Source organism: Pinus tabuliformis, chromosome 9 (assembly GCF_031772625.1).
Source record: "Pinus tabuliformis cultivar Carrire ecotype Pingquan chromosome 9, CPIR1, whole genome shotgun sequence".
NCBI lineage: Eukaryota > Viridiplantae > Streptophyta > Pinopsida > Pinales > Pinaceae > Pinus > Pinus tabuliformis.
The window spans coordinates 1893960450-1894248807 of NC_142307.1; the positions used below are offsets into that span (position 1 = coordinate 1893960450).

The window sequence follows — 288358 nt, forward strand, 5'->3', positions numbered from 1 at the left end:
CTTTTACCCTTAAGGAAGCCTATGATATTATAGTAGGTCACACCATATTAGAAAATCATATTTGGGGCAGGGTGTGGTTGAGTTATCATTGGCCTAAAATTTCTAATTTTCTCTAGTTAATTATACGGTTAAGTATTCTTACATGGGATCACATCATACAAAAGGGTGTGGAAGGGCCTTCCCATTTCCATTTTTGTTTTAATGCAGAAGAAACCATGGAGCATCTGCTCAATTCTTGTTTGTTTACTAAATGTGTGTGGGATAATATTTTCCTTCTTTTTGGTGTCAATATCAGAGGCATGATAATTTGGTTGGTGTGTTGTTTCAATGGAACTGGTATGCTTTCAAAAATCCTATGGTCAGTGGTGCTTGGTGCTTGGCAATTAGTTTTCTCCTTTGGAACGTGTGGAAGGAGAGAAATGCTCTCATTTACTAGGATCGATGAAAACGATTACAATGTTAAATAATTTGGCGATGCATAATATTCGTGAAACTATTTTAGCTGCTTCTTTGTCTATGGAAGATTGGAATGTGGATCACCTTGAGGCTCACATTTTGACTAGGCTAAATTTGCACCAAAACATGGTCACATTTCTAACCAAGCAAGATCGGGTACTAATTCCCTCGTCTAACTCATCTTTTACTCCTTCAGGCTTTCTTAAATTAAATTTCCATGGTGTGTCTAAGGGCAATCCAAAAAATGTTGGGTTCGGTGGTGTTTTCCGAGATTGCAACAATTTTGTAGTGTGTCTCTTTGCCCAAAGTTATGACGTCATGAGTAATAATTTGGCAAAATTTTGGGCTTTGGAGAGCGATCTTTTAATTGCAATCCGAGAGGGATATCTTCTTCTACAGATTGATGGAGACCCACAAGTGATGATTAATTGTATCCAACACCTCCTCAATGGGCAACCTCCATGAAAACCTCTGTGGAGTTGGCACTTGGAGGGGGTTTTTGGGCATATTAATGGTTTGTTGCCAAAGGTAGACTAGGTGCTGGCCACTCATACAAAGTGCGAGGGGAACTTGGTTGCCCACTTTCTGGCGAATCTAAGTTATAAATCTAGACAACTAGTGCTGGATGAGGGATGTCCTCCTTTGGTTTCACAGGAGGATCTTCAGAGGAAGCAAGATTTGTTGGACAATGACAATCTCTCTTGTGATGGGGGTGTCAATGGGACTGATTACGGAGTTTCATTGTAACGGGGGATTTTTTACAGGTGGCATGAGGTTTGTTATAGCATATCATACAGTTGGTGAGTGATGTTGGAATGCGGTCCACAAGTCTTGTCGTTTTAAATGGTGTTTTATTGCTCCAAGGTGGCGAAGGTATGTTCTTTGTGGGAAAAGAGGTTAGGTTGCATCCTCGCCCTCCTTCACCCGGTTTGGCTTGGAATGACAGTTATATGTGTCTCTTCTGCATGTGGGTGCGTCTTGGTACTTTCAGGAGCTCAGGTTCCTTCCACTTAAGGGATCTGGTGTGGGCAAGATGCTCCGGTGCACTCAGGTTTTTTGCCTCCCTTTTCTGCAATTGTCTCTTATTAATGGCATTTTCCTTCAGGTCCTTGTCTACAATCATACTAGTGGTTGGTTTGTCATTGTGTTATTCCTTCTTAGAAATTTCTGGGGTTGGTTTCCATTCTTGGTTTCTTTGGGTTTTAATTGGGGTCTGTTAAATTCTGTTTAAATTGTATTGTGTGCTAAAGGGTCAGTGTTATTGGGGCTTTACTGGTTCCTCTTCTAGGTATTATTGGATTTTAGTTATTGGACCTCATTACTGGTTTGTTCTAGTCTACTCATTTTAATTGGATTGGGTTCAAATTGGGATACGGTGGCTTGTGTTTGAGGGGGACGAAATCATTGTTGTGTTGATTTATATGCCTCTATGTTGCCCAAAATTGGGGAATCTATTAGAATTTGGCCCTTTAGAGTGAGGTTGGGGAGATGACTTATTGGTCTTGTGCTCGAGGGATCAAGGGTTTGTAGTGAGTCCATACTCTTGTTTTGTTGGTCGCGGGTCATGTAAGTGCTTAGTATGTTTACTTGTTGCAACCAATACGCCTCCTCGTCACAAAATGATGGGTTGGACGAGAGGTTTGGCTATTGTTGCCTTCAAGCGTACCAGGAAGTTTTCATTTAATTCTGTTGGTTTGTTTTTTGATGAAATTCCCCTAGAAGTGAGGAGATAAATCCTTCTTCTAGAGGGGCAAAAACAACAGAGGACTGCCCCTATCATTTTGATTATGAGATCGTATAGACAAATGCATTATTGCAAAGTGTCCCGAACCCAGGTAGATTTCGTAAGAGGCAATTTCATTTCTTATACTCCCTTGCATTGCATCAACAAATGGACACTTTGCTCCGTTTAATCTTTAAAGGCAAGCAAGTTGATCAATATAAACTATTCTCTGGATTGGAGGATTTGAAAAGAATGTTGAGAAATATATGATTTTGTCTAGATAATGTAGATTCTAGAATGGCTCGGATGGAGAATTTTATTGTGTCAAACTCTGCTTCTAGAGACCTCACTGACCCTCCTGGTGGATCCTGGTGATCTTGGTGATCACATTGACCCACTTGTTGATAATGCTCAGGATCTTACCATCATATGTCTGAATCAGGATTGGTCACACAGAGTCCATTTTTTTATGCTCCTTTGAAAATATGGTTTTCAACGCTGTCAATGGGTCGTTTTTGCTCTAAATGTGGAATTTATTGGATATATAATGGTGTTCCTATTTGACATGGGTTCTAATCATTTTGTGGTGCAGCTCAAATGTTATAAGTGGTTTTGGTTTGGAGCAAGTATGGAGGGACTCTTGTTCTCCTTTTTGAAATTTGGTCTCCCTTTTCTTTGTTGGTTCATCTCCTAGAATTGGTCACATTTCCTGCGTGTTCTGGCCATGTGTTGTGATATGAGGGTGTGGTTGGAATTGTTGTTATTTCAAATGGAGGTGCACTTCGATAAGAAGGCATGGATGGCACTGTTTTTTTTCTTTTTTGTGAACTTTAATGTTTATCTAGCACTCATATTTTATGGTTCTTGCGATGGCTTTGGATGGGTTCTGAGCTTCGGAATTGTGGTTATGGACTTCTTACTCCGAGCAGCTTATTACATAGGTGTTTGGGATCTTAGTTGTTTGCTTGATCATATAGTTGATGGCACTTTTGCCATGGGCCAATCTGGTGTTGTTTCGGTATATGGTGGCAATATGTCTTGTTGTGCATGGGTTACTTCTATTGTGGTGAATGTAATAGTCGATGTCTATTGGTTCTTGTTGTATTGACGTTGTCTCTTGGATGTTAAAGACAATGTTCTAGCCAGCTAGTTACCCCTGGTCTTTTGGTAATGTTGACTATGGTGGAAATATTTTGGCCAAAACTGGCAAGTTTAAATGTAACTCTGATGTTAAATAAAATTTGAAAGAAAAAACGAAAAACAAAGACATCCTTTTTAACTAATAAATATTAAAAATAGTTTGTAAAATTGTAAAAACAATATAGTGATATGAATAAATAAATAAATTTTGAAAATTAAATAAACAAATAAATTGGATTAAAAAATAAAAATAAATAAAAAACATGAGATGAGGATACAAAATTTAAAATTCAAAATAAGGAAAAACTAAATAATAAATAAAATCAAATACATGATAAATTAGTGTAACTATATGAAATAAATGGCTGTCATCAAAACACTTGCCTCTTAATACATCTCACATTACTAAGGTTAAAAATAAAAATAAAAATTAACAATATTATAACTTCATTTTGATATTATTATTATAAAAATAATTAATATATATTATTATTATAAAAAGAATTGACATATGAATTGAACATATATAGATTTATAATAAAAAATAACATGTTTAATTATGGAGATCCATCCCAATTTTACCATAGAGATTTGTAAATAAAAATAAAAAAACATGAGATGAGGATACAAAACTTAAAATTCAAAATAAGGAAAAACTAAATAAATAAATCAAATCAAATACATGATAAATTAGTGTAGCTATATGAAATAAATGGCTGTCATCAAAACACTTACCTCTTAATACATCTCACATTACCAAGGTTAAAAAAAATAATAAAAATTAACTATATTATAACTTCATTTTAATATTATTATTATAAAAATAATTAATATATATTATTATTATAAAAAAAATTGATATATGAATTAAACATATATAAATTTATAATAAAAAATAACAAGATGTTTAATCATGGAGATTCATCCCAATTTTACCATAGAGATACATAATTTAATAAGTTTCGTTACGATATCATAGTTTATACCATATGTCAAAAAAATCATAGCTTATGTTCCTATAACCTTTGATTTGTGACTATTACTAAGAATATTTTAGAATATTCTGTGGAGGTTAAATTCCTAGCATCCAGGAGGCCATCAGAGACGGTGAAAATTGGGGATGAAGGAGCAGGAGAGTCGGCTGCAATCGGCGGGCTAGGGTTTGCAGGCGAAATAGCAAGGAGGGCTGGAAGAAACGCGCGCAGGGGAAACGAGCAGGGGAAGTCGAGGTTGGAGCGAAAGGGATAGTAAGAAACCTTAGCACAGGAGCGGAAGCTCATAAGTCAGTTTGTGCTGAGGGCAAAAATGGATAATCGGCAAGGGAGGGGAGAGATCCCCTCCTATAAGAATATCGTTGCAGGAGAGGCAAGCGGCAGCGGCAACCAGAACGATGCCAGGGAGAATAATAAAGAAGCACCAGTGATGGGCAATTTGTGGCAAATGAAGACCGGAGGAAAGTGCTTACCAAGGGCTCAGAAAAAACCTAGATACGTAATACCCAACAACAAGCTGGAGGAATACAACAGCTACATGAAAGATCATGCACTGATCTGCAAGTTCGTAGGGTATTGGCCTACTGAAAAAGAACTACACAGATGGATTTACCAAAGATGGAGGCCAAAAGGGCACATTGAGCTAAAACTAGGAGCAAAAGGGTTTTTTACAGCCATATTTGCGAATCTGGGGGATAAAGAAAGGGTTTTCGAGGAAGGGCCATATTTCATGAACAATGCAAGACTGTTCATGAAGTACTGGGAAGAAAGATATAACCCTGATAACGAAAAGATGCTGGAAGCCCCGATCTGGGTCAGACTTTTTGGATTACCAGTGGAATTTTGGGATCCTGAGATTATGGAGGGGATAGGCAACACGATTGGTGCCTTTGTCAAGGTAGCGGAAGCAACGAAAAAGGCAAGTATACATCATATGCAAGATTATGTGTATACATGAATATAGCCGAACCTCTACCGGAATACATAGAACTGGAATATCATGATGAAGTATGGCAACAGCCATTAGATTATGAGCATATCCCCTTCAGATGCAGAAGATGCCATGAGTATGGAAACCTATACAGACAATGCCCATTAAACAAGGAGGAAGAATACATAAGGAAAAAAGAAGAACAGCAAAGGGAAGCAGAGAGAACTGAGGAGTCAGACAAGGGTTTCCAACAGGTTACCAGAAAGAAGAAAGCTGGTAAAGAAGGTCTAAAAACACAGACACAAGCGAAATCACTGAGCATCGAAAGTCAGAACAAGTTCAAAATCCTCCAGGAAAATAGTGAAGAGGGTGAGGACAAAGTGGAAGAGGAAGAAGATCCAGAGAATGAACCCATGGAAATAGTCAAGGAAACCAGAGAGAAAGACACAGGAGCAAGAGTAATGAATGAAGAGGAAGCTGCTGAAAAGATAGAAATACTAACTAACCAAACCCAAATGGAGACGGAAAGCCAGAAGGAAAACGAGGCAGAGGAAGAAAGGATTATGAGACAACTAATTCAGGAATGGAAAAACTTGGACGAAAGATTCATACCAGACAGTCAAAAACAATTATATAAGGAGGCATTTCAAAAATACAAAGATAAAAAAGGGGAGAATATGGATAAACAGGATATCACATCAGGAGAACAGGAAAGAGGTCAGATGGGAATTGGCGGTGCTGGCAAAAGTAGCAGGAAAAGAGGGAGGAAAACGATGAATGAAACGATCCAAACAGTTGGCGAAATATTGATAAACTCAGGTAAAGTGATACCTCTATCAGAGGTATTTTTCCACTCCTCCAAAAGTTTAAAATGATTATTATCAGTTGGAATATTAGGGGTCTGAATAGTAAGGGTAAGCAGAGATATATGAAAGAGAAACTTAGAAAAGATAGACCAAGTATTATGATCCTTCAAGAGACAAAGATCACCATGCAGCAGATGGAAGGAATAATCAAAAACAACAAACTCCAATACGAATTCATGGGACAAGATGCAATCGGATCAGCGGGCGGCATTGCAATATTGTGGAACCCAAACGAGATAATTTTTTAGAGCTGGACCAGCATGACCAGAATCCTTACAGGCACAGGAAGAATAGCGGGGACGAAGGAAAGGGTTATTATCTCAGGGGTTTATGGTCCTCATACTCCGGGAGACGGAGAAAATTTCATTAAAAATATGCAAGCAACTCGAAGATTATATCCGGACACATCATGGATTGTAGGAGGAGATTTCAATTTAATCCGGTCCCTAGAAGAGAAAAAGGGAGGTATAAGGAAAATAGATCAATATATGGAAATGTTCAATGACATGATAGATGGTCTGAGGCTGGTAGATTTACAAACTATCAACGGAGTCTATACATGGAATAACAAGAGAGGGGGAAGGAATCAAATAGCATCCAGATTAGATCGGTTCTTAGTATCAGAAACAATTATGAACAGAGATGTATTCATAGAAGCAAAGATCATGCCATCCCTTAGCTCAGATCACTGGCCAATTAGACTGGAAGTGGGTATTAAGAATAACCTTGGCAAGAAGCCCTTCAGATTCGAAGCTTTTTGGCTTAGAGACCCGGAATTTATAAAAAAAATGGAAGAATGGTGGAAGCAAAGCACAGTTCAGGGAAAGGGAAAAATGCATACCTTCCAACTTAAACTTAAAGAGTTAAAAGGAAGGATAAAGGAATGGAACAAGGAAAAATTCAGAAACATCATGGAGGAAAAACAGAAGTTGGAAGAAGAAATGGAAGCTCTGCAACAAAGGATAATAAATGAAGGTAGGACAGAGGAAACTTGTAGAGAAGAAGGGATAATTCTAGGAAAACTGGAGGAGAGGAGAAAGCAGGAAGAAGTTTTATGGAGACAGAAGTCTAGAATAAAGTGGCTTAGGGAGGGGGAAAGGAGCACTAGATTTTTTCATCAAGCAATGATACAACACAGGCAAAGGAATAGGATACTATCTATCAAGAACGAGAGTGGAGAGAGGATTGTTGAACAGGAAGGAATTGAAAAAGTGCTGATGGAATACCACAAAGGAATATTGACTGAACCCCACATAGACAAGTCTGAAGCTATAAAAGAAGTTTGCAAGGCCATTCCCAGGATAGTAACTGAAGACCAAAATAGAGCCCTTATGAGAGCAGCTAGTTTGGAAGAGGTGGAGGATGTGGTGATGAGCATGAAGAAGGGTACAGCGCCAGGACCCGACGGTTTTACGGTTGATTTCTATCAAGCGTTTGGCACTTTATGGGATGGGAGATTTTGAACCTGATAGAAGAATCTCGTATAAATCAAAAGGTATGGCCAGCCATTAACTCTACTTTTTTCACTTTGATTCCAAAAAATGACAATTCAGAGGATGCTAAGGGATTTAGACCCATTGCCCTATGTAATGTTATCTACAAAATAATTGCATCGCTGATGGCCAAAAGACTGAAACCCCTGTTAGATAGATTAATATCCCCTGAACAAACTGGTTTCGAAGAAGGTAGACAAATTCTAGATGGTTTAGTGGTTACTCAAGAAGTAATTCATTCACTGAAGGCAAAGAAGCAAAAAGGAATGATGATTAAACTGGACTTGTCGAAAGCTTATGATAGAATCAACTGGCAATACTTGGAAGAAATCTTGGGAAGTTTCGGTTTTGGTATTACGTGGATAAAGTGGGTTCATAGTCTCATATCAACTCCAAACTTTTCAATATTAGTCAATGGAACTCCCTCGAAAACCTTTAAGGCTTCTAGAGGAATAAGACAAGGTGACCCCTTATCTCCTTTCCTATTTATACTAGCAGCAGAGGGTTTGGGCAGGTATCTTAAAAAAGAAAGAGCAGCAAACAAAATCAAAGGGCTAAGACTATGGGGTAATGAATTGCCTATAACCCATCAGCAATTCGTTGATGATATCATATTATTTGGGGAGCCAACTGTAAAAGAAGTGAGAAATCTGAAGAAGGTTTTGGACTTATTTGCGGAAGCATCTGGGTTGGAGATCAACAAGGAAAAGTCATGCACCTTTATATTCAATACCATGGAGGCAGTCAAAATCCACTTGACCAGGATGCTAGGTTTTAAGCAAGGGGATCTCCCAACTAAATACTTGGGAAACTTACTGGATTTCAACTCTAAAAGACAGAAAAATTGGCAAGTAGTCTTAGAGAAATTAAAAAACAGAGTGACTAACTGGGCCTTCAGAACTTTAAATATTGCTGGAAGGATTGTTTTAGTAAAATCAGTATTGCAGGCAATCCCCATATATCCGCTATCGATTATGGCGGTACCACAAGGAGTCTGCACCAAGATCAGAGAAATTTTGAGGAAGTTCATTTGGGGAGGATCGACCCAACAGAAGAAGTGGGCCCTAGTATCATGGAAACACCTAACGAAGCGAAAGGAGGAAGGAGGCTTGGGTCTGCATGATCCGGATAGACTCAACAAAGTGCTTGGTGCAAAACTTTGGCGGCGATGGCTAAGAGGGGGCAATGACCTATGGAAGGCACTATGGAGGCACAAGTACAATATGCCAAACACTACGAAGGATATCTACAGGATGCAGGAAACCCCAAAAGGCTCGGCAATCTGGGATCTAGCTCGACAAAATCATGATATAGTAGAAAAGAATGCTTTCTGGGAAATTCGAGGAGGGGAAGCCAAATTCTGGGATGAGAAATGGCAGCAAAGAGAGAAAATGAGCAGAATACAAAAAATCCAAAACATACAGGAAAAAATAGGGGATAACCGTATATATGTCAAAGATTATTGGAAAGAGGACGAATTGGATGGAATCTGGCAGAAATGGATAACACCAGAGGAATGGGGTTTCGAGATAGATCAAGAGCAACAGGAAGCGTTTATGGAAGAGGTAGAGTCCAGGAAAATAAAAGCTCGAATGGGTAGGGATATCCTCAGATGGGGGAATTCAATGAAAGGATCCTTCACAGTCAAGGAGGCATACTATCTGGCAGACCAACAGGGGACCAACGAAGAAAACCAAGATTGGAAGGTCATCTGGGGTAACAATTGGTGGCCGAAAATTATCTTATTTGCATGGCTAGTAGCTAAGGGCAAAATACTGACGTGGGATAAACTCCAAAAGAAAGGTTTCAGTGGACCTTCAAAATGTTACCTATGCAATAAGGAAGCTGAAACTCAAGATCATCTATTAATCAAGTGTGTTTATGCCAGGAAGCTATGGATTGAAACCGGAAAACTATTCCAGAAACTTGAGGGGCCCCTGAGAGAAATAAATGAAGTAATTTTTCATTGGCAGAAGGAAAATTCCAATGTAAAGTAGTCCGAAAGGCCTGGGATCTCATTGTGGGTTTTGTGATTTGGATGTTATGGAAAGAAAGGAACCGCAAAGTATTCCAAGACAAAGCTAAAAACACGGAAACAATATGGAACAGAGTAGTGAACTTAACCAGAGAATCAATTCTGGTGGAAAAATGGGATGCGGATGATTGGAAAGTAGATCAGGAAGAGGAGCAAATTTTAAAGAAACTAAACTTGAAATTTGAAATGGTGCATACCAAAAAAATTGGCAGAAATAGTACGAGATCTCAAAGCTATGACAAGTTCGCATATCCCAAAGGTAATTTTATGAAGTTAAACTTTGACGGGGCATCAAAGGGGAACCCAGGTAATGCCGGATTCGGAGGTATCTTCCGAGACAGCCAGAGAAACACCAGATGGATCTATGCAGAATGGGGCGGGGAGATGACAAATAATGAGGCCGAGTTATGGGCGATCCACCAAGGCTTGAGAATCGCGATTAGAAATGGCTATAGAAACCTGGAGATAGAAGGAGACTCTCAGATAGCAATTGAAATACTAAAGAAACTTAACAACGGGAAGAACTGGGAGCAGATCACCAATAGCTGGCGAACGGCAGGGATTGTTCAAGAAATGGCGGACCTACTAAAAAGAATCGACTATAAAATCTTCAATCATGTGAAAAGGAACAGAAACCGAGCGGCAGATTTCCTTGCGAATTGGGGTTGCAAGGGTCAAAACCAGTGTTGTGAAAAGCGCGATTAAATCGCGCTTTTTACACGAAAAAATTGGCTAGTTTTTGCCGATTTTTTCCAAAAAAAAAGCGCGCTTTTTTCGAAAAAACGCGATTTTTTCCGAAAAAAAATGCGGGGTTGCCGGGACAGCACGATTTTATAATTTTTTTTTTCGTTTTTCATTTGGTCCTTTGGGTTTTTTCATGCAATTTTTTTTGAAAGAAACAAATAATTTTTGAGTGGGGCAGCTTAATGATCAAGTCTAGGCCCTAGTATGGATATGCTATTCATAGTAATGTTAAATTCTTAAAGTAAAAGTGACATTCTCCTTAATCTTCATTTTCATCCTTTTACTTAAATTTTTAACATTACCATGAAATGACTCAGGATTTTTGATAGTGGTTCCAGCCTCATTAGATTTCATATGGAGAAAGTAGAATTTTAGATTTCATTTAAAATCCAGCAGACTTATCAGTTTTTCAGGATTTCAGGATTAGGAGATTGTAATGTTTCCAGGTGACACCACCTGCTCGGGCTAACCCTGCCACCAGTAGAGGACGTGGTCTACCTCCTATAACTCCTACTTCTAGTTCTTCAGCTTCTAGAGCACATCAGACTCCACTGCCATCTCCACCAGCACAGGCACCAACATCTACATCTAGAGGGAAAGGGAAAGCTGTTGCATTTTCTCGCAAGAGGGGCAGAGGAAATCAATAGGATTAGACCTCATTTTATTGTATATGACATTATGACATGATGAGATACATTATCATATTTTTTGTTGATATTTTGAGGCTGAGTTGGGACTCAGGAGTCAGGACTTACTATTCAGGACATGATTCAATGCTATGTGTGATTTTAGCGCTAGAAATGATATTAAACATCTTATATATTAGTTTTTTTATCATATTTATGTGTCAATGTGTTTATTTTATGTTGTAGATGGTTTAGATATTAAAAAAATTGAAAAAAAAAATGAAAAAAAATGAATATTTTTGTACCAAACGATTTTTTCCCGCTTTTTTTCGAATTTTTCCCGATTTTACCGATTTTTTCCGATTCGTTCCCGCGCCGATTTAATCCCGCTCGCGCTTTTCACAACATTGGTCAAAACACCAAAATAGACAATCAGTGGAGAACGTTACGGCCCAATAGAGAATGGGAGGAATTGGCCGGTATTATTAATTATGACCATGAACAAGCAACAAATGAAAATAAAGGGCAAGCAGCAAACAAGAATCATAGCATTCGTGCGGCGGACAGGTGAGATGGATCGGCAATCCCAGAAATTTAATGAGTGTCAGTCAAGGCGGGGGAATGATATAATGGGCAGACAAGCTACAGTACAGCAGAAGTGTGCGACGACAGGTAAGAATCAAACACCACACAGCAAGATAATAAACGCAAGTGATCGGAGAGGAGGAAAAAACGGTATGTCAGAATCCATAAATGGAAATGAGGGAAGAAGGATAATTGATAGGAAAGGCAGAGGACAAAGTAACAGGTGGCAGCGAAAGGCCAAGTTGACAGGTAGGCGGAGTAGAGCAAGGAAGACTATAAACGGGAGGCAGTGAAAGAATCGACAACGAGGAAACTGTTTAGGATCTCAGAGAGCGAGGAGAGAAAAGGTGGTGGAGAGCTGGCACAGAGCGAGGTTGCGTCGAAAACTTACTGAGGACGCTATGGAAACCAGGAAGAGAGCAAGGGCAGTAGAGGAACTGGAAGTCGCGGAGCGCAGAGACAGGGATAGGAAGGGCAAGGCGGTAGCGAAGGAAGAGACTGTAGAGGAGATATATGAAATATATGATGACTCTGAGGAAGAGGAGGACCGGCAAGATCAAGGCAGGCAAGGTAAGGAACGAGGCAGAAATGTAGGAGGCTGGGATACCCAGCAAACCAGTGACGAGCAGCTAGGACAGCGGGAGGGAAAGGTAAGGCAGCGCGGCAGACAGAGAGGAAGAAGAGGCGCGGGTAGCGGGCTGGAGCCGAGCAGCAGGAGAGGCAGAGGAACGAGCAGATACGGAGGAGAAAGGGGAGGACGACAGGGGCAGAGAGGGAGACCGAGTAAAAAGACAAGCCGGTCGTTGGACAAGAAAATTCAACAAGCAGAAAAGGCGTATAATCAGAACACGAATCCAAGAATCAGGAGAATTATCCAGAATATGGAGGAAGATGCGCTGCAAGCTCAATCCGACTCAGAGATGGAAGATTGGGAGTTTCTACTCCACGACCCTGGCAACACTAGGGGTAGAATGTCCCTATTTATACAGTCTTTGCATATCTACTGGGTGATGAAGAGATTGCTGGCTAAAGCTTTGGAACAAGCTGCAACAAAGATGGCAGAACTGGCGCAAGGAGTCCCCAACCTAAGGAGGGAGCTGAGGATCATTCAGATTACATGGGAGATGCAAGAAAAGAAGCTTGAGGAGATTCAGCAAATGATAAGGGAAGGACAGCAGAATGCAAACAAGGAGACTAACCAGCGACCAGAGGCAGAAGCTGATTAAAGATAGATATGTATTAATTTTGATGAAACTGCATAGTATAGATAATTTCAATTTGTTTAAAGTATTAGAAGAGGAAAATAGATATATGCATGCAAGTAGAATTAGAAATCTGCGAGACTGTTTAGTGTATTTAGCTTGGATAATCAGACTATGGATCTTCTATTTTTGGTCGGCTATTAGAAACTTTAGGTGGATGAAATACTCAGTTTCCCCAAGAGGGCGAGTTGAAGGCAACCTTACTCATACTGTGTATTTTTGATTTGAAGTAATAGAAAAGTAGAGCAACACCGCAGCTTACAAAAAAAAAATTTCCTAGCATCCAACTAATTATTATGCATAATTAAATTAAAATTCAGAAAACTCTAATATCAAAATAAACATTAAAAACCATAATAAACTAAATCATAATTTATGTTGTATATGTTTTGAAATTGTTATGGGCATATTTTCCAGTCATATTGATGAAGATTTATTAGACTCATGAGTTTGAGTTGTAAACTCTCCACATTTTTTAAGATGTTGAATTCATATGTAAAAGATGATAATTTGACAAGAAATTGTTTCACTAAGACTCTACTAAAACTCTAAAATATAATACCTAGACAAATTTAAATATAACAATAAAACTCTAAAATATAATACCTAGACCAATTTAAATATAAAAATAAAATATGAAAAGAAAGGAGGAGTGAATCATTTTAACGGAACCAAAAAAAAAAAAAAAAAAGTAGAGTCTAAACTTATTTATGGGCCTTTTTGATGTTAATAAAAATGCCTTTTGGAGAGAAGGAGGCTTACGAAAATGTCAACAGCCTTATTCAAGAAGATGTTTCCAAAGCAGAGGAAGATGTTTTTCTACTTCTGTACCGTTTCTATTCTCATTTTCATTTCAAGTGTTACAAGTAACCCACATAAACTAACGCGTGACAAAACAAAATAAGAATTACCTGGTTACAGAGGCACATAAAGTGATTTACCAACAAACGACCATATTTCTCCATTCTCTCCTCTTGTAATGGAAGATTTTCTGGAACATATTTCTGCATTCTGTACAAAATGGAAGATTGTCTGGCACTGAAATGCTGTTAACTTAACTATTTGGTAATTCAATTTCACTGAAATGTTGTCAACTATTTGGTAAATTCAATTTTTCATTTCAATCTATTAACAGGTGCGTTGTATTTGGTGGAATTTAAATTGTGTATACCTTCTTAACAAACCTCAAAATTCATAGATAGTAGATATCCTTTGGCTTTAAAAAATAAAATTTAAACTGTAAAAATATGATTTAAAAAAACTACTGATTCTAGTGAAATAATTCTCCCGTTGAACATCTTACCAGGAATGATTTGAATACCATTGACAACAATAATCTCTTCCAGCCTCCTTTATTTAGGTAAAGAAAAAGTTCAATTGAAACTACACATGTAATTCAAGCTAAGAAATCTGGGGAAATACAGATTGATATATACTGACACACTTCTTCTGGTATAGAATATATAGAGCCTAGATGGATATTTTCTTATGTGGTGTTAAGTTCTCAAGGACTGGAACAGAATGCATTCCCCTTTGCTGGCCTTTTCTTGAGTTCGATACATGGCTGTGGATATACAGCATTTGACAAGCCTTGAATATAAGTGCAGTTCCATGGAAGATCTGTGGACAAGGTAGCCAAATTAATGGTACCATTTCTGAGACATCTGTCTTTGAATGGAGCTTTAGCAATGCCCTCCAGTTTCCTTGCCACATTTGCATTTGTTGCTACTATATTGCTATAGCTAATCCTTTCTACCACGAGAAGAGCATCTGGATTATATTTGTTATCAGGATGTGAACCATACGAAACCTGTCATGGTAAATGCCCACTTCATATTCACCATAGTCATTCCATTGACAAATATATCTCTCACAAAGCCACCTCTTCCTGCGGATGTCTTTATTCTTATTCCTGTTTCTGAATTGATGGCATGGATATCTTCTGCTCGAACATCCTGTATTCCACCTGACATTTCACTGCCTAGTGCAATTATAGCACTTGTAGGTGATATGCCAACAAGACGACGGATGACAATATGTTGACTGGGCATGCCAAAAGAGATTCCATATTCATCCCAGCCACTCTTTATTGCAACTATATCATCACCCGAGACGACATAGCAGTCCTCGATACGCACATATGAACAGGAATCTGCATATGAAAGGGAAAACATATCAATTATCTAAGCAGCAGCAAGTATGGCATCTTTAGATACTCAATATGTCATAAGAAGTCTTGAAAAGGAGCCATTCTCCTGCTAATAAATATGTAAAATTCAACTGAACTCTTCTTGTTGCTTGCTTCAAGTAGAACAGAAACTACCTATGAAAAGCCATTTAAAATTGTTATCCTGTAATTGTTTTGTAGTACTTTTTACCTGTGAAAGTGAGAACAAGGACAGACTGATAGAAAAGATTTAGAATTTTTTTCGTAATTATTATATAGAATTGTTTCGAAAGTTTCCAATCAAATACAAGGAACACTACTTGTAGTAGTCTAAAAGGAACAGCTAGCTTTAGCTAAAGCCAGGAAGATATATGAGAAGTTTAGTCATGCATGGAATGCTTCGTTCCGGTAACATAAGCGTTGATTTTAAACATCAAATTGAATACGGTACATTGAAAACAATCCCTGTTAACATTGTAACTCCAAAATAAAATGTATTGAAAATAACTCTAAAATAAAATGTTTTAATGTAAGAACTCTATTTTCACATTTAATTTTCATTAAGCATTTATGTTGTGGCTTCTTCATTTTTGAAGGTTCTTTCTTTAGACAGCTTATTAACAGAGAAAGCATGAGATTGCATATGCTTCGTACGAATCCGAGATTTTTATATGGTCATATGTATCGATCTTCGGATTTAAAACATTTAGCCTTTCTTGAAACTCGTAAAAAGACTTAATATGTGTTTCAGCAACTGATAAGATAAGTAACATCCTGCTTTAAAGCTGCTGGTCCAATTCTCTTCACAGTGAACAGAATTCCTATATCCTTTTGGGCAGATATAAGATATACTTCATGGCATATTTCATTATGGATGACATTATAGGATCAGTCTTCTTTCAGGGAATGCAAAAAATTAGAATTTCTATTCACATGGGTGCCCATAGACATGGTGTGCATTCTTTTAACAAATGAGGATTTTCTGGTAACAGGTTCCTTCACCATTTAAAATGATTCTTAAACGAAGGTGGTGACGACTCTCATGTATCTTCCAAGAAGTGTTTTTAGCAGGTAGCACACTTTTGCAAATCTTCCGAACTCGAAATCAAAAAATGTTTGAAAGTAGGCTCCAGAGAGGAGCAGACAAGAAGGATTTACATTAATAATGAAAAATCACACATCCCGTTTCACAATGTCCAAACTTCACAACTAAAATGATCTTCTGAATGCAGGTTGGTAAATATGGGCATGCAGCTCGGTAAATATGGGTGATATTTATACGAACAGACGTATGGTCCGAGATCTTTGGAGATCAACATTTAGCCATTTATTGTTTATAGGACCTCATCTCATCTTTATTTTAAACCTTTTTCTTACCAAAAAAAAGCAAAAACAACACCTTTATTTCGTTATTCCCCTTCCAGCCTAGCCGCCCTTTAATTCTTAATCTTGAAGTAATTTTAAATGGCTGTCGAATAAAATTGCCATGTGCCCCATGTTTAAATTTGACATCTCTGAGTTTGCAGATGTAGCAGTGGAATGTCCACTCCGTTTTCAAACGAAGCGGTGCAGTCGGTGGGGACGTGTCACAGAATGCACCCTTGTAATTTTAGTAGAATATGCAATATGTTTTTCCTTTGTTATGATTGAATAGTTGGGAATTCAACGATAAAGGTGCCAACCTTCAAGAATTCATTTTGTATATATGATGAGAAACAAGCTATAAAAGCAGAAATATGATGTAATATTGAGTGATTACTAAAATAAAACAAAAAATGGTATATATGATGAGAAACAAGTTATAAAAGCAGAAATATGATGCAATATTGAGTGATTAATAATAAAAAAAAAAAAAATCAATATCATTTGCGGAAGAAAACACAATAAAAATCAAATTATAAAAATATACAAGTGACTTCAAAAATTAGGGAAATTTCTAAAGTAACTTTAAAATTTGGTAACATCAAAATCATAAAAATTATAAAATTATGGTAAATAATAGATTTGAATAATTATTAAATGTATATTTAAATATGATCATTATTTATTAGACTATTATGAATTACAATTATCATTTAGTATTTCTGCAATTATTAATATAAATCTAAAAGAAAATTATTAAATTGAATCCATCATTTGACATTGTGCAATATTCTATCTAAATTCATCATTTAGTATTGGGCATTAATATTATGCAAGGTATATTTAAATTAAATTCATCATTTGACAATTGAAATTACCCAAATGCAAATGGAAAAGTAAATTCATCAAACGACAATGACATTATGCTTAAGTCTCAAATAATCATAAAATATTAAACTTAAAATAAACTTTAAATAGTCCTAGAATATTAAACTAGAAATAAACTTAAAAAACAGTGTAATACAAAAATTATTTTTTTAATATTTGAATTTATATTTTTGTTTATCAGCTAAAAGTTTTGAGCGGGTCCCCTTTGCATCACCCAGAGATAAGTGCCACTCCTCACCAGAAAAATGTCGCCGGGAATTTCTCCAAATTTCCCAACGAAAAAAAACGTGAACAAACTTTTCCCATCCCGGGTGCGTGGGGAGTGAGGAAGCACGTCCCCACCTGGCGACACTGATAAAAATTTCCATAAAATACTGCTTTCAACTCTTATAAAAAAAGTGCTATCCTTTATCATTCTTATTGATTCAACATCATCCATATGCTCCTAATATCATCATTCTTATTGATTTAACATCATCCATATACTCCTAATATCATCTTGATCACTCCAAACATTTTACTGGCATTCGTTACCATCGTTCATGCAAAGATGCGATTTGTATTTTTAGGGGATATTGCTTTTGTGATAACTGAGATGACATGTTATTGGGAGTATATATGGGATGGAATAAAAGTCTGGGAATTCACTGTCACAATAAACACTTGTCCTGACCATTGATGTAGAGGAAGCAAATAGCAGGGAAAACTCTAGTTGTCCCAACTTTTGGTGGCATGGATTAAAAGTCAGGGAATTCACTGTCACAATAAACACTTGTGCTGATCATTGATGTAGAAGAAGCAAATAGAAGGGAGAACTCTAGTTGTCCCAATTTTTGGTGTAGCAATAGCTACCGGAAGGGAAGCTACCCATAACCAAGCAAGCACTGGAAATCCTCTCATGGCTTGAGCATGTCTTGATCCCTCTACTTTGTTTTGACTAGACTTGACGAGCTCTTCCAAATCCATTTGATCTGTGACTTGCACCTTGCCGCTTCAATTGAGTCCTTTTCTTTGTGCATTTGATAGATTGTTAAACGAATTCTGAGAATTTCCCGTCATCAACTCAAGTATAGCTCATCCTAAGAAACAACCTATGACTGGGTAGTGAATCTTTAATGAATTGGTTGGCTTCTTTCATATAAGATAAGTATTCTATATCATGATGTTAATTTTCTTTTGATTCTATTACTAAATTTCTAGCTTCAATTTACATGCAATGCTTTAATTTGACTAACTTTGTATCTTCTCATCTATAATCGAGAATTATCGCGTATGAATTTCACTCCATTATGAATTTCCCTCCATTGCTATAATTAAGAATTATGGATAAAAAGATTAATGAAGTTGTATTCATTTTCAAGAAGGGTCTCGAGTAAAATTGTTACGAAGTGATATTAAGAATTATGGATAAAAAGATTAATGAAGTTGTATTCATTTTCAAGAAGGGTCTCGAGTAAAATTGTTACGAAGTGATATCAAAACAACTTAAGCTCTCCAATATAAATTACAAATTCATCTTTGGAAAAACGTAATTTCAGACGACTTATATTGAAAAAATCTACATTACCAAAATTAAGTTGAATTAAGAATTTTATCCAAAAATATTATTATTGTGAGAAGATTTTATAGTCATTATTAGTATACATAACAAGTAATATACAATTATATATATAATATTGTTGTAGTAATGTTGGAAATTGTTTCACAGTAGAGACTTTTGCTTGTCGATGTTTGGAGTCTAAACCAAGACCCATTGTCAGGGCAAAAGTCGAGAAGGAACATATAAATTAAATATAAAATATAAGTCAAAATATTAATTAAATAAATACAAGTCAAAAACACGTGACTCACTGAGAGGGGGTGAATCAATATTTCTTTTCAATTGTTATTATTACCAATTCAGATTCTTCATAATTTAATCAAAGAAATGATTTTATTAAATATAGAAAAGGATTGAATACAATAACTGATGATTCATGAATTTTTTTTTTCCCTTGGAAAAAAGTCGTAATTTCTATTAATATATAAGAAATTACATTTTGTAGATGCTAGTGCATATGCATATGGAGGCAGAGTTGCCTATCGAGTTCAAAAATAGACAAAAAAGTTCAGTTGTATCTCCACGTAGGGAGTCTTGATGACAGTTACACTGTTCCTGTGTCAACCCTCTTACAAAGTGAAAATTTAATCAAAATTTGAATTCTGTCTCTTCTCAAAGAGAGAATCTAAGTATCAAAATCGGTACTATATGTCCAGAGTAGTTTATGTAGTACAATAGATATAAATAAACATAATATATACAAGTTAAACAAAAATTGTAAGGCTTATAGCCCATTTTCTCTGAGTTCCACAAATGGTCTGTGATAGTGCTAGTGAAAAGTCCCATGATGATTCATGAATTGCCAAGCACCAACTTGGACTTTGATGAGGCTCCGACCTCTAGGGCTTTGACCCTATCTTATCAAAGCACCAACCTTGAGTTTAGTATTACCAACTCCAAGGACACCAATCCTATATTTGCCAAGCACCAACTTGGACTTTCGAAAGCACCAACCCTGTCAATTCTGAGGCACCAACACCAAGGGCTCCAACCCTATAGCTTTACTTTGTCAAGGTATGTTTGGTTGTATTTCACGGCTCCCGAAGTCTTCTTCTTCACTAAGCCCTGTCAATCTTCAGCTTCACTGTAATCTCCACGCTACATCATCAATGACAACTTGTCCAGTGTATAGGCTTTGATCCAGAATACTGAGTTTTGTGTCTAACCACCAGTCTATATATAATGGTTGTTCAAACCGAAGTTCTCACCACCATTGTACCTTGTCAATGTAGTCTTTGCAACAGGTCACGACCTACGTTTCTACATATTCATTACAAGTCCGAGCCTTTCAAATATTAACCCAATCAAAAGAATTTCTTTACTTGCTCGACCTTCGGCTTCCTTCTTTTGTTCCTTCAAGTTCACGAGTTGTGAACTGTCTCTTCTTTTCTGTGATGGATACCCGATTCGCCTACTTGAAGTGAAGCGTTTTAACTTGTATATATATGAGTTTCACCAATAATCAAAAAGACACGTTCATTGAAGGAGAGGTTGACTTATGAAGTTGCACATTAAAAATATATCGGAGGGGCCTTTTGTTAATATTCATCCAATTATAACATAGATTTGTTATTTACGGAAACCACATGGGAGAGGCTATACCCACATTGGAGGTCCCACATGCCACGTCATTTCTTTAATCCCGCAATCGCAACTTCATGAGAATCAAAGGTCTTTCAAGTTATGCACATGCTCTGTCTTCCAATATAACATTGTCGATGCCCCTACTTCCGATGGAGCAGATGCGATATTCAATAAATTGTTTTTGAAAAATGAGTCATTCCACAACTCTATCGCAATCGGAGGTTTTACACGTCATCCCTTTAAAACTTTCGATTCAACAAATGTTATATTACATTAAGTTGTGTTATAGTGGTACAGTCGGGTTCGTAACTCATATCGCAATCACAGTTTTCAACGTGACAAGGCTTTACTTGCGATATGGCAGATGCGATATTACATTAGCGTTGTTACCATAAACTGATCAGGTATGCATATTATATCGCAATCAGAATTTCAACATGACAACAACGTTTAAAAGGACTTGCGATGTGGCGGATGCGATGTTTGTATTACGGCGTATTGTAATGGAACCATCGTGTCCGCAACTCAGATCGCAATCGGAGATCGGCTTTGCTCCTCTGATATCACTGTTTTCTTCCTTCCAGCCCTTACTATTGGGTTCTCGCACCTGTGGCTTCTCTTCACTCCTATGACTTCCGATAGCACTGTTTCTCTCGCTCCTGTTACTTCACGGATCTGCTTCTACTTGGCTTCTTACTCCTGTTGCTTCACGGATCTGCTTCTCCTTGGCTTCACATCATCATTTAATCACCAGGGGTAAGACATGTCATTTTGTATCCCAGAATATTGCCATCTCGATTATTGCCACATTGACATCAATGACAATCTAGATCAACATTATCATGTAACAAACCATACTCTCGCTTAACATATTTGTACTATTTCTCTTGCCAGGGTTTTGAGAAACCTTAGCCTTCTCCTTCAACGATACTATACCCCTTGGCCAATACCCTGAAATTTCAGGCCTGGTTATGCCAATACGTGTGGTCTATTTCGGAATAGGGCCTACATAATTTCCGTTCTTTAAAAAATAAAAGATGTATGAATGATATAGATTTAACAATATGAGAATATTCTTCATTCATAATCTAATGGATGAAATCAAGGGTTTCAAAGCCATTTTTCCATTTCAAAACTTATCTGGTGTGTTTGTGATTTCCAATCTACCATGGCATTAAAAATTCTCATTGTTACATAAATTAAATGGCTAATAAATTAAATGGCACATAAGTGTTTTGATGGCTATTGGCATTTATCATCCATTTAATTTATATGGTTATGCTAGTGTCTAATTAAGCTTGATAAATTGTTGGGTAGTGACAATAACCCATGCCCTGACAATTCATTTTCTTAGCCAAGGATGGTTACAAACACTTGGTTGTCTGGATTCTATTTTTTGAATTTGTGCCCCAAAATTGTTTAAATATGTATGGTGCATTTGTGTAAAACTCGATATGGGAATCCCATAATTTCTTGACAAGAAAATTGATTCCTTGCCTTGAATTCATTTTTACTATTTTGCAATTCCAGATGAATGTATATTGCAAGTTCTATGTAAATATTTTGTAGGCTCGAAGCCAACAAGTGATATTAGAGCTAGATCTTCATGTCGGTTGGGGTGTTTACATTATGCAGGCTTGAATTTCTTGTTATGTATACTTGACTTAATGACAGAGTTAAGGTAGGTAGGTTAACATTGAACAATTGTGGTTTCAAGGACTTGGGGTCAGTAACCTATGGTATTGAGCCCATAAAATTACATGTGAGGAAGCCCTTAGAAGACTTTGGGATTCTCCATTGTAATGTGTCAGAGTTGAGATATGATGGCTCACCTAGCCTGGTCCAAGATATTGGTTAGATTGGTTGTGTTGAAGTCAAGGATAATAATAGATCTATAGTTTGTTGGCTTTTCCTCAATTAGGGTTTTCCAGGGTAAATCATGGTTTATGTATGTTGCTATTGTACGTGTGTTTTCTATCATTCCTTTAATATTGTTTTGAATGCTAACATTTCTTTGTTTATGGTTGCATTGTTTCCTTTTGTTTGGGAAAGGAGCCTTGGCAGAATTCTACGAAGAGACATTAGCCAAGAGAATTGTCATTGATTCTTCTATTGGTTTCTGATAGATACAAGTGAGCTACTTCTTACCTTCTGGTCAAAGCAAGAGTTGGTCCACACTATTGGAAGTGTCTCCATTGTGGCTATTGCACTCACAACATTAAAAAGTATTCCCTCACTAGGTGCAGATTTCAAATCCTTTGAAATTTATTAGTAGAATAAATGCGCTTCCCTTTGCTATGAATCGATTGAAGTTGTGAATGCATGTAATGAAATATATAGTAGTCTAATTAATCATGGAATCCAATTTGAAGGATCCATCATTATTGAAACAAAGATTCAAAAATTGAGTAGTGATGAATTTCTCATAAGGCAACAAGATCATCATCACTAGCAAGTGGTATCTGAATTTTTGGTGTTCTGTTGTGAATTTTGGGGTTCTGGACCAAAATTTGATGTTTTCTGTAAATTTGGGGTTTGGCCCAAAATTTGGTGTTTCTTGGCCAAGAGAGACAAATTATTTTTTGTGTGTTTTTGGACCAAGGTTTTTAATAGCTCTACAGTCACTTCCATTAGCTTTATTACATCTGATTCTCTTGACTATGATTATGTTATGGGAGCATTGGTGCCTGAGGAGGTGTGGAGGAAATCCAATATAAAAACCTTCACACCAAAAGCAATGGTCGCTAGAGGTCAATCCAGGGAAAGAGGAGAGACATCAAGAGGTACATTAAGATCTAAGTCGAATGGCAAGAAGGATAAGTTCAAATGTTGGTACTTCAAAAACACTGGGCATCTCAAGAAAAATTGTTGGAAAAGACAAAAATTCAAGGAAGACTGCAAGACAAAAGCAAATATGATTGAGTCAATTTTAGGTATGGTTGGTGAAGTTTTATGTATCTATAATAACTCCCAATATCATGAAGAACGGTTATTAGATTCTAGTGTGTCACGCCATATGTGTCGACATATGAGTTTGTTTTCCTCTTATCAAACTGTTGATGGCAATTATGCTCTTATGGGGAATAATGTGTCTTGTAAGACTATTGGGGTTGGGAGAATTAAGATTAAGATGTTCGACCATATTACAAGGATGTTAGCAAAGCTAAGTCATGTACCTAAACTTAAAAATAGTTTAATTTCTTTGGTAGGTTTGGGTTCTAGAAGTTACAATTTTATAGGTCAAGGTGGAGCACTAGGAGTCTCCAAGAGAATTTTGGTGGCTATGAAAACTACACAAATAGGAAACCTTTACAAGTTGAAAGGAAACACCCAAATAAATGAAAAATCAGTGGCATCTAAGGAAAAATATGTGTAACAACCAGAAGCAGTTGTTCAAAGATCACAAAAGAAGATTTGTTTGCTAGCTAAAAAAGTCATTGAATGGCCTAAAACAGTGTCCCAGGAAATTGTACAAGAAGTTTGCTTCCTTCATGGTGAGCCAAAGTCTTACTATAAGTGAGTATGACCATTTTGTTTCAAAAGTTTAATGGCATATTCATTATCATGTTGCTATATGTTGACAATATGCTTGTTGCAAGCGTGGGTGAGATCAATGGGTCAAAGTCTCAATTGACTGGGACTTTTGTTATGAAAAATCTAGGAGCAACAAAGCAAATTTTGGGTGTTGAAATAAAGAGACAAAAAAAATGGTAAGCCTTGGTTATCATAATAGAAGTATGTGGAATGTGAAACCTGTAAATTTTGCTTTTGCTTCCATTTTAAGCTTTCTTCAAGATTATGTCCTAGCAATAAAGACGAAAAGGGTTATATGTCCCATGTACCATATGCCAAGGGAGTAAAATGTTTAAAATATTCGATGAAATATTTCACATGTAGTTGGTGTTGTTAGTAGATACATGGAAAATTTAAGTACAAATCATTGGGTTGCAGCGAAATGGATGCTTTAGTATCTTAGAGGCACAAGTGTTCATTACATCATCTTTGATGGAGGAGGAGTAGATCTTGAGAAGATTCTTACTCAAGCAAGTTGTGAAGACATGTACTTCTGTTGGCTCACAAAAAAAAGAGGTGATGAATGGACTTTGGCAAGATATAAGAAAATTGTTGTTAAGATAGAGATTATTGGGAGATGACAACAATAACTGTCAAGGAAATTCATTTTCTCAACCAAGGACAGTTACAAACTCTTGGTTATCTGAATAATTATAATTACTACACACACAACTATTCTTCATATATTTTGTTATCACAAGACTGTATATTTATACATTAAGCTTAGCCTTACAAAGAGATTGACTAGCTTAGCCATATAATCTACTTATTTGAGAGAATATCTCAAACACAGCGAAAGCTAGGAGCGAACAAACAACTTCCTAACCAAACAACTCACATAGAGATTACAAGACCGAATACATTTTATGATGGGAAATATCAAATATTAAGCATAAGACAAGTAGGAGTTAATATCTCCAACACCCTCCATTAATGAGTACTTATCTTGATTTGTGATCTCTATCTGGCAAATTATTCATCAACATCTCTAATCATTTTGAAAGCTCATAATAGATTGAACTCCATTAAGCTCTCTCCTAACCCTCATAAAGGTGTAGTTCCCAAGTTGAATTCTCAAGTTCCACTCCTAATCTCCCAAAGTCAATTATTGGACCACACCGTGTTGCATAACCTCACTAGCAAACAACTCTCATGTCTTCAACAACAAATAAGAGATCATCCCCCAAATCCATAACTCTCGAACTAATTGGACAACCATCCATGCTAAGCATTACTTCCACTTGATCTCTTGAAGACACAATTGTTTCATACTACTAAATCAATTCCCTATTTGTAATTATTGAACTACTAGTCATTCTATGGATGTACTTCCATCTACCAAGATACATGGGTACCATCCACTATAGTTATCTAGAAAAAGTAGTCTAGACACTGAATATACCTAAGTTAGTTTTATAGCATAACCTCCTTATCTGATTTTGAATATTCTTCATCATTTATTTCGGGAAAAGACTTATAATAATTTAAAAACTATCCATTACTAATTAATATAGCTACCCCTTTCAAAAATACAAAGCATATTGGAAACAACAAAACATCATGTTTTTTCTAAGCATGTGATAATAGTCCTCCATGGTTCCACGTTCATCAGCCGCCAAGAGCTCTAAATTACAGAGAATCACCTCTAGTCGGTCAATCTCCTCTAGAAATGCACATTGCAATTGACTTCGATGTCGTAGCAGCGAATGGTGAAGTTCTCCATGTAAGAAAGCCCATCTCAGTCAATTCGTTAAGCTCAATTATTGTGCTTCCTCATAAATTTCAAGGAAAATATCTTGTGGTGCCCACCTCTCCTCTTCCAGGAACCAATGAATAAATAAGTCTCAAGATCCAACACAACATTTTCAGCAAGTGAGTGAGAGCTAGCAAGACACTTAGCTCAGTCATCCACAACTTCGGCACGAAATGGGACCTCTCGATTCCTCTTTCATCCCTACGTAAGCTTTGCAACGATCTTGAGCATTTAAGCACAAACTTGACCAAATGTCGATTGAAATAATCTTCCATGAGCAAACCAATAAAGAAATGCAAGCAATTATGTGATATCTCACCCACACAGACGCGGAAAAATCTCAATACACACACTCTAGGAATCACTCATAAAACAAATAATCTACTCTCGCACACCTATGCTAATCTATTGCTACAACATATTACTCTCACATCTCTTATATTCCTGGCCCTCCTATGTGAGGGAATTGCACCCAGAGCAGCTCTAATACCAAATTAAAGTTATTGCAAACACAAAACAATTCTTAAAATAGAATTATTATCACAAAATCATATATTTATACATTAATCTTAGCCTTAAATATTGATTGACGATCTCAATCGTATAATCTATTTAGTTGAGAGAATATCTCAACCACACATAAAATTAAGAGCTAAAAAACATCTCCTAACCAAATAACTCACAAAAAAATTACAATAACGAATACATTATATGATGAGAAGTATCAAATATTAAGCACAAGACAAGTAGGAGTTAATATCTACAACACAGATTCTATTGAATCTGTGCCACAAAATTGTTTTAATATATACTGTGCAACTATAAAACTCAGTATGGAAATCCCACAATTTCTTGACAATAAATTGATTTTTCATTTTTACTGTTTTCCAATTCCAGTTGATTGTATATTGTGGGTTCTGTGTAAATATTTGGTAGGTCCCAAAGCAACATAAATGACAAGAATTTTAAAAATACGATGAAGGAAAAGAGAAAAGAACAGAAAGCATGATGAGTATAGATGCACTGCAAACATTCCATTATATTACAGTATCTATCTTATGTATACTATGCAAAAAAATAATAACAATTTAATTATAACAAGTATATCAAATGAGTTATCAATTGGGTTTATCTTGGGTGGCTGGGAGGAATAATTATTATTTTCTCCACAAATATTGAATGGCTTTGAGCTTTTTTGTTGAGTCTAAACAATGCAGGATAAAGATGTATATTCCTCATATGAAATATAAAAATGAGAAATATTTCGTCAAAAACATAAAAATAAATAAAATCATATCAAACGAGCCGCTTTCTTGAGGAATAACAAACCATGGTCAAAGGACCAGACAACAGGAAAATAAATTAATTCACATCAACAAAAATATCCCCGTTAGGCAGAGTCTCACGTGGGTTTGATCTAAGTCAAATATTAATTGCGTGGTTGTGGACGTATTCCACTGCAGGAATAACGACATACAGCAAAGATGAGAGGGATGTTTGTTGATATTGTTCTTGTTGCGACACATAGAAGCTCTGTGGGCATCAACGTTTTTCAAAGCAAGCTGATCCACTAAAGGTATTATGGTTGTGGCCATGCGTGTTTAGAGGGAGAGATACATTTTATATATGAATATTAAGAATATGAAATTTTATGGGATGATATAAGTAATTTAAAAATAAATTTCATTACTAATTTTGGTTTTTGGAGTTTTGGTGTTTGGAATATATTTACAAATAATCCCACTAATATATAGGAATATTAAAAATATAAAAATATAATTAAGGTATTTTTATCCCAAATTAATGTGGTATCATTCAAAGACTTTGTTCTTCTCCTTCTTTCTTTTTCTTCAGAATTCCTCCCCATCCTTCGTTGTTGGCATCTGTTTCAACAATTTTGAAAGAATCTTCATCAACAAATATGAAGAATTGGAAGAGTTTTACCTTTATTTTAATTCTTCTGTCAGCTTCGGTGTGGGCCTGAGACCAGGGTTCTAGATGTTTTTGTAGTCTTCTGTTGAGTAATGATCTATCTTTGGCGCAATCTTTGTAAAAGTTGCTCACATAGTTTAAACATCCCAAAAATCTCTGGAATTGAGTTTTGTTAGTGATAATATCTGGAAATTTATCAGCAAATTCCAGAGCATGTTTTTGCAGAGTGATTTGTCCATCTTTAATTGTATGGCCAAGAAACTTGATACTTGTCTGAAATAACTCAATCTTTTTCTTGCTAAGAACCAATCCATTGGTTTTGACAAGTTGTGCAAATTTATGGATATGCTTAAAGTGATCATGGACGGTTTTAGAAAATATAAGTATATCATCAATGTATACTAGTAACCAATCAAAATATGGCTTGAAAATATTATCCATAACCTTTTGGAATTTGGAGGGGGCATGCTTTAGTCCGAAAGGCATGACGTTCCATTCATAGTGTCCTACTGGGACATTGAAATTTGTCTTGAATTTGTCATCTTCATTGATTGCCACCTGCCAAAATCCTGATTTCATATCAAATTTAGAAAATACTTTAGCCCCCGCTATTCTTGCTAGAAGATTTCCTTTGTGAGGAATGGGGTAAGTATCATCGAGGAGAGTATTCAGAGGTTTATAGTTTATGACCAATCTCGGGATCCCTCTTAACTGTTATGAATGTTTATTAACATAAAAACCATAGCAATTCCAAGCACTGCTAGATTCTCTAATCAATCTCCTTTCCAGGAGGCTTTCTATCTCTTTTTGACAGAGATCTCTATATTCTTTGTTCATAGGGATTGCTCTACTCTTGCAGGGTTTTCCTTCATACTCATCTTTGTAGGGCAATTCTACACACTATTGTTTTCTATGCCAAAACGCATTTGGTTCTTCAACACAGCGTTCTTTCTCTATCTGTGATCTCAGAATTGAGATCCTTTGTTTAATTATAGGAGTCTGAAGATAATCTCCTATCTTTATAGTGGTCTTTAGCTCTTTGAGCTCTTCAATTTTATTTTTAGTTTTTTTAATCTTCTGCATTGCTTGTACCATGGTAGACACTCTGGGAGTAGAGACAAATCATAACTTGATTGTTTGTAATTTCCCATCTGAGCTTGGTACAGATATGAAATAACTAGCCTTGCCATTTTTCAATCTGGTTGATCCATGTGGCTCTACAGCAGCTAAAAATACATTCCCTAAAATGCAATCAATAGGAATGTCTGCAACAGCGAATTTTAATTTGATACAGTGTTCTTTAAAGCAAATAGAAGCTTGAGGGACTTTATACAGTAGATCTCTGTTTCCTAACCCAATCACTTGTCTAAAAGATTTTACCCAGTACTTTGCAGGTATTATTTTTGAGTTCAGAATATTGACATTTGCTCCGGAATCAATAAGTGTTCTTAGGGAAAACATTTCACTATTTATACAGATATCTAGCATAACATGATGTTGCTGATATTGGATAGCCATTACTCTCATGTCGGTGAAAGCTATAGTATCATCATTTTTTCCTTCAAATATTTCAATATTTGGGTTAGTGAAGTATTCATCATATGCATCTTCGAGTACTTTTATCCCAAATTAATGTGGTATCATTCAAAGACATTGTTATTTTACAAAGTGATATGGGTAAAGTGAAAGTGGTATTATCAAATAAGAGGATATCCTAGAAGAAGAAGAGTAAGTCATATAGCAACCATGGTTTCTAACCTCTATACAGGCCTATGTATATACGCAATTAAAAAAGGAAATAGATTAATTGAATTTTGAAAAACTTAAAAAAGATGTTTCAATGAGTAATAAAATATTAATATCATAATTTAAGAAGTAAGATTTTGAGATAAAATATTAATATCATAATTAAAGAAGTAAGATTTTGATTAAGATGATATCCCCGGAAGAAGAAGAATGAAGAAGAATAAGTCGTATAGCAACCATGGTTTCTAACCTCTACACAGACCGATGTATATACAATTAAAAAAGGAAATAGATTAATTGAATTTTGAGAAACTAAAAAAGGCGTTTCGATGAGGAGATAATAAAATATTAATATCATAATTTAAGAAAAAGTTGTTTCGATGAGGAGATAATAAAATATTAACGAGGTGTTTCGATGAGGAGATAATAAAATATTAATATCATAATTTAAGAAGTAAGATATTGAGAATGTTAATGAAGAATTTAATATAAAGTGATGAAGGTAAGATGTTATTAGAAATGACATGATAAATCTTATGATCTTAGTGCACTTAGTTTTAACGATGATGGCAAATAACATTAACTTTTTTGTTGATACAATTTATACTATGAAATAATAAATTTACTTTTTGGTCTTGGAGTAAGATCTAAAAACATTTCTAATTGGTTAAGAGATCTCTAAAAATGAAACCATTTGCCTGGATTAAGACCTAACACTGCCTCTAATTAGTTAGGAGATCGTCTTCCTAATGCTGCCTCTAATTAGTTAGGAGATCATCTTCCTAACATGTAAGGAATCAAGTTAAGAGCCAAGATCCGTAAGTCTCTAACTAAAGAAGAAGTATATGTCCCTTATGAACTACCAGTAGGTCATTTTAGGTGGCATGGTTTGCTTTGAATAATAGTGACACATCAATATGCATTCGCAAAAAGCAATCAATAATGGTTGTCTTCATTGCTAGTTGACAACAATTAAATTATGAGAGGTTTTGCCACCTTTAACTAAAAATAAGACATCAACCTTACATGCAAACACTACAATGTAGCTTGATACAAAGGTTGAGAAGATAAATAATTTTGAAACAAAATCACAAAAATAAGATTATACAATTTAATTTACAAGTCAAAGATAGTCAAAAATTCAATGTGACGAAAGAAAACAAAAACAAGCCAATGGATAAATTTTTATAGTCACAAATTCGATGTGATGAAAGAAAACAAGAACAAGCCAATGGATAAATTTTTACATGGTTTTATTGGAGAAAGATAAGGGAATTATTTGCTTAAAAAAATAATGTGAAACCTTGTTTATCAAAGTCTAACAATTAAAAGTAAAGAAAGTATCAATTCCAAAGGTTGACAAAGAGATATTCAGTGACTTAATTTAATGAAGTAAATTTTTAAAAGTGACATTACAAATAGAGAGACCATTACAAAATTGATCAAAATTTAAAAGTGTTGTCAACCAACAAAACAATAGAAATATATAATTAATATTTCAATACATAAAGGAATTAGACACATTCTAAAATTAAAATTAAGAAACAGATTACAATGACACCTCACCATCATCCAAACCATATAAGTCATCTAAGTCATCACATTAGCCATTGTGGTTAACGTTCCTCTAAACAAAAATGACACTCTCCTTATGAATAATCAATATCCCAATATTATAACAAAAGGTATTCTAAAAATTGTAATCAAGGAAGCTCAATTCCAAAAGCCACTGACACAGAATTCAAATAAAAGTTTACGTGGGATGTACTAATCCATTTGCAATGCACCAATATTGCTTGAATCTGCGATAATCATCTTGTTTCATCATGTGTTTCAATGACAAAGACTTCGAGATGAGAGGATTTGTAAAATACTTTAAGTGTATTGCGTAATATATAATAAGTCATTTAGGTTTATTGTGTAATATACAATAAGTCATGTAGGTTTAGTTTGAGTGTTTAGGAAATTTTTTGTGATTTTTTCCACTTAGGTTCTATTCTGGTAGAGTGGAATGTTGGCCTGTCATAATCAACTTAGAAGGGTAGAAGTTCCAGGTTGGACACCTCAATTCTTACTAAAGTCATAAGTTTCCTGCTAGGCACTGGTTTATGGGTTGTTTTCACTAGCTTAGGGTTAATAGTTTCAACTTGGGCCCTGCTCAAGTAACCCCAATCAGTTACTGCTTCTTTGGAAATAAATAAAAAGTACTATGTATAAATATAATTATATTAATTAATAAATATAAAATACGATTCAAGAACATGACTTCTCATGTACATGACCATTCAACATATTTTCTTTTCCAAGGAAAACTTCATGAAGAGTAAGGGATACTTTGCATATTGGTGGATGCCATCCCTCGTAAACTCGTTAGCATAGACTAATATACTTTAATTAAAGGAGATTCATATCAAGCACCTCCTAGCACAGAACTCCCCAAATACTCAACAATACTGGTGAAAACTGATTGAACTAACCATTTGGGCTAACGTTCAATGTCATTTTATATAAATTTCATGTAGAATTGTCATCATCATCTTATCAAATTATCAATATGTTATTGCAATATATTTGTCAAAAAAATTTCTTTCTCCTAAAATATTATTTATGTTACTTGATAGAGAATCTTGATGTTGTTATAGGGAACCATAAATGTAGATATATTAGAAAGTAGAGATCAATGTCACTGGTGCCGTCGTGAAGAATCTGTTATCAAACAAATATATTGTGGTTGCTGCTACAATAAAATTCTTACCAAGAGTGTAGTTGATATCTTCCATTGCAAGAAGCATTCACCAAGCAGGAGTTTCAGCTCGTTAAGGAGGTCACTTTCTCAAAGTTCATTGAGTAATTCTTTAAGACTTGGCACCATTTGTTTGAGAAATAGCATCTAATTCCCCAGTTGTATTTTTGTCATCGGACTTTAGCACCTTGGGGGTGAGGCCCAAAAACTCCGTTAAAAAAATCGATGAAAAATGTTTTTATGGTTGATGTTATAGGATCTTTTTTTCTAATGGAAATTTTCATTAGAAAGGAAGACTCAAAAACCCCACTTGGGAAAGTCCAATCACAGAGTTCTACCTAAGTGGCGTTGCCAGATTTTTGTTATTGGGTTTTCAATTGAGGGAACTAAAATAAAGGTTTTAAGCCCTCATTAAGTAAACATAACAAAGGATATCAAATTAAGGCAATGTCACTAAAAAGAAAAAGTTGTAAAAATAGCATGGCAACAATATCCCAATTTGCATATTTGTGCATAACCTCTATAAAAACAAAAGTGTATAATAAAAAGATGAGTAGGAAGATCAAGCTACCATTATGGAAATCTAAGGTACATTTGGTTCTCATTTGTATCTATTTCAATAGATCTAGTAGCTGCTGATTATTTTGTGATACTAGATGTAATAACAATGTGCAAGCAAGTTAAAGGCATCGTGGTTTGTGGAGATCCCTTAGAAGCTTAAAACACTTGTCATGGAGTGGTACCAGATTGTAGAGTGGAATTGGTGGGTTTTCCTCTCATGTTGATTTCCACGTCCTACCATCCGGCTTATATGTTGAAATTTGGTACCGGAGGACAGGTGGTTCCCTTAGGCTTTGATCTTTGGCCTAGGGAAAAGTGTCCAAAAGAATTTAATTTTTCTCCTAAAGTGACTTTATAATTTTATAAAGTTAAATCTAATTTAAAAGTGACTTTAAGTGATAAAGTTACTAAGTCTAATTTTAAAGTAACTTTTATAAAGTCAATGAAAAATTAGAAAGGAAAAGTGACTTTGGAAATAAATGACTAAGTGGGTCTTTATTAAAGTGGGGTGAATTAAAAAATAGAAAGTGAGATTTAAATGAGCATTTAATCTCAGCCATTGATCTAAATCTATTTCAGCCATTGGATTTAGAGATCACCCAAAAGTCACTTGGAGTTATATTAAAGGAGGAAAAGGTCATTCATTCTTTCATGAGCAGATTGGGAGAAGGAGAGCAAGAGAGCAAGAGAGATTTCTGAGCAGGGAGGAGAAGGAGACAGCAGCTTGGCACACATTCCAAGGCAGCAGTTGAGCAGATTTGTACAGCTGATTCAGCACATAGTGAAAGGCAGATTTTTGCACAAAAATCGAGGAGCAGTTTGTTGATTTTTCTGCACACAAAACGGAGGCCGTACAACATTTATTGCTGTCATGTTTGCTGTAATTTCCAGATTGCTGTGAGACACGGGAAAGGAGATAAGTTGTAAATTTGCTTGCTGATTTTTTGCTGAACATTTCTCCTACTGTAAAAAGGCAATTTTCAGAAATAAAGAAGAGCTCTCAAACTGGTTTTCCCCAAGAGTTGTAGGGGGTTTTTCCAGGGTCAAGTTGACCAAAAATATCAGTGTTTTAATGTGTTTTAATGGCTGTTTTTGATTGCTGATTTTTAATTCTGCAATTTCCAGCATTCTGAAAAATTTCCAGAATTTGTGTTTTCAGCAATATTTATTTTTTTCAGCTTGTTAAATGTATGGTTATGGGAAAGGGCATTTAACTACATGGGAGAAATAAGGAGAAACTGAAAACCGGGGTGGGAAAACAGAAATTTCTACATGGTATCAGAGCTTGAGTGCTGAAGGGCAGTTTGGGACAGCAAAAGGAAAAATTACAGTTGCTGATTTTTCACTCAGAAAATTCCAACAAGCTGATTTTTTCATAAACAACAGTTTTATCTTTACTACAGCAGTGCTATTTTTCAGTTTTAGGACATCAGGATGTCATTGGGATTGAGGGTGGAGGATAGGCTGGATGGGCATACAAATTACAGTGTTTGGAAGGAGAGAATGCAGAGTATCTTTGAGGAGGCAGAAGTCTGGGATATCATGGTGCATACCACACAGAACCCTGTTGTTGTGCCCACTGATGTTACTCAGTTGGCTGAGTATAAAAAGAAGAACAATAAGGGTAAGAGGCTGATTCTAGACGGAATCAAAGACCATTGCATTCCTCGTGTGAGACGAAAGAGCAATGCCCATGAGATGTGGACAACATTGTCCAATCTCTACCAGAGTACCAATGAGAACCGGAAGATGGTCCTGAAGGAGAAGCTGAAGAACATTAAGATGGGTAATGATAGTGCAGCTGGATATCTCACAAAGATTACTAATGTGAGAGATGAGTTGGCAGCGATTGGAGAGGCCATTCCACCCACTGAGTTGGTGCAGATTGCAGTGAATGGCCTCCCCCGTTCATGGTTGAACTTTGCTGATGGGGTTTGTGCACGTGAGACCCTTCCCACATGGGAGAGGTTTTGGGATGATTGCATTCAGATAGAGATCAGGAAAGGTCAGCTTGGGGCAGCCAGGCCAGTTGAGCAGGATGAGGATGTAACACTGGTGGCAGGAGGCAAGAAAGGCAAAGGGAAGAAGCAGGCTTCCACAAGAAGTGGTGGGGGCAAAGGCAAAGGTAAAGGTAAACAGAGGAACACACAGAAAGACTATTCCAAAGTGAAGTGTTGGAATTGTCAAAAGATGGGACACTATGCAGTTGTGTGTCCGGAGAAGAAGAAGAAGAAGGGGAAGAACCAGGACGTGGCAGCTTGAGCAGAGATTGAGGACTTTGCTGGTCGTTTTGACCGAGAGTTTGCGTTCACTACGTGTGAGTCCTCTAGTGCAGGATCACCTGCTACACAGGTTCAGAGGGAGCATGCTTTTCCCTCGATTAGCGGAGCATCTTCAGGTATCTGGTATGTGGACAGTGGGGCTTCACGTCATATGACAGGAGTCCGTGAGTACTTCTCAGAGCTTTCAGAGAGTGGCACTGATATCGAGGTAGTACTCGGTGATGACAGAGTTGTTAGAGCAGTCGGAGTGGGGACAGTGACATTTCAGAGGGAGTCCAAACCTCCCTTGAAAGTGTCAGAGGTTCTTTATGTGCCAGGGATGAGGAAGAACCTCATATCAGTCTCAGCTTTGGAGGACAGAGGATATGAGGTACTGTTCAGGGGAGGACAGGTGTTGATGTATCCCAGGGGCACTCCAGCTGATTCAGCTAGAGTGATAGGTGTACGCCATGCAAAGGTGTACAAGTTTGCATTTCAGCCCCTTTTGGCATTGAGCAGTAGTACCGACAGCAGAACTAGCAGTTCTGAGCTGTGTGAGATTTGGCACCGCAGGATGGGACATATGTATCATGGAGCCTTGAGGACATTGCGGGAGATCACTACAGGTGTGCCAGATTTCAGTACTGATCACTTTGATACTTGCAGAGGTTGTGCGATGGGCAAGTTTTCCAAATCCCCTTTTCCCAGCAGTGACAGCAGAGCGACGGGGATACTTGATTTGATTCATTCCGATGTGAGCGGTCGGATGTCTCATGTTTCCTTGAGTGGATATGAGTACTATGTTTTATTCATTGATGATCACTCCAGGAGGACCTGGATTTATTTTTTGAAGACCAAGAGTGAGGTCTTCAAGCGGTTTCAGGAGTTCAAAGCTCTTGTGGAGACTCAGACAGGTCGAAAGATCAAGTCCTTGAGGTCGGACAATGGAGGAGAGTACACCCTTGGAGAGTTTGTTGGCTATTGTGCGGAGGCAGGCATTAGGAGGGAGTTCACTGTTCCTTACAACCCCCAGCAGAATGGAGTTGCAGAGAGGAAGAACAGATCCATCATAGGGGCTGCCAAAGCCATGATACATGATCAGGGGTTGCCATTGTTCTTGTGGGTAGAGGCCTGCAACACAGCTGTTTACTTGCAGAACAGGAGTCCGCATCGTGCCTTGGGGCACATGACTCCGGAGGAGGCTTTCTCTGGGAAGAAGCCTGATATTGGTCATCTTCATATCTTTGGATGCATTACATACTCCTATATACCTAAGGAGAAGAGGACCAAACTAGAGCCCACCGCAGAGAAGGGTATCTTTGTGGGCTACAGTGAGACCTCAAAGGCCTTTCGAATTTACATTCCTGCACAGAGGAGAGTTGTTGTCAGACGGGATGTGAAGTTCGAGGAGGACAGGGCCTTTAGGAGGTCACGGGAGTTAGAGTATCTGGATCAGCCAGACCCTCAGCAGCAGTTGAGTCAGTCGCAGGGATCCAGTGGGCAGGGATCAGAAGGATCAGGAGGTACATCTATGAGGATGTCAGCTCCGTCAGTGAGCAGTGGCTCATCGAGCAAGAGGGGTGGTGCTCCAGGCAGCATGCGGAGCAGTTCACAGAGCAGTTCACTAGGGAGTCCACTGATGGACAGTTCACACGGTACCTCAGCTTCTACAGGTTCAGGTGCAGGCAAGAGGACAGCAGACAGACAGTCAGGAGTTCAGGCTACTGATGATGATGATGAGGAGGAGTTTCATTCTCCGGTGGGAGACGTGCGCTCAGGGAAGAGGAAGCCCAAGTGGCTTCAGGACACCTTGAGAGATGCCACATCTGTTGCTGAGCCGAAGAGGCCGGTCAGAGAGAGTAGACCACCTGAGAGGTTTTGTAGCTATATGGCGATGGTTACCAGCATCCTTGACTCTGAGCCTTCTAGTTATGAGGAGGCAGCTAGCCAGCAGGTCTGGAGAGAGGCCATGCAGGAGGAGTATTCTTCTATCATGAAGAATGATGTTTGGGAGGTGGTGCCGAGGCCTGAGGGCAAATCCGTGGTTACTTCCAGATGGCTTTACAAGGTAAAGCATGCTGCAGATGGCAGCATTGAGAAATTCAAAGCAAGGTTTGTGGCTAGAGGGTTCTCCCAGGTAGAGGGAGTTGATTATGAGGAGACCTTCGCTCCCGTGGCTCGATATACTTCGATCCGCTCCATTATATCGATAGCAGCAGAGATGGGTTGGAAGATCCACCAGATGGATGTGAAGACCGCATTTCTCAATGGCTTCATACAGGAGGAGGTGTACATTGAACAGCCACAGGGCTTTGAGGTGCATGGGAAGGAGTCCCATGTGTGCAGACTAAAGAAGGCCCTTTATGGCCTGAAGCAAGCTCCCAGAGCTTGGTACTCTAGGATAGATGCATACTTGCAGGGGATGGGTTTCACAAAGAGTGAGGCAGATCCGAACCTTTACTTTATTGTGATTGGTGAGGAGCCTCTCATTCTGGTGCTGTATGTGGATGACTTGGTCATTACAGGTGCAGAGAGACTCATAGAGCACTGTAAGAGAGATCTTGCGGCGGAGTTTGAGATGAAGGACATCGGCTTGATGCATTACTTTTTGGGTTTGGAGGTGTGGCAGGAGGAGGGGCATTTCTTCCTGGGGCAGGGGAAGTATATTGTGGACATCCTTAGCAGATTCCACATGGAGGATTGTAGACCCATGTCGACACCGATGATCACCAACTGGAAGAAGCTTCATGCTTCGGATTCCGAGTTGGTGGATCCCACATTGTACAGGCAGCTGATTGGTTCCTTGATGTATTTGGTCAACACTAGACCAGATATCTGTTTTGCAGTCAACACGATGAGTCAGTTTATGTGTGAGCCAAGGAAGGTTCACTGGGTGGCTGCAAAACACATTTTGCGGTACTTGCAGGGGACAGTGGATTATGGTCTAGACTACAGGCAGGGAGATGGAGTGAGATTGGCAGGATACACTGATTCTGATTGGGCAGGTTGTGCTTCTGATAGGAAGAGCACTTCAGGGTGTTGTTTTGGGTTGGGTTCAGTAGTAGTGTCATGGTTCAGCCGGAAGCAGCAGTCAGTAGCACTGAGTTCAGCGGAAGCAGAGTATATGGCAGCCAGTCTAGCTAGTTGTGAGGCCATCTGGCTTCGCAAGATGTTGTTTGGCTTATTTGGTCAGCCGTTGAGACCTTCAGTGATTTACTGTGATAATCAGAGTTGCATTAAAATCACGAAGAACCCAGTATTTCATGACAGGTCAAAGCATATCGGGATCAGATATCATTTCATCAGAGACTATGTTCAGAAGGGAGCTGTGAAGCTTGAGTATATTTCCACTGATGAGCAGGTTGCAGATATCCTTACCAAAGCCTTACCACGGGGCAAGCATGTCTACTTCAGAGACAAGATAGGTGTGGTGAGGAACACCTTCCTCGGTAAGAGGGAGTGTTGAAATTTGGTACCGGAGGACAGGTGGTTCCCTTAGGCTTTGATCTTTGGCCTAGGGAAAAGTGTCCAAAAGAATTTAATTTTTCTCCTAAAGTGACTTTATAATTTTATAAAGTTAAATCTAATTTAAAAGTGACTTTAAGTGATAAAGTTACTAAGTCTAATTTTAAAGTAACTTTTATAAAGTCAATGAAAAATTAGAAAGGAAAAGTGACTTTGGAAATAAATGACTAAGTGGGTCTTTATTAAAGTGGGGTGAATTAAAAAATAGAAAGTGAGATTTAAATGAGCATTTAATCTCAGCCATTGATCTAAATCTATTTTAGCCATTGGATTTAGAGATCACCCAAAAGTCACTTGGATCACCCAAAAGTCACTTGGAGTTATATTAAAGGAGGAAAAGGAGGAAAAGGTCATTCATTCTTTCATGAGCAGATTGGGAGAAGGAGAGCAAGAGAGCAAGAAAGATTTCTGAGCAGGGAGGAGAAGGAAACAGCAGTTTGGCACACATTCCAAGGCAGCAGTTGAGCAGATTTGTACAGCTGATTCAGCACATAGTGAAAGGCAGATTTTTGCACAAAAATCGAGGAGCAGTTTGCTGATTTTTCTGCACACAAAACGGAGGCCGTACAGCATTTATTGCTGTCCTGTTTGCTGTAATTTCCAGATTGCTGTGAGGCACGGGAAAGGAGATAAGTTGTAAATTTGCTTGCTGATTTTTTGCTGAACATTTCTCCTACTGTAAAAAGGCAATTTTCAGAAATAAAGAAGAGCTCTCAAACTGGTTTTCCCCAAGAGTTGTAGGGTGTTTTTCCAGGGTCAAGTTGACCAAAAATATCAGTGTTTTAATGTGTTTTAATGGCTGTTTTTGATTGCTGATTTTTAATTCTGCAATTTCCAGCATTCTGAAAAATTTCCAGAATTTGTGTTTTCAGCAATATTTATTTTTTTCAGCTTGTTAAATGTATGGTTATGGGAAAGAGCATTTAACTACATGGGAGAAATAAGGAGAAACTGAAAACCGGGATGGGAAAACAGAAATTTCTACATTATATGATACTTTGATTGGGATTAATTGGTTCACATCTCACCAAGCAAAGGTGGATTGCTATCAAAGGAGCTTTGTTGCATTGCTGACGAAGGAAACTAAAAAGGAGTTCCAAGGATCTCTAAGCCAATTTCCATTAGTTGGAATTATTCGATGCATGTGAAGATATACTTAAGGAAAGGTTGTTGACTTTCTGTAGTACAAGTTGCAGACCCTCAAAGCAACAAAGGGCCTAGTCTTCAAGACAATAGTTCTTTAAAAGTTTAATGTATTTACCAACAATCTACTAACACTACCAACTACAAGAGAGCTCTACTTTACTATTTAAGCTTATGCTGGGAACTGAACCTGTAAGGATAAGGCTCGTCACAAAATGAGTTCCCTTGAACTTTCGGAATTGGAGATGTACAAGTATAATTGGATAAAGGTTATATTCAGCTTAGCGTTTCACCTTGGGAAGATCCAATGCTCTTTCTGAAAATTTAGGATGGAACATTCAGACTATGCATTAATTGTAGAGAATTAAACAAAATTGCAATCAAGAATAGATATCAAGGATTACTTCTTTGTTTGATAATTTATTCCAAATATGATGAAGAGCAGAAAGAGCACTTGTCTCTTGGTCTTTCCAAGAGAATTCAAATTGTATGGAGATCTAAGCATATGTGAATTATATTAGATGAAAGTCCAATATTTGGGCCATGTCATTTCTAAAGAAGGAACTATAGTGGGTCCTCAATAGATTGAGGTGATAATGGGATGGCATCAAAAGAATTTGGCAAACCTCGAATCCTTGATATTCTTACTAGATAATACAAAAGGTTCATCCAAGAATTTTTTTAGTATTGTTTAGCCTATCACTTTTCTCCAATGGAACAAAAAGAAACTTAAATGTACATCAATTTGTGAAGGAAGCTTCGAACATTTTGACGAGCCTACTTACAAGTGCTTCCATTCTAAACATCCTTGATTTGAATGAAAACTTTGTTGTGTGCACAACATGGGGGCTTCATCTTATTGACCAATATCTCATCCTATTCATTCACAAAGAGGGTTTTCAAATTGTGAAAAATAGGATCAATATATTGTAGGTATTGGGCAGGGGCATGTTGGGTTGGGGGGGGGAGGGTTATATGTATTGGGGAATATAAAAAGGGATATTTGGAAAAAATAGGGAGTTTTTAATTGGAAAGATGTGTTAAGTTTTGGGAGAGTAGAATTTTTACTGCGCACCAAACTATGTTGAGCACTCTACATTAACAAATGTAATTGTATAAATATAAATACATAAAATGTTGTTTCAAGATAGACAAACTATCTTCGGCACACAATCACTGGCTTGAGAGAATATCTCAACCACACACCAACCTAAGAAGCTAACTAGTTTGAGAAAAACCCTCAAACCAACTAAACCAACTAGGCCTCAACAACCTCCTAAATAATAGGAACAACCTCTACGTAGAGAACAAATGGATATTGGGGAGAGCCTCCTGTCCGAGATTGTCAAGAAGTGTACAAGAAGAGAGCTCACATAATCGAATTCTAAAAACGTTTTCAAGATCCGGAGTAGGATTAATCAAGCTACTTGGATGCCTCCTAGTACTCACTCCTGTAGAAGATGGAATAAGTGGAGTCGCCACTCGAACAGAAATCTAACTCTAGAAACCCAAGATGCTAGAAACAGAAGTTAGTAAAGGGAACCAAGGACAAGAAACTTATCTTGATGAGGGATGTCGAAAACCAGGAACAAAAAAACTCTATCCCCGATCAGCGCCAAAAAATGTTGTCGCCTAAAGTGTACACCTAAAGCGCAATGCTCAGAGTAGTGGTTGTCACTCTAATCCCTACTAGCTCTGTTTAGATTCTCTCCTAGCTAAGTCAAGGGGGGTAGTCCCTAGATATGACTGGTGATTGGAAACTTGTTGAAGCAACAATTCTAGGAGATCTAAGGGCAAGGCAAATGCTATTAATGCAACTTGATTGTTAATTAAAGCAAGTGTGAACATATGAGCAGTGTATGTTAAGATAAGATTCAATTAAATAATGCAAATATAAGATGTAAATATAATAGACTAGTGCCTTCAATAATGCTCAATGAGAATTAAGGAAACTTGCAAATAGATGTCTTGAGTCACAATAATAGCAATGTTGCAAGAAGAAAAGTTAAACAGGTGAAATGAAAAACTATACCAAGTGAAATGCAAGATCTTGGTTGATTTTAGTTAATGCCTAATCTAGATGAATCCTTCTCCTTGTTGGAAAATCAAAGTAGTTATATTAGGGTTTGATTCTCCTTTCTTGATAATAACTTGTGAGAGTGTTGGCTTCTTTTACTTCTTTATTATCTTATCTTTCATCAAGCAATTACCATATTATATGTGTATGAAGATCACAAAACAAGAGACACAAGATGTAGGCACTATGCCAAGGAAAAACCCCCCTCGAGGGGAAAACCCAGTCAAGAAATTTTTCCTTTCAATAGTATTTTTTGAGACTCTTCACCCCAGACAAAGACTAGACCTTCCCTCCACACCAAGTTAGCCTCCCAGATCTTTGACTCCTTTCCAGCAACTTCGACTAGGTAGCAGCTTCCGACATCAGGCAACTTCCGACAACAATTAAACTGAGAAGACTTCGATCTCCAAATCTAGGGCACGAAACAGAGAGAGAAAGGCACCAAAAGTTTGATTTTCTTCCTCTCCTTGGACTTCCTCAAACTCGCACTTCCTTTGGCTTCCCACAATAGACTTCGCACTTCCCCAACTACTCTTGAGTTATTGAACTAGCTTGAGAGATGATGCTACAAATGACATCGACTAGCTTGTATTTATAGGCTTCTTATGGTTCGAATAAGTGTCCTTAGGCCGACTTGGTGTGGAGGATACATAAATTATTTTTTACTCAATACTTAACCTTTTTACATGATTCAAAAGCCGAATAAGGGTCTCTTTAAAAGTGCAATGACTCCATTGACTCCGAATAAATCCTAGAAGTCTTCAATGGGACTTTGACCTAAAACATGGTAACCCAATCATGAAACTCATGCTTTGATAAGTCACATTAATAAAAATAAAATTTATTTTCTTTATTCTTTTGACAAGTACATTAATGAAGACCGAACATAGTGACATTTTCCAACACTCCCTCTTAACTAGGGAAGTATTCATAATGTACAAATACAATGGAATATCTCAAACTATATGAACCATCAAGAACTTTAGGCATTGCAATACCATGGACTAGATTCCTGACCAGGCAATCTATACATTGGTCTCTGAACCATTTAGGCACCGCAATGCCATAGACTAGATTCCTGACCAAGGCAATCTATCCATTGGTCTCTCAACAATTTAGGCACCGCAATACCATGGACTAGATTCCTGAACAAGGCAATCTATCCAAGTGGGAATAAGGTGGACTCAAGCTTTCAGCCCCTCTAGGTACCATCAGGCTTACTTGCTAACCACCAACCCAAATATCCAGGTGTGTATCCAAAAACAGAGCTCTATAACCAACACCACCTTTCCAACTTCGGGACCTAGACATCAACACAAAGTGTCGGCCAGATGTCCTCCCAGGCAATGCTTCACTCACAAAGCCTCAACACTCCTTGATCCAACAAATCAAGGATAACTAATCTCTCCCAATCAAACTGATTAGTAACCAGCATGCTTTCAAAACCTTCAAGAGATTTACCTGTACAAACACAACCCCAATCAATAATACTTTCACATGTACATAATCAAATACAAACCTCTGGGATCTTCTAGACAACAAATGTTGCTTTTCAACTTTCCATAGTAGGACTATCAACCGAATCTTTGACAAAAGATTCCTCAATCATACACTTTTCTTTCCTACTTCATATGCAGCAACATATTCTTCAATCGGATCCTGCTTTTCTTCTTTCAGCAGCACCTCAAAATGCATTCTCCAATTTCCTTCTCCTACTCATGGCCTTCACTAAAACTTACAGTTGTTAGTCTTGGTCTAGTGCATGACACATGAAGCAGAGAATCATATTTTCCACTCCCTCTTAAACAAAGAGGATCTAATCATTCCCATACAAGGAATATTCCTAACCATCCTCTTATCCTAGGGAGATTCCTTCCATTCAAGCTCCCTCTTAACCTAGTGAGATTTCATCCAGACTCCCTCTTAACTTAGCGAGTTCTACTTTTTCGTCATCAGAGAATCTTTTGCAGCTTCCATCCTTCTTGTCAAAGTTACTATCATCCTCATCATGCTTATCAACGAGCATCTTCACCAAATTGAAGATTGTGTCTGCACTTAGATAGCAAGTACAACCAAATCTATAGAAGCATGAAGTTAGCCATATCAAAATCACGGAACAAACAAGAGGCATATACTCTTCAACATCTTGCTAAATCCTATACTAATTCATGACAATTATCATTCCATCTAGGGTTTCAATGTTTCTTCCAAAGGTATGACATACCTTACTACAACATGTAGCAAACCCTAGAAACAATTCAAACAAATATAAAGCATCTAACAACTTGTCAAAATTCATATGTTAGATTTTCCACTAGGGTTTGATACAAATCCTAGATTTCATGCAAAGGAATCAATCAAAACCAATCACAGCTTAGTCATTAACATGACCAGCTTCCACTAGGGTTAGTTACAAACCCTAGATTTCTGATGAACCATCAATCCCAACCAAAACTCAGATTTCACAAAGCTCAAATTATCATATCGTCATCATACATCAGAGATTTTCATTTCTACTAAGGTTTAACTCCAAAACCATAGAACAATCATTAAATAGATCTCAGATTGTTATATCACACATACTAGAGAATTTAATTCCTACTAGGGTTTAGCTGCAAAACCCTAGATTTCCAAATATCATCATCCTAGAATCTCAAACAAGGACTTAAATTAAATCCTAAGACTTATGACCATCAATAACTAGGTCAACCCATGTATCTAAGAATTCATTACCATGCATAAGCATATCATATGTCTGATAACATTAATATATTAGACATACAAACCTAGACCAAGCTAGGGTTTCGCCCAAAAGGACATATCTATATATACCTAGGGTCTCATCATCATGCAAACACATTTCATATCAGGTATTAGTCAAACCCAACTTCACAAAATATCAAATAAGAATTAAACATACACCAAACTTGATTAGGCTAGGGTTTGATCAGGCAAACACACACATACCAAGGAAATCATTTCTAAGATATTATAAGGGTCTTGCTTACACATTCCACCAAACCCTAATGAGTTAGGGTTTCAATGTAGAAACATAGCAAACCCAACATTACCAATATTTCAAAGGTTCGGGATTTTAGACTTTATCATTCAATCCTAACAAGTTAGGTCTTCCTAATCATACCAAAATCCCAAACATGACATTATCAACAAAAACTTCAAATAGCATTTCTCAATAACCCTAAGCAGTTTAGGGTTTCAGTCATTCACATTAGCATACCCTTAGGTTAGGGTTTTCTAGAACCTGTCTAGGGTTCTACAAAATCAGTTAAGAATATGAGTGGGGTGGGTAGATTTATCAAGTGATGAATCACCCAAAAACAAGAATCATTATGATTCAATATAGCTAGACATAACAATGTTAGTAATAGATTGTCAAATGAATGAACCTATAATATAAAGAAATCAATGTATTGTAGTTTAAGGCATACCTTTGTTTCTTGACAAACCTTTCCTTGGGTGGCTTTCTTCCATACTCCTTGAAGATATAGTAGATGTTTTCCTAATATGCAATCAATTCCTTAGAAGTGTATTCCCCACCATTGTCAAAACTTATAGTTTTTGTCTTTCTTTCCATTAGGGTTTCCACTTCAGCCCTAAACCCCTTAAACTTATCAAATACTTCATCTTTTGTTTTGAGAAGGTAGAGCCATGTTTTTCTAGAATGGTCATCAATGGATGTCACATAGTAGAGATGACCTCCAAGTGATTTTCAGACATGGGCCCACATACATCTGAATGGATGAGGTCTAATATCTCTTTAGAACTAGTTTCACTATTGTGAAATGGCTTTCTTGTATGCTTTCCCAAAGAGCATCCCTTTCACACACCCTCATGATCTAACTCCATATTAGGAATTCCATGAACCAGTTGACTAAGAGTAGGGATGATCTTATAATGTAGATGATCATACCTCTTATGCCATAGCTCAATGGGGCTTATTTCCATATGAACCAAAGCTTGAGGAGGTGGTTTATTGACTCTATAAAGACTTCCTTCACGAACTCCAATAACCCTAGCTTTATCAATGCTAGAGTCTTTTCCCCAAACCAATACTTTTCCATCAACAAAAGCAATTATTTCCCCTTTATCTTCTAAACAAGAAATAGAAAGCAAATTCTTTTTCAAACTTGGAACATATAGAATGTTGTTGAGATGTAGCTTTGATCCATTATCCAACTTCAATGATGTTGATCCCAGGCCTCTAACAACATAGCTTTTGTTGTCACCCAATTCCACTGCATGAGAAGATGGCTCCTTTGATAATGTATGAAGTTGTTTACTTTCACCTGTCATGTGTCTCGATGCTCCACTATCAATGATCTATGCATTGTGTTAAATTTGGCAACTAGGGCCAAACATCATTTTGAGCAGCACTTATGAGGCAGCGGATATTTTTCTTGGATTCCTCTTTCTAAGAGGTGTAGGATTGATCTAAATATCATCTCATTCTGACATGTACAAATGAAGTTATGAATTTATTTTGATTATGGACAATTTGTCAAGGTCGGTCAGACATCAAATTAGCCTCCTCCAGCCTTCAACGTTGCATATAAATACAAGGTGCCTCCTCATTTTGGCATCTCATCTCATTCACCTTTCTCTCTCTCATCTTGATTGGATATGGATTTCTAGGCCTCTCTCTCTCCACACATGCGAAAGGAAGACTGTCTTTTCCAGTTGTTGCGTTGACCAGATTTGACCGAAATTTCAAGAGGCTAACTTTGACTAGCATTGACCCTGTTTGACTTTGGTTTTGTGAGGGAGACTTTTGTTTGGGCAAGCCGTTGTTCTAGGCACAAAAACCGAGGCAATTTGACCCCTATGTTGACCAACATTGACTGCCCTAATTCAAGTTGTTGCATTGAATTTTGTTGACCATATTTCACTAGTTATTTTCGGATCGTTTTGTGTTGCATTATCTTGTTGTTGGAGACCGAGTTGTTTTGGAGGTCAATTTCAACCTTGTTGACTAGCATTGACTTTCTGGTTAGGGCTTTCTATTTCTGTTGTTTTGATTGATCAGTTTGGGCAAGTGAATAATGTAAATTGTACTCTCTCTCTCTCTGTTGAACTTTTGAAGAATTATAAGAAGAATTGATCAAGGGTTTCCCCACATTGGAGTTTGTCCCTCGCTGGTGCCATATCTTGTGTCCTCTTGTGTTGGCTTGTCTTCTACTGTTATTGTTTATGTTCTATCTGCAGTTTACTATCATGTTGATGTGATTGCTAGATTGGATATGATCTTGGGCTAATAAAGAAAATTGAAGTAAAATTGCTCTAAGCATAGAACATACCATTGTTATCCTAAAATTAACACGGTATCAGAGTTGAGGTGAAGACAAAGCCCAAGAAAGAGCGAAGAGCAATCACTAAGAGGAGCAATCACTGATCAAGAACAAGTCTTAATGGCCTCCACATCCTACTTCAACTCTGATGATAAGCTTCATGATAAGTCTGATTAGCATGCATGGAAGATGTCTCTTGATTTGACTTTAGAAGAGCAAGATGCCATGGATTATGTGTAGGGAAAGATTCCAGAACCTCCTTCAAATACACCAGCTACTACTAAGACAAAGTACAAGAAGGGTGAAGTCAAAGCCAAGAAGATCATCAAGGATTCTATTCATAAGCACTTGTTTGCTTACATCTCCGATTTGAATACATCAAAGGAGATATATGACAAGTTGGTTGGCATGTTCAAATCTAGCAATGCAAATCAAATTCTTTTCCTCAAGAACAAGTTGAAGGAAATAAAGAAGGGAAAAGGTGAGGATATTCAATCCTACTTCATGAGGATTACCAAGATCAAAAATGATCTTTGGTGAAGCTATTGCTAACAGGGAGCTCACTCTCAATGCCCTTGGAGGTACTTCTCCCGAATGGCATGTGTTCAACACTACTATTCTCAATAACGATAGAATTCTAGGTTTTGAAGAATTGCTGACTAGATGTTCTCAAGAAGAAACAAGGATGATGGAATTAGAGATGCCTTCGAATAGGAATAATCCTATCGCATTCTCCGCTCATGCCAAGAGGAAGAACAATGCAGGTTCAAAGAAGCAAAGTCAAGGAAGACCGAGATTCAAAAATGGAAGGAAGGGAAGATGCTTTGTTTGCAACAAGTTTGGTTACTATGCTAGGGAATGTCCAAATAGAAGGGGCACATCTCATGATGATGATCAAAATCATTCCAGGGGCGACAACAACAATCAAAGGAATGTCAGGTTCAACAACAAAAGGAAAAGGGATGCTTCCGCTACTCAACTTGGTAATGATCGAGCTTCTAAAGGAACAAGAAACTCCAGGTATGATGATTCTAATGTTGTAAATTCTAAGCAAAAGGAATTTTATCTTATATTTGCCCTCTCTACTGCCTCACCTCCAAATACTTTGGGAAATTGGTTAATTGATAGTGGTGCCTTAAGGCACTTCACTAAGTACAAGGAAGCTCTTTCAAATCTGATAGAGAAGGATACAAATTTGGAAATTATCTTTGGAGACAATGCCATCCCATGAAGGGAGTTGGGAATGTTACCCTTCAATTGAATCAAGGTAACACCGTTCACCTTCAAGAAGTAATATATGTACCTGATCTAAAGAAGAATCTAGTGTCTATCTTGGCGATGGAAGACAAAGGATCCAAGGTGGCATTCATTGATGGAAAGGTACATGTGTGGAAAAGAAATTTCAAAGAAGCATTTACTCTTGGATTCAAGGTTGACAATTTATATCAAGTTGGAGGAAGTCCATTGGGAGCCATGTCTTGCAACACATCTCTTCAATCTGAACTATGGCACCGAAGGTTTTTTATTCTTCACTATAAGGCTCTACCTGATGCAAGGAAGATGGTTACGGGTATGCCTGAATTCAAAATAGAGCATGAAGGTGTATGTCGGGGATGTGCCGAGGGAAAACATACAAGGGGACCATTCCCCTCAAGTGATAGAAAGACCACAGACATTTTGCAAATGGTTCATTCTGATCTATTTGGTATGTTGTCTGTCACATCATTAGGAGGATATTTATATTATGTTGCCTTTGTTGATGACTTCTCACAAAACTTGGATTTATTTCTTGAAGAAGAAGGACGAAATATTCTCATGGTTCTGTGCCTTCAAAGCCTTGGTGGAACTGGGAAATCAAACAGGGAAGAAGATCAAGATATTGAGGACCGATAATGGACCTTTGTATGAGTCAAATGAATTCAATGACTATTGTAGGGAAGGTGGCATTAAGAAGGAGACTACTACTACATATACTTCTGAGAAAAATGGTGTTGTTGAAAGGAAGAATCGTTCCATTATAGAAGCCACTCGTGCCATGCTTCATGATTAAGGACTTCCAAAGTTCCTATGGGGAGAAGTTGCCAAATCGATGCCCTCATCAAGCATTGGACTCCAAAACTCCCGAAGAAGTTTTCACCGATAAGAAACCTGATGTTTCTCATTTTAGAATTTTTGGTGGTCCCGTATACTTTCATGTGCCGAAAGAAAAGAGAAGTAAATTGGACGACATCTAGGAAGAAAGGAATTTTTGTGGGCTACAGTGAAATTTCTAAGGCATATAGAATCTATGTGCTTGGTCAAAGAGAAGTAAAGTTGAGCCATGATATCACCTTCGATGAGGATGTTGCCCTAAGGAAGATCAGCAACCTTCCTATTCCAAGGAAGGGCAAAGAAGCAGATGTAGAAAATCAGGGAGATTCGCAGGATGGGTCGATGCCTAATGTTGAAGAACCAATGGATCCCATTGATTCTCCTCCTCATGAGCCCTCCTCCTCCAAAAGGAGACCCTCATGGCTGAGGGAAACTCTTGAAGATGCCGAGAGACATGTTGCACCGAGGGGGAAATTTCGTGAAAGCAAGAAGCCTAATAGGTACCAAGGGTGCTTAACTGCTATGAGCACCATTATTCAGTCTAAACCTTGCTCATTCAAAGAAGCTGTGAAGCAACAAGTATGGAAGGATGCTATGAACAAAGAGTACGAGTCAATATGAAGAATGATGTCTCGAATGTGGTCCCTAGACCCCAGGACAAATCCGTTGTCACCTCTAAATGGCTCAATGTTGCACGAAGCGGGAGCGAAGCGGAAGCGCGGAGCGCGGAAGCGTCATTTTCCAAAAATCTAAGAAGCGAAGCGTCTGCTATATATATATATTTTTTTATATTTTTTTGCATTTATACTCAAAACAAACATCCCAAATACCAAATTAATTGTAGAAGACATGAAAACATGCATATTTTTGCTGGACAATGCTTGTTACCAATAACCTATTTTGCTTGACATTAGGGTTTCAGCATATAAATATTATCCCTGCCTCTGAATTGTAATGATGCCATACATACAGCTGAGACAAATTATGTCATAGTGCCAAGATCAACACTGTGTACTGTGCGAGATCATGAGCATATATATTACTATGCTAAGGGAGACCATACATAATACTGAAATACTACCAAGGTGCCATACAATGTTGAGATGCCATACATATTTGATAGTGATGACATGAATAACTCCACTGATGTCAATGATGCCATAATTCTGAGGTGACATACCCATAATTCTGAGGTGACATACATAGCTGGAATGATGATAATGATGTCAAATGTACAATAGTGAAAATTATGATGCCAACGAATATGTATTGCATATGAAATATCAACGTATATTATTGTGCCTAGACCATCCAAAGATACTGTAGAGACCATACCAAATAATACAGGGCGATTCCAACAAGGTTGTAGATTATAAGCAGAGAAGAGTCATAGGTATTACAGTGATGCTGAGATTAACAGGCTGGGAGGAACCATACAACAAAGACAACAAATGTAACATATATACATGTGCTCTACTGAACCCAAACTACACACCCCCGTATACATAAAATTGTGTGGAGACTTGCGTATCGATTGTGCCAAGATTTATATGTCATAATGCCAAGGTCATAATATATATAATACACAAAATTAACCATAAGAAAAGCGCAGAGCCGAGACTATACATTAGAGCGTTAACAATAATGAACCTCTGTGATGAATCACAATGTAACAAACCTCCGAGATGATGAACCATAATATAACCTCTGCGAAACAAATATATGTGATGATGTTGTTACAGTCATGCAAGATTATCTATTCGGTGTAGCGACCCAAGATCAATGTCGAGATCATGTCTGGAATAGCAGAGCGAGACCAATGCAAGGATGCGAGACTGTGTAAGGTGCGAGGTTATGATTCAGAACAACAAATGGCAATGGGAGTGTTGAAGTAGATGCGAGAGTCGTTTCTATAGGAGAAAGAGATCACATGCCAATCCAAAATGAGAACTTTGTAGTCATCCGAGCGAGAGAAAGAAATTAAAAAAAATTTAAGTTTATTTTGCTGCCCGCGCGGAAATTTCCGGAAGCGCTCGGGTTGCGTGCGGGTTGCGTGCGCTTCCGGGCGGGTTGCGTGGCGCTTCCGGATGCCCGAATCGCCCTCCGAAGCGCGGATCCGGGGCAACGCAACCTAAAAACCAGGAATCGTTTTTAAAAAACCGAATCGCGCCTCATAAAAATTGGAATCGCGCTTCGCCTGGAGATTCCGGAACGATTCCGTACGGGTCGCGATTCCGGCTTAGGATCCGGGGGGGGGCGATTCCTGCAACTATGAAATGGCTCTACAAGATCAAGCATGGTGTTGATGGAAGCACTAAGAAGTTCGAGGCCAGATTTGTTGCTCGAGGCTTGTCTCAAAACGAAGGTGTAGATTATGATGAGATATTTGTGCCCGTTGCTCACTACACTACCATTTGTTTGATTATAGCCCTTAATACCTCGCAAGGATTGAATCTACACCAGGTGGATGCCAAGACTGCCTTCTTGTATGGTTCACTTAAGGAGGAAGTCTATGTGGAACAACCTGAGGGGTTTGAAGTTCAAGATCGTTAGACATGTATGCAAGTTAAAGAAATCCCTCCATGGGTTGAAGCAAGCACCCTGGGCTTGGTATGAAAGGATCGATAGCTATCTGATGAATATGGGATTTACAAGAAGTGAAGTTAATCTGAACCTTTACTTTAAGGCTGAGAATGATAGACCTCTCATCTTGGTACTCTATGTGGACGATCTCGTTCTGACAGGTGCATGCCCTCTTATTCATTAATGTAAGAGAGAGTTGGCTTCTGAATTTGATATGAAGGACCTAGCACTGATGCATTACTTCCTAGGGTTGGAGGTGTAGCAAACGCCAGGGGAGATTTTCCTTTCTCAAGGAAAATATGCTGTGAAGCTACTTGAAAGATTTGGGATGGTGGACTGCAAGTCCGTGACTACTCCGATGGAACCTACCTTCAAGAAGTTATGCGGAAGTGTTGCCGGACCCAATTTGGGAAATCCTTCTGAGTATCGTCAACTCATAGGGGCCCTGATGTTCTTGGTGAACTCTTGTCCGAACATATGTTTTGCAGTGAACACATTGAGTCAGTTTATGGTCGAGCCTCATCATATACATTGGATTGCTGCCAAGAATCTCTTGAGACATGTCTGGGGCACAATTACTTATGGACTGAGATACACTACTGGGAATGTGAGGCTCCATGGTTACTCTGATGCAGACTAGGCTGGCAGTGTGGATGATCGCAAAAGCACATTAGGATGTTGCTTCTCTCTAGGTTCTGCTTCAATATCATGGATGAGCAAGAAGCAGAAGTCGGTTGCTTTAAGCACCACTAAGGCTAAATAAATTGCTACTAGTTTGGCCTCCTGTGAAGTTGTCTGGTGGAGGAATCTCTTTAGTGAGTTGTTAGGACATGTGTTGGATACCATTGTGATCTTCTGTGACAACCAGAATTGGATTCGTCTTTTTGAGAATGCTGTGTTTTTTATCGCTCCAAGCATATTGATATCAGGGACCACTTTATCTGAGATATGGTACAACGAGGAGCAATAAGGTTCCATCATATTGGGATCGATGAGCAAGTCATCAATATTCTTACAAAGCCCCTCGGGAAGGTCAAATTCTTAACCTTCCATGAATGACTTGGAGTTGTGGAGAGACCCTCTTATGAGGGTTCTGTATGAGATGGATAATGAGCTCTGGGAGCTCCGGGGGGCTTGGGGTACTTCTTGGAGCGATGAGCGACCATAGGGTGACTCACCCTCCCCTAGTGGTGCGTTGTGTACAGGGTGAATGGTTCACCTTCCCTTGTGATACCCCATGGTGGCATATGCATAGGCTGAGTGGTTCACCCTCCCCTATGGCATATGAGCAAGATGAATGGTTCACCTTCTCCTGCCAGCACATCCTACCCATGCAGTCCAAGACTCATGGGAAGTACCTCTCATCTAGCCAATGAGTAGGGAAATGAGGATAGGGACCATAGTACTACCGATGGATGCATCGTGTACTACTGTACTCCCTATGCTAGGATGTTGATATTGATTTGGGATCAATGGAAACTGACTACAGGTCAATTAAGAGTGGTATGACACACTCTCTGTTGTTGGAGACTGACTTCGGGTCAGTGGAGAATGGTATGATACATTCTCGATCATTTCTTCTTTCTTCATGGCTCAACAGAGCAGAGCAGTGCACTGACAGGGATGGTACAGATTGTCAAACAATTTGGCAGGTGATGTTCTCCATAGATGAGAGGGAGTGTTAAATTTGGCAACTAGGGCCGAACATCACTTTGGACAACTCTTATGAGGCAGCTGATATTTTTCTTGGATTCCTCTTTCCAAGAGGTGTAGGATTGATCTAAAGATCATCACATTCTGACATGTACAAATGAAGTTATGAATTTATTTTGATTATGGACAAATTTTCAAGGTTGGCCAGCCATCAAATTAGCCTCCTCCAGCCTTCAACATTATATATAAATACAAGGTTTCGCCTCCTCATTTTGGCATCTCATCTCATTCATCTTTCTCTCTCTCATCTTGATTGGGTATGGATTTTTGGGTCTCTCTCTCCACACATGCAAAAGGACGACTGTCTTTTCTAGCTGCTGCGTTGACTAGATTTGACCAAAATTTCAAGCCGCTGACTTTCACCGGCATTGACTGTGTTTGACTTCAGTTTTGTGAAGGAGACTTCTGTTTGGTTAGGTCGTTGTTCTAGGCACAAAAACCGAGGTAGTTTGACCCCTGCGTTGACCACTACCCTAATTCAGGATGTTGCATTGACTGTTGACCAAATTTGACTGGTTATGTTCAGACTGTTTTGGGCTGCACTATCTTGTTGTTGGAGGCCGAGTTGACCAAGGTTGACCGAGCTGTTTTGGAGGTCAATTTCAGCCCTGTTGACCAGCATTGACTTTCTGGTTAGGGCTTTCTATTTCTGCTATTTTGACTTATCAGTTTGGGCAAGTGAATATTGTAAATTGTACTCTCTCAGCTAAAATTTTGAAGAGTTATAAGAAGAATTGATTAAGGGTTTCCCCACATTAGGGTTTGTCCCAGTGTTGTTAAAATCGCAATAATATCGCGATATTATCACTTTATGGCGATTTTTTCCCGAAGCCGATATTATCGCTAGTAATACTCATGTTTTTTTTTTATACGCGATGTTTTCCCAATTTATCGTCGAGGGTCGGGGCAACGCGGTTTTATAAGGGATGCTAAATGTTCGAAATGCAATTTTTTTTTAAAAACAAATAATTTTTGAGTGGGGCAGCTTAATGATCAAGTCTAAGCCCTAGTATTGATATGCTATTCATGGTAATGTTAAATTCTTAAAGTAAAAGTGACATTCTCCTTAATCTTCATTTTCATCCTTTTACTTAAATTTTTAACATTACCATGAAATGACTCAGGATGTTTGAGAGTGGTTCCAACCTCATTGGATTTCATATGGAGAAAGTAGAATTTTAGATTTCATTCAAAATCCAACAGACTTATTAGTTTTTCAGGATTTCAGGATTGGGAGATTGTAATGTTTCCAGGTAAGACCACCTACCCGAGCTACCCCTACCACCAGTAAAGGACGTGGTCTACCTCCTATAGCTCCTACTTCTAGTTCTTCAGCTTCTAGAGCACAATAGACTCCACTACCAACTCCAACCAGCATCTACATCTAGAGGGAAAGGGAAAGCTGTGGCATTTTCTCGCAAAAGGGGCAGAGGAAATCAATAGGATTAGACTTTAGTTATTTTCTTCATTTTATTGTATATGACATTATGACATGATGAGATACATTATTATATTTTTTGTTGATATTTTGAGGCTGAGTTGGGACTTAGGAGTCCTGACTTACTATTCAAGGCATGATTCAATGTTATGTGTGATTTTAGCACTAGAAATGATATTAAACATCTTATATATTAGTTCTTTTATCATATTTATGTGTCAATGTATTTATTTTATGTTGTAGATGGTTTAGATATTAAAAAAATTGAAAAAAAAATGAATATTTTTGTACCAAACGATTTTTTCCCGATTATTTCCCAATAATTACGATTTTTTCCGATTTTTCCTCACACCGATATTATCGCGATAACGATTAATGCAACATTGGTTTGTCCCTGGCTAGTGCCATATCTTGTGTCCTCTTGTGTTGGCTTGTCTTCTATTGTTATTGTTATGTTCTATATGCATTTTACTATCATGTTGATGTGATTGCTATACTAGATATGATATTGGGCTAATAAAGAAAATTGAAGTAAAATTGCTCTAAGCATATAACATACCATTGTTATCCTAAAATTAACACATTGTCATCATTAAGAGAACCTGTAAGAGCAGCCAAGAACTCTTGACGCTTGACCTTGTTGAATAAGTAGTACATGACCTTCTTGATCCGGTTTCCAGCATTGTTGATACACATTCTTATATAGTTCATCAGCAAGGGAGAATTCATGCCAACAAATTGATCTTCGACTCTTCCTAACCTCAGCTCTAATACCATGTTGGAAAATCAAAGTAGTTATATTAGGGTTTGATTCTCCTTTCTTGATAATTGCTTGTGAGAGTGTTGGCTTCTTTTACTTCTTTATTATCTTATCTTTCATCAAGCAATTACCATATTATATGTGTATGAAGATCACAAAACAAAAGACACAAGATGTAGGCACTATACAAAGGCAAAACCCCTCTCGAGGGGAAAACCCAATCAAGAAATTCTTCCTTTCAGTAGTATTCTTTGAGACTCTTCACCCGAAACAAAAACCAAACCTTCCCTCCACACCAACTTAGCCTCCCAGATCTTTGACCCCTTTCTAGAAACTTCAACTAGGCAGTAGTTTCTGGCATCAGGCAACTTCCCGCAACAGTGAAACTTAGAAGACTTCAATCTCCCAATCTAGGGCACGAAACAGAGAGAGAGAGAGGCACCAAAAGTTCAATTTTCTTCCTCTCCTTAGACTTCCCCAAACTCGCACTTCCTTTGGCTTCTCGACAACAAACTTCGCACCTCCCCAGCTACTTTTGAGATATCGAACTAGCTTGAGAGATGATGCTCCAAATGACTTCGACTAGCTTGTATTTATAGGCTTCTTGTGGTTCGAATAAGTGTCCTTAGGCCGACTTGATCACTTCTAGGCCGACTTGGTGTGAAGGATACATAAATTATATTTGACTCAATACTTAACCTTTTTACATGATTCAAAAGCCCAAGAAGGGTCTCTTCAAAAGTACAATGACTCTACTGACTCAGAATAAATCTTAGAAGTCCTCAATGGGGACTTTGACCTAAAATATGGTGACCCAAGCATGAAACCCATGCTTTAATAAGTCACAATAATAATAATGAAAAAAAAAACTTCTTCTTTTGAAGAGTACATTTCATGATGATTCAAGTACATTAATGAAGATCGAACATAGTTACATTTTCCGACACTCCTCAATTCTTTTGGGACAGATCTTACACAAGGTTGCAAAAAGAATTCCAAGGGAATTAACGATACCTACCCTAGAGTTCTAACGACCCAAGTGCCTCCGTTCCTACAAGGGATTGCCCACAAGAGAATTGCAAAGTCACCTGTTTTAACCGTTGGGTAAGGGTCAAGTTCCTCAAGTTGAATAGTGGAAAAGGTTGCCTAAATTTTCTATGCAACCAAGCTTATGCTTGGAGGTAAATTTAACCATGCAAGTTAAGAGCTGAAAAAAAAAAGGCAAGAAGATAATGCAATGCAAATGCTTCAATGAGACAATGTAGATCAAGATGCTTCAAAAATGAAACCCACGAAGGATTTGAAAAATATTCCAAGATCACAATATTGATGAAGCAAAAAGAGATGGTCAATGAAACAATATGTCAAGAGATAACACAAGTGCCTCTTTAAAGTTAAGCTTTGCTCTAAAATTAATTATAGATCCAATTAGATTATCACTTCCCTTTGATGTTTGTTCTTTAAAAGTATAGAAGCAAGTGAAATCTAAGATCACAAAGGGTTTGTCTTTAACAATGGTAGATGAAATTGCTAATTATTGTTTAAGAATTTCACTAGAAAAGAAAATTCAATCAACACAATTTATGTTAGATCAGATTTCTAGTGAATAATAGCATAGACCAATGGCAATATAAATGGAAATAGATATGCAAAGGTTAGATATCATAATCCAAAACTATGATGGAGCTAACACTTATATCTTACAATCTAAATGCAAAATAAGAGGTTAGTCACACACAAAGGGGGAGACTCCTCAAGGAGGAGTCAAGGATACCATGGGGTGGAGGCCCCAAGCTCCCTCAAGAACAATATTAATTTATTAATATTATGTTACAAGGATATCCCTCTTTGACAAAGACCAAGACTTTGAGGATGGTTTACAAAAATAAGAACCTTGATGACCACTATAACCCTTCTTCGTCTAAGTTAACAAGGCTTTGGTCATATACAAAGGCTCCTATATTCAATAGTGGTTGCTCCAAAATTTTGAATGCTAAAGCCTTGAATACTTTGAATCATTGCATATAATGGCGTTTCCAAATCATTGAAGAATTAAGCTTCAAATACAATGTCTGCAGACCTTTTCCTAAGGAAAATAAGCACCCAAATCTTGCAAACAAGTCATGGGACTTCACACTATAGAACCTTTATGATTGTTGCTTGTCCAAATTGATCATAAATGCTCTCAAACTAGGGAAACAAGAGGCCTAAAGGCTTACAATGCCCTACTCTTCAAGTGTTGCAACTCAAAACAAGATTAGAAAAGAAAAAAGGAACCCCAAATTTTGAAAATGAACTCTGTAGAAATGAGGCCCGAAACGCTGCAATACCAATAGACACAAAGATAAATCAAATGTTAGTATGATGACTAGAGGCTTTCGGCCTTGAGAAGAAATGCTTCAAAATCCATGCATCAAACCTTAGAAAGCCCTCACGACCAAGCAAAATAAGAGGCCAGAGAGATTATTAAAAAATTTTATGAGTTACGTATGATGAGTTTTAAAAATTTCAAGCCTTAAATTATTAGATATTTTAAGTTAAAACCCATGATTACTATTTGCTTTAACTGTGAAAGGATCTCGACATACTTGAGCCTCACAGCCAAGGTGATTCAAGGCCTTCCCATAGAGATAAATATGATAGAACCAAACCACAAATTTTTGCCATAAATTTCCAAGAAAAGGGATCTCCGAGCTCTAGTATTTCATTGCAAAACCAAGGGTCGATATATATATGACTTTCAATGAAAACAAGCCTTAAAAAACCCTGTGACTTAGTGAAATAATGGCAAATAGGCCCACGTCCCTCAAGAGAAATTGATCAACAAAATCGTTAGGCACACACAGATCCAATGCCAAAACCTATGCCCAAACAACGAAAAGAGGCCTTTCAAGGTTGTGGTCTCATCAAAAAGTAATTCATTGGGCTTAGTGAAATAATGGCAAATAGGCCCACAACCCTTAAGAGAAATTGATTAGCAAAATTGTTAGCCACAGATCCAATGCCAAAACCTACGACCAAACAACGAAAAGAAGCCTTTCAAGGTTGTGGTCTCCTCAAAAAAGAATTCATTGGGCTTAGTGAAATAATGGCAAATAGGCCCAAGTCCTCAAGAGAAATTGTTCAACAACATCATTAGCCACAGATCCAATGCCGAAACTTATGCCCAAACAACGAAAAGAGGCCCTTCAAGGATGCAGTCTCCTCAAAAACGAATTCATTGGGCCCAAAAAAAATAATCCAAAACCCTTGCAAAAAGAATGTTATGGCAGTGCTTGCAGATTTTAAAATTTTTACAAGTGAAATAAATTTCAAACCCCTGAGAACAAAAGGATGGATGGCCTCTGCAAAAAAAATCAATGTTAGATCCATCAAAATAAGCCTATTAGACTTGTCGCTGCCTTCAAAACCCTTAGCAAAATTTTATGTGCCACAATAATGTCAGAACTGCTTTATATGGTGGCTAGAACATGTAATGTCCGAAATTTCTATTTTCCCATCTGAGGAGGTCAACAAAGATTTTGTTGGTGGTGCTACGCATAGCACAATTCTGAAATTCAGGCATTGGAGGCTATTTTGGTATGGGAGGCATGAGGACTTAGGAGAATAGGAGAAATTTCAGACTTGGTGGAATGTGGGGACCATGAAAAAGAGGCAATTTGACCCTTTGGGATAATTCACAATTGTGAAGGAAGAGAGAGAAAGAAAAGGGGTGCGAGTGAGTGGAAAATGGAGTCCACCCCGAGAGAGAGTACCAGCGTCTATAAATAAGGCAAGGAAGCCTCCATTTGGTATCTTTTGGCAATCTAACTTTTGAACACAAGTTTCCTTGAGTTGTTTAGCCAAGTAAACCAATGATGTTTAGCACAAGGAATTCCCAAGCGGGAATTCCACCTCTACCTTCAGTGAACTTCGAGTGTCACCCTAGGAGAGAATTTCAGAGCTTATTGGAGAGGAGATTACTAGAGTTTGTGGGTCATTTCAAGCCATAATTCAGCCAATACGAACTTCCAGGAGGAAACAATGGCAGAAATCAATTTTCTTGGTTGAGAGGTCTTCAAGAGAAAATTCAGCTGGAAAATTTAGGGGCAAGTCCCTTGATATTGGACCAAATTTTGTGGAGAGTTTGAAGATGGGAGATTGTTGCTTCGATTACAACCAAATTCAACATTCCTAGGGCCTGTGCAGTCTATTGTTGGGAAGAATTTAATGGAATTGTTGCTCGCTGAGATGTGCAAGGTTGTGGAAAGAGTTTCCCTCTTACCCTCCGAGAGTAATTTGCAGAAAATTCTACAGCCATTTGGGGGAGGAAACAGGGCCAGATTTGCAGCAGTAGCTTGAGGGGGACGCAGAACCAATAGAGGAGGGCCTAGCACCAAATTTGGGTAATTTCGAGAGGTCGGAATTAGCCCAAAACATTTATGGGATTTGTTGGACTAGCATCAAGAAGTCTTCTTCTAATTTTGTAGAATTTTTGGAAGATTTTTGGTGCCCCAAATAGCAGAATTATTTGGCATCCAGTTGGGAGGAGTGAGCTTAAATTTTGGGTCCCGGGTGGTCGGTAAAATTTGGCCAAACTTTTTCTGGGTTTTTTTGGGTTTGTGGTGGAGAGCTCCAAATTAATTTGGCATAATTTTCTGAGCACTTTTGTGGGCTCAAACAAGGGTTTCTTCCAACCAGCAGTTGTAGAATTCCCAGGGCCAGCGCAGCACATTGAGGAGAAGTCTTTCCTTGCATCCGAGTAGCATCTTTTCTCACCAAGGATTGTTTAGCTTGCTTTGGCAAGCCCAAGTGCACACATTACATGCATTGTACTCTCCTATTGATAATAAAATGACTCAGTTTGGCGCATTTATGGTGCAAATTATGGGTGTTTAATTGTTATTTGAATATTTTTGTGTTGTATGTGTATTTTGTTTTGTTTATCACTGTTATTTCCTTTTTGGAACATTACAGTGGTATCAGAGCATGATCTTGGCCAGTTGTGGGGAGCTAGCAGGATCATGAAGGTGTTGGGCATGCATGCATAGTGACTGGTGGAGCCATGGACAAACCTATGATGCAAGAGAGTATGTGGGAGATCTGGGACAAGATCCGTAGGAACGATGAGATGTTGGCCCAGTTGAGGAAGATGATGGACCAGTACACTAGGGGTGCGTATGCCACGAGGGTGAAGTCATTTACACCATGTTGGGAAAGTCGACAGAGTCAAGGCACCAGACCTCCTCAAAAGGAGTGGACAGGACAAGAACAGTTAGAGGATGAGACCAGGAGGCATTTTTGCTGGTGGAGACCTAGATTTAGATATCAGGAGCTTGAGGAGAGGGTTGAGCAGGAGGCTGAGGGCACACAGGATTGTGAGGAGCACGTAGATATACCCAGTGTGACGCAGGAGTCACCCTTGTTAGAGACCCCCTTGATAGCTTCGGTTGAGACAGTGGCAGGGAGAGTAGAGCACACACCCATGGGGCCATCCATTGACGAGGCGCCAATAGGCACAAAGGTATCCAAAGTCGTGACAAGCTTTCTAGATGGTAGCCACCTACAACAAAAGGGTGAGGATGTTATACAGGATGAGCTATCTGTGGAGGCGCAATTAGTGGCTCATATTGAGCCCATGGTGGAGGATGAGCAGTCACCTTTGGAGTCAACCATCGATGAGGGGCAGGCAGATGCTTTGGTAGCCAGCAGAGCTATAGAACTTTCAAACTGCAGCCCACTTCAGGCATGCATAGACAAGACTTCCAGCACAGTTAGGTCACCTCTGCCTATTGGAGAGAGAGAGGCAAAGTTATCTATATCGGTCTTATGTGTTGACCAAGGTAGTGAGACGAGGCAATATGAGTTGCACAGGGCGCAACACTCGTAGGGTGGAGTTGTTACATATACTGGTGTTCTTGCAGTCGATCCCTCGCACCGGGTTGGATGGCGAGAGGTATTGAGCTGGTACCCGATGGAGTGGGTTCGGTGTCGAAATGTATCCATGGCCATAATTCAACAGGGGTCATGGGTTACTAGAGGGGCTCGAGGGCCAGACTATTTTTGGGATCCAAGTGGGATTCCCCATCACATCATGGAGTTAGTCGGCGATGGTAGTAGTTGTGCGTTGGATCCAAGGATTGAGTGCACACACACCCCCAGATTTCCATCAGAGTTCTGAGCAGCACTAGTGGTTAGTTGGATCGACAGGGGAGTAGGTAGACTCCATGAGTTATCCTAGCATGTGGATCAGGCATGGAGTCACAGGATGATCAACATACTCTTGCAAGGGCTGATCGGAGGATTTGGCATCAGCACGCCACCAAACAAAGCATTGTACGGGGATGAGGATTTTCTACGAATATGTGGGGTGCAGAGGACACCAGGCAGTAGCACCTTAGTGACACTGCCACTGGCATGTAGGGAGGTTTCCCTGTCAGATCTCTCTGAGAGGATCAAGAGGGGAGGTCCACTCATCCAAGGACATGGAGGTGTGGTAGTAGAGATGGCGATCCTAACAGGATGCAGGTTGTTGCACACTAACTCAGTCCCCAACCATGGCATTTTGTGGTGTATAGAGATATGCAAGGATGAGCACTTCTTGACCATATCCATAGGGACTTGCACACAGTCATAGAGGAGTTGGTTGTTGTCCTTTGATGCCCTCATCACGAGCAGTAGGGCACAAGAGACTCACCTGAGGCGATTGGATGTGACCCAGAGTATCATGGATAGGAGAGGATCTTTCCCCTTGGGACAGCCGAATTATGTGCATGTTGACACGTGGAGATGTAGGGATGACATGGTATTTTGTAGACATAGCATATGCTTTACCCCCGAGTCCCCACTTGAGGGTATGATTATGGGGGATCTGTATGACACACCTTCAGCCGAGCACTCTGAAGCATTGTAGGGGCATGCAGAGAAGGGGATAATAGACCTTTTCTACAGTAGGGTACGTAGTCTTCTGGCAACTTTTGGGTACACCATTCAGAGACAGGATTGTAAAGTCCATCATGTGGCCAGGCAGGAGCAAGGTCATAGGGTATACACCAGATTGTTCCTTGATATATGGAGCCTATACCCACAGGGATCAGAGGCGAGGCGTGGATGGATCACAGTAGTTGTCAGAATTATGTCATCGCAGACTTTGGAGCCAGGGGTTCAGTTGATGAGTGGATCACTCTACTTTGAGATGATCAGGATCCTGACAAAGAGTGATCTAGCTCATTCCTGGGTTAACACATGGGGGATCATTGAGACTTTCACCATGTGGCGAGGCAAGTATTCACTATTGTTGCTCAGGATCAAGGCTAGCCATGGGGTGGGAGTTTCAGGCATTGTTGAGTTGTCCTCGCAGGTTTGGCATAGCTTCGATCATTACCTGTATGGTGGCCAAGAATTACAGGAGAGGAGGGCCTAGTATGAGCATGTTGGATAGTCGGTTATGAATAGAGAACCACAGCATTAGCATGGCAGTGTCCTTTTGTGATTAGCACGGGATCTTGGCATCTCAAGGCTTAGCAATTAAGCCACATTCAGGGATGCACTAGTTCTTATAGGGGAAGATCGTACAGGTCTTCCATTGGGTTTCCATTACACGGAGAGTAGTTCACCCCCTAAACATTGATGACTTGGGGCATTGCGCTAGTATGGCAGGATGATTAGCACGTGTGGTTCTTGGCAGTCATTGGCACTACTCAATGGCAGGAAACAGGAATTGGGAGCAATAGGCCTCCAATCTGGTTGCGGGATCCAGGGATCCATTGGGTTAGAGGACTACCTTGTTTTGGGAGGATAATGGGGATGACGAAGACAAGATTGCATCCTCTTTCTGATGACAGGTCAGAGACCATCACGATGATCACTACGGGTCGAGGAAGGCCTTTCTCACTATTGTTTCAACATGAGACTAGGCGTGTATTGGTAGATGATGACCTTGGCAAGGTGCCATGGCAGGATAGACCTGTGCGGAGTGGAGTTACCCTTATTGGATTTGTAGCGGAGTTTCACCGGAGTGGATGACTCTGCAGGAGCATGACAGGGTCACAGTTATGATCACATCGATGCAGCATCCACTTGGTGGACTCACTTTGAGATTAGTTTGGGACCGAGAGCTACAGGGCTGAGCAATTGGGTTACAGATTGGGGAGAGTGGGTTCTCACAGGGGGAGGTCACCCAAATCTGCCATTGGGACTCCATTCGATAGCAAGCACTTCACTTCCCAAGGACCAGTTGAGATGAGATAGCGCCTCACTTGGGTGGCTATATGACCGGCAGGAGGTGGCAGTGATTGACATGTCAAGACGAGGGATCTATTTTATGGGACTTGGGTTGTATCTTCAAGAGTTCCCTCTTGAGGTACCCAAGATCGATTTTCCAACGGGACAACCTTTCGAGGAGTTGACAGGGGTTTGGCAGCATCGAGGTGCTCGACTTATCAATAGGGGGTGGGACGACTCTCGCAACCCTACACCTTGGGTCTGCGCATGGAGCGAGGGGTGTTTCACATTGAGCAGGATGACTTGGGTCCCAAGTATCTGGGGACTCCTTTATGATAGTTTAGCGCATGGATCAAGAGTGGCTTAGTGGCACAATTGGGACACCAGTATTGCTTGTGGTGATAGTTGGGTCAGTAGGGAGAGAGAGCTTGTTCGAGCATTGCTTAAGGACAAGCAATTTTTGGCGGGGAGGACTGTAATGTCCCCAATTTCGATTTTTCCATCTGAGGAGGTCAATGGAGATTATGTGGGTGGTGCTAAGCATAGCACAATTTTGAAATTCAGGCATTGGAGGCAATTTTGATATGGGAGGCATGAGAACTTAGGAGAATAAGAGAAATTTCAGCCTTGGTGGAATGTGGGGACCACGAAAAAGAGGCAATTCGACCCTTCGGGATAATTCACACTTGTGAAGGAAGAGAGAGAAAGAAAAGGGGTGTGAGTTAGTGGAAAATGGGGTCCACCAAGAGAGAGAGGACCAGCTTCTATAAATAAGGCAAGGAGGCCTCCATTTGGTATCTTTTGACAATCTAACTTTTGAACACAAGTTTCCTTGAGTTGTTTAGCCAAGTAAACCAGTGTTGTTTAGCACAAGGAATTCCCAAGCGGGAATTCCACCTCTACCTTCGGTGAACTTCGAGTGTCACCCTGGGAGAGAATTTCAAAGCTTATTGGAGAGGAGATTGCTGGAGTTTGTGGGTCATTTCCAACCATAATTCAGCTAGTACGAACTTCCAAGAGGATGCAGTGGCAAAAATCAATTTGCTTGGTTGAGGGGTCTTCCAGGGAAATTCAGCTAGAGAATTTAGGGGCAAGTCCCTTGATATTGGACCAAATTTTGTGGAGAGTTTCAGGGTGGGAGATTGTTGCTTTAGTGAGAACCAAATTCAGCATTCCTAGGGCCTGCACAGTCTTTTGTTGGGCATAATTTCGTGGAGCTATTGCTAGCTGAGTTGTGAAAGGTTGTGGAAAGAGTTTCCCTCTTACCCTCTAGGAGTAATTTGCAGAAAATTCTACAGCCATTTGGGGGAGGAAACAGGGCCAAATTTGCAGCAGTAGCTTGAAGGGGATGCAGAACCAACAGAGGGTGTAGCACCAAATTTGGGTAATTCTGGAAGGTCGGAATTAGCCCAAAACATTTCTGAGTTTTGTTGGACTAGCACGAAGGAGTTTGCCCCTAATTTTGAAAAAAAATTGGAGTTTTGGTGCCCCAAACAGCAGAATTATTTGGCAACCAATTGGGAGGAGTGAGCTTAAATTTTGGGTCCCATGTGGTCAGTAAAATTTGGCCAAACCCTTTCTAGTTTTTTCTGGGTTTGTGGTGGAAAGCTCCAGATTAATTTGGCATAATTTTCTGAGCACTTTTGGGGGCTCAAACAAGGGTTTCTTCCAGCCAACTGTTGCAGATTCCTAGGGCCAATGCAACACATTCAGAAGTCTTTCCTTGCATCTAAGCAGCGTCTTTTCTCACCTGGGATTGTCTAGCTTGCTTTGGCAAGCCCAGGTGCACACATTCCATTCATTGTACTCTCTTATTGATAGTAAAATGACTCGATTTAGCGCAGTTCTAGTGCAAATTATGTGTGTTTAATTGTTGCATGAATATTTGTTGTATGTGTATTTTGCTTTGTTTATCATTGTTATTTCCTTTTTCGAACATTATAGAACTCCTCTAAGAGCTTGCGACCCTCTTAAAAGATGCTACTAGAGGTTTACAACATTCAAGATTGTGATGTTATAGGACTCAAACCCTAGCCGTGAGGGCTAAGCCCTTCCTGCTTACTCGGTTCCTTCAAATCCACAACCAACAAGCCTACAAAATTTTGAAACCCTACGCTATCTCTCTTCATATCTGTGAGGAACACAAGGATAGTTCAACCAATATACAATTATTATAGATACAAAGGGTTAGAAGAAAAAATATAAACAAGTATTTACAAGATCTACAAGTATTCACAAGAATATTAGCTCTTTAAATACCAAATATATCAACTATAGCACAATTAAATAAGGTTTTGAAGATTAATAATTTTTGTTTTAGATGGATGGCCAAGAAAACCCACTTTAATTAATCTTATGGTGAGCCTTTGGGAAAACCCACTATGGGTTCTTCGTTGATGTGTGCCAAGGGGATGAAGATTCAAACAAGAACTCCCTTCAAACGTTTGGCTCCAGGAGATGAAGATTCAAACAAGAACTCGCTTCAAATGATCAATATCTGACTAATAAGATTTTCTACACAAAACTTGAAGATTTTGTTAGATCCAACAAGGGTGAGTCACATAGTGAAAAGAAGCTCTAGTTATTCAAGCAAGAATCCAATAGATCTAGCAAATCAACAATGTTCTCAACCCAGATATAGGTGCAAACAAGCAACTATAAATCCAAATGGCTATAGAATTCAACAAATTAAAGCACAAAGTAGAAATTTAAAGCACCATCAGAAATAAATTTACCACAACAAGTTGAAGAGATACACCATAATTTCTACCCCAAAGACTTTGCTATTATTATTAATCAAAAAAAAAATATAGAGCTCCCAGAGCCAGATCACCATCCAAAGATGTTACAATGAGGAGCCTCTGACTCAATTTATAGAAAAGTTGAGAGTTATCGATCCCCCTCCAAGTGGAAAACGGCTAGGTCCAAAGAAGTGCACAATTTTAACTTGATCTTGAAGAATAATAGCTAGTTGATGCTTGATCCATGCAAAAATTAAATCTTGTCCCTTGATCTGGATGAAGAAATTCAAATTCCATAATAAACCCCTTTTTTCCTAGTCCAAAAAATATTATTTTGAACTTTTTTCTCAAAAAATCACTTTTGACTTAACCACCTTGGTCCATAAGTTCAATTTTTCTTAAAAATTGAATATTTCTTTGATGAAGGACCTTGAAAAAATAATTTTTTTTAGACCCACGAATTTTCTTCAACCAACAAGACCCAAAAAATCGATTTTCTCGAAAAAAATAATTCTTTTCTGGCCCCATCAAATATTTTGGGTTCTTCTACCTTGGAATTGAGTTTGTCGAATTTAATTATTCCTCGAAAAAGACTACCTTCTCCAAAAATTCTTTTTTCCACTTTGAGAGAATTTTATTTCCTCTCAATTTTAATTTTTTGACTCTTTTCTAGCTAATTTTTTGTCATTTTTTACCAGAAAATCAAAAAGAAAAATAATTTGAGGAGAAAGACATAATTTCAACCCTCAAAAGGTGTCTAAACCCAAAGGTTCCAATTATGAGTACCCTACCTCCATCAGCGTTTTACAAACATTTGATTTTACGATTTACAACGAAATAATTATTAAATTTCCGACCAGTTGGAAATTTTAATAATCAAAAATAGACAGTTAGACTTAACCAAATTCTACGAGACTCAATGACATGATCTAGTGTGATAATTATACATAGACTTGATACACTATGACTCACTTAAGACATCACCAGCGAACCCCATCCTAGCTTTGGGGTATGTTTAGGAGAAAAACTCTACTAATTATTCGTGTTTAGAAACACAAATAATTAGAGAGGTTAAAAAACTCACTAGGGTGAAACTTGTTGACCACTCTGTGTCAACTACCCTATAGTAGTACACATTTTTTCAAAGGAATTCCATCATGTTCGAACAAACATATATCTATAATTCATCATCATCATTCATCAGTTTATCAAAGTTGTAACTCCTAATTTTTCCGCCCGATGAGCCATTATAAAAATGATTCTAGTATGTCTATAAATCCATGTAAAACACCTAGGTAAGCTTAAAAAAATTTACTAACGAGTTTCATCCTAGGGAACTTTTTAATCTCCTCAAATTATATGTATTTGTAAACATGGATAATCGGCAGAGTTTTTCTCCTAGATATACCCCCAAAGCTAAAGGGGGATTCGATAGTGATGTCTTAAGTGAGTCCTAGTGTGTCGAGTCTATGTATCTTCATCATACCAGATCATGTCTTGAGTCTCACAGAATTTAGTTTGGTCTAAGTGTTTATTTTTAATTATTAAATTTTCAACTAGATAAGAAATTTAATAATTTAGATTTAATTTGTAAAATCAAAGTTCGTAAAAATTGAATGGGGTAGAGTACTCATAATTAGAACCTATACACCTCAACTTAGTGTTTGGACACCTTTTGAGGGTTGAAATTATGTATTTCCCCTCAAATTATTTTTATTTTGGGTTATCTGGCAAAAAATGACAAAAAAAAAAAAATTGAGAGAAAACAAAATTCTCTCCGAGTGAAAAAACAAATTTTGGGAGAAGGTGGTCATTCCCAAGAAGAATTAAATTTGAAAAACCCAGTTCCAAGGGGGAAAAACCATAAGAAATTCTTTGGGGCCAAAAAAGAAATATTTATTCAAGAAATTTAATTTTATGGGTCCAGTTAGTTGAAGAAAATTCGTGGGTCCAAAACAAGTCCAATTTTCAAGGCCCTCCATCAAGGAAAAAATCAATTTTTTAACAAAAATTAAACTTATGGACCTAGGTGGTTAATTCAAAAGTATTTGCTTGAGTAAAAAATGTCAAAATATTTTTTTTTGACCTCGAAAAAGGGAATTATTATGGAATTTGAATTTCTTCATCAAGATCAAAGGACGAGATTTAATTTTGGCATGTATCAAGTAGCAACTAGCCGTTATTCTCCAGGATCAAGTCAAAATTGTGCAACTTCTTGGACCTAGTCGTTTACCACTTGGAGGGGATCTAGATCTCTCTATTCTCCTATAAATTGAGTCTGTGGCCCCTCACTGTAGCACATCCAATCTTTGGACAATGTACTGGCTCTAAAAGCTCTGTAAATTTTTCTATTTGTGCAATACAGCAAAAAGTCTTTGAGATTTATACTATCGTATTCTTCTCAGCTTATTGTGGTGATATGTTCTGAATTGTGTTTATAATTTCTACCTGGTTTTGAATATTTGTTAAATTCATTAGCCATCTGGATCTAAAGTTGTTTGTTTGCAGCTATATTTGGATTTGAGCATTGTTGATTAGTTAGACCCAGTGATCTCTCGTTTGAATCTCTAATGCTTCTTATCACTATGTGAATTATTCCTTTTGAGTTTTAACAAGATTTGTCGAAGTTGTTTTGGTAGAAATATTTTTTTGAGCAAGTATTGAGGACTTGGGGCCATTCTTGTTTGAATCAACTAAGCACTCGAGCTGGGAATTTGGTGAAGTTCTTGCTTGAACCACCCACGTACCTAGCACATGATAACTAAGAACCCATAGTGGGGTTTCTTCCAAAGGCTCATCATAAGATGAATTAAAGGGGTTTTTCTTTGCCATCCATTTGAAGGGAAAATCATATTATTTTCAAATCTTTTTAATTTATTGAGCTTCAATTGATAAATTTGCTATTTAAAGAGCTAATTACATTGTGAAACTTCGTAAATAATATTTGAAATATGCTTTTTTTAAACTTTGTAAATAATATTATTTGAAATACTTTATTTTAAACTTTGTAATGATATTCCTATAATCTTTATGTCCATATCTCTTTATAGATATTTGTGTGGCTATCTTGTGTTCCTCGCAAGTCTAGAGAGAGAAACCATAGGGCTTTATAACTATTTTTTTTGCAGGGCTATTCCCTTGAGGATCAAAAGAAAAAAAAAGGTGTCGAGTGAAGGAGGGCTCAGCCCTCACTAAGTCTCACGACTAGGGTCTGGAAGCCAGGCATTGTTATTTTGAGGGCCGCAAGCCATCAAAAGCCACTAAACCCTCACTCTCCATGCATGTATAATTTGTGAAGGGTTCACAAATCTTTTGAATGTTTCCTAAAGTCATGAAATTTTTTGCATTTTATCCATTCGTAAAATTTTGAGAGGGCTGGAAGGGTTTCAAGGTCTTTTCTTGATTTATTTTCATTGGGGATTGTATGTGCACTAACATTTGGTCTTGCAGCTAATCTGTTGCACAAATTTGGCTAGCTGCAGGCCCTCAAGGAACCATCTGACTCAGCCCTAAGCCTATAACGCTATTTCAGGATTTGAAATAAATTTTTAAGGCCGCATTCATTTTTCTTTCTCCTTTTCTAAGCAGCAAGCCCTTTTAATATCTAACCTTTGTAAAAAAATCCAGTGAATTAAATCATTTTTCGCAGGGGTTTCTGATCAATACATTTGCAAGAAATTCTTTAGGCCCTCTCTCTCAAAGCTGTGAGCTCCAAGCAGGGCTCTTTTGTCACCTGGTGTGAAGATTACCTGGAGGAAGGTTTTATAAAAAAAATTGAGAGGCTTGAAAAGCTCAAAACCTCAGCAAATTTATCATAAATTTTAATTAGAATTCAAACGAAATTATTATTGTTACCTTCCCTCCTTGGGGCCGATTAGCATCTAACTGTAAATCTGAGCACAGAGCACTTGAATCAAAACGATTTTGGCTCATAATAATTTTTGCAGGGGTTTTCCTTTAATTTTTGGGTTTTCATCAACCTATCTCCTACAGGACCGATTGCATTTTTGTCCAGGCCGCAAAATTTCATTGCATCAGTTTGGTCTAACTTTTATTGTTTTGCAGAAGTGCCTCATCGTTTTTCAAGAAGATCCAAAAAAAAAGCCATTGTCTGAGAGGGTTATTTCTGTTTAAATTGTGAGCATAAATATTGCCTTTGTCACCTTGTGCGAGAATCCTTCAGGATCTGAAAGTGGTTTAATTGTTTGCACAGATTTTGAAGGCTACAAACTTTGAAAACTCAATCATAGATTCATAATTCCCTGAATAATTTAATTAAAAAATCTGAACTAAATTCTGAAGCTAAATTTGCAGGCATCCTCAGGGCTTCTTTTTTTGTTTGAAGTGGGCAGAACTTTACCACAATTATCAGCAGTTGAAGCAAAAGAAAATTTCACTCGCTATTTGGCAGAGCTTAATTGATCATTTCCTTGAAGGCCAAGAGCCCTTGTGAATCTGCTTTAGTTGTTTAATGGCATTTTTCAATCATTTTGTTGGCTGATCTGAACTAGTTTTGCAGCTTAAGGAGGCTAACATTGTTGTCTCGCAGGTGAACATCTCACTCACTTTCAAGCCACTTCTGTTACAGAGAATCTCAATCCCTTTTCCGAGCTTGAATTTCAGATTTCAGAGGCTCTTGCCTCCGAACAGTGTGCAAATTGGCTGTCCATCTATCTCTGATTGGAAGCAGACCTCACTTGGTGATCATTTCACTATCTGAAAAAAAGAGCTGATTGGAAGATCCATAAACTTAATCACCCTTAACCTTTAATAAAATTTAATTAAAATTTGGGTCAGTTATAAACAGTACCACAATCCCCTTTTCTTTCTAAATCACCAGAACTGGAAGCTCTTTCATCACTGGTATAAGGGTTTATTGTTCAGGACTAATATCTTTGCTTTGCAGGTGGACTTATCTTTGAGGAAGCGGGCTGCCCTTGTAGCAGAGATTAGGTAAATTTGTGTGCCTTTTGCAGTAAAGAAAATTTGAAATTTCAAGCCTCCAAGGCAGAGAGCCTTCTATTTGTTGTCACCCTGCTATCTTCTGCTGGAAGGTTGAAAATTTTGGGGCCTGATCCTTGAAGCATTTGAGAACTATTTTGAAATAGAAAACTGATCATTTGAGTCTGTATGAAGACAATAAGTTAAGAAGATTTGACCACTGGTACTTTTTCAGTACTAATCACTGGTTTGCAGAGATATTCATCCACTAAAATTGCAACCAAGTTTTGCACTGTTACCATCTTGTTGGAGGGCCAAGGGCTCCTTGAGGAGTTGTCCTATATTTTCTGTTTCAAAATTTTCAGGAAAAGACCTTTCAAGCCTTAAAGACTATCTCTATAGGCTAAGAGCTTCATCACCATAACATTGTTTAATAGATTGCAAATATTTGGCACCTGATCTTAGAGAAGCTCAAGTTGTCTCGAGAGGAAGCATTGTTTAGATCTTGAGCTGTAAGGGTCATCATTATTGTTGCAATATTTTTTGAGAAAGGGCCCTTTTATTTTGTATAAGAAGGCCTCCACCACTGTAACCTCATAAATAAAATCATCTTTTTTCTCTCGAGGAAGCTTGGAATTTCATTCCAAGGCCTTTCTCCTTATTTAAAAGGGAGAGCTTAGTGACTGATTTACTAACTCACGAACTTAAATTTGGTCACTCATTTGCTCTTCTCACATTTTGTATTCCTAGGTCCATTTGCATTCCTAATTTAACTACATTATACTCTAATCAATTTCTAACTTGCATTACCAAGCTTGCATTGCTATTTTGATCTAAGTGCCATTGGATATATCTTGCCTTATTTTTAACTGCATTGCTGAGATCTAAGCAGTTGTTTCATTTTATTAGCAATTTAATCTGCTGTCTTATAAGTGTGATTTCATTGAATAACTCTTTACTTGTTTCAAATGTCTAAAATAAGTGAAGCTCATATTAAGGAACACTTCATCTAAAGGCATATTGAGATCTTGCCCTAGCATTCAATATAATTGCTATCTTACTCTTGTTTCATTGATCATTGTGCAAGCTAAACATTGTTCTAAGTGATCATTAATATCTTGTGGATTAGCATCTCTTCATTGGAACATTTATATCATTGAAGCATTGCATCTTGCATTTTAGATCTAGTTGTGCATCCTTAAAATTAACCTCCAAGCCTAAGCTTGGTTGAAAGAAAGTTAGGGCCACCTTCTTCATCTAATTTGCGAGGTTCAGACCCTCACTTGTGGTTAGCACAGTGACCTTGCAATCGTCAAGGCCACAGTCCCTGCAACGCTGGAGGCACTCAGGTGGTTAGAATTCCAAGGAAGGTATCGTTGATATAGCCTTAGCTATCTTTCCATGGGTTTCTCTCCACAACTTACATTTGAGACTAGCTTATGATCAACCAAGATTTTGCACTCCATCTAGTTTAGTTTTGCATTTCATCCTTCTAATTCTCCATCCCTTGTGGCATAGCTATCGTTGTGACCCCTATATGTTCCTTGCAATATCATATCATTGTCCTTGTACTCATCTTTGATTGTCATTTTTATCTTGAGCATTTTCTTGAAAGTACAAGTTATTTCTGTTGTGCAAGTTATATAATTTTATCTACTCATATTTGATATTGTGCTATTTCTAACAATTGCAGCATTGTTGTTATTGTGACTTGAGTACCTATTTATTTGCAAGTACTTTTCTTTCATACTGAGCATTGTTAAAAGCACTAGTCTACCACATTTATATCTTGTATCTGCCTTATTGATCTCAATAGCATTCACATACATTGCTCATAAATACTTACACTTGCTTTAATTAATAGTCAAGTTACACAAATAATAATTGCCTTGTCCTTAAATCTCCTAGACTTGTTGCTTCAACAAGTTTTCCTTCATTTATCATCCTTAAGCACTATCCCTCTTGACTTAGCTAGGAGAGAGTCTAAACGGAGTGAATAGAGATTTGAAGTGACAACCCTTGTTCTGAGCATTGCACCTTAGGTGTACACTTTATGCAACAACAAAACTCTTTGCTCGAGCATGATGGAGTGCTCTGGAAAAAAAATGTATGCTGCTATAGGGTGGTTGACAATGGACACGAAATGGTCAACAGTGTCGAACGTAGAACACCTTCCTTGCTAAGAGGGAGTGTTGGTTGATGTAGCTCGGACAAGTGTTCTAGCCTCAAGTGGTGTCAGTGAGGCTAGGAACACAAGAGCAGAAAATATCTCCAAGCCCAAGTTATTCTTTTGAATGTAAATGTCTTAATTAAATTAATTAATCAATTTTAATTATTTTCCTAAGTTTTAACTTAGGGAAATAGATTAATTAATTAGTAATAATTGAGACATGGTCAATTTTCCTCTAGAGACTTCTAGTAAAGTTTCTAAGTGATCTTAGCCATCGATTAGATCATTTTAGATCTAGATCTTGGCCATTGATTTCTCAACGAGAGATTATAAAGGAAATCAATGGGCAGTCTTGGAGATCATTCATTGCAGTGAAGAGAGCACAGTGATAGTGTGGGGTTTGACACCAGTGAGGGTTTCAACAGCAATTGAAGCAGTAAATATTTTTGGAGTTTCTTTCATCAATATTCTTCTAGTTTCCGAGATCCGGAGGAGAAATTCTCCCAGAGTTATTTTGCAAAGAGAGAGGCCAAGATTGCCAAGAGAGGTCGTACGAGATTGCCAGGAGTTTCCAGTTTAGCATATTGAGATTTTCAGTTGAGCAAATTGTAGGAAATCAATGCAATTATAGGAAAGGCGGATTGCAAGAATTCACTGTGTGAATTGCAAGAAAGGTCATGTCAAGTTGTAGAGGGAGGTCGTAAGCCTTCAAGTGGTTAAATCAACTTATGGAGGTGAAGAAATATTTTGTTGGAGCTTTGTCGGGATTTGGCAAGCAATATTTTAATATTCATTGATTGCAGAATTTGCTAAAGATTAATAAAGCTCTTAGATCTAAAGAATTGGTTTTCCCTTTGAGGTTTTTCAAGGGATGTTTTGTCTAAAAATATTGTGTCCATTTTGTGATTGGTTTTCTATCAGAATTTTTACAATTTATTTTTGTGAATATTGCAATAGTGTTTTTTTCAGTATTTGCAGTAAAATAATTTTGCTCAGAATTAAATACATTGGCTAATTATCGGTTGATTGCAATAAGCGATATTTGTATCGATTTTTCACATAATTTTCCCCATGCTGACACTTAATAGATCGATGGGAAAACAAACTTATTCTCATGCTCAAAGAAAACATCTACTCTCCACACGTTCCATACCCATAGGCCCTCCCACAAGGAAGTCAAGCCCAAACTTGCTACTCTATTACCATGTTAAGTTATAAGAGAGTAGAATTATCATTGCACACCAAAATTATGCTAAGCACTCTACAATAACAAATGTAATTGTACATATATAAATATACATGAAATATTGTCTCAAGATAGACAAACTATGTTGGACACACAATCATTTGGTTGAGAGAATATCTCAACCACACACCAATCTAGAAAGCTAACTAATTGGAGAGAATCTCTCAAACCAACTAGGCCTCAACAAACTCCTAAAGAATAGGAACATACTCTACGTAAAGAACAAGCTCTACCTATTTATGACCAATTATGTCAACAATCGTGATTACACCCATACAATAAAACTAGGAGTTATATACTCCAACAAGATGTATATGGGAGGGGGTTTCAACAAAAGGGTTTTGGGAGGTATTTATCACTATCTTGTCAAAATAGAGGTACTCTTGAATATCTCGTGAACACATGCACTATGTCACAAGCTCACTATATGGAGACACTGCAGTGCACAACACATATATTGAAGGCATCAAAGGTGTTATCACAGAAGGAAATCATGTCAAATGTGTTGATGTTTTCTGTTCAGGAAGGTATTTTGCGCAGGCATGAGTGTTTAGGCGTGCAAGAAGTCACCCACAGATCTCCCTAGAACAATTGCTCAAGTGTGAGTTTTACAACTCAGTCAAAATCTAACATAGGAGAAGCACATAATTATTATGTTGGTTAATTGAGCTAAAGTAAACTTAGGAAAAATAAAGTATTTACTTTAATGCTTATGTTTTAATCTCACCCCTTTATCTTGTTATAGATCTAATATGAAAATATAAGACAATGCAAATAAATCCAGAAACAATAAGATAGAAATAGATAGAAATGTTTCTTTATTAATATCAAAACCCTTAAGGTAGGGCAACACCATACATTCACCATACATCTCTCAATGTGGAGTCTCTAGCCTCGATATAGGCCTCATACATACAATACCATGGGTTATTACCATGGTTCCCTCAATACCATCTACCTAATACCATGGGCTTATTACATTATTGCTAATTAATGGTGGTCCCTTACATGATACAAGTTAACCACCTTATTTATTACTATGGCCCATTCCATTATTACATTATTCCCTTGGGCAAAGCGGAGAAATTTTTTTTTTTTTGGCAGGAATTTTTTGGGGCGGTGAGTTTGCAGAGCAGATCTGTACGTTTTGGTGCAAAATCTTCAAAATCTAATTGCAGATTTGGATTGTTTATGAAAAAATACCCGATTTCAAAAAAAAAATCGACCGAATCGGAGTCCAGATGAGGGAGATATTGTTGATTTAAAAATCAGTTGAGTTGCAGACATTTTTTTCGGGGTGGCGAGTTTATGGCACAGATCTGTCTGTTCTGATGCAAAATCTGCAGAATCTAATTGCAGATCTAGATTGCTTGTGAAAAAATACCCAAGTTCAAAAAAAAAAATCGGTCAAATCGGAGTCCGGATGAGGGAGATATTGCTGATTTAAAATCAGCTATTTTTCAGCAATTTTTTGTGACGACGGGACAATTGCAGCACGGACCTGCGATTCCAGTGCCTAGATCAGGATTTCTACAACATGAGAAGATGCAGAATGGTTGTTCCATTTCCGAAAAAAGGTCATAATAGGGATTCTGAGCAATATTGACGGAATTGTGGCCATTTCAAATTTTCGCCCGGTAAGTGAATTTTTTTCAAAACACTCTTCATGGCGGCTCTTAAATTTACAAGGAGAGATGATAGCCTTACTATTGAAGAATTCATACAGAAACAAAAGTTCACATATGAGACACTTTGGAAGGTTTCAGTGTGGCTTAATTTCAAAGATGAGGTTGCCAAATGGTGGTTCTTGCTTGACAACAAGCAGTTGTCCAAACTTTCAGATGTAGAATTTGAAAGAGTCCTTTTAGACAAATGGTCTCGTGCTAGAAAAAAGGAGAATGAGACACGTAAGGAGTTATTTTCTACTGGTGTCTCCTTATTGCAGGTTTATGGATTGATTCAAAAGGAGAAGATGATTGTCTATAAATCCTAGCTGCAAGCATAATTTTATCAATGTTAATTTGGCAAAAAAATTGCAAGTTCCAGCCAAACACATTGAAAACACAGGTTGATGATAAGGATGTTCAAGTTTATAAGGATTTGAAGCTTTCTATGGATAAGTATGTTTTGCATGGTGATTTTTATACTTCAGATATGGATAACATGGATGTTGTGTTGGGATATCCTTGGATGGAATCCATGGGTACTATCAATATTAATGTACAGAAAAAATCCCTGAAGCTCTAGTATAAAAAGAAGAAAATTACATGGAGGATATTTCCATTAAGCCACAAACAGAGACTAAGGAAGCAGTAGCACAAAGCTCTAATGAAACTTACACATCAGATGATGAGCCTTTGATGATCGACAATCAAACACAAACAGAGGCTGAAGCAGAAAAGGTTACAAGTGCCGATACATCAGATGAGGGCTCAATGGTTGAAGTAATATTGGAAGATAAAACACCACAGCGGTTACCACAACATGCACCAGATAACAGTCAGGCTTCAGTAAGGGGTGAATTAAAGAAAAAGGCACCGTGGGTTAAACTTCAACATATCATCACCCACATCACCCCGCAAGAAAACAACCAACAAGATGGCAACCAGTTAGCCACAAGGACAACAACCCCCACATGATAGATAGAGAGAAGTGACGATCCACCTACTACACATCAACACAGAAGAGCCACCAGGGTCAACTTCCATCTCAAGCAAGCGAGGCACCAGCTAGATCGAGAGTTCACCTTTCTCTTGGATGGCTAGATGCACGTGCATGGTATCAATGGACCACTCTTTTGAGTAGGTCTTATTATTTGTGTTCTTCCCATGTTTCGGGGATGAAACATGTTAAGGGGGGTGGAATGTAGTATACCTAGGGGGATAATATGGGGTACAAAGGGAGGTACCCAAGGGAATAATGTAATAATGGAATGGGCCATAGTAATAAATAAGTTGGTTAACCTGTATCATGTAAGGGACCACCAGTAGTTAGCAATAATGTAATAAGCCCATGGTATTAGATAGATGGTATTGAGGGAACCATGGTAATGACCCATGGTATTATATGTATGAGGTCTATATAGAGGCTAGAGACTCCACATTGAGAGATGTCAAGGATTATTGTATGAACAGGCATATGGCTTGTGGAGTGTTCTCCTTCCTTAAGGAGTGAATATATGGTGTTGCCCTACCTTAAGGGTTTGATTAATAAAGTAAAGCATTTCTATCTATATTCAGATCTTGTTATTCTTGGGTTTATTTCTATTTCTCATATATTTTCAGGTCAGATCTATAACAAGTGGTATCAGAGCTACAATAGATCTCGAGTGAGGTGAGATCTAATATCGATCATCAATCACTTTGGAGATTAAGGTTAGGGATTTAGCTCAATGTAAAGTTATAAAAGCAACGCTAAGGACAGAAGAAAGATACACCATACAACAACACAAAACATTGAGAGAGGCATCTCAGTGAGGAGTGGAGAAGGACTTCCATTCTAGTGCACCGAGTCCGAGAAAGTGCAAAAGGGCAGCTTGGAGATCGAGATCAGCCAAGGGGATCAAGGGCCGATCTAGCATTCAACAATTTCAAATCGGGTTGGACCTGTTGGGGTAGTCATGTTAGATATGAAGCTTGTAAGGATAGCCTTGAGTGGGTTCACAAAACCATGGGCTACCTTTGTGACAAGTGTTCTAGCACAAGAGAAACTACTACATTAGAGAAAACTATAGGATGACTTCACTTAGAAGGAGATCTAGGAGAAATCATTGTCTAGAGAACAAAAGAGTGGGGATGATGAGAATCTTGCTCTTTCTGTTCGGGCAATGAAGAACAAAGGTTCAAGTAGCAAGGGTTTGGAGTCAACCTCACAACCAAAGAAGAAAAATCACTTCAATAAGGTCAAGTGTTTTCCTGTCATAAGATGGGGCACTATGCTTTACAATGTCCAAAGAGGAAGAGGAAAGGGCACACATCCAACTGTAGTTGTGTCAGAAAAAGGTCAAAAAGAGTTTGCACAGAAGTTTGAAATTGAGTTCACACTTGTTTCCTACCTTTCCTCAGGCACATTACCTGTGGGTGCGTGGCCACACAACATAAGATAGAGACACATGAGTTATTTGACAACCTAACCGAGTGAGACCCAAAACTACAAGTAGAATTCGTTGTTGATTCCAAACATGCAATGAAAGGGGTTGGAACAATGGTATTCTAACTCAAGTCAAGAGGCAAGTTGGAGGTGAAGGCCATGCTATGGGTGTCAGAACTCAAGTGGAGTTTTCTCTCAATCTCTATGATAGAGAGAAGGGGTTTTGTGTAGCATTCCAGGATGAGCAGGGACAGACACTAATCAAAACTAGAGGATCTAGCTCTAACGAGGGCCACATCATTAGAGCTAAAGAGAGCAACTTGTATAGGCTAAAGGGCTAGCCTATCCGAGCAATAGCAAGACAAAGAAAAAGGAGGTAGCTCCAAAGGTTGAGCAACTTAGAGGGAATCAACCTTTAGGTTCAGGTGGGGAAGAGCAATTAGTAAATTCCTCCTAGTCCGTTAAGAAGGTCTCTTATTATGAGATTACCTTATAGGATGTTTAGGAGCAAGAGGACTTTAAGAACCATACCAAGGGAAGCAATACTTCAAGGATAGTTCTAGACCAAGTGGCAAGGAAAACTTCCAATTCAAAGGGAAAAACCAAGGCAGTGAAGGCAATTCCAAGATTGAGCCAGTTCCAAGGGGTAGAAGTATCTCCCTCACTATGAGGGAGTATTGATGTTTATAACTCAAGCAAGCACTTCTGCATAGGCCTAAGTTTCTAGGCATGCAATAAGTTGCCCACGGGTCTCTTTAGAACAATTGCTAAAGTCTGACCTTTGTAACTTAGTCAAAATCTAACTTAGGCTAAGCACATAATTATTATGTTGGCTAATTCAAAAATGCAAACTTAGGAAAAAAAAGTATTTACTTTAATGATTATGTTTTAATATCAACCCTTGATCTCAAGTGAGGCAAGATCTAATCTCGACCATCAATCACTTTGGAGATTAGGGTTATGGATTTAGCTCAATGTAAAGTTATAAAAGCAAGACTAAGGAGAGGAGAAAGACACAACATACAACAGCACAAGACATTGAGAGAGGTATCTTGGTGAGGAGTGGAGGAGGACTTCCATTCTAGTGGGACAAGTTCAAGGAAGTGCAGAAAGGCGACTTGGAGATCAAAATCAGCCAAGGGATCAAGGGCCAACCTAGGGCTTGATCTACTGGATCAGTTCCACAACATTTGATATTTGTAATCTTTCTCAGTTGGGCCATTATCCTATTGGGAAAGTAACTAGGTTCAATCTTCATTATTGTATATAATGTAAAAGAAAATTATTTATTTATTAAGCATGGGTTTCATGCCTGTTTTATTGGTCATATAGGTCATGGCATCCATTGCATGCCTCTAGGATTTGTCATGAAAATTCAATGTAATGTTATATTATAAGTCAATCCTATAGCTACAAGTCAACACTTCAAAACAGCCCATGAAAAACACTACAAGTCGGCCTCAACACCATCAATCATGTCGACCCAGATCTCTATCATGTCGGCTCTGCCTCATGACTATTCAACACACAAAAACAAGTATATATAGGAAGCTAGTCGAATCCTTTTGAAGACAATTCATCTGCAGTTTGATAGCAAGGAAAGGTAACAAACAAGAGAAGTGAATCTCTGCATTTTTGTGAAGAAGAAAGTAACTCGCATAAGAAGCCAAAAGAACTTAATAGTCAGCTCCTTTGACCGAAATATATAGTGGTATTACAGTAGCCCGAAATTGCAGTAAGTAGCACTAAGATATGAAGATAATAGAAGGTGGCACAGTAGTATTATAGTGAGGTCCGAACACTCCTGAAGAAGATCTGAAATTGCAGTCTTGTGACATTCATCCAAAATTGCAGACCTAATTCTAAGTTGCAGTTGTATTTCAAGTATCTCAGAGGTATTGCAGAGGACTAAGAATTGCAATGGTATCTTAAGAAAGCTTGGAAATTGCAGTAAGGAAGTGGCATCTTTTATTGACTTGAGAAGACTTGTAGCTAGAAGGTGGGTTGACTTGATTATTGGGTCTTGAAGAAGTCTCATCTTTGATCTAATTATATAAGAAGGAGATTGTTTGGGTTTTCTCCAAGTAGTGGGGTTTTGCCCTAGATAGAAGCCTACATTTGGTGTCTTTTGTCTTTTGTATCTTTCGTTTTGGTAATTGCTTGATGATAGAGAACTAAAATAATTAGATAAAGAGACACAAACTTCACAAGTAATTAGCAAGCTAAGGAAAATCAATCTTGACCTATAATTACTTTGATTTTCCAACATATCCTAGGACGGAAGCCCAAGTAAGTTCTGAATATTAATGAAGAACCATTGATTGGGAAAACTTTGTTTTCATCATGAGATTGGTAGTGTTAAATTTGCTTCTGCTAATTAAGTTGAGAACTTAGTTGTGCTTTCATTCAGTAGATCTACAATCTGCTAGGTTAATGAATTGTCAAGTGCTAGGTTCGCAAGAAAATTAACAAAATGCTACGAGTGAAGGAAGCTATTTTTATTCATGCTTTGAAGATGTGGAGACATTATCTTATGGGTAAAGATTCAAATAAAGCACCAACCATGACAATGTCAAGTACTCATTTACGCAACCACGCTTGAATGCACAACAAAGAAGCTGGTTAGAATTTCCGAGTGAGTATAACTTTAAGGTCAAACACATCAAAGTCAAAGAGAACAAAGTGGCTAAAGCACTTAGTAGAAGAAGACATGTAATGGATGCCATAAGTTCATGTGAAGTTGATTTGAAGATAGGTAAAAGAATCACTAAAGACAAGTATTTTCTCTAGATGAAAGAGTAGTTGTTGGACAATAAAAATGGTCCTCAAGAGAAGTATGAAGAGTTTCAAATCTCAAATGAAGCCTTTCTCATGAGATAGGGCAGAATTCAAGTACCCAATGATGTTGAGATAAAGAGACCTGTCTCAAGGGAAGTGCATCATGTACCATATGTAGGTCTTCCTAGGTATCAAAAGATGCTTACCTTCTCTAAGGAAGGAATACTTTCCACCAAACTTAAAGAATTATGTAGCTAAGTATGTCGTCAAATGTTTGCATTGTCAAAAGGTAAAAGTGAAACATCAACACCCTACTAGTTTGTTGCAACCATTCACCATTCTAGACTGTATATGGGAAGAAATCCCTATTGATTTTATTTACAACCTTACCAAAGACAAAGAAGAAGAATCTTCCAAATCAATTTTATTTACAACCTTACCAAAAAGATAAAGAAGAAGAATGATTTCATTCTGGTGGACACGGGAAGTTTCAACAATGTCACCCATTTCATTTGTGTGAACCACTAACAACTTACAAGGCACCAAACACTACTAAGATATTTGTGAATGAGATAGCTTGATACCATGCAACTCCTACAAATATTGTTTCGAATAGACACCCAAATTCACCTCCAACTTCTAGAAGAGTACATTTCAAGCCATGGACACCCAACTGAATTTTAGCACTCCATATTATCACTCAAATTGTCCATTGAGGGACAAACCTCAGAGGATTTCAAATGAATAGATCAGGAAAGGTGCCCTTGCCATTGATACAATCCCTCTCACTTCAAAATCGGTGCTTCACATCTGTAGGGGGGTATACCTATCAGATTCTTCAAACCTACAAATAAATACCAGCAGTATCTGCTCCAAATATTAAAAATTCAGTGATGTTAAATTCTATTTTTTTATGTGATCAATGACCTACTCTACTTGGAAGATATGGTGGAAGAAAAATGGCATGCAAATATGAAGAATATCAATAGGGAAATTCAAACAATGAATCCTCCTAAGGGAAAGCTTTCAACGTTGAATTTAAAATCAAACGAGAGAAATCATAAGAAAGGATTTTCACACATTCAGGGATCATAACATATCAAAGAAGAAGGATGATATATTTCTTCCATTAAACAGATCTGCTTGCTCCAGTACAGGGTCTTGAAAAATTCACATTGAAATCGTGCTTTATCAAGAGACCTGAGGATCTAAAATCTAGTCTTAAAACCGTTGTCCTAGATTACCACTCAAGGAGATGGAACAAATATGCAGTAGAACCATACAAGGATTTGATACATGATAACCCTGAATGTTGCTTAGTCACTTTGAGATGAGAGGGAAAAAAGAGAAAGAATGGTGGATAGAAGAAAACTCAAAAGAACTAACGATCTAAATTGCTTATCTGGAGCTTCTTGATAGCTCTTCTAAAGGCCACCTTTCAACTCTTTCCAAGAACAGCAAAAACACCATCTCTCTCTCTCTCCACTCCAACTGCTAAATAAGGGACAGAAGATATCCTCGTGAAGCACCCTAGTCCGCTAAGAATAGCACAAATCAGTCATAAGAATAACTCCCTAAAGCTGCACCTTCCTGGTACATTTGGCATGAAAAATCCTTAGAAGAACACTAAGGGAGTGCCTTCCATCTTAAGTCTGCATTCTGGTCTGAAATATAAAGGACAGTGCTGAGGGTATGCATGAAAAGGGTGATTTTGAGAGCAAAACACACCCAAAAAAACCAATAGGGTGTCCAACATGCTAATAATAGATTCTCCCACAAGAGTGCATATCTCATGCAAAATAGCCATCAAAGTCTGGCCTAAATAAGCACCCTAAATCAGTCTCAAAACAGACTTCCACATCTGCCAACTGACCATGCCAAAAACGGGTATTATAGGCATACATATTACAAATCTACCCGAGAGAGGTCAATAACAGCGTCCAACTTTTGTATTTGTTACTCCATAAGGCTGTGCCTAATTTCCTTGAGATAATAATTGAATTGAACCTGAATTAGAATGATGATGTAACTGCTTGTCAAGGCATTGATCCATAGCCGTCATCATGCAAACTTTCTCTGATTTAGGCATGACATCAATCCTCTAAGCCTGCTGAATTTGGCCTGACAAAACTGCCCCAAGCAATGTGCTCCACAACTGCTGATAACTCCACAAATTCGAGTCTAATTGCTGACTTAGAATATCCTTCAAGACAGTGCCTTACTTTCACGTCTTTATCCTCATGAAAAATGCTAGATGTGCCTCATATGACCAAGAACAGTAAAGATTCTGAGCTGATTTTAGAGAGGATAATATACTGAAATGGAACTACAAATTGAACTCCACAAATAGATAAGTCTGAGTCTGAATAGTGAATTATCTTTCAATGCAGCGCATAGGCTGATTTCCTTGAAATATGTCCCAACGTATAACATCAAAATCAGTGCCCAAGTCTCAACCTTTGGCTATTCTTGATATCCATACAACACCTCAGGCTCATTGATTAAGTCAAACGCTCATTCATCCAGTAGACTTCCATCCACACTGATCTTTACTTCCATGCATGAACTTGTCACTTCCACATGTAGCAATATATATAAAAAGGACCTGCTAAAAATTGCAATTCCCTTTGAGAGTGAAATCCTCACAATGCCAACCAATGACTAGTGACAGGCATGTCTAATGATAGATATTTTAAACAAAATAAATCCCTAATAATAGCAAGATGCTCCCATGAAAGGACTTGGCATCATGCATGTCCTTAACTGATTTCTTTCAAGTACTTGTCAGGTGATAAAATTGCCCATCATCCACAATCTGATGGACAAACAGAAAAGTAAATCAAGGGCTAGAGTATCTTCATATGTTACATCCATATGTGATGGACAATCCATCCAAATGGAAAGAATATCTTCATTTTGTGGAGTTCACATGCAATAGCAGCATCCACGCATCACTTGGCATGAAACTATTTCAGGTATTTTACAGGGAAAGTTTAACAATCCATTAAGTTGGGATGATCCGGCAAGCAGAATCTTGGTTGGACCAGGTATGTTGAGGGGAGTGTTGCTAAGCTACGAAGAAATATATTTGTACATGGGAATGCACAAAGATATATTGTAATGAATACTGATAAATTGATTAGATGGTATTGTTACAATGGTACATGACATTTGTACTATATATACATTCATTGGTCATGCACAAAATTGATATTTATTATAAGTTACCTAATACAGATTATATAATATGAGTATATTACAAATCCTCCCGTTGAAAAGCTTTGTCCCCGGAACCTAGTCAGAGAGGCTTGTTCATGAAGAATCATATATTTCCAAAGAAGTGCAATCTCTATGTTAGTGTTGATTGGCACTGTTACGCAATTTATCTTCTTCAGTGATTGTGCATTGGTTGTTTTAGTAAGGAATGGTTCCAATCCAAACAACTTATAAATCTTTCTCTACAATTCGGATTCATGAATAATCGTTGAAGATTGATGGCATAACTTCCAAGTTGCATCAACCATTTGTCACATAAAACTACCTCTATTCCAGGAGTTAAAGAGAAAAACCCTGTCTACAGCTTGAAATATTGTCTTTGTTCAGACATTTTCCTATCCCTGTGATTTCTTGCCCGTTTGCTACCATAAGTGTGAAATCTTTGGTAGAATGAAAAGATTTAATCTTTTCAAAATGTCAAATATCAATAAAGTTGTGTACTTGCAGAATCTACAAGTATCATGGCATCTTTATTTTTTACAAGTCCTTCAAATTTCAGGGTCCTTCGTTAAAGAATTCCTTTCATCACTCCTAGAGAAATTCTATGAATACCTTCTTTATCCCTGTCTAATTTATTATGCTTTGGTATCCCATCTCTTTGACATTGGTAACGACTCGTATCATTTTCTCCTAGCTTCTGTTCACAGATCCTATCAAAGTGTCATTAATGACATGGAACATGTTTATTAATTACATTCCCTTTTTGCAGATGTAATGGTGAGACTATATTGATTGTTGGTTCTATATCTAATTAATTTTGCATTATTAATAGGTTGTGCGATGCCCGGTGTGTGAAAAATCTTAAACCCAGAATCCCTACTGCAGCAACTGATGATATTACTCCTATTTGTTAAATTCCTTTAAACAAATTACTTGCAGTTTCCTATGGCAAATATTGTAATACATACACTGCAGCCTTCACTTAAAATAATATTATGTGGAAACATAAGACTGAGCAAGAAAGAAAATACAACACAAATGATACCGTTATTTTTGGACAAATGTCCCCGGAAAAACCCAATGTGGTAAAACCGATGCAGCAGTTCTTACGGTTTTATATTATTAAGCAATAGTTTATGAATACAACTCTGGATGCCCTCCCGACAATCTAGTTACAGAGAAATACAACTAGCAGAGAAGAATTGTGAGATTACCTCACTCTACCTGGCAAATCCCGATTGTTCCGACAGCTGAATCAACTGTCCTCGACTACAACTATGCTTCCCCTGCGCAGTAACTACGTGGGCCTGCGTGGAGCTCTCTGAGGCTCTACGTCATCTCAATTGGGAACTGCCTTGCCTTCTGGAGCAATTTCCAACCCTCCCGACTCATAAAATGCCAACTCCTCTGCAAAACTTGGATTTTTGCATGGGTGATTGAGTTGCCTCTGCATTTGCCCTTCTGGCTTAGCGTCAAGCTCTGCATGGGCCCTGGCTCAGTGTCAAACTCTGTGTGGGCCCTTCTGGCTCAACGTCAAGCTCTACGTGGGCCCTTCTGGCTCAACATCAACTCCTCTGGTGTCTCTTTGCCTCTCTCTGTTGTGTATCCTGGGCTCTAGAGAAGATACTCCAGCCCAACTATCCCAACCCCTCAATTGCAAGAAATCTTCTCGATTAGAACTTCCTCCAGAAAACTTCTCACTTCAAAAATTCAATCTCTTGATCTCTCGGTGTGTTTTCCAAATGACCCTCAAACCTCTTCTCATATCTTTCTTTTGGACAACCAAGAGCCTAGATTAACTCCTAATGAAAGGCTCAGATCATTTTGGCTTGATCTCCGTCTTCTTCTAGAAGTTACACCCACAATTAGATTAATACCCATTAATATTTTTAAGTTCCTAAGTTTAGACTTAGGGTCCCATTAAAAAATATTAATTATTTTAATAAAATTGCCTCTGGGTGGAATTTCCCAAAACGTTTTGTGGGTTCTTTGGAATACATGTGCCCAAGCCTCCCTGCAAATTTTGAGGCCTAGAGCACATCCGATGCTACCCCAAATCAACACTCCCTCTTAGCGAGGAATGTGCTCTAGCAAGACACTGTTGTTGCATACTGCTCTGACTCCGAAGCATCGTCCTCTGCACTGTTGATGTCTAACATGTTGTCCACCAACTACTACGTTGTTTCTGTAACTGTACCGTTGCTGACACTGCCACTACCAACACTGCATCCATACTACAACTCCCTCTCAAGTGTTGCATCTGGATTCTGTGTTGCTACTAGCACTGCAAAATGTTGCTCATAGCAATGGAAAAACATCCAAAATTACTGAACTAATTGTGTTCAATATGATACCACATGAATGTTGAAGCCTGACGGCTACTAGTCTTTGCACTGACCCTCTAAATATACTGCGATGTCACTGATCTCCGCTCTGTTCCATCTGCACTGTTGTCAACTCTACTCTGCGCTGCTCAAACTTTGGCGCTCCTAACCACTGCAACTCTCCCCAACACTCCTTGGCACCATCCGACACTAGTCCATCCTGCTACTCCTAATCTGGGGTCCCATAGCAAGGTATTGATTCGAGAGGTGGACTCCTCAAGGATCCTGCCCATCTGTAGCTCTTTCGAACTACAGCTCCAAATCAGTCCACCTCCGTCCTGGAGGTACCTCGGCTGTCATGGCAAACTCTTCTTCGATCTTCGTGGGCGCAGCCTTCAAATCGTGTTTCTCATCCCTGTCCTTCTTCTTGAGAGGACGTTGAGTAGCGTAGTGACCCATCTCACCACACTTGAAACACTTGATCTTCGAGACGTCCTTCTTACGTCTCTGCTTCTCCTGTTGTCCCTTTGATGCAAGGGTTGCAGTACCCTTCTCCTCCTTGGGCTTTGACCTACTGCTACTGTTGTTGCTGCTTCCGTCAAGTTTGACCTTGACTAAGTCTCTCCTCAACTCCTCTTGTTTTAGATTTGTCCACATCTCATCCCAATTCGGCAATGTTGCTTTGCCCAAGATACTTTGGACAAAGACTTGCCACTCATCTGAGATAGAATTGAGGGTCAGTCTAACCAAATCTAAATCTTGAGGTGTATGCCCTGCAGCAAACAACTCATCATGGGTTTCCTTCAACTTAGTGAGGAATGCATCCACATGCTATCCCTTCTACATCTGAGCAAATCTCAGCTTCTACTCCAAGTACCTCTTCCGCTGCTCGAAAGATCCTTGATATAATGTGGCCAAGGCATCCCATATCTCCTTAGCAGTCCCTCTGCTAGCGACATGACACAAACCACGTGATCCTTTACTCCATCAAGGATCATCCTTAGGGACAGCCACCACGCTGTCGACGTCTGTCTTGAGGGGATATGCTCATTTAGAAGGAATGACATTCTGGCCTTCCAGATGACATAGTTGGATGCTCCATCCAACCTACCCTAATCACTCAAGCCACTAGTTGCCATTTCTGCCAAAAATAAAAAGTCGAATTACCTCCTCTCTCCTTTGTGCTATTGTTGGGCTAGCCTACACACTCCCTGTTGGACTTTGTAAAAGTGTTGCCCCTTGTTGTTGCTCAACTCTAGAGAACTCGAATTCCTTGGCTAGGAATTCTCTGAGGAAGAAATTTGCTCAGTGGTGCTTCTCCTCTTTCTTCTGATGATTTTCTGCCCTGCAAATTGCCTACAGAAAAATCTGCGTCCCACCAACTCTCCTCACGTTGAGGCTTTAGCGTTGCTCCTTCCCCGGCAAAAATTCGAACCAGAAGTCCTCTTCGTCAATTCACTCAGAGAGAGACTGCCTCGAAAATCTGCCCTCTCAACTTGGAACTATGCAAACCCTACGGGTTTCGAACTGCTGCCTCTTGCAGCTTTTTCAAACTCCTCCTTCTGCTCAGCACTGGATCTACCAGCTATGCTCTTCTTGCTTCACATGTAGCTCTAATACCATGTGAAAATTCCTAAACCCAGAATCCCTATTGCAACAACTGATGATATTACTCCTATTTGTTAAATTCCTTTAAACAAATTACTTGCAGTTTCCTATTAGCAAATATCATAATACAAACACTACAACATTCACTTAATTAAATATTATGCGGAAACAAGAGACAGAGCAAGAAAGAAAATACCACACAAATGACACCATTATTTTTGGACAAAAAACCCAATGTGGGAAAACCGTTGTAGCAATTCTGAGGGTTTTATATTATTAAGCAGTGGTTTCTGAATACAACTCTGGATGCCCTCCCGGCAATCCAATTACAAAGAAGTATAATTGGCAAAGAAGAATTGTGAGATTACCTCACTCCACCTGACAAATCTCAATTGTACTGAAAGCTAAATCAACTGTCCCTGACTACAACTACGTTGCCCCTAGTACCTACGAGTAACTGCATGGGCCTGCATGGAGCTCTCTGAGGCTCTGCATCAGCTCAACTGGGAAACGTTTTGCCTTCTAGAGCAGTTTCCAGCCCTCCCAGCACAGAAATGTCAGCTCCTCTACAAAACTCAAACTTCTGCGTGGGTGAATGAGTTGCCTCTGTGTGAGCCCTTTTGGTTCAACGTCAAGCTCTACGTGGGCCCTTCTGGCTAGCGCCAACCCCTCTGGTGTCTCTCTTCCTCTCTCTGTTGTGTATCTTAGGCTATGGAGAAGATACTCCAACCCAACTATCCCTGCCCCTCAACTGCGAGAAATCTCCTCGATCAGAACTTCGTTTTGAGAACTTCTCACTTTAGAAATTCGATTTCTTGATCTCTCAATGCGTTTTCCAAATGACCCTCAAGCCTCTTCTTATATCTTTATGTTGGCCAACTAACGGCCTAGATTAACTCCTAATCAAAGGCTGAGATCATTTTGGCTTGATCTTTGTCTTCTTCTAGAAGTTACACCCACAATTAGATTAATACCAATTAATATTTTTAATTTCCTACGTTTAGACATAGGGCCCCATTGAAAAATATTAATTGTTTTAATAAAATTGTCTCTGGGTGGAATTTCCCAAAACGCTTTCTGGGTTCTTTGGAATAGATGTGCCCAAGCCTCCCTGCAAAATTTGAGGCCTAGAGCACATCCGATGCGACCCCAAATCAACACGGTGATGGATGCCAATGACATTTTTCAAGTGGACTCTTTGATTCCCAAAAGTACATCAAGTACCACATTGTATTCACCTTTATTGTTCGAGTCAACTGTGGAGTCATCTGAACCCTATGAATTTTTGATGTTGTTGTTATCACCCTTCAAATAATATAGCTCTTTGGGTTTGCACTTATGGTCAGTGATCATTTTTTTTGCATGCAGGACATTTGAGCTCCCACTTTTCCGATTGCATAAGTGGGAAGGCATGTACTCCAAAATTCATCCATTTCACAAAGTGGAAGCTTTGGCATTGGGTTGCAAAGCTTCCTTCATTTGATGAGGAAAAATCTAGGTGTTGGTTTGCAAAATTTCATTTGTTTTACACAAAAGAGACTTGTCGTTGACTTGCAAGCTTCATATCTACACCTTTAGCTTTATACCTTACCTCTTCAATGGAAAAAAGTCAAGTTCTTCCTTAATTATAAAAATTCAGCTCTGAAAAGCTTCTACAGACTATCTCAAGCTTCTAGCCTTTATTATTTATATGGTTTAACTAGTTTCCCGAAGATCCAATAACATGCAAATTATTAAATCATTCTCAAAGAAACGAGGCTCAAAGCTTTCAAAAGATTACCAAAGAAGCTTTCGCCAAAAAATAAAAAGTAAACAAGGCTCGACACCTTTTTTTTTTTTTTTTAGACAAAGTTCGGGTGCTATATATTGATCTGAAAAAAAGAAAAGGCATTTCGCCATACATATAGTGCTTCCTGAGCATTCTGGGTCCAAGGAATTACAAAAAAGATCTCTTCCTTGACCCTTGTTCTAGTATTCCTGCCTCTAAGGCTTCTTAAACTACTGTAAATCCGGACAAACTGCAGACACCAAAATTTACAACTACACAACATAATTAATCTATCTCTATGTGACTGATCTTCCTTGCAGTGGACGCTTCTGGGTTAGGATCTGGCTCATTCTGTTTGGCACTAGAAGAGGAAGGAGCATCTTTGAACTTTTTGTCCATCATGAATTTGAGGACTGTTATCGATTCTTCAGCATGGCTACATCTATTGGCCAGACTGCTGAATTGCTCATGTAAGGAGCTGACTCTGTGAAGAAATAGATTTATCTCAGCCCGATATTTCTCATTAAGGATTCGGTATTGGTCTTCCAGTCTTGCCTCCAGGCTTCGCACTTGATCCTCCAGGGCCCGCTGTTGAGCTCGCAGTTCCTCAAATTCAGCCTGTAGATCTCTACAGTGAAAGCAGTCTTCTGGGCGATCCATTGACGCTGAATGGGTCTTGCCTGTTCTGTTCACTACTTTAACACAGGAGCTCAGGTCTCTCTGCTTTTTGCAAGCTACTTCCACAGCACGCGCAGGGCTGCTGCGATTTTGTTGGCTCCCCCGGACTGCTTGAAGATAGGCGGATGCGGAATTGCTCTTCAGCTCGTGGGCACAAACTTTCTCAATGCATTGGAGGGTCATGTAGCCTAAGCTATAAATAGAGACTATCCGCAGGCTAGAGGAGCGGGAAGGAGCCCATTTACATCTCCCAATGCTCCAGCTCGTGGTCAAAGACTTATCTTGATTTGCACAAGTGGTCTGTCTACGAGGACGATTTTCATCTGCGATTCGCTTGATTCCCATCCTCTGAGTAGGTCTCCCAATCTTATTTCTGATCAAAGTCTTGCCTACCATACCTATTCTGCCAACTAAGTTGATTGTTTGTCTGCTGTCATAGATTCTATTATCCACGGTACACCTGTTGTTGACTAGATGTGGAATAATCATGGTAACGGTTGTAAGGAGGAGTTGTTGTTACAGCACAGAATACCTTTGGAGCGCTCACATGCCCTGTTGGCACACTTGTCAGCCTCCTTGTTCAGTCCACGGAGGATATGGTGAAAAATGACTTCTGCCAATGAGGCGTTGAGGATCTGGTTCCTATGATTTATCTGCTGAAGAAGGATGTTCGGCGAGCTCAGCCTCTGCGCCATGAGTCTAATAATAATTGCTGAGTCCCCAAACACTATTACCTTCTTTATCCCTAACTTGATCAGCTGAGAGAGGCCCTGGTACAAAGCCAACCCTTCTGCCCTGTTGTTGGACAACTCCCCCAGTCCCCATTCGAACTGAAGAATTCTTTCTCCGTTAGCATTGCAGATTAGACCCCCTGCACCGGCTTGGCCCGGGTTTGATTTTGAGGCGCCATCAAAAAATAAATAGAACTTATTACAGTTTCTCAACCAGCTTGCAAATTCGGCTTCCTTTAGCCTCAGCTTCCAAGCCCTGTTTGTTTCTTTCGTTTGAGTCTTTCCTTGACTTAATTCCTGTGCGCTAGTTATGTTCTCTTGGACATAACTGACCAGGTTCCTCTCTTCCATGCTGTAGTTATTCATCTCTATCCTACCTTTGATGTGGATTGTGACTGTCTCCAACGCTAAGTGCTTTGCCTTGTGACAGATAGCTCTGATGTTATAGCCTTTCTCCTGGAAAACCCTTCTATTTCGTGCCAACCAGATGCGCCATAGGAGGGTTAGAGGAATGGCATTCCATATCCTTTGCGTCAATTTGCTACTTTTCTCTTTCCATGGGCAATTCTTTCTCCATTTATGTATTGTATCTGCAATAGTTGCCTGAGGCTCCCATGGAGCATCCCCAATTGAGGCCATCTGTCTCCAGCATTCATCAGCAACCGGGCAATCTATAAACAAGTGTTGTATTGTTTCCTCTGACCTGCAGCAATTCGGACATCTTGATGGTCCCATTATGCCTCTTTTCTTTAAATTCTCTGCTGTTAGTATTTTTCCTTTCAGAAGCAACCAAATGAAAAATTTGACTTTGGGGAGAGCTTATGCCCTCCATACAAGTTTCCACTGGTGCCATATATCCTGAGGGAAGGTGTTGTCACAAAGATGCTGGTGCCCCGCTTTGGCCGTGTATTGAGTTCCAGTTGGGTCCCAACGATAACCATCTTGCTTGCCTTTCTGAATCGGTGCTTTGCTGTGAAGGAGGTTCTTTAAGGCAGCAAGGCTGGTTTCTAGCTCCCTAGGGAAAGCCGGGAACTTCCAACCTATCCAAGCTTGAGATTGGGTGTCCCATTGTGATATTTGATCTAAATACCATATTCCTTTTCCATTTAACCAGTTTATGGCAGGGGTTGCCTCCACTTTTGATTCAATTGGTTGCTGTCCTAGAATTCTGTCTGTGGAGAAATTGATGCTACTCCCCCCTCCTGGGACTTTTGAGATATTTTGAGACATAAAGGGTATGGCTTTCTTGCAGAGTTGCCAAATTTTTGTACTATCTCTGTTGGGAATATTGGTTTCCAGAAGTTGTTGCCTTGAGCTGTTCAAGTATTTTGCCTCTAATACCTTCTTCCACCATGCTGTAGGTCCTGTGATCATTCTCCATATTATTTTAGCTCCAAGAGCTAAATTCAGCAATTTTGGAGATCTTATTCCTAATCCTCCCTTTTCCTGAGACTGGATGACATTCTTCCAGCTGACAAGATTGAATTTTCTTTTTTCCGTTTTCCCTCCTTGCCATAGAAAATGTCTAAGAGCTCTTTCCATTTTGAGATGGAAAACGGCAGGGGCTTGACATAAGGAAAAGCGATAAATGGGAAGAGAGGCCAAACCTGATTTGAGGAGTACAAGCCGTCCTGCGGGGTTCAGCCACATGGTGCCCCATTGTTGAATTTTTCTCTTTATTTTGTCAAGGATTTCGTTCCATGTGTCAGCTTTCAGCGGTCCCATACTTACTGGCATCCCTAGATAGGTGAAGTGGCTCCAGACAAGATTGTAGGAGACTCCTAATATACTTGCAATGCTATGGATGGTGTGAGTTGATGTATTCCAACCATATATGCAACTTTTTTGCTGATTGATCTTCCCCCCTGAGAATTCCATGAACTGGTCTAAGATCTTTTTAAAGCGCCTTGCTATAGTGATGGATGCTCCTCCAATCAGGAGGGTATCATCCGCAAATTGAGAGTGGTTGATGTTCTTTGTTCCATGCTCAAATTTGATGCCCGTGATTAGACCTATTCTCCTATTGAAGTCCAGGGTTTGGCTAAGGGACTCGGCCATGAGGATAAACAAGTAAGGAGACAAGGGACAGCCTTGCCTAAGGCCTCTAGAGGATTGAAAGGCAGCACACGGCCTCCCATTGATCAGAGGAGAGATCCAGGGTTCCGATATGCAGGCTTTGATCATTGTGATGAAGGAGGAGTCAAAACCCATTTTGTGAAGGACAGCGAATAGAAAGGAATGCCTTACCCTGTCAAAGGCATTGGCAAGGTCCAGCTTTAGAACAAACCCTTTCTCCTTTCTGCTTATGCTTGAGTGGATAGCCTCTTGCACAAGAAGGATAGAGTCAGAGATGTGCCTATTGGGAAGGAAGCCTCCTTGGTTTTCTGAGATCAGAGATTGAAGATGGGGCTTGAGTCTAGTTGACAGAATTTTTGTGATTATTTTGTATGCTGAGTTACATAAAGATATTGGCCGGAATCTTGAAAAGGTGGACGGTCTGTTCTCTTTTGGGATTAAGGCTAGGTAGGTAGAGTTGGTAAACCCTCCCATTTTGCCTTTCTTTAAAACCCAACGTATCATCTTGATGAGATCTTTTTTGATCATCTGCCAATATTCTCTATAAAAGCTGATTGGAAACCCATCAGGCCCTGGAGCTTTGTCTGGGTGAAGACTCCAAATCGCTTTTTGGATTTCTTCTTCTTCTACTTCTTTCTTGAGGTTGCTGTTCATTTCTTGTGTGACTCCTTTGAACAGATGCTGTAACAAACTTGAGTAGTCCTCCTCACCTTTATCCTCAGTCAGGAGGTTCTTGAAGTGATTGGTGGCTGCTTCCTTTATGGAATCCTGAGTATTGTAGCTATACCCTTCACTATCCTTAATTGTGCTCACAGTGTTTCTAGCCTTTCGAACTGTAGCCTGCTTATGAAAGTAAGAAGTATTTTTGTCTCCCTCCTGGAGCCAGAGCTGTCTTGACTTCAATCTCCATTTTGTTTCTTCATCCTTTATAGTTTGTCTCAGCTGAGAGTATAGTTTTATTTCATTCTCTTTGGCTTGCTGGGTCAGCCCAAAGGCTTCAATGTTTCGCTGCACTTCCTCCAGATCTTGCTTAATTTTCTTTTTGCTCAACTCAGGCTCTTGGTAATTGTTCTTTGCCCAATTTTTTAAAGCCTGTCTTACTCTCTTTAGTTTTGTCTCCCAGATATAAGTTGGGGAGCCTTCCACGTGTTGTATCCAAGCCTGCCACACCACGTCTTTTGCTGCAGGAATACGATTCCAAATGGAACAATATTTGAAAGGGAGAGGTCCAAGCTGACATTGACTATGCAGAGTGAGCGTTATTGGATAATGATCAGAGGCGGAGACATTGAGGATATTTGACTGACCAGTAGTGAAAGTGGACAGGTAAGCTATGCTTATGAGGAACCTGTCAAGGCGCTCCATGATATTGCCGACTCCTATTCTTCTGTTGCTCCAGGTGTATCTTCGGTTCTTAGGCCTGATATCTACCAGGTCTTGCTCCTGCATAATGCTCTCAAGTCGATTTCTGAAAGGATCTGGGGCGAAATGCCCCCCTCTTTTCTCATTTGCATGCAATACCAAGTTTAGATCCCCTGCAATAATGAGATTGTTGTCCCGCTCTTCTTCTATACTAGCTTCCAGCGCGTTCCAGCATACTTCTTTCTCTCTATACTGGTTCGGAGCGTAAATATTGTAGATAACCACCGCTGCTCCATCTGTCTTACTTTCTAAGTTAGCCCGGATCCAGTTCTGGTGTATTCTGGTGGAGATGCAATTCCATTTATTACTGTCCCACATTGTTAGAATGCCGCCTGAGGCTCCTCTTGCTTCACTTGCACATCCACTGTAACGCTTTTGCTGGTTGATGACTTTATTCATTTCTGATTGATCTTGTTTTGTTTCTTGGATAAGAACGATTTCAGGATTTTCACTTTGGACTAAATCCTTGAGGGCTGCTATCTTGGAGGGGTGCCCTAATCCCCTGCTGTTCCAGGATAGCATTTTCATCATGATTTACTAGTTACATGGAGAGGTGCTCGCCTCTCTTTGCCCTTGTTGTTATTTTCTTTATCCGAATGCCCAAGAATAAAGGATTCTATAGGAGTCTGAGAGCCCATTGCAATGTCTTTTTGGGTACTTTCTTCTCTCTGTTGTTTGGCCGATTTTCTGCCAGGCCCATGTTTCTTTGGAACATCGCTGGGCGCCCCATGATCTTTTGATGAACTTCTGGTAATCCTGGTGGAGGGGGAGTCAGGGGGGGGTGAGAAATGAGAGAGGGAGAAGGGTGGAGTGGTGGGTCAGAGGAGGGGAAATCAGGCACTGATTCTTCCTCAGAGAGGGATGCAAAGGGATTAGAGGATGGAGGGATGGGGGGATCGGGAATCCGAGGAGGAGAAGAAGGATGTTGAAGGGGGGGCTGCTGGGAGGAGGAAGAAGGATGTTGAAGGGAAGAGGGTTGGAGGGGAGGGTGCTGATGGGAAGGACCAGGAGCTTCAGAGTCCGAAGGCTTGAGGGGAAGGGATGATTTTTTCCTTTTAACAGTTTCCCATTGCCCATCTTGCTCTTCTGGTTCAACATTAACTATTTTAGGACATCTATTTGCAAAGTGACCATATTCGTGACATACCTTGCATTTGAAGGGTATTTGCTCGTAATCCAGCTGCTGAATATGGCACCAGTCATCTACTTTCAGTTTGATTGCTTCCGGCAGTCCTCGGCCCAGATCAACCTCAACGCAAATCCGCGCACAAGCCTGCATGTTGTCTTTGGGTTCACTGCGGTCTATGTATTTTCCAACCGCGTTCCCTATTGCTTTCACAGAGTCATCCCCCCAGCAGTGAAGTGGGAGGTGAGGAAGTCTAACCCAGACTGGAACCGCACTTGGTATATCTAGTTCAGGATCGAAATCCGGGGTCCATTTATTGAGATAGAGGCCCCTGGAATCCATAAAGTAAGGCCCGTTTCTGAATATGAGATCTTTATCCTCTTTGGTTTCAAAATGAAAGGTAAAATATCCTCTACCACAGAATCTGATGGATATTTTGCCCTGGATCTTGTCCGACCAATTTCTTTCGACCCATCTTTGCACTGTCTTGGGTGATGGCCATAGTCCTGTAAATTGCCCGATTAACCCTTTCTCTGCTAGGGAAATGGCTGCCATGCGTGGAATGGTCGGAGGCAGAAGGACTTCCTGTAAAACATCCAGCTTCTTCACAAACTTTGTTGCTGTTGGTCTAGGTCTTTGCGGAGGGAGAGACTTCACCAGGTTTGAGAAAGCTCGTTGCAGCTTCGGATCCCCACTGGGCGGATCCGGAGGATCCATGATTCAGCTCGATCAGTCAACTCCAGGCAGGCTCAAGCGCAGGCTTCAGGCGCGCGCGCAGCAGCAGTTTTCTGAAATTCCTCAAGAACAAGGCTCGACACCTTTACAAAGAAACAACGAAAAGGATTTCGCCAAAACTAGATGACTCACACAGTGAAACCAACCAAAAGTCATTTGATGTCGCTACCTATAGGGTACAAGGCTATATGGCCCTAAGGTCCAAATAAAACTTCACCTTCTCTCACACCTGTTAGAGCTCAATGTATTCAAACTCAACGGGAAGGAAGATAATAAGAATGATCTAACTTTTCTGAATTCACATAATCTAGTGAAAACGAATCCAGTATGGAGTCTATTGTCGAAGAAGAAGAGGGCAACTCCCAACTAGCATTGCTCCCTAATCCTTCTCAAAACCAATCTTAGACACTTCTGAAGCCACCAAGTTACGAAACATAGCATTGAACATGTTATTTGAAGCGAAAGTAAAAGAATTCACATGCTCTATTAGTTGAGACAGTTCACCCAAGAACTGTTTGATGAATAGTCTATTGCTGGAAGAGGAGGGCCACTTTGGCTTAATATCTTTCCCTTTCCCTCACAACTACATCCAAACTCTTTGAATCCACAACTCCAACCATGCTTCCCCAAATCTAACTCCCTACTCTATGATCTATCATCGAATTTTGAACAATAAGCCTCCACAAAACTGCAATCCTTCTTCCCCTCAATTGACAAAGGGACATAAGCATCAAAACCCCCTATCTCTGAGACTTATGAGCCATCAATCTGCACTTTGAAAGGCAACTTGGGGGAAACCTTTCCTCAACCCTCCACAACCTGCAACAAGAGAACTTCTAAAAAGCATACACTCTCTATCCCCTCATCCCGACCATGAAAAATCACCCCCTTGTACTCTTGGGCATAACCATACATGCAAACTTTGTGGAAAAACCCTCTATCCAACCCTAATCCTCTCATGTGAGCAGGAAGCTCCTCTGTCAGAGATGGAAATCGAGGAAACACTAAACTGAAGTAAGGATGGCCCACCACTCTTGATCCACAAAAACTAGCTTGGTTCCTTTTTCAAAGGCACAGATTCATGGATCTTCATGCATTGGAAAGGAAGAAATGAACCCTGCTCGCTTGGCACCCTAGGTATGAGCAAGCAAACCATCTAGGTATTGAAGATATAAAAACCTTATCCTAATGCGACCAAGGCCACCACTAGATCTAGAGGCGAAAACGTCCCCTCCTTTTCATTGATCAACAGAGACACTTGTGCCATACCACTAGAAGTAGACCCTTGATCCTTTACCTCTCCCTCTTGAAAATAGTTGCCACCTTCAATCTTGGAGTTTTGACCTACTCAAGTCCTTTTGTGTACAATCTCAAAAAATATAACAATGGGTGTAATAAAAGCAGCAATTGAAGGGGCAGTTTTAGTAATAAACCATGTGTGCCCTACTCTGATCACAAATCTCAGAAATAATTTCCTCCCACAGGCCTTCGAAGATGAAGGCCAGAATCTAAATACAAGGACAATCCCAAAAAATATGGCCATGAATGTAATAGAAGCAGCAATTAAAGGGAAAGTTTTTGTAATCAACTATGTGTGCCTTACTCTGATCACAAATCTCAGAAATGATTTCCACCAACAGGCCATTGAAGATGGAGGCTAGAATCAAAATACGAGTACCTATGCAATCTAGGGTGTCAAGCAATAGTCCTTGGAATGATCCTAACATGTCCCTCACTGTTCAAATAATATTTGGTTCCTAGAAGTGGAGAGATCACCCTACCAGTCGAGCCAACAGGAGGAGCTTGTGTTTTGGAGACCTTGGAGAGTCAAAAGATTCTTCCTAGGTCTACACAACAAATCCAGAAGACCCAAAATTCCAAGGAGCCCTCAAGAGGACAATCTTCGTATCCAACTTATTTTCAAACGAAGCAGTAAAAAGGCCTAAAGAAGTAATTTGTACCTTACCTCTAGCAACTGAGGCCCCTTGAGAACCAACCCAATCCACAACTTTTGACATGTGGAGCTTTAGTCCACTTAAGTATCCAATCATTGCTCTCTTCTCCAATGGTTTCACACCTTCAACCAGCTTTTAGAATGGAAGGTCTGAATGGTTGTGGGATGGAGCGTTATCCTCTCCACGAAAGTTCTTTCGTGTAAGTAATATGTTAACCTTATAATCAGTATGTTGTTGTAATAGACAACTCTCAGTATCCAACTTATTTTCAAACAAAGCAGTAAAAAGGCCTGAAGGACTAATTTGTACCTTACCTCTAGCAACCGAGGCCCTTAAGAACCAAACCAATCCACAACTTTTGACATATGGAGCTTTAGTCCACTGAAGTATCCAATCAATGCTTTCACACCTTCAACCAGCTCTTAGAACAAGAAGCCTGAATGGTTGTGGGATGGAGTGTTATCCTCTCTGCCGAAGTTCTTTTGTGTAAGTAATATGTTAATCTTATAATGAGTATATTGTTGTAATGGATTTCAGCCTTGTTGTTGACCTGGTCTTGTTCCCTAAACAATCTAAAATTTATCCTAAATACCATCTTTGAATAACAGAAAATAAAATGATACAATTTCCATTCCATCATTCTATGGATGTTAAAGTAAAATGGGATCTAGAATAACCTTTTGTGATGACAGATTTGGGGCTTTTTCTTACTTTGTAATATTACAGATATGACAGAAATAGTAGAGCATTTTTATCTCTTGAGTAAACCATGCAAAAGAATTGCTTAAGAAACTCAAAATGTAGATTGAAAATCATCAACAATGGGATTAAACTTATCAATAGATAAGGACCCAAGAAGTAGATATAAAAGTTAACAAATTGATCATTAAGACTAGTGGATAGAATAAAATGAATAATGTTAGCTTCTTAAATAAATAAAATTTAAATGTTGCATATAAACAAAAATAAATATAAATATAAGTTAAGCTAATTAGGATGGATAAAGTCAAAATTTAATTAAATTTACTCACTTATGTTTTGGGACTTCTGCCTTTTTCTATAGTGAATAATCACCTCACATGGTGTATTATCTCTCACCAATATTTTCATAACAAGTGTATCCTAATTACGATGGCTTTGCTCCTCCTTTAGCTGCTTTATGGCTTGGCTAGCTTTTGTTTAATTGTTTAATTGTTCAATTGTTTGTGTCACTGTTGTCGTTGCCTTCCTGGGCAAGGATTTTCTTGTTTTCTGTATTATGTTTAAGTTTAATGATGGATAACCCTTTTTCATCAGAGCATGAATTAGCTAGTAAGTTGTTGTGGATGACTATATCAGACTTGTGTCCTTTTTTTATCTCTTTCTTTAATCAAAATATATTTTTTATTTTGAAAAAAAATAAACAACAAAACAATGCCATCACGCAAAAGCACCAATGCCCCTGCAAATTCATTAGAATTCTAACATAATGACTACTTCCTCATTTGATTTTTAAACAATTAAATCCAAACAATAGTTCCCGTGAAATAAGAAACTTTCAGTCCTTTCTTAAAAGTAGTTAAAAAAAGATAACTTATATAATACACTTATTTCCATAGACCAAATGACACAAAGAAAACTGTCACGTTTCTTTTAAGAGCTTATATCATCATCAACGTGAAAAAGCTAAAGACATGTGTCCTAACAAGGAGAGATTGCAAAACGGGGCCTAGCTTGTCAGTAAGGGAAAGAGTAACATCAACTCACAACAATCATCAGACTCTTAGAGGGAAAAACAAAAAAAATAGTCCCATAAGAAACTCTAAATTAACTGTAACAATAGCAAATATTAGCACTAACCTGGATCAATTCCATCGGTGTTTGGTGAGTCAAGTGGTGCAAGGATAGTCACGTGCTTAATAAGGATATTGCTGAACATTTCAACCACCAAATGCAAGTGCAACCGTCAAACCTTCTGCATAATTGGACAGCATAAAGCATTTCTGATTGTATACAGTAATTGATATGTGCACATACCTGCTGTACACTGGATGCAAGTTCCACGAAGGTGAGTTTCGGAAAGTCAGATTTGAAATTTCTATATCATTAGAGTGCTGCAATTCTACCAGGTAACCTCGTGTGTTATTCAATATATGTTGTTGGAATTTTTGCCACCAAATTGCTCCTTGCCCATCTATAGTACCATTGTCGCCTAGAAATTCATTCAAGGTAAATTAGAATCTGAAAATGATCTTAATAAATAAAGAAGCTTGTTAGGAAACAAAATTCACACCCGTTATCACAACGTCTGTGAGGTTATATCCATTTATCAAGCTGCTATATCTTGGGCCGGGTCCATCTCTGCCTCTTCCATAAGAGGGCAAGGGCGGAATCAACGGCCAATCTTCTAAATCCTGTACCATAGATCATCAAAGATATCAGGCATGATATATATGCCAAACTGAAAATTTATAGTGGAAACATGCATATGGGACAGAGAAAACAAAAGAAGAAATATGTGACAGTGTGCAACGCGAAAATAATTAAATAAATATAACTTACAAAATCATATGAATTCGAATATCATAAATATACACAAAGATATCTCGTGAGAATACAAGTAAGAAGACGTAGAAATGACATCAAATATCGTAAAGATATATCCATTTATATATGTACAAGAAGAACGGAAAAATATTGTGCTAAAAGAATATTATGTACCTCGCCATCGTAAAAACCCTTGGGCGTAAGGACAAGATAAAGGGTAGTATACATATATCATGTTTAGAGAGCAAAAAATTGTTGGGGTCACATGTTTATTGGGACAGAGATAGTATTACATTTTTAACTAGGGCTATCAGGTAGTACATCCAGACTCCCAAAAGACGACAAAATCGGTATGCCCTGTAAGACATAATAGAGGCATGATCACCAATTTCTTGAATATTATATGTAGAGTCTTAAACGACAGGAGAGATGCTTCATTTGCCTCAACTGTCAACTCCCACACAAGAGCTTACAAGGTTACTGTCTATATTTGAGCAGGACACTCACATGACCTTAGAACCTACAAATAGCATCATTTAAAAGATCCAGAGAACTTTGCAACACTTAAGATGAATATGCCGACACATTATTATCAAAAAATATACTTAAATATATACATATTTTATTTATTTACGTTAGTTTTTAGTCTTTTGACTAAGTTAACTTGGTTATAGCCTTAGATTTCTTGTTAAGTTTATCTCCCTTCAAGGCTTCACCCTGCAACCACAATTTCATATCTACCAAAAAGACAAACACTTAGCATGCAACACAAACTAATCAAGTGTAATTAGTTATACTTTCGTCATATTTGGTCACTTGAGTGAGGAGATAGAGGATGACATTAAACCTTCCATGCAACCGAAACACGCATGATCAACCCCACTTGACGTTCATCGCCAATTCTCATCATTTGAAACTCGCATGGCCCTACATACTAATCACAAAGAATTGGTAGAGCAGACATGGTGGACAGATTACACACAAAAATAATTTGTATATTGCAATCAAAGCCAAATTACAAGCCACATAAATAGTGCTCATGAGATCCAACAGATTCCAAAAAAGGAATTCTTTGTTGAGAAAATCTCTCAACAAATTCCAACAACCAACCAACCTAATCTATCAATTTACTAATGTAAGCATTATTTCCAAGTGCCCCCTTTAATGCTTACTTTTTTTTGTGTAAGTCAGAGATTTATATTAACAGAGAAAAACTATAGTACAAAAATTCTGCACTAGCAGATCGAGGCCTGAAAAATATGAGCCAAACATTCTGATTCCCACCCCTAAAAACCACAAAAATGGCTATCACCTGCACACCACGCAGGGTGGCTGTTTCTGCTATCTAACACCGCTTGTAAATAGAAAATACTGACACGAGGACCGCAGTCCTTCAACCCGCATAGACTATGGTAATAACAAAATCCCATATTTTGGGAGACCAAAGAAACCGATCAGGATATATGAGCATTCAGGAAGAAGGATGAGAGATAACAACAGAACCCAAGAATTAAGGAGACTGCCCGAACCTGCTCATCGTATCCAAGGCCTGTTCCAGCACATGGCTGTCAACCTAGATAACCGGATTCGTCCTATAGGCTCCACGAATCCCGAATCCAGCGTGTCCAAGCGATTCTGCCCTGATTCGTATCCAAAAACCATGACACGTCGTGTCCTTTTCTGACTCGTCGAATCCGAGGTCGTGTCACAATTTTGGCAGCATATCCTGTTTTCCAAGACTCGTTAGGCGGCAAAAGTGACCTGCACGGGTATAAAAAGGCCGCATTTGGTCATTACAACCACGCATATTTTCATTTGGCAAGCGTTTTGGCAGCGTAATGATCAAGTCTAGGCCCTAGTATTGATATGCTATTCATGGTAATGTTAAATTCTTAAAGTAAAAGGATGAAAATGAAGATTTTACTTAAATTTTTAACATTACCATGAAATGACTCAGGATGTTTGAGAGTGGTTCCAACCTCATTGGATTTCATATGGAGAAAGTAGAATTTTAGATTTCATTCAAAATCTAGCAGACTTATCAGTTTTTCAGGATTTTAGGATTGGGGGATTTCAATGTTTCCATTGAATTTTGTCATGTATTAGGGTATGGAACTCGTATTTAGTCAAGAGCACCAATCCCTCTATGTACCTTGATGGACATTGGTTGTCAAACTCCTGTATCATGACCCTCCTAAAAATGCACGCATCACTCAAACAAAATCTTGACTTGACATGTTATGCTTGTTCTATCTTATGTTAATGCTTAAAGGGTGATATTAATGACAAAGATCCCTATACAGATACAGAGGTAATGACAAAAATACCTATATATATATATATAACGAATCCTACGTGTCCTGTTCTGGGGGGTCAACGTGTCCAAATCCGACACCACGAATCTCGAATCCTACGTGTCTCGAATCCCCGTGTCAGGTGACTTAGCTGTCAACTCTTGCTTGCAGGGAGTGATAGTTGCGGCATTCCTCCTGCTTTTCCTGCAGGCCTCCAGTTTGTTTTGCATCTGGACTGAGCGTCTGCCTGAGGAGCTTTATGAGCACCGTAACTTTCTTGGACAGTGAGTCAACCATCTCATGCACTGCAGTGACTTTGAAATCCAAAGCTTCATAAATGGCGTAAAGACTTTTCATCTGTGCCTCCGGGATCACCTGGTCATTCTGGGGGAGCTTTTTACTGTCTTCCGTTGCTTCCAGAGCCCGCGCCAGCAGGGTTTTGACCCTCCAGCTTTCCGCTTGTGTACGCACAAACTGAGTTGCGCGCTTCGTGACTGTGCCAGGATCTTGAAGCCAGTTGACTTCCTGCGCTATATCCTTCTCCGACCGCATTCGTTCTTCTTCTTTCACCGCGGCCTCCAATTCAGACAGCTTGCGTTTGTTCTTCGCCGCTGTCCTGGTTTCATACATCTCCCTTGCTGTTTGGAGTTCCATGTTCGCCTTAACACTGCGGCAGCCATCACCTTCCATACTTATCCTAACACTTGCAGCGTAAGACCTGGCGCTGAGAGTCGAAAATGGATGAACCGGAGCGATGCAGTGCAAAATTCTGTTCCTGGCTATGCCTCCACTCGCTGCTAAATAGTTGCTTTGGAGGATATTGCTCATGACCACCCGATTTGCCCGAAACGACGTGGATGTACTGACATTATTGTTGCTGCTTTGAAATGTGTTTTCCGAGTGGTGTATCCAACCTTTCACATTAATGTTGCCTCCTCCTTCTCTAATCAGAGAATGCCATGTGTCCTCCAACTTGCTGTGGTGACGGCGGTGATCGTTGCGGCCCATCATATTAGATTTGTTTCCTTTATTCCCCTTCTGTTGCCATAAACGCACCGGAATTACCTGTCCTTCTGTTTTCTGCCAGCTTTTAATGTCCGTGCCCACTTCTTTGTTCTTCATCATGAAGAGAAACCCGGTGTCAGAACGCCTTCCGGTTGAGCCCGGTTGGCAATATCCTTGTCTTGTTCGGCCAGCTGGATGCACTTCCTTTTCAAGTCTGGGCAGTTCACCTGCTGCCAACAGCTGTCCCATTCCCTATTTTGATTATCGATGCCATGGTTTGCGAGGTGGTCCGCAATCGCATTTGCTTTGCGCCTCACCGCCTGGAAGACTAACCCTCTCATACCGCTAATCAACTCAGCTATGTTTTCTGTCACCTTTGCTAATCTCCAATGCTTCGTGGCTTTGCTTGCTTTGGTTCCGCTATAGATTCTCTTAGCCACAGAGATTACCAGGGCAGAGTCTCCTTCAACCACCGCTGTATAATTCTGCATGTCTCTTAGAATCCGTAGTCCCTGTTCTAAAGCTGCAAACTCCATTTCATTGTTCGTCCCCTCTCCCAGTGCTTTGCAGTAAATATGAAGAATGTCTCCTTTATGGTCTCTTATGATTCCTCCAATGCCCGCCATCCCAGGGTTTCCTCTGGATGCGCCATCAAAATTCAACTTCAGCCAGCCCACCGGCGGGTAAATCCAACTGCTGGACTCAGACTGCGGGCTTTGCTGGCTTCTCGACGTAGCCATGCTCTGGTTGGTATGCAGCTGGAAGAGTTTTAGAATCCGTAAGTCACTAGATGACGGCTTCTCATTAGTTTCCTCTTTTACTTTTACTTGAATTAACTGTTTAATGTTTCTCATGAGAGTGTCTATGGCATGCTCTGTGTTTCTGTATTCATCTTGGAATATTCTCCTGTTACGCTCCTTCCAAATGGTCCATGTTAAAAACCCGGGCATAACTTTCCAAATGCTGTTGACCCTGGAATTTTTTGAGAAGTTTTTTTGCCAATTTTGTATAGTATCCTGAATGGACTCCCTATTTCTGTTAGAGTTTAGCATTACACCCTCCGCCCAATTCCACAAATGGCAAGCCCAGTCACAGGAATTAAATAAATGATTCATTGTTTCTTCCTCTGCCATGCACATTGGGCATCTGGACGGCCCATGAAAGCCTTTGCTGCGTAGATTTTCCCAAGTCAAGGTTTTTTTCCTCATTAAAAGCCAGAGGAAAGTTTTAATTTTTGGCCAAAACAGGCCGTCCCACACGTTATGACTCCAGGGTGAAACCTCCCTATGCTCTGTAATTTCTATTAGTTCCCTGGCTTCCTTGAGAGAGAAATTTCCGTTACCCTTCATTCCCCATCTGAGCTGGTCCTGTTCGTCCGTCTTCCTTATTTTCCTTTTGAGTAATTGGTCATTTAGATGCTTTGAACTGTCATCTTCCCCATTGCTGTTATCCAAGTCAAATTTTATCCATTCTCTCCAGATGGTGTCCCTGCTGTTCCAGTCCCAGTATTGGTTAACTCTGTAACGACCTTCGTGTTGACATTTCTGCTTGAGCTGATCGAGTTCGGGTTTTTCCAGTTTTGGGAGCTGCTGCCACGCATCTTCCCAAAAAAGCACTGAATGCCCATTCCGGATCTCCCAGAAACTGTTTTCCTGTACCAAGTTGCGATTTTTCCGAGCAAGATTCCATATGGGTGATCCCTCAGGAACCTCCTGAAGCCTAATAAGATCATTACTATTGTGTTCGGGGGTATATTTCTCTTTCCAATGTCTTGCCCAGGGGAGATGGGGCTCTTTTATCCATCGCCACCAGAGTTTGGCTCCACAAGTCATGTTGATGATTGAAGGATCCACTAGATTTAGGCCTCCCATAATTTTTGGTTTACAGAGTTTATGCCATGCTACAAGCGCCCATTTTTTCTTCTCCCCATTACCATTCCATAAAAAGGATCTTTGGATTGATCTAATCTGTTGGAGGATGCCCTTGGGGGACGGCAGCATGGAGAGAAAGTACTGAGGTATAGCTTGCAGAACAGCCTTTGTGAGAACTAGTCTCCCCGCAAAATTAAGTGCTCTGTACGTCCAGTGCTTGCACCTTTTCTCCAGGTTAGCTATAATTCTCTCCCAGTGCACTTTTTGCCAGGGTTTGAGAGTTAGCGGTGCTCCCAAATATCTTGAAGGTAGACACCCTTTTCTGAACCCAAGTATATTAGAGAGGTGCTTCTGAATAGCTGGATGAGTATGGAAGAAGTAAATTGTGGATTTGGAAAAATTGATTTCCATTTCGGATGCCTTGCTGAAAAGATCAAGGATTTTCTTATGAGCTAGAGCCTCTTTCACTGTGGGAGTTCCATGTAACATCGTATCATCCACAAATTGTTGGTGTGTTGTTGCTGGCAGAGATTGGATAGGCTGAAGGCCCTTGATTTTCCCCTCTCTTCTTGCTTTGGCTATAAGTCTACTGAGACCTTCCATAAGAATAACGAACAGGAAGGGGGAGAGAGGGTCCCCCTGTCTGATTCCCCGAGTAGGTGAAAAGGGTTCAGAGGGAGATCCATTGACAAGGATTGAAAATCTGGTTGACTTAATAAGGGCTAAGATCCAATTGATCCATAGTTTGCAAAAACCAAAGGCTTTTAGAATGGCTTCTAGATATTGCCAACTGACCTTGTCATAGGCTTTTGATAGATCAAGCTGCATTAGCATTCCTGCTAATTTCCTAGTTTGCAGGGTGTGAATCATTTCTTGAGCTAGAAGAATATTGTCTAAGATCTGTCTCCCTTCAACATACCCGGATTGCTCTTCTGATATGAGGCCAGGAAGAATAGGCTTGAGTCTATTAGCTATAACTTTTGAAATAATTTTATAAATGACATTACACAGAGCAATTGGTCTGAACTTCTCAGGAGAGTTTGCTTCTTCCATCTTTGGGATAAGCGCTATGAAGGTTGAGTTGAGAGATTTGAGGATGGTGCCAGATTTTCTCGAGTCCTCAACAACTTCCCATATCTCATGCTTTACTAGGTTCCAACAGGCTTTGTAAAAATTAATAGTGAAACCATCCAGTCCAGGGGCCTTATCACTAGGCATACTGCGGACAGCTTCCTCCACTTCCTCTAAGGTTATTTCTCTGCTAAGAGTTGAGTTCTGAGCTCCGGTGATGGTTTTGGGGATGGCTGAGATGAGCTCCTTGATGGCATCCTCTCTGTTTGCTGACGGTTCCTTGGCAATACTGCTGAAGTGCCTGGTTAGTAAAGCCGCTATGTCTTGGTGATTCTTTAAAGTTTCACCATTCTCATTCTTGAGTTCCAGAATTCTATTCGCACTTCTGTAATCTAGTGCAGATCTGTGAAAAAATTTGGTGTTCTGCTCACCCTCTTTAAGCCACCGAATCCTGGATTTCTGCTTCCAAAGAGTCTCTTCCTGTTGACAACGTGTATGCCACTGACCAGTTAGAACCCTTTCCTGCTCTGCAAACTCTTCACTGTTGTGCCCTGAAGCCCACGCTTTGTGAATCTGTTCCAGTCTGTTTTCTATCAAGGTTTTTTCCTTAAAGATATCTCCAAACTCCGTAATGTTCCATTCTTTGATTTTGGCTTTTGTGTACTTTAGTTTCTTCTGAAGGTTGAACATTTTGGAACCCCCTCCAATCACTGGTTCAGACCACCATTTCTCTACCAGATTGAGGAAGTTGGGGTGATCCAACCAAAATTTTTCGAATCTGAAAGGTTTATTCCTGGGGGTACCATGGATAGCTGCTATTAAGGATATTGGCCAGTGGTCAGATCCTCCACTTGGAAGGATATCTGATTCGACTAGAATACCATTCATAATTATGCTCTCTAAGATGATAAATCTGTCCAGACGAGAGGCAATCAGCCTATCTCCCCCTCGTCTATTATTCCATGTATAAGTGCCACTCTTAGGTGGGATATCCACCAGTTTGGCACTATCAATGAAATTTGTAAATAATTCAGCATCCTTGCTGAGTTTTCTTATTCCCCCTTTCTTCTCCAGAAGAGTAGTTATCATGTTAAAGTCACCCCCCATGATGCACTTGGAGTAAGGATGTCTAGAAATTAAACTTGACAGGGACTTTAAAAAAGTTATTTTATCCTCTATCTTCTGGGGTCCATAAACATTTATACATAAGAAGGATTTAGAGTTACCTGTGGGCTGGGCTTCCACGGCTATAAAAGCTCTGGTTGCTTCTGTTGATATGATCTGAAGCACTCTTGAGTCCCACAACGTGACTAGACCTCCTTCTCGCCCCTGACTCTCTACGTCCATGTAGTTAAGGTGGTTTCCAAGCTGCTTTTTGATGTTAGCCATGCTTGTGTTACTGCTTTTAGTTTCTTGAATGAAAAAGATATCCGGTTTTTCTTTCTGAAATCTTCTTTTCAGAATTCTCTGCTTTGCTTGGCTGTTTAGCCCTCTTGCATTCCATGATATGATTTTCATGATTAACTAGAAGAATTATTGGTAAAAAGAGAAGGCATCTAGAGCCTTCATCTTCCCTGAGTTTATCATTAATATTCCAAGCTCCTGCAGAGCTTCACCACTTGTTCTCCTTCCTCTCTTCTTTTTTTGCTGAGATCTTGTTGAGTTGTGGAGAAGCCTCTTTGGTGGGTTCCCAGCTCCTCTTGCTATACCTAACTTTCTGCTTTGTCTTTCTAATTCTGCTTTTTGCCTCGCAATGAATAACTCATTAACCTTTCTGATTTCTTCTTCCGCACATTTTCTATGCCTCGAGATTTCCAGTTTTCTGCCATGACTGGTAGGTTCATTCCTTCCTTTGCTAGAACTTCCTCCAGTTCTAAATCATCGCTTCCTCCATCGCTGGTGAGCATATCTGCATCCTCCTCAGGTTCTTCTGTTTGCTCCTTCATTTGGACTTCGGTGCTTATCATGTTTTCTTCTGTTTCTTTTGTAGTTTGCCCTGTACTATCGATTGGCCCACCATTGGAGGTGAGAGCTTTATTCGGATCCTCTGAGTCTGTGTCTAGCTCTAAGACTTCAAAGGTATTCCTGTGGTATCCTCGTTCTGTTTCTATTCTGTTTGGTCTTCTTCGGTTGGCTCTTTGTCTTATCTTGGGTTTTACAAAGTTATCTCTGCCTCTGTCTGCTTGCTCTGTTTTAATGACTTCTTCTTGTTTGTTTAGATGACATTCCCTCATTAGATGTCCATGCTCATGACATTTTCGGCAGCGAAAAGGAATTTGTTCATAATCTATTGCTTGGAAGTAATCCTCATCCCTGTACTCTAGCCATAGACCCTCATGTAGAGCACCGGAGACATCCATTTCCACGCATATTCTTGCACATGAGGTGTATTTTCTTTGTATTGTCGCTTCTGAGGCCTTGACAAAAGTACCCAGCGAATCCCCAATTTTTTTCAGTGCTGAGATACCCCAGTAGTCAATGGGCAGAGAGAACATCCTTATCCATACTGGTACCTGAGTGAAAGTTTCCTTTTCTGGAACAAAATTTGGTTTCCATGGCCGCATGTAGAGACCCGTTGAAGCTAAGAAATATGGGCCTCCATCAAAAATTCTGTCCTTCTCCTCTAGGTTGGTAAAAACTACAGTAAAGAAGCCTTTTGCTCCTAAGTGTAGTTTCACATCGCCCTTGGGTTTCCAATGTTGTCGTATCCATTGGCATAGAGCTCTTTCAGATGGCCATAAACCCATAAACTTGCAAATGACTGCATGCTCTGCCATGTGTTCTCGATAAGCTTGGATCTCCGGATCTACTATGACAACTCTTAGGGTCTCTGCTTTTTTAGGTTTGCAGGTTCCGCTCGTTGTTGGGTGGTTGCTGGGGTTCGAGCTGGTTTCACCTTCCGTTCCTTCTTTCCCCTAGGGGTCTTCCTTTTGTTCCCCCTTCTCCTTTGACTGCTTCTCATTGTGATCCGCGAGTCTTTGTCCTGTAGTAGTATTTTTTCCATTATTCACCAGTCCCTCAACTTCTTTTTCATTGATTTGAGGGTTGATACTACAACGAGTATCACTTTCCTCATCTCTGCCATTGTGGAAATTGTGCTCTGCTCTCAAGATTGTTCTGCCTCTTGCCTGGCTGCCTGTAAGTTCTTTGTCAGTTGTTCATTCTCGGCCAACAAGTACTTGACATTGGAGCTTGTTGCTCCGGCATAGGCCAAGGTGGCTTTGGCAAGGGTGGCTGGATGCTTCCTAGTGTCTGGCACTATCACCCTTTCCTTCATGAATGCAAGTGATGCATGATCATCTAGAAAGTGCTTCCTTCGTGCCTGTACAATCTTCTTCTGCAACTCGTAAAATGATATATTGTACACATCCATGACCGGATCATCATCAAGGAGAACAACATCTCCTTGCTCGCTTGGGACTGGTTTTGACACTGGAGGTGGCGGAGACTGAGAGGTGACCTCGAGTGCTCTTAGCATGAGGTCAGTGTCTTCATTCTGTGGATCCTACTCTAACTCCATGTTTGTCTTCTTAATCAACTGCTCAATTTGTTGAGCCATTTACCAATCCTGCATCTGTTCACTATCTACCTCAGTTGTTGGTTGTTCTAACTCCTCAACCTGTATGGGCGTTGTTTGCTCTGTCATTGCACCTTGCCTTTCTTCTTCCTCCTGTTTCTGCTTTTCTTCTCTCTCTTTTTCTCAGCTCTTGTTCCTCCTTCAGCTTCTTCTTCGTCTCCTACAACTTCAGTTATGATACTTGCAAGCTTTGCTTTTCCTCTTCTTCCCCTCTATTGTCGGTGTCCTCCGCTTCTTTGCTTCTGCTACCAAAGTTGCCTGCATGAAGATTGAATGCACTTTTACTCTGCATCTTTGTTCTCCCTATATTATGTCAGCAAATTCCTCTTTATGTGATCTTGTACTGAATTGCTACCTTCCGCTATTGTTGTTGTACTTGTTTCCATGTTAGTGTCGACTCCTTTTCTATGAACAGTTGAGTGTCTGTATATATTGGTAAGTTAACTGGCACTTGCTCAACTGCTTCCCCAGTACTGCTTCTAGTGGTCTCCCTTGAAGCAACCCTCTTTGGTGCCATGGTACAATCCTTTTACTCTACATCTTTGTTCTCCCTATATTATGTTAACGAATTCCTTTTTTCGTGATCTTGTACTGAATTGCTACCTTCCGCTATTGTTTTTTTACTTGTTGCCATGTTAGTGTCGACTCCTTTTCTATGGACAGTTGAGTGTCTGCATATATTGGCAAGTTAACTGGCACTTGCTCAACTGCTTCCCCAGTACTGCTTCTAGTGGTCTCTCTTGAAGCAGCCCTCTTTGGTGCCATGGTACAATGACTGCTGGAGAGAAGTGCTTCACGAATGTGGTACCTATGGGACAGAAAGGACACTCATGGCAAGCAAACATTATCTCTTAAAAATCTAACTCCACAACATGATCAAGTAGCAATCAGGGCATCTAATGGGAGGGATTGCGCAATTTTAACCAACAGGGGTGACTGGCTGACTGTAGGAACTGCTCACTATGCAATCCCAGCAGTCAATGTGAAAGCTTGATGATTGGAACTATGCAATTCATAGTTTAGCTTGGGAGAGAATGTGCATTGCAGTCTCAGTGACCAAGTTGGGAGACTGGCTCCTAGAACTGCGTAGTGCGCAGTTGGAGCCAGGCCAGGACAACCTCTACGCAATTCCAGAAGCCAAGGCAGAGGCCTTGAGCTGCTAAATTGCGTAGTGCATGCAAGTGAATGTGAGATCCAGGAAAGGGGAGCCTAGATCTACCTAAGGGGAGTGTGCAATCAAGCAGATCTGAAGGATGGTGTGATGTTGAGTGCAGATCTGATTGAGTGATGATGCATGCAAGTAAAACAAGTGCAGGGATCAATCAAATAGAAGGAGAACGAAGCATGTGGAGAGAGTCGCCACAACGACGACCGTTAGTGCAAAAACAAGGTAATGCATGTGACACTTGGAAAGGCAATGCAAAACTTGAAACAACACTTCTACAAGCTAAAACAAGTTAAAACGCCAACAGTCACTCAACAAAACAAGTGAAACAACACTCTCACAAGCTAAACAAGCAAAAGCGACAGAAAAGGTAGCAAAAGACGATAAAAGCAAAACTCACCCAGAAAAGTGACAACGATGCTTCGAAGGTTCCTTGATCTCCTCAGGCATGCTAGAGCTTGATGATCGAGTATACAAATGAGCTCTAGAGGAATCTATTACATCGAATTGAGCAAAATTGGAATTCATGACGCGCATGCTTGAGATCAAGGACAAAAGCGACACCTAGCAGAAACTTCTAAAGATAGCATTGTGCCACCTTCGGAAAACTAATAATAGATCCCTACTTTCTAGGGATGCCTTTTGCTTTTCTAGAAAAAGCTTCCATGCATTGCCCGAAGAGATTGTGCAGTTCTAGGAAGGACTGTGCAATCCTCTAGCTTATGCACTGAGCAACGTCTCAGCAAAAAAGACTTCTGTGCAAATTCTGGGTTGAGTGACTCTAGGTTTCCTCTCATGATTTGTGCAGTTTCCCCGCTAAAGGTTGGCTGTCAATTGGCTCTGTGCAATTCTAGAGTTGATGGCTCACTGCTGGCTTGGGTAGCGCAATTCCCAAGAGAAAGGTTGGTTGCCCTCAAGGATTGCACAGTTCACTAAGGCAAGCCCGGAACCAGGTTGAAACCAAGTCAAGAGATCGGCTTGTGGGTTAGACATAAAAGCAAGTTAGAAAACACAAGCCGTAAGCAAAAGATAAAGCTCAATTAAAGCACAAGTACTTGGGTCAGCGTAAGATGAGTTGCTGTGATTTTGGGAGAGAGGCTCCAAAACGAAGCATAGACAAAATTTTGGAGGGTGGTTGTAGTCGCTACAACAAGAGAATAAAACCTCAGATTTCTATCATCTCTCTGGGCCCTCCCTTGAGGGAGTTAAGCCCATACAGGCTCTGATACCAACAAAGAAATTGGTAGAGCAGATATGGTGGACAAATTACACACAAAAATAATTCGTATATTGCAATCAAAGCCAAATTACAAGCCACATAAATAGTGCTCATGAGATCCAACAGATTCCAAACAAGGAATTGCTTGTTGAAAAAATCTCTCAACAAATTCCAACAAACAACCAACCAACCTAACCTATCAATTTACTAATGTAAGCATTATTTCCAAGTTAATCTAAGGCTTAACCAGCTTAACATATCTTTCATCAATAATGCTTATGAAAAGTGACAAAAAAAGGTGGGTTCTTAACCACTAAAGGTAGTATGCTATCATAAGGTTTTGTACCCAAATGCAGTCAAATATATAAAATATTTGACTCCAAACGTCACAACCTCGCAATATTGCAGTTTAACACAAGCATCTAGCTTTTCATTAGGTAGGAGGCAATCATAATTAAGTGTTAACTCTAATCTGCACACTTCCCTAACAGAATCCAGCAGCCACAGCAACACAAGATACTATTTTTCAGGCTGATATGCACAGTGTGAGGGCACTGTTTTGAGGCCTTTTATATGCATTTTACAAGCAACACTAGACAGTGCTCATTTCAGCGTTTAATGATGGCAGTTACACTCTTTTATTGGCACACTTATGGCAGCTTTCTGAGCATCAATTAAGGCACTTTAATAAGGGCTATTACTGCAGTTTCTAGGCACTGTTTTTAGCAGCTACGACAGTCATAAAGAGGTCATATCGGACGTCACTTTGGGCAGATTTTATGGTGCAGTCAGGGCACACTTCCTTGGAAATTACATGCTCTATTCTTAGCAGCCCGCAGAGAAGTTAATCTCACTTGGGAGTTGCAACAACCCACCTTCACTGTCATCTGTAGACCTGAATTTCTGACAGATTCCAGTGAGAATTAGGGCATTTAAGAGGAGGACATTGAGCCCCAGGTAGCCTGGGATCACTTGGTTGTTTAGATGGAAGCTTATGCTTGACATGGGGATGTTTGGGTTGAAGAGCACTTGTGGTGGAAACTGAAGAGCACCTTGGGAGATAGATTTGGAACATTGGATATCTTTGGACAAGAGCATTGGACCTTGTCTATTTGATCACTCACCTTGGACCCCTGCATGTTGGATGTGGTTTACCTTAGAACTTGACATTTGTCGCCTCTTGGACCTTGACCACTTTACTTTATAGCTTGAGTATGAAGAATTTGTCAGAATTGTTCTGACAAGAAGGGAGACATTACACTCTTGTACAGAAGTTAGCTAGCTTTCAATTTGTGAAGAATATCTAAAAAGAATCAAGAAAGCAACATTAAAATGGGCAAAAGGGATTTTCTGGAATTCAGAATCACAATTAAGAGAAGTAGAATCCAATATTATTTGGGAAATGAAAAGAGAGGATGGAAGTTTAGTGAGAAGATTCAATGATATTTTGGATATTGAGGTCAATAATTTTAAAAATATCTACCAAGATCAAAAGATAGCATATATAGAAGTGTTGAAGAAAGTGTAACTAGGTTCAGTCTTCATAAATGTAATTTTGATCTTTGTACTTGTAAAAGAAAAAAAAATATTATTTTTGTAAATTATAAAATGAGTTTCTTGCTCATTACATAGGGTCACCACATGTTGAAGTGCTAAAGGAAAGTCAAAGAGTCAAAGAAAATGTTAAAGAGCTCTTCTTGAGCATTTATGTAATGTATATGAGTCAACCTAGTGTCTAGATCAGCCCTCCAAGACAAGCACAATCCTCTTGAAAAAGGCATCAAGCAAAACAATGAAGAAAGGAAGTCATGTCGGCCTCAAAATATATATAAATGACAAGTCGACTCATATATGGAGACACAACAGTTCACTGTGACATGTCAGCTTATTTATGGAGACAGAACCACTATATATACCCCATTAGGGTCTGCGCAAAAGAGCAAGAACAGAATCTCGGATCCTCTGTAATCTCGGTCAAGTACAGGAGTGCAGATCTTCGGATAAGTACAGGACCTCGGATTCTCTCGAATGGGTACAGGAATCTGAACCTCGCATTACAGGAGGACACATCTCGGATACCCCTGCAATTTCGTGTATAAGTTCAGTAAGCAAATTACAGTCTTCTCCTCGGTGGTGACAATCTAGGATGCAAGGAAAGAACACTATCACAATCTCGTTATAGATGTGATGATGAAGACCTCAGTGTTGATCACTGTCTCGGCATGTTTGTTATGAAGAAGGTGAAGATGATACACTGATCACTGTCTCAACATAATTGTGATCCTACAATAATGCTCTCTCAACATACTATACATGACCTCGGCATAATGATCTTGATGAAGACAAGGTCATGATGAAAATCTCAGTGCATCGATGAAAACATGATGATGATATCAGTGAAGAGTGCAGCAATGATCTAGGTGAAGGAATAGCAATGGTGCACCGATAATGACTTCAGTGATGCAGTAAATGATGACCTCAATGATGCAGCAATGATGATGATCTTGACAGTGACAAAGAAGAGGATTGGTGTCTTGGTCTTGGAGTGGCTTAATAGGTCAAGGGTCATGGTCTTGGTATTCGTCAATTGGAATCTCTATAAGAAGAATTTTGTGCGGCTTTTCCTCTCTAAGAGGGAGAGGTTTTGGCCCTGGCAGAAAGCCAACATCCTGTGTTCTTGTCTCTTTGTTTTTGGTAACTATTTGATGAACTAAGCAGACACACTCAAATAATAAGGAAAGATTGTACTAATAAGAAAAGTTAAAAGAACCTCACAAATAGTTATCATGAGAAGAAGAATCTCATTAACTCCATTTGCCCCAGATTCTTCAACAAGAAGAAAGAACAAGAATATCCTCTTTCTTCCCTAGATTCATAGAGTAAGCTAAGAATGGAAATCTGAAGGCAAAAGCATTGAAAGAAGATTTGAAAGTAGTAGTTGAAACCTCTGAAAACAACAAATACCCCAACCGAAATAGTTCGTCCATTGGACAAAAGAAATCGTTACTACTTGTTATCTATAAATCAATCACCATAAGCTGCAATAAATTGTAAAATCCCTAAAGAGGTCTAAATAGGACATCCTTTGATTATTCAAATTTCAAAATTTTTAGTTGTGAAGCTTATGCACTTAATGCTAAGAATAACCGTTCTAAGTTAGACCCCATATCAAACAAATATATCATTGTTAGTTATGTTGATGTAGCTAACAGGTATAGAGTGTGGGATCCTAAAGCCCACAAATTCATCATTAGTAGAGATGTGATATTTGATGAATCTTCTTTAATTAAATAAGAGAATGTAGAAGCTTATTTGAAATAAGAATAGGTACCTTCAAATCAACAAATTCAATTAGAGTCCCAACCATCTACAAACACAAGGAAGCAAGAAGAAGCTTTTGATGATAAAGAAATCATAGATGTTGAAGATATTCAAGAAAATATGGAAATTCCACAACCAGCATCAAGAAGATCTATACAGGAGAGAAACTAAAATTACTTCATGTGTTGCTGCGGTTGCTAATGATGAGAAACCTTATTGTTATCCAAAAGAAATAGATGATATCAATAATGTCAAATGGAAGGTGGCAATGAAAGAAGAAATGATTTCCTTGGAGAAAAACATAACTAGGGACCTGGTGGAACTTCCTAAAGATAGAAAGGTTGTTGCATGTAAATGAGTCTACAAAATGAAGAAAGACATTAATCGTAGTGTTGAAAGGTATAAAGCCAGACTAGTCACAAAAGGTTACTCTCAAATGAAAGGTATAGATTTCCATGAAATATTTTCACAAGTTGTTAAATTTGTATATGTTTGTATTGTGTTGGCACTAGTTGCTTTGCTTAATTTGGAGTTAGAGCAATTAGATGTTAAAAAACAATTCCTACATGGAGATTTGGATGAGGAGATATACATGGAACAGCTAGAAGGTTTTGTGCAACATCACAAAAGAAGATTAGTTTGTAAGCTCGAGAAATCATTTTATGGCTTGAAGTAGTCACCTAGGCAATATTACAAAAATTTTGATTCATTCAAGATGAGCTAGAAGTATACCATAAGTGAGAATGACCATTGTGTGTATGTCCAAAGTTTGAATGGTATATTCATTATCTTGATGCTATATGTTGACAATATGCTCGTTACAAGCTAAAGCATGGACAAGATCAACACATTGAAGACTCAAACAGCTAGGACCTGTGATATGAAGGATCTAGAAGCAGCAAAACAAATCTTGGGCATTGAAATTGTTGACACCTAATCTTTGGGGTTAGGAAATTCTTGTAAAAATTGTAAATAGAAAAATAAAGAAAACAAAGAGACATTGGAATACAAATTCCCATAGTCTCCCTCTCCTTGTATACATTCACGATTTCTCTTAATGTAAAACACATTCATGGAGTTACTCAAACCTAGCCTGACATGGTATCAAAGAGACAAGTCCGAATTTAGCCTATAACTCCTACTATTCCTTGCCAGTATCCTTTGTATCCTCTATCGATTCATTAATGAAAAACTTTGTATCCTCCTATGCGTTGGAATCGAACCTTGAAGACTCGTTGTGAGTCGAATACCTACGTGACTGAGGTATACAGCGTTTGGAAGCTACAATGTATTGAATGATGCCTTTAAACTCTGCACATTGAAATTATACGTTGGTGTACATTTCTCTGTGCATGGAATGGTGTTGTCTATGGGTTGTTGTTGTAGTCTGGTCATTCCTACTGTGTATATGTTCGAAATCCTATTCATTGTCTTGGTGTATTGCTCCTCTGCATTGAGTTATTCTTGAGCTTTGCATTGAAGCAACGTTGAAACCTCTGCATTGAAGTAGCGTTGATTATGGCCGTTGAACTCATTGAATACCGTGAATTGTGGAATAGGTACGTTGCGTTCTTGGTATGACAATGTATGATGCCATGAAATGGTGTTAAATTCCTTGTATTAGCGTTGATATATTGACTAGTATGTATGTGTTGATATATTTTGAAGACCGAGTATCATATGTGAAGGGCATATAATATCATCTGTGCATGAATTGAATATCATGTGTTGACCACTGAAGTTGCACCTAAATTTTTTTTGAAGACTCCACGCCCAAGGATACTTCAAAACATTCTTGCACTATCAAACCTTTTGGAGTTCCAAATTTCATCAAAGCTTCTAAGCCCCTTTCTTCTCTCTTTCTTCATTGTACTCATATTTCGCAATCCTACGGAAACATTGTGTTATGCAACCAACTCACAAAATACAGGAAGAGATAGATCAACGACTTCCAAATTTGTCTCTTCGAGGGGGCAACCTCCTTTACATTACACAAATGAACAATTCTTAGATGATTCAAATGACAAAACCTCCTTTCTGTATATAGGAGTCTAAGGGGTCACAATATAATCAGAGCCAACATAACAATAATAATGTAAGTGCACAACAATAATGATAATGGGCTTCTATGGGGCACAATAATAACAATATGGGGACTACATGGGCACAACAATAACAATAAGGGGGCTACATTGTCAATAACAATGAGGGAATACACTAGTATTATAGGGACCTAACATGCCCCTCTCCTTCAAAAAAGTGTTGTCATCAACACTTGAGTAGTTCTGGATGCTTCTGTATTAAATAATCATCCTCCCATGTGAATCTTCAGCAGGTAAGTTCTTCCACTTGATGAGATAATATGAAATTGATCGATTTTGTAGCCGTCGAGTTCTTGTTTCCATGACGGCTTCAGGTTCCAAAAAGATTTTTCCTTCCTCGTTAAATTCTGGCAATATTGTTTGAACTAGGAGCTTGTCACCTATAACCTTGTTTAAGCATGAAATATGGAAAAATGGGTGCACACAGGAAGATGAAAGAAGCTCCAATCTGTATGCCATAGTATCAATCTTTTGCAACACCTTATAAGGACCATAATATTTTGGTGATAATTTATTATCCTTAGCTTGCTTGAGGGACATGTGTTTGTATGGTTGTAGCCATAAAAATACCCTGCCTACATCAAAACTTATTTCGCTACGATGTTGATTTGCTTATTGTTTCATTCTATTTTGCGCCAAAGCGAGGTTATCCTTTAAGAGTTAGAGAACTTGTTGTTGATGCTTCCATTGCTTGAACCTCAGAGTTTTCTCTTAAATATGATGTGATGGACGATGGATGATATCCATAAAGTGCCATAAATGGGGTCATTTTTGCTGCAGTATGGAAGGAAGTGTTATACCACCATTCAGCCAGAGGTAACCACTTGACCCATTGTGTTTGTTTATCAAATACAAAGCAACGAAGATATCCTTCCAAACATTTGTTCATTATCTCAGTTTTCCCATCAGATTGAGGATGATAAGATGAGCTATGAGCTAATTGAGTACCCAGACAAGAAAATAATTATGTCCAAAAATTTCCAATGAAAATGGGATCTCTGTCACTTACAATAATCTTTGGGTTTCCATGTAGCTTTTGAATTGTTTCCATAAATGCAATAGAAACTGTACTGGCTTTAAATTGATGAAATAATGCACAAAAGTGTGCATACTTGGTAAGTTTATCAACTACCACCATGATGACACTCTTTCCTTCAGACTTGGGCAAACCTGTGATAAAATCCATTGAAACCTCCTCCCAACAATGACTTGGAATGGATAAAAGGTTGTAATAGACACGGGGTCTTAATTGTCTCAAGTTTCAACTTTATTTTGTTGGCAAACCAAACACTCCACTACAAACTTTTGAATATCAGATTTAAGGCCATCCCAAAAAAATCCTTCTTAACCCTGTGGTAAGTTTTTAAAAATCTTGAGTGCCCTCCTAAGAGAGGTGTGCAATTCAAGAAGAATCTTTTGTTTGAGTTGGGAATTATTACAAAGGTATAATCGATCTTTGTACCATAATGAATCATTTTTCCAGCTAAATGTATTAGATGTGCTGAGATTTTACTGCAACTTTTGAATGAGTGCTTGTTACCCATCACTTTCTGGGTGATATTCCCAGGAGAAATTTTTCCCCATGATGAGCCTCAGCTGACAGCCAACAACCCCTTGATGCCTTCTACTAGCTCGTTGTGCCATTTCTCTACCACCTGAGCCAGCCATGTGGTCCTTCACCCCCTTGTATTGATCGTATGTTTGAAGGCAGGCCTCCCGAATCTAAAGGTATGTCTTGTCATTTGGTAATTGAGTATTGGGTTTACTTATCATGAATACTTCTGGGTGTGGATTAATGGGGCGATTTAGCGGAAAGAGTGGCCTTAGTTTGTGCTCTTGTCCCCTTGATCTCTTTTGGTTGTTACCCTTGGATCTTACTCTCGTGGCATCTCCGTTATTGACCATTTGGTTCTAGGGTGGTACTACTTGTGAAACCCCAACTTTGGGTGTGTGGTCTCGCACCTTTATCTGCACATATTACTCCCTTTCCACTCACATTACCCACATTCGTCTTATCTCCCACCCGAGTCCACATTCCCATTTTGGGTCCACATAGGGCTAGCCTCCCTACCCCCTTGCCCCCAACTTAGGTCAGGCCTAGAATGACACCCCAAAGGTTGAAGCAATTAAAAGAAAAAGTGAAAAGCATAACTGGCCACATTTAACAGGAAACTGTATTACAAAATGCTAAATATGTCCAAGACAAAAATAATTAGCACATGGGCAAAAGCCAACACATGAGCTCTACCCCATCCATGGCTATCACCCTCGTTCCATAGGCCCTAGATGAACCTCCTTTATCATTACGGAACCCATGATTGTCCCAACCCCTAGAGGGAAATGAACCGCCCTACCTTAAAGGGGGTAATCACTACTATATTATACACAACATGCTCTTGTCCTTTGAGCCCCGAGCAGCTAATTAAAAAAAAAAATCATAGAAGTCAAAAGGCATATAAATAAGGGTGAAAAATCAAGGACGAGGCACCTCATGTACCACGACTACTCCCTCCTATACAATATATACCTGAGTATGGGCTTCTCCTTATCTAGCTACCCCTATGCCCCGTTATGTGGCCCAAGGCTACCCCTCTCATTCCCTGTTGCATCTCACCTATTTGTCATTTCCATCCCCATTAGAAGGGTGTACCTTGGACATACTATCCCCTTTAAGGGTTGAAACCACCTAATAAGGTACTTGGCTAACCCACTTTATAGTTTGGAGACACTAGCAGATGCCAAAGCCCACTACAGAAGGGTGTGCCATTATGAAGTGCCCACTTTGTTATCCATGGTTTATAAGCTCCTTTACCTGATTATTCTAATGATTGATTGTGCTCTAATGCTAGGGAACGCACTGGATCTTATCCAGGATTGCAGGTGGTTTCCATTTGGGTTTGGCTTCCCTATATGGAATCCTTACCCCCATAGATCCACATTGTCAATGTAGGGTGTGCATAGAGAGCCATGGACCTCAACAACAGCAAACAACACTCCACATATCTTCATGGATGTTCAGAGACTACTAGCGATCCACTTTTGGGATGATGGTGACATGATTGGTACACTATGCCCAGCAGGCCCCCATAGGAGCCCCACACTCTTGACAAGTGTCCCAGCATTTGTACAATGTCATGGCAACATTCATTCCACCACCTGGACCATTGCATAGGATCTACAGACATCTCCAATTCATATGGAGACCCATGGAGACATTGATGTGCCTTCAAACCCAATGAGAGCACCACAGGTCTATTACTTGGAGAACAAGGGGCCACCCCCTTGTCCATCACATTCTAAGGAATTTATTCCTCAATATGGCACTTCAGGATGTTATTGAGCCTTTGGAGGGTCCTACGCCATGCATATATCATTACTTGGCCCCTTGTGACGCTTGCTTTTACATTATGAGCTAGTATGGTGGGCTTGTCACCATTAGGGGTTATTATTTGCACATTATTTTATCAGTAAGGGCCCATAGGCTAATTCAAACTCCTTAGGAGGCTATACATTGATGTTAGATACATTCATTTGTATCATCACCTGACTTGGGATCTCTCTAATCATAGAGAATTTTTGCACATTTTCCTTGGTGGATATTTTTGGAGATGGATGAATTTTGATGTATGGATTTAGGTTATTTCTCTTGCCTTGGAGCTTTATTGAGCAAACAAAATGCTGGTTGGATATACTCTATAACGTTGTAAGTAAATTTTGATGATATTATTCTTGTTGCTACATACTGCTAAAATTAGGGCTAGTTGTTGCATTATTGAACTGTGGAATTGAGCATGTTTTAGCTAATTTAATGTATGGTTCAATGTTATATGAATGAAATGTCCTAGAGATTTATCTATCTCGAGAAGCTTGCATCATTTTCTTTGAAGTATAAATGCTTGAAGGTCAGTTTTTTTTTTTTCTCTCTTGACATTGGACGAAGTTGACTTTATAGGCCTCCTTAATCAAGAAACCAAGTTCTTACTCATCATTATCCTTGACTCCATATCCCCAAGTGAACTAGGCATTGATCCCTAAAAAAGGGTGATCATTTCAACCCTCTTTTAACCATTTTCCCCTTTTTCCCCAAGTCTAGCCCCTAATTAACCCAAGGAAAAAATTTGATCTCCTATAAGCTACTACGTTAGTGGCTCCCCTCCCTTTCCTCCAAATTTGAGGCAATTCTAACAATGGAATCTCCAGGAATCTCAAGCCCTAGCTCTAGGATCGAATTATGCCTAGGCATACCCAAGGCTAGGCCTCAATAGGATTAATTCAACCTTTTGAAGAAAGTATTCTTATTTGGTCCTTTCCCCTCACCTTATCTAGGATAAGAACATCATTGGTTGCTACATTCCATCCCCAAACCTAGGCTGGGTCCACTTGGCCCCATGTGGTCCCACTTCTCAATAAAGACTATTTTTCAAGGACCATTTGGGAATCCAAGTTTCCCAAGGGTTATAGGGATTGAGAAACTTTTCATAAGCCTATCCTTTCTCCCTCAACCCTCCAATCCTCACCCCTTATCCCTGGTGGACCAAGTCCCTTGTTTAAAGAGCAAGCAAGCTCCATTCTTCACTCCATCCTTGGGATAGGGTTTTCAGGGTCACTTCTCACCTATCCATTGACATATACTTTACAAGTGGAACCCTACACTACCAGGACTCCTCCCATCGGTGAAAGTTTGTAAAGGGAAGGGAGACTTAGCTGTGGTGACAATGGGATAAACCTCCATAGTTTCCCTTAACCTAGCAGTTGCCCTCTTAGGAACCCCTTTAGGTACCCTGCTGGCTTGAGTGGTAACAGTGCCCACACTTCTTCGTCATTCTTCCATTCATCCCTTGCTTCGGATATCCAATCTGGTTGGATAATAGAAATGGCTCAAAACAATGCTTCCACATCCTCATCCTTTCTTAAGAGTGCATCTACAACAACATTTTGCTTCCCTTTTTTCTAGATGATTTCAAAATCATAACCCAACATCTTTGTGACCCATTTTTGCTTCTCTTCTGAAGATCATCTTTGTTCTAAAAAGTATTTAGAACTATCATGATATGTTTTTATCTTGAAGTGTTTTCCCATTAGGTAAGGTCGCCATTTCTTAAGTGCATGTAGCATTGCCAACATTTCATTCTCATAAATAGCTTTGTGTAAATATTTTCCTTTGATTAGACGACTTTTAAAAGAAATGGGTCTTCCCTATTGCATTAAAACAGCACCAATTCCGTTTCCTGAGGCATCACATTCCACAATAAAAGTTTTTGTGAAGTCTGGCGTAGCTAAGCCCAATGTTTAGCATATTGCCACTTTAAGATGTTCAAAGGCCTTAGTTGCTACCGGAGTCTAAGAAAATGCGTCTTTCTTCAGTGATGTTAGAGGTGTTGCTATTCTCCCATAATTCTTAACAAACTTGCAATAATACCCTATCAACCCGATCAATCCTCGCAGATGCTTTATGGATGTGGGGATTTTCCATTCCTTAATGTCTTTAATTTTGTTAGGATCTACCTTAACACCCTCATGAGATACAATACGACCCAGATATTCCACCTCTTGTACTCCAAAGAAACATTTGGAGGTTTTTGCATATAATAGTTCTCCTCCAATAGTTTGAGCACCCTATCAACATATTGAACATGATCCTTCCAAGACTTGTTGTAAATTAGTATATCATCAAAAAATACTACCACAAACTTTCTAAGGAAGGGTTTGAAAATGGAATTCATCAAACCTTGAAATGTAGAAAAGGTGCATCGGTACGGCCAAAAAGCATGACCAAAAATTCATAATGACCCTCATGAGTTCTAAATGTTGTTTTCAGAATGTCTTCAGTCTTCATTCTTATTTGACGATACCCTGAACGAAGATCCAACTTTGTGAAGTAAATTGCTCCATGTAATTCATCCAATAATTCATCAATGACAAGAATGGGAAATTTATCTTTAATAGTGAGCTTGTTGAGCTCCCTATAATCCAGACACATGCGCCATGATCCATCCTCTTGTGCACCAATACTATTGGAGCAGAGAAAGAACTTTGACCAGGTTAAATTATACCAGCCTCTAGAATTTCTACAACCATACGTTCAATTTCACTCTTGTGGGCACAGGGATATCTGTGAGGCCTGATGTTTGGAGGAACATTTCCTAATCAAATGAATAGCATGATCAAGATCACAAATAGGTGGGATACCTTTGGGAGTCTCAAATACCTAGAATGACTATCCAAGACTTTTTGGAGATCTAAAGAAGTAGATGATTTCGATGTTTGAACCTCTAGTGAACATAATTGTGCAATTAAGCCCCGTTGTTTTTCATTTAGAAGCTTTGTCATGCCATTAGAACTTATTATCTTTCATGGTTTCCCTGTGATACCCCTTAATTCAACTTCCTTTCCTTCCCAAAAATAATTCAAGAAAAGTTCTTGAAAATTATAAGCTATCGTACCCAAAGATTGCAACCATTGGACTCTTAATACAACATCAGCACCACCCATTGGAATGGAAAGCATTGGACTATTCAATACAATTCTCCCATGGATAACTTGATATTATGGCACTCTCCAATGCAATTTATGGTTCCTCCATTTGCAACCATCACTTGAGACTCTAGTGCTGGATATAGGAAGCAATTCAATTCCTTGGCTATCTTACAATGATTAAAATTATGGGTACTACCGGAATCAATCAACACTATTACCTTTTTATTTTTGATATGTCCTTCTATCTTGAGAGTTTGAGTGGTAATTCCTGTCAATGCATTACAAGATATGGTTGGATTCATTTATTCTTTCTCTGGGGTTGGTTGTTGGTGTATATCCTCTTCTTTTGATGTTTCTTGTTCTTTTTCTTCCTCCTCTTCACAATCTATGTAAAATAATTTCTTCTCAGCACACTTATGACCTTTAGTGTATTTGCTATCACAACTGTAACAAAACCCTTTTGCTCTTTTCTCTTCCAATCATTGTGGTGTCAACCTTGTAGGTTGTGGAACGCTAGGAGCAACAACACTTTCATCTTTATAGTTGTGAGTAGTAAGCTTCCTTGTTGCAAAAATTTTGCTTTCAATTTTTATTGCAAACCTGAATGCCTTCTCTAATGAATCAGGTTCCCAAAGGCGAACCTCATGTTGGATGTTATCCTTTAAAGTCCCTATGAAGACATCAATCTTATGCTCCTCTAGAATATCATTTACCCTTATATTCAACTTTTGGAAGTCTTCAATGTGCTCCACCATTGAACCCTTTTATTTGAGATTTATCAATTGGCTAAAGAAAGTGTTTCTCTTTGTATCCTCAGAGTGTGCTACCATTTCCTCCGTAAAAATAGACCAAATGACAATTTGTTTACGAGAGCAAAGTCATCGATACCATACACACTAATTGGGTTCTAAATATAAAGTTGCAATTCGTACCTTTTGTGTGTTTTGCACATTATGGATATCAAAATATTGCTCCATCCGTAGTATCCATGTTACGGGATCCTTGCCATCAAACTTCCTCGTATCGATCTTTGGAGTATGGTGGGTCTTCAATCCAACGTTAGAGTCTATGAAATCATGATTAACATTTCTATTGTTCTCATCATAAGTTTCTTCTACTACCTTTTCGCCATCAGGAAGCCTTTCTTGTAGCAACTTTATCAAACCTTCCTTGCCTTTCTTCAAATCTTCCATGTTGCTTTCAGTTTTGCTTCTATACCATCGATTTTAGCTTCTTTTACTTTTTGTGAGAGCGAAATTTGATGCAACTAGCCTCGTAATTTTGATATATCATGTTGCATTTCTTCCTCTTCTTCATGTGTCATAGTAGAGATTTCGGGTTGCTCACTAAGTGTTTCCATTTTCTTTCTTCGAGGCATCAATTAACGATAATTATGCTTCACTATGCCCTTTGAATCACTTCAAACTAATTTTTCAAACAAAACTTATGCAAATTTAAAAACTACACACTTTTTTTTCTCTTTGTAGGAGTTTGATATTGAATATGTTGTATCTCTGTAATTTCATATCTCCAAGGTCTAAAAATTCGTCCTGTGGTAGCCCTCTGAATCTTCTTTCCAACCCCACAAGTCAGAACAAGATTGGAGTCTTCAGGAAAATGTTATGTCCAATCTCCCACAATGACATAATTATAGACTAGTTCAATAGAGTGAACTTGTACGTAGTGCCACGTGTCATTGTTTCAACCTTCGGCCTTGAAATTGCTATAGGACAAACTACAGTTCGTGCACTTTCAGTGACTTTTTACAAAATTCAAATCCGATGCCTGAAACGAAATTTATGACGATTTTCCCTAGGTCACCTCTTTGAGACGAAATTTTGGAGCGTGCAAAAACCCTAACTTCCTTGGATCATATCTCTAAAAATATAGCGAACCAAGATCTGAAATTTTTATACGAAGTTCAGAAAGATTTCAGCTCCACGTGGTAAAAATTTCAGCTTCTGAAGCCTCGTAGAAAAAAATTTATAGCGAAAATTCCAAGATGACCTGTTTGAAGAAGCGAAACCCTAGAATCCCAAGCTCTGATACCAAATGTTATGCAACTAAGTCACAAAATAAAAGAAGATATAGATCAACGACTTCAAAATTAGTCTCTTCAAGGGGGAAACCTCCTTTATATTACATAAATGAACAATTATTGGATGATTCAAATGACAGAACCTCCTTTCTATATATAAGAGTCTAAAGGGTCACAATATAATCAGAGTCGACATAACAATAATAATGCAAGTGCACAACAATAACAATAGTGGGCTTCTATGGGGCACAACAATAACAATATGGGGACTACATGGGCACAACAATAACAATAAAGGGGCTACATTGACAATAACAATGAGGGAATACACTAGTATTTTAGGGACCTAACACATTGTAAACATGACACTAGCATGATGAATAAAGCCATGTAACAAACCTAAGATGTGAGACTCGATCAACAAGCAAGTACACCTTCGAGTGTTTATTTTTACTTGATTAATTATTCCCACTTTTTAGTGGCGAATAATTTTTCTAGGTTTTTGCACTCACTACATACCCCAACGTCGGGGTGACAGCTTGAAAGTAGTTCCTGAAGTCCATCTTAGTGTCTAGGGTCAATGTATATTACCATGCTAGCTCATCTCTGAAATTTCACAAACTTTGACTAGGTCTAAGTAGGATTTTTTAATAGTTAAAAATTTCCCGCAAAATAGGGTTTTTTAATTAATTTCTATGTAATGATATAAATAAGTAATCATATGTAACAACCCAAAATAAACAAGTAATTAATTAGAGTAATCAAGTAATTTATAATCAACATGCAATTATCCACTAATTAATATCAAAGTTCAAAACTATTGGTAGAGACACTTACCTGTGATTTCAGTTGAAGTCTGCTAACTGCAACATGGTTTTGGGGACGACTCTCCACCCAACCGTAGGCTCAGTTGCACAAAAACTTGCTACAACTGGCCACCCCCGAGCCCTCAATCAACGTACTACTGCCAGGGTATCCTTTGTCTCACAACACTATTCTCCCAAGAGAATGGATGGTGGAATCACGGAATGATGGAATGCCTCTCATCATCCTCCCCATCTATTAAATAGAGCAAACATTGGAAGGGGAACCACATGCACACACTCCATGTGTCAACAACATAAGGTTTTTGGGTGGTGTAGTTGGTTATCACATTAGCTAGAACACAAACTCTGCTAAGTTCAACTTTTGAGCATTCGCGGAAGGGATTGAGATCGAGAGGTTTCTCCTAAATAATGATGGAGGAAGACTGTGGAGCCTGCACAATACAAATGGTGGTTCCTATCTAATTAAACAACATTTCAAGCGAAATTCGTCGCTTGAAGCAAGCAGAGGCAAATGATGTAATTGCTGGAAAAGGCAATGTTTCCCTTTTTTTCCATTCCACAGAAAATACACGACCAGGTTTATAAAGAATTCTCTGGATAGCAAGTGCGCTTAATGTCCCCATTCTTTGTTTGAAAGTTTAAAAAATAAAACTTGGGTTATCAACACGACCAAAGAGACCCAAAAGTAGAACAGCGATATAGGACCAAGGGTGCCCCAAACAAAACTCTGTTTCGAGATGATACCGGTTGGTGGAGACAGGGTTTTGAACGTGTATGATAGCAGCCAAAGAAAAACTGCAGAATTGAAACTTTTTGTGTGAGCAACTATGAATGAATGGTTTTTCGTATACAAGATCTCACGGTCAAAGAGCTCACTGAGACAACCCCTTCAGGAATACATGACAGATTATGTAGCAGTTTATATTTGCCTATGAAATATATATTTCATTTGCAGGTACCTTGGGTCACTTTAGGGCTAGCAATGATGAAGAGGCTAACTCCTTATAACTCCTTATAAAATAAATTATATAGGAATCCTTTCATTTCCAAGACAGGCATTTCAAAGGTCGTAAACCGTGACCAGAACTTAGATATGTCAAATGAGGGCATTAATGTTAAAATGATGAAATTTTGTGCCCAGCCCAGAGACTAAAAAAGATAATCATCCGGAATTCAGAAGGAGGAATTGATTAACGTCATGAGTTCAAATCATTCAACTCTCATTAAAGCACCCTCGGCTTCTATAAATGAGCAGGTCAGAGTTTGATATTATCCACGCACAATGAAGTGAACCAGGTCCAATAAGGCATCAATTCAAACCGAAAATAATTGACAAAGCCATTCAAATGCAACAAAATATGCACACGCGGGTCAAATGAGTAAAATGAACGGTAGAGAAACGCCCTAAATTTAAACCAATACCCATCGGCGGATTTTATGCAAAAATTCCAAGAACGATGCTAGATTTCCGACTTTAAAAATACCAGAGTTCAGAAAGTAATGGAGCCCCCCTAAAATTTAGTTCGACTAAATTTTTCTTGATCATCATAAAAAAAATAATTGGAAAAAAAATAATTTAGTATTTTTCTCAAAAATTTTACTTAGAGGTCACACAGAGTTGAAACCCGCTCCGATAGCATATGTAACAGCCCAAAATAAATGTAATTAATTAGAGTAATCAAGTAATTTATAATCAACATGCAATTATCCACTAATTAACATCAAAGTTCAAAACTATTAGTAGAGACACTTACCTGTGATTTCAGTTGAAGTTTGCTAACTGCAACATGGTTTTGGGGACGACTCCACCCAACCGTAGGCTCAGTTGCACAAAAACGCAATTATCAACTAATTAAAATCAAAGTTCAAAACTATAAGTAGAGACACTTACCTGTGATTTCAGTTGAAGTCTGCTAACTGCAACAAGGTTTTGGGGACGACTCTCCACCCAACCGTAGGCTCAATTGCACAAAATCTTGCTACAACTGGCCACCCCCGAGCCCTCAATCAACGTACTACTGCCAGGGTATCCTTTGTCTCCTAACACTATTCTCCCAGAGAATGGATGATGGAATCATGGAATGATGGAATGCCTCTCATCTTCCTCACCATCTATTAAATAGAGCAAACATTAGAAGGGGAACCACATGCACACACTCCATGTGTCAACATGCAACTTTACTGCTTTCTTGTTTTATTCTTTTGTTTTTACTTTTTGATTGTTTTACCGATTTTTACTATTTTTCTTGTTTTATTTCTTGTGTTTACTTTTTGATAGCTTTACTGATTTTTACTATTTTTCTGTTTATTCTCATTTATATTTATTTAGAGCATGTAATTAATTTATTATTTTATTATTATTTATTATTTATTTATTTATTTATGTATGATTATTTATTATTTTATTTATTGTTTATTTAATATTTATTATCTATTATTTTTATTATTTATTATTTATTATCAAGGGACATTACATACCCCCCCACTTTAAGGAACTTTGTCCCGAAGTTAATTTTTTTTTTCAAGGGACATTACATTTATTTGGTTATTTATTACTTCATGTAACAGTTCCGGCACCCTCTGCTGAACTAGTATAACCAACAAGCATCGAAAGTTTCACAACACCCGGGAAATCCCAAGGAATCTTTGTCCTTTTTCCCACTTTCAAAATCAGGCACACACTCCATGTGTCAACATGCAACTTTACTGCTTTCTTGTTTTATTCTTTTGTTTTTACTTTTTGATTGTTTTACCGATTTTTACTATTTTTCTTGTTTTATTTCTTTTGTGTTTACTTTTTGATAGCTTTACTGATTTTTACTATTTTTCTGTTTATTCTCATTTATATTTATTTAGAGCATGTAATTAATTTATTATTTTATTATTATTTATTATTTATTTATTTATTTATGTATGATTATTTATTATTTTATTTATTGTTTATTTAATATTTATTACTTATTATTTTTATTATTTATTATTTATTATCAAGGGACATTACATACTCTCCCACTTTAAGGAACTTTGTCCCGAAGTTAAGTTTTTTTTTTTCAAGGGACATTACATTTATTTGGTTATTTATTACTTCATCTAACAGTTCCGGCACCCTCTGCTGAACTAGTATAACCAACAGGCATCAAAAGTTTCACAACACCCGGGAAATCCCAAGGAATCTTTGTCCTTTTTCCCACTTTCAGAATCAGGCATAAGCCTCCTCGGTCTGTATCTTAGTCCAAGGCTGGCCTCCTCGGTCTGTATCCTAGTCCAAGGCTGGCCTCCTCGGTCTGTATCCTAGTCCAAGGCTGGCCTCCTCGATCTATATCCTAGTCCAAGGCTGGCCCGAAGGCTCGCGCCTGACTCAAACCTCATCTGCCCCAAGGCAGGCATCTGGTACAGTGCTTAATGTCACCAGCGTCTCGCAAGGTTGGCCCACTCCCTCAACAACTCACTAAAGCGCACAACCCCAGGCATCGAAATCCTTACACCCCTACCAAACTTCAGCATCCCAATACAATACTAGGCACCTAGCCTAGAACATCAAGCACTTGGCCTCCTCAAGATGATCCCATAGCCCTTCAAGAGCTATCCATCAAGAGCTACACAAGACAAAGGAACCACTGGCATATGTAGTGTTGATTGAGTTTGTCCGCAGCCCATATGGTGTTACTTATTCTCCCTTGTGTGTATGGGCTCGAACAAGATCATCAAATAAATTGGCCCTCTCGACCCATTTGTGGAGTCCTGCAACCAATGCATTAGTTATACCATCATAGTATCATAGAAAATAATCCACATGCCAAGTCTTGCATGTCATCATGAGAACATTCATCATTGTTAATCGCAACATTATGAATAATAACAAACTGCATGCTCCTGCATGTCATAAATTTGTATGCAACTATCACATGCTTCACCTCATGAAATACCATCATAAGTTATAACATCAACATATTTGCATCAAAGACATATCATGACTTCACATAATAAATGAACCACATGTCAATAAACCTCATATTATAGCATCATAATTCCTATGCCATGTTATGCATATCATATGAGTATTCAACATTAAATACCTATCATCACGTAGTAAATGAATATGTCAATATACCTCGACATAACATCATAATCATAAGGATACATCATCACTATAAGAACCACATGTGCATCATTATATCACGAATCCTCATGTAACATTATAAACTAAACTGAAATCATAGTGTACGATTTAGATGTATCATAAAGTTTAAACAATAAAACATGATTTAGATGCTCCATAAAAGTATCTATCTTAGCTAAGTAAGTACTCCTAATTAGTTCACCACACATTTTAATCAAGTAAATAAAGAAAGTCGTTAAGAATAACATTTGCATCTTCCTAGGTAGCTGACCCTGGGCTATATTGGTCCCACTGGACCTTGACTTGCTCAAACTCACGGTTCCTGAGTCGATGAACGCGACGATCCATTATACAGAATGGTTCGACTTGAAGGACTCCCTCCTCGGAAACCTGCAATTTTTCAAATTTCAGAACATGGGATGGGTCGGGTACATATTTTCTAAGCATAGGAACATGAAACACATTATGCATCCTTCTTAGATGGAATGGCAGCTTGAGCTTATAAGCAACTGGTCCATCCTTTCTAGGATCGTGAATGGCCCAACAAATCTAGGGGACAACTTTGTTCCCTTACCAATCCTAAAGGGACTTTTAAAGGGTTTGATTCTAATAAAAACTCGGCTTCCTTCCTCAAAGTTTCTATCAACTCTCTTTGCATCAGCATAGCTTTTCTGATGATCCCTGGCTTCTTTTAGTCTCTGCTTAATTGTGGCCATTTGTTCTTCCATTTCTTGGAGCATTTCAAGTCCCAACATGACTAGATCATCTAATCGATCCCAACTTAATGGAGTACGACATGGTCTTCCATACAAGATTTCGAAGGGAAATGCCTAAACTGAACTATGATAACTATTGTTGTATGCAAATTCCACTAAGGGAAGGTATTTCTCCCATTGGTTTTGTTGATCCATGACATACATTCTTAGCATGTCCTCTAATACTTGGTTTACTCTTTCTGTTTGCCCATTTGTCTCTGGGTGATATGCTATATTGATGTTTAGTTGTGTTCCCATAGATTGTAATAGGCTTTTCCAAAATCTTGAAGTAAAACGTGCGTCTCCGTCAAATATTATCTTTCTGGGCACACCATGAAGGCGAATTATTTCTTTTAGGAAAATTTGAGCGATCACTGATGCTTCAAAGGTGGTCTTAACTAGAATGAAGTGGGCACTCTTAGCTAATTTATCAACAACAACCATAATGCATTCATGTCTTTGGGACGTCATAGGTAAGCCTCCAACAAAATCCAGCAAAACAACTTCCCACTTAGTTTCCGGTATATCATGGGGTTATAAAAGACCTGCCGGGTGACGATGTTCAGCTTTAACCTGTTGACATTCTAAACATCGGGCCACAAACTTTGTTATATCCTTTTTCATTCCTGTCCAGAAAAATAGTTGCTTTAAATCCGCGTACATTTTTTGGACTCCTGGATGTGCAGCATATGGAGCTTGGTGGGCTTCCTTCATTATTAATTTCCGAAGTTCATCATCACCTGGGACGTACATCCTACCCTTATATCGTAGCAATCCATCATTATCTAAGGTGTATCCTTCCCACCTGGTCGCCACAGGTACCTCTTCTTGTAAGGCAAATTTTATTTGTTGGTATTGCGGGTCCCCTACTAGGTGGTTTAGAATCCGGCTTCTCAGATCTATCTTTAATGACAATATTGAATGAATTCTAGGTCTCTTTCTTAAAGCATCTGCAACTTTATTTTCCTTCCCCTTGATGTAGGATATCTTGAAATCATAATCACTAAATAGCTCACTCCAGCATCTTTGTTGAGCATTAAGGTCCTTTTGGGTGAAGATATACTCAAGACTTTCATGATTTGTTCTTGATTCAAATTGACGCCCCATCAGATAATGTCTCCATAGTCTCAAGGCCATTACAACTACCGCTAACTCCAGATCATGAGTAGCATAATTGATTTCATGGGTCTTGAGTTTACGAGAAGCATAAGCGATAACCCCGTCATCTTGCATCAAAACTGCACCTAATCCTTCCCCTGATGCATCCGTGCATACACGAAAGTCCTTGTCCATGTCGGGTACCTTTAATATTGGAGCAATTGTTAGTCGATGTTTTAGCTCATTAAATGCTTTCTCACACTCACTTGTCCATTCAAACTTAACCCCTTTCCTTTGGAGGTGGGTGATGGGATTAGATATCTGTGAGAACCCTTCTACAAATCTCTATAATAGCCTGCCAACCACATAAAGTTGCATACTTCCTTGACATTTCGAGGAGTAGGCCAATTCATTATAGTTTCAATCTTACTGTAATCCACTGCAATGCCTTTCCCACTAATGGTATGGCCTAGATATTGAATTTCTTTCTCAAAGAAGGAACACTTAGTAAGTTTCCCATATAGCTTATGTTCTCTAAGGCATTGAAGTACCAATCTCAAGTGTTCTAGATGCTCCTTCTCATTGCGGGAATAAATGAGGATGTCATCCAAGAACACTTGGACAAAGCGGTCCAAATATTTTTGGAAGACACTATTCATCAAGTTCATGAAAGTTGTCAGGGCATTAGTCAAACCAAATGGCATAACAATAAACTCATAGTGTCCATAACGCGTTCTGAATGTCGTCTTAGGTATGTCTTCCTCCTTGATTCTTAGTTGATGATAACCTGACCGTAAGTCTATCTTGGAAAATATTGAAGCTCCTTTTAGTTGGTCAAAGAGGTCATCTATTCGAGGCATGGGGTACCTGTTCCGAATGGTGGCCTTGTTTAGATCTCGGTAATCAATACATAACCTAAGAGTTCCATCCTTCTTCTTTACAAAGATCATTGGTGCACCCCAAGGTGACACACTGGGTCGGATAAATCCTTGATCAAGAAGTTCTTTAAGCTGTATACTCAACTCATTAAGCAATGGGACAGTGATTCGATAAGGTGCTTTGGATATGGGTTCAATTCCTGGTTTCAAACGATTTCTCGAACTGAATGCAAATCTGGTAGCTCTGGAGGGAATACATCTGCAAATTCGAAAAGTAGTGGGTGCAACTTATCCGAGGACTTCTCGTCAGCACGAACCATCTCTACCGCATAAATCTTACACCCTTTCCTCATACACTTATTAACCTTCTTAGCTGATATGAGACGCAGTGTAACATTACGTCTAATTCCTTTTATTACTATGGCTTCTCCCTGGTCATTTTTTAGGAGAAATGTCTTATTATAGCAATCCAGAATAGCTTGATGAGATTCAAGCCAATCCATTCCTACAATTAAGTCATAAGTCCCTAGAGTCATGCTATACAGGTTCATCTTGGTATCGCACCCCCAATGTTAACACTGCAATCTCTTACCATTGACCCTACTGATTACTGGGAGCCTGATGCCATTTCTACCATTCTAAAGTTACTTTGCTCAGCTGTCAATCCACATCTAAGTATTGTTGAAGGGGAAATAAAACTATCAGTGGCACCTAGATCGATTAACACAGATAGAGGGATGTTATTGATCATACCTGCGGACTCCACCACTGTGGCTTGGTGCTCAGCCTGGCGATGGTTTGTGGCTGCATGAATTTGGTGTGGGTTTTGTGGTCTTCCTCCTTTTGCTTTGTGTCCCTGATGTTTAATCCTGGTTTGATACCTTGGACAGTCCCTTCTATAATGTGGACCTCCACATTGCCAACATTCTACTTGTTCTTGATTCTTACGTTGTACCTGTCCTTGGCCACCAAATCCTCTACCCCCACTATTAGTGTTTCTCAAGTAGGATTGACCCCTATGTCCTCCTGGAGGCAGCTGAGAAGTTGCACTAGCGATCCGAGAAACATTGTTTTGTCTTCCTTGGAATCTATATGGCTGCCCCCTTGGTCTGTTTACCCTCATTGTGGGATGTTCCTTCCCTGTATTTTCATCAACCACCATTCGCTTTTTCATATTTATCATCTTCAAGACTTGTTTGGCTAAACTAGTGGTTGCTGCCATAGTGGTGGGTTTCCACATGGTGACTTCCGCTCGGACCAAGGGATCGAGTCCATGCAAGAATCTTTCAGCTTGACGTTGATCATCAACCATGCAGTCCACGTGATGGATCAACGCATAGAATTCAGCGTCATAGTCCTCGATAGATCTACCATTCTATCGTACTGTATGGAAAGCCCCTACTTCTTGGTGTTTGTACTCCTCTGATAAGTACCTAGTTCGAAAGACTTCCTCAAACATTTCCCAGGTGACTTGCAATGGGGTGACTTGCATCTTTGTTTCATCATTTACCCACCATAATAGAGCGTCTCCTTTTAGTAGACTCATTGATATTTGGGCCTTTTCCCTTGAAGTGTATGCTTTAAAGCTAAGTGCTCTTTTGACACCAATTACCCACGCTTCTGCTTTTGAACCCCCTCTTGTCCCATAAACTTTGGTAATTTGGATTTTTGGACTTCTTTCATATTATCGAGTTGTTTGTCCATCTCTGGCATTGAATTGAGAATTTAGGTCTTGCCTCTGTTTTTTTTCCAACTCCCTTCCTTTACCTTGATCATTTCCTTGATCTTGTTCTTCGCTTGTGACCCAATCCTTAAAGATATTTGTCATTTCCCCAAGGGAATGTAATATAGCTTGCTCAGCTGGGGTTCCAATCTCTATAGTGGCGAGAGGTGGGGTTTCCACCTCAGGGTTGCTTTGGTTTTGCCTTCGACGTTTAGGAGCCATGATCTCCCCTGTGTTTAATCAAATTGAATTTTACATTACTTCCTTACTCATGTGCCAAAAGCTAAAATAATCTAGAATATACTCTGATGCAATTAGTTACATCAACATATTCACAACACAATTTATTTTCCATTCATCCAAATTTCTTTATTACAATACTTAACCCATAAATTATCAATAACCACTAATTTTATAGTACTATATCATGGAAAACATGAGTTGGAAGGTAATAACAATGTTCGAATCAATAAAGCTTAAGAATATTGGTGGCATTATAGGATGGAGATTATTGTTTTAAGAAGGTACTTGAATCATGAAAAGAAAATTTATTCACCACTATCTTTTGAAATTATATGTCACACCATTCACATATAAATTTGATGGACCATCACAATGTTAAGTCTACAGATTCATGACCTTTATGTGCTAGGATAGATTGAAATTATGTGTTGTAGAGTGAAATATTTTGAGTCTCTGGTTAAGCAATCATAACTTTATGTTAGAAGAAACATGTTATTTCTAAAAAAATTAAATTGACTATGTTTCACTAAAATAAATCGTTATAACAAATTTAAAGAATGTATCTTGAGATTCTTATGGCCATTAAATGATTACTCTAAGGGCTCTACGAAATTAAAAAATAAATAAATAAATAATTGGCAGTTAGCCATATCAAACAACCAAAGAGAGATTCCAACAGAAACACACCATAAACAAGAAGAGACACCGCCACCTGACTCATAACTGGATCAGATGACTAGGAAGGTTATCCCTCCCCAAAACACAAAATAAAATCATTTTATTAATTATATGGCCTGCCTGCAAGCACACCTGTGAAGGAAACACCATATCAAAACCCTAACAAAACTTTAATGGCTACCAGGTTTTACATTCATCAATTACCTTTTCACTTCTAAACAAAAACTTCTTTAAGAGTGAGGATTCAAAATCGAATCGAATCCCCGTCCTTTGAGACCTACTATACACAATTTTCCATCAATTTACCACTGCAGATTTCGAGATCTCGAAAAATAAATGTCCAAGATTATACCATGACAACACTCTCTAATCCTCTTGAAGATCAAATCCGAAGCCTGCATTAAATAAACCGCGTCTGAATACAGCAGTAAACTTTCACGTGTCTTTATTTCTGGATTATCCCTTCATATACCGTCATTACATGGAAAAAGGCCTCTGGCCCTGTGATTTTGATTGCAAGTACCAAATACCCAGTTCTCCAGAAAAAGGCATTTATGAGCGATAATAACAACATAAATATCGATAGGAAACCTAGCGCGCGCTCTGCTCTGCTCTGCGGAGTTTGAACCAGATTTGCAGCCGCCATCGAGGGCCGTCGCTGCCATGAGCGGTCCTGGGGGCGGGGAGGCCGCTCCCACTCCTCCAATATCTTCTGAAGAAGCATTCCGCAGCCTCTTAAAGCAGCAAGGGAAGAAACGCCAGTTCTCAGAGGTGCCGAAGTTCATAAAAAAACTTGAAGAGATTCCTGAGATTGCTCTTCCAGAGGAACAATCGATCAAAATCGCTCTAGCTCTGGCTGACAGAGGCCTGGTAGGGCAGTTTATGGGCCGTTGGCCCTCCACAAAAATCACGGACGAATGGATTCAGCGAAACTGGAGACCTCAGCTAAAAAACAACGTGATCTGTTATGCTGTGGGACGAGGCTACTTCATTTTTGAATTTACATCCAAAGAAGATCGTGATTTGGTGTTCAGAAACGGGCCGTATTTTATGGGAAATCAAGGTCTGTATCTAAACAAATGGAGCCCCGATTTCGATCCCTCCGTCGATGTCCCTAAGGAGGCGTCGGTCTGGGTTCGCCTTCCTAATCTCCCGATACACTGCTGGAGCTATCAATCCCTGCAGAAGATCGGAAATGGGCTGGGTCGTTTCATTGACAAAGCTGATCACAAGGGCCAATATACCTGCGCCAGAATCTGCGTGGAAGTCGATCTGGAAGCCGGTCTGCCAGAAGCGGTCAAGCTCACAGTTGGAGAATGGCAGCATTATCAGAAGCTGGATTACGAGCAGCTGCCTTTCAAATGCCGAACCTGTCATGAGCATGGACACTTCCAGCGAAACTGCCCAAAAGCTCCAGCAGGGATCACGGTTGAAGAGGAAGGATGGAAAGAAATTAAAAAGGGAAAGGCTGTTCCAAAGCCCCCGGGGCAGAATACCTCCGCACCGCTGGGGAAGCCACAATCTAACCCAAAGCTCACTGCTGATTTCAAAGATGGCTCCTCCTCAGGAGAAAAGGTGGAGGCCATGGAGACACAAGAGGAAACTGGAAATAAGTCGAAGCAAGTGAAAGAAACTGAAGACGAATCATCGGCTCCACCAGTTGATGATGGTCAGAGGGGTAAAGAAGGCAATGAAGAGCACATCAGTCTCGCCTCCGAATCTGAGGAAGATTCAGAAGAGAGAGATTCCGAAACTGATAACTCGCAAGTCACTCCTATCAAAACGACTAGGGGCCGGAAATCCAAGAAGAAACAGCGTGAGGAAAAAACTTATCTAGATGTCCTCCAAGGTTCCCAAAAAACCCTCAAAGGAATGATGAATACGAGATCTAGGCGCAAGAGTAACAGGGCTCCAAAAGGAGTCTCAATCCCTCAAGTTAGTAAATAATGAAATACGTCTCCTGGAACTGTAGAGGATTAGGCAGCAGGTTGAAAGAGGAAGCCGTAAAAGACATAGTGAGAATATATTCGCCTGAAATCCTCCTCATCCAGGAGACTAAGCTGGAGGAACTTCTTCTCCTCCAATCCAGTAAAGTATTTTGGCAAAAAGGTCAAGGAAGAGCGGTTAGTGCAAGAGGTGCTTCTGGTGGAATAGCCACCTTTTGGAATAGCGCCATTTATGATCTTATTCAAGAAAAAAGCAGCCCCCACTGGCTTTTCACTCAGCTCCTTCACAAAGATTCTGGTCAACAGGTAAGTATGTTTAATCTATATGCTCCTATTTTGCCAGGTGAAAAAAAAATTTGTTGGAACTCGCTTCAATCTTTTCTTTCAGAGCAAAATCCAGGAAATATTATCATTGCAGGGGATCTGAATGTCACCCTGGCTCTTGATGAGAAAAAGGGAGGCTCCATTGTCAGGGACCCTGCCAGAGAATGGGTTGAAGATATTATGCTGGGCTGGGACCTGGAGGATATTAAACCTTCTTCAGGCAAATTCACCTGGTCCAACAAAAGATTAGCCCCCAACCACATTGCTACCCGTTTGGACAGATTCCTAGTCCATTCTTCCTTCCTGACATGCGGTCTTATGGCCACTTCTAAAATTCTACCAAATCTCATTTCTGATCATAAGCCCATCCTCCTCGAGCTTTCCCTGGATGGTAATTTAGGCCCCATCCCATTCCGTTTCAGTCCTCTGTGGATTCAGCAAGAAGGATTCCAAGATGTGGTTTCTGATGCCTGGAATAGGCCTGTCCATGGTTCCCCATTCTTTGTGTGGGAAGAGAAAATCAGGGTACTAAAAAGAAGTCTTAAGGAGTGGGCAAAAAGATTGGAAACTCCCACTGCCAAAAGAAAAGAATCTCTCAACAGTCTTGCTGCTCATCAAATAGCTATGGAGCATAGTCCTGTAACACAAAATCTTCTCCAAAAAGAAGTCGAGCTGCAAAAAAAGGTTCACAGATCTAGCAGGGAGGAGGAAGAATTCTGGAGACAGAAGTCTAGGAATCTATGGTTAAAGTCCGGAGATAGGAACACCAGCTTCTTTCATAAACAAGCCGAAGCCAGAAAGCACTTCAAAACAGTTTCTGAGATACATTACCAAAACACAGTGGTTAAGGATTTTGATGGCATTAAGAGAGCTGCTTATTCATTCTTCAAAGATCTTTATTCGGCTCCTGAAGAAAACCCTATTGATCCCATGCCTATCCGATGGACTTAATTCCCAAGAGCGTTAAGGAATCGGACAACGCCATGTTGACTGCTCCGATCAGCTTGGAAGAGCTTAAGCAAGTTCTGGATTTCATGGAGCCTGATAAAGCCCCAGGCCCTGATGGATTCACTGTCAGGTTTTTCTTGGCCTGCTGGTCGACAATTAAAAAAGATTTATTGAGAATGGTCAGAAAGTCCCAGAATTGTGCAAAGCTAGGCTGTGGCATCAATTCGGCATTTCTAGCCTTGATCCCAAAAGAGAAAGGCGCTTCCGACTTCAGCAGATTTAGGCCCATATCCTTGTGTAATTCAAGTTACAAGCTGGTCTCCAAAATAATTGCCAACAGGTTAAAGAATATTTTGCCAGCCATCATCCCTGAAAACCAAGGCGGATTCATAAAAGGAAGGAAGATATTGGACAACATTGTGCTGGTGCAAGAAGCTGTCCACTCAAGTTGCCAAAGAAAAGAGAAAGGTATGGTTATTAAGCTCGATCTGGCTAACGCTTTCGATAGGGTGAGACATGATTTTTTGTTCAATGTGATGAAGAAACTAGGTTTTTCAACCGCCTTCATAAACTGGGTGAATGCCTGTATTGCCTCGCCATGGATCGCGCCACTGGTCAATGGCCGCTCAACTGACTTCTTCCAAGCCTCTAGGGGCCTTAGACAAGGATGTCCCTTGTCTCCACTCCTATATGCTATTCAGGCCTCGGTACTCAGTTTCCAGCTTGATCACAATCAGAAGATTCAAATTCTGCCTGGCCTTAGAACGACTCACAGGGTGAAGGATATCAATCATGCACAGTTCGCAGATGACACCTTGCTGCTTGGAGGAGCCAGCATAATCTCTGCCAGATCCTTCAAGAAGGAGCTGGACATTTACAGGTTGCTCTCAGGCAGCAAAATTAACTATCGAAAATGCTCAATCTATGGCTGGAACTGCTCGATCAAGGAGCTGTCTGATATTGCAAGGCTTTTAGAAATGGATGGAATTCGTAATTGGGAGTCATTTAAATATCTCGGGATCCCAATCTTCAAAACCAAACCCAAAATTGCCCACTGGATGCCGCTGCTCGATAAGTTAAAGAACAGAATCCAAGCTTGGGGTGCCTCTTGGCTGAATAATGCAGGGAAAGTCATCCTGATGAAGTCGGTCCTTATAAGTATGCCTCTTTACCAAAACTCTGTTCTCCTTGCCCCCAAATCCTTTCTCAACAAAATGGACAGTCTGTTGAGAAGATTCCTGTGGGAAGGTGGGAACAACAACGACAGAAGGCTCCATTTAGTGAACTGGGAGACTATCAAGAAACCTCTTCTGGAAGGCGGCCTCCACCTGCGTAACTTGGCAGCTCAAAACCTTGCTTTGGGATCCAAGATCTTGTGGAATTTAGTCTCCGGAAACTCTAGCTGGAGCAAAAGAGTCATTTGGAAGAAATACTTCCAAGGGCATCGCTTGAGATGCCTGGATAAGCCTCCAAGATCTTTAAAAGGATCTCCGATCTTCAATCTCTGCAGTTCTGCTATGGAGCAATTCAGCCATCAACTTTATTGGATCCCTGGTAATGGGAGAAAGATCAAAATCTGGGAAGACTCAATTCTGGGTGACCAACCTTTGATTCATGTGGATGGTCTTGCAAATATCAAAGCTTGGCTTCAGTCCTCCAACTTGCACACCCTGTGGGACATATCTACCTGGAAGAATGATCCAGATAGGCTCTGGGACTGTTGGAATCTGGGGGAGGTTCCTCTTATGTTGCAGGGGGAAGCTTCACTTTTGCTAGATCTGCTTCAAGGCAAATCTCCTTCAAAGGCCACCTCTAAAGACAAAAGAGGCTGGGGCTCCCTCTCAGGCTCTTACACTGCTGCCGAAGGTTACAAAAGTATAATGGCTGTCCCTCATGCTCCTCCTGACCCAGCTCAATGGAAATTTATATGGGATTTCCCCTCTCTCCCCAAAATTGACTTTTTCTGTTGGACTGTTGCGCACAATAGCATTCTCACCAGAGATAATTTGAGAAGAAGAGGGATGGAAGGGCCTTCCAGATGCCCCCTTTGTTTGTCTGATGAAGAAAATGTCAATCATCTGCTGTTGCTTTGCCCCTTTGCTCAGGTAGTCTGGAGGGGAGTTCTGAGGTTAGGCCCAGCAAATTTTGATCTTCCAGAAAGCATTCCTACTCTGCTCCGAACTTGGGCCAGCCTATCTCCCTTTTGCCTTAAAAAAAAAAGTCTCCTCAAAACAAGTTGGATGTGGATCCCTAAATTTATCTGCTGGAAGCTGTGGTTGGAGAGGAATAATAGGATTTTCAGAGGAGAAAGCTGCAATTCTACACGAGTTATTTCTAAAATCAAAGCTCTGCTAGGCGAGGCTTTGGAAGCCAATTCTACTTCAAGGAATGAAATGAATTTGGTCAAAGAAGAGGAGCATTGGCTCCAAGAACTGGTTCCGAATCTGAATGAAAGATCCACTCCTCATGCAACTGTCCATGCCAACTGGGAGATTAGGCTGGAGGAACTGGAGTTCATCAAGTGGAGATCAGCCCTTGATGAACACGGTTTATTCTTCAATGGGGCTTCTAAAGCAAACCCTGGGGTTGCTGGCAGTGGTGGGGTTCTTTTCAGTCCTGGAGGATCAACAGAATTGCGATTCCATTGGGGTCTGGGCATCGAAACCAATAATAGAGCGGAGGCTCTTGCATTGTGGCAGGGGCTGAATCTGGCGATTAATCGAAATATCCTCTCTCTCTGTGTATTTGGAGACTCTAGACTCATCATCCAGGCGATGACCTCTCATAAGACTCCTCATCAGGTTCATTTAGCCACTGTTATCAAAAAAATTCAGCTCTTACTGCCCAAGTTCAGTAAAATCTCTTTCTACCACATATTAAGGAATCTCAACTCTCAAGCTGATACGGAGGCCAATCTTGGCTCCCTCTGTAATCGAAGATCTCTGGTGGTCAATTCGAGGGAATCCTCCTGTCCCATTCCATGATGTTTCTGCTGTTCAGACCTCTGCTCCTAATTGCTCCAATGGTTAATACTCTGCTCCTCTCTCCCCTGCTACTCGGGACCTCTCCTCAGGGTATTATCAAACTATTTAAAGCTTTGATCTCAGGCCTGTTTTCAGTCAATCTTCCTATCAATGACTCTGTCTCCTGTCAGAGCTCTATTTGCAAAGAGTCCAAAATAGTCCCTCAAATGTCATTTCAGCTCCAGTTCAGAACCTTCCCTGTTCTCACATCTGAACACTGGTTACTCCATTCTCATAGCTTTTCAATCCCTACAGGCGGCAATCGATCTGTAGTTCTGAGGAATGCAATTTTGGGCGTTGAAGTTCTTCATGTCAGCTGTATACCCTCCAAAGTAACCGCGGATTCACTTATTTCCATCAAACAATAGCCCCGGTCCTCCATTGTTTGCTCGTTCAGGGAATGATCAAGGAAGTCCTTCGGCCTTGGACGTTGCATTGACCATTGCCAGGCAGCTTCTTCATCTATGCAGAACCTTCATTTCTGCGGGACACCCATCTTGGCGAAGCGATCAACCCTATTATCTGTGATGAATCGCTTGGTGCTCTGTCTCCTGCTCTCGGTGACAGATTGTCAAAACAGCTATCCATGACATTTCTCCTTCTGTCAACGCTGAATTGTAAGAGCTAGCGGCAGGCAGTTTGCCGCCATAAATAAAATTATAACCGTTATTGTCAAAAAAAAAAAAACAAAACAAACAACATAAATATCGATAATAGTTAAATAATTCCAATACAATTTCAAACAGAAAGTTTGAAATAATTCAATAATATATTTGAAAAATAGTGAAATAATTTTAACATAATTTAACGGAAAGTTTGAAATAGTTGCACATTAAAAATTTACGTTAACTAAACTATCCCTAATTTTATAATATCTCAAAACAAAGATTCTCGTCTTACAATTTCAATTAAATGGACAGAGTACGCCTGTTTATTTTAAATTTTATTTTTGTAAATTTTACTTTGACCGACAGTAGTACGCATGTTTAGTTTTAATTTAATTTTTATAATTTTTTACTGTGAACAAGCTGTGCAATATAGAGGAATGTTTAACAAAACTATTGGTCAAAGAATGGAAGCATTATCTTTAACTTAATTACAAATACCGAAACAGTTAAACTGAAGAGTTTGGATTTGGAGCTCTTACCACTGATATTCTTGAAGACTTAGATTCATTTTCTTTTCAGCTTTGAAAAGAGGTCATATCTCTAATAGATGAGGACTTTAATTAACGCTCACTCTAAATGTATTATAATGAATTGTAATGTGTAATTGAATAAAAATAATCAATATCACAATGTAACTGTATTAAATGAAGTTCGAACATTACAGTGTCTTAATGTGATTCCCAGTCATCAAATATCTTTAACTCTTTTAAATTAAATTTATTAGTCCGCCGTATAATAAGCAGCACTCATATTACCCAATAAAAAAACAACTTCAATGTTATATTTAAAACGCAAATACAGAACATAATCACATGAAAAGCAACGATTTTTATTTATTTATAATTAAGAAAGAAAAAGTAATAATTAACCAAGACAACCCAAGAATGCACATCGTTTGTACAAACCACAAAGTTTATTTTGCGTTACGCATTCCAAAAAGAGGTATGCTCATTGGATATTATCGTGAAAAATATCAAAATAATTTTAAACATAAAATATATAAATAGTACGTTTTAATTTCTAAACTCTGTAATCACTTCTTTTCAGCAAAATAATTCACCATTTCAACGATAAAAATTAATAATTATCACATGCAAACTCTGTAATCACTTTAGTGAGGATAAGTATCAACAAGTTGATAATTTATGCAACTTTAACGAAAGCTTCTTTTTTTTTTAAAGTCTTCCACTTTATAAAAGGGAAAAGTACTGAAATGCTAGGAGTTTTTTTTTCTCCTGCAAACGAAGAACGTTAGTCAAATCTCAAATAAATTTACAGCTTTACAAAAGCGGATGACGAAATTTGAGCATTCGAGTACGACCAGGCAATGATCTCCTTCGCTGGGGGAAAGCTCCGCAAGGAATGTTTACGGTGAAGGAGGCTTACTATTGGCTAACAAAGGGTGATGCCGTGGTCGATCCAACACCGTGGCAAAAACTCTGGCAAGTAAAATGGTGGCCTAAGGTGACACTTTTCGCATGGATGGTGTGCCGTGGCAGGATCTTAACGTGGGACAATCTCCAGAAACGTGGTCTCATCGGGCCTTCCTCGTGCTCTCTCTGTCGTTCGGCATATGAGACACAGGAGCATTTGCTGAATAGCTGTTTGTATATCCAAAGCTTATGGGAGGAAATTAGGAACCTTTTTGGTTACCTGCATAGAGACCCCAACAATATCCGTGAAACCATTTTTCAATGGGGAATGGGACATTTTAACAGTAAAATTGTCCGCAGGCTATGGAGTTTATCGTTGGGGTTTGTCCTCTGGGAGGTGTGGAAGGAACGGAATCGCCGAATTTTTCAGGGGCGTAGTTGCTGCGAGGTTGTAATTTGGGAGGTGATCTGTAGGTCGCTCAAGGAAACGGTTCTTTCCGAATCCTGGGCAGAGGAGGACTGGCAAGTAGATCTGGCTGAGCAGCGCATATTACTCAAACTGGGTATTCATTCTACGATGCTCTTCCCAAGCACTGATCGGCCCCGTCGACCACGCTTGCAGAGCCCCAGCTCCTTTCGGCTTCCCCTTGAGCATCAAATTAAGTTAACCTTCGATGGTGCCTCCAAGGGCAATCCAGGGGAGGCGGGTTGGGGTGGAGTTTTTCGGGATAGCTACGGGAGGACGCGTTGGATATATGCGGAGTGGGGAGGGGAGCTGTCAAATAATGAGGCCGAGCTTTGGGGGGTATACCATGGGCTCTGCATAGCAGTAAGGAATGGTTACCACAATCTCGTTGTGGAGGGGGATTCCCAGCTCGTTATTGACATGCTAAAGAAACTACAGTGCGGAAAGCCGTGGGATCAGGTTGCCAAGAGCTGGCGGGTTGCTGCTATTATACAAGATATTGCGGAGCAACTTCGACGAATTGATTACATCACACTAGCTCATGTGTTGCGCCGTGGCAATCGGGCGGCTGACTACTTGGCCAACTGGGCTACTGCTGATTCACGTAGGGTGCTTGATGGTAGTTGGGGTTCCTTCCATCACGACCAACGCTGGAGTGAGCTGGCCGCCATCCTCCGCCAGGATAATGATGAGGCCATGGGGGGCGACATGACAGCATAACATTTCCATTACCAAGATCATGAGTGGCACGACTCTGCAACACATCTGCCTTCATTTATTGATGGCATGCGCGCAACTACCCTCCTCCAGATTGACGGCAGTTTTGGTACAGTGGTGGGTGTGTGGTGGCATGGGCAGGACAGCCTGCACATCATATCCCAGCTCTCCTCCTGCGACGTGTGCAAACGATAGTACTTACCAAGATTATCGAGGGTGGTGGACAGGTATTCCTATCCATGCAATTGGCTTCTTCCGCAGCGCTTATATTAGGCATCTTGGTCTTCTGTCTTGCCTATCGTTTCTGTGGATTTTCGAAATTTCTTTCTCTGCAAGTATGGCTGGTATGGCTGCACTTCCCTCTGAGGATCGCAGAACACGCAGTCAGGGACCGCCTCAGGGGATGTCTGCTGAGGACGAAGGTCTGCGTTATACCCCTATCGACCTCTCTGAGGACTCTGCAGATGTCGGTGACCCCGCAGGGGAGAGGTCTGGAGGTGCACCGCGCAGGATGCCTACGGGTGGCAAGGTTGGGAAGTGGTTGCGGCGGACTGAGGTTGAGGTTGGAGCGGAGGAAGATGAGGAAGATGAAGATAGTGGCCCTCCGGATGTGGCTGCCGCAGTATCCCGTGGTGGGCGAGGGCGCGGCCGCGGTCGCAAGGGACGAGGACGGGGCCGAGGAAGGGGTCGTGGTCCTGGCCGGGAGGAAGGAGATAATGCAGGGATTCCAGGACGGGGAAGGGGAAAGAGGGATATCCAGCGAAGACTGGCGGAAGCAGAGCGTGCCTATCTGCATGATACTCATCCAAAAATTCGCCGAATTGTCGACCATCTTGAGGACGAGGCCCTGCAGGAGCAATCCGATCCGGAGATGGAGGATTGGGAGCTCTATCTCCCTGACCCTGGCCATACCAGGGGGAGAATGTCGCTGTATAAGCAGTCCCTTCATGTTTACTGGGGTCTTAAGCGTCTGCTTGCCAAGTCCATGGAACAGGTAGCAGCAGAGATGGTGGACATTGCCCAAGGCCATATGCAAAAAGAACTGAAGAACCTTGAGTTTACTCTTATGATGCAGGATAGGAAGTTGGACAAGCTGACTCGGCTCATTCGCGGTGCAGGCATTGTCAAGCTGGACCCGGACCTTCTTCAGGAAGATAAGAAACAGTAGTCTTGTTCTTATTTTTTGCAATCTTACTGTAGTTTTTCTTAGCATCGTTTTGCTATGGCGGAAATGTAGTACTTTTCTTCTTTCCTAGACACGCAGTTAACAAACTTATCTTTGAAGTTTGCCTGGTTTCCCTTCGGGGCAGGCGTGGACATCTCTGAACTTATCTTTGCAGTTTTCTCCCTGGTTTCCCCTCGGGGCAGGGCTGGACATGGATGTTTCTTGGTGTTTTTCTCCCTGGTTTCCCTTCGGGGCAGGAGTCTCTGTATCTCACTGTACATAGTTTGCGATTAATATATTAACGAATCATACATTAGCTTACAAAAAAAAAAAACTGGTTCAAGGTATTCGTTTTGTTTTCTGGTTTCTATTTCAACAATTGCAATGATTACGATCTTGAATCTCGGGAAAATAGCACGAACTAGAATATTCAAAAAGAAAAATGTGATGTCGTAGAATATAAAGTGCAAGAAATTCACAGCACCGACTGTGCACATGGCAATCAATTTAACTTCAACCTGAGAGTAGACGGGACCTCAGACATCGGTAATTTAGAGCAGTTGTATAACAAACAGCTCATTACCTGAAACGTGAAACGTGGAAGGATTTAGACAGCATACCTGTCAACACATCTTGCATCCTCCGCAAACGTACAACGGAAAGAGACAATCCAAAATATAAAAATCCAAAGGTCCATGTGTCAATAAACCTTGAATCACGAAACCTTATGTAACATTATACTCAACATCATAACAGTTAATTAAACTAAACTGAAATCATAGTGTACGATTTAGATGTACCAACATGCTTTTAGATGCTCTATAAAAGTATCTGTCTTAGTTAAGTAAGCAATCCATCATTGGAAATTTTGATAAATTTGATAAGCAATCATCATTTCGAAACTCAGAAATCATACTATTGTTGGACTGTATACTTTCAGTGGTGTGTGCGCTTTTAAATTTAATGCAAAGTGTATATCAGTTGTTCTCGAATATCTCTTTTATGTATACTTAGTACTGTGCAAGTTGAAGTCTGCTAACTGCAACATGGTTTTGGGGACGACTCTCCACCCATCCGTAGGCTCAGTTGCACAAAAACTCGCTACAACTGGCCACCCCCGAGCCCCCAATCAACGTACTACTGCCAGGGTATCCTTTGTCTCACAACAATATTCTCCCAAGAGAATGGATGGTGGAATCATGGAATGATGGAATGCCTCTCATCTTCCTCCCCATCTATTAAATAGATCAAACATTCGAAGGGGAACCACATGCACACACTCCATGTGTCAACATGCAAGTTTACTGCTTTCTTGTTTTATTCTTTTGTTTTTACTTTACTGATTTTCACTGTTTTCTTGTTTTATTTCTTATTTATATTTGTTTAGAGCATGTAATCAAATTATTTTATTATTATTCATTATTTATTTACTATTACTATTTTTTTATTTATTGTTTATTATTTATCTAATATTATATTATATTATTTATTATTTATTATTTTTATTACTTATTATTTGATTATTTATTATTTTTATTATTTATTATTAAGGGACATTACATCCTAGAAAATGTCTGGAGCATGTGACTACTCGAAATTCATCCTCAAAGGCCCAACATTGTCCTAGGACCCACTTTGAGGGTCTAAAAAGGACTTATAATCCCTCAAAATCCCATTTTCCTAATGTTAGTAGCAAAAATGAAGAAAAAACTCAAAAAATTATTAGTTGGAGCAAATAATTATTTTTTCCAAAGTAAAAAAAGAGTCAAAAAGTGACATGGAAGATCACAGGGCATTCAAAAGTGATGTGTCAAGCCATGTGGGGCCCAATGGGAAAAGTACAAACACAAGTGAAAAATTCCAAAGTACAAGTCAAAGGCATCATGTTGAGCTCATGAAATATATGTGTGGCTAAAGTTCAACTTTTAATTTAATGTAAATCAAATGTGATGGAATTAAGTTGAAAGGTAAATTTAATGGATAGGGAGTAGATCCCACCTCTTTCCCTTTGCCTATGCATAATTATAAACATAAACGCACATGCCAAATAAAAGCCCACGCGGGCTCGGTCAATGATCAATGTTGTATCAGCATATGATCGAAATTAGTTTGATAAGATTCGATTGAGGAAATCTTGGAGTTTGTCTCCACTATGTTTCACACTCCCTCCACTTGTACGCACAACAATCTACAGCAGCGAGCATAAAGGAACAAGCAATCTCATGGCAACCTCTACGCATCAGTTTTGAGTTCAACTTGGAGATGTGTCAAAGCATTGTCTCTTAATGAGAATTCACTAGAGGATATGCTCTTTCTTCACATACTAATCGCCACACTTGGCAACCAGGGACATCTACGTTTATCTGTGGAGATGACGCACACAGTTAGTCACAGAAATTCTACACTAGTCAAGGAGCAATTTTGACAGTCATCTCCAGCATTGGACAGTTATGGTGCCACTCAACAAATTCAATTTTGTTTTGTTGATCTGTGGAGATGACACACATAGTTAGTCATAGAAATTCTACACCAGTGAGGGAGCAATTTTGACAGTCATCTCCATCATTGGACAGTGATGGTGCCACTTAGCAAATTCATTTTTGTTTTGGGATCTTCACCTCTCCACTTGTCATTTGGTTCTCTGTTGGGATTTTCTCTTAGGTTCTTATGAATATAACCCATCTCTCATTGTTGAGCATGGTTTTGAAGCTTGTGCTTATTGTTACTATGCCGAAATTGTTATTGAGCTAAATAAACTGAAAGTATTTGGGGTCACTAACTTTTCTTGTGGTGCATTCTTTGGTTGATGAAATATCTTGTTTCATTTAATGTTGTTATTTATATGATTATCTTCCATTGATTTGACATTGCTATCTAGTTGGTTTTTGTGCATTTGCCCAAGGGCACTATTGTCTAGGGAGGGGAGATTTGTAGCTATCTACAATCTCCTTTGGGCTTGGTATATTTTGTGCTCTTGTTGTAGCTTGTTATTCTTGGTTGAATCACAAGCTCAACTTGGCCTCTATATGCTAAGTCTCTTTTGCACTAACAATTGCTTTGCAAGCATTTGTGTGTTCAAAGATCCCACAAGATCTCCAAGGATATCAAAGATCCCACAAGTTGATGAAGCCAACATCTCATAAGACATCAAGAAATATATTTTAAAAGGGGGTTTCATTAGCCCTATGCTTCTTTTCCATCTTTAAAAATCATATATTTTCTTCTTTAATTTGTGCACATATTGAATTTATCTAGCATTTGAGGCTAAGTTGTTGGGTTTAAATCCCAACTCTCACTCACTAAATCAGCTCTTTCACGTTGATCTTAGTGAGAGAATTTGTAATATAAAGTGTATTTTATCCTTGCATTGGGCTTCTAATTTCTTCCTTCTCATGCATGTGATTTCCCCTCGCATATTTCAACACTATTTCTCTTCCATGATAACGCGTTTTCTTCTTGTCCTATAGGTATTCTTGGAGGCAATTCAAGTTTGAAGAAAGGGAGCTAAAGCATAAGCCAAGGAACCCTTTCCATTTTGAACTCAAAACCAAGTACCTCTTTCTTATCTCTTCACCTCTTCTTTTAAAGCCTCATATGATTGAGGGATTGTAACCATTTCACTCTCATTCTATTCATTTAAGGCTTAGGCCTTCACTTTGTAACATCATAATAATAAAGTGATATTTATCCCTTGGAGCTTGGGGAACCATCCCCTTGGCATCCATCATCTTCTCTCTTTTGAGAGGTCTTCTTCTTTCTTGATATTTGACTAGCTTTCCATTTCTTTTCTTGAAGTTAGTTTTAATTTTATTATGCTCTCTTTTCATTTGGCAAGCTAATATTTCATGGTCACATGCTAATTGTTCACTTTTCATTTCATATCATGTAGTTGCAATTTCATTAAATTACCTCAAGTTTCATGCTCAACTCATTTGCAAGTTTGTTTCATTTGGAAAGTTACTTTGAGCAAATCTCTACGCTTGGAGCAAATTTTGCAAGTTCATTGCAGTTTGTTAACTTGATTTATTCACAATCTAGTTTTAACAATCTAATTGTCTATTTTGGTTCACTTACTCAACTTACATTCCATTTACAAATTTGAGCAACTCATTAGCCTCCAAATTTTTTTGTGCTTTATGATGCAACTTTCATTTGGATAATTATCATAATATGTTGCATTGAGGATACATTTTTCAATTCAAGGCATTTGAGTTGGCATTTTAAACATTGAGCTAATTTTCTTTCATTGTTTTCATTGAGTAATTGGTACATGTTTCATTGAGCATCATTACAAGCTTATGTCATATTGTGTTTAATGTAATCTTGGTCACAAATTTCATTTCCCAAATCTCTTTGAAGACATTTCGTTAACATTTAGGCATCGCATTTCTAAAATATACCTCCAAGCATAAGCTTGGTTGAATATAAATTTTTAGGATAAATCTTTCTGATTTTCTTTCACTTGTGTACGGAGTAAGTTTAAAACACGTGACCTCGCAATTCTCTTGGTGGCTTAGTCCCCTTGTAGGAACGAAGGCACATGGATTGCAAGGAGCTTGGGAAGGGTATCGTTAACGAGGGACTTGTGCCTCCTCAACCCATCCTTCTTGCAACTCACCCCAATCTTTACCTTGTTGTAAGAAATTGAAGGAAGATTTCTCACCATAAATTAGATATTTAATTAAAATCAACCAAGATAACTTGCATCTCACATAGTCTAAATTGGCATCATCTCATTTTGCATCAAGTTGATTTGTGGGCATTCTATCTTACTTGCAACATTATATTGTATCTCTCTTGTACTTGTTTATCTAAATTATTTGCTCATGGCCATTTGATGTTGTCCTATTTCATTTGAGCATTTCTTTTACAGTACAAGTTCCAATTTTGCAAGTTGTATCTTATTGCTCATGTTTCAATATCTCTTGTACTAACATTTGTCTTGCAGCATTGTTTATCTTTGCAACTTGAAGTGTTATTTCCATTTTACAAGTATATAATCTTTATACTTGAGCATTGTTTATAAGGCATTGGTTTGTCATCTTTACCTTTTTTAAATGCCATATTTATCTTAATCGAAATTATCTTTTACATTGCTCATAAACTCCTGTACTTGTTAATTTTAAATCAAGTTGCATTAGGAAGTGATTGCCTTGCGCTTAGTCTCCTAGAACTACTTGTTTTCAACAAGTCTTTCCTTTAGAAACCTTCCTTAGGGTCCACCCTCCTTGGCTTTAGTTAGGAGAGAGCCTAAACAAAGAGAGTTGGGATTAGGTGACAGCCCCTTCTATGGAATTTCCCACCAAGGCCACACCTAGTGGGGTTGAGGATTTTTCCCACATTAACTTAGGTGTGCAAGTGAGGCGGAAACATCATGCACATATATTATATATTTGGAGCGTTGAGATTATATGTGAAATGCCATATGCGCGGCTTTGTGCATTAAATTTGTGATTGTTATGTGTTGGTGAGTGCATTGGTTCATATTGGCATGGTTGTATATGTGATATATTATATGTCATATTAATTGTGTTGGTTCATATTAATTGACTGTACATAATGGTATAAGTTTGATGGTTTATATATAATGGTTAGTATTTGAGACATGGTATGCGCTAGTTCATGCACGTTGGTCAATATTGAGAGCCTACATCGTTATTTGATGATTTTTTAAAACAAAGTTGTATGCCAATAAGTTTTATTGCAGAGACATATCAGATTTTTTTTGTTGCGAGTATTGTGACTATTTAGGGCCCAGTCCATAATTTCACAATGCATTCATTCATTTCCATAGTTGGAGTAGTTCTCTCTGGCAAAAAGAACTACCATGAATGGTCCAGAAAGATAAAACATACTCTCATATTCAATGAATTATGGTAACGGGTTTGTGAAGGAGATGTTGGAAATCCTCCAGAAAAGCCCACTTCTGACAAAGAGCTCACCATATGGGAGAACACGAATAGCAAGGCCTATGCCCTGATTGCAACGTTAGTCAATGAAGAGGTGGGTCGTCATATTACGCCATTTACAAATGCCTTTGAATCCTTAATGAAGCTAAAAGAGTTATGACTCACACTTTCAGCTTGAATTAGTCCAAGTAATTATCAAACTGTTCAATTTAGAAATGAAAGATGATGATCACGTTGCCTTAGTCTCTGAAATAAGGGCCATTATGCATGATATAGAAGTTACCGGAGTTAAAATGGATGTTCCTCTCACAGCTTTTGTCAAGGCATTGTATCCCACTTATTCTCATTATCTTGAGTCATTACAAGCTAGTGGCAAACTTAAGGAGATTTCCTTTGACAATCTTGTCGAGAAGTGTGTTGAAAGAGAGAAAGCTTTTGGGAAGAAGAAGACAAGTGCTCAGTCGTTTGAAGAAGTTGTGCGCCTTGCATAGAAAGAGAAGAATCAGGCACAAGATTCTTCTAGAGGAAGAGGTGGCCGAAGAGGACGTGGAAAGAAGAATAATAGAGGCAGGGGCGGCAGACATTACCAAGGAGGAAGACATGATCTTCATTGTATACAGTGAAACAGAAATGGACTTAATGCTTCCACATGTAAGCTCTCTTCGCATAGAATCAGACAAGAAAGGAATAAAGAGAAAGTAAAATCACCAAATCAAGAGAAAGGTAAAGCCCTGGAATCTGCTCTCTATGTTGTGGCACATTGCAATATGGGAGTAACCGAAGACTTGTTTAATGTTTCACTTGCTTTTTGGAAAGATGCATGGTTGTTTGATTCAGAAGCAACTTGCCACGTGACTTTTAGAAGAGATTTATTTGAAAAATTCACTGATAATGTTGATGGCGAGGTCTACTTTGCAAACAAGTAAAAACTCAAGCCATATGAGCTTGGCTTCATCACGCTCAAACTGCCTAGTCTCCCAGAATTTCTTCTACATGATGTTCTCTACCTCTCAGAGTTGTGGAGAAACTTGTTGTCCTTAGTTCACATCCGCCAATAAGGACACTCCATTCACATGTTTGATGGCAAGGTTGAGGTCAGAAAAGCATCAGACAACTCACTTGTCATGTCTGGGATAGAAGAAGAAATACTCTTGAAGCTGCAAGAAACCTCTACTCATGCACAAAGCTTTGCATACAGTTCTCAATTTGATGAAGGTACACTACCATCTAGTCTCTTATGGCATGCTATATTTGGACATCTGAACTATGACAACCTTTGCTTATTGAAGAGAAATGGTGTTACTAGTTTGCCCATCATTCCTAGGAAACTTAAGCATTGTGATGCTTGTATCTTAAGAAAGCACAATAAACAATCTTTTCATGATTCTCATTTTAGAGCACATAGAAAGCTTGAAGTGATACATTCTGACTTGTGTGGCCCTATGCATATTCCTTCTACAAATGGTAATAAATACATGATGACTTTTATTGATGACTACACCAAAATGTGTTGGGTATATCTATTGAAGAACAAATCTGAAGCTTTTGAAACTTTCAAAAATTTCATGCATGGATTGAAAATGATACACAATCTCATATTGGCTCTATTCATACTAATAATGGAAAATAATATACTTCAAATGAATTTGAAAACTATCTTCACCAGCATGGGATCAAACATTAAACAATCATGCCTTATAATCCTCAACAGAATGGTGTAGCTAAAAGAATGAACAGGACAATCTTAAATATGGTACGTTCAATGATGTTTTTCAAAAATGTTAAGTTGATGTTTTGGGTTGATGCAATTCTATGTGCAGTGTATATTAAGAATAGGTGTCCATCTCATGCTCTCAAAAACAAGACTCCCTATGAAATGTGGTATGGCCACATTCCTTTGGTGAGACATCTCAGGGTTTTTGGTTCCACCTGTTATGCCTTGATACCTAAGGAACAAAGCAAAAAACTTGGTGCAAGGAGTTAGGAATGTATCTTCTTGAGGTACTCGGATACCTCCAAAGCATATTGTCTCTATGATGAAGAAAATAAGAAGTTTAAATTATCTAGAGATGTGATCTTTCTTGAATCTCCTAAGGCTGACAATGTTGTTGAGCGACAACGTGATCGCTTGGACAAATCTAGGCATACAAATCTTTTCAAGAATTTGATATTGAGATTCCACATCTTGAAGGGGGGATCCCTATCTTGGATCAATCTATGGAATCTCCTTTTGAAGCACTCTCTCCCCCTCATGGAGCTCTAGGCATTGATCAAGAAGACATTTTGAGTGATGTGATTGAGAGAATTCGAAGGCAAAATCTTGATTTAGCCCCATATAAGTGAACTGAACAACATGGGTCATCTTAAAATGGTGCTCCAAAATGGCTCACAAAGACACTTGAAAGTGTTCGTCCTGATGAGGTTGGAAAGACAAGAACAAGAAGCTCTACTAGACAGAATGGAGGTGATACAGACAATTTTGATTCACCTGTTGATATGGATGTTTCTTATGATTGTGAATTAAATTTGTCTACAGAATTTGAACCAACTTCCTTCAAAGAAGCTACTTCTCATGATGAATGGAAAGATGCAGAAAGAATATGATGCTTTGATAAAGAATGGAACCTAGACGCTGGGGGACCCTCCATTGGGAACCAAACCGATTGGCTGCAAGCAAGTCTTCAAGAACAAGTATAAAGTAGATGGCTCACTTAACAAGAATAAAGTTAGGCTCATGGCAAAAGGATTTTCATATAAGGAAGGGGTTGATTATGAGGATATTTATGGCCCCACAGCAAAATGGGCTACCATCCAGACTTTCTTTGCCTTGGCAACTCAATACAGCTGAAAAGTCCATCGAATGGATGTAAAAATGGTTTTCTTGAATGGAGATCTAAAAGAGAATGTTTTTATGTCACAACCAGAAGGATTTGTTGTGAAGGGATAGGAGCACAAAGTATGTAAGCTTGTCAAATCCTTGTATGGCCTCAAACAAGCACTGCGAGCTTGGTACAAGAAATTGACTGAGGATCCTCTAAAACTAAATTTCAAACAATATCATAGACTTAGATGATGCAAATTTGTTTGTCAAGAAAGTTGGCAAAACGGTTGTATATCTTGTGGTGTATGTAGATAATCTACTGATGATAGGGAACAACGAAAATTATATTGCATCCATAAAGAAAGAATTGAGCAAAGGTTTTGAAATGACAGATTTGGGATATGTTCACTATAATCTGGGTATTGAAGTAACCCAACATCTAAAGTTTACATTCCTCTCTCAAAAGAATTACAATGGAGATTTGTTTAACAAATTTGGCATGGTTGAGTACAACCCTTTGATCACTCCAATGGAACAAAATTTAAAACTCACATCCACATAAGAAAATGAATTTGAGGATGCAACGAAGCACAGACAGCTCATAGGAAGTCTTAACTACCTGACTACTACCAAGCCAAACATTTCATTTGTTGTTGGAATCCTCTCCGCGTTTATGAAAAAGCCTTGTGAGGGTTATTGGCTTGCTGCAAAAAGAGTTCTAAGTTAATTGAAGGGAACTCAAGACTTTGGACTCAGGTATACACAGGTGGATGACTTCAGCGTGATTGGATACTCTGATTCAGAATTTGATGGAGATTAAAAAAATGGAGTATCTACTTCAAGTTATGTTATGAGTCTCGGATCAAGAGCTATCTCTTAGAGGTCACGCTAACAGTTAGTTCCCATAGATTCCACAACTAAGGCAGAATATGTGGCAGTTGCAGAAGCAACAAAGGAAATTGTGTGGCTCAGGAAAATTCTTGAAGATTTGTAGAAGAAACAAGTGCATTCTACTGCTCTTTTCATTGACAATACTTCTGCAATAAAGTTGGCCAAAAACCCAAAGTTCCATGATCGAACCAAGCATATCAATGCGAAGTATCATTTGATTCAACATCATGTTGAGGCCAAGACTATTCACTTGAACCATTGTTCCACAAACGAGCAGATTGCGAACATCTTCACCAAAGTGCTTGGAAGAGATAAGTTTGGAAGATTCAGAATGATGCCTAGATCACCAATGTCCCTTCAGATTAAGGTGGGGAATGTTGACACCTAATCTTTGGGATTAGGAGATTCTGTAAATATTGTAAATAGGAAAATAAAGAAGACGAAGAGACATTGGAATATGAATTCCAATAATCTCCATCTCCATGTATATATTCATAATTTCTATTAATGCAAAACACATTCGTGGAGTTACTCAAACCTGGCCTAACAGAAATACACAAAGACAAAGAAAACAATAAGCTCAGGTTTTTACAATAGAAGTATGTTGAGAAAATACTTGTAAAAATCGGGATGAATAATGAGAAGCCTATAAATATCCCTCTTGCTTCCCATTTAAAGATTTCTTTGAGTTTAGGTCCTACTAGTAAGGAGGAAAAGTATTATGTGTCTTGTGTACCTTATGTTAATGCAATAGGAAATCTGATGTATGCGATGGTATGTACTAGACCAGATATTTCAAATGCAATGGGTGTTGTCAGCATGTACATGGAAAATCTAAGTAGAGAACATTGGAATGCAGTGAAATAGGTGCTTCAGTATCTGAGAGCCATAAGTAATTTATTGCATCACCTTTAACAATAAAAGTGATTATACATACAGTGATGTTCATCCAAATATTAGAAGTGATTTGGACAAGAGGAGGTCTACTTCAGGTTATGTCATTACTCTTGCAGGAGGATCCATTAGTTGGATGTCTAAGCTTCAAGAAATAGTTGCTTTATCCACTACATAAGAAAACTATATTATTGTCTCACGTGTTTGCAAAGAGGCAATTTGGTTGAAGAATTTTCTTGTTGAGCTCAGAAGAGTGTGTTGAAATGTGTAGCTTGGGAGGTACTCCTACAACCCCTCGGGTACTAGGTTTGTGTGGAGTTGTCCCACGAAAATGGAGCTTCTTAGGCAATGTACCCAAGTGGTGGACTTTGTACCCAAAGTCGTGGGCAAAGACCCAAGTAGAATAATGATTGTTTATTCATTGGATGCATGATGGGTGTAGAAATTTAATGATCTGCACCCATAACCCAATTTACAAGTTTGCATGTGTTTGTTTAGGCCCAACCCACATGTTTTATCATGTTGATATAAATTTCAGAATGCATTTATTGCAAACATAAAGAGTGCTTCTACTAATTTTTCACTTTCCTATCAACTGATAATTAATGCAAAAATTTTGGCAAGCATTCAACACATTTGAGACACTAGTTTTTGGTCAATCTAACCTCGGAAAAACCCCATAGCCTCTTGGGGAAAACCGGTTCTCAAAGGAGGATTTTATTGCTTGAGAAAATTATAAAATAAGTACATAAAAATTCATTGTACTTATCTCCCTTCTTGTTGTAGCATTAAATGCTCATTTCTGGAAATTTGTGCCCTCTGTCAAATAAAATTTTCACAAATTTTTAAGCTCAAAATTCTGTATTTTTTACTACTCAACTCCTCGGCTTTTGTGCCCAAATTCTACCTCGAAATCTATGCAGATTATGCCTCTATTTTCGTGCCTAATAGTAGCAAAATTGTGCCTCGATTTTTGTGCTTCCTATAGCGGTTGTCCCGAAAATTGTGCCTCAAATTTAGGGCCTAATAGCCAATGTTTTCTCCTTGAAAACTTGCCCAAAACCTCCTCGAAAATTGTGTTGCTTTCTCCTCCTCGATTTTCATGCCTGTTGTACGTCCTCCTCCTTGGGATTCAAGCTCCTCTTTTCTAGATACAATTTCTCTCCTCCTTCACGAAGTTTCTCTTCTCTTCATGCTCTCTCTCAAGTGTGAAGTGAAGAATGATTTCCCTTTTCCCTCTTTTGTCCCCTTGGAAAAGATTGAATCCCTAAACCTAGGATCCAATGGTTGAGATTTCATCCTCAAATCTCAAGATGTGTGATTGAGATCATTTCTCCCAAATGACCCCCCTCATACATTGGTCCCATCACTTAAAAGTCTCCTAGTACCTTTTTCAAGTTGTGTATCTTTTCTATTTTTTCTCATAAATTGATTTTTCACCTCACTTTAATATGTAAACTTAGTACTTTTCACATAAATTCACTTTATAAAGTACAAGTACCTTTAATATTAGAAAAAGTACATGGTGCAACACTTCTAAGTATCTTTTCCCTCCATGACATTAATATAACTCATAAATGTCAACAAGACAAAAGTCATTAATGTGCTCACTAGGCTAAAAGGGATAAAAGCCTAGTAACAACTCTCCTTGGTACTATTTTCAACACTTCGTCTTACCGAGGAAGGTGTTGCTTACCACTCCCATCTTGTCTCTAAAGAAAACATGCTTGCCTCTTGGCAAAGACTTGGTGAGAATGTCTGCTACCTATTCATCAGTGGATATATACTCAAGCTTCACTGCCCCTCGCTGAACCCAGTCTCTGATGAAGTGGTATCTGATCTCTATATGCTTTGACTGGTCATGAAATACTGGATTCTCAGAGAGTTTAATACAACTCTGATTATCACAGTAAATCATAGTTGGTCTCAACATCTGACCAAATAAACCATGAAGCATCTTGCGAAGCCACAATGCCTCGCACCCTACCTGACTAGCTGCCATATACTTTTCCTCTCCGCTGCTCAATGCCACTGATCTTTTCTTCCTACTAAACCATGACACAACTGCCGAGCCCAATGAGAAACAACATCTGGAAGTACTCTTCCAGTCATTGACACTGCTAGCCCAATCTAAGTCTGTGCAACCAATCAATCTGACTCCATCACATCTGGCATAGTCCAGACCATAATCCATAATGCCTTGTAAGTACCTCAACACATGTTTTGCAGCCACCTATTGTACTCTCCTGGGATCCATCATAAACTGACTCAATGTGTTGACTGCAAAACAAATATCCGGTCTAGTGTTGACAAGATACATCAATGAACCAATCAGTTGTCGATACAAAGTGGGGTTCACCAACTCGGAATTTGAAGCATGCAGCTTCTTCCAATTGGTGATCATAAGAATAACCATAGATCTGCAATCCTCCATACAGAATCTCCTCAAGATATCACCTGCATACCTGCCCTGGCCCACAAAGATATGCCCATCCTCCTATCAAACCTCCAACCCTAGAAAGTAATGCATTAGCCCCATATCAGTCATATCAAACTGTGAAGCAAGATCTCTCTTGCAGTGTTGGATGAGAATGCCCTCCCCTATAATAAACAAGTCGTCCACATACAGTACCAGGATGAGTGCATCATCACCTACCAAGATAATGTATATGTTTGGATTTGCATCACTCTTCTGGAAACCCATCTGCTACAAAGTAGGCATCTATCCTCTCGTACCATTCCCTCGGTGCCTGCTTCAATCCATACAAGGCTTTCTTCATCCTACATACATGAGACTCCCTTCTGTGTAACTCAAATCCCTCATGTTGCTCAATGTACACCTCCTCCTCTATAACACCATTGAGAAAGGCAGTGTTCACATCCATCTGGTGAATCCTCCATCGCATCTCAGCTCCTATAGATGTAACTGCTCTAATGGAAGTATAACGAGCAACTGGTGCAAAGATATCCTCATAGTCAACTCCCTCTACCTGTGAGAACACCCTCGCCACAAACTGAGCTTTGAACTTCTCCACGTTGCCATCCGCAACATGTTTAATCTTGCAAAGCCACCTGGAAGTCACCACTGACTTCCCATCAGGGCATGGCACTACCTCCCAAACATCATTCTTCATGATAGAGGCATACTCCTCCACCATGGCATCCCTCCAGATTTATTGACTAGTGGCCTCCTCAAAACTAGTTGGCTCTATCTACACAACATCTGCCACAAAGCCACCCAACCTCTCTGGTGGTCTGCTCTCCATCACTGACCACTTGGGTCTCCCCACTACCTCCTAAGCCTCCTTTAGGGTCTCCAAAGCCAACTTAGCTTTCTCTTCCCAGTAGTAGTCTCTTCTGGTGGCACGAGAAAGTCCTCAACTAGTGCCTATCCTCCTGGTGAGGAAGGCTCTGAAATAACCAATGGAGATTTTGAATTCTGAGATATTGTGCCTGATGAACCTACACCAAGTGGTCATGTACCAGGCGAAACTGTGCTTTGTGACCCTGTCACCCCTGAAGAAGGTCAACCTATTGATCCTAATGTACCACCTGATGCACCTGAAACCTGTAGTGTGGCACCCTATTAACAAGCCTGCTGCTCTACCTGATCACTTCCCAAGATCTCCTCAAAGCCCTCTCCTCCTCAAAAGTCACATCCTGCCTCGGGACAATCTTCCTTTGTCCAGGATGGTAGCTACGGTAAGCTCTGTTGGTCTCACTGTAACCCACTAGGATACCCCTCTCTACAATGGTTTCCAACTTCGTCCTCTTCTCCTCAAGGACGTGTGAATATGTAAGTCACCCAAATATCCTGATTGTCAGACCAGGAGTAACTCCAGACAAGGCAGAAAAACTGATGCTTTTATTTCATAGGTAGCTATTGTTATATACATGAATGTGACTGATCAGTTCATCTTCTTGATGACTGTTCACATTCCACATTCACCCAATCGCAGAGGATTAGGTGTCAACATTCCCCCCCTTAATCTGAAGGGATGTTGGTGAGTCCAAGCATCGTTCTGAATCTTTCAAGCTTTTCTCTTCCAAGCGCTTTGGTGAAGATGTCTGCAATTTGCTCATTTGTGGAACAATGACGAAGATGGATTGTTTTGGCCTCAACATGATGTCGGATCAGAGATGATATTTAGTATTGATGTGCTTTGTACGATCATGGAACTTTGGGTTCTTGGCCAACTTTATTGCAGAGGTGTTGTCAATCATGAGTGGAGTTGATTGTACTTGTTTTACCTGCAAATCTTCAAGAATTTTCCTGAGCCACACAATTCCTTTCATTGCTTCAGCTGCTGCCACGTATTCTGCTTCTGTTGTGGAATCTGCTGGAACTGATTGTTTGCGTGATCTCCAAGAGACAGCTCCTGATCCAAGACTCATAGCATATCCTGAAGTAGATACTCCAGTTTCTTTATCTCCATCGAAGTCTGAATCAGAGTATCCAATCAAGCTGAAGTCGTCCACCTGTGTATACTTGATTCCAAGGTCTTGAGTTCCCTTCAAGTACCTTAGAACTCTTTTTGCAGCAGACCAATGTCCCTCACAAGGCTTTTGCATAAACCTGGAGAGGATTCCAACAGCAAATGAAATGTCTGGTCTAGTAGTAGTGAGGTAGATGAGACTTCCTATAAGCTGTCTATACTTTGTTGCATCCTCAAATTCCTTTCCTTCAATAGATGTGAGCTTTAAGTTTTGTTCCATTGGAGTAGAAAGAGGATTGCACTCTGTCATGCCAAATCTGTTTAACAAATCTCCAATGTATTTCTTTTGAAAAAGAAATATGGATTTTGGATGTTGGGTTACTTCAATGCCAAGATAGTAATGAACATAGCCCAAATCAGTCATTTCAAAACTTTTTCCTAATTCTTTCTTTATGGATGCAATATAGCTTTCATTGTTCCCTGTCATTAAAAGATCATCTACATATACCACAAGATATACAACTGTTTTGCCAACTTTCTTGACAAATAAAGTTGCATCATCAAGATCAAAATGATTGAAGTTGAGTTTCAGAAGATGCTCAGTTAGTTTTTCATACCAGGCTCGCGGTGCTTGTTTGAGGCCATACAAGGACTTCACAAGTTTGCATACTTTTTGTTCATGTCCTTTCACAGCAAATCCTTCAGGCTGGGACATAAAAACATTCTCTTTTAGATCTCCATTCAAGAATGCAGTCTTTACATCCATTTGATGGACTTTCCAACCGTTCTGAGCTGCTAGTGCAAAGAGTGTCCGGATGGTGGCCCATTTTGCTGTGGGGGCAAAAGTTTCCTCATAATCGACCCCTTCCTTCTGTGCAAAACCTTTTGCCACAAGCCTAGCTTTGTGCTTGTCAAGTGAGCCATCAGCTTTGTACTAGTTCTTGTAGACCCACTTGCAGCCAATTGGTTTGGTTCCAAATGGAGGGTCAACCAACTTCCAAGTGCCATTCTTTATGAGAGCATCATACTCCTTTTGCATCGCTTCTTTCCATTCATCATGAGAAGCAGCTTCTTTGAAGGAAGTTGGTTCAAAATCTGTAGACAAGTTCAATTCACAATCATAAGTAACATCCATATCAACAGGTGAATTAGAGTCATCTACATCACCTCCATTTTGTCGGTTTGAATTTCTGGTTCCTGTTTTTCCAATTTCATCAGGATGAACACTTTCAAGTGTCTTTGTCAGCCACTTTGGGGGACCTTTCTGAGATGGTCCAGGCTGCTCTGTTGATTGAGTTGGGACTGAATCAAGATTGAGTCTCCCAATTCTATCAATTACATCACTTAAAGCATCATCCGTTGTTGGAGTTTTATGCAGGGGAGATTGTGCTTCAGAAGAAGATTCCACATGTTGATCTAGTATAAGAATCCCCCCTTCAAGATGTGGAATCTGATTATCAAATTCTTGAAATGATTTCGTTTTTGCGAATCTATCCAAGCGATCAAGTTGCCGCTCAACAACATTGTCAGATTTGGATGATTCAAGAAAAATGACATCTATAGATACAACAAACTTTTTATTTACTTCATCATAGAGGCGGTATGCTTTAGAGGTGTTTGAATACCCCAGGAAGATACACTTACGACTTCTAGCACCAAGTTTGTTTCTATGTACCTTTGGTATCAAAGCATAACAGGTGGAACCAAAGATCCTGAGATGTTTTACCGAAGGAACATGTCCATACCACAATTCATAAGGAGTCTTGTTTCTTATAGCATTAGATGGACATCTATTCTTTATATATGCAGCACATAGAACAGCATCAGCCCAAAACATTATCTTTACATTTTTGAAGAAAAGCATGGATCGTACCATATTCAAGATTGTTCTATTCATTCTTTCAGCTACACCATTCTGTTGGGGATTATAAGGCACAGTTGTTTGATGTTTGATCCCATGTTGGCGAAGATAGTTTTCAAATTCATTTGATGTATATTCTTTTCCATTATCAGTGCGAATAGACCCAATATGAGATTGTGCATCATTTTCAATCCATTTATGAAAATTCTTGAATGTTTGAAAACAGAGTTGTTCTTCAATAAATAAACCCAACACATTCTGGTGTAATCATCAATAAATGTCATGATATATTTATTTCCATTTGCAGAAGGAACAGGCATTGGACCACATAAATCTGAATGAATGAGTTCAAGCTTCCTATGTGCTCTTGAATGTGAATCATGAAAAGACTGTTTGCTATGCTTTCCTAGAATGCAAGCATCACATTGCTTATGTTTCCTAGGAATTGTAGGCAAACCAGCAACACCATTTTTCTTCAATAAGCGGAGACTGTCATAGTTTAAATGTCCAAATCTAGCATGCCATAATAAACTTGATGGAAGTGTACCTTCTTCATGATGAGAAATATATGAGAAATGTTGTGCATGAGCAGAGGTTCCTTGCAGTTTGAGAAGCCTTTCTTCTTCTATTCCCCTCATGACAAGTGAGTGGTCAGATGCTTTTCTTACCTCAAGCTTGCCATCAAACATATGAATGGAGTGACCTTGCTGGCGGATGTGGACCAAGGACAGCAAGTTTCTCTTGAGCTGTGGGAGATATAGAACATGATCCAGAAGAAAGTTTGGAAGACCAGGCAGTTTAAGCCTGATTGTGCCAAGCCCTGATGGCTTGATTTTTGACTGATCTACAAAGTATACTGCTCCATCAACATTGTCAGTGAAATCTTCAAAAAAATCTTTCCTATGAGTCATATGACAGGTTGCTCCTGAATCAAGCAACCAATCATTTTTCGAAGAAGCAAGTGAAGCATTAAACAAATCTTCATTTACTCCAATGTTACATTGTGCCTCAATATAGTGAGCGGATTCAGGTGCTTTACCTTTGTCTGTATCATCAGTTTTACCTTTCTGCTGGTTTCTTTTCTGCTCAATTTTGTCCCATGGTAGCTTGCATGTAGAAGCATCATGTGATCCATTTCGTTTGCAGCGAATGCAATGCAAATCTGCTTTTTCTCCTTGAGAATGTCTGCCCCCCCTGCCTCTGAAGTATCTTCCTCTTCCTCTTCGTCCACCTCTTCCTCTTGTAGAATCTTGAGCATGATGCTTTTCTTTATGAGCAAGGCAAACAATCTCTTCAGAAGATTCAGGGACTGTCTTCTTTCCAAAGGCTTTCTCTCTTTCAGCAAACTTTTTCACAAGAGAGTCAAAGGTTATATCTTTAAGATTTCCATTTGCTTGTAAAGACTCAAGATAATTGGAGTAAGTAGGATAGAGTGCCTTGAGAAAAGCAATAAGAGGGATATCCAGCTCAACCTTAGTGGATTTGATATCATGCATTATGGATTTAACTTCAGATGCAAGAGCAAGAGGATCATTATTTTTCAGTTCAAGAGTGAAGAGTTTAATCATGAGCTGAACAACTTCAAGTGCAGAATGTGAGTCATAGAGTTCTTTGAGCTTTTGTAAAGCTTCAAAGGCAGTTGAATATGATGAAATATGGCGACTTACTTCTTCATTTACAGATGCTGCGATTAATGCATATGCTTTGCTGTTCTTGTTATCCCAAATGACGAGCTCTTTGTCTGATGTAGGCTGTACTGGGTCATTGTCTCCTTCTTCGACACACACTCCCTTCCACAACTCATTGAAGATGAGGGTGTGTTTTATCATCCGAGACCATTCAGGATAGTTCTCCTTGCCAGTGAGAACTATCCCTACCATAGAGATGATTGAATGCATTCTGTAAAAATTCTTCTGCTGGAAAAAAAATCCTTATGTCACAGCCTTATGCACTTTATTTTCCTTTAACGTTTGATAGAAGCATCAGCATTTCTTTGTACATATCACTTCAATATATCATGCAATACTACTATGTTTTGAAAAAAACGCACAAGGGATCACTTCAATATATCACTTCAATATATATCAATATATCATGCAATACCACTTTGAAAGCAGCGCAATATATCACTATATCACTTCAATGTATCAATATATCACTTCAATATATCATGCAATACTATTTTGAAAGCAGCGCAATATATGACTATATCACTTCAATGTATTAATATATCACTGCAATATATAAACGCTTTTAAAAGTTTTGAATGATACTGCACAATACTCAAACATTTTAAACTCTCAGTCTTCACTGTTTCAGCAGATTGAGTCTCTTCCAAGCGCGGTTATTCGAACTCGATTACCAATCACCAACGAAGTAAAACGTCTGATGCAATATACTTAACAATACTGCGATCGAAATACCAATCACCAACGGATTCTGTGATGGTCTGATACCAACCTTTTTTTTGTTCCAGCCTGCGGTTGTTCCAACTCGAACACGCGACATACACTGGGGCGTTCTATATAAATCAAAAAAAAATTGTAGACTACCACAAGTCCGATTGCAAACCTTGACTGATCCGAACAACAACAAAAAAAAAAAAAAAAATTGATTTACATTCGCGAGTTGGTAATGGGGTTAGAATCTCCACGTGGGCAGATTGGAGTGATATACAGAAAGTTCAAACAGTGGAAATGCACCTCTCCAAGTGTGCAGAAGCTCGGAAGATTGGAGACTGGAAAACCGTATTGAAAGAAAGCAATGCAGCTATTATGGCGGGTGCTGATTCTGGACGGCAGTTCTTCGCATCCAAGGCAGAGGCACTACTGAAGCTCCGAAGATTAGATGAGGCAGCGTATACAAAGGAAGCGGTGGGAGGAAGCGATATTGAATTGGAGGTTCAACATAGAGGAGTGTGTAGTATAAAACACATCGTGGTATAAAAACCGATGGAAAAATCGGTATGGAAAAGCCCTGGCAGCATCCAGTAATTAAAAAAACTCGAAGTTGTAATGGTATACCGCAAAGTGGTATGGGAATAACGTTACAAACGAGTTTAACACAGTTGAGCAATGTTAGGATGAGGAGTTAACGTCTGAGCGGTGGGAGGTATGGTAGTCTTAACCTATGTATGGATTAGCCAAGGAAGTCGAGTGGTAAAGGACGCGCAGGTATATAGGAGAACCGGTAATGGGAGTCAGTTGTTGTAAAATCACAATGGAGAGGGGTGCGAGGTATGGTGCAACATTCCGGGCTGGAAAAAAAAACGTGTATGACAATGTATTCAACCAGACATGACTGGAGCCAAAAACTCGCAACAGTAGAGCAATGAGAGGATACCATTCAACGCGTAATGCAAAAATATGAGAGAATAGGAATATGGCAGACTACAGAAATGGCAGAAGGGAGTTACAAAGGCAGAAAGGCTAAAAATGGCGCTGGCTCTGATACCAAGGGGGGAATGTTGACACCTAATCCTCTGCGATTGGGTGAATGTGGAATGTGAACAGTCATCAAGAAGATGAACTGATCAGTCACATTCATGTATATAACAATAGCTACCTAATGAAATAAAAGCATCAGTTTTTCTGCCTTGTCTGGAGTTACTCCTGGTCTGACACTGATGTGTCCAACTTCCAACTTCTTGCCGGAAAACACCTTCTCAGGAATCTTGCTCCCCAAGACTCTGTGTGGGCTCTTGTTCTGCAAATAAACAGCAGTGTTATACGCTTCGGCTCACAATAAGAAAGGTAAACTTTGATCATGCAACATTGCTCTAGCTGCACCCACAATGGTCTTGTTCTTCCTCTCTGCCACCCCATTCGACTAGGGGTTATAAGGCACAATGAGCTCCCTCTTGATGCCAACACTACCACAAAAATCCCTCATCTTTGTGGAAGTATACTCACCCCCATTGTCTAATCTCAACACCCTGATTTTCCTCCCTGTTTGGTTCTCCACAAGAGCCTTAAACTCTTGGAATCTCTGGAAGACCTCATCTTGGAATCTCTAGAAGACCTCATCCTTAATCTTCAGGAAGAAAATCGAGGTCTTCCTGGATTGGTCATCTATGAAGGTCACATAGTACTCATATCCACTCAATGAAACATGGGGCATAGGACCACATACATCAAAATGAATCAAATCAAGGATACCTGCAACTTTGTTGTCACTGCTCTGGAAAGGTGTCTTGGTGTACTTTCCTAAAGCACACCCCCTGCATACATCATGATGCTCTGTGCTAAATTCAGGCAACCCTGTAACCATCTCCCTCAACATCCTAAAATCTCCATGGTGCAAGTGGGTCATCCTCCTGTGCCATAGCTCACATAACTCACTGCTACTGGTCTGCGCTACCATAGCTCGAAGAGGCTGAAACATAAGTCTATATAGTCTCCCACTACGAGCTCCAATCACACGAGCAAACTCGATACTGGATCCTCTGGGATATATCAACACTTGTCCCTTTCGGAACAGTACCTCATACCCCCTGTCCTCCAAGCTAGAGACTGATATCAAACTCTTCTTCAACCCTAGAACATAAAGAACATTTGTCACCTTCAGAGGAGGTGATGACTCCCTCTGAAATGAAATTGTCCCCATTCCTGTCGCTTTGACTTTGGAGTTGTTGCCAACCACAACCTCCAAGTCAATATCATCCTCCAAAAGGCTCGTGAAGTGCTCTCTAACTCCGGTCATATGGCAAGATGCTCCACTGTCAATGAACCATGCACGGGAAGATGTGACATGAGTGGCTAAACTCACCACTAAAGCACACTCTGAATCAAACATAGCCGCAAAATCATCCACATCTGCTGAAGTTGCAACTCCCTATTTCTTCTTACCCTTCTTGTTGGGACACTGTACAACATAGTGACCCATCTTCCCACAAGCAAAGCATTTCACTTTGCTCATGTCCTTCTCCTTAGCCTTTTGCTTCCCCCTCTCGTGCTTTGCTCCACTAGAAGACCCCTTCTTGACCTTCTTACCCTCCCCCACCACTCTTGTTGCCCCCCTTTGCACTCCTCCTAATCTCCTCCTGGATGAAATCGTCCCACATCCTCCTCCAACCAGGAAAGTGCTCTCTGGCCACCAAGGCATGGATAAAGCCATCCCACTTCTATGTGAACCCATCTAAGGCAATCCTGACCAACTTCTCCTCTGGAACAACCTCTCCAATGGCAGTGAACTCATCCTTCACCTGTGAAACTTTGGTGAGGAAAGAGGTGACATTGTCAGTCTTGGTCATCTTGGTGTTGTGTAGCTTTTGTCTCAACACCATCTTCCTGTTCTCATTAGAACTTCAGTGTAAAGAGACCAAGGGCTCCCACATCTGATATGCATATCTCATCTCTGAAACATAAGGGAATAAAGTGTCCTTAATGGCATCTAAAAGGATCCTCTTTGCCTTCACATTCTTCTTGTTGAACTCCACCAACTGAGTTGGATCAGTGGGTGCTTGTACAGTTGCTTCAACAACATCCCACACTTCACCTTCCTCCAATAAAAGCATAATTCTCTCCTTCCATGGGCCAAAGTTTTCAACCCCTTCCAATCTATCCTCTACTCTCAACCCAGTAGCCATGACCCCACAACCAACAATTTGGAGCAAATCTAGGAGCTAGAACCTTCCTCCCTCTGAACTACTGAAGTCTTTGGGTTTCTGACAAGGTTTTGGTTCTCTGAAGCAAAATTTAATGCTTGCTGCCCTCTTTATCAGCTGACTGAAATTTGAGACCTGAGGCTTCAAACTAGCTCTAATACCATGTAGAAATTTAACAATCTGCACCCTTAACCCATTTTACAAGCTTGCATGTGTTTGTTTAGGCCCAACCCACATGTTTTGTCATGCTGATATAAATTTCAGAATGCATTTATTGCAAACATAAAGAGTGCTTCTACTAATCACTTTCCTAACAGCTGATAATTAATGCAAAAATTTTAGCAAGCATTCAACACATTTGAGACATTATTTTTTTATCAATCTGACCACGGAAAAACCCCACAGCCTCTTGGGGAAAACCGGTCTTCAAAGGAGAATTTTATTGCTTGAGAATATGATAAAATAAGTACATAATAATTCATTGTACTTATCTCCCTTCTTGTTGTAGCATTAAATGCTCATTTCTGGAGATTTGTGCCCAATGTCAAATCAAATTTACACAAATTTTTAAGCTCAGAATTTCTACATTTTTTCATTGCTTAGCTCCTCGAATTTTGTGCCCAAATTCTGCCTCAAAATTTGTGTAGATCTTGCCTCGATTTTTGTGCAAACAGGGGAATGTTCTGCATCGATTTTCATGACTGACAGTAGCATAATTGTGCCTCAATTTTTGTGTTGATTATAGAAGTTGTCACGAAATTTGTGCCTCAAATTTCAGGCCTGGAAGCCAATGTTTTCTCCTCGAAAATTGTGCCAAGAACCTCCTCGAAAATCATGTTGCTTTCTCCTCCTCGATTTTCGTGCAAGTTGTACGTCCTCCTCCTTAGGATTCGAGCTCCTCTTCTCTAGCTACAATTTCTCTCCTCCATGAATTTTCTCTTCTCCTCTCTTCTCTTCATGCTCTCTCTCAAGTGTGAAGTGAAGAATGATTTCCCTTTTCCCTCTTTTGTCTTCTTGGAAAAGATTGAATCCCCAAACTTAAGATCCAAAGGTTAAGATTTCATCCTCAAATCTCAAGATGTGTGGTTGAGATCACTTCTCCCAAATGATCCCCCTCATACATTGGCCCCATCACTTAAAAGTCTCCTAGTACCTTTTTCGTGTTGTGTACCTTTTCGATTTTTTCTCATAAAGTGAATTTTCACCTCAGTTTAATATTAGAAAAATACACTTGGTACTTTTTAGATAAAGTCACTATATAAAGTACAAAGTGACTTTAATATTAGAAAAAGTACATGGTACAACATTTCTAAGTACCTTTTCCCTCCATGGCATTAATATAACTCATAAATGTCAACAAAATAAAAACCATTAATGTGCTCACTAGGTTAAAAGAGATAAAAGCCTAGTAACACCTCTCCTTGGGACTGTTTTCAACAAGGAGCACCCTTGTTGGACTAAGGGGCACCTAGGGCTTCAATGGTGAAGGCAAAGGTCAAACAAAATGAATTTTATTCCTTAAGGAAATGGTGTTTAAACATATTTTCTTAGGTCAGCGTAGTTAAGTGATGAAACCCTTGGTGAGAAATGACACCACCATAGAACACTATAACAAGGGATGAAAAATTATTTGTTTGGCATCTGTCCAAGTAGCATTTCTCATGTGATTTTTGCACAAGGAGAGTGGGAGCTACCTCAATGAGCCGCAGGCCATAAAAAGGACGAGTTAGTGCATGAAGGATGAGTTTAGCCTAGGAGAGAGGATGTTATCTTTGTGATTTTTGGCCCTCGAGAAGGTTAAATTCTGCGCAAGTTTTGAGGTCATTCTCTCTTATTGGTTCGTGCCCTAGTTAGGGCTATTTATGTATATTCCCAACCATGATACTTTGTCCTAAAGTTTGTGACAGGTGCACTTAGGTTCTATGCCAAAGGGAAGGGCCAAGACCCTTAAGAAGGAATTATAACATTGATATATCTCTATGATTAGGGTTGTTGGTTTGTACACACAATTATGTGTATGTCTCGAACTTCAGAGGGGCCAAAACCTCTCTCAATAGTGGACAGGAGTGCGAGTACTTGAACAAACGAGAGGGGTGATGTAATGTAAGGAAAGGAGGGTCAGCGTGGAGCAGAATCAAGGAGAAGGAAGTGTTGAAGGTGATGGTAGAGGTTTGTCCAACAAGGAGTGATTGGATAGTTGTTTGGTGGCAACCCTAAGTACAGTGAGATATGAAGATGCAATCCCATTGTTAGAGGGAAAATCTAAAGGCACTTAGAGCAGTGACATTGGTGGAGCAGAGTTGTTGTGTGAAGGTAGTATTATGAAGACCCTAATTGCAGAAACCTTTGGAGTAGCAAAAAACTGTTAGGGAGCAGAGTTGCTAGCCTATGTTCAGTATCATTGGAGCAGAAATGTCATTGATAGAGGCAGTTTGATGAGCTGAAGAGCAAGCCATTCTAGACCAGCAAAAGAACTTGTGAGAAGCAGAGGAAGAGATAATGGAGCAGCGTTATACTCTGCGAGTATAGGTGGCAAAGAACCTGCCAGGTGGTCAAGGTATGTGGACTGAAAGGGCTAGTGTGAGATCTCCTTCAGCATGTCAAGTGTGACTTGTTCAAGGGTAGATTGATGGTCATGTGTTGTTGACATCAAGCCCTAGTCTTTTCCTTGTATTAGAGCTAATTGTAAGGGCCATGATCCCTAGTACGAGCCCTATGTGTTGAAATATAATGTAGTATGGTCGGAATTTTCATTGCATACACAAAGAAGAAATCAATTTTGGTCACCAAAACATCAGCTCAAATAAGCCCTACAAATCGGCTCCTTGAAGATCATCATGCTGGCCCCAATAGGGCTAACTAGCCCTCACATGACACCTATTTATACAAGTTCATTGGCATTCATTTTGTCCACCATCAATCACAAAAATTCAGTCCGCAATTACAAATAAGTTTGGTCTTCTATTATTGGATATCCACACATGCAAAGAGGAAAAAGAGGGTTCTTTTGACTACGGTTTGGATCTCCTTCAAAGGCCCATTGACTCTAGTGACTTGGGTCTGTTTGGGATCATCTATACTTTTGTTCTATTGATTCTTTTGTGGCCGAAGATTGCAAAGAAACTCACTCCTTTTGACCTGACATATTTCTAAAGTTGACTGGGGGTTTTGCGCCTAAGTTTTGGATAGTTTGTTGGCAACCTTTTTGTGGTGATTATAGTGGGAACTTCGGCCTCCTATCACAATGACTAGAGGCCTATATTTCAGCCTCCTTGTGCAAACCTTACTCATTGATAGAAGTGGAATGTCTCTCCTTCTATGAGCAATCTTTGATTAGGTATTTCATGGTTGACTATTTTGGATTTGTTGGAACATTTTGATATACTATTGATGGACAAAATCTCTCTCTCATAAGGAAAAAACAATTGGGTTTTTCCCTAGCTGTGAGCTTAATCTTGGTGTCCCTTGTCTCTCGCTTATTGTCTATTGTTCATTTTGTACTATGATCTTTATTTACTTCTCTTGTTGAAGAATTAATGGTTGAAGTTTTTCATGTATAGCTACTTGTTGATTAAAGGATAAAGAAGGAATTGTTTGTATCAATAGAAGTAGTTATCAATTGTGAAAAACTATTATAGTCAATGCAACACTAGAATTTCAACATGGTATCAAAGCTTTGGTGAAGGAAAAGAGAAAAGAGATCAGCTTAAGAGCACTTGAAGAACACTTAAAAAGAATCTCGAAGAGCATTCAAAAGGTTTTTTGGGATCTATCCTATATTTTCACCATGAATTCTTCATTCATGAAGACTGAAATCAAGCTTGAAGGAGCCACTAACTACAGGGCATGGAAGGAAAGAGTTGAAATCATTCTTGAAAGGAACAAAGTCTTGGGAATTGTCACAAGTAAAGTCATTGAACCATCTGATCAAGCAAGAAAGGAGAAGTTTCATGAAGATGATACTTTGGCAAGAAGCATTTTATTGGATTTTGTTAGGGATCATTTGATTCCCTATATTGTTGAACATAAGAATGCTAAAGCTATGTATGATGCCATCATTGGATTATATACCATTAATAATGCGAATCAATCCATCAATTTGAGGGGACAACTTCGTAACATGAAGATGACAAAGAATGACACAATGGCATCATATTTTGTCAAGATATCTCAAATTAGAGACCAACTCAAAGCCATTGATGAAGAAGTATCTGATAAGGGATTGGTAGTTTTTTCTTTGGGTGGTCTCCCTAAATATTGGGACTCATTTGCTTCAGGTATTAGCGCAAGAGAGAATGCTCCAACCTTTGACAAGTTATGGGCAGCATGCACTCAAGAAGAGTCAAGACTCTATTCTAGAGGAGACATTGAAGATCCAAGTATAGAAGCATTTGCAGCTCATGCTAAAGGTAACAAGAAGAAGAAACCAAATTTTGGCAAATTCCAAAGAAGTGTTGGTAAAAGACAAGGACCAAGATCTGCTTCAAGGAAGGACTCTACCTCTCATAGAAGGCCTCCTCCTCCCTCTCCAAATAGAAGAGATAGAAGAGACAACAAAGATAGAAGAGACAAAAATGATCTAACAAATGCTCAATGCTTTTATTGTCAAGCTTATGGTCATTATCAAGCTCAATGTCCTCAAACGAATCAAAGAGATGATTATGAAAAGGATGATGATCGTAAAACAAGAAGAAGACATCATGCATCTATTGTTGATCTAAATCAGCCACCTTCAAAGAGGAGGCATAGGAGAAGTGATTCTGAATTTGAACACTCGTTTATTTGTGCTCTTACAATTGCTATCGAAAATCGTGATGAAATTTGGCCTGTGGGCAGTGGTGCCGCAAGGCACATGACTAGAAATCGTCATTATCTATCTAAATTACTTGAAAAGAAGTTCTCTCAAAAGGTTGAGCTTGGACACAATGGAAATATGAATTCAAGGGCAAGGATATGTCATCTTTCCAATTGGAATCCAGAGGTAATGTACCCATTAACAATATTTTATATGTTCTTAGTTTAAAGAAGAATTTGTTGTCCATATCTTCTCTTGAAGACAAAGGGTATAGAGTTGCTTTTGTTGATGGACAAGTCTTAGTATGGAAGAAAAAATCATCTTTTGAATCTTCTAAAGTTAGTTGGGTATGAATTAGAGGAATATATCGTCTCCTTGGTCGTTCATTCCAAGCTCTCTTTCATGGCACTACAGAACTTTGTGAGATTTGGTATAGAAGGTACACTCATATGCACTACAAAGCTTTGGGAAGATTGAAATATTTTGTTAAAGGTGTACCTAAACTTAAGACAGATCATGATGGAGTATGCAAAGGATGTGCCCTTGGGAAAAATGTTAAAGGAAGATGCACTAGTAGTGATAGTAGATCCAATGGAATATTGGATCTTATACATTTTGATGTCTGTGGGCCCATGCCTAATAAAACCTTGGGTGGATGTTTATACTATGTATCTTTTATTGATGATTATTCTCGCAAAACTTGGATTTATCTTCTCAAGACCAAGGATCAAGTGTTTGAAAAGTTTCGTGAATTCAAAGCACAGGTTGAAAATGCTACAGGAAGAAGAATCAAGACTCTAAGGTCTGACAATGGTGGGGAGTATGTATCAAATGAATTGATTGATTTCTGCAAGGATGCTGGAATTAAGAGGGAGTTGATAGTTCCCTACTACCTTGAACAAAATGGAATTGCAGAGAGAAAGAATAGAACTATAATGGAAGTTGTCAAAGCAATGCTTCATGATCAAGAGTTGTCGATGTTTCTTTGGGGTGAAGTTGCAAGGACTGTTGTCTACATTCAAAATAGATGCCCACATTGAGTCTTGGATTATAAAACTCCCAAAGAAGTCTTTACAGGTGAGAGACCGAATGTTGAACATTTAAGAATCTTTGGTTGTCTAGTTTTTGTTCATGTACCCAAAGAGAAAAGGACAAAGTTGGAACCATCTAGAAAGAAGGGTACCTTTGTTGGATACAGTGAGAATTCAAAGGCCTTTAGGGTCTATATTCCAGGACAAAAATATATTGAGATGAGGATGTTGCATTTTGGAAATCTAAGGGCTCACACTTGGATTCTGATGAAGAAGTTCAAACTACTCCAAAGAATGTGGAACCAAAGCCCCAGGAACCTATATCTATGAATGAAGCTCCACATGAAGAAGATATTGATCATGAACCTGTTGAATCTACAAAAGCTCATGTTGCCGAGACAAGAAAGAGACCTGCTTGGTTAGAGAAAACATTGAAGGAAGCTGAAGGTCATGCTGCTACTCGTGGGACTTTCAGGGAAAGCAAGAAGCCTAAAAAGTACTCTGGTTATACAGCCCTGATGTGCAAGATCATTGAATGCAAACCATCTTCCTATGAAGAAGTTGTTGAAGAGCAAGTATGGAAAGAAGCAATGACTAAAGAATATCAATCCATATTGAAAAACGATGTTTGGGAGATTGTGCCAAGACCTGAGGGTAAATCTGTTGTGTCTTCAAAATGGATCTACAAGATAAAACATGTTGCTGATGGAAGTGTTGAAAAATACAAGGCTAGATTTGTGGCTCATGGATTCTCCCAGAAAGAGGGAGAGGATTATGAAGACACATTTGCTCTCGTTGCCAGGTATGCATCTATTAGATCTATTATTTCTCTTGCATCTATTGCAAGTTGGAAGTTGCATCAAATGGATGTCAAAACAACCTTTCTAAATGGGGTCATTGAAGAAGAGGTCTACATTGAACAACCTCAAGGTTTTGAGGTCCACAATAGACAAACACATGTTTGCAAATTGAAGAAGGCCTTGTATGGCTTGAAGCAGGCCTCTCGTGCATGGTACTCCCGTATTGATGGTTATCTGTTGAGTTTGGGCTTCAAGAAGAGCGATGCTGATCTGAATCTATATTTCAAAGTTGTTGATGGTGAACCCCTAAATTATTATTATATGTAGATGATTTGTTTCTAACAGAGGTCGAAGTATTGATTGTTCAATGCAAGAGGGAATTGGTTTCCGAATTTGAGATGAAAGGCCTTGGCCTCATGCATTACTATTTGGGATTGGAAATTTGGCAAAAACCTGAGGGGACCTTCGTGGGCTAAGGCAAGTTCATTTCTGATCCTTCAAAGGTTTGGCATGACAGACTGCAAGTGGATGGGCACTCCTATGGTGATGAACTAGAAGAAGATCTGGGACAGTGAGTTGTTTGATCCTACTACGTATCGTAGATTGATTAGCTCATTAAACTATATTGTGAATACCAAGTCGGATATTTGTTATGTAGTTAATACATTGAGTCAATTCTTGGTGGAGCCTCGTCGTGTACACTGGGTTGCAGCAAAACATATTTTGAGGTACTTGTGAGGTACCATTGAGTATGGTCTAATGTATGCTTCTAATGGTGAATGGAAACTATATGGTTTCACTGATGTTGATTGGGTTGGTAGCTCTAATGATAGAAAGAGCACCTCTGGATATTGTTTTAGCCTGGGCTCCACTATGGTTTCATGGTCTAGCAAAAAACAGACATCTATTGCTCTAAGTACAGCTGAAGTTGAATACATTGTTGCTAATGTTGCCTGTTGCGAGGCTATATGGTTTCGAAAATTGTTCTCTGACTTGTTTGATCAAATGTTAGAGCCAACTATTATCTATTGTGATAATCAAAGTTGTGTGAAGCTATCTGAGAACTCGGTGTTCCATGACAGATCAAAGCATATTGAGATCAAGTGTCACTAAATCTGAAATATTGTCTAAAGAGGAGTTGTGAGGCTCGAATATGTTCCTACTGATGAGCAGGTTGTTGATGTATTCATGAAGTTGTTGTCCTGAATGAAGTTTAGCTACTTCAAAGAATAACTTGGAGTTGTTAAGAACCCTCTCTAAGTGAGAGGAAGCCCTTATTACATAGCATCATGGTTAAACCATCTCCCGTAGGTTGTGTGACATGAGACATTGTGGTCCAGGAGATGGATTCCTCCCATAGGCTGTGCACCATGAGACATTGTTGTCCGAGAGATGTATTGATGATTCCTCTGTAGCCTCTATGCCATGAGACATTGTTGTCCAGGAGATGTATTGATGATTCCTCCTATAGGTTGTGTGTAGTGAGAAATTGTTGTCTACGAGATGTATTGATGATTCCTCCTGTAGGCTGTGTGCCGTGAGACCTTGTGGTTCGGGAGATGCTTTGTTGGTTCCTCCCTTAGGCTATGTGCCATGAGACCTCATGGTCGGGGAGATGCTTTGAGATGGATGCTATGTATCTTTCCTTATGATGAGTTTGAGAGAGAGAAGCTTGGATTGTGTTCTCTTCCTTAGGTTGTGGGCCGTGAGACCTATGGATTGGTCAGGAAGATTAATCTTGAGAGAGAATGAAAAACTACCTCCCTAGCTAAGAGGGAGTGTTGAAATATAATGTAGCTATGGTTGGCATTTTCATTGCATACAAAAATAAGAAATCAATTTTGGTCACCTACAAGTCGGCTCAAATAAGCCCTACAAGTCAGCTCCTTGAGATCATCATGTCGGCCCCATTAGGGCTAACTAGCCCTCACATGACCCCTATTTATACAAGTTCGTTGGCATTCATTTCGTCCACCATCAATCACAACAATTCGGTCTGCAATTACAAATAAGTTTGGTCTTCTATTACAGGGATATCCACTCATGCGAAGAGGAAAAAGAGGGTTCTTTTGATTGCGGTATGGATCTCCTTCAAAGGTTTGTTGACTATAGTGACTTGGGTTTGTTTGGGATCATCTATACCTTTGTTCTATTGATTCTTTTGTGGCCGAAGATTGTAGAGAAACTCGCTCCTTTTGATGTGATATATTTCTGAAGTTGACCGAGGCTTTTGGGCCTAAGTTTTGGATAGTTTGTTGGCAACCTTTTTGTGGTGATTAGAGTGGGAACTTCGGCCTCCTATCACAGTGACTACCGGCCTATATTTTGGCCTCCTTTTGCAGACCTTACTCATTGACAGAAGTGGAATTTCTCTCCTTCTATGAGCAGACTTTGATTGGGTATTCATTGTTGACTATTTTGGATTTGTTGGAACATTTTGATGTACTATTGATGGACAAAATCTCTCTCTCATAAGGAAATAATTTTTTGGGTTTTCTCCTTGTGGGTTTTAACATTTGTTGTGGCTGTGAGCATAATCTTGGTCTCCCTTGTCTCTTGCATATTGTCTATTGTTCATTGTCTAGTGTGATCTCTATTTACTGCTCTTGTTGAAGAATTAATGGTTGAAGTTTTTCATGTATAGCTACTTGTTGATTAAAGGATAAAGAAGGAATTGTTTGTATCAATAGAAGTAGTTATCAATTGTGAAAAACTATTATAGTCATTGCAACACTAGAATTTCAACACTATGCTTGTTGTATTAAAGATTAATATAACAAGTTTTGGGTTAGCAAAAATATTGATTACTAGATTGATTCACTATTGTACATTTTTCTGTTGTGCAAAGTGCTTGGTTTTGTGGCATTTTAGTGTTTTTGTGATCATGTTTTAGACATAAACCTGACTCTAAATTGCCGAGGAAAAATCAACAAAGTGCAAAACAGCATAACTATATTCTGTGATAGTCAAAATGTTATTCATTTGGCTACAACTCCAGCTTATCATAGCAAGACTCAACATATTGATATTAAGTACCATTTTGTACGACAATTCATTGATGGAGGTGGGGTAGATATTAAAAAGATCCACACTCAAGAAAACTATGCATACATGTTTATGAAACGAGTCATGTTAGAGAAGTTACGATGGTGTTTGGCTTGTCTTGACTTACAAAGGAGGTGATCAATAGGCTTGGGCAAGGTATTAGGTAAATTGTTGTGAAGGTGGGGATTATTAAAATATGACAACAAATTAATTAAAAGAAAAATGTAAAACCAATACCAAGGTAAATATCTGATAGTTAATTGATGGTGTTGGTTTACAAAACTGATGATAGTTTTGTAAGGATGCCAACTTCATTTATTCACTAAACCCGAGAATTGAACTGGTGTAAGCCTGAAAATTCCTCTTGCATAATAAAAATACCTTAACTTGCCCATGAAGGTTTCTTTGATAAACTATAGAAAAAAAAATTTCAACAAACCTGATACTCTTTTTATTTATAAAACTAGTTTTCCTGGCCAGTACCATTTACATTCCACTTTTGTATCAACTGCTTCAAAATTCCAGAGCATCCACAACATAGTTTTCCTACATCCCCGGGCATTTTGGACTATTACATTACATTGATAGCGCCTGTATATTCTACGAAAATTACCCAACAAAAATTCCAACTTGCAACATACATATCATAAAGATTAATTTTCCCATGAGGGGCCAAGGCCCAGATTACCATCGAGCTCCTTCAATTTGCCACGGCTTGGGACTTCTTTTGCCTACATTTTTCCTAAATCGCATCCCATGGATTCCGAGTTGGATTCGAGAAGTTGTGCGCTTCTTTTTCCTCAAAGCCAACTCCCAATTCACTATCCTTCATTTTCAGCGATAGAATCTTTGTTTCCATGCTGAGCAACCTCCTTTCCATATGAACCTACATCCACTCTAATTTATGATCAACCATCTTTTTTATGTCATCCCTCTCCTTTTCCATAAACTCCAAGCGCCGGTTCACCAACTCGTACATCCCCATCAAAATCTTGAACAGTCTCTCAATCGATTTCTTCCACTGAACTAGGTCGTTTGATGAACCATGTCCCTCCATTGAATCAAATTTCCAGCTTCTCAAACACTCGCTCAATTTCTTCCACTGAACTAGGTCGTTTGATGAACCATGTCCCTCCATTGAATCAAATTTCCAGCTTCTCAAACATTCGCTCAAACTTGCAGTAGCAATGTTTGACCCAAGGTCCGCACCTCCTAGCTTGGCCAAAGCTTGCCAACTATGTTTCTCCTGGATGATGAACATTAATTCCATAATCAAACCTTGCCTTGATAAAAATTCCTATCATTCTGAATGTCCTTGCACAGTGTATTCGCATGAAGGAATTAATACTTCCAATCCTTCTAACCTACAATGAGGGCCTCGACACACTAAGGAGGGCCTTATACAAATTTAAAACACGATGCCAACTTGGATGGAGTCTCCAGGTGTATTCCACTTCCCGCATTCAACGCCAAAGAACTCCTATACATCCAAGGCACAAGTGTCCTCCTTCGATCTATGTCCACTCAAGGAGAATTTCCACACGGATGATTTCATTTATTTCCCTTAGTTTTGACCCACTCCATATTGATTGGATTAAATTCATGAATCTTCCCATTAATTTCTTTAACAATAACGAGACTAGGACCCAGATCCTCCCACCACCATCTAATCCAATTATTCCCTACTCCAGCTGGGAGCCCCTGTTGGCAAGTTTTTCCATTGTGGAGTTTAAGTTTTAGAGGATGTGCTAAAAGGAAATTTCTTGAAATTACGAGGATAACAAGGCTATTCTACTCACAATTGAAGAAACCCTGATGTGATCCCGGCTAATGCCATTGAGATTTGTCTTATCACCACCATTGAATCTCTCAGGACGATTAATTTTTTTATTTCATTGCTCCTGGCTACATCCAATCCTTTCCATAAGATCCAATATTCGGCTTGGTTGTTTGTTGCAATACCAAGCCTCAGACATAACTCTATTCTTCTTGTTCACCGTAGTTATAAACCACCCCTAACCACCCTACTAAATTATCAAATAACTCTATTCTTCTTGTTCACCGTAGTTATAAACCACCCCTCCCGCTCCAACCACCCCTACTAAATTATCAAAGTTTTATCATGTAAAATATTTTGTATTATTCTCATGGTTTATTATTCCTCTATTGTTAAATTTACAATTCAAACTCTAGAATATCAACATTTATAAATAAGTATAAAAATATCAACCCTCCTTTTGTTGTTTAAAACGCATATTTTGTATTATTCTCATCGTTTATTATTTCTCTATTGTTAAATTTACAATTCAAACTCTAGAATATCAACATTTATAAATAAGTATAAAAAGATCAACCCTCCTTTTGTTGTTTAAAACGCACCAGAGATACAGAACTATTTTCAAATTTTGATGAATTGATACGAAGAGGAAAAGTTATCTTTGTTATAATGAAGAAAGCATAATTGACGAGTGCTCAAGGCACAAGTCTGAATGTAGGCTTTTTTTTCTCGTTAAAATAAATCTCTCTTTTCAAAAATGCATACTCTTCACAAATTAATAAAGACATTTAAAAAAGAAACCAATTCAGCTGACTTTTGTTTTTCCTGCTTAAAAATGAAACTTATTCAACTAACTTTAATAAATGAGTGATGTTAATTTTGCTGACTGGCACACGTCTAATCAAATTATATTTACTGAGCGGCTATATGTATGGTTGGTTGAATCTCTGAGATGATAGAGATGCTCGTATATAGAGTATTTTCAAAAGATTCCCTGTTATAGGATGCATGCTTTTTGTTTTTCTGGTTTTGGTTAGCGGTTGTATGGCTTTATTTCCAGTAATGCACCCTGGTATTCCAGATTGTATGTAGATTCCCTCCTCTATAGATGGCTTTCACTCTTATAATACGATGCATTCTGCATTTTTTCAATCATTTAAATAAAATAAAATACACACACAGATTATAAAAATAAATAAATTATCAGTAAACATCACAGTTTTTAACTAAATTGGAAACAAATTGTAAAAATGAGTAGATTATCATTGAACATCACAGTTTTTAACTAGATTTAAAATAACATCAACTATACAAAATATCCAATGTAATATATCAGCATTATTCACATACATCAACTCCTCTAATCAACCTCATTTCAAATTTAAACTAAATGATTTTAATGATAATTAAATAAAAAAAATCTACTTTAAATTATAAAATATCAAAACTTTCTAAATATATATTTAAATGTTAAATTAAAAATAGTTATAATTTAAAATTTATAATATAAAAGAACAAACAAAAACAAAAAAACAAAAAATTTGAAACAATTCATATACATCAACTCCTCCCAATCAAGCTCATTTCAAATATAAACTAAATGATTTTAATGATAATTAAATAATAATAAAATCTATTTTAAATTATAAAATATCAAAACTTTCTAAATATATATTTAAACTTTAAATAAAAAATAGTTATAATTTAAAATTTTACAAAATAATTGAAACAATAAAATTACATTATCTAAGATAATAAAATTTGTATCATAAGATCTTTTACAACTTTTTCGCTCGACCGAGCCCACTCTGCAACTCTGCTGCGCTTGAGACCTTGGTCTCGGCCCTGTGGCCGCTCCGGAGGTTGCTTTGTCTCTGCGCGGCGCCTCCTCTGCTCCCTCTCTGAGCTGATCCCCCATTCCGCGCGGTGATTAGGCTCCCTGTCCTACTTCTTTGGAGGTTCCTCCTCTGGGTTCGATAGAAGGATTATGAACTCTGGAATTTGGGTAGGCTCGCCTAGACCGAGCTAAGACGTCGTTGCAATGGATCCGTCGCCGCCTCCCCTCTCTGATGCTAAGGCTTTCATTAAACTGCTGGATTCTCTCCCAAAGAAGAAAGCGACTGAGGCTGCGAAGTTTGTCAAGCGACTGGATGACATCCCTGAGATTGAGCTCCCTCCTGAGGGGCCGATTCAGGTCGCCCTCTCACTGGCTGAGAGGGCTTTGGTTGGACAGTTCACTGGTCTCTGGCCCTCCCCCAAAACCACGGAGAGCTGGGTAGAAAGGAATTGGGCACCGCTGATCAAAGGCAAAGTCACTTCCTATTTTCTAGGGAGGGGTTTCTTCCTATTTGAATTCTCTGAAAAGGAGGATAAGGACCTGATATTCCGCAATGGACCCTATTTCATGGGCCCTCAAGGGTTGTATCTCAATAAGTGGACGCCTGATTTTGATCCAGCAGTTGACGTTCCCACAGCTGTCCCTGTGTGGGTTAGATTGCCCAACCTGCCAGTGCATTGTTGGAATTGGGAGTCTCTTAAGCACATCGGAAACACATTGGGCAAGTTCATTGATCGAGCTAACAGCAAAGACCAATACGACTGTGCTCGAATCTGCGTTGAAGTGGATCTTGAGGTTGGTTTGCCCGAGGCAATAAAGATTAAGGTTGGAAACTGGACGCATCTCCAAAAGTTGGACTATGAGCAGCTTCCGTTCAAGTGCAGAAAATGCCATGTCTATGGCCATTTTGCTAGAGGTTGCCCAAAGAACAGTGAAGGGGAGAAAGGCAAGGAGGAAGGATGGACTCAGGTCAAAAGGACCAAACCCGCTCACAAAGCCTCTAGAACCGGAAATAAAAATGGCAAAGTCCCCCAGGCAGGCTCTGGGCTTCAAACACCCCCCATGGAAGAACAAGGAAACAAATACACGTTGTTAAGCTCAGCAACAGAAGATCCTCAAGAAATAGAGATGCAGAATGAAGTATCGCTCCACAAAGAGCCCCCCTTGGGATCAAAGCAAGTTGAAGCTAATACAGACAGACCGAAAGAGATACCCACAGAAGAGGCTGAGGAAGTGCAAGGATCTGAGGATTCAGAAGAAGAAGGTGAAATAGGGGATTCGCAAACCTCGGCTAGAAGATCATTGAGAGGCCGAAAATCTGCCCGTGAAAAAAGAGAACAGGAGACTTATAAAGACAAACTTCAAGGAAGCCAACCAACCCTCGAGAAACTCTTGGCAAAAACTCCAAAGACGACCAGAAACCAGTCCCAGAGCTCTAAAGGAGCTCTCCATTCAAAAATCAAGTGATGAAGATTGTCTCCTGGAACTGTAGGGGTATGGGGAGCAGAATAAAAGAAGAAGTCGTCAAAAGCCTGATAAGAACCGAATCTCCTGATATACTCCTCATCCAGGAGACTAAAATGGAGGACAAGGCCTTCCTCCATATCGCCAGAAAACTGTGGAAGAGAAGTGAAGGGCAAGTTGTTTCAGCTCGTGGTGCATCAGGAGGCCTGTGCACCCTATGGAACGCAAACAAATTTTCAAAGGTCAAAGAGGTCGCCAACACCCATTGGTTGCTCTCTAAGCTGCATCACATAGATTCAGATGAGACTCTCTGTCTCTTCAATGTGTATGTTCTAGCCAACGCAGGTGAGAAAAAGAGTTGCTGGGAATCCATCAGAAGCATAGCAGAAACGGAAGATTTAGTGAATATCATCATTGCAGGAGACCTTAATCTTACCCTTTCTCTGGCTGAAAAGCAAGGAGGAAGCGTTGTAAGAGATTCGGCGCGAGAATGGGTTGAGGACCTGCTTCAGGACTGGGACTTGATTGACATAAAACCATCGTCGGGCAAATATACCTGGTCCAATAAAAGACTCGGCCCGGGACACATCGCTGCAAGGTTAGATCACTTTTTTGTTCAAAGTACTTTCCTTCTTCTTGGATTAGAATCTAGAATGCATATTCTCCCATGCAGCGTCTCTGATCACAGACCCATTAAACTTGATCTGCTGGCTCATATGGATCAAGGTCCTATCCCTTTTAAATTCAGTCCTCTTTGGGTTAAAGAACAGTCCTTCAAGCAATTAGTAAAAGATATGTGGAAGCAATCAGTCAGTGGCTCTGCCTTCTTTGTTTGGGAGGAAAAGCTCAAGAGAGTGAAAGCTGCATTGAAATCTTGGGTAAGATCCCTTCCTAACCCAGCAGTGGAAAGGAAAAAGATCCAAGAATGTCTTGAGATTCACCATCTGAATTCGGAAAACGAAGAGATCACAAAAGAAACTCTTGATAAGGAAGCTGATCTTCAGGAAAAATTTCTCAAGGCAAGTCTGGCCGAGGAAGAGTATTGGAGGATTAAATCCCGCAGGCTCTGGCTCAAGGCTGGAGATAGGAATTCCTCCTTCTTCCACAAGCAAGCCCAAGCCCGGAAAAGTTTCAACTCCATCTCAGAAATCAAGGAAGAGAATATAAACCACAGAGATATACAAAGTATAAAAAAGGTTGCCTTCCTCCACTTCAAAAATCTATATAAAGAAGAAGAGGGCCTGGGGCACGCATCAACTTTAGTGGACGAGGTACCCTCTCTGATCACTACCAGAAAGAATCAGCTTTTGGAAGCAGAAGTCACCAACAATGAAATAAAAACTGCTCTCTTTGCAATGGAGCCAGATAAAGCCCCGAGCCCAGATGGCTTTACTGCCAGATTCTTGCAGAACTGTTGGCAGATTGTGGAAAAAGATTTATGCAGAATGGTCCGGAAATCTCAAGCTTGTCAAAAAATTGGGGGAAGCACCAACTCGGCTTTCCTGGCCCTTATCCCTAAGGAAAAAGGCACCAACTCCTTCACCAGATTTCGCCCTATTTCCCTTTGCAATATAGGCTATAAGCTGATAACAAAAGTGATCGCAAACAGACTGAAAACCATCCTTCCTGACATCATTCCTGAGAACCAGGGAGGCTTTATTCAGGGAAGACAGATTGTGGACAATTTTATCCTAGTCCAAGAGGCGATTCACTCAAGCTTGAACAGGAAAGAGAAAGGAATGGTTATCAAACTAGACCTTGAAAGCGCCTTTGACAGGGTGAGACACAGATTCCTGTTCGATGTCCTCCACAAATTTGGTTTTGGTCTCAAATTTATTAACTGGATCAAGGCATGTATTAGTGAGCCCTGGATTGCCCCTTTGGTGAATGGGAGGGCTACTGACTTCTTCAAAGCCTCTAGAGGGCTGAGACAAGGGTGTCCCCTCTCCCCCTTGCTCTTTGTCCTCCAAGCTTCTGTTCTTAGCTTCCTCCTAAACAAAAAGCAGACTGATCAAGAAATAATGGGATTGAACATCGCAAGAGGTGTCAAAAATATAAATCATGCGCTATTTGCGGATGACTCCCTCCTGCTGGGTGCTGCCTCCTTGACCACGGCTAAACATTTCAAAGATGTGGTGGATGCTTACTGTGAAGACTCGGGAAGCAAACTCAACAAAGGCAAATGTCACATCTACTGTTGGAATTCCACTGCCAGATCCCTTCAAGCTATCTCCAGCTGTTTTGGCTTCGCAGCCTCCTCTTCATGGTCATCTTTCAAGTATTTGGGGCTCCCTGTTTTCCAAAAAAGGGCCCTCAGCAGAGATTGGTTGCCTTTGCTGGAAAAATTCAAGCTCAAAATCCATTCCTGGGGCTTCAATTGGCTCAATCTGGCTGGCAAGACAGTGCTTGTCAAAGCTGTTTTGAACAGTCTTCCCATATACCAATCTGCAGTCATGATGGCCCCTATTGGCATCATGAGGAAAATGGAGGACTACATAAGGAATTTCTTCTGGAAAGGCGGCAAAGCAAATGAGAAAAAAATTCCTCTATTAAATTGGGACATAATCTCATTGCCCAGAATGGAAGGTGGCCTGAATTTCAAGAACATCAGTAAACAAAACATCGCGTTGGGTGCAAAATTACTATGGAGGATAATTGCCCCAAATCTGGGTTGGGCTCAGCTAGCGTTGTGGAAAAAATACTTCTGTGGGCAGAGAATGCGATGCCTGGACAATCCCAAACCAATATCCGGAACGATGGTTCAGAAATTGTGCGCCAAAGCTTTCTCCTTGATTAACCTCCATGCGCACTGGATCCCTGGAAATGGCAAGCGCATCAAAATCTGGGATGACCGTATCATGGGCAGTGATCCCCTATCTGAAGATCGCTCTCTGGTTCTGTTGAGAGAATGGATGGACAGAGCAGGTCTCAAAACATTGTGGGACATATCTCATTGGGAGAACGGCGAATGGCAGAGTTGGATTAATCTTGAGGTGCCTCAGAATCTTTCCAGCGACTACGACATCTTCCGATCCTTCTTAACAGGCAAAGCTCCAATGAACAACAGGAAATCTGATACCCGGGGATGGGGTCCGACCCCTGGGCGCTACACAGTCGCGCAAGGATACAGACAGCTCTCTCTGCATCCTCATGTTCCCCCCGATCCGAAGCCCTGGCAAGGTATTTGGTCTCGAACTACGATTCCTAAAATAGACTCTTTCTGCTGGCTTCTTTGCCATCAAAGAATCTTGACGGACGACAGGCTTCGAAGAAGAGGCTACATAGGGCCATCCCGTTGCTCGCTATGTGGGGTCGATGAAGAAAACGCCTCCCATCTCATGCTTCGCTGTAAGTTTTCTACTGATCTATGGAAAGAAGCCTTAAAACCGTGGAGCGTAGACTTCGCCCTTCCTAACCGCTGCTCCGATCTGTTTTCAAACTGGAAGTTAAGGTACCCAGGTGGCTCTCCTCAGAACGCCCACATCAAAGCAGCCTGGCTCGCCCTCCCCAAATTAATCTGCTGGCATATATGGCTGGAAAGAAATCAGAGGATATTCAGAGACAAGAAGAGCGATCTCAAGATTATCTGGGTAAAAATCAAAAGCCATCTAAGAGACTGTTTGGGAGATCAGATTGACGGGGCAGATCTAAGCGGTCAAGAAGCTGTATGGGGCGCTTATCTTGATCTCCAATTCATTGATATTGCCAGACATCCCTCTTCTCTAAAAAAATGGCAAATACGCCTTGAGGCTGCAGACTTCTCTGAGTTTTGCAACAAGAAGGAAAGAAACGCTCTCTTTTTTGACGGGGCAGCAAAAGGTAATCCTGGTATATCCGGTGCAGGTGGAGTAGTCAAAAGTGCAGAGGGCAGAACTAAATTAAGATATGCCTGGGGAGTGGGCTACAATACAAGCATGCAAGCCGAAGCTCTGGCTCTCCTCCAGGGTCTCAAGCAGCTCATTTCTCTGGGTATCAAAGAGGCAACTGTATTTGGGGACTCCCAGTCTATCATTAAGATCATCGTGGACAATTCTTCTCCTTCTGATCTAAGGCTATCAAGATTGATGAGCAGAATCAGATCCCTGATAAATTCCTTTCAGAACCTGGAATTCCTCCACGTAAAGAGAGACAACAATAAAGAAGCTGATGCTGAAGCCAACAAAGCGGTTCTCCTCCCACTCGGAGTCCTTCTAAGAGACGAAGACGAAGGCTGGGATCCCATCCCTTAACTGTTAGTTTAAAATGTTTTACTGTCTTTTATTGGAGCAATTTGTTTGTATCTGTAAATCAGGAAAAATAGAGAAGATCACTAGAAATATAGTCTACAGAATTCGCAGGCTCACTAGGGGGAAGCCATCTGGTTCCTATCCGAGGAGAAATCTGAACTCTGCCTATTTTATTGTAACCTGAAATGAGGCATTTCTACCGAGAATCAATATATCAAACTAACCGTTTATGTCAAAAATAAAATAAAATAAAATTTGTATCATAAGGTACATCTCATTATAACAAGCAGCCAATAACATGTGTATTGTGCATTACAAATTTTAAACACCATGAAATGAAATAAGCATTACAAATTTTAAACACCATGAATTGAAATAAGCCAATCAATAATTGACTTCCTGTCTTTCAATCTTTTTCATTAAATAATAAATAAGAATAATGTAATATTATTAGCTGGCTACCTAGTGTTTAATATTTGCTCACTGTACACTACCTTACTTTGAAACACTTTTAAACAATATATTATATCCAGAAGTGCCTCTAGCAACAGGTAGGTGCACTCACTTATGGCATGCCTCTGGAGACACTTGAAAAAACAAAGGGCAATAATAAAAGACGATTGATAGGGGGGCATACCTGAGAACCCAGAATGACAGCCTCTTTGTGGAGACGAAGAGTGAAGTGGTTTGTGAGATTAAAGCTTCCAGTCAACCATCTACCTCGCGGAATGTAAAGCTGGCCGCCTCCTTTTGCTGAGAATTCGCTCAGATAATCAATTGCCCTCCGAAAAGCTTCGGTATTTAGAGTGGTTCCATCCCCCACCCCTCCAAAATCCACAATGGACACGGTTTTCGCTCGGGATAAAGGGGCCTTATAAGTGAATGGCCGCCACTCCACTTTTATCCCGAGCAATATCAAACACCCCAACAAAGGAAGCACCTGAAACAACTGAAGCATAGTTTCTATTAAACCTCAGTTAAGGGTAAAGCCATCACAAGCTGTAATACGCAGCAGGTTTCGATCCCACGACCGTGCATAATCCCCAAAAAGGGGAAAAAATACTCTGACGAATGAGATACTTACATGGGTTCTGTTAAGCACCATCTCTAAGCAGGTGATTTTGAATAAGCCGAACGGCTTCTCTGCAGTTATGGCAGTAGTATGTGGATATTATATTTATAGAGATCCGTTCAGTATTTATCGCTTGCACAGCATTCAAACTCTGTTCCAGGCCTCTGTTCAGTCTTCGTAGCTTGCACTGCGTTCAAAATCTATTCCGCGCCCCTATCTCAGGCACAAAAATTGTCCCACGGAGAAAATTTTGTGAAGTCCCCTGACTAGAAGGATGATCAGGTGTGTGACAAACGTGTTCAAAATTTGATATGTGCTTAAAAGAATTGTACATCTGTCTCTCACCCTGACAAAATTCTCATAATCTTCCTTCCTCGCTGCCCGCCAAAAACATTCAACTCAGATTATATGACTTGGAAAATGATTGCATTTTCCAGGTGCTTTGGATCTCCTTTGCTTGCGTCCCGAGCAACATCGGTGACTGGAGATCCAGCGGAGTAGTTTTTAGTGCGATTTTTTGGAGATTTTGGTGACGGAATCGGAGTGAAAAAATTGAGGTTAAATATTGATTTGTATTATTTAAAATGGTTTTTTAACTGTATATTTGGATTTAGCACCCTGAAAAACCCCTAAGATGCTTTGGTTGTGTAGAAATTACCTATCAAACTTGCGATTGCAATAAATTACTGCCGAATTTTAAAAAAATTTAACTGAAAAACCCACCTGAAAAACCCACCTGCAAAAAATCGCACTAAAAACTACTGCCCGAACAAGTGGTATGATTTAACTGTTGGTTGGGAATCCAATTCATCATGGAAAATAGATGGCATCCACCGACACCAGAAGCCAGTGGTAGTCCACGTCAATCCGTGGCAAGTGGGATTGTGCAAAGCAAGTAGCAGTCAACGTCCATCAGTGGCAGGGTGCAACTGGGTCTTAAATAGCTGGGTCTTAAATAGCAGTTGTGACAGAGCAGTTGTTACAGATGCCATAGGGTTGGAATTTGGATTTTTTTGGTATTTATTATACTTTAAAAAGATGGATGTTTTCGGTCTTACTTTTCAATAACATAATTATATTAAAAAATTACTCTTCAATAACATAATTATATCAAAAAAAATTACATATTTATCATAAGTAAAAAAACAAAATGACTATAATACTCAAATGACTTGTTAAATTTTAAATCTTGGTTTGAAATTTCATGGAACCCTAATAATAAAAATCTTAGGAACATGAAATCAAATGTTCTTGACCAAGACATGCCATAGCATTTCTATATATGAGATATGACTAAAGAGATCTTATAAGATGACCAACATAGTAAAACTATTGAATGTTATCAATAAAAACTCGACAATAGATTCATAAATATGGTTTATTTTATGATTTACATAATTTAATAAATATTATTGGATATAAAAATAAAATATACATTTCACCTTATGTATTTTAGCATTGTTTTGGATCATAGTTTATACACTAATATTAACAAGATTGAATGCATAGTATCTGAACCTTTTAAAAATTAAAAGAATAATAAATGGACATTGTGGATTTCATAACATCATGTTATATGATTATGTTATGATAAAGTCACAAAAGTTTCTATCTCTATACACGTGATAGAAATAGTCTCATAACACTAACTCACACCAAAAACTTGTCAATTCCATGATATAAACACATTACTCACACCAAAAGTTCATCAATTTAAATCTAGAAAGACTTTACTCACACCAAATATTTGTCAATTCCAAGCTAGACAAAGAGACTTATTACATTAATGATGTTATCTCCCTAAAGGGAATAGGTCTAGAAATAACCATTGTTTTTAACAATTCTAAAACAGAAAGTCTCTTATACATAATTCGCACCAAAAACTTGTCAATTCCAAGTTAGAAGAAGAGACTTATCGCGTTGATATTTTTTCTCCCTAGATGGAATAAGTCTAAAAAGAACAATTATTATGAACAATTCTAAAGCAAAAATAGTCTCTAACACATAATTGCACCAAAAACTTGTTAATTCCAAGCTAAAAACACATTACTCGCACCAAAAACTTGTCAACTCCAAGTTAAAAACACATTGCACATTAATCATACCAAAAAATTGTTAATTTCATGCTAGAAGAAGATACTTATTACATTGATATTTTGTCTCACTAGATGGAATAAGTTCAAAAATAACAATTATTATGAACAATTCTAAAACAAAAATAGTCTCTAACACATAACTCACGCCACAATCCCGTCAATTCCAAGTTAGAAACACATCACTCACACCAAAAACATGTTAATTCCAAGCTAGAAGAAGAAATTTCTTGCATTGATATTTTACCTATCTGGAACGAATAAGTCCATCCTTTCATTCAAAAGTTTAGGTAGCCAAATTACTGAAGGTTCTCTCTTTCCTTGTTGAGGAGCATGCCTTCAATAATATATGTGTGAGAGACATGAAGGTTATCCCTTTCCTTACTGAGCAGTAGGCCTTCAATGATACTTATATGTGTGAAGGAAGGTTATTCCTTTCCTTCCTGAGAAAGAGGCCTTCAATGACATACATGTGTGTTTGTGACTATGTTTAAACCATGTCTCTAATGACATGAATTTTCAAAACTAAGAATACAACTCTTGAGGGATACTTGATCGCCTACAAACAACAACTAGGCATGAATTCCTACTGGGAATAGTAGATTTCCTCTTCACCATTTTCAACCCACATAGCATAAGTTGAAGCAATGAATGAGTAACAGCTGCAGTTGAAGCTCCCACCAAGAATCTGCACACAAACATTAAGATCAAAACAGTCATAAAGGTATAGACAATGAAAACTATTAAAACAACAAAACGCTCTCCATGCTACTAAATATGATTACGACACTACAACAACACAAAATACCACACACCCACTTCCTCAAATTCCAAATCCAAGCCATGAAAGACTACAAAAATAGCTTGAAGCTCACTCAAATGAATCAGAATAAGACCACTTGGAATACACAACAAGCTTGAACCCAAACACAATAACAACCCCAAACTCTTGATTGTTGGCCATGGCCACCAAAGATACAACTGAGGAAGCCAAGCTCAGTACACAAAGAGCAACATTAGCAAGATCAAATTGTATTTGCATCTTATAGACTGATGGCTTCCTCTCATAGTCCCCATCAAGAATTCTAGAGCTAATCTCCATCAAGAATTCCAGAGTGCGAAACTAGAGGCCCACCCATGGTACTCGAATCCATCCCAAGCCCATGGTACTCGAATCCATCCCAAGCCCCATGCCCATTTTTCCATCCTCGATCTGAATGTGTACATGTCTTTCCATCGGCATCCCATTGATGTTTCTCATCCTTCCTCCTCACACCAAACTACTCAACAGAAAATCCAAATCAAGCTGAACGAAACAACGGAGGCCAGTAACAAAAAAAATTTCACACTGACTTTTTCTACAAATTGTAAGGGGCGACATTGCAGAAATATGGAGTGAACTTAATGAACATCGAAGAGATACTTTAATCATTTATGCATCAAATAACGAGGAGTCTCCTTTGGAAATATTATGAAATCACACGTACAGAGTTCTTTGGAACAAGTTGTCAGTCATTCTAACCCTTTTATTTTCTTCAATTTCTCATATCTTAACGTTGGTGCAAAAAGGGAATGATCCATTATCGAAATTTGGACTCATAAAATAATTGTACTAAAAGAAGCTAAATTGCCCATACATGTGATTGCTATATTTGGAAAATTAACAGAACTTGTAAAAGCTTCATCCAATTGTCCAAATGCAAGACCACATAGTCATCCAAACCAACACAGTAATATTACAAGGAACAAGTGCATAACGTATCAGCTTTTCTTGAATAGATCCATTGGTAAATGAAATCCAAATCACAAGGAAGTGGTATTCCTAAATTGTATAAATGAAAAAAATAAACTCTCATTACTCACCTATAACTTGTTATTGTGCCTGCAAATTTCTATAGCAAAATCTTTTGGATACAGACCACCCATAATTTTCCCTTCATTGTATTCAAGAGGGTAAGGGAATCGAACCTATATCTAGAGCATCATCCAAATGGTATTAATAAAGTGGGAGAGATGTACCAAAATCAAATTATTTTTTCACCACCACTTGTACTCCTTCCCTGCTTTAATTTCCTACTTTGGCTTATATATTATTTTTCCTGTTGACTTATAAAATTCCCCCTCTTCTTATTAATCCCCATTTATCTTATATTTGGGTCCAAGCCCCTTCATTTGTCTCTTTTAAAATTTCAAACTTTTGAGGAATTATATAAACTTTATGAGGAATTATATAATCCATGGTTAATTTATTAAGTTAATATCATTATATACCCCTATTAATTTCTTAAAATAAGTTGATTTCTAATCTAATTACTTTTCAATAATTTAATACCGTTTTTATATTATATTATATTAAATAATTTTAATTGCTATTAAATCTCTAATAACAATTTCCTCTTCTAAGATTTATCTCCTTGCAAACTGAATTCATATTTCCTTAAAATTTCTTAAACTTTTTTTGAATTCTCGCATCCCATTCTCGTCAATTCTGGTGATTAAATATAATTTTAAAGTATAGCTGGTCAAATACATTATTATTTTTCAATTAACCATTATTCAAATTACAATTCAATGTTATATCAAATGACCTATAAGCCAATAATTGTTCCTATAAAAGGCTCTCAAGCACCCGTTTACTTTCAAGACTCTCTTTGGTTCTTGATGATGGATGGAGTTACCATCTGAAATGTTGGACGGATCGGCCATATTACACAATGAAATTCCAAAAACATCTAAGAATATGATTAACTGTGGAAGTCTCCAATCACTCATTTTCAACACCTCGTTTTCTCTGAGACCAATAAAACGACCTTTGTATGTTGTAGTAAAAGCTACCATCGAATTGAGCTAAATATCCCTCTTTCATAAACACATAAAACATATATAAAAACCAAAACCTTCATTAACAAAACCGAAAGGATTTTTCTATTTTACAAGTTACCCTATCATACCATTATTGGTGGTGCCAAGTCTCAATTCCATGATGCATGTAATTATTCTTTAATTACGGCACATAGTTGCAAGCCAAGTGTGTCCTTGCTCTTAGATTTGTTGGGGAAGCTTTCCAAAAATATCCTCCATAAGATTTTAATCGTGCAGAACCATAGTGCTAGGCTGCCAACAATTATCTAACCATTATCAGTGATAAACCTCTTGCCAACTTCAAGGTCTGCGAATTCGATTTATTTATGTTATCTGTGCAAGTGCCATAGGGTAATAATAATCAGTTTTAGGAAAATAATTGACCGTCAAAAATACATTTTGAAAAATTCAATACACATCACAAGATATGTTCATGAAAAATCTTTTGACGTATTTAACAACGAAAATGCCCTATGACAGCGATTTTGTCCATCAAATTCCAACCCTGGATGCCATAATCAATCTTGGATATTTTAGCAAATAGTAAAGTAGTGTTCTTATAATCAGTTTGAATACCATATTTTTATGATAAGGTTAAATCTTACTATTTCGCCCAAAAGCGTGCCTATTTTGGAAGATAGGAGGGTTTCACAATTTAGGTTTTTCATTAAAAATATTAAATAGATGGCTGGGATTTCATACTGAGTGAATATTTTTCATTATTACAAGAGATGAAAGGATGACATTTAACCAAAATTTATATTCTTTAATAAAATGATGAAATAATGTGGTTATCGATTCATGACGAGGTGTTCGTTGGGATGGTGTGGCATCACTCCATTTCCTCTACGTGGGTGAGAAGAGTGGAAACTCTACTTACTCAAGTCTTTGCATTGGTGTTCTTTTGGATGGTGTGGCATCATACCATTTCCTCTGTGTGGGTGAGAAAGTGGGCACTCCACTTACTCAAGTTTTTGCATTATAATTTACTTGGATTTCATATATGTAGATTTTCAATTTCCAAATAGGCTAAATGTTAGAGATATTCGGAACAAAGATACATGTCGGAGCGATCCGCATTGATACAAGGTTACATTAGGGAATGTTCCACATCAATACATGTTGGGGCAATCCATATTTGTCCATGGTAGAGTGATCCACAACAAAGATAGCTTACATTCTAGAGCGATCTGTAACAAAGATAAGTTACATGCTAGAGCAATTTGTAACAAAGATAGGCTACATGCTAGAGAGATTTGCATCAACACAAGGTAACATTATGGAATGATCCACATTGATACATGCTGGAACAATTCATGGAGTGATCCACAACAATGCATGTTGGAGCAATCCAATATAGGTTATCTATTGGAGTGATCTACAGTGGTTCCATATTTTCTCAAGTTTGATTTCAATTTCATATTTTCCCAAGTTCATTACCATGCTAAAAGGTTTGTTTAGTTTTGCAAGTTCTTTTTCCTATCAGGTACTATTTGATTCTCATAGATGGAGAAACAAGCATATGCATGTATGCATAAATCCCTTATTATACTGTCGGGACAAGGTCCCCTAGGGTCAGTTTTGGGGCAAAAAGCCCAAGTTTTGTTGTATATAATGTAAAGTCTCCGCAAGTTGTGGACGAGGAGCGCATAGATAGTAACGTGTCATAAAGGATTTCACCCTTCGTTATGTAAGATGTGTCGGATTTTATAGATCTACACATGGTCCGCGGACCATGGGATTGTATAAGTAGGAGAGCCTTAGAGAGTCTAAAGAATAACGATCGATGATTAAGATGAATGTAATGGGTCAGTAAAGGAAAAAGTGAAGAAGTATTAGAGTAGAAGAGAGGCTCTGCAGCTGTGTGCGCAGAGGCCTAGAGTAGAGTCTGCAGCTGAGTGCGCGGACCCCTGTAACTGAGTGCGCAGGGAAGTCTTGAGTCTGTAAGCAGAACTGAAGTATTAATAAAGAGATTATTCCATAAATTCCTGTGTTTTATCCATTTACTTATGTTATTAATGAATGTGCTTTTTTGATGTAATAAATGATGGGTTATGAAGTAATACTGTATTGATGTGCGACTTTACATAATTGATGTTGTTATATGAACGCACTTAATATTAACTATTTACGCGAAGCATATCTTATTGCATGTTAAAGTTCTCAACGCTTAGGCTGATCTGGGTAAAACACGGGATTAGGAGTAATCACAGAGGCGCGTAAGTGGTTGATTCACCTGTTTAGGGTCCGCAAAAGACAGTCGTGAACATTTGCGGAGGTATCAGAGTTTATTAAGGGTAGTTATATCCACAAGCCCTAAGAGCTTATCGACCTGTGAGAAGGTAGGTTTAGGGCATAAAATGACATTACACTAATCTCTGGGTGATGAAACTTGGTTCCAGCATCCCCCCATACTGCTTCGGGTGAGACTTCAGTTCGCGCTCCGTGGATTGATGCTGAAAGGGCCAATAGAGTAGGGATTTATTTGGCAAAACTAACTCTAAACCTGGGTCAGGACCCACTAAGCCAACAAATGGTTTCATTGCCGGGACCGGAATCTGCATAAGGAGATGTGTGATGTCGCATCACTAGAATCCAACAAAGAAATAAACTGAGGATTGGTTGGATAGAAAGATCCACGAATTCGCAGCGCAAGAAAACAGAAATTCATGCCTGATAAAAGAATAGTGGTTGGATAGATATATGTACACAAAGATACACGAGATTTTCTTTTGTTCCTTCCCGATCGAGCTATACAAGTGGATCGCTAAATTGGCAGATGGTCAAGGAAGTGTAGGCTTGACGGTCCAATAGTGTGGACCCCGCAGCTAGTGCGGAGATTGGAAGCCTCTGAAGATAATATCGCGCGCATTGTCGATCACTGGCTTAGGAGGATTTGTGATAGAATTCGTAGTTGATACCTCAGTCAATTACAATGAAGCAGAGTGACACTTCTTCAAAGGGCTGTGAGGTAAGTATTTAAGATCTTTGAATACTTGGATTAAGATGCTCTTTTGTGAAAATCGGGTTATGCCATTACCTTGATGTTTGGAGCCACGTGAAGTGGAAAGTTCTTCATGGATAGAGGGAGAACAGGTCCTGAATATAGCTCGTTGATTGAGCCTCCTCTGAGTGACGACGAAGGAGTAGCACAGGCTTCACTGCAAAGTGTTGTTTAGTTAATAAGGCAGGGTTCCCGCGAATACCCCATCCGCCCACACCACCTCCACCTTCACCTCCATAGCATACACCTTTGCCTACACCACCACCACCTCTGCCACCATTCAATATGTCGAATACAATGAAGCTGTATGTTTTCAAGGGCTTGGGAAATGAGGACCCGGACCAGTTTTGGTTCTTCGCGAAGGTCGTGTGGACAGCCCAAAATATTATAGATGATCATATGCGAAACACCTTGGGAGCTAGATCAGAGACTAAAGTGCCAGATTCGTGAAGCTAACATGAATCTCACCGATGGGCAGCACCGTGAATGGTTTGTAACTTCACTCTTACCCCATCTAAGGGTTTATTTATTATAGCAAAAGATTGGAACCCAGGTGGAAACCCTAGAAATTGTGATGAGATTACATGAGACACTAATTCAAGACGCTGCTTTGGGAGTTCAACAGATTCACGTGGAGTTGCAGAATCTTTGCCTAGAGTTTCAAAGCCTGAAGAAGGATAGAGCAGCTCGGCCAGAGGTGCGCGAAGAAGTTTGGTGCCTGAAGTGTAAAAGTCAAGGGCATGATAAAGATCACTTCCCTGTCTTCGTGAATTATGTTGCAGGAGGAGGGCCAATGCCTCTGAGGTTGGAAGCTCAAGTAGGGCCAAGTATAGGGCCCGTGTTGTGGTGTGCTATCTGTCAGGTAGCTAGAAAACATGTAACATACAGTTGTCACTTGCTGCAAAAATTTGAGCAGACACTGCAACAACTCTGCAACTTCTATAAATCGGTGGGTCACGATGAGCGTAACTACCGTATGTATGAGTTGATGATGGAAAGAACGTTCGTGTATCGAATGCAGACAGAAACTTGACCTCCAGATCAAGGCGCTGGGGGAGTGCACGAAGGATATCAGGGGTGCAGACGAGGCCGAGGAGGAGGAGGAGCTGTGAGAGGTCGGGGACAATTCATTTGTTACAATTGTGTAGTGTCAGGACACTACGTACGGGAGTGTACAAGCCCAGCATGCCTGTATTACCGATACTTTACTCAGTTTTATCATGCGATAGAAGATTGACCTGTATTGCTAGCTAAAATGCAGGAGAAGAGGGCGCAGCCTCAACAGCCTACCCAGATCCTGTAGATGATGAGGGTTTAACCCCGCGGTGAAGATCCTAATGTGAATATCATGTTGCGAAGTGGAAGATGACTGGTAATGATAAAGGAAAACAACCTGCTGAAAGTGAATGGGTCCGCAAGGTTCTAGAAAAATAGGTTGGGTTTTATTTGGAGCGTGCAAAATAAACGTTCATGGAAGCAAAGTAAAACTTCATTGAGGCATCTACGTCAAGAAGTCAGGATAAGTTGTCTGAAGAAATGGACCCCTCCATGTTTACTACATTCTTGGATACCTGTATGAAGCTTCTACGCGATAGCAAGGCCATGAAAGGATTATAGGAGTTAATAAATGGTAAAGAAAATGCTCTTGAAGGACCTCGCATAATCAAAAAAATTGGTAAGCATAAGGCAAGAACTGGGCATGAGATGAGGCTCACCGTGCAAATAGGAGAATATGAAATGGACCAAGTTATTTTGGATCTTGGGTCGGATGCGAATGTTTTTCCTAAACAGACATGGGAGAGAATGGGGAGACCTACGCTGCAGTGGTCTTCGATTCAATTGAGGATGGCAAATCAACAGAAGATTATCCCCATGGGAAGATTGCAGGGAGTGACAATAGATATTGAAGGCACGAGCGCATTGGCCGATTTTGAAGTAATAGAAATTGTTGATGACAACAATCCTTACCCTGCGCTCCTAGGAATTGATTGGGATATCGACATGAATGGGGTAATCAATCTGAAGAGGTGGACAATGTCATTTGAGAGGAAATCGCTCTGCATAGTAGTACCTTTGGACCCTGCAGAAGGACCGCGCTATACTAAACTGGTCCGTGATTATGAGGAAAGCGACGATGATCTGGACCAGATCTATAAAATAACAATGTGAGATCAAGATTGGGTTAATCCGACAGCTGATGGGTGCATTGCATGGGATCGTGAAAGTTCTTGTACATCAGATTCAGATGAAGAGTTGGAGCACTGGCAGAATAGGTTGCATGAAGTATCTACGCTGCGCTGTAACATGATGACTAAATCGTTGTGTTGTGTATCATCGGAGGTAAGGAGTTTGCCTTATTATGATGGTCTAACTGACGTAGATAAATTTTTGGATGCATTTGAAAGGGAAGTACCAGAGAAGCATCACTTCCAAGCCTTGGATTTGGCACTGCACGCTACACCCACAAGATGGTGGGGTATGCATAAAGACAATTTTGATGGATGGCGTGAATATAGAAGAATGATGAGGTTGCGGTTTGGTCACCCAAAAGTGTGACTAACAGAGAAATATGATGGGAGGAATGACCTGCGCGATCACTTAGCAAAATGGACTGACACTTATGGAACGAAGCCGCAACCTGAGTGGGTGCATTTATTCTGTCACACTTTGGATGTAATACTAATGAATTGGTACTTGGAAATAGAGCTCTGCCATGGCACTAAAAAATGGGACATTTTTAGACAAGCTTGATGACATTCAGCTTTGAAGATGGGTTTGAATGTATTGATGAGGTGTTGCAGGAGGTCAAGGTGGCAATCTTCAGAATACCGTAGGATCCTTTGGACTTGATTCAACCAGATTGGAGCACCCAACTGCGCCATGCACTGGAGTGCTATAATGTGACTGCTAAATAAGAATAGGAGGATCCAAGGAACATTAACATCCCAAAGGCAGAAGGCCACCGCGAAGTTGAGAGCCGCAGATAGATAAACCAGATATCACCGCGCCCTTGAAAATTGACAGGTAAACATTGTCACAGAGGTGGAACCAAAGTTTGCGAAGATAGTGAACTACTGGGATGATGCTACGGTGGATAAGGTCACTGAGTTGCTCCACGAATATCAGGATTTGTTTCTCAAAAAAAATTCAGACTTGAAAGGCATCATAGGCAATTTGGGAGTGATGAAAATAACTTTGAAACCAGACACGAAGCCTGTTAAGAAAAGGCCCTATTGCCTTAATCCCAAGTACAAGGAAAAGGTCCACTCGGAGTTGGACAAGATGCTTGCAGCGTATTATTGAAACGGTGGAGGAATCTTATTGGGTGAGTCCAATGGTAGTTCAAGAAAAGAAGCAAAAGGATGAAATCAGGAATTACGTAGATCTTAGGAAGCTCAACAATGCCTGTGTTCATGATCCTTTTCCAACTCCGTTCACAGAGGAATTATTAGATAATGTTGGCCGGTAGGAAGCATATTAATTCACTGATGGGTTCTCTGGATACCATCAGATAAAGATCATGCCAGAAGACATTATTAAGACGACCTTAGCAACTAAGTGGGGATGCTTTCAGTATACGGTAATGCCTTTTGGGCTTAAAAATGCGTCGATGATCTTCTCGCGCGTAGTCATCACAATGTTCAAAGAGTTCATTCACAAATTTTTGGAGGTATATTTTGATGATTGGACAGTATTTGGACTGGTAAAGCGCCATGTAGCTAGTTTGCGCTTGATGTTGGATACATGCCGAAGGTATCAGATCGCATTAAACTTGAAGAAATGCTTATTTTGCGTCCCTTTTGGAATCTTGCTAGGTCATGTGGTCTGCAGACAAGGATTAATGGTGGACCCTGCTAAGATCACAGTTATAATTAATTTGGAGGCGTCAATAAGTGTTAAATAGCTACGTGCAACACTGGGTCATACTAGATACTATCAGAAGTTCATCAAGAGTTATGCCCAGATTACTGCGCTAATGGAAAAGATATTAAAGAAGGACGCTACATTCTGTTGGGATGAAGAATGTCAATGGAGTCTAGACGTATTGAAGGAGAAAATGGTCACCGTGTTGATCCTCGTCTTCTCAAATTGGAAGAAGGAATTTCATGTGCATGTGGATGCGTCATGTATTGCACTCGAAGTATTGCTGACGCGGGTCAGTGAAGGAGAATTGGATCACCCTATAGTGTTTGCAAGAAGGAAGTTGTCTAAGGAAGAAAGAATTATTCGACGACAAAGCGCGAAGGGTTGGCTATGGTGTACGTGCTCCAGAAGTTCATACATTACTTGTTAGGCAGACACTTTAAGATGCACATAGACCATTCTGCGTTAAAATACCTAGTTAACGAGCCTATATTGGGGGTGGAATATGCAGATGGTTACTATTGTTTCAAGAGTATGATTTCGAGGTATTTGTGAAGCTAAGAAGATTGATTGCAGGGCCATACCATCTGTCGCGCATTGAAACAGGAGAGGAGCCCACCAATTTAGAGGAGGGCCTTCCTGACGTGCAAATCTTTGTGGTGCGTGTAGTAGATAATCACTTTGCAAACATTATCCACTTCCTGACTAAGGGAACGGCTCCAGAAGGATACACGAATCAACAGAAGAAGGAATTGGTGGTGTGCGCGGTAGACTTTTCTGTTATAGCAGGCCATTTGTAAAAGATGGGCTTGGACGAGATACTGCGATGCTATGTGCCTGATTTTGAACGAAACAGTGTCCTAGCTGAAGCTCATGGAGGAGCTGCAGGAGGCCATTATGCAGGAAAAGCAATAACACAAAAGATTTTACGCGCTGGGTTATGGTGGCCAATGTTACATAAGAATTCCAAATCATATTGTAGGGCATGCGATGCATGTCAGAGAACCGGCAGACCGTCGCGGAGAGATGAGCTGCCTATAAATCTGCATGTATCATTACAACCATTTGAAAAATGGGCAATTGATTTTGTAGGACCGATTCAGCCTCCAGGCAAGAAGACAGGTGCGCGGTACATCATCACCGCAACTGAGTATTTAACCAGATGGGTAGAGGCACATCACGTGAAGGACTGTACAAGTGCAACAATAGTGAAGTTCTTATTTGAATATGTGTTGACCAGGTTTGGTTGTCAGAAGATTTTGATGAGTGATCGCGGTACACATTTCCCCAATGAAACTATCAGCACTTTGATAGAAGAATTCAAAGTTTATCATCAGAAGAGTATGTTATATCATCCTCGAGCCGTCGGTTGAGGCATTTAATACGATATTGGAAAATGCACTAACAATGGTTTGCAATGCGCAGAGGAATGATTGGGACGTATGCGCACCAGCAGTGTTATGGGCTTACCGAAATACTTGTAAGAAGCTTACTGGTCAGACACCATTTAGATTGGTCTATGGCGTAGAAGTTGTAATGCCCATGGAGTACATTGTGCCTAGCCTACGCATAGTGGATTTTATAGGAATGGAGGACTGTAGAGCCTTAGAAGAAAGGCTCACGCAGCTAGTGGAGCTCGAGGAAGATAGATTTTTGGCTAGATTCCATCAGTAGGTTCAGAAGGAACGCGAAAAGGCATGGCATGATTGGCACATCAAAATGTGCACCTTCAAGGTAAATGATTTAGTTTTATTATATGATAGTAAATTTAAAAATTTTCCTGGAAAATTTCAGATGCATTGGCTACGGCCCTATGTTATCAAAGAGATTACCGATGGTGGAGCAGTTTAACTCATGAAATTGAATGGAGATCCATTTCCAGGAAAGGTAAATGGAAGCCAATTGAAGCCATACACCGAGGAACCGACCCAATGACTACATGACGGTAGCATAATATTAGCGCTTTAGGTAACTGTAAGGAGGCATGGGACTATAAACTCCACTGCTCGTTTTGTAGAGTTGCACAACAAGGGTTCTACGTGAAATAGGAGGGTGTCACAGTACAAGAAGAAGCGTGAAGGGAGCTGCGCTATAGAAGGAGAGACCGCGCAATGCAACTAGAAAGTGACCGTTACCGTCACTGTTCATGATTTGACAGTGAGGAGACGGTTAAGAGGAGGGGGGGGGGCGACATTTAGGGCTGAATTTAAGAGTGAAATCTTTGGAAATTCGCCATCAATCTAACATTTATGGACGGATTTTGGGGGAACGATCGAATTTCAATTTGAATTCGCCTATAAATTACGCATGACCATCCAACGAAAAACACTTTGCATTCCTAGAAATTCTGCATTGAGCTGTCAAGTATTTATGAATCCTCAGTTTTATTCAGATTTGGTCACTACTTCTGTGTTTGAGAAGTTACTTGAAGACACCCAACAGTTTATCCACAACATAATGTTCGCACCAACAAATACTGCTAATACTGGGGAAGTTGTTGCCTCTGAGGGAGTTGCTCGAGAGGTTGTGAGTATGGAGGTTCCAACCATAGTGCCTACGACGCTGAGGTCACCTAGGCTGAAGCCTACATAGGTGAGAGAGGTCCCCAAGCCGAAGAAAGGTAAACAAAAAAGAGGCCAGTGCCGGTGCGTGAGTCACCAAGGAAGCATGTTGCTACACAAGCCCAGCGGAATGAAAATTCGAGCGCAAAGGAGAAGGTGAAAGTGGTGGACTTGGAGGCTGAGGAGGGTGTGGAAGATATCGAAATTGAGGGGGTGGACCCTATATCTAAGTTGCCAGAGTATATCCCTTCGCGCAAGGGAAAATTGAAGGTCCTGAAGGACCCATATGCAGGACAATTCCTCCTCAACACACCCCTGTTGCCGTAGAACATCACCTTTGAAGGTTCGCGATTGGCACAGATCCTGCACTTGAAGCTAGAAGATTGGGATTTGGCAGACCATGAGCGGTTCCCCCACCTGGCTACTGACACCTTCATGCAGAGGGTCTTCTACAAAGAGTCTGGTGTCATCGCGTTGGAGCTTGTGGAATGGAATCGCGGAGTCAACAAGTCAGGGTTTCTAAACCTGTTGTGGGTGCCCCACTACCATCGCTCAAATATAAACCTAATCATCATTAAGCAACTGTTGTGCCTGGTGCATGACGGGTGCTTATGGTTAAACGCGTTGATCCCCATTACTGATATGTTGTTCCATTGGATCACGCTATTGCCCCATTCAGGACTGAATCTAGCCAAGGCGTTTGGCAGAAAGACGAGCGAGCGCAACCTCGCTGAGAAGATGAAGGACAAGTTTAAACTTGTGAAGAAGCCGTGCGGTTACTCGATTACATCCATCACTAACCCCACGTTAAATATTTCCACGCAGATTCTAGCTAGAAAGGTTATGAGAAAGTGTCGTGTGGACGAGGTGCCGGCACTAGTGGTTTTATTGGCAGCACAGTGCGCGAAGGGCGTACAGTTCAACTGGGTGCGCTACCTGTGTAGTGAGTTCCTCGCGAATTGTAAAGAGGCATAGGATGACAGTAAGACATTCCATTATTTGTGGTTGTTACTCTTGATAATGCTCGTCGCGTTGTATTTTTCGGAGGATAGCCAATTTCCTCCGCTGGAGAAGGATTTACCGGAAGACGCAAACTTTGCATCTCTCTGGGCCACAAAAGATGTTGCACGGGTCGCAGAGAGAAAAGTCTTTTGGTTGCTAATGGAGGCGAGCATTCGCATGGCCATCAACCAGAACTCGTGGTTGTCACCAACCGTTTTTGAACAACTTTCAAGGTACGCAGAGTTCAAAGCAGACTTACATCATGTGTATATCCAGGCGCAGAAGGATTTGGAGAAAAAGTAGTTCGACCTACCCTACCTTGTTACGGATGACGTTATTGTGGATGTCATCAAGCGTTGGAAAATAGAGTGGCATTCTACATCTAATGTGGCCGTCGAGACTAGCAAGCCTACGGAAAAGAAGAAAAAGGAAGCAACCAGACAGAAGGTTCAACAATTGGTTGAGAAGAGGAAGAAACAAGCTAAGGAGAAGGCCCACGTAGAAGCGAAGCACGCCGCAAAGGAACAAGAAGAGCAGGAAGAGTTCGGCTCCAAAAGAAGTCATAAGTATCCTTCGTCCCAAATGGAGGAGGAAGAATAGTCAGAGCAGGGCAGCGGTGGTCAGCAGGAAAGCACTCCCTTCCGAGTAAAGCGGTACAGGGAATAGAAAAAGGAAGGATCGCGAAAGAAGATGAAAGCCACAAAGTCGTTGCTAGATCTGATTACTTTGACAGATGGTGACTTGGATGAAATTAGAGACAAGGTGCAGGATACAACAACAGAACTACTGCAGCAGTTTGAGCAGTAGCAAAAGCAGGCATTGAGCACCATCTAGAAGGATCTGCGCGAGCTGCAAATCCAAACAACGAGAATCCAGGCAGGTGCAGGACAGAGTAGCGCGGCATTAACCAGTTTGGCACCGGGGACCACTCAAGCAGCAGAGATGGTTCAGTCATTAGTTCTCTTGGTAGTCAGGCTACTTGATGGAGCTTTGAGCACAGAGGCGACTGCTAACAAGGCTATTTTCATCACTTTGAAGAATATTGGATTCAACCTGGTCACGCTACCTAACAAGTTTCTTCACACACTGCAAGCAGGTATGACAACAGAAGTTAAGGCCTTGGATCAGCATGCGTTGACCCTGATCATCGAGTACAAATTCAACAACGAACGAATGTTCATGGAAAAATCAGTAACGATGGAGGCCCAGAAGAAAGTTCAGGCACAGAATGACCATCTTGCAGTCGTGGTAGCCAAGGCATGCAGAACAGTCCCTGAACTGCATATCTCGGAGGAAGCGTTGTTGGAGGAAAAGATCAGGAAGTTGGTTGCAGGTGTGCATGAAATGAAGACGGAAGTGGCCAAGGTTCAGTTTGAACTGAACCTGAAAATCACAGAGTTAGAGTTGAAGTCACAACCTTCAACTCTACCAAAGGTCAGAGAACAACGCGAAGCCGTTGTGAAGGATGGAATTGCAGCAGTGGATGCCGCGGTGGTGGATTGCGCTGCACTCTTCGAGAAATCCATGGATGTAGTCATGGCTTTGCAGGAAGATCCTAACCTGTAGAGGTTAAACACAAAAGTCCTTGAATTGTAGCAGCGGTATGATGAAGCGAGAGTGACGCGCACACCGTCGCTACAGCACAACGATTGGCCAAGCTGCATGAGGTAAAATAGTTGCTTGAACAGGTGGAAAAAGCACAGAAGAAAGAGGCGATCCTCAAGGCCAGATTGGGGCCTTAGTTGGATGAGGCCTACGTTATCTCCGCCAACATTAAGGAGAAGTTGGCAATCCTACAGAGAACGCAATAGAAAATCAAGGAAGATAGTACGGGACTAGCAACAGAGCAGATGGTGGAACAAATCAAACAGGCAGCCATGCAAAGCGCGGCTGAGGTAGCAGTGGCACAAGTAGATTTGGGAGGCCTCCGCAATAAGATATCCGCGCCAATAGAGTGACTCGAGGGCGAGTCACGATCTTTGTGTTGGGGGCACGTTGGGACAGGGTCCCCTAGGGTCAGTTTTGGGGCAAAAAGCGCAAGTTTGGTAGTATAGAATGTAAATTCTCCACAAGCTGTGGACGCAGAGTGCGTAGATAGTAAAGTGTCATAAAGGGTTTCACCCTTTGTTATGTAAGATGTGTCGGCTTTTATACATATACCCATGGTCCGCGAACGATGGGATTGTATAAGTAGGAGAGTCTTAGAGAGTCTAAATAATAATGATCGATGATGAAGATGAATGTAATGGGTCAGTAGAGGAAAAAGTGAAGAAATCTTAAAGTAGAAGAGAGGCTCTGCAGCTGTGTGAACAGAGGCCTAGAGTAGAGTCTGCAGCTGAGTGCGCGGACCCCTACAGCTGAGTGCGCAGGGAAGTCTTGAGTCTGTAAGCAGAACTGAAGTATTAATAAAGAGATTATTCCATAAATTCATATGTTTTGTCCATTTACTTCTGTTATGAATGAATGTGCTTTTATGTTGTAATGAATGATGGGTTATGAAGTAATATTGTATTGATGCGCGACTTTACATAATATGAACACACTTAATATTAACTATTTACACGAAGCATATCTTATTGCATGTTAAAGTTCTTAACGCTTAGGCCGATCGGGGTAAAACATGGGATTAGGAGTAATCACAGAGGCGCGTAAGTGGTTGATTCACCTGTTTAGGGTCCGCAAAAGATAGTCATGAACATTCGCGAAGGTATCGGAGCTGATTAAGGGTAGTTATATCGATAAGCCCTAAGGGCTTATCGATATGTGTGAAGCCAAGTTTAGGGCATAAAACGACATTACACTAATCTTTGTGTGTAGAAACTTGGTTCCAGCATCCCCCCATACTGCTTCGGGTGAGACTTCAGTTCGCACTCCACGGATTGGTGCCGAAAGGGACAATAGTGTAGGGATTTGTTTGGCGAAACTAACTTTGAAGCTGGGTGAGGACCCACTAAGCGAACATATACATTATGGTTGATTTTGTTAACCTAAGTAGACAATTCATTTATTACTATAATAATAATAACATCATGGAATGGAATAACCTTGGTGGTTCTTGATGGGACATAATGGATATAAAGTCCACTCACACCACCTGCTCTATAGCATAAAGACATGGTTTTCATATATTAGAGTGTATATCAATAATCAATCAAACATTACAATATTTAATGGGGTGATCATTGTCTCAAATTATAGTTTGATCATTGCAAAAATATGAATGTAATGTATTTATGACAAGATGTTGCTTGCTACTAGATCTATATAACATTCACATGTTCCATTGTCCACATCCTTGGCTTGCTATCATGACTTATTCTTTTGGCTTACCTTGCTATGACAGTTTTACTATTATATCTATGATGATCGTAGATCTTGTGACTCCAAATTTGAATCATTCCCCACGTAGGGTGATTTTATGATTGGGCATTAGAGGCCACTTAATACATGATATAAAAAAGAATTGTTCAAGATAAATTTTATATAATTGACTTTGATTTGTAAAAGATTATCTATTAACCAATAAGCAAGTTAGTTTGTGAAAACAACCTGTTACATTTTAAAATACTGGAGACAATGCCCATACGCACAAGAAAGGGAGAAAATTTATGGTTTTTCAGATTATTGAAAACTAACACTGATTATGGAATAATCTTAATTTTGTAAATAAAAGTTCAAAGTGCTAAGAACTTTGATCATGCAATGGAAACTCATTGATGAAAATTGTTAATGAATAGATCAAGAAATTGAAATATCAATTCATTTGTAACTTCCTAATCTTGCTACTAACTATGATATACTAAAAATTATTCTAAAAATATATATCAAATTTAAAATAATTAAAAATCAATATTTAATAGCTCCATTAAACCCAAATTTAAATTTAACAACTCATTGATTTAATACTTAGCATTATGTAGTTAAATATTTATGCATATCAAGATCTACAACAATATCACTTATGCATGTAAAGATGTACACGATCACCATTTAAGCATATATGGGTTTCATAAATCTTAATATTTATGGACGATGTACTTATTCTTGGTAAGGCATCGACTGCTGATTGGACATATTTACACTAGATTGTCTATTCATTCAGTCTCACATTTGGTTTATATATGAACAATGATAAATCTATTCTCATTGATACATCGCAAAAGTTTGAGGATGTTCATGCGATTGTTGTTGTTTTTAATGTCGAAGCGGTCCCTTTAGATGATGGTTTCAAATACCTTGGATTCATTTTGAAACCAAACTACTATTATATCTAGGATTGGTGTTGGTTGATTGATAAATTCAAACATAGATTGAATTGGTCGCATAAGTGTTTGACTATTAGCGGTAGAATGATATTGGTTCAATCGGTCCTTTAAACCATTTTTGTATACTAGATGCACCTATACATTTTACCATGCTCCATCATCACGCAGATTAATTCTATGATTTCAAAATTTATTTGGGTTGGCACTTTTATTGCTAAAAAAAATAGACCTTGTTGGGCTAGAGGACATTTCTAAATACAAAGAGGAGGGGGTTGGGATATTATGGACATAGAAAAATTTGTTTGGGCATTGGGTTTAAAATATTGTGCCGAGCATTCTCTGGTTCTAGTATATGGAAGTATCTAATAAATGAGAAATATCTTAAAAATCAAACTTTATCTTAATGGATCAAAGATGGGTCCTGGACTCTTGTTTCAACATCGAACATCTAGAATGGGATGATGAAAATAAAAATAAAAATGCTAGATTGGAAATTTGTGATGGTTGATTGGTGATGGTTATAATGTGGAGATTGGATTGAACCCTATTATCAGGTTCATCGACAACCATATTCTACCTCCAACTCTCATTCAACATATCCATAGTCTAGGCATTTATTATGTCAATCAGATCCAGGTGGCCACATATACATATCGTTTATATCCTAACTAGATTTTCTCGAAGGATATGGATTTATATGGGGTTTTGGCTGAGGTTTAGGATAGATAAATTCACCATTTAATTATGGATTGCATTACTCTGGATGACGGTGGAGATAAATTCACTTATGATGGGAAGTTTGTGCAGGATCAGATTCGGGTCAAAGTTGCATATAGGTTTATTACAAGATCACAGTTGTATGAGGGGGGGGATGGTTGGTTCCATAGAATTTAGCTTTGAAACCTCCCTCTCAAACTAAAATGTTTTGATTGGTTATCTTAGCGGAACAAAATACTTACTTGGGGCAATTTATGTCGACGTGGATACATGGGTCCTAGCATATGCATATTATGTTTACAGGCTTAGGAGGATGTGGCACATATTTTTCTCACTTGTCCCTTTTCAGTTTCCATATGGATTGGTGTGCTAGACAATTTAAAAATCAAGGCTGCATGGAATCAAATGTCAGTGGAATCTTGTATCCGAGAATGGAAAAAGGAATATAAGGCTTTTTGTACTCTTCCTTTCTATATCATGTGGGGTATATGGAGATGCACGAATGCTAACAACTTTGCAAATAAATTTCTAGATATCCATGGTACATGCATAAAAATTTGTGCATATTTTAATGAAATTGGTCCTGTGCTATATTTTGGAAACTTGAGAAACATCAAGCAGGTGGATATATGAGGAAGCTACTATGTGGGTTTTTCTCATGGGGCCGCTAGCAAACATTCATTTGGTTGTGGGGCTTACATTGTTATTAGGTCTGTTAGCGTTCGAATTTGCCTCAGGCTAAGGAAGGAAAAACTTGAGGCCACATCAAACCACGCTCAGCCTCGTAGCTAGCCCTACGAGGACAGGAGAGGGCTCTCTCCGGGTCTATCTCGGCAAAAGGTAATCAAAGGGGCTGAGATGACCAATAAGGAATATTGATCTTAGGCTAGATATTAAGTGCAGAGGTTTTAAGGTGATTTTTTGGGATTTTTGTTGAATCAAAGGGAAAAGCAATTTTGGGTGCGGGGATGAGACACAGTTTCTGCAGAGGTCTGATTGGAGCAAGGTAGGCAATTGTTTTGATGCTTTTAAAGCGATGGGGTGAATAGATCAGACAGGTGAGGAGCTAAGGAGAGCAAGCAAGCGCAAGGGTTCTCCTTAAACTGATGAAAACATGGAAAATTAAACAAATTTAAAGGCAGAGCATAGCAAATTTATGGATTCTACCTTAACACTTCATTTGTTCAATTGCAGAAGATGAGAGATGGAAAAATGATACACATAACAAACTTACAAGTACTGAAAGAAGCACACCATCAAGACATAAAGCCACAAGAATTCCAAATAGTGCTGCAAATCCCTGGTCTTCCCTTTGCCAAAATGCTGAAGTAAAATGTACAATAAAGTCTCAAAGCCTCTTCCCAAAGAGTCCAACCATGAAAATGACTAAGAAAATACATAATATAGGCAAGCTAACACATTCCCTTGCCTCTAGGGGTCGAGCTCATCATCCTAGGAGTTGTTTCAACCAATTCTAAACAAAGTACTATAATCTAGGCAGTCAAAACAACTTGCCTCTATAAGCTAGGAAACCAATTCATTCATTAAATGTTTGCTATTTTATGAATGAATCATCTAGAATAGGTAAATAAGTGTCAAGTCAACATAAAATTACATCAATTACATCAAGGAGGGTGAAAAATCCCATCACAAGTCAAAACTGGTCAAAGTTGGGCGAATTCCTGAGCTGGAAGGTGCAAAATGTGCAAAAAATCCTGATGCGTAGCGCGCCTTTCCACCTATTTTTGAGGCACTTCCCGGCATCCAAATTGAGCTCAGGTTGGCTTGTTGGAAAGCCCTGGATGTCTACTTTCCAACCCAAGTGGAATTTTCCAATTTGATGTCCATTTACCCCTCCAAAAGTGCATTCTCCCAAGGCTGCTACCTGTGTGTCCAAAAAGGGGCAGTGAGGTCATTTTTTGCATGTTTTTTGACCTTTTGGGGACCCAAATCTTGATGAAATGCCTTGGCAGTGGCTGAGCAGATGTATTTCATCATGAAAAATCCAAAAATGCAAACCTTTCGTGATTTGGACCTCCCCATCTTCAGGGTAGCGCGCGGCGCGCTACGCGTTGAGGCCAAAAACCTGTTTTTTATATAAAAATTTCAAAATTGACAAAATTTTCCCCAAATTTCTTGAAATTTGGGCTGGGGGTCCCCAATCAAGTATTATGCTCAGTCAAAGAGGCTTCGGCCAAAATTTGGAGTGGATCGGGCCTTTTCCGTCGTTTTAGTGCCTTGCTCAATCGCCTCTTAAGGATCTTAATTTTTGCCTTGCAAACATGCATGCGGGCCCAGTAATGATTCTTCATGTGACGAAGCAAGTCTTTGTCTCTATTGGCTTTCGCCAACAACCCCTCCAAGTGTCGGTTGACCTTCTCAAGCACAAATTGCCGCGCAACAGGTGTCAAATCACCCGGTCTTTTACGGGCCAACCTACGGTCTTCACGAATTCGTTGCAGCTCTATAAGTGTGTGCTCGTCCTCTAACTGTTTATTGCGCTGCTCTAGATACCTGATATATGAAGCTGTCTCATCATGACTAGTAACAAAACCTGATGGCTCACCTGAAGGCCTCTCCTCATGCTTGGGCTTCTTGCCCTTATCCTGCCCTCACAAGTGAAATATCGAATGATGAGTCTCATCAATGGTGCATACTCATCCCTTAGGAATCTGAAAGGAAAAACAACGGTTAAATGTCTCATACACTCGGGCTTGATATATGGCTCATAGTGAAATCTGTCTAACTGCTGGCGCTTATTCCATTCCTCCCCTACATTTGGTATCCCAGTGGCCTGAGCAATAATCTCGGGTGACAAGGTGAAATCCACTCCAGCAAGGTTTACATGACCATTCTGCAAATGTAGAACAAATAAACGGACTAGTTCCCGATGATGCTGGATTTGTGAGATCCGCTCACAATATTCAAAACATGATTGATACCGAAAACAGTTCATTGCAAGTGGACAAGCTTGCAAATGAGCCAAAGAAGTGGTCTCCTCCCTGACATGCCGACCACCTTTTCCACCTTTGTGATACCTCCTTGGCACCTCTATTTCTGGTGTAGAATCACTGTCATAACTCTGCTCATAAGCTGACTCAGTTTCTGACATATTGTTGAAGACAAGATGGCTGGAATATATATGCTGACTGTGCACACAATTGACTGTAGACTTTTTCCTGGTTTTCAAAATGCTGTGACCAAGGGGACACAAATACAAGGGAATTGTTAGGGAAGGGGAAACATTAGGGACATAGGGGCAATGGAAATAAACAAGGAATTTAGGGAAGGGAAAGGATATAGAAATTCTGATAATTTTTAGGGTTTGGGGTGAATTAGGGGATATTATGTTTGTAATAGAAGGGAGGGTTTAGAATTTCGTAGAGGGATAGTGTAGGGTTCTATGAGGATTTTTTTTTTAAGGAAAATGTTGGTGAACATGGGGGGTAGGAAACACAAAAGTGGGAAAACCTTGGCAGCATATAATTTTGAAAACCCTACAGCAAACTAGACCTTTGAATTCTCACAACAAACTGAGGGTTTTTACATTTAATTTTCATGGCATAGCTATCATAATTTATTTACATACATCTTGCAAAACTGAGTACAAACCATGGACATGAAGCCTACCTGTGTTTTAACTGAGTTAGAGGAGGAGTTGCACACTTGCTGGCGAATTTCCGGGCAGAATTCCCAACGCGTAGCGCGCCTCACCCAACGCGTAGCGTGCCCCTGGTGCATAGCGCACGAGTAAATTTACACTGAAAAAGGTGTGCTGATGCGTAGCGTGCCTTGGGTGCGTAGCGCGCCCCTGGAACTAGCCCGATTTGCTCACCAGCTTGTAAAATCGCCCTAGAATGGATGCACTTTGCTCTTGAGATGTGAATGGGTTGGTTATGAGGAGAAATGCCTTTATATAGACTCCCTTTTAATTTTTACTTGACCAAAACCCATTTTGTAATGTTTGGTTGTTGACACTTTTTCAGATTAAATAGGCTCTGACTTTTTGGTTTCCCTTTAAAAACAATTGGTTGAAATAATGATTTCTTCTGATAATTTTTTGCAGGGATAGCTCTGATATGCTCTGGCAAAGGAGACCAAGGCTGCGCTTGAACATTTGAAGAACTTGAAAATTTTGACAATTTTTTACAAAAATGAGATGGTGACTTATCTTCAAAACAGAGTTTTGAAGAGAAGTCCTTATTCAGCTGTACAATGACGAAAATTATTGAAGTGATGATCTATCAAAGACATCCCTCTGGCCTGCTGGTCTTCTAAGACTTTTCAAGACAAAATTGACTCAACCCTAGACCTAAGACCTCAAAATTTTAAAACATGATTGTAAATGACCTTTGAAGACTTATTTTAATAAACAGGCCTGAACCAGCAGTGCCAAGCACAAGGGGAATAAGTGACACAACCCACTCCATCAGAGTTATGGCATGCCTAACGAAATGCAACTGATCAAAACTGGTGGGACACCTAATCATGAAATGCAAAAGAGCTTTGATCTCTGATGGAGGGATAACTAGACCGACTCTAACAAGGTCTAGTTATTACTTCCATTTTAGTTGGTTTGGGGGTAGTGATACAAATTCTAGGGTTGAAGTCATTGCTTTATGGGGTGTATTATTCTATGATGGATGGTTTTCTCATGAGAAACTGGATATTTTGGTGACTCAAAAGTGGTGATTGATTGGGTTTTGGAGCAATCTTTCTTTGAACCTCCTTCTCTTATTTTTTGGATGTGGAGAATCAAGTTGTTGGTTGAACAATTCAATGAGGTTCACTTCCCCCATATTTATAGGGAGCAAAATGGAGTGGCAGACGTGTTATGAAGATCGAGCATCAATACAATCTAGGGGAGATGAACTATGTTTTCTACAACAATGATCGATTTCAAGGATCTAGGAAAAATCCATTTACTTAGTATATTTTTTATGTTGTATATGTGGTTGTTTTTGTTTATTCCACTTATAATTTTAGTAGAAATTAGAATGTTGATGTGACTATGCATATATTTTGGAGCTATGCTAGAATAATCAATGATATTAGGAGTGTTTACAAAATAATTTTTCTTTTGTTTACAGTTAATGCTAGATGATACATATGATGTGGCATTTTGAATATGTAAACAGTGTGTTATATTTAATATAAAGTTTGGTGGTTTTTTTCTTACTAAAAAAATTGATCAAGTATAATAAAATTTAGGCATGTTACATTATAATAATTTTTATATTGAAAATCAAACTTTAAATATTATATGTAGAACTTTTTAAGTTTGATAAATGAATAAATTTAGTGATTAATATAATTTGAATGCTTAAGCTTTTATATAGATATAGTTTACATAGATAAATTGAAATAGTTTAAATTGATATAACTTGAATGTATAAATTGATATATTTTTAAATGTATATATTTTTAAACTAATATAACTTGAACATGTATAAATTGATATATTTTGAAATGTATATATTTTTAAATTAATGCAATTATATATATGTAATATTTGATAAATTTGTAAATTTTTAATTTTGTAATTTTTTTATATGTTTTAAAGTTTTTAAATCCTTAAATTTTATATGGAAGTTCTTTTAAATGTGTGTATTAAATTTTAAGTTTTATATGTATACATTTTTAAATGTTTTTATTTATATAAATAGATATTAATGAAATAATCAATATAATAATTGGTGAAATGGTAAATTAAAATTATTTAAATAATTTATCGTAAAATTTATAATATATTTAAATATAATATAATTAAATTAAAAAAAAATGTTTTGATATAAAAATAAATAGGAGTAAAATAATAATAATGGTTAATAATTAGTGATAAATAAATATTTATCGTGAGTTTAAAAAAATATTTTAATTGATGTTGATGAAATAATAAATATAATTGTTGAGGAAATAGTGAATCTATATCATTAGATTCACAAACACAACTATTCAATACAGATATATAGTTATGTTTGAGGCAAAGATAATAGTCATGTTGAGAAAAATATAAACATGTGTACTTGATAAAGTGGTACTTATATTCATGAATTTGATGGAGTATTTTATGCAAATTATTTTGAAAAAATATTTAACTTCAACCTATATTATAATGGATATGGAGTAATAGTGTTCAAATTCATTAATCTATTTGAAATTTTTGTTAGAGTAACTAATCTTTTTGTTAAGGTGATCTTTAACCTTTTTCTTTACTTGAGCTTTTGTGAAATAAAAGCACTGTAGGACCACTTAGATTATCCAAATATTAGGAAAATTCCAAAGATAATGAATCAATCTTTATATAAATATATATTTTCAAAAGGTCATGAAATAGATAGCATTAAGGAAAGCAAACAATTTTCAATCTAGAACAAGGGAAAAAGGCAATAAGCACAAAATGCAACAACCCTTTTTGTTGCACCCTCGTAATTGTAAATATCCCTGTGTGAATTTTTGCGACATTTCTAAATTTAAGTGAAAAAGAGTTGATGGATGGTTGAAGCAAGGGACACAGATTGAGTGCTCTTGAGGGGGGTTGTGTGTTGCTTGAATTGCTTATGGGATGTCGTGAGCAGACCATACCCACCTCATTTATTCCCATTAACTAACTCCTTGACCAAGTTGTTATTTGCACTGACAAGAATAGAAGTTTTGGAGTGGGTAGCAAGGTTAGAGGACAATGCTCATCCATGTCGCCTCCTTATGGGTTAAGACAAGGAGTGGTTGTCTTCGGAGGAAAATTAAAGGGGGAAATAGGTGCTAAAGGGGGAGATTATAGAATAAACAACACAAGAGAACAAATGACAAGAGACATGGAAGAGAAGACACAATAAACTAGAACACACAGAGCGAGATATCGGAGTATGCAGACAAGCGCACACAATAGATAACAGACAAAGAAAAATACATTGCAGAGAAGAAAGAGCTATAAGTTGTTAGAAATACTAAACTGTGCTGAAATATCCCTGAGCTTGTGCTCATATTTTTGGGGTGTCATACTCGAAGTTGTGTTGCAGAGGCTACTAGACTATGAGTCTAAACCTAATTGGTCAGTGAGAGGCTTAGTGGATGACACATCTCTATGGTGCTCATTGTATAGTGGATAAACCACTTGGACAAGTCAATTTGAGCCACTGTGGTGCTTACTAAAGAGTTGCTAAACCACGTGGATAGTGGATTGTAGACCCTTATAGTGATTTCTATGAAAACACAATTATTAAACCACTAAAAAAATGGATTGAATCTCTTGGAATTGAACATATTCCCATCTGAGCCTTGGGCAAAGCCTTTTGATTGAACTTGGAGAGTAAGTGGATCATTGTGGTGCTTGATGTATAGCTGATAAATCACTTAGACTTGGCAATTTGAGCCATTGTGTTGCTTTCTAAAGAGTTGTTAAACCACCTGGATAGTGGATTGCAGACCTCTGTAGGGCTTGTTATGATAACATATTTGTTAAACCACTGGGACAGTGGATAAAATCTCCTAGAAGTGAGCATATTCCCATTCGAGCCTTGGGTGAAGCTATGTGATTCAACTTAGAGAGTAAGTGGGTCACTTTGGTGCTTCCTAGATAGCTGATAAACCACTTTAACAGGGAAGTCTGAGCCAATGTGGTGCTTACTAAATAGTTGTTGAACCACCTGGAAAATGGATTGGAGATGCTTGTAGCAATTTTTATGAAAAGACAATTATAAAACCCCTTGGATAGTGGACACCATCTCCAAAGTGTTTGACCAAGCCTTGGTGTTAAATCCCCCTATGCAAGAAATATTCCCTTAGACTCTGGATCTTGCTTGGGGGTGTTCAACTATAAGAGATATTGCAATGTAGCTGGCCTACGATTGGGTGGAGAGTTGAAGTCCATCCTTTAGTTTCCAACCATTTCAATTTATTCAAATAAGTATAATGGTTTATGCATGTTTAGATTATGGATTATGAAAATATTTGATATCACTCATGAAAGAATGCATGAAATCACTATCATATTCATGGTTAACAAACTATCTTATGAGGGGGTGGAAGGAGCAAGAGGGGTTATTCTCTGCCCCATTGAACAAACAAAGACAAAATATGCTTGGGGATTAGGCTAGGTGACTAATAATCAAGTTGAATATTTGGCACTCTGGCAAGGTTTGTAAATAGCATTGACAAGGAAGATTACCATACTAACAACTTATGGAGACTCAATGATTGTCATACATCATATGTGGAAATCCAAAGGGATGAAAAGTCCAGGTATTTCTCTTATTCAAAGGATTATTATTTAAATAGTGTAGTTTGAGCAAATTGATTTTTTTCATTTCTTAAGGTATCTAAACTTAGAAACAGATACCATGGCTAATAAAGGGGCTACTTTAGAGCAAGGAAAGTTAGTTCCAAATCAGGGATCGAGTTTCTTCTCTCCTATCCCTTGAACATGGAATAAAAAAACAAAAATATCTATTGCATTGGTAAAAAAAATCAATAGAATCCTTGAACAAACAATATTGGTGGACCTTGTTTCATCCAACAAAATGACCTCGTCTCGAAAATAGGTACAAGTGGGAATGGAGAGGATGTCAAAGTTAATACTCTTGTAACACACCCCCTTCTAACGACATAGATTAGAAGGAGCTAATCACTATGTTGACCAAGATCCATGGAAGCGTTATGGAAATGGGGTCTAAAAAGTTTGATCCTTTCCAACTTAACCAAGAGCTTGAATAGATAACATAGTTGTGTTTGCCTCATCGATACTATTCCGACGATATAAATTTTGTCCCAATCGGACTCCAGGACTTTGAATTATGGTTCTTTTAAGCCTTATTAGATTAAAAATATCATTTCTCTTTTCTTGCCACATGGAACTCATGAGGTCCCCACATTACATGACTTGTTACCTTACTCTATTTTTTAATATACATATATGCACGATCAACTTTTAAGTTGAATCCTCCAACCACCACAGAATCACGACAACCTGTAGAAAATCCTATAGATTCACAAGCTCATGCAATTTACTAAAGCACGAGACAAGAATATACTTCTACTTTCAACCAACGGAAGTCAATAGATCGATGAAAACAATATGAACAAGAAGAAGATAAATCAATGGCACATAACGCAATAAGTTTTCCTAGGGAAATACATTGCTCAAAACCCCGCTATTTGTATTGGATATATCATAAATATGAGTGAAGATACAAAGTTTGTTCTTACAAAAACAATTCTGAACAAGTATGCTCAACTCTCTCAGCTCACAAGCTAACTCTTGGCCAACACTTAGCCAATTCTGCAGCTCTTCAAGCCCCTAATCTCTTGTGTAATTCCTAGGATGAATAGCCAGTATTTAAAGGGAATTCATGCTTCCAAAAATGTGTAATCCAAACATAGGATCAATCTCTTATGCATGCATGCTATTTACACTCTAGTAAATAATCAACTAATAATACATTGTCCTTGCACTCTAATCTCAACTGGGTCTTTCTCAAAATTGACATGCATGAGTTTCTCATGAGGGAATCTTCAGTTAACTGGAGTAGCACTAGTGGATGCACTAGTGCACCAACTGACTGTTAGTCCTCTATTAGTTCCTCAAACATTTTGGAACTAATTTAACTTAACTTAACTCAGTAAACTGAGTGATCTAATTTCTAGCTCAATTTAAGCTCATACTAGACCCCTAAAACTTAGGGAGAACATATACATGACTACATAAAGACTTCCAACTCGGAATTCCTAAGCTAATTAAGTTAATTACACTTAATTAACTATTTACAAGTTTCTATGAGAATAGAATTTGATTTTAATTCTCAGTTTAATTCAAGGACAGATTAAACTGGAATTTCTTGTTGCCATTTCTCAACACAACCAATATTTCCTTTGTGAATCTCTCGAATTAAAACTATCTGAAAATGGAAGTTAAACTCCAAAGGGAGTGGGCGGTGGTTAGTCCCACCCTATGTGGTAGAGGTTGTAACATATAATCGAACAAGGGAGCTCACTATTAACGTGATCATTAGCTCTAACCTTTCATTAATGGCCATTGTGACACACACACACACATATGGCATGGCCCCACTCATTTATTCCTCGACGCTTAATGATTTTTGTTGCACAATGTGACCAAACCTCAAACCCTGGCTCCCATCCCTTCAATTCTTGCATCATTCTTTTTATCCACTAGGGCACACCATATTTCCCATTGGTTTTAGCAACCAATTACACCAGTCCCACATCATCGTGGACCCACAAACCAATTCATATCAAGGACACCCACCCAAGAAGTAATCTCTCGCTGCTCAAATTGCTTCATATGGGGTTCGTCCTTCCTGGGCTTACATGACACTCTATGCCCCCCACCACCACTACCACCTACGTGGCCTAATTATTATCTCCACGCCACGTGCTCAAATCCACATCACCCCATCATTGAGTCATCTTGAATCTTCCATAATCAGTGCACAAGGTCTACCTCCATGTCACATAATCAGGGACAGGAATTTCCCTGTCGACTACAACATCGCTTCTATTTTTATGTGGACCCCACCTATACTCTTTCAACAATGCTCAACGTTCCTCCATGTGATCGTTCAATCTTCTCACTATCCAGGGCATTAGCTCCACCTCACCCCAACCTTCGTCATGTCACCATCCCTCCATGTTGTCATGGTCCTCGTTATCCTAGAGCTCTCGTCGTGCACTCCTCCTTCAAACTTGTAGGGATGTAACAACCCCTGGGTGATTTTCCATGTAAATAAAATAATACCAAGGTCATGGGACATGTATTCCAAGTTGAATGTTGGGGAAAATGTGGTGATGGGGTATCACTGGTGATTAATTAATGGCTATGGAAATTGGAAAAGGCACTGGAAAAAAGGCAAAGAGGCATTAATTGGAAATTTATTTATGAAATAAAGGAAAATAGGAGAAAAGGAAGGTGAAGGGTCACATATTTTCATGTGAGGAAAATTGGAGGAAAAATGAAGGAAAATGAAGAAAATAGAGGCCTTGATGATAAAAAGGATTTTTAGGATCAGTTGCTAGCCTTTTGACAATTTAGCTTTGGAGCTCTCTTCTATTCTCTCATTCTCTCATACTCTTGCACACTTAGAGTATTATTGGAGCATGCCTGGAGAAGTTTAGCATACATTGGAATTGAAGAAATAAGGCAAAGGAAAGAAGGAAAGTGCAAGGGAACAGGTGGATCAACGACTACAGTTGGATTGATTTGCAGGTAAAGGGTTGTATGTGTGATTTCCTTTCTTATTTATGGATGCATGGCATATGCATATGATTATCTAGTTGCATGTTTTCATTAGCATGGAGGATTTTCTGGATCGACAGTGGTTTTAGCCTTGCCTTGCCATTGCTTGGATATCCATGGTGTTGTGGGTTTTCCCACTTGTTTGTTTTCTTATTAGTGCTTAGGTTCCTTATGGTTGTGGGTTGGAACAAATTCTCTGGAAGCCCTAGAAGAGCTTGGGTTGAGTTACTAGTCCTGGAGCCTAGGTTGGAACAAATGCTCTGGATCCTTCAGTGGGTTTAGTTACTATTCCCTGGAGCAGGGTTGGGAAAATGCTATGGAGCCCTGGAAGGTTGTGGATTGAGTTACTAGTTCATGGAGCCCTTGGACAACTTGGGTAGACATCGATCTGGTTGGTGTTAGTGGTGTTCGACCGTGAGGTGGAATCACTGGTTGAGGGTTGAGGTGGTTTGGCCTCTGGAAGCCTTGGTTTGGTTTGTCTTGGTTTATTCCATAAGATCCCACATTCATGCTTGGAATATGGCACGAGGTGATGGGTTGAAAGAGAGATTTGGTTTAGCACAATCTATGGTCGGGTGGTACGTGGAAGCCCCTAACTTGGTTAGTACTTTCCTATGTTAATATGAGACATTTTCTATGGTGATCTATGAGTATATGTATTGATTATGATGGTAATTATATGGTTGTACCATGGTTTATATGCTGGTTATTTTCTGGTTATATGATGTGTATCATTTATGGCTCTTGTGATGAATTGTTTAGTTATTGATCAGTTGATGAATATATGGACTAATAAGTGTTGTTGGAGCTATGTGGCGAGGGCAAAGGGCCTTCTTGGTGATTCTCATATGAATCTCATACTTTTATGATCAAATATGCATTCATGACTTGTAGCTTACATGTTTTCCATGTGTTTGAGGAATGCCTAGTATGTTCTTGTCAGTGTAGGTTAATTTTTTCATTCAAGTTTGAAGGTTTAGCCTTGTTGTCATGTCATTAATGATTCTAAGAATTATCAGGTAGTTCTGGGCAATAGTCTGGAGCTTGACCTATAATTTTGGCTCAGATTTCGGGACCACACCCTCTGGACTAGAAAATTTTGGTCACAAATGCACTTAAGCAGTGTTATGCATACAGTTGGAGGCTTATAACCACATGGAGGCCTTGTCATGCATGTGGTTGGGGGTTAAATTGTGAGAAAATTAGCCCGAGCTCAGGGCTTGGTCACTTGGGGTTGTCCTTTGGCCCGTGAGTGTCCTATAGCCCTAAGGGATGTTGTGAGTGTTGAAAATTCTAAGTCTGACACATCAGAAATTCCTACTACATTATCTGGTTTATTTCACCTACTTGTTTAATTCCTTAACAATTTATTTAATCGTATAAATACTAAAAAAAAACACAAATGCAGCCTCAACTCATATACAAATCATCAACTGAAATAATAGACAAAATCATAAGGGACACCGTTATTTTTGGACAATCGTCCCCGGAAAAACCCAATGTGGGAAATCGATGCAGTAGTTCAATGCAGATTTCTTGAGTACAACTAGGGTACCAAACTGGCTCACCCAACAGAGATTTTTATGCGCCAATAATACCTCTTCTCGAAAGCAGATATTCATCTTCTTAGCACTAGTCTTCCCCATAAAAATCCTTTCGGCGCTTCTCCAAGGCTCTACATCAGCCCTGCTAGCCTCTGCGTAGATTTAGAGCCCTTTGCATCAGCCTTCTACCCCTCTACGTCAGCTCTCTGGCCTTCTGCGTCACCCACACAGGCCCCTCAACCTCTGCGTAGTCTTTAACTGCCTCTGTGTCGCTCCTGCTACCTCTGCATAGCCTCCTCAATAACTGCGTTGTCCCTCTAACACTATCTCTGCCTCTTTGCTATGTACTCATTGCCCCTCACTACAACTTAGATCACTTGTTTGAATTTTATTAGCAAACCCCGCTTCAGAAAATCGAATTGATTGATCAATATTGGTGTATCTCCAACTGACCCTCAAGCCTCCTCTTATACTTTTCTCGTTGACTCTTCAATAGTCGAGATTAAGTCCCTAATCAATGGATAGGATTAGATTTGGCTTGATCCATGTCATTTGGAACATTCTCACCCACTTTTATATTAATACTCATCAATATTTTAATTTTCCTAAGTTTAGACTTAGGAACACCATTAAAAATAGTAATTATTTTAATATCTCTCTAACCAGGTGGAATTTCCCCAAACCATTTCTGGGTCTTGGATTTCTCATGTGCTTTAGTATCTCCACCAATTTTCATGGCTAGAGCACATCCGATGCCACAAAAAATCAACACTCCCTCTTAGTGAGGAATGTGCTCTAGTAATGCTCCACTACTGAACATCACACTGATCCTCCAGCACCGGTACCTGTGTTGATGCTGGGGCCTGTTTCCCTACATCCACTGAACTGTTGCTTCCTGTACTGTTGTCCATGACTCTTCCACTACCACTGCTACATATGTACTGCAACTCCCTCTCAACATGCTGCATCATGCTGCCCATAGCACTGCCACTACTAACTGCTGCACTACAACTCAATTACTGAGATGTAAGTAACTGATCTACCCAAATACTGACATCCTTGTCAGTCCAGAAGCCTTCTGATGTTGAAGCTACCTTTGTTTCTATCTGGTACTTTCTCTACTACCTCTGCGTTGTTGCAACCACCTATGTGCCTCTCGCATTGTTGCAACCTCCATTGTGCATCTTGTACTGCTGCAAACACCTTTGTGCATCTTGCACTGCTGCAACCCCCACTACGCTGCTACATACCCCAACACTCTAGCATTTCCTTTTCGCTTCATCGCATCTTGCACCTACTGACATCCGTAATCCTGCTACTGTCATGCAGGGCTCCCGTAGCCGGATATGATCCAAGAGTTTGGGTACCTCAAGGATCCTACCCCTCATCTTTTGTAGTCTTCCTAACTACAGCTTGATGTCACCCCACCTCTTCTCTAGAGGTGCATGAGCACTCATGGCACAGTCGTCATCAGTCTTGACTTCTTTCTCCGCCTTAGTCAGATCTGCCTTGGAGTCAAAAGCCTCTCCCTTATTCTTCTTTCTAGGACGATGGGTTTCATAATGACGCAACTCCCCACAATGGAAGCACTTCACCTTGGAGATGTCCTTCTTCTTCCTCTTCCCCTATTGTCTCGCAGATGCCAGAGTCGCATCCTCTTCTTCCTCTTTCTTGGTTCGACCCCCTTTATTGCTATTCCCCACCTTGGTCAACCGTCTGATCTCTTCTTGGTGAAGAGTTGCCCACATCTCTTCACGTCTTGGAAGATTAGCTCTACCCAAAATTCTTTGGACAAATGTCTCCCAATCCTCAGAGACTGAATTCAAGGCAGTCCTCACCATGAACTCTTGATCTGGCATGGCCCCTATGGAAGTAAGTTGGTCCCAAATCTCATGCAATCTGAGGAGGTATAGATCTATTTGCTCCCCTTTTGCATCTGATACGACCACAACTGATTCTCCAATAGCATCTTCCACTACACGGAAGTGCCCTGATACAATGTCGTCAAAGTATCCCACATCTCCTTTGCCATGTTTTTTCTGACAATATGTGGTACGACATGATCCTTGACCCCATCAAGAATTATGCATTTTTCCCTTGCCATCACATACTCATACTTTTCATTATTAGCTAGGTCAATTGGGATAGCCACAATTCTCAAGGCGAAGCCCTTTATGCGATGTCTATCCAGCACTGACAGGATCCTGGCCTTCCAGATGACAAAGTTGGAAGCCCCATCCAACCTGTCCTGATCCCTCAGTCTGTTCATTTCCATATTCGCTCCTTCTTCTAGACTCCCTCTGAGATTCGACTTCCCTCCTGGAAATCTCCCTCTAAGTCCTGATTTCCCTGCTGGGAATCTTCCCACCAACTATTGATCCGCTCCTCTTCAATCCTCTTTGCGACTTCAACTCGGATTTGGATTTCTTGGCTAGAAATACATCAAGGTAGCGACTCCCTCTACTTTGGTTTTCTCCTGTTAGGTATTGTTCTACTTCGACAGCAACAACACCCCACCAGCTTCCTAATCCACAATCTGCCCATATCTCCCTAAGCCCTAGCAACTGAAGAAACTGAGCCTTCCAACTCTGCGCAATCCCGACAAAGGCTGAATAACTCCTTTGGTCAACAACGTCAAGCCTACCTAACTGAGTAGGATGACGTGTCTCTTTGTGAGCCTCTTTTTCCTCTCTCTTCCTCTCTCTGCCTCTGCGCTGACCCCCTCTCTAGCTCGAAATGATGACGCAGGCCCTCTGTGTCACTCCTTCTCTGCTACTTTCTGCTTATGAGGAGCTATGTCTCTCGAGACAGCTGCTATTGCTGCAAATAATTATGATTATGTTGGTGCCTTTAGTCCTCCTTTGATTTGCAATGCTCTGATACCATGTTGAAATTTCTAAGTCTGACACGTTAGAAATTCCTACTGCATTATTTGGTTTATTTCACCTACTTGTTTTATTCCTTAACAAGTTATTTAGTCATATAAATACTGAAAATAAACAAAAATGTAGTCTCAACTCATATACAGATCATCAACTAAAATAATAGACAAACACACAAGGGACATTGTTATTTTTGGAAAATCGTCCCCGGAAAAACCCAATGTGGGAAAACCGGTGCAACAGTTTTGAGAATTTTATTATTATGCAGATTTCTTGAGTACAACTAGGGTGCCAAACTGGCTCACCCAACAGAGATTTTTACGTGGCGGTAATACCTCTTCTCAGAAGCAGATATTCAGCTTCTCAGCACTAGTCTGCCCCACGAAAATCCTTCCGGCACTTTTCCAAGGCTCTGCATCAGCCCTGCTAGCCTATGCGTAGTTCTAGAATCCTCTGCGTCAGCCTTCTAGCTCTCTGAGTCAGCGCTTTGGCCTTCTACTTCATCCACGCAGGCCTGTCAGCCTCTACACAGCCAAAGCTTCCTCTGCGTGGCTCCTGCTGCCTCTGCGTAGCCTCCTCAGTCACTGCGCTGGCCCTCTGGCACTATCTCCACCTCTCTGTTATGTACTTGCTACCCCTCGCTGCAACTCAGATCACTTGTTCAAATTTTCTCAGCAAACCCTGCTCCAGAAAATCGAACTGACTGATCAATCTTGGTGTATCTCCAACTGACCCTCAAGCCTCCTCTTATACTTTTCTTGTTGACTCTTCAACGACCGAGATTAAATCCCTAATCAATGGCTAAGATTAGATTTGGCTTGATCCATGTCATTTAGAACATTCTCACCGAGTTTTATATTAATACTCATTAATATTTTATTTTTCCTCAGTTTAGACTTAGGAACCCCATTAAAAATATTAATTATTTTAATATCTCTCTAACTGAGTGGAATTTCCACAAACCATTTCTGGGTCTTGGATATATCATGTGCTTTAGTCTCTCCACCAATTTTCATGGCTAGAGCACATCCGATGCTACCACAAATGAACAGTGAGTTATTAGTTTATGGTCAATTTGTAGGTCCCACTTCCTTAACTGGATTTGGGAGGTCGTGTCATGCCATAGTAACTCTTCATCTCATGTTTAGCCTGGAAGACCGGTGAAATTGGGTAAATGTGGGAGGGGGCGGTTACAGGGTGGTATCAGAGCTTCCAGGTTCAAACACTTAGACTGGATAGGCGGAATTTGTTTGTCATGCATGCAGGTTAGTTGTCTATGTGTTGTTATACATTCATGGTGATGGGCATTGTTGTGGATTTTTTTTGTCATGATGTTAGTATGTTGAGACAATTGTGATATGTCGATTATGTTTATATTTGGTTTATTTGACATGGTATGTGTGCAGTAAGAAGAAGAAGAACATAGATTACTAGCAAAATGGTGGATTACAGTTCACGAGACTCTCCTTATAGATCATATGAGAAGCAAAGAGATGAGTACTCTCCTGACATAGTAGATACACTGGGAAGCTTAAAGGCAGAAATCAAAAGTTGCAAGGTAGATAATGATGGTCATTCAGTCACAGGAAAGGCTTGCTAGGGCACAGGAAAAACAATTAGAGTTCAATGCATTGATCCTTCAAAGTTTGTCCAATTTGCAGAGACAAGGATGCCACTGTCAGAGATGGTAGGTTCTTGGATACACCTGATAGGAGAGGTAGTGGCTATGGATTCTATTCTAGCTCAGGTTCAGATAGGTATCATGGTCATCATCACTAGCATCCTTACAAGATGAGTGAGAGGGTATACTTTCTAGATGAGTTCAAGAAATCCAAGCCACCTACATTTGATGGAGTTGAAGAAGTCAGAAGATGCAGAGGCATGGTTGCTTGTAATGAAGAAGTTCTTTGAGTTGCATAACTATACAGTGAATATGAAGGCCAGGATAGTTATTTTTAGTCTCAAAGGGAAAGCAAAAATCTAGTGGGAATATGTGAAGCATGTCAAAGACATCAGGACAAAGGAGTTAAGTTGGCATGAGTTCAATTTTTTTTTAGGAAGAAGTACTTGTCAAAGAGATACTAAGACGGTAAGACCAAGGAGTTCTATAAGCTGAATATGGGGTCTATGACAAACGAAGATTACACGACTAAGTTCCTAGAGTTATTGAGTTATGTGTGCCTTACCTCAAGGATGAGAAGACAAAAGTTCAAATGTTCATTAGTGGATGGCCATTAGCATTTAAGGATCAGATTGAATATTATGAGCCTCGGTCGTTGGAAGAAGTCATTTGAAAGTTGAAGCATTGTTATGAACAATATGACTGTAAGTCAGAGCATAAGTAGGGTTGGAATGGTAATGAGAAGGCTAAAGGAAAATGGGATAAGAAGCGAGGAAGACCACAAGATGCAGGTAATAAGGAGAATGCAGTGCCTTACCAGAAATTCAATGCAGTTAATAGAGGACAGGGATTTTAGTTTGAGGAGAAGAACAAGGGTGATGGCAAGAAGCCTTTGCATTGTTGACTTGTGGCAAGGATCATCACAAGAGAGATTGTCCATAACATCTGGGTGGAAGACCTTAGATCTACAGTTCTCAGGAGGCACAGATAGTTGGGAATATTAGACAGAGTATTCCATGAATTTCTTTATCATTGGATAATAGGCAGGTGGGTCATCAGACATCTATTATCGAGATGGAAGGTAAGCTTTGTGATCAAGTTGTTTCTATTTTGATTGATCTTGGATCTAACTATAGTTATATTAGTCCTAACATGGTGGATAAGCTTTGCTTGAATAAATAAGTACATGCAAAATCTTGGTTGGTGCAGTTGGCTATAGATACCAAGAAAAGAGTTCATCATAGGGTAAGATCTTGTGCATTTTATCTGAATGGTATATCTACGTTAGCACATTTAAATGTGCTTCCATTGGAATCATATAATATGTTGTTGGGTATGGATTGGTTGTACATTCATAGGACTAAGGTAGATTGCTATGATAAGGCTATTGAGTGCTTGGATGATGATGGAGAGAGGAGAATATTACAAGGTAAGAATAAGCATGCATCAGTGAGAATGGTTATAGCTATGCAGGGAACGTGTAGTAGCAAGAAAGGGTGTGTAATGTTTGAAATTCATATTTCTAGTGAAGAAGAAGGACAATACAATGAAATGCAATGTTTGTAGTTCATATTTCCAGTGAGAGTATATGGTTTTGTTGCATCTTAAGTAAATTCTTGACAAGGGATACATTAGGCCAGTTGTATCAAATTGGGGTGCACCAATGTTGCTTGTGAAAAAGAAGGATAGTACTCTCAAGTTATGCATTGATTATAAGTAGCTGAACTAGGTGACGATCAAGAACAGGTATCCTTTATCGTGGATTGATGACTTGTTTGATCAGTTGAAGGGAATAGTAGTGTTCTCGAAGATTGATTTCAGATCAAGATATCATCATGTATGCATTAAAGAAGAATACACATATAAAACCGCATTCTAGACTAGGTATTAGCATTATGATTTTGTTGTGGTTCCTTTTGGTTTGACTAATGCCCCAACTATTTTTATGTGTTTGATGAATAGTGGATTGTGTCCTTATCTCGACAAGTTTGTGATAGTATTCAATGATGACATATTGATATATTGTAGGAATGAGGAAGAGCATGCAGAACACCTGATAGCAGTGTTAATAATGTTGAGGGAGCATTAGTTGTATGCCAAGCTTAGTAAGTGAAGTTTGTTTCAAACAAAAGTTCATTACTTGGGACATGTTTCCAAGGAAGTCATAACAATGGACCCAGAAAATATTAGAGCTATCATGGAATGGGAAAATCCTAGGAATGTGGATGAGGTCATATCATTCATGGGATTAGCAGGTTACTATAGGAGTTTCATCAGGAACTTCTCATGGATTACCTATCCTATCACATCTTTGCAGCGAAAAGGGAAGAAGTTTGAATGGACAGAAGAAAGTGTAGCTAGTTTTGAGCAGTTGAAGCAATTTCTTACAAATGCTCCGGTGTTGAAGATTGCAGATCCAGATAAAGAGTTTGTGGTATCTACAGATGCTTGCAAGAAAGGACTTGGTGGAGTCCTGATGTAGGAGGGATAGGTAGTATGCTACAAGTCAAGGAAATTGAATGAGCATGAGTATAATTATGTGACTCATGATCTCAAGTTGGTAGTGATCATTCATGCCTTGAAGATGTGGAGACATTATCTTCTTGGAAGGAGGTTTGTTTTGATGAGTGATCATAGTGGGATGAGTTACTTATTTTGTAAACCTAATCTGAATGTTAGGAAAGCTAGGTAGTTGGCTACTCTCAGTGAGTTTGACTTCAAGATCAAGTACATTAAGAGAAATGAGAACATGGTTGCAGATTCTCTTAGTAGAAGAGTATAAGTGAATCAAGTTGCAACAGTGAGTTCATAAGCAACAAACTTACAAGACCGGATCTTGTATACTGGACAAGAGGATGACAGGTACCAACAACTTAAGCATAGGTTACAACAACATAATATAGGTGATCAAGATGTGGATTATTATCTCGTGACAAATGGCTTAGTGAGATTTAGGGACAAGATCTATGAGCCAGACAATAGTGAGCTCAAGAAGCTTATCTCGAGGGAATTTCATGTTAAGTCATATTCAAGTCACCAGGGATATCAAAAGAATTAGACAACTGTGAAGATGTTCTACTATTGGCTGAATCTGAATAAAAAATGGTTGATTTTGTGGCTAGGTGTTTGGATTTTCAATAGGTAAATCAAAGTGCAAGCATCCAGGTGGTTTATTGTATCCGGTTCCGATATTAGAGTGGGAATGGGAGGTCATTTCCATGGATTTCGTCACAAGTTTATCGAAGACATCTAGACAACATGATTCCATCATGGTTGTGTTTGAAAAGTTGACCAAGGTAGCTCACTTCATTCCAGTGTAGTCTACGAATTCATCTAGTGAGATAGCTTAGGTCTTCATCAGGGAGAAAGTGAGATTGCATGGTGTTCCTAAGAAGATTTTATCAGACAGAGATGCCAGGTTCACTTCCACGTTTTGGAAGGAGTTGTTTGCAGGTTTAGGGATAGAGTTAACTTTTAGTGCATCTTATCATCCACAGACACATGGATAGACAGAGAGGGTCAACAGGATTCTAGAGGACATGTTGAGGATGTATGTCATGCAGCAGCAGAGGAAGTGGGAGGAGTCTCTTCCATTGGTAGAGTTTTCCTAACTAATGGGTATCAGGAATATTTGAAGATAAGTTTTTTAGAGGCACTTTATAGGTGGAGTTATAATACTCTTATCAGTTGGATTGATCCAGTGAGAAATGTTTTGATTGGACCGGATATGTTAGCAAAGATGGAACAGTAAATGCAAGCTATCAAGGAGAATTTAAAGGCGGTGCAGGACAGTAGAAGCGTTATATAGATCAGCACAGAGAATTTAAGGAGTTTCAGGTTGGGTAACATGTGTACTTGTGCATCAATCCCAAGAGGAGCTCCTTGAGGATTGGGTTATGTTTCAATTTCACACCTCGATATTGTGGGCCTTTCAAGATCCTTGAGAAGATTGGACTAATGGCCTACAGAATTGCACTATTGTCGACAATGAAATTCCATGATGTTTTCCATGTTTCATTTCTTAAGTGGTATGTGAAGGATGTTGATCATGTGATTGAATGGTCTGTATTACAAGTGGAACCAAAGGGAGAATTCTAGCCAGAAACACAATGCATATTGCAGCGGAACCAACTCATGCTCTGAAACGGATAAATCGAGCAGGTTAAAGTGCAGTGAAAGAACTTTGGGTCCGATGAAGCTACATGGGAGATGGATGATTAGATGTGGGCTATGTATCCTTCTCTATTCGTCAGTTAAGCGGATGTATTCAAGTAGATGTGTTTGATGCCGTGTTGGTTATATGTACATGCATATGTATGTAAATATCGTGTCAAGTTGTGTTATAAAGCTCTAATAAGTGTTATGGTGTTCATGTTATGATGGTCATGGTCGTGGTAGTATGATATGATGTAAATGTCGCATCGAGTTGTATTATAAAGATCCATTGGAAGCATGTGTTTTTGCTAGTTTATAAGTGTCATTGAACACCAAGGATGGTGTTCCCCCAAGGTGGAGGGGTTTGTAACAACCCTAGGTGATTTTCCATGTAAATAAAATAAGACCAAGGTCATGGGGCACGTATTCCAAGTTGAATGTTGGGAAAAACATAGTAATGGGGTATCACTGGTGATTAACTAATGGCTATGGAATTTGGAAAAAGCATTGACACAGAGGCATTAATTAGCATTTTATTTATGAAATAAAGGAAAATAGTAGAAAAGAAAGGTGAAGGGTCACAAATTTTCATGTGAGGAAAATTGAAGGAAAATGAAGAAAATAGAGGCCTCAATGATAAAAAGGCTTCTGAGGATTAGTTAAGCCTTTTGATAGTTTAGGTTTGGAGCTCTGTTCTATTATCTCATTCTCTCATACTCTTGCACACTTAGATTATTCTTGGAGCATGCTTGGAGCACTTTAGCATACATTGGATTTGGAGAAAGAAGGCAAAGGAAAGCAAGAAAGTGCAAGGGAATAAGTGGAGCAATGGCTACAACTAGATTGATTTGTGGGTAAAAGGGTGCATGTGTGATTTTGTTGTTGATTTATGGATGCATGGTATATGCATGTGATTATATAGTTATGCGTTTTCATTGCCATGGAGGATTGCCTGGATTGACAGTGGTTTTAGCCTTGCCTTACCATTTCTTGTATAACCATGGTGTTGGAGTTTTTCCACTTGTTTGTTTTCTGATTGGTGCTTAGGTTCCTTATGGTTGTGGGTTGGAACAAATTCTCTGGAAGCCCTGGTATAGCCTGGGTTGAGTTACTAATCTTGGAGCCTAACTTGGTACAAACCCTCTAGAGCCCTTGGTGGGTTGAGTTACTAGTCCCTAGAGCCAGGCTAGATAAACGCTCTAGAGCACTGGAAGGTTGTGGGTTGAGTTACCAATTCCTGGAGCCCTAGAAAACTTACGTAGAGTCTGATTTGGTTGGTGCTAGTGATGTTCGAAGTGAGGTGGAATCACTAGTTGAGGGTTGAGGTGGTTTGGCCTCTGAAATCCCGAGTTTGGTTTGTATTGGTTTAATCCATGAGATCCCACATTCATGCTTGGAATATGGCACGGGGTGAATAGCTAAAAGAGATATTTGGTTCAGCCCAATCTATGGTCGGTGGTATGTGGAAGTCTCTGACTTGGTTGATATTTTCCTACGTTAATATGAGACAATTTTTATGTTGATATATGAGTATATGTATTGATTATGATGGTAAAATTATGGTTGTTCTGCCATGGCTTATATGTTGGTTATTTTTTGGTTATATGATGTGTATCCTTTATGGACCTTGTCATGAATTGTTTATCTATTAATCGGTTGATGAATATATAGACTAATAAGCGTTGTTGCAGCTATGTGGAGAGGGAGTAGGGCCTTCTTGGTGATTCTCAGATGAATCTCATACTTTTATGATCATATATGCATTCATGACATGTATCTTACATGTTTTCCATGTGTTTAACAAAATGCCTACTATGTTCTGGTTAGTCTATGTAAAGTTTTTTGTTCGCATTTGAAGGTTTAGCCTTGTTGTCATGTCATTAATGATTATGAGTAGTCTCAGGCAGTTATAGGAAATGATCTGGAGGGTGACCTGGAATTGTGGCTCAGATTTTAGGACCGTACCCTCTAAACTGGACAATTTGGGACACAATTGCACTCAAGTAGTGTTGTACATGCAGTTCGAGGCCTATAACCACATGGAGGCCTTGTCATGCATGAAATTGAGGGTTAAATGTTGAATAATGCTGCCCCAACTTAGGGTTTGGTCACCTGGGGTGGTCCTTTATCCCTGAGTGTCCCGTAGCCCTGAGGGATGTTGTGAGTTTTTAGTTTGTAGTCAATTTGTAGGCCCAACTTCCTTAACTCGGGTTGGTCAAGTCATGTCATAGTAACTCTTCATCTCATGTTTACCTTGACAGACCGATGAAATTGGGTAAATGTGGGAGGGGGTGGTTACAGGGGATGAGAGCTCTGGGACATGTCACCTCGGCGTTTTCCTTACGAAGAATTTAATGTCGGTTCAACCCGTTTGGCCTCATCCATGTCACCTGCACCACCGCGTCACCCTAATGCTTATCATATCATGGCTCCTCCTCAAGTGATCCTTCATAAACTTTTGGGGATGTAGCCTTCATTATTTGTTACACGTTATGGTCATATGGATTAATGACCTAGCCATCAAAGTAACCTCCATATGGCACAATAGTTCCTACCACGGTCATGAGACAAGTTTACAAGGGTAAATTGTTGAGGTATGATTAATAAGAAGGGCTACAATTAAAGCTTTGGCCTGTGCATTATCTCAAAATATGTTAAGGTGAATTTAGTTGCATATAAGGAAATGGAATTTTCCTTCTGTGCATGTTTATGTATAGTTGGTTGATGCCACGGTGGTTCTACCCAAGGATTTGGTCATTGTCTGTGTGTATATATATATATCCTTCCTGAGTTAGAAATATTGAACCAGGACTTAATGGCAAATTATTTTGGAAACATTTTAAATAGGAAAGGGACTTGTCCATTCAAATTCAATCGAAGATCCTTAAGTCATTAATGACTCATATCCATTCAAATATGTGCAGGCCTTTTAATAAGACCAAAAAAAAGGTTCATGGGAGAAAATAGGGCACCACACAATGCCCTCGACTTCTACAATTTAGTTAAACAAGAACTTCATTCCCAATTGGATTTACAAGCCCAAACCACACACTATTCCAACACTTTAAAAATGGTCTCAACAAAAAATTAATCAGTGATGTGAACAACAGATTACAGAGCATGCTTCATACATCATTAACACCAGTTCAAATCAGAAATACAAATGTATTTTTGTTGTGTCTAAAGAACATAAGAGACACTTATGTTATACAGTGCAAAATTTTTCCAACTAAGAGTGGGACTTCAACTCTCCACCCAACCATATACAAGATACAACCACTATTACTTGTAGTTATAACCCTCGGTCCAGATTCTGAAGCTTGAGGTGGAGTGCTTTCCAAGGGAAGATTTTAACAAATGCACAATTGAGACATATTCATGCTTGGAATATGGCACAGGGTGAATAGTTGAAAGAGAGATTTGGTTCAGCCCAATCTATGGTCGGGTGTTACGTGGAAGTCTCTGACTTGGTTGATATTTTCCTATGTTAATATGAGACAATTTTTATGGTGATATATGAGTATATGTATTGATTATGATGGTAATATTATGGTTGTTCTTCCATGGCTTATATGTTGGTTATTTTTTGGTTATATTATGTGTATCCTTTATGGATCTTGTCATGAATTGTTTATCTATTAATCGGTTGATGAATATATAGACTAATAAGTGTTATTGCAGCTATGTGGAGAGGGAGTAGGGCCTTCTTGGTGATTCTCAGATGAATCTCATACTTTTATGATCATATATGCATTCATGACATGTATCTTACATGTTTTCGATGTATTTAATGAAATGCCTACTATGTTCTCGTTAGTCTATGTAAAGTTTTTTATTTGCGTTTGAAGGTTTAGCCTTGTTGTCATGTCATTGATGATTATGAGAAGTCTCAGGCAGTTATAGGAAATGATCTGGAGGGTGACCTGGAATTGTGGCTCATATTTTAGGACCGTACCCTCTAAACTGGACAATTTGGGATACAATTGCACTCAAGTAGTGTTGTACATGTAGTTGGAGGCCTATAACCACATGGAGGCCTTGTCATGCATGAAATTGAGGGTTAAATGTTGAATAATGTAGCCCCAACTTAGGGTTTGGTCACCTAGGGTGGTCCTTTATCCCTGAGTGTCTTGTAGCCCTAGGGATGTTGTGAGTTTTTAGTTTGTAGTCAATTTGTAGGTCCAACTTCCTTAACTGGGGTTGGGAGGTCAAGTCATGTCATAGTAACTCTTCATCTCATGTTTACCTTGGCAGACCGATGAAATTGGGTAAATGTGGGAGTGGGTGGTTACAGGGGATAAGAGCTCTGGGACACATCACCTCGGCATTTTCCTTACGAAGCATTTAATGTGGGTTCAACCCATTTGGCCTCATCCACGTCACCTGCTCTACCGCGTCACCCTAATGCTTATCATCTCATGACTCCTTCTCAAGTGATCCTTCATAAATTTTTGTGGATGTAGCCTTCATTATTTGTTACGCGTTATGGTCATATGGATTAATGACCTAGCCATCAAACTAACCTCCATATGACACAATAGTTCCTACCACGGTCATGAGACAAGTTTACAAGGGTTAATGGTTGAGGTATGGTTAATGAGAAGGGCTACAATTAAAGCTTTGGCCTGTGCATTATCTCAAAATATGTTAAGGTGAATTTAGTTGCATATAAGGAAATGGAATTTTCCTTGTGTGCATGTTTATGTATAGTTGGTTGATGCCACGATGGTTCTGTCCAAGGCTTTGGTCATTGTCTGTGTATATATATATATATATCCTTCCCGAGTTAGAAATATTGAACCAGGACTTAATGGAAAATTATTTTGGAAACATTTTAAATAGGAAAGGGACTTGTCCATTCAAATTCAATCGAAGATACTTAAGTCATTAATGACTCATATCCATTCAAATATGTGTAGGCCTTTTAGTAAAAACCAAAAAAAAGTTCATGGGAGAAAACAGGGCACCACACAATGCCCTCGACTTCTATAGTTTAGTTAAACAAGAATCTCATTCCCAATTGGATTTACAAGCCCAAACCACACACTATTCCAACACTTTAAAAATGTTCTCAACAACAAATTAATCAACAATGTGAACAACAGATTACAGAGAATGCTTCATACATCATTAACACCAGTTCAAATCAGAAATACAAACATATTTTCGTTGTGTCTAAAGAACATAAGAGACACTTATGTTATACAGTGCAAAAATGTTCCAACTAAGAGTGGGACTTCAAATCTCCACCCAACCATATACAAGATACAACCACTATTACTTGTAGTTATCACCCTCGGTCCAGATTCTGAAGCTTGAGGTGGAGTGCTTTCCAAGGGAAGATTTTAACAAATGCACAATTGAGACAGAATGCCACCAGGCCACATTACCCTCATCCACCAAAGGCAAGCATCTACTATCTCAATGATGCTTGTGCCCGATAAGTTTTTAAGAGGGTTCTTCATCTGGATTTAACTCTCTCCAATGCTCAGCAATGCAACTCAAGATGTACCTTCTATGCCTCTTCTACAACAGTTATAAATGCCATTTTCTCTGCCACTTCTACAACTTTTGTGTGCCATGAGGTTCACTTACTCTACGTATGCTTGTGTATGTGATCCATAAATTGAGAGAGTGCATGTATACATGGGTAAATAATCTTCTATTCCTCCTTTCCCTTTTTCGCATGACTAACTACCCCTCGCTTCCCACGATTTGCACAACAATCCCCCTCATGGACAACACAACCCATGTTGCCTTAATGTTTTGTGTTTTTCATGCTTGTTATGGGAGCCAAAGGACACCTTCCCTTGTCCCTTTTTATTTCAATTAATTTATGGCACAGTCATCCCACTCAACCAACTAGGGTAGATATTTAAAACAACAATTCCCTCAAGCAATCTTCTACCTCAAGAAATGGAATTTGTGTCCCTCTCTCAACCATTTAAAATAATTACAATTATTTACAAGAGAGAAATATTAACTAGGGGATGTCACAATCCCCTCCCCCTTGAGGGGAAAATTGTCCTAAGTGTTGAATAAACATCAACAAAACATGTTGTTAGACCAAGCCTAGTTGATTATGGAGCTTTATATACACAACTCGTTTTAGCTTTTACAACACATCCTATATGCATAATGGCTTTCTAGCCACTCAGTAATCATTAATTTATAAATGAAGCCATCTTCCAATGGGTTGTTTGAAGTCTTTTGATGCTTTAGAGGTGTTTAATCCAACTTGGATTGTTGTCTTCCTCTAGAGTTCTCCCTACCTCTAATGTCCAATGTTTCTATATTGAACTCTTTTTTCCCTCAATGAACAGTTCTCAGCTCATTGTTTCTGGGCACACCCCTGATGTGATTTTTATTTTAACCAACTATGCTCACGACCAAAATAAAATTATTTTTCGGCCTTCCCTTCTCTACTTCCCAGTCCCTCATGCAATTCGGTCACCCCCTTCTATGCAGTTACTCACCTTCCAAGTTTAGGCATCCCCTTCTCTACTTCTCAGTGCCTCAAGCGATCCATCCTTTGAAAAGTCTTCTTCACAACGGAAGGAGATCAAACCAAGGCCAATCCCCGCCTCAAAACTATCATACAGGTCATAGCTTGCTTCATAGTAAATAGTGGGAACCATTAAGTGCTAGTGTCCCATAATGGCCATGTTCTTGAAATCTTTGACTCAACATACTGTTGTTATTCCACCTTACAACGAACTTTGTTCACTTGAACTGGGATATATATATACATATAAGTCTTGTAGGGGCTACAACCACCCTCCAAATTTTTTCCTATGCTTTGATTTTGGAGCCTTCCTTTCTGTTGACATGAGCTTCTATCGTCAATTATTCATGTTTTGATTGAGACTTATTCCTTTCATCTGTGCTTGTGTTTTCTTGTTTTTACACTTAGCTGATCTTTCTAAGTCATAATCTAACCTCATGACTTGGCCTTACAACAGTTCAGGGCTTGCCTCCATAAACTGTGTAATCCTTAAGGGAAAGCTAGTCTTGATGATTGGAATTGTGCAATCCAAACTATAAGTTCTACCTTGAGCCCAAAAACTACGCATTCGTGGAAGTCAGCCCAACATTGAGCCCATAAATTGCACAATCCATCACTAAGCTACACAATTGCACAGTGAATTGAGCGAGAAAGTTGCCCAATTCCCCATAATTGCGCAATCTTTCCCAGTAGTGTGCATGGAAATTTTCCCGAAAAAGGAAAAAAACAAAAATCAAAAGGCAATCCCTAGAAAGTAGGGATTTATCATTATTTTCCAGAAGGTGGCACTGTCTCTATTTTTAGAAATTTCTGCCAAGTTTCGTTTTTTCCTTGATTTTAGGCGTGAACATCATAAACCCTAATCCACCCTAATCTATTTAGTGGATGCATCTAGAGATCATTTTCACATTCGATCTTGGAGCTCTAGCATTCCCAAGGAGATCAAGGAACCTTCGGTGGAGTTGTCATCGCTTTTCCGGGTGAGTTTTTCTTTTGTCGTCTTTTACCGCTTTTTCTGTCGCTTTTTGTCATTTCACTTCTATGAGTGTTGTTTTGCTTGTTTATCTTCATAGTTGCTGGTGTTTTAACTTGTATTAGCTTGTAGAAATTTTGTTTCAGTTTGTTGTTTGCCTTTCATAAGTGTCGCGATGATTTTCTTGTTTTTACACATCGACAATCGTTGTTGCGGAAACTTTCCTCACACATTCATTTTTCCATTTGTTTGTTAAGTTTCTACACTTTATTTACATTGAAACATCGATACTTAGTCAGATCTTCTTATTTCCCACACTTGCACCAGGTAGATCCACACTTTCCTTGGTTAGTTTTCATAGTGCCCAATTGGGCATTGCGAAATCCAGGAGCACAAGCTGAGGCTTGTCCTCTGAGCCTATACAGTACAGGCTAGCCCAACTATGCATTATGCAATTATAGGGCTCAGTCTACCCCTTGGCCTGAGACTATGCAATGGCAGTCTCTCCCAGTCACTACTCAGGCTGGGACTGTGTATTGCGTAGTCTCAAGTCTCAGGTTGTCCCTTGGTTGTTGGGACTATGTAATGCACAGTTCCCACTGCCAATCTCCCTCGTTTTCCCAAGATAATTGCGCAATTTTTCTCACCAATGCACCGGTTTGTTGCCTGATCTTGTTGTGAAGATATATTTTCAAAAGGCTAATGTTTACTTGCCATGAGTGTATTTTCTATCCCACAGGTACCACGTTTGTTGAGAACTTCTCTCCAACAGTCATTGTCACCATGGCACCGAAGAGAACTGCTTCAAAAGATACCACTAATATCAGTACCGGGGAAGCAATTGAGAAAACAATAGTAAACTTTCCAGTATGTGCAAACACTCAACTATATGTAGAAAGAGACTAAGATCTTACATGGCAGAAATTTAATGAAGCTTTTTCACCAAAGAACTTCCCAATATATCTAGAGGACCGACAGGTATATATTAATGTCTAGAGATCAGAGCTACACAGGGTTTCATGTAGATATCCAACCTTCCCAAGTGTCGATGTCATCAACTAGATTGTATCACATATCGATGTGAAAACCATGACTTTGAGCACTACCAGTGGACAAAGTCTTGCTACTTTTCTGGTCGCTGATTATCTACATATGTATCATTTGCCTGAGAGAGAAGCACGCATGGATTCACTCTTATATGCCACCCATATTTATGTGGTCACAAGGGATGTTGTTAAGAGTTGGGTGAAGGAGCCATCAAATTTTTGATAGACACCCACCAACACATACAAGACGAGGTCTCTCAGGAGGGCCTATCAGATGCTGATCATCTTAGCTTGCAGAATCCACGATCAACAGAACACAAAGACCTTTCTAAAAGGGTGGGAAGTTCTTCTGAACTAGATTGTGAATAATGGGAAGCCACTCAACTGGTCAGATTTGTTGGCTCAATAGTTAAGGATCCATGTAGGTAATGCCATGAATCCTCCCAAGGGTAGGCAAGCGAGATTCTATATGGCTACATATTTGTTGGATGCAATTTGTGCACATAATGCATTCCCTGGTATGAATTGGGCTTGGTCACCTCAAGAACTTGTCGTGCACATCCACTGAAAGATGCTCTCGGATTGCAGCCATCAAGGAGTTATGGAGAAGCTAACTAACCACTTCCTCATTCCACTATACAGGATGATATTTGAGGAAGAACCACCTTGCATGTCTCATGTGGCAATGGAGGTAATATCAGAGATCACAGATTGGTTTGCCTCACCAGATGGCACCTTCCTTAAAGTATTCAGCAGAGAGAAGTTGTCCTGTGTTTTTCCAAGGTATGCCACCGACAAGCTTGTCATGCAAGAAATGTCATATCATCTTGCCACAGGGTTATCAGTTACTTTGCACAGGAAGAAGAAACCACCTTCACCAACTCTTACTATGTAAATTGGATTTTACGAGATAAAGAACTTGAAATTCACGGATACTAAAGGAAAGGTGATAGAGAAATTTGCATTCAGTACTTGAGACTTTAATCCATACGATCCTCATGGTATTTGAAAGAACCATTGTGAAAGAATTCACTTTTAATGGCTCAATGGTACATTTCACTAGCAAGAGGAGGATCCATGGAAGAATTGCTACAATTCTTCCAGACCTCACGAGCCAGCCAGTATAGCAGGAACTTCATAGGTCACTCTGTAGAAGGCAGCCACTCCATAAGTAGTGATAGTAGAAGGGAGAAACCCTATGCAAGATAAAGGAAAGAGAAATGTTTCTCACAGTCTAGGGGATAAAGAAGCAACAATGTAAAGACTTCGTCAAAACTCTTAGAAATGTGAAAGTTGCAATCACCGTCATGCATGAATGGACAATGTGATACAAAGGGACACCACTTGACTTGGGTAAGAAGATGAAGCCATAGGAAGAGATGGAGAAAGAAAGAGTGTGGATGTTGATCCAGAACAACAAGCATCTCGCCTCATTCATTGGCAACATTCAGGCCTCGTATGCACGGATATACAACAGTCTGGATTCCTTGGTGAAGACCCACAAGATCCCATCAGTTGGCTCACTCATTGAAGCCAAACACAATAGAAAGGAGGTTGAGGAATACTTGGAGCAACTAGACAGATTGCCACCGAGGAGGACTTGGAGGTGAATAGACAGAACATGCACAATTATAGTGGTTGTCCTGTCCAAGTCCGAACAATGTTGATCATGCTTCGGAGGGAAGTAGAGACTCGTTCCAAAACATTGTACCCATATGCCATGGAGGATAGAATTCACTTCCATATAGACACCATCATACAGTTTGGGGATGTCATTGCACAGTACCAGGCTTGACACTGCTATGTGACCGAAAAGCATCAAGTGGAAGTTGTTGAGCTAGAGTTTCCCCAAACTCAAGCATCATAGTGTTTTTTCTTGTTAAGTTGTCAAGTTGTCTCTACCCTATTTTGTCTTATATGGGTATGAGTGTAAAATGTAATATTATTTGTAATTAAGTGTAAAGTGAAATTCAAAGTGTCAATATTGGAATGTAAAGAGTCGTGATGTGAGGTAATGAGTTATTTTTTAAATAAGTTGAAGAGTCATGATGTAAGGTAATGAGTTATTTTGTAAAGAAGTTGAAGATTCATGAGGGTAGTCCAAAGATCACAAAGGGGAGTTGAAGACTCACAACCTCTTGTTATAAATAGAACCTCATAACTCATGTAAAGGGATTTTGGGAGCCAATCTTTTGGCTAGGCTTAGGCTTAGAAAGAGCTTGGGAGTTTTGTGAGAGCCTTGGATTCTCTGTAGCATAGAGGGAGTATACTTCTCTGTAGCATAGAGGTGTTGTTGACTTCATGTTCCACTATTGGGGTTAGTGGTTCGTCAATGGTGTCTGTATGATTGGAACTTTCACTTTTAATAAAATCTCAAAGACAGAATGCTTTCATGCATATGTTGTGAATATAGTAGGACTATTATTATTGTATTTGCAATGTATGTTATTTAATATACGCTTATGCTTATGAACTATTTCATTTTCATGTGTATGAATCTTGTTGAATGCATGTTGTTGTATTAATTCATCTCTATTAACTTGTGGATTATTATTCATATTATCAGGTGATGTCATTATTCTCATGTGTTCCTTTCAAGTTGCATACTATTACAGGCTTCTAAGGGGCTCACTTCCTTTTCCCTTCATGTGTTGGAAATTTCATGCATCGCACTTGACCTTCTCTTGGGTCACACACCCTTTTGCTCACCAAAGACACCATGCACCGCTTTGTGTGTATTCACATCCAAAGCATATCATTAACACCCCACTGCTGGGACTCCTAATCCAAATGGTGTGAGGTCTAGTTGAGACTTCATATAAGGGAGATCCACTGAATGTTGGCGGGTGCAACACTGTCAACATTTCTGGTGCTAGAAGGATGATCTGATGACAAGCTGAGCCCATGAAGTCTATTTGAAATTTCTGCACTCATTAATGGCTTCCTCCTATATCTTATCCCCGACATGTTTTTATAAAACCTAAAAATTAAAAGTGCGGTGGAGATTATTAATGAATTTTCAAATCTTAAATTAACAGCGAGGGTGAAACAACCTTCTTTGAGCACGTCGCTCATTTTATTGAATTCGGCCCAAAGTGTAGTATTCATTGCAAGGAAGCAGCTTGTAGGTTGTTCACTCTTACATTCAAAGGGCGCATAAGGGAATGGTGTTACACATTTCCTATCACTTCCATACACTCTTTCGAACATCTTGCCATAGAACTTTTCTGCGCCTTTGATATGTATGATTACAATTTGTGTTCAAGAAAATTATGTGATTGTGAAAAGCACTTGATGAATCTCTTGATGATTTTCACGATCGTTTCATTCATTTTTGTTTTGAATTTTCTGAAGATGATGTTGATTGGCCTTTAATGAAAGAGAAATTCAAATTTCTTTTTCACATTTCGATGAATCCGCACAATATAAATCTTTCAAAATTTTCCCAACATGTTGTGGTATTAGAGCTTCAAAATCTGCGATGGACGAAGTTGTTGTTCCAAGTAACTCTCTGTCTCCTTCTAATCAAACAACTCCAATTCTGTAGGTTGAGGTGGGAGAACTTGAGAATTCATCTACTGATTTACCACCATCTTCTCCCACCCCACATACTCAGAATTCCAGCACAAGTTTGGACTATGAATCTGATGTTTGCGATGAAGTGTTATCTCCTCGTCCTCCATCCTTTGCTCCTTTGGTCCTCTGGATTGTGATTTTTTTTATTCACCTGTTTCGAATATTTATTTGGATGTTCATGAGGATCAAGTTCTAGATGGAGTTGGTGTTCCGCAGAAAACTTGCGATATCATTTATGATGACTATGTGTGGAGTCCACATCTGAACAAGAATTTGCGATGAAGGTTGATTTTTCTCCTTCCACACCTCTCCCTCATTATCCTGACATTTTCCATGATTCTGTCATTCCTGTTGAATCTTGCAAAAAATTAGTTTTTGATGATATTATTACTTCCGATCATTTTCAAAACTCGTGGAATGTCATTTTTTCATCTGAATGTGGAGAGGAAAAATATTCTCTTTTAAATCTCCCTAATCTGTCATCTTATCATTCTAAAAAATTAGAGGGTGAAATTTCTTATTTTCCATCTTCCCCTCTTTATGATTCGTCAGATCATGAGGATGCCTCTGTTTTCGATCTTGAACTTTCTGATCGTGGTTGTCGTGATCTTTTCACTCATTCATCCGATCACGATTCTGATTTTTTCATTGTTGATTTTTCTAAGCTACTAGTCTTTAATGATATACCTTCTGATTTGGAACTTCTGCAAGTTTTCGAGGCACTTCAACCCAAGATGATGGTTATGTCAGGTTCTCGCAGTCTTGAGATTAGTTCTAATTCCAATCAAAATAATGATGTATCTTTCAAGGCTCCTCATCACCCTATCGCGCACATTGAAAATCAATCTCTTTCACAATTTTTGCACCCTCCATCTGCATTACACGATCCTATCACCCAATCATTGGAGGAGTCATACCTAGCGAGCACGGTTGAAAAATGAAAATTTTCTTCTTTCTTTATGTTTTCTCATTTCTATAGTTTGAAAGTTTGTTTTTGTGTATCTTCAAGTCACAGTGTGTCTAAACACTGAAATACATCCACAAAATGTCTTTTGTGCGCGTTTCTTTCATACTTTTCTGCATGCATATTCAAACTTTGAGCGTTTTGGTTTGCATTGTCTTATCTTTCTTTTTTATGATTACTATTGAATATATTTCTTGATATGAATTCCCCGCGTACATAGGCCAACCAATTCGTCGATGGCTACACTGGAAGTTTCATTTTACGTGAGTTTGGCCTATTCTTTGAATAGGTTAGGAGTAGGAGTAGTTGCTTGTTTTAATTTTTAATTTTGACTTGTTTTATTTCCTTTGATTTACTTTCCACTCCACTCTTTCATTTTGTCGATTTTATTTCAGTTGTAGGATACCTTTCACATGAAATCGTGTTTGGTTTCCGAAGCAAGCATGGTGAAGTTCACAAGGAAGTTGTGCTAATGTCAATGCTTGGTTATTTGTTTATTCCCTCTCTTTGTGTGAGTCTTGTTGTTATCGAGAAATCTAGTGTCTATTCAGAGCTGCTAGTCCCATTAAGACGGATAGCTATCTTAGAAACAAACAGATTAAAGTCACTTGTTTTTTCCTTTACGAGAGAGAGATGGGAAAGAAGCAGAGAGTACCAACCTCAGTCTTCCGCTTGGCTCCTTGCTTGTTTCCTTTCCCCTTTGACAGAATCTCACCACTGCTTCCTTATTTTTCTAGCTTCAAAGAGCACCTGTAGATTCACAGCAGCATAATACCATCAAAGCATAGAGATCTTTCACTGTAAACAATATAGGATCAGATATATATTGACCATACAAATGCATATAACAACACAATATTTAGAGATACACAAGAATATGGAGGAAAACTCAAATAGCTTTATTAGTAAAAGTCATAGAAGAGAGGATTACAACCACTTGGTCTGACCCAATGCCATCCTCCCAGCTTGAAAGCCCTCTTCACCTCACACAAAGAAAGATCACCCAACAATGTCTTCAAAGAGAAACCAGCAACACCTCTTTGCAAATTACCAAATTCCAACCTCTGGATCTCTTGGATGAGGGATCCATTTATAGATATTTGCAGGGGGGTGAGTCAGCTTCTGGGATTTTGATTAGTGTCATCTCTCTGATAGTTCTTAGTTCCACATGGAGATTTTAGATCTCTTACTCATCCCTGGGCGAACTCAGAGAGGCAAGTGTCAAATGAGCAGTTTCTAGAAGATTCTCTGGGTTTCCACCTAGCAAACTGCTTGTGCCATTTGTTTGCTCTCGCTCATCACACCCTATGAAAGGGATTTCCAGTATGCATCGCACTTTTTACATGTGGCAAGTGAGATGCATCGCACCTTTAGCACTGGGCAATCTGTATGGTCCTGCTTTGACCAGTTCTGAGTAGCTTTTAATGGATAACTTCTGGGAGATGATGTAATCAACTGACCTTGCTCCTTTAGGGTATGAAACAACACTTTTAGGGACTTAGAAGCCCTTGGTTTATGGACATATGTGATTGGGGTTGCAGTGCCCAAATATGTCTATAACAGTTGCCCCCTAAAGCATGAGGTCGTAAATCTTTTGATGTCGGGTGAAATGCTTTATAATGAGGATCTGAGGTTTTTCGTACTAGAAGGTGACCTGTAATAAGATACAATACAATACATTATCTTCATAATATTTTCATGATATAGATGAGGCGGGCATTCCCATGCTCAGCTTGATAAATTCATTTTCATGTACATAGGACAGACAACCGTTTGTGTGCAGACTGATGATTTTGGTAGATCCATCACCCCTTAGTTTGGATGATTATCTGTGCAGCAATGATGTACATTTGATGTATTTATTTTCCTGATTATATCGCAGCCCGGATGGATGAAACTAGATCTGAGGTCTTCAAAACTCATTCAATCTTTGCCCGAAAGTACAAGTCGATCCATGTGAAAAGATGTTCTGATGTCGAACATGGAAGGACATTGCCTGATTACCAGCTAATGATTTAAGCTGTTAACAGACGTGAGAGGAATCACCGATGATGATGATGACCCTCAAGGTACTGTAGTACAATTCATGTGGTGTGAATACATGAGTTGATGTCAAACACCACGCAAAATCTTTCGGTCAAAGGCCATTAGTGTAAACCTGTCGCCGGAAGTGAGAAACTTGCCATTGAGGCATGCAAGCTTCAAAGTACTGGAAGGGTTGTCCCTAGGTCGGCTTCTTGGATAATGAGCTGATGTCGACAAGAAGTGACCCGTCGTAGGAGGGCATTAATGGATCCCACATCTACGACATGGAATGGAGCAAATGATTTTGTGGAGGTGAAAACGATCTGATGATACAAGGTTCAGGGTGGCGGTCATGAAAGAATGAAGCGTGAAGGTATTGTAGCGGATGAGACACAAGCTGGGTAGGTGAATTCTCTGAGCGACTTCTCTTGAACATATCGGCGACACTGAAATGGATTGGTAGTGTTAACCCCAAAAGTGGATGGTACGGTGGACCAATGGCGATATGACCGGTGAACGAAATAACCCAACCCGACTCAATCATGGTGATGGAGTGAAAGTGTCATGTTCAAGAGCGACCTACTACCAATAAAGTTTCTTCAAGTTTTCTTCCCAATTTTCCCTAGTCATTTCTGACCAGTACCTCTTTATTTTTGTCAAGCTTGAGGAGGATAACATATGCTTGTTCTATAATTTGCCCTTCGGGCAAACCCATCGCTATGTTTTAACGAGCCTAGCAACAGTGAAACTCGCTCTTGTCTGAATGGACAAGTTTGTCGCTATTGTTTTAACGAGTTTAACGACAAGGATAACTCGGTCCTTTTCAATTTTAGAGAGTCTGAAAAGAGACGGAAAGAAGACTCCAATATTCCTTTTTCGTAACATAATCCCTTAAGTCCGAAAAAAATAAAACAATGCGAAAGGGATGACTTTTCGATAGTTTTAACGAGCTAAACAAGACAAACGCTCGATCTTTTTGTGTAATAATCCCTCAGGTCCAAAAAGATTAAAATCTAGAGGAGGGATAGCACTTCCAATCACTTTAACGAGCTGGAGAGGCCAATCGCTTGGCAATCTTTTCATATTTTACGAGTCAGATGAAAAGAGCTTAAAGGAGACTCGTTTTTTGAGGAACGAGTGATGTTTTCAGATAGCAGCTGGTTCCAGGTAAGGTTTGGAACTTTCCAATCATGGCAGTGTAAAAAGGTGGCTAATAGGATCACTCGTCGCAGCTGTTCCTCAAAAGGGGTAAACAATCAAATGGAGGCGGATGATCGGCAACAACAGAGTGGAGGTGATGGTAAGAACACGACCAAGGCTCAAAAGCTGATGACAATGCATTCACAATGGTTATTTACCGGAGATGGGTTCATTTTTTAATGAGCTTAAACTCTGGTGGAACATATGCTCATTGCTAGGTTTAATTTTTAACGAGCTTGAACTTCGCGTAAAACTGCTTGTGCCAGTCGTATAATAAGGATGTCTCATCGATAGGTTCATTTTTAGGGAGCTTGCACCATTCGAGATTATGCTCCGACTCCTTTCATTATGTAAGCTAGGAACGACCAATCCTACGGGTTTAAAGGGTTACAAACTAAGAAAATAAATGGTCACTTTTCACTTTCACGCAAAAAGTTTGCATGCCCCCAGGTATAGCGAAGTAGAGTTTCCAAGGTTACCCCTCAATTTGCAGACAAAACACTTGTTCTATCGAGAAAGGCCTACCTTTTCAGGTTACCCTTCAATTTGCAGACAAAACATTTGTTCTATCGAGAAAGGCTTACCTTCTATAGAGGTATCTTATTCCGGTCCAATCCCATTTTCCTAAACGGACAGGTGTGTCAAACCAGTCATATATCCTCTGCGGAAACCTACCCTATACCTGAAATTTTCCTGCCAAAGCAGGCCAAGGTGCATGCCCCCTGGGTTTCAGTCTTGACCACTGAATCACTTGCGCTCATCAGGTGGACGGACTAGAGATTGATGAGACATTCCTTGTGCAAAAATACATATTAGGGATGGAATTTGACTATTAGCTATGTGTGAACCGGGGAATGAAAGCTGGTCTACAAGCTCGACCACTCTGCCTTCATGCAGAAAACACATTACTCGAAAGAGTGAGGAGACGATGGCTCCCATGCTATAAATGTAGTCACGCCCAAGGAGTAGATTGTAATCTAGAGGTCCTTGGACTACCATTACGTTCAGATAAATGGTTTTCCTTCTCAAAGTTATAGGCAAACTTGGAAGGATCCCTAACGGCCAACTGGTTCCTTTATCGAAGCTTGTCAGATATCGCATCTTAGGCAAAAGTGATGGCGAACCAAGCGTTTTCCAAGCAGTTGAGGAAAGGATACTCACGGAAGCCCCTTCATCTATGATGGTACCAACCATGACCATTTTGTAAGTTTGCACTATGATTCGAAATGGTACATTAGATGGTAAATAGGGTCTACCTAGTAGATTCCAATCGAAGGAAATGACTAGGTTGCTTGGAGGTGGGACCGAATAAATGGTTGGATACAACTCTGAAGAATTTCCTTCCTGTGGTAAAGGAATGGGCAGATTGCCCCCATTTTCATCGGAGTTTGTGTTTACGAAAATAATTTGAACGGTGTCATTCTCAATCTTTTCGGTGACTGTATCATCTGAAGGTAAATCTTCTGAAGTCAAGATGGGGTCGACTGCCATCTCGACTTGTTGACTTTGGTCCGATGTGGACTCAGAGGGTCTATCTTCAATGATAGGTGCTTCGACTGACTCCAAAGGTGGGTCAATCGGATTTTCAACTAGCGATGGATTCGGCAAGAGTTTCTTGTACCCATCAGGGAGTCGCTGTGGTGATACAGGACGATTATCCAAGACTCTTTTAGCTTCGTCGAGGAAGGGACAACGGTGGAGGGCATGGTCGCCTTCACACATTCTGCAGGGAAATTTAGATTTTCCTTTTTGTCTGGTGACTTCACTTTCACTAGTTTACGGTGTACTTTCAACATGATCGTCAGAGGTTGACAACACCGGATTGTGCAAGCGGGGAGACCAGTCCCTTAGGATCCGTGGGATGCAAGGACAATCTCGGTGATAGAGGTCTCCTTTGCAGATGACACATGGAGATTTAGGTTTGGACGGTGTAGCGTATGGATTTTCGCTAGACGATGCACGGTTGCCCCTTTTTGCCGTTGGCTCCTTCTTCTTCTTCTCCTTCCCCTTCTTCTTATTCTCAGTTACTTGGTTTTTAGTTTTACTATCTTTACAAGCGAAGAGGAAGAAGGAGAGGGAGAGACAAACGAAGCAGAAGGTTGGGGGGGAACTTTGGTATCATCTAGTTGCTGATTCAATTGTTCAGGAATCACGGTGCTTTGAATGACAGAGGTCGAGAAAAGCCATACCAATAGGCCAATTGTCAGTCCTGGAAGGGACAATGTGGCCATATGAGGTGCACCAACATCTCCCCAAGAGGAGAAAGGACTAGGACTTCCCCCAAGGGGAAATCCTTGGTTGGTGGACTCCATTTTCTCAACCTAAGACCAACGAGGGAACAGTGACGTTATTCCGATTAAAATAAATTTTAGACGCTTTGACACAACTTGCTTTTTCACTTTTTAAGAGTCGAGAAAAAGCTAAAGATGACTCTAGTCACCTTCGATTTTTAATGAGCCTGAAGTGACAAGTGCTCAGATGGACCTTTTCCTTTAAGGAGTATGAAAAGGAACGAAAGAGACTGCTATGGTAATCTAGACAGAGGGATTACCAAACCAATCGCAAAACTGCAAAATACTTTTTATGGTACAGTAGTCAATCTTCCCGAATGCTATGTTTAGTGCATTGCGATCGATAGGGCGGCAGACACGGCTTCCTAAGGATAAAGGATATAGCCTATTGTGGTCTCCCAATATATACTCGACGGTACGTGGGAGCACAAGTCCGTACTGGCACTTATCGTCTCAAAGAGGAGGAATCACCCAACCTACGATGAAAACAACAGTTACCAGGCTTTACGACGCCGGAATACGTCTCTAGCCTAGACTTCTAGATGTTGTGCGTTAGGTTCCAAAGCGTTTTTATGTTCATTAAATTTATTTTACAGTTGATCTTTCTTAAGAAATTTTCCTTTCAGGTTCACCGCGTGATGTAGATATACAATTCCTAAAATGCAATCTAAGATGATAAACAATCGTTTAATCTTCTTTTTGCAATGAAAATCCTAGCTACTAAGGAAAGAGAAATGAAATCCTTTCAACATAGAGCAGAGAGCACACACTAGATGCACTGTCCTAAATCAAAATCAACAAGCGGTCTAAATGCAAATGCACGTGCATGTATTTTTTTTGCGCTTTCTTAAAGTGTGAATGACAAAAAGAATGCTAAGTACAAATCTGAATTATTTCTTCTTTCAAAGCGACAGTAATAACGATTTTCTTTTCAAAAAATGACAGGAAGGCAAGACAACACTTTGCGATTTTGAATTGAAAACTGCTTTCGACACTTGAAATACTTATAAATTCAGATGAAATACAAGAGTAACAGTGTGATCGACTATCAAAAAGAGAAGTATTCTTTTCTTTGACTAAAAATGACACTTGCGACACTTTCAAATCAAAAGACGACAGTTCGATTAAGCTACTATTTTGTAAAACAGAACTGTAAATGGCGCACAATACATAAAAACATTCACAATTCTTTGTAAAATAGAGATTGGATGTTGCAAAGAAGGGGGTTTCAACAGTGGTCTACTGATCACAGACAACAAAACTCCTAAATAAAACTGAAGATAGTGAAGAAAAAACCAAAATCTGGAGGGAGATCTAGTCTTGTCTGATCATCGCACCTGTAACACAGGGAAACAGGGATGCATCCCACCTACTACACACGGGAGGTGCGATGCATCTATATTTCCTAAAGGAGAGGGTGTGATGGTCAAGGAACGAGACTTCAACTTGGTTTTTGGTCACAGTTTGCAGTTTAGTCCAAGGATTTAGGCCGAGCAAATGATAGTCAGTAACTACAAAGTATAGGGTTGATCTAATGAGGTTACTCAAGCTACCTCTAGGGCACTTAGGATGTCTGCAAGTCAATTGTTCAGCTCATAAAAAAACTTGGAGATTGACTGAAGCAGCGTTGATCTACTTTGCACTTGCATAGCAAATGCAGTTCGAAGGCTAGCTGGCTTGACTTCAGGCTCCGTCTGTGGTTTATGAATCAAACAAATAGAGACAAGCAATCAAACTTATCGCTCCCTAGTGGTGTCGCCATTTCGTTATCGGGAAATCTAGTGTCCATTCAACGCTGCTATTCCCACTAAGACGGGTAGCTATCTTAGAAACAAACAGATTAAATTCACTTGTTTTTTCCTTTACGAGAGAGAGAGATGGGAAAGAAGCAGAGAGTACCAACCTCAGTCTTCCGCTTGGCTCCTTGCTTGTTTCCTTTCCCCTTTGACATAATCTCACCACTGCTTCCTTACTTGTCCAGCTTCAAAGAGCACTTGCAGATTCACAGCAACATAATACCATAAAAGCATAGAGATATTTCACTGTAAACAATATAGGATCAGATATATATTGACCATACAAATGCATATAACAACACAATATTCAGAGATACACAAGAATATGGAGGAAAAATCAAATAGCTTTATTAGTAAAAGTTATAGAAGAGAGGATTACAACCACTTGGTCTGACCCGGCGCCATCCTCCCAGCTTGAAAGCCCTCTTCACCTCACACAAAGAAAGATCACCCAACAATGTCTTCAAAGAGAAACCAGCAGCACCTCTTTGCAAATTACCAAATTCCAACCTCTGGATCTCTTGGATGAGGGATCCATTTATAGATATTTGCAGGGGGGTGAGTCAGCTTCTGGGATTTTGATTAGTGTCATCTCTTTGATAGTTCTTAGTTCCACATGGAGATTTTAGATCTCTTACTCATCCTTGGGCGAACTCAAAGAGGCAAGTGTCAAATGAGCAGTTTCTAGAAGATTCTCTGGTTTTCCACCTAGCAAATAGCTTGTTCCATTTGTCTGCGCTCACTCATCGCACCCTATGAAAGGGGTTTCCAGTATGCATCACACTTTTTACATGTGGCAAGTGAGATGCATCGCACCTTTAGCACTGGGCAGTCTGTATGGTCCTGCTTTGACCAGTTCTGAGTAGCTTTTCATGGAGAACTTCTGGGAGATGATGTAATCAACTGACCTTGCTCCTTTAGGGTATGAAACAACACTTTTAGGGACTTAGAAGCCCTTGGTTTATGGACATATGTGATTGGGGTTGCAGTGCCCAAATATGTCTATAACACTTGCATTCTTTTAGTCGATGATACTTTGATGTAAAATATGTTCCTTTCAAAGAAAACCATGATGGAATCACGATGATTGAACATGCAACTATTACGCCTACTTGGATCGATCTTTTATTTTCAGTTAATCCGTCTCAGGTAAGTCAACTAGAGTAAGGAGGGGAGGGAAACCTTAACAAGTGTGTCAGAGGTATAAATAAATATCCTTCTATGAAGGGACAACCTCTTCTTCTCTAAATAAGTCGGGATCCCTCTTCCTCCTCGTTCAATAAATAAGTGCCTATGCATATTTCTATGAAAAAAATAAAATAAAGGCAAATGAAGATAACTGATTCTTGCACAGACAGGTGAAGCAAGCAACTCCTTCGGGGTACTTTCCAGGCTCACTAGAAGTCGATCAATGTTTGTGTTCCTGAAGTCACTCTGTCAGTGATTGTCTAGGCCTATTGGCAGCAGAGCAACACTAGAGATGAAAACTAAGACTCTGGTATTTATTTTCACTTTTTCATTTATATACTCCTCATCCCCTATCAAAACAACTTAGTCTGACTTGGCTTGGTTAGTATGCCACCAATGAAGAGAATGGTAGGGACTATATCTTTAATGCAAGCTAAGTGAAGAAGCTATGGTAATAAATGAACTGAAAAATACTTCCTAAAGAGTTAGACCTGTTTTGCATGAGACAAGACCATACAGAGAGTTGGAGTTCTACCAGTGTGTCACCAAGTGTTGTAGTGGCTACAACCACCCTCCAAAATTTTTCTTATGCTTTGATTTTGGAGCCTTCCTTTCTGTTGACATGAGCTTACCTTTGATTATCATCAAGTATTCATGTTTTGATTGAGACTTATCCCTTTCATCTATGCTTGTGTTTTCTTATTTTTACACTTAGCTAATCTTTCTAAGTCACAAGCTAACCTCCTGACTTGGCCTTACAACAATTTTGGGCTTACCTCCAAAAACTGCGTAATCCATGAGGAAAATCCAACCTTGATGATTGGAATTGTGCAATCCAGGCTGGTACTTCTATCTTGAGCCCAGAAATTGCGCATTCATGGAACACAGCCCAGCACTAAGCCCATAAATTGTGAAATCCATCACTGAGCTCAGAAACTATGCAGTGCACTAAGAAGGATAGTTGAGTAATTCCCCATAATTTAGCAATCTTTTCCAACATTGTGCATGGTAAGTTTCTCGAAAAAATAAAAAATAAAATTCAAAAGGAACTCCCTTCAAAGTATGGATTCATCATTAGTTTCCCGAAGGTGGCATTATCTCTATTTTTATAAATTTTCGCCAAGTGTCACTATTTCCTTAATTTTAGGCATGCACGTCATAAACCCTAATTTTCCCAAATATATTTAATGGACACCTCTAGAGCTCATTTTCACATTCGATCTTGGAGCTCTAGCATTCCCAAGAAGATCAAGGAACCTTCGGTGGAGTCGTCATCGCTTTTCCAGGTGAGTTTTTCTTTTGTCATCTTTTGCTGCGTTTTCTGTCGTTTTTTGTCGTTTCACTTCTATGAGAATTGTTTTGCTTGCTTCTCTTCGTATTTGTTGGAATTTTAATTTGTATTATGTTTTAAAAGTGTTGCTTCAGTGTTTAGTTTTCCTTTCGTAAGTGTCACATAGATTTTCTTATTTTTTGCACACGAGTGATCGTCGTTGCAGCGACTCTCCTCACACATTCATTTTTCCTTCCATTTCTTAAGTTTTTTCACTTTATTTACATTGAAATATTGATGCTTAGTCATATCTATGCTTAAACTCACATCATCACTTAGATATTCTTGTTTTCCACACTTGCACCGGGCATATCCACACTTTCCTTGGTCAGTTTTCATAGTGCCCAGTTGGGCATTGCGCAATCCAGAAGCACAAGTTGAGGCTTGGTGTTTTGGGAATAATTAGTATTTCTAAGAAATGCTAACCCTCTAGGTTTGGTAGCTAACCTAGAAACAACAGTTAAAACAATTCACTATTTTTCCTATGAATGACAGATAAGAGAAAGATTATAAGGAGCCAACCTGCAACTTCCGCTTGATTCCTCGCTTGATCCCTCTCTCCTTTGACTGATCTCGCTGCTCCTCCCCATACTTAACACGCTTGGAGAGTACCTGTGTAATTACAGAAACAAAGACCCGTCAAAGCATAATGATCCATAATTCATAAATAACATAGAATCGAAAGTATGATAAACATATGAATGCATTGACAGATTACACAAACATAGGGGAAAAATCTTGAAAATCTTTATTAATAGAAAGAAGGATTACAACCCATGAGTTCGATCCAGTGCCATCCTTCTAGCTTCAAACCTTCTTCACCTCATGAACAACAAGAAATTCCAACATTACCACAATACTTAGCCTCAATACTAAAACCATCAGCACCTCCTTACAACTCAGAACTATTCAACGTTTAGATCCCTTGGATGAGTGAAGGAAGTTGGATCATCAATGATGATGATGAATGCCTTTTTATTTTTAGGAATTGGTTCCATGAAAGAGGGAGATAGGAGGTTGATGTTTCCTAATTCCTTTAGTCATCCTTGGGCAAACTCAGAGGGGTAGGTGGCACTAGAGAAGCTTCTAGAGGTTTCCATGAATAACTGATTCTTCAATCTCTCCTGGAACTTTGCCCAAGCGCGCTCATCGTACCCTAAAGAAGGCCTAAGTGCGATGCATAGCACTTAGTCAGTGTAGCACCTGCCATTCATTGCAGCCTAATGAAGGGCTTCCTGCAATGATCTCTTTAGAGACACTTTTTGGATGAATTTTCTGATGGAACTTCTTTGAGAGTGAGGCATTCATATGACTAAGTTATTTAGGGTATGAAACAACTATATTAGGTGTTGATGAACCTTAATAACATCGACATGTAAGTTGGGGTTGATGTGCCCAAATAAATGTGTAACAGTTGCCCCCTAAAGCATGAGGTCGTAAATATATATGTCGGGTGAAATGCTTTATCATGAGGATCAGAAGTTTCGAAACGGAAGGCGACTTGAATTAATTACAATACAATACATCATGATAATCTGCTTTTCTCTCATGAATTAGCTGAGGGAGGCATTCCCATGCTCACCTTATAAACTTTCATTACATGTACATAGATCAGATAGTCATCTACTGATATAGACTTGTGATTCTACAAATATAGATTTGTGATCCATGATTAGGATGACCATCTATGTAAAGCCTTTGTACATTTTATTTGGTACTCCTGAATATATTGCAACCTAGATGGATGAAACTAGATCTGGGGTCTTCAATCTCGTTCAATCTTCACTCAATGTACAAGTCTAACCATGTGAATAGATGTTCTGAGGTCGAACATGGAGAGACATCGCTTGATTACCAGCCAATGATGTAAGCTGTTAACAGACGCGAGAGGGATCACCGATAATGATGATGATCCTCAAGGTACTACAGTACATTTTGCATGGTGTGAATAAATGATTTGATGTCGAACACCATGAAAAATATTTCGGTCGAAGGCCATTGATGTCAACCTGTCGCCGGAAGTGAGAAACTTGCCATTGATGTATGCAAGCTTCAAAGCACTGAAAGGGTGTTTCTAAGTCAACTTCTTGGATGATGAGCTGATGTTGACAAGAAGTGACTCGTCGTAGGAGGGCCTTGATGTATCCCACATCTATGACACGAAACAAAGTAAATGATTTTGGAGATGAGAATCGACTGACGACACAAAGTTCAGGAATGGCAGTCATGAAAATGAAGGTTTATAGTATTGCAACGGATGAAGTTTTAACTGGATGACTTCTCTTGAACATATTGGCGACACTGAGATGAATTGGTAGCATTGACCCAAAACAAAAGTGATGGATGGTGTGATAGACCAACAGTATGATAACCATCAAACGGAATGACCCAACCCAACTTAGTCATGGAGATGAAGTGAAAGTGTCATGTTCAAGAGCGACTCGCTACCATAAGTTTTCAAGACTTTTCCCATTTTCCCCAGTCATTGCTGACCAGTACCTCTTTATTTTTTATCAAGCTTGAGGAGGATAACATATGCTTGTTCTATAATTCACCCTTCGGGAAAACCCATCGCTATTTGATGTTTTAACGAGTCTAGCGACGGTGAAACTCGGTCTTGTCTAGATGGACAAGTTTGTCACTATTATGATATTTTAACGAGTTTAACGACAAAGATAACTCAGTCCTTTTCATGTTTAGAGAGTTTGAAAAGGGACGAAAAGAAGACTCTATAAGTTCTTTTTCGTAAAATAATCCCTCAGGTCCGAAAAAGGATAAAATAATACAAGAGAGATGTCGTTTCCAATACTTTAACGAGTTGGAATAGACAAGCGCTCGACAATATTTTCTTATTTAGAGAGTATGAAAAGAGTTTAAAGAGGACTCCATTTTGAGGAATTAGGTGGTGTCTATGGTAGCAACTGGTTTCGGTGATGTTGGATCTTCTCAAAACATGTTGATTGATGTGAAGAGGTTCGCTAATAAGACCACTTGCAAGTGTTCCTCAAAAAGGGTAAACAACCAAGTGAAAGCGTATGATCGGCCAAAGGGATGGTGGCGATGGGATGAAACAACCAAGGCTCATCTGATTAAAGAGTCTGATAAAATGGCAATCACGAGGGTTAAAATGGAAATGGGTTCATTTTTACACAAGCTTGAACCATAGGGAACTATGCTTGGATTCAGTTTCATGTTTACAAAAGCTTGAAATGAAAAACTATGCTTGGATTCAGTTTCATTTTTACACAAGCTTAAAATGAAAAAAATATGCTTGAGATTGGTTTACATGCCCCCAGCATGATGAAAGGGAGAGTCTCCTGTAACTAGATGGAATTTGCTGCGGTGAAGTAGGACGGTTATCCAACATCTTTGGGGCTTCGTCCAGATAGGGACAAAGGTGAATGGGGTGATTCCCTTGACATAACCTATAGGGAAACTTAATTTTACCATTAGGTGCATGCCCCCTAAGCTTCATTTTATTCACCTAAGTAGACTACTCGTGGCTATCTGGTGGATGGAATGAAGGTTCTTTTAATGAGCTTGACTTGACTGGGATTTTGCTCTAGGGGACCTTGTTTCAATTTTTAATGAGCTTGACACAAGACAATGAACTCTGCTAAGATTCCTTGTTTCATTTTTTAACGAGGTTGACACAAGACCAAGAACTTTCCTCATACCTGTTTCATTTTTTAACGAGGTTGACATAGTAAAAGAACTATCCTCATGCTCCTTGTTACAATCGCAACTCATAAGAGGTCATGGAGGAGAGATCTGGTTCCAATGCCCCCAGTACATAATGTACAACATCACTTAATTGATCGTCAGTCGATGTAGGTGTGGAACAGGTTGCCACATAATTAACCCATGGCGGGGATGATACCATTGGTATAAATGGACCATTTAGGGACGATGGTTTACTAGGAGCTATATTTGGATTGGGAAATGAAAGCTGGTCAACAGTGACAATTTTGCCTTCATTCTGGAAACACATCACTCGAAAGAGTGTGGAAACAGTAGCTTCCATGCCATAAACATAGTTGCGCCCAAGAAGTAAATTTTAATCTAAAGGGCGTGGGACTACCATCACGTTTAGATAAATGGTTTTTCCTCCCAAAGTAATGGGTAACCGAGGGAGGATCCCTAATGGTTGACTGGTTCCTCTGTTAAAAGACAACAGATTCTGGGTAACTGGCACAAGTGGCGGTGAATTGAGTGCTTGCCAAGCAGTTGAGGAAAGGATGCTCACTGATGTGCCTTCATCTATAATGGTGCCAGATACAATCATATTACAAACTTGTACTATGATCTGGAAAGGCACATAGGAAGGAAGGCGAAATCTTGCCAGTCGATTCCAATCAAATGAGGTGACTAGACTACTTGGAGGGGGTATCGTAGAAACGAGAGAATTAACCCCTTGAGTTACGAGAGCGGGAGGATTTTCCTCCCGTCTTGATGGAACATGTGGATTCCCCCTAAGCTCTTTTGAATCTAAAGAAACAAAAATAACCTGCGTGGTATCATGTTCACTCTCTTCGGAAAAGGTACGATTTACTGAAGGTGGAATCGGGTCAACTGTTACCTCGACCTGTTGATTTTGGTCGGGTATAGACTCATAGGATTCACTTTCAGAGAGAGTGGGTCTGACCAACGTTTGATTTGAGTCAGTCAATTCATCAACTAGTGAAGGATTTAGGGATGGTTTCCTGTAACCAGATGGAAATCGCTGCGGTGAAGCAGGACGGTTGTCCAACACTTTTTGTACTTCATCCAGATAGGGACAAAGGTGAATGGGGTGATTCCCTTCACATAACCTACATAGAAACCTAAATGTTCCCTTCTTTCCATGAATTTTACTATCACTAGTTGATGGTATGTCACCAACATGATCTCCAAAGGTTTATGACACAGGATGATGTGAACAGGAAGACCATTCTTCTAATATCTGAGGAATATCAGGACAATTTTGAAGAATATGGTCTCCCGTACAAAGTTTTCACGGATATCAAACTTTGTGATGCTTGATGGATGGTTTCTCATCAGACGTTGCATTCAAAACAATGGTTGCTTGGTTGTCCCTTTGTTGAATTTGCTTCTTCTTCTTCTTCTTCCCTTTCTTCTTCTTCTTAGCCACCTGGTTACTAGTACCAATACTTTCACGAGGCGAAGAGGAAGAAGGGGAGGAAGGAACGACCAAGGAAGAAGGCAAAAGGTCAACCTTAGGATCAACTGGAGGTTGATTTTGTCCAGTTGGAGGTGTACTCGATTGTGGAGAAATCACGACATTTTGAACCAAGGAGGTAAAAAACAACCATACTGGCAAGCCAATGATAAATCCCGGAAGGGACAATGTAGCCATATATGGAGCACCAATATTTCCAAATGGAGGAAAAGGACTAGGATTTCATCAAAACGAATTCCTTGATCGGTGGACTCCGCATTTGTCGCCATATGCTTCAACCTAAGATCAACTAAGGAGCGAGCGTGGATGATGTTATCTGTGGTCAATTAATTTTTACGACACTAAAACACAACTTTGCTTTTTCATTTTTAAAGAGTTGAAAAGGAATGAAAGTGACTACTTTGGAGATTCTAGACAAGAGGGTTTACCAGACAAATCGCAAAACTGCAATATACACCTTGGTGAGAAATTACCAAGGACTTTACATACGGTAGTCAATCTTCCTGAATGCTGTGTTCGATGATTTGCGATCGGTAAGGTGGCAGACTTGGCTTCCTAGGGATAAAGGATTTCAACCTATTGGGGTCTCCCACTATATACGTGATGATACAGGGAGAACAAGTCCGTACTAGTACTTATCGGTTCAAAGAGGAGGAATCACCCAACCTCGATGAAAACGACAGCCACTAGGTTTTAAGACACCGGAACACGTCTCTAGCCTAGACACCTCTAGATGTTTGTGTTAAGTTCCAAAGCGTTGTTAGATTAATTCAGATAAATTTTAAGTTGATCTTCTTTAGAATTTGCCTTTCAAGGTTCACCATGAGATGTTTTCCGAAATTCCTAAAAATGCAACTAGAATGAGAAGCACTCTTTCCATTTATTTCAACAATGAAAATCCTAGCTATGAGGGATAGAGCATACAAGTACTTTTTGAACAAGCAACAAAGAGCACAAACTAGATGCAATTCCCTAAACCATTCCTTTCAAGCATTCACAAACTAAGACTCTAAAATGCAAATGCATGTATTTGTTTTCAGTCCCTCTTAATGTGAATGGAACAAGAAGAAGAACTAAATGCACAAACGATTCTGAATGTTTCACACGAAATGGCGATTTACGACAATTTTCTTCTAAGACAGAAAGGAAGATTGAATGACACTTTCAAGTTTGAAGAAATGAAACTTTCTGACACTTTGAATGAAATCAAATCAAATGCACAAAATAGATTAATCGATCAGCTATGAAGGAGGACTTTTACGACACTTCACTTTTTCGAAGAAATGGAAGACTTTACGACACTTTTCTATCGAAACGACAATCGATTAACACTACTTTTTGACAATGGATTGTAAATGACAAAACCAATACATAAAAATGTTCATCAATCCTAGTCTAAACAAGGCCGAATTAAAGAGATGAATACTGGTTTCAGTGATGAGACATCATTCATGTTCAATAAGCAATTAAAACAAAGATGAAAATTGGTCAAAAACCTTAGTTCCTAGATGGGAAAACTGATGTTCAATCAATCATCACAAGTTGTAATGATAGACAGTGCGATGCATAGTAGGTCTCAGTTAAGGACAGTGCGATGATCAGACAGAGTGATTTTGAAGGTGTTTTTGGCTCAAATTCAACTTAATTTTCAGTGGATTAAGCTTGACTTCAATGAACAATAGTAAGTAAAGTGTAGTGGAATGTTCTAAGAGGCTACTAAACTTCCAAAAAGGGAAAACGATCCCCAACGGAGTCACCAATTTGTTTTGGGAATCATTGGTATTTCTAAGAAATGCTAACCCTCTAGGTTTGGTAGCTAACCTAGAAACAACAGTTAAAACAATTCACTATTTTTCCTATGAATGGCAGATAAGAGAAAGATTATAAGGAGCCAACCTACAACTTCCGCTTGATTCCTTGCTTGATCCCTCTCTCCTTTGATTGATCTCGCTGCTCCTCCCCGTACTTAACACGCTTGGAGAGTACCTATGTAATTACAGAAACAAATACTCGTTAACGCATAATGATCCATAATTCATAAATAACATAGAATCGAAAGTATGATAAACATATGAATGCATTGACAGATTATACAAACATAGGGGAAAAATCTTGAAAAGCTTTATTAATAAAAAGAAGGATGACAACCCATGAGTTCAATCTAGCGCCATCCTTTCAGCTTCAAACCTTCTTCACCTCATGAACAACAAGAAATTCCAACATTACCACAATACTTAGCCTCAATACTAAAACCATCAGCACCTCCTTACAACTCAAAACTATTCAGCCTTTAGATCCCTTGGATGAGTGATCCATTTATAGATGAGTGAAGGAGGTTGGATCATCAATGATGATGATGAATTTCTTTCTATTTTTAGGAATTATTTCCATGAAAGAGGGAGATAGGAGGTTGATGTTTCCTAATTCCTTTAGTCATCCTTGGGCGAACTCAGAGGGGTAGGTGGCACTGGAGAAGCTTCTAGAGGTTTCCATGAATAACTGATTCTTCAATCTCTCCTGGAACTTTGCCCAAGCTCGCTCATCGCACCCTAAAGAAGGCCTAAGTGCGATGCATATCACTTAGTCAGTGTAGCACCTGCCATTCATTGTAGTGTAATGAAGGGCTTCCTGCAATGATCTCTTTAGAGACACTTTTTGGATGAATTTGGTGATGGAACTTCTTTGAGAGTGAGGCATTCATATGACTAAGTTCTTTAGGGTATGAAACAACTATATTAGGGGTTGATGAACCCTAATAACATCGACATGTAAGTTGGGGTTGATGTGCCCAAATAAATCTGTAACACTTGTCCTATGAGACTGCGCAATGCATAGTACAGGCTAGCCCAATTGTGCATTTTTGTAGTTCTAGGGCTCAGTCTGCCCCTTGACCACTGAGACTGTGCAATGCACAATCTCTCCCAGTCACTAACTAGGCTGGGACTACACACTGCATAGTCCCAAGCCTCAGGCTATCCCTTGGCTGTTGGGACCACACAATGCGCAGTTCCCACTACCTGTCTCCCTCACTTTCCTAAGAGAATTAGACAATTTTTCTCACTAGTGCACCGGTTTGTTGCCTGATCTTATTGTGAAGATATATTTTCAAAAGGCTAATGTTTACTTTCCATGAGTGTCTTTTCTATCCCACATGTACCATAGTTGTTGAGAACTTCTCTCGAATAGTCACTGTCACCATGGCACCCAAGAGAACTGCTTCAAAAGATAACACTGAGAGCAATATCAAGGAAGCACTTGAGAAAATTCTAGTAAACTTGCTAATATACACAGACACTCAACTGTATCTAGAAAACGACTCAGATCTTACATGGCAAAAAGTTAATGAAGCTTTTTTAGAAAAGGATTTCCCAACATATCTAGAGGAATGACAGGTATATATTAATGTCCAGATATCAAGAGGTAGCATGCAGATATCCAACCTTCCCATGTGCGGATGTCATCATTTGGATTGTCTCACATATTGATGTGAAGACCATGACTTTGAGCAATACCAACAGACAGAGGCTTGATACTATTTTAGCAGTTGATTATCAAAGTATCTATCATTTTCCAGAGCTAGAAGAACTCATGTATTCACTCTTCTATGCCACCAATAGCTATGTGGTCACAAGGTATGTTATTAAGAGCTGAGTGAAGGAGCCATCAAAGTTTTGACAGACACCCACCAACACATATAAGACGAGGTCTAGCTTATAGAATCCACAGTTAGCAGAACACAAATACCTTTCTAAAAAGAGTGGGTAGTTCTTCTGAACCAAATTGTGAATAATGGGAAGCCACCCAACTGGTTAGATTTGTTGGCTCAATAGTTAAAGATCCATGTAGGTAACACCCTGAATCCTCCTAAGGGTGGGCTAGTGAGATTATATATGTTTGCATATTTGTTGGAAGCAATTTGTGCATATAATGCATTCCCTAGTATGAACTAGGCTTGGTCACCTCGAGAACTTGTCGTGCACATCCATTGAAAGTTACTCTTGGATTGCAGCCATCCTGGGGTTATGGAGAAGCTATCTGACCACTTCCTCATTTTGCTATACGGGATGATATTTGAGGAAGAACCACCTTGCATGTCACCTATGCCAATGGAGGCAATATCAAAGATCGCAAATTGATTTTCCTCACTGGATGGTACCTTCCTTAGAGTATTTGGCAGAGAGAAGTTACCGCATGTTTTGCTAAGGTATGCCACCGACAAGCTCGTCATTCAAGAAGTGGCATATCATCTCGCCACAGGGTTATCACTTGTGTTTCACAACAAGAAGAAAGTACCTTGGCCAATTCTTCCTATGCAAATTGGATTGTATGAGATAAAGAACCTAAAAGTCATAGATACCAAAGGAAAGGTGATAGAGAAGTTCACATTCCGTATTTGTGACTTTAATCCATATGATCCTCATGGTATTTACAAGAACCACTATGCGATAATTCACTTTCAGTGGCTTAGCGGGACATTTCACTTGCAGGAGGAGGATCCATGGAAGAATTGCTACAATGCCTCCAGACCCCACAAGCTGGTCAGTATATCAAGAAATGCACAGGTCATTCCGTAGAAGGCAACAACTCAAGAAGAAGTGAAAGTAGAAGGGAAAAACCGCATGCAGGATAAATTAAAGAGAAAGGTTGCTCACACTCTAGGGGGGGAAAGAAGCTGCAGGATGAAATCAGATCCAATGGTTACAAAAGCAGCTTTAGTAATTGAGGTAGCGAGGAAACAAAGGATGCAGAGAATGGAATGGAGGAAGAAGGAAGAGAAGCAAAGGAGATTGGAGGAAGAAAAGTAGAAGCAAGAACAAAAAGAGAAGCAGAAGCAAGAACAAGAAGAGAAGCAGAAGCAGGAAGAGGAAGAAAGGAAACGCGTAATAACAAAAGAAACAACACGAACACAATATGAAGAGAAAGAACAGAGCCAACCACTAGCAAAGGAGGGCATACAGATGCAGGTTCAGGAGCTTTCTCAGTAGATTGAGTAAATGATGGAGATTGATGATATGGAGGTGGAACTGAAGCTGTAAAATCAGGATGTCAACCTGATGCCTAGCATACAATAGGTCACTATTCAGTCTCCACCACTTTCAACAACAGAGTCAGCAACAGGAGAGGAAGGGGAAGTTATTCCTCTTGACAATGATCTGATTATGGACACATACAATTGTGAAGTCTTTATATGCTTTAGAGGTGTTCAATCCAACTTGGATTGTTCTCTTCCTCTAGAGTGCTCCCTGCCTCCATGTCCAATGTTGCTATATTGAGCTCTTTGTTTCCTCTGTGAACAGTTCTCAGCTCATTTTTTTCGGGCACACCCCCAATGTGATTTTGAGTTCAATCAACTATGCTCATGACCAAAAACCAAATTATTTTTTGGCCTTCCCTTCTCTACTTCCCAATCCCTCGAGAAATCCAGTCTCCCCCTTTTTGTGCAGCCACTCACCTTCCAAGTTTAGGCATCCCCTTCTATATTTTTCAGTCCCTCAAGTGATCCATACTTTGGCAAGGCTTCTTCGAATCAGAAGGAGCTCAAACCAAGACATATCCTTGCCTAAAAACTATCATATTGGTCATAGCATGCTTCATGATAATCAATGGGATCCATTAAGTTTTAGTGTCCCATAATTGTCTTGTTCCTGAAATCTTTAACTTTAATATACTGTTGTTACTCCACCTTGCACTCAACTTCATTCACTCAAATTGGGAAATCCCATATCTATTCCTACATCATAGGCACACATATTTCATGAGACTCATCATAAAGAATGTGTAATAATCTTAAATCATACCTCATTAACAATTTATTCATGAGATGAACTTAGATTTTTTTATTGTTTATTTTAATTTGGTTCCTTTCACAACAAAACCAAGTTAGCTCATAACCCAAACTATCATAAATCAGAACATTGAATTTAGATTCATAATTTAAAGATTCAAAAATAAATTAAATATTGATACTTATCTTAATTTTCTCTTTGTTGCTTGCTTTACAAACACTGGATCAGTTTCCCATCCCGAGAAGCATCCAGTAGCCTTTTATTTTCTAGTACACATACTAGATCGGTTGCCCATCCCGAAAAGCACCCAGTTCCTTCTCTTCTCTTTGACCACATACACACATTGGATCAATTTCCAGCACAACAAGCACCCGGTTCCTTCTCTTCTCCTCTCTTCTCTTCAATTACTACACATTGGATCGGTTGCCAAATCATCAAGCATCTAGTGAAGGATATATATATATATATATATATATATATATATATATATATATATATATATATATATATATATATATATATATATATAAAATATGAGTCTCTACCCAACAAATATGGGCACTACCAATCCCGGTAGTCTTATGTCGATGGGAATATAGGTGTATTCCACACCTTCATAGGCCCAGGAAACCCCCATTCCAGGTAGTCTACCTGTTTTGAACACATTACACACACAAGGGCCCAAAAAGTCCCATACATGTCTATCCCAAAACATTACACAACACATGCACATATGCACAATGTACCATAGCACATACACATACACATGATACACACAACGAGTACACATGTACAACACAACACACATATATATGGTTTATGGTGCTAGATCCCACCAACATACAAGGGAGCTCCTCGATATGAAGTCCCAATTAGACCTCATGCCATTTGGTATAGGAGTCTCATCCAGAAATATGGCCTAGTCACTATTTACTTAAATATTTTCCTTTTCTTGAACAATTAGCATAACGCAGTAACACGCATGTACTTTTGAATAATCAAGAAAGTATACCTTGTGAAATGTTCAATTGTAAAATGCACCAAGGTTCTTTCACGGAGAGGAACAAAAGTGAGCCTTCAAGAGAAAAGTATTAGTATATATGAATGAGAGAATCGTCAAACATCAAGTGAAATAGTTCACATAGATGTTATGATCGTTAAAACGATTGCAACACACTTTCAATAAGAAGAGCACCAAAGCCACATAAATAGTTCAATTTCTTGAGTACAAGTGAACACCAACATATGTTGCAAACATCCAAAGAATAGTCTTAAAATATTCATGATATGTGCGTGAAAATTTGTTGTCTCAAAGAGCTTCAAGTACTAAGTAAAAGTTCCAAGATATATTAATACAATGAATGCCACTAGCTCCAATAGTGGAGCATTAGAGCCACTACTTGCTCTTCAAATGAACTATCTATGTCTCTCTAATTCCTTGTGGGGGTAGCCAAGTTTAGAAGTCCTCTCTTTGAGTAATGGAGCTCCTTTTATAACTAAAGGCATGACCTTTCATATCCTCATGACTCTTAAACTTCATCCATGACTTTTAATCTTCTAATGACCCTTCGACTTCTAAACAGGTTTTGAACTTCTATATGACCTTTGAGCTTATATATGACTTTTGTACTTCCCCATGTGACTCTTTTGTTCATATTTAACTCTTGTATTTCCACATATTTACACTTACAATGATTACAAAATTACATCATCATTTCCACATCATCGTGTGTTGATATCATGACAAGCCACCGACATTGATGACTTTGACCCATAATGACTTGTGACATGGAATTTGTTGAGAGGTGACAATGTTTCCACATATATCTTCATATTTCTTATTGTTGTTTCCTTCTACCCTCCAAAGTGTGTTCAGAACGTATGGATTCTTTATGGATCACTTTGACCATTTGAATCCAATGTTTTTTCATTTGTCGCAACATGTGTTCTTCAATTTCTTAAAGCTTCATTGTAACGTCCCCTCCCCATTTACACTAATTTCATTGGTTTGCAAGGGTAAACATGAGGCAAATAGTTACTATGACATGACCCAACCTCCAAGTTTTAGTTATGGAAGTGGGCCCAACAACCAAGACTTATTGACCATGACCTGACATCTTACAGGGCTTACAAGACACTCAGGGGTCAAAGAACCACCCTAAGTGACCCAACCCTGAGCTAGACTACTTTTTTAGTGACCTAGACTCCCAACTCCATGCACAAGCCTAGATGCGTGCAGTTGTGACCCTCCAACCACATGCACAAGCCTGCCTAAGTGCAGTTGTAACCCAAAATTCTCAGTTCAGAGGATGAGGTCCCGAGATCTGAGCCACAATTCCATGCCAACCTCTAGACTACTACCCAAAATTTCCTAAGGCTTTCCATAATGATAAATGACTTGAAGACAATGTTTATCATACAAAACTTGAAGAAATACTTGACCTAACCAGGCCTAACCATGACATTCATTTCGTCAAACATATGGTGAACATGTAATCTATAGGTCATGAATGCATATCTGAATATAGGAGTCCATAACTTATCCGAGAATCACTAAGAAGGTATAATTCTCTCTCATAATAGCTGCTAACATTTGTTATCCCATGGATTCATTAACCATCATATAATTAGCAAATCCTAAACGAAGCCATAGCTAGAGTACATTGCAAATCCATGCTTATAACCATATAAATAACCATGACATAACAACCATCAAATCACCATAATAACAAGTACAAGTGCTCATCAATTACAATAGGAAAATAACTCTTATTAAATTGTGTAAAAGCCAACAAAGTCAGGGACTTCCACATACCACTCGACCATACATTGGTTTGAACCAAATCTTTCTTTTATCCAATCACCCCCTTGCCATATTCAAAACATGAATGTGGGATATCAAGACATAAGCAACCAGGGCTTCCCAAAGATTAAACCGCCTCCACCCTAAGGCCACCGCGATCTCACCAAAACCGGTGAAGGGACCACTAAGCCCAAACAAGCTTGGATGCCTCAGAGTTTCTTCACCAACACCTTGAGGAATTTTGATGTCTCCACCCACATGTTGAGGGCTTCCTAGAGATTAAACCACCTCCACCCCCAACCCATGGGAATTTTCCTTATACCACCTCACCCAATTCCAAAATCTTTGGGCAATCCAAAGCTTAACTAGAAAATAATCCCTGTGACTATCAGAAAATGCAAAGGAAAGTTTGAAACCAATGTCACACTCGAAAAAACACATGCAAATGACATCAAAAGAACCAAATACACAAAAGCATATACCATGAATTCACAAACCAGTTAGGAAATAACACATGCAACATGTTACCTGCAAGTCTTCCTCCTGAAGCTGCTTGATCAACCCTTCCTTGCTTGTCCTTTGATTTCTTATTTCTTTCCTTTCCTTTCCTTGTCTTCCTCCAATGCTAGAATTCACCAAGAATGCTCTAAGTTTGCAATAGTATGAGTGATTAGAGAGAGCTCTAAAATTGAACTGAAAAAAGGTTGTGAATTGATCGTCATAATCATTTTTATCATTGAGGCATCTATTTTCCTTCAATTTTCCTCTCATGCAAATTTGTGGCCTTTCATCTCCCTTTTCTCCTATTTTCCCTTATTTTCATAAATAAATACCAATTAATGCCTCAACTCAAATTAACTGAGCCAACTAAGTCAAATTAGCTTAGTTAACTCCTACAAGTTATCTTGTGATGTGGAATTACAATTTTATTCCTAATTTAATTCAAGGACAAAATTAAATCAAGATTTTTCTTATTGGATTTTCAACACTCCCTCACAACAAGAAAGGGATTATCAGATACCCCAATCGTGCCTCTATGGAAATCGAATTTGACTCTTGATAGTGCATTCGTAAGATGTTTTCATCTTGTTCCTCTGTAGGAATGTACTCCAGCAACATGATTCTCCTCTGTACACAATCTCGTAGATGGTGATACTGTATTTCGATATGCTTGGACCGATCATGAAAAACTGGATTCTCAGAGAGTTTGATACAACTTTGATTGTCATAGTAAATCATGGTAGGATCCATCTACTGACCAAATAATCCAACAAGGGTCTTCCTCGTCCAAACAGCCTCACAAGTTGCTTGACTAGCATCCATGTACTATGCTTTTGTCGAATTGAGTGCAACTGATCTTTCCTTCTTGTTGTACCAAGAAACTGTTGCTAACCCAATACTAAAGATTCCCCTTGATGTGATCTTCCTATCTAATGGAATCCCTGCCTAATCTTCATCCGTGAAGCCTTGAAGCTTCACTCCCTTTGTTCGTCTATACCAAAGACCAAACTGAGTGGTGCCTCTAAGGTATCTCAACATAGATTTAGTTTCCTTCCAATAGAGTTTGGTTGGCTTAACCATTGGTTTAATAAGTTGGTTAACTGCAAAACATATGTTCGGTTGTGTTTTAACCAAATACATAAGTGAACCCACAAGTTGTCTGTAAATAGTAGTCTCCACTACTTCACCTGAATTAGCATCTTCCTTCCCTCCAATTTCTTGCTAGAGGAGTCTCCATGGGTTTGTTGCTCTCCATGTGGAACTTATTCAGTATCTCGTTGACATATTTTCCCTGGGAGATAAAAGGTTCCTCATCTCCTTGCCATATTTCCATACCAAGGAAATAATACATGAGTCCCAAGTCCTTCATCTCAAATTCTCTTGCAAGATCCTATTTGCAAGGTTTTACCAGCTTCTTATCACCTGTTAGAATTAAATCATCGACATATAATACTATAATCAATAATTTACCTTCAACCACAATATGGTTAAGTTTCACATCTGCTTCACTTTTGGTGAAGCCCAACCTGGTGAAATAGTTGTCGATCCTAGTGTACCAAGCACGGGGTGCTTGTTTCAATCCATACAATGCTCTCTTGAGTCTGCACATGTGCGAATCTCTGTTGAAGGTATCAAATCCTTTTGGCTGCTCAATGTACACCTCTTCCTAAATCACTTCATTGAGGAATGTTGTCTTCACATCCATCTGATGTATCTTCCATCCCATCTGCACCGAAAGTGCTAGGATAGATTTTATTGAAGAGTACCTTGCTACTAGAGCAAAGGTTTCCTCATAATCAATTCCATCCACCTGAGAGAACCCTCTAGCCACAAATTTGGCCTTGTGTTTCTCGACACTCCTATCTGCTGCTTGCTTTACCTTGTAAAGCCATCTAGAAGTCACCACTGACTTGTCTACTTGTCTTGGGACCACTTCCCAAACATTGTTTCTAATAATACGGTCATACTCCTCTACCATGGCATCAAACCATACTGGTTGCTGCACTTCTTCATCAAATGAGGATGGCTCAATCTCTACACTCACTCATAACATCCATGCAACAGGTATATCGATCTGGTGACCTCCTCTTTCTATGCTATGATGTGGGTGCTCCCATATTCTCTCTAGCATCATGCATCAATCTGTCACCTTCTCTGGTGGGCTTCCTTCCATCTCTAGATGTCTCTGCATGAGTGGGTGCTTCCACTCTCAACTCATCTACATGTAGTTGCTCCACATCATCCTGAGGTTATTCCTTTGGTGCAAAAAGCTCCTCATCTGTATGTAATTGAAGCTCCCTCTCAAGGGAACATCTCATGGCCTTCTATTCATCAAACTTCAGATCTCTACGAACAACTGTCATCCTGTGAGATGATAGGTACACCCGATAGTTGTGAGGTGTATCAGTGTACCCCACAAATATGTCCAACTCAGTTGTTGGCTCTAGCTTCTTCTAGTGTACTCATCCTGAGAATCTTATGAGGACTCTTATTTTGCACATAAACAATTGTGTTGCATGCTTCAACCCACAAGTGCAATGTTAGGCCCTAATCATGTAATATTTCTTGTGCAGCTCCTATAATACTTATGTTCTTCCTTTCAGCCACCCCATTCTATTGTGGGTTATGGGGTTCTATTAATTCTTGTTGAATACCTTCTGATGCACATAAGTTCTTGAATTCATTCGACACATATTCTCCATCGTTATCACTCCTGAGAGCCTTCATTTTCCTGCCAGTGTCTTTCTCAACAAGTGCTTTAAATTCAAAAATCATGAAGCATACAAGAGAAAAAAATTAATCAACACACTACACAATTATTTCCTAGGGAAATCCACAACTAAAAACCCCTCCTATCCGTATATTTCATTAGTCAAACAATATGAGAAGATTACAATGCTTTGCGCAAGCCGAGAAACCTCTGCACTATCTCTATCTCTCTCACTGCTTCTTAGACAAGCCTTGGCCAATACTTAACTAATTTTCTGCTTGCACAAGTCCCTATTTCCTTGTGTCTTTTCCTTGGGAATTAGCCCCTATTAATTAGGGAAATTCCTCAATATGAATTGTGAAATCCTCATAGATCTTCCTCTGATTGCATGCACCACCTATAAAAGTTGGATGAGTATACAACTGATAGTACACTTCCCTTGAGCTCTAATCTCACTGACTCGGTAACTCTAAGATCTGACATGCATGAGTTATTTATGAGTGAATCATCAGTTAATTGGTTGAACACATGATGCAACACCCCACTATCTGACCTCCTACTAGTTCCTCCATCAGTTGGAACTAGCTTAACTGAATTTAACTCAACTAAACTGAATTAATTAATTACAACTCAAAATAAACTCAACCACGGATCCTATAATGTAGGAGACACTCTACACGACTCTAGTTAGACACTCAACTCGAATTAACTGAGCCAACTAAGTCAAATTAACTTTGTTAACTCATAAAAGTTGTCTTGTGATATGGAATTACAATTTTAATCCTAATTTAATTAAAGGACAATTAAATCAAGATTTTTCTTGTTGCATTTTCAACAAATGACACCCACTAGGATGTTTTGCCCAACATTCAACTTGGAATATGTGTCCCATGACCTTGATCTTATTTTTCCTTTATTAACTTTATCACATGAACTTTTAACCCGGGGACATTATATTCCTTGGGTTGCTTCCTTTAACAGATTACGTCATGCATCCTTGCTATGCTATTCTAAAAACACCTGCAAGTAAAATCACTCATAGCAAGCAACCATCAGCCCAGAAATATCTTATTCTATCATGTTTCATGCAAACATTCCAACTGTGAATTAACAATGCACTTAGAAGGGGGAAGAGAGAGCTTCTCGGCATAGGGTGCACTATTAGGAGGCAAGGGATTGTGTGTTGGCCACTAAGGATGCATTGTATACTTTGCTGACAAGAGGAGGCCTAATGGAGGGTGCAGGTTGCAGTCACAAGAGGCAAGGGAGCTCAATGTTGGTTGTTGATGTGTTGTGTGCTCATCTGGAAAGTTTGAGCCACAAGGAGGATGAAGGGAAATCTATCAAGGTTCAAAGAAGGCTTGACTGACCATTATTAACGTGTTGTGAACTCAAATATGAGAGAGGGAAAGGTTGGCGTAGTTCAAAAGAAGAAGGAGGGTCTTAATGCTTGAGAGTGTGTTGTGTGTTATCACCCAAAAAATGTTCACCTAGCCATTTCTTACTAGGCGGATTGAAATTCACATGCATGATTAATTTTACCATGGTAAAACCAACTTTCACTGTAGGAAATGATTTAGTAAACCATTTTTCTAAATTATTTCTCATTAAAATCCAAATGAAAATAATTAAATAAATCATTATTTATTTAATATTCTCTAGAAATAATTACTAAATCATTATTTGATAACAATTTCTTATTGCTTTTGACTTAATCACCTTGGAATAATTAATTAAATCAATATTTATTTATTATTCCTTATTTATTCCCGATTTTATTTTTGTGATAATTGTTAAATCATTATTTAATAATTATTTGAAATTCATATTTTTCTTAATTCTCACAATGTGATTAATAAATAATTTTTATTTGTTAGTTACTTCAACCACTTTCTAAATAAAGATATTTGACCATTTTGAATATATTTTCCCTCTCAAAAAATAAATAAAATATCCACAACAGCTAGATTTTGATTTAGTCAGTAATATTTTATTATTTTCTAATTCTCAATCTAATCCAATATTTTGTTATAAATAGAGGGTTTTCTCTCCATTATTCACCATGATCATTCTCATCATCCCCATTATCGTCTCATAGCATTTGAGCTCCCACTTGGGTTCAAGCATCTTTTGTTTATTTTTTCCCATTCCATATTAAGAGAGATGAGCACACTGCTGAAGCGCAAGGTCAAGAAAGGACCCATCCTACGAAGAGGGATCTACAAAGACAATTATGTAATCACTCCTCACCAAGTGTATCTTTCTTGATTAATAAAATTTATCTTTCATTTCTCCATTGGGTTGATACGTTTATATTACTGTTATTATGTGTTTCTATTTCATTAGGGGAATCTTGAGGTCTAAAATGGGCCTCCTAAGGAAATTATAAAATAATAGTGGAAATAAAAAAAATATTATATTACATCATCAAATTTTAGAGGGAAAAAGAAAAAATAAAAATCAACTCGTATTTTCAACTCATCTCCATATGGGTTTACTCAAATTTAAAGCGAAAACACTCGTTGGATGCAAAATTTGATTCCTCTTCCAAGGAGTATCCATGTTGCATACTTTCGATGGACCCTACTACACGAAAAATGAGAAATACATGAAAAATGTGATTGCAATCACGTTTTTTCATGTATTTCTCATTTTTCGTGTAGCATGGTCCATAAAAAGTATGCAACATGGGTACTCCTTGGATGAGGAATTAAATTTTTCATCCAACATGTACTCCCACTCGAAATTTGAGTAAAACCTTAGGGAGATAAGTTGAAAATACGAGTTGAAAATGTAGTTTTATTATTTTATTATTTTTTAATCTTTTAAATTTTTTACTTGAATCCTATTGGTTCTTATAAACTCTATTTGGTTGTACATTTTTCTTAGGAGGCCCATTTTAGACCTCAAAATTCCCCTAATGTGCATATTATATTTTGCTATAGTGTTTTCTAAAATTTTGTTAGGGTTCTAAAGCATATACACAACCATATTTTGTTTTTAGGGTTATATGTCACTTATAACTTAAGCGAAGGGATTTTCACTCACTTGCATAAATACATCATAATAACAAATGGTGACTCCACTGAGTCTTTAGCTATTTAGTCGTCAACAAAAGATGACTCCACTAGTGTATCAATTTAGAACCTTGTTGATTGTTGTTTTAGCCATTTTCAATGCTTTTTCCTTTGTTCTCTTTCTCAATTTAATCATTATTTTTCCTTCTTCTTTTTTTGGAATATTTATGTTTTTGGTGGGTTTTCATATCTTTCTGCAGGTCACAAGTACCAGCTAAGTAGGAGATGGCACTATCTGGAGCAAATATGATGAGCAGAATAATTGAGAATAGAGCGCACTTTTTGGGAGGCCCATTTTTTCACCCTCAATGCATTATTTAGCTCAAAATATGCATAAGGACGCACTTTCTAGGTCAAAAACTGCATTCTACACTTTTCCATTGTTTTTTTCAAATTTTCCAATTTTTGTCGAGATTATTGCATGTGTGATGGGAAGGGTTTATGTTCTTTCCTAAGTCACCTATAGGCCTACATCCACTTAGTAGTTTCTCATTGAGGATTGGAAAAGCCTCCTAGGGTTTAGAGCACACCTTTATCATTTAGGAAGAGGATTGTTGAAGTGAGGAGTCTAGTGTGTAGCATTTTCAACCAGTATTTTTTAACTTTTTTATAGGTTTCTACAATCCATTTATACAAGTTTAGAACAGTTCATTCCCCTTAAAATCTTGTGTTGTCTCTCCTCTTTTGGATCCCCTTGTGCATCCTTGTTTTTGTAGCGTATCACCTTCCATTTCCCAGCAATTTCACTTCTATTTTTTATTGTTTTTCTGCATCACTTTTAGTAGTTTTTTTCCTTTAGATCCCAATCCCTTAGACATTATATCTTTTGGCCATGTTGTGTGTCTTTGAGTTTTTTATTTTCCATCATTTTTCTTGATAACTGATTTCCTTCTTGGGTGGGGGTTTTGTGTGCTACAATTTGTTCTTCAATAGCATTGGCATCATTAAAACATGCTTAATTAACTCATCCACTTCACACATTTTTCACACGCACACACATTAAGCAAACATTATCTTGGCTACAACCGCCAAGCTAAGACTTGAAAAACTCCACCATAGTAATAACTTAAGGGAACCAAGGAAAAAACAATCTTTGTAGTTAGGTGTAGGATAATTGGGATAGGCTTCCAATTGTTATATAATTGGAAAGGCAAAAAGATTTTCTCTTGATGATAATTTCTTGTGATTTCTTTTAGTTCTTATTATCTTTCTTATGTTCTTCTTTTATCTTAGTTTCATCAAGAAATTACTAAGACCAAAACATGAAAATCAAGTACATCATATGTAGGCACTCAGTGAGGGCTAAAACCCTTATATAGGGGAAAACCAATCAAGAACTCTTCCTTTAGTAAATCAAAATGAGATATACCAAGACCCTAGACCAAATACCTTCCTCCTCCACCAAGTCATCCTTCCAAGATGATTTATTAATACCTTCTTATCTAACAGATTTAACCCAGCAATAACCCAAAAATTTCAGCCCCAACTTCACCAGAATTTCAGACCCGCCTACACTTTTGAAATTTTCATCCTGCCTGCACTTTTTGGTCTACCTGTACTTCTCATCCTGGTTGCACTTTTCGGCCTACCTGCACTTCTCAACCTGCCTACACTTCTGAAATTCAACTTTTTTTTTCTTTTAAAATTTCGACTTGCCTTTATATAGGTGTTTATGCCCCTTAGTTAGGCCAAGTTGTCCAGTTTGAGGCCGACTTGGTGGAGGAGGCCTAGAAGACCTAATTTACATTAAAATAATTTTCTTTCTTGACAAATAATTCCCAAGAAGGGTTCTTTACAATATGACATGGACAAGGACGCCTGACATAAACCCTAGAAGCCTACAATGGAGGATTTGACCTATAAACAATTGACCCAAGCATGAAACCCATGCTTTATGATGAGCCTTGGCATTGCACCAAGGATGTTGCAACTCCCAAGGCTTCTTAGCTTAAATTATCAACCTGGGGTTCATACAAACTTAGAGGTGATAGTACTATATGCACAACATGTTAGGTTCTACTCATGTCACCCTTAGTCATTAGATTAGATCAAGGTATTCAAAGGCCACTCTTTCAACTAACTACAAAGAGAACTTCTGATGAAATCATATCATGATTGCAAGGAGATGAACATGATTATAACTACAAAAATGAAAACGTCATTCATTAAATGTAAATATTAATTGAAATTGCATGAAAGGAAGACGTTAATCTAGTTGCAGAAGTAAACCATGCAAATATATTTGCACTCTTAGTCAAATAAATAAGCCTACTTTCATAAATCATTTATCTATTTGTAACTTGCTTAAAAATGAGGAATTCAATCTTCAACACAATTATGAAAAAAATGCTAAGTTTAATTCTACTTGTTGTCTTATGTTTGAAGTGAGGAAAGGATGGGATTGGAGTGGTATTAGAGTCTTCCTTAATCATGAAATGACATCTTGGAGGACATTATTCAACTTCAAAATGTAAGGTTCAAAGTCTAGAGTGAATCCGGTTGATGTAAGGAATGCTACAAGACTGTTACAAGAAGTGCTACAGGAGGCTACGTTTTGCTACAAGAGGCCTTGTTTTTCTACAGAGGGGATCCGAGAGATTTTTTTGGAAAATAATGGTATCGTGAAGGTGAATGTAGGTGAATTATTGGTGTGGGATCCCCTTAGCCAAGCTTAGTTCCCCTCAGAGGCCTATCTTGCACCAAATTTTATGCTCACGGTGTCCTTCATTTGCCCTGGAAGAGTGATCTTGGTGGCAGAGTTTGGAAGCAATGTGAAGTGTCCAGTGGAGAGACAGAATGGTCTAAATGTATTTGGAAGAGTGCACCCACCCCTGCAAGTCAACAATAATCCCTACAGATTAATCAAGCACATGCATCAAATGATCAATATTACAACAAAAAAATTAACATGGAAAAGATGAGTTGAATTTTATTAAAATCTACTCTACCCTACAACACAACTCTAATTGCCAAATCAATGCTACTAAATTCTAAGTTGCAGAAACCAAGCATGCAGAAGGATTACAATCCAACACTTAACAATTTCCAAGAAATCATAAACACATGTTTTTGGGTTGTTGTTGTAGATCTTCCAACCACTCTTCCCACAAGAGAGGTGATAGGAAAACCTGCAACTACAAGTTTTGTGATGTAATTCCTACTTAAACAAGAAAATAATTGCAATGAATTGAACAAGAACAAGGAAAGAATACAAGAGAGGGACTAAAGCCTTTGGGTTGGGCCCAAACCCAAGGGTTTCAACCCTCCAAAACTAACTCAGATGCAGGCCAATAGTGAATTTCTCATTGACAGAAAATAAGAGTCACATACATCATATGAAAGATGAAAATAACATTATGAAGCATGAGGCTCTCAGTAACTACTCCTATCTTCAACAAATTTTTTAATCCTAATAAGCCTTTAGGCTGGTTTATTTATACAAAAAGTATTTGAGGGCAACTCCCTTGAAAGGAGGAATGCTCCCCTCAAAAATCTCAAAATTGGTGGATCTAGTTCCCTTTGATATTCACATGCACTAGAGTTCCAAGGCTGCTAGTGAATTCAAGTTGTTGGTGAGGAATATTTGATCTCAAGCCAAGTTAGAGAGTTAATGAAGTGGACAAGCCCCCTATATTATCTCTGGATGTCTCCACCAAGCCCCATGCATAGTAAATATCTCCAAAAATGCTTAATTTTCTTGCATATTAATCACATTAGGCCATGCAATATGACAAGCACCCTTTAGTCATCTTACTAAGAATATTATAGCTAAAAATGAGAATTAATGTGAGAAAAGGATAGTTTTAAGGGATAAAGGATAGCACAATGGACCTCAAAATATACCTATTGATGGGACCCAACACTTTAATAAGTCAAGTTCTTTAATAATAAAATTTATTTTTCTTTCTTTTGACAAAAACATTACATCCTGACACATATAATTATGAAGACTAACACTAGTTACATTCTTCAACACCAATAACACCCATTGATCACTTACACTGAGACATAGAAGTTGAAAATTTATGGAGCTTAAAATCCTTCACCATCCCAAGGTCCAAAACTGAAGCGCATCAGAAACCCGATTTAGAGGGGGTTAGGCTAGGTCATGGTGCGAGTGGTTCTCCTTGGGGCTACCCAACTCATGGTAAGAAATTATGTGTTGTGGTTGGTCACCAAGAAGCTCAAGACTCGACGGTCCCTATTGGACGAAGGTAACCTTGGTTGCAAATCTTAGGAAAACACTCTATAGGACTAACTATGGGCAAGTAGTCGGTCCTCTACCTCATATTTATCTAGACAACTCTGCTTGCGAGGATCAAATTCTATTAAGTAAGAAGTCTCTTAGAAGGCCATCTAAAATAGTAGAATTAGGACTTGTTTGAGGATTTGGATTACTTTTAGGCTAGAGGTCATGTTTTCTTTGATAGTACGTGTTTTCTTGAATTAGAGTAGCATATCATTATAGTTAGTTTACACTTGGCACCACTACACTAGGTGTTTGATTGTTGTTTGTTACTCTTTTCTCCTATCACCCCCCCTTAGCATTTTGAGTTTTATTTGTCTCGACACCATTGTGAACCCTAGGCATTTATCGCGGAGACGTCGTGGTCTTTGCCCTCAGTTTCCTTTAGGACATCCTTTCACCCTTGCTCCATGAGTAAGTGTCAATACCCAGTCCTCCATTGAGTCCTCATACCGGCTCTAATTCTTTTGATTATTCTAGTTCCTCCTCTGATTTCGCATCTTCCCAACCCTGCATCACCGCCATTTCAGGAACTAATGTAGGTGGTGGAAACCCAAGTGATAACCAAGGTAAACCCACAAGTGGAACCTCTTTAGGTATGGCCACTAATCCTCCATTGCTTCTCTATATGGCTGGTTTGAGCCTTCCTGATTTAAGCCAACTCATCAATGATCCCCTTATGCATAACCAAAATTGGCCTCTCATGCCGCCCAAACTTGCCTCAAACATTCCTAAGTTTGAAGGTAATCTTGGAGAAGACCCCACCAATCATGTTCGCTCTTTCCACATGTGGTTTTCATCGAATTCCATTACTGAGGACACCATTTGTCTTCATTTCTTGCAACGCACCCTAACTGGAGTTGCTACCAAGTGGTGTGTTGATCAATCACATACCTCTCATTCAAACTTTGTGACTATTTCTAGCACCTTTCTTTCATATTTCCAGTTACATCTTGGATATGACATTGGTACTGAGCTATTAACTTATTTTCATCAAACTTTTGCCACTCGCCTTTCTGACCATGTACAAGAATGGCACAGAAGGAGGAGCATATGTAAAGCCCCTAAGTTTGAAGATCGTGTGTATATGGATTGGTTTTTGAGAACCATGTTGTCCCCCCATCAGTAGATATGTCACCTCTCACTTCCCTCAGACTGCGAAATAAGCCCTCTAGATAACCTTGAAATATGATATGATCTTAGCACAGTTAGGTTATGTTTATACTTCCCTCCTAGATCTGCCTTGGCTTGATGTTTCTTCTGTGTTGGGGGAATCTCATGCCACTGATGGTATCATTGAATCTCTTTCTCATCCTCACCCTCACCATATCCCCAACCTCCTATGAGTTATGGTTAACCCTAGTGGGGACCAGTTATGCTTACACCTATCCCCCTATTGATCCTTCGCGTGTCAACTCTTACCAAGGTACAAGCACATCATATGCATTTTCCCTCACATCAACTAATACCAGGGCCAATTTTTGCTCAATTAAGTTATCAAAATGTTACCAATAATCCTTATTATCCCTATGCACTGCCAAGCGCTCCATCCCCGAAGGAACTAGCGCCTCAGTCTTTCATGCCTCCACCTCCTCTACCATAGCAGCAATCGCCTCCAAAGTCAAGTGTATGCTCAATAGAGCACTACCAATCCCCATAACCCCAAGAGAAGGAATAAGGAGAAGGGTAACCAGAACCAACAACCTCAAGGTAGTTAAGGCAACCAAGGTAGACAACCTAATGCCAATAAGGGCAACCAATAAAATCCCACAACCCAACAATAAGATGCACAACGCAAGCATAATAAGGCTCTTAGAACTTATAAACCTTATGCTTGTTGTGGGACTTATGGTCATTATACTCATTAATATCCCATTTTACCTCAGATTCTTCAGGCATGGGAAGCTCAAATAGTTTCTTCTAGAGTACCCCAACCCATGGATCCACCTCCTGCTTCCTCTTCTTCGCAGGTGACAATGCTTACCAATCCATTCCCTCATCAAGGATATGTGGCTACCCAAACCACACAGAATCCTCTAGGACCCCAACCTTCGTTATCTAGCAAAAATAATTACCAAATTCTCATGATGAATTTTGAAGACATCAATCTCCAGACTCAGTCATGCCAATACGACAATCCTCTTGATAAGCCAGTGACTGATTCCCAAACCAAAGTTTCCATTGAGCCCCTATCATCACCAAATGGTACCTTACATATCCCTCAACCTAAGGTAGAGGTTCACCCTAATATCACCAAATTCCAGTACGTGGAAATGTTGCTTCTTCTAAATTCGCCCATACATACAATATATTAGATGACTTAGCACAATCTCCTATCACTATATCAACGATGAAAATCCTCTAGATGTGCCCATCCCAGCCGAAAGATCTTTTATCTGATTTGGGAATTGTTTATCCCTTTGACAATCATTTGATTGTCTTTAATGTTGATAAAGTGGAACATCCCCCCTTACTTCATTTGTTTCCTTACAAATACTAGTCTCCATAAAAAGTGCCACCATTCAATGGTGTATAATAGATGAAGGTGTCTCCACCTGTGTGATGGTCACTGGTGTCTGGAAGCAACTTGGTTCCCCTAAGCTATCACCATCCACTATCACTCTTCATGCTTGGGACTGTCACCCCTAGCGGCACCTCAGTTTATATCGCAATTTCCCCATCATTGTTGTTGGCAAGACAGTCTTGATTGATATCGAAGTCATTGATGCCACTTCAGATTATAACATCTTGTTGGGTCATATTTACACATATGCTATGTCAACTGTCACATCACCCCTTCTTTTGCTTCAGTTCCACAACAACCTCAGCAGGAGGCCACTCCTATTACAAAAGCATTTGGTGAGGGGGAAAAGCCTAGAAAAAGGGAAGGAAAGACAAGGTAACCCAAGAAACTCCCATTCCTCCTAAACCACTAAAAGCTTCTCCTCCATGTGCTTTGTGTGATGTTGTTAGGCATGCCACTAATAATTGCCCCAAACTCCCCCATATTAAGAATGTGGTCTCTGATACTTGTCTCGGCCCTAACATTCCTAAGGTCCATATTTCCTTACCCAAGTGTGCCAAGAAGAACAAAACCTTACACACGAATCACCCCATTCCTTTGCATGATAAGTATGGACATTATTGTCATCACTGTCCATGTCTCGAAGATTTTCATGATACACTTCAAGTGCTTCATGAGTTAGATGTCGCTTGTAATGACTCTACTTCCCCTCTGCCTGTGGGTTCTGGCCCCATTGCTTCACCAGGATAGGAGGTTTCTCAACCCATCATCATGATTTCCCCTCCTGATGTTGAGATGAAAGATAGTTCAATCCCTATTCTCTACTTGCCATCATCCATGGGATCGATATATTTAGACTCCTTAGGAGTTTCTAACTGTGTTTCTTTAGAACCATCTTCTAAATACACTTCAATCTCAACATCAGTGAACCTTAGATCCACTTGTCATGACTATCTCATAAAAGACATTTTGTATGTGAACCATGTCTCCCATGATGATGATTGGTTCAATCACCCCTTATTTCAACCCATAAATTCGAGCCACATCCACCTTGTGGCCATTACATTAGCACACAATGTTTGGGTAAGGGGGCATTCACTCTTGAAGGTCCAGAAGAAGCAATAATTCCCAACCCTCCTTCTGTATCTGGTAGTGTGATTCTAGTGCCATTCTTCTTCCCCGACCCAAAGAACTTCTAGAGTCCCATAACACTCCAGATCACCATGGGGGTGATCTATTTAATCATTCCTACATATTACATCAACAACCCAATCCCTTAGACATTGTTTTTTTTCAACTTTTGTGTCGTCTAGGTGAGAATAATTTCATTATATTATAATCCACTCTTTGGTATGGTGACCCCATGCATGTGAACCCAAAAATTGAGTCCCTTTGACATATATGTAGTGCCCAATGAGATTGACAATCCACCATTACCTTTCTCCAATTTTATCTATCTATTCTTTCCATTAGAAGATAACCATAAAAAATAAATGGCGACACCACAATAATGCACATAACCATATTATGTACATCCAATAAAGTGTTTTGAGTCCACAATTCTAAATACATTTGGAATTCCCATAACATGCTACAAACATATATCCAAAATTGGGGGGGCACCTATGCCCCTATATCTCATCTACTCACCATCCTCTAGAGACTCTTGTGCCAGTAAGGTCAAATGCTTAAATCCATTGTTTGAGCACTTCGAATACAATGGCACTCAAAAACCTCATCTATCCAAGGGGTATCATTACCACCTGATTAGTCCCCTCCATCACCATATGTTGTGGGGGAGTATCTCATGCTTGGGGGCATGGTGTCAACCTCTTGAGGCGTCGAAAATCGTTGCTACAACATTGGGGATAACCACCCGGTCCAGACCTTAAAACAACTCCTTTTCTGTTTGGGATAGTGGCTCCAACTGGTTCAATTAGTTCCAGTTACCTTCTCCCAACCACTATCAGCTTTAAATATATCTCTAATTTCTAATATCTAGGGCCATCAGATCAATTATTCAAGCTGATCAGGCAAGAAGAATTATCCTTAAGTTGTTTTTATGGAACAACCGAACCAATCTAAATTTTTGGATCAAAAGAGGTCTTCCAGAAATGTAGAATTAATCTAAATGCAAGAAAAAGGAACTAAATCCTAATCCTATCTCAATTAGGCATATATAGATCTAACCCATCAGAGAGAAAGATATTTAAATGATTTGGTATTTAAATATGTTTGGCTTATAATGAATATCAAGCTAACAAAATAGTTCAATTAACTGACATTATGAATACCAAAACATATTCTATTCAGAAACCTCTTAATTGAAATAATCAACTAATAACATTTAGGAAGTAGTTCAAAAAATGATATTGATTGTTAAATCAATAATTCGAATAATTAAACAAGAATATGAGGAAATAGTTCACATCATATCATTATTTGTTAAATCGATATTAAAAGACATATTTATAAGTAAATAGTTACTCAGAAATCAGAATTCAATACATAAGCGCAAAGATAAATAATAACATTTGATTGAGACAAATTACTCATACCAACAATAGTGCACAAGTATGAATAAAATGACACATTCCTGCCATTATAAAATGAAACTAGTATTTAAAACAATAGTATTAAAAATACAAATTTATTAAATGCATTTCTCTAGCTCTGGTCTCCAACAATGTTTTACAATGCTTGAACTTCTGCTTTTAAAACTGGAGTTGTAATAGTACGAACTCTGCCCATCAAAACATAATTCAGAGTGCAAAATAAAAATCCTCAATAATCCCTCAGGTCTGAGTTTTCTCCTTTAACCTACAACTCTAAATCTTTTATACAATAGTGCCTTCAATAATTCGTGAATTGCAGAGAAGAGTAGAAATACCATGTAATAAGAAATCTGAAAAGATATATTCACTATTTATTTATGAACAAAATGGAGCCACAAAGTTAGAAATACCAGATGCACATTGCTCATCTCATAAAAGAAATAGTAGCAATTTATTCTTTCTCACAAAGATGATTCCAAGAATACAGTAGTGAAACTTCTCAAAATTCTTTATGAAAATCCCTAAAACAATGTTCCAGTGGTTCTATTGAGAAAAGCGTGAAAGTACAATAGTGCGATCTTTTGTAAGATTTTCTTCATAAAATTATGGACCTTTATTTCATACAACGAGTAAGATTAAATAGAAGAAAACAACTAAATCTATTGTACAGAGTGTTGAGGGCATTTAAACAGATCCCTTCAACAACGCTTAAAGGAAAACAATTTTTTAGTGGAAATTTCTGAATGTGATGTGTTGTCTTCATCAACTTTGTTTGTTCCATCGGATTATCTAGACGCTTGCCTGTCTATTTGAATTGAACTTCTTCTTGTCAGCACATCTGTCCTCTTCTGTCATGAACCTGAACAAGAAAAATAGGGATCGATAAGCTGGAAATAAATGAAACTTATAAGCGAGTTTTATTTGAAACAAATCACTTTTGCAAGAAATCAGGAAAAATGTAGAGTTGCAATAAATTCTGAATACAACCATTATGGAGATGAATGTGGAGTGATGCCTGTCATAAGACAAGTCGGACTTTACTGTTTTAACATAAATCGTAATTGTTTTTAGATGGGGGTAGAACTCAGAATAATCACAATCGTTTTAAAGCCTGGAGTATTCTTAAACAAAACAAAAAAGGGGTTTTCTTAAAACATATCCCAATTGGTGTTCGGAAAGGTGGATGCGATGTTATAAACCGTGTCTTTTTAAAACTTGTGATTGTGAAGTGGGGGATGACGTCATGGTGACGTGGTGAATGAAGTGGAGGATCCATGTGGCGGATCACGTGGCAAAATGATGTGTTATCGCAAATCGCAAAATAGCCGAGAGGCTTAATGGTTTTTTCATAGGGCTTTTGAAGTGGTAAGTGGTTTGTAAAGGGGGGAGTATGAAAGAATAGAGGAGTGACATGTAGAGATAGGCTTAGGTAGGAAAACCACTTTTTGGACTCCCTTTGTGAGAAACTTAAAATTGTGTGCAGGGGGGGTCCGAAACCATTATTTGTCATTGATCTGAGTGGATAGATCTGGGTCATTCATTTTAGTAGATAAGTCTGGCTTTGGTTATATCGCAATTAGTGTTTGGAGCGGAGGTAAACATGACATATGTTTTAAGTCTCGAAAGACTTGCGATTTGCGATGGGCGGGCTGACGTGGCGAATGACGTCACATGTGATGTGGATATGACATGATTTAATCGCAATCGCAATCGGTGGTGTGGAGGATTTGTTATAAGCTGTGTTCCTTTGAAACTTGTGATTGTGAAGTCCCTGGGTAATATGGTAATGATGTCATGAATGATGTCATGATGTGACGTGGTGGATGATATGGTTGATGACATGGCAGGTGACGTGGCAGTTGAAATCATATCGCAATCGGCATGAAAGCTCATATCGCAATCACACTTGGCATAAGGCTTGACTCTTTGGAACTTTATGATTGCGTGGATGCGATATTATAATGAATTGCAGTGAATAATCTTCGCGGGTCTAGGCTTAATTGCAATCACAATTCAGTTAAGGCAAGAGGTAGGAGGCAAGACTTTTGGAAACTATGATAGCTGCAGACATAATATTTTAATGAATTACAATGTATAATCCTGTTGGGTTCGGGCCTTATCGCAATCGATAAAGGGGGCGAAGTATGGGCTTTGGAACTTTTGCAATAGCGTGCGGATGCGGGATTTTATGGATTGGCATGTATTTTTCTGTCATGTCCAAGCTTTATCGCAATTACAATAGGCAGGAGGCAGGGCTTTAAGATTTGAAACTTTTGCGATAGCCCCGGACACGGGGAATTTATGAATTGCAATGGATAATGTCGTCAGGTTCGGGGATTATATCGCAATCGATGGTGTGTAGCGGTGTTTGGCCTTAAGCATTTGGATCTTGCGATAGTAACAAATGTGGGTTTTTATGAACTACATTAACTCCATCGTCGGGCTCGTTATCATATCGTAATTGTAAAGGGAATGAGCGGAGGGGTATGGTGGAGAGTTGGAGTTTGTAAAGAGTTAGCTTTTGTTTATAAAGATTTTAACCTTTGGGGATTAAAAAACTCCGATTTATTTTGTTTTTTAATTAAATAACCCATATTATTTTTTACTTGAGGTTTTTTAAATCCTAAGTATAAGTCTTGGTTCTGGGGACTATTTAATTTGGTTTTTTGGGATAATCAAGGTTTAATACTTGGGTTTTAATTAAAAATCCTAAGT

General features: G+C 39.2%; 1 pseudogene across 1 annotated transcript; it reads right to left on the reverse strand.

Annotated features, from left to right (window-relative positions):
• Nucleotides 1-14176: 14176 nt before the first annotated feature.
• On the reverse strand, nt 14177-192265 carry LOC149156512 (putative polygalacturonase; annotated as a pseudogene). Its single transcript, XR_016262270.1, has 6 exons — nt 191560-192265; nt 191113-191424; nt 101738-101858; nt 101482-101656; nt 101305-101375; nt 14177-15005 (listed from the first exon to the last, which is right to left on the reverse strand). The product of XR_016262270.1 is annotated as a putative polygalacturonase (transcript).
• Between the last annotated feature and the right edge of the window lie 96093 nt (nt 192266-288358).